Raw genomic sequence first — 288,358 nt, forward strand, 5'->3', positions numbered from 1 at the left:
CAGTTGTTGCTATGGTGTTATTTTATATTATGCCTTTCATTTATTTTATCTTGTTCATTTTCTCATTCTTCTGCTAGAATTTAAGTTCCAAGATGGCAGAGCTCCCCTTTTATTTGATTTTTGTCTGTTTAATTTACTGCTATAATGTGTGTAGAACAAAATTTAGTTAATTGGAAGGATCTGCCAAATATTTTTTTGAAAAAATGGTGATTTTCCCATTATTGTCTTCTCTTTCCCTTTTTTGACAGTTGCATTGAGTTGTTGTTTTTTTGTTTTTTTTGTTTTTTTGCGGTACGTGGGCCTCTCACTGTTGTGGCCTCTCCCATTGCGGAGAACAGGCTCCGGACACGCAGGCTCAGTGGCCATGGCTCACGGGCCCAGCCGCTCCGCGGCATGTGGGATCTTCCCAAACCGGGGCACAAACCCGCGTCCCCTGCATTGGCAGGCGGACTCCCAAACACTGCGCCACCAGGGAAGCTCCTGCATTCAGTTTTTAAATCACTAATTTCATTGTTCATTGGCAATCTGTTTCTTACACAATTTAAGCTTTAACTTTATTCAATTCTTGGTTGCTATAGTATGCGTTCAAGCATTTTTTTCTTCTGAAAGAGAGTGGGGACATATTTTCTGTATTCTCTCACCAGAGAGACTACATATAGAGTGTGGTTTGATCACAGTTCTATAAGTTGCTCCATTGTCTTTGCCATTTACAGTTTTGAAGAAATGTTCTGAGGTTATCTGGATTTCATTTCTTTTTTGTACATTTATTTTATTGAAGTATAGTTGATTTACAATGTCATGTTAGTTTCAGGTGTATGGCAAAATGATTCAGTTTTACACACACACACACACATATATATATACTCTTTTCCATTATGGTTTACTACAGGATATTGAATATAGTTCCCTGTGCTATACAGTAGGACCTTGTTGTTTATCCATTCCAGACATAATAGTGTGCTGGATTTCATTTCTTTGTACATGACCCTTTTGTTTTTCTTCTGGGATGCAAGTTGGATATTTTTCTTTATCTTTTAACTTTAAAATTACTGGTTCCTTGAGGACAAGTTCATTCATGTTTGTGTATCTTGCAGAGCATATGGCTTATGGTAGTTGTGGAGTGAATATTGGATAAACACACGAATTATGTTTAGGTAAACTTAAAACCGTGCCACCATTTCTCTTCCTGACTATCAGTCTCAGGTTCAACTGACATTGATACAACTTAAGACAAGTCAGGCATGCCACCTTATGTTCCTGCAGACTTACCAAAACCTGAAAGTTCTGGAAAGCCATTATGACCATGCAGAAATCTTCACCACTATTGGAATCCAAATCAAATTAGCCCCTCTTTCAATACCTTTATTATCTAATAAACTTCAGAGACCTACAAAATGCTTAATTTTTTACCTTAGAGAGTTGACATGATAAGGGACAGAAATGGAACCTAATTTTTTATTGCTTTTATGATTTGTATGAAACGAAAGCATTGTCAATGACACAAATTATGAGTGAAATTAAAATATCTTTCTCTTGTTTTCCTTTTTTTATTCTTCCCTTGGCTGCCATGAAGTTGGTTTCTGTAGTAGGTATAGAATCCCATTAGAATCAGCAGCAATCATTTATATTTACACAATATACCAAGAACTTTTTGTTACCACCCGATTTTAGGAGCAAATGAGTTGGAGAACAATGCAAACTGAATCCACATCAAACAATACCTAACGGGTATATCAATCTGACCTAATATAAATGCAGAAAGCTAAAAGGATAGTTTAGTTGCATACTTACATGTACACAATTAAAGATGTGTGAATTTAAAATGCATTTCTGTCAGTCACCTAATAGTGCATTCATTTTAGACAATATAGCAATCTTTCCTAGGAAATCAAAAGACAGAAATTGCAAGTATGTCTTTTTGAGTAACACCTCAAGTTTGGAGTGATATGCATCAAAGGCATGTGATCCACATTAATTAGTGTGATACGTGGTTTTACTTGCTTTATCGACTTTTCAGCAAGGCCTATGTCATTTATGGCTTTTGTCGTGTAAGACTTTGCAATGTTCCTACTAAAGAGATATTCATCACTGGTCTATGCATTTTATCAAATGGTGAAATAACTAGTCAGTTGAATAGGTTTTGTTGAGTATGGCTGAATACATCTTTTGTTTTGTTTTCATTTTAATATCTTTTGAGTTACATGTGAGTATTGTGATATGTATCCATCTAATATTTAACTTCAGAGGCATAGAAGCTAAGATGGATCTTCCCTAATTATGTTATTTTGCTGATTTTTGCCTTTCATCAGTCCAATATCCCTTTATTTTGTACTTGCAGTAATTTTAGAGACATTTGCCCTAGTCAGATTCATGCTAACCTTTCGGTCTCAGGAAGCATGGCTTGATCTGTGTTACATCAGTTAGGCAGAAATGACTTGCTGGATTTCATTACATGTTTGAATGGTATTATAGGCAATGATTGTATGGATAACCTGTTGGTATACACAAATGTGCTAGGAACCATTAGAAATTTGTGCTTAGGGAGCCCTGGACTTACAGAAAAACAAGGGTAATTGGCCTCATTCTTTAATTCCATCTCCTAGAGAGAGAATCTTTTGAAAGAAACCTTTTAAAGGGGTACTATTTTTTTTAAGGAATACTTTTAAGATGAGTCGAAAGGAGTACTTTTATGGTAAAGTGAAATTTGGACATAGAGGAGATTAAATGCCTTCCTTATAAACAGTTGAAAAGTTTGTTTAGATGTAAGCAGGAATAGGCATTCCCTAGGTTGTGCAACATGAAACTTCTTCAAAGCTCAATCTTACCCCAAATTTCTCTCACAGAACATAACAACTTTCAGCAATGCTGGAAGTTTCTACTCACTGATAATGACAAGCCACCCAGAAATCTGGAATTATTTGAGCAAAGAGTTGAAGTGAGCTGAGCCTGAAGATACCTGCTCCAAGTCAATCATCTGCAAAACTTTCAGCTGTTTTCACCACTGGCAGGTATCATAAAGACCTCTTGGTAGAGTATCAATTCCAGGGTCAAGTCTAACTTACAAAAGAAAACAAAGAACAACAAGCAAAATACAAAAAAAGTGCACCACCTTTATCCAACTTAAGCCACTGACAACAAATGTGACACCATATTATTTCCAAAATTCAACAGTCTTACTTATAATCCATGAAATTGATTTATCTTGTATACCTGTGAGGAATCTGGTTCAGTAGGAGTAGGTAGATAAAGCACATTTTTTCTGTCAAAAATGCCCTTAAATTTCAATTTTATTTTATGAATTATAATCTCTTACCCAATATGCATACATACATATGTGTATGTGTATGTACATGTATACATATTCTGAAAGGCTACAAAAGATTGCTTCATGGAGGAGTTTTAGCCTTCCCTTGACCCCTGGGAATTTCCTTGTTTCACCCACAGGCAAGCCTGGTTCTGGCCGTCCCTGGTGTCTGGAGGGAAAGAGGTCCCAAGTAGGCCATAATCATCAATAGGTGTAATCAGCAATAGGAATTTGCTTGTCATAAATCACAGTGAAATAAGCGATAGCACACCCATATGCTTACCAAACCTTGCAAATAAGGACTACAGCTTTACTAGCTCTTGCCAAATTTTTCAGTGCCTTTCCTTCACTCAGGGAGGTACCCAGTCATAAAATTATGAAACAAACCTTCCTTACCATTTCCTAAACTAATTGCTCACCCCAGGTGAAGGACTATTTGCAAAGGAGCTGTAGTGCTAGTCTCAGATTAGTCATACTTTCTCACTGGCTCTTGCAGTATTAACTTTGTCTTGTCTCTAAATGCACAGAATTCTAGAGCCCCTAAATAGAGATGTGTCATTATATATCACTGGGAGACATTCATCACACATCTCTGAAGATCTACTTTCCGGAAATGAACCAATCAGTCAGTGTGAAGCAGATATCACATCAAGCATTTGAAGCTCAAATCACTTTACAATCCCTATAATGTAATTCTTCAAAGTGGAAGGTTTGAACCATTCTTAGAGAGGAATTATGATGTACTACAAAAGAGAACAACAACTCAAGCTCACGTGGTATTTTATTCATGGAGAAAAACAATACAGTTCAACAACATTCCGTCTAATACACAGTATACGTGATCTTCACTAGATCAGCGGCAGCAACAGAAACAGAAATGCAGAATCTGGAGCTCCATCCAAAACCCACTAGATCAGAATCCGTCTCTTAACAAGCCCTTCGTGTAATATGTAGGAGCATTAAAGTTTGAGAAAGACTGAGAGACTGACCCATTTATGTCCAACCTTTTCAATATTTGTGCTAAATAATAAGACTGTAGCAACAATCTTTCAAAAAAAGTTAAAAGTGGAGATTTAAACCCGAGCTCCAAAAATTCAGTCTTCACACTTATTCTATTACCATGTTATATAAAATACACATTTTTCACTTTCCCAGATAATAATTTCTGTGTGCATGTACGCTAGCAATACCACCTAGCTATGGCTTCAAGTAGTGATAGCAGTGGTGTGAGCAAAGTTGATTTGTCACAATTAACTTTGGTTCAAAAAACCTGATGCAAGAGAAAGTCATTGACCTTACACATGTGCTCTTCAGAAAATTCCACAGGCTACCTGAAATAATCTTTCACCCTCCTGAAGTTTAATGAAATATACCAAAATTATCTCTGGCCAGGCAGGTAAAAGAGCTGCCCTCTACAATTTACTGTCATTCAGTGGATTGTAACTGTTCTCCTCTTTTCCATCATGCTTGGATCACAAGGATATTCAAACATACATTCAGTTCACTCCTGGACTGCAATGTGACTTTGCATGTGGGATGAAGACAGAGCTGTCAATTGCAGGGAAACTACTCACAAGTGAGCCAGAGAAACCAAAGGAGAGGAGGATTGTCTTCGTCAGCTCAGGCTGCCATAACAAAATGCCACAGACTGGGTGGCTTAAACAACAGAAATTTATTTCTCACAGTTCTGGAGGCTGGAATTCCCAGAAAAATGTGCCAGCCAGTTAGGTTCCTGGTGAGATTTCTCTTCCTGGCTTGCAGACAGCTTCTTGAGCGATTCTCACATGGCTTTCCCTCTGTGGCACAAAAGTGGGGGGATTTGTGGGGAGAAAGGGTTGGGGGGGCAGGAGAGAGAGAGAGAGAGAGAGACATGTGGTGTTCCTCTTCTTATAAGGGTACCAGTCCCATCGGATTAAGGCCCCATCCTTATGACCTCATTTAACCTTTATGACCTCCTTACAGAAACTGTTTCCAAATACAGTCACACTGGGAATTAGGGCTTCAACATATTGATTTGGGGTTGGGTGGCAGGGAAATACTGCTCAGTCTATTTCACCCTCTGGCCTCCCGATACTCATGTCCTTCTCACATGCAAAATACATTCACCCCATCCCAACAGCCCCAAAAGTCTTAATTCATGCCAGCATCAACATTAAAGTCTAAAGTCCAAAGTCTCATCTAAATATCATCTAAACTAGATATGAGTGAAGCTCGAGATATGATTCATCCTGAAGCCAAATTTCTCTCCAGTTATGAACCTGTGAAACCAGACAAATTACTTGCCTCCAAAATACAATGGTGAGACAGGCATAGGATAGACATTCCTATTTCAGAAGGGAAAAACCAGAAAGAAGAAAGGGGTGTTAGGTCCCAAGCAAGTCCAAAACCTAGCAAGGCCAACTCCATTAGATATTAAAGCTCAAGAATAATCTTCTCTGGCTCCGTGCTCATCCTTCCAGGCCTACTGGGGCAGCAGTGTTATCCCCATGGCCTTTGGTGGTGGCCCTGTTCCTGAGGCTCTGGCTTGTTAATATCAAGACATAACCCCACCCTTTGAAAGCAAGAAGGAACCAGCCCTGCTCCCCGGGCCTCTGGTGCTAATCCTGATGTTCTCTGAATCACCTTTGGTTCCATTCTTCCCTTTTCTTGAAGGATAATTCATGTTTACAACTGACTAGCTCTATTGTCCCGTCCTGTAGGATCCCAGAAGTCTGACAACCCTCCTTCACTCTGTTCTGTTTCTCCGTTCCATTTAGTCCCAGCTGGCAGTGTTTCTGATGGTATAATCCCATTTCTATGCTGGGTTTCTGCTGAAATGGCTCATTAAATTTGTGATTTACACCCATACTAATCTCCTTATCAAATGAATAAGAACACCTGTAGTGTTCTCTTCAGAATGCCTTCCTCATTTTTTTGCAAAATGGATAGGCTGAGAATTTTCCAAATCTTTAAGCTCTGGTGCCTTTTGCTTAACAATTCCTTCAACTCACCTCTGTCCTCTTTCATTTTACTGTAAGCCGTAAGGAGCAAGTAAGCTCCTTCTTCCACTTTGCTTAGACATCTCCTCAGCTAAATATCCAGTTTCATCACTCACAAATTCTACCTTACACAAAATACTGAAACAGAATTGAGCCAAGTTCTTTGCTATTTTATAACAAGGATTGCCTTTCCTCCAGTTTCTGATAATAAGTTCCTCATTTCTGTCTGAAACTTCATTAGAACGGCCTTTAATGTCCATATTTCTGCCAACATTATATTCCTGATGAAATATGTATTCCTTAAGATGATAGAGGCTTTCTCTATAGCTCTCCTCTTTTCTCTCTAAGGCCTCATTCAGAATTGTCTTTAATGTCCACATTTCTATCAACAGACCTTTCAAGGCAATCTAAGCTTTTTCTAGCATGCACCCCAAAACTCTTCTAGCCTCTACCTTTCACCCAGTGCCAAAGCCACGTCCACACTTTTAGGTATTTACTATAGTAGCACCTCACTTTTCCGTACCAAAATCTGTCTTAGGCTGCTGTAGAAAAATACCGTAGACTGGGTAGCTTAAGAGAAATTCATTTTCTCATACTTCAGAAGTCTAGCAGTCCCAGATTCAGGTGCTGACCGACTCACTTCCTGGCTTGCAGATGGTTGCCTTCTTGCTCCGTCCTGTCCTCACATGACCTTTCCTCTGTGGCCCCCAGGGGTGGGGGCTGGCATGGGGAGAGAAAGAGCTCTGGAGTCTCTTCCTCTTCTTATAAGGACAAGTCGTAGAGGAGAACTAGGCCCTGATGACTTCGTTTAACCTCAATTACCTCTTTATAGGCCTTATCTCCAAAGATAGCTCCATTGAGGTTTAGGGCTTCAACACAGAATTTAAGGGGAACAGTATTCAATCCATAACAAGTGTGTAAGTAGGAATTCTTCATAAGAATACTTCTAAAATTCTTCTTTTTGCCATAATCCTGGTATTTACTATTGTCCCTTTTTTGATCTGGAACTCCCTTGAAATTTCCCAGACTAATAAAATTCCCACTGCCAGTATCTGTGTTATTCTGTGTTATAAGAAAATGTGTTATGAACGTGTAAGGCCAACCCTCCTGGGGACCACCCTTTGCCTTCCAGCAACACATTTACATACCAAATGTCCTTAATCGCAATCTGCTGGGCAGTGGTTCAGATCCACATGAGGAGATGGGATCATGGAAGACAAGCAGATGTTGTGGCCTGGAAAGAGATCCCTGCAACCCCAGCCAGGGCAGGACCCCGCCGGCTCCTGCACCACACATCACAGAAACAGGGGTCTAGAGCATTGCCCCCTACTAGGATAATCTACAAGAAATATAATAAAAACATTGTACAGTGCTTACACACCTTACAAAACATTTCTGAAAATAGTCACTCATTTAACTAATGTTTATTGAGCACCTGCTATGCACTGTTCTTGGTACTGGAATGAAGCAAATAAACAATGTCAAATAGTGTTACATAATATCACACAATAACAATTGATTCTTACGTAGATCTTGGAAAGCAGACAGAGTAAGTATTATCATGCCCAGTTTAAGGTGGAAAACTGAGATGAAGAGAAGTTAGTGGCTTTGTGTAAGCTAATAACTGACAGGGTAAAGTCCAGCCTGGGTCTTCGGGACCATGGTCCAGAGCCCTTTCCTTTATACTGTAACATGCTTCTTGATCCTGCCCAGATTTTATATCACCTTTCATCCCAAAGGGCTCACACTTTTTTTTTTTTTTTTTTTTTTTTTGCGGTACGCGGGCCTCTCACTGTTGTGGCCTCTCCCATTGTGGAGCACAGGCTCCGGACGCGCAGGCCCAGCGGCCATGGATCACAGGCCCAGCCGCTCCGTGGCATGTGGGATCCTCCCGGACCGGGGCATGAACCCATGTCCCCTGCATCAGCAGGCGGACTCTCAACCACTGCGCGACCAGGGAAGCCCAGCTCACACTTTTAAACTGAGAACAGTAAAGCTGGAGACAACAGAATCAAGAGATGGGGGAGGGGGGGGGAACGTCAAGAGATAACGTAAAAGGGGTGAGGGTGGAGGAGATAGGAAAACCAAGTAGTGGCAGAATAATCCCAATATTCCTCCTTGACGTTTACACTAGCACCAAACATAAGGACTACACATGCTTGTATGGGTGCCCGTGATCTCAAGGGAGAGGGACTTCTGAACTGACTGATATTCTTGGCATAGAAGAAGAATGTCCTTGCAACTCCTAGGCAAATTGTTATCTGAGAAAATAGTTTTCCACCCAGCCAAGCTGTTTTTCATCGGTAAGAAGTGATTGTATCCGAACAACGTGTATTCTTGTGATCTCTCTCTGACCCCTGGGACGAGCAGTGCAGAAGGACTCTTAGATGCTGCTCTGCCTGCCAGCCAGCTCAGGTCAGGCAGGTTCCATTCAAAAACACTTCGCCTGTGCCTTCCATTTATTTATATTTATTTAGTTAGTTATCTGTTTATTTATTCATTTATTTACTTACTTTTTGGCGGGGTGGATGGGGTAGGTGGCCTGTGGGATCTTAGTTCCCTGACCAGGGATCGAACCGGGCCCTCGGCAGTGAAAGCGCGGAGTCCTAACCACCGGACCGCCAGGGAATTCCTATGTGCCTTCCATCTAGATCCAGTGCTAGGATTTAAAAAGTGGAGGGCACGATGGAAATAAGAAGGAAGAGATACGGGTATTTTCAAGAGGAAAGGGCCGTATGACATGGGAGAGGAGGGAAAACAGCCGCTCTTCTCTACACACAGCTGGAGGTCTATGTGTTTCTTTAAGGATTTTCCTCTACCTTTGGGAGGTAAAATATGGGTCCCATAAATACAGCATTGTTATGGCAATTACTCACTGGTGACAGGTAGAAAAGATTCTGTTACCTGTAACAGGCTAGGAAATTATGAACCTGACCACTTTAAAACTGCTCCTGAACTTATCATTTTCTTTTGGGTGAGTGCTCCAGTACATTCAAGAACCCATGTCACTGGAAGCAACCTAAGTGTTCACTGACAGGTGAATGGATAAAGAAGATGTGGCACATACATACTGGAATGTTACTCAGCCGTAAAAAGAAACAAAATTGAGTTATTTGTAATGAGGTGGATGGACCTAAAGTCTGTCATACACAGTGAAGTAAGTCAGAAAGAGAAAGACAAATACCATATGCTAACATATATATGGAATCTAAAGAAACAACAAAAAAAAATGGTTCTGAAGAACCTAGGGGCAGGACGGGAATAAAGATGCAGACATGGAGAATAGACTTGAGGACACGGGGAGGGGGAATGGTAAGCTGGGACGAAGTGAGAGGATGGCATGGACCTATAAACACTACCAAATGTAAAATAGATAGCTAGTGAGAAGCAGCCACATAGCACAGGCAGATCAGCTCAGTGCTTTGTGACCACCTAGAGGGGTGGGATAGGGAGGGTGGGAGGGTGATGCAAGAGGGAGGGGATATGGGGATATATGTATATGTATAGCTGATTCACTTTGTTATGCAGCAGAAACTAACACACCATTGTAAAGCAATTAGACTCCAATAAAGATGTTAAAAAAAAAAAAAAAAAACAACTGCTCCTGCTTATAGGATCACCGGCTCCCATTTCCTTGTCTTTCACTCATCACCGGTCCCCACCCACGTCCCCTTCCCATTCAACACATTCTGCCTAAATTTCCACATAGTGTCCCCCATCACTCCCACGGGCCAAGGGCGGCAGCCGTCTTAGCCTGGTTTGCCCTCTGGTTCCAAAGGGGAAGGAAACATGCCTCTGTACTTTCAGAATGAGCATCTCCAGGACATCAGGAATGGAAGGCTCAGTCAGCCGAGGGTGTTTCTCTAATCTGGAATTCCAAATTTAGCAAGTGATGTGACCCTGGCTGAGAGAATTTCTTCCTTTCTATGAACTTCTGCCTATCAGCAGAAATGGGAACTGGAAAAATCTCATGGGAGTCACACTTTCCCTGCAGGTTTTCAGTTATTTGGCAAACTCCACCTTAGGGATTTCTACGGTCTCTGAGTTCATTGGAATCGTCTCTTTTTACTGAAATGAAACATGGCTGCTGAGGATGGACACACCAAGTGGTTCAGGGTGGTGAAAAGGAAAGGGCTTTAAAATGTTAACCAGGAGGACTCCCTTGGCTCCTTCCCTCTTTCCCACTGTGACTGTGGCTAAGTCTCATATTCTCAGACCCTTCACCTGCAAAATGAAGCTGATACAAAGCCCTGTGCAACTACGTCACAGAGATGTTTTCAAGTTAAAATAAAATAATGTAAACCTTTAGGAAAAGAGCTGCTGAAAATGCACTCAAAGGGGATTTTGTAGTTATTTATTATTATTATTATTATTATTATTGCCTTTTAAATTCTGAAATGTTTTCAGGGGTAGACATTTTTAAATGTATTCTGAGGCTGCTTTTTTACATTAGTAATTATTGGTAAGATATTTCTTGTATGTTGATCAGTTTTAGATCATGGCAGTCATCATAAACTTTTGTTAACATTTTACTCTTGATTTGTTCCTGATGGGGCAGACAGTGCAGAAAAGACACTTAATTAAAAGACCCTATTGTTGTACATTTCATCCATGTAATGTTGATGAATCTTAATTTAATACTAGAATCCCCTACCACAGCCATTCTCAAAGTGTAGTCCGTTTCCCCCTGGGATTCCCTGAGATCCTTGTGTGGGTCCAGGAGAGGAAAACTATTTTTATAATAATACTACAATGTTATTTGCCTTTTTCATTGTGTTGACATTTGCATTAATTGTGCAAAAGCAAAACTAGGTATAATAGCTGCTGCCTTTGTACCAGCCGGGGCAGGGGCTCCAGCCTGCATCAGCAGTCACTGTATTTTTTTAATCACCAGAAACTTGCAGGAAAAAACTGTGGGGGGACTATTTCATGTCCTCAATAAAACAGGGAAATGATTAACTTAGTTCATCTTGACCTTTGACCAGATGTCTTTTCAATATTCTATGTGATAAAATAGGCAGTATGCATAAAGCACTTCGACAACTATACTCCATCATGTATGCAATCGTTTGAGTTGCAAGCTGAAATAGCCTATATTTTCATGGAACACCATTTTTCCCTGAAAGACAGCTGACAGCAAACTATTGTTATTTGAACTTGTCTTTTGACAGACTTTTTCTTGAGAGTGCATAAAGAGAGCTTGTCACTTCAAGGAAAATGACAGGCATTCTTTGCTGCCAAAGATAAAATTTGAGCCTTCAAGCCAAACTTGGAATTTTGGAAAACTTGTATCTGCTAAATGTAAACCTGATAGCTTCCTGATGCTTAAAGACTTTTCTAATGAGCTCAGTGATATTAACAAATGTGATTAAAAAAAAAAATATTGTATAGCCCAGATTTGGAAGCTCAAATATTCACTCAGTGAAACAACAGTTTCCAGTATCATGCTTGGGCAAAAGATCCATCAGGAAAAAATAATTAACTTCATTAAAATGAGTTATTTTTTGCTAACATGCACTGAGTTTGTCAGTTATTTGAAACAAATATCTTAAATTTCTTTCAGTTTTAATAGCATTACAAATTATTTTATTTTAATGTATTGGGTTTCTCATTGTTATTTTAAACAAAAAATTAATATTTTAAATATTCTTCAGTATTATTTCTAATATGTTAAATATAACCCACATAAACAAAAGCTTTTGGGGGTCCTCAATAATTTTTAAGGGTATGAGGCATTCTGGGTTAAGTCAAAGCCCCTCACCACTCTTCTTTATGTCCACTTCTGTTCCCTGGGTTGGAAATCAGCCTGGTGAAGACTGGCTGTCAAACTGCACCATCTACTGAGAAACATTTTCAATATCCTGAAAGATCGCCCACCTCCAGAAAGTGCTTGGTGTAAGATGGGTGAGGGATTCCAGGTTTCCTCCTATGTCTCAACTGATGTTTCAGGGATAGCTTTGCAGCAAAGAGAAATATGCTGTTGAGGAAAGTCTTTCAAAGCTGAGTCTTTGTCTTCCTCATTCCCCATAAATTATATTAATGCACAGCCTATTACCTAATGGGGTTGCGGTTTAACTTCCTTTTCTTAAGCCTTTTATGGGAAAGCAGTAAAAATGGGGGCGGCCCACAGCATACACTTGACTGCTTCAGGAGCAATTCCCACCACCACGCCCTTGCTTTCTTTGGTTTACTGAATTTAAATTAGTTTCAAGCATGTGTGATGATGCAATTTGTGGAAGTTGCTTAAGATAATCCTTTGCTAGGGAATGTAAGAGAGTGGGAACAAGGACTGAGTCTTCAAAAAAGTGTCACTCATGCGATTGTCTCCTATTGAAAGAGCAAGAGAAGAAAGACCTGGTTTCAATTCTGAACTATATTTAATTTCTGAAGAAAGAAAACAGGTGAGCAGTTTTATCGGTATTTCACTCACCATAGAGCAATGGGCAATCTCATCAGGAAACAATGTAGAGCCATGGCTCTTGCAAATAATTTTTATAATGTGAGTGCTGAGCCTGCAGCCCTTTCTTCCTTTTCTGAGCCACCTCTCCTCCCACCATGATTTTTCAAGGTGTCTGCTCAATATGTATATCCTCAAGTTTTCATAATGAAAATGTTTTCTTGGAGGAGTTGGGATCAGGTTCAACTGAGAGTGGTTGAACAGTTAAAATAAAAGTGGCTTAAATGAGACGAAAATTTGTATAATCTCTTTTGTGAATGCGGCTGATCCAGGACTGGAATGATGACGCCACCATAATCAGGGCATCCAGTACTTTCTACCTTGATGTTCCATTAGTCTCATCAGGACCCAGCACCAGCCATCATATCTGCATTCCAGGCAGCAGGACACAAAAAAAGGAGGAAGGCTAAGGCTACAATATCTCCTTTAGTGACACTTCCTAGATATCATACACATTACTGCTGTTTACAACCCTTGGTTCTTTCCCTGAGGATGACGGGGAAAATAGATATTGGAAGACAAGGAAAGAGAGGTTGTCTTCTAGGTGGTCATGACTACTAGCATTCAGAGGCTTTATTATTGAGGAAGAAGGAGAATGAGAACATTCAGGAAAGATTAGCAGTTCTATGTGTCTTTTTAAAATGAGTTTAGGGAAATGAACAATTACTAGAGACTCCCATGTGTACCACAGCAAGAGAAGAGCAAGCAGTATTGAGGTGACATTCTGAAGAGATGCTGCTTACTTAGTTTGCCTAATCTGTGCCCAGAATTGAACAGTAATGGTTGATTGGGGTTCTTCAGCCAACGTGGGTCTTGCCAGGCATCTAATTTATCCTGAAGAAGTTTCTAAAAGCTGGAATTTTATGCCAACTACTCAAAGATCAGTTGAGGATGGCTCAGCTGACCTAATTGAGATATACAGTTTTCCAAACAATTGGCCTCTGCACTGTATATATTAATCGAGAAATGATACAGAGTATGGTTCTCATGTAAGTTCTAATTCATCTTCACTGAGGAACTGGGAAACTTTTAGTCAGGTGGACCTGAAGGAAACGCCTCTTGCAGCCCTTGCTGGCATGGTGTGTCATTTTCCTCTTTGATGTCACTTCTGTGTCAACACTGGTGAGTTCCTCACATCTAGGCTTGCAAACTGATTGCAGTAAAAGAGTCTCCATATCTCTTCCTATGAGAGCTAAATGGCCCTGCTTTACCCACGGTTGACATCAACCACAGTTCTCAGAGGAGGTTTCCTCTCCTCCTACGAGCCTGAGGATTCTATTAGTCAACGCTGGAAAGGGTTTTCTCTCCCTGTGTGTTCTCTGGTAAGTCTCTGACCAATGCTGTTGACCAACTTCCTCGTGGTTCTGAGGGTCACGGGGTCCAGGGCAATTCCTGTCCGATGGTGTTGAATATTCCCTCGTCCGCTGCAGCCACGTGAGTGGGTGTAGAGTGGGCTTGAAGGGCTCTCTGCTTCCTCTACGTGGGACAAATGACTCAGGGCTTGGGAAGGGACCCCACTGGGGTATGGACTGGCTTTTATCATGGCGTAAATGTGTCTTCAGACTCCAGTGAAACTTCTACATCCTCTCAGGTACAAACTCTCCTGAAAAACAAATGGCCAAGAAATAGAAGCATGGGCTACCTTTGTTTTTCTGCAGCAATTTGGCTTATTTTAAACTCCTGAAGTTGATTTCCATTCATTTGTATTTGGGCACATAATACATGTTTAATCCCAGGAAATGCAGTTTGGGGGTTTTAAGTCACTTTCTGGAGTGGGGATGATTTTCTGCACCAAGGTTAAAAGTGTAGGTAGAATCCTTCAAATGGAGCTCTGGTCCCCTAGGATAACGGTGTCTGCATATTATCATCACGAAGCCCAGAGCAGCAGACCATCGTACGGTCCCAGCTTGACAACTTCATAATGGAGGGGACAAGGAAAGACACTAGGGGTACCGCTCCTTCATTGCAGGGGACAGAATCTCTTGTTTGCTCGTTGCCACCATAGATTCTGAAATGCATCAACATGCTTTCTCATGAGAGCTTCTGTGCATTTATTAAAATTATTTACAGGACTTCTTAGTCTTCTCTTCCAATATAGGAGTCACTTTCTCAGGACTGTCACCTATCTGAAAACCTCTTTATATTTTTGAGGATAAAGGCTTTATTTTGAGATTAATGGGTATAATGTTACCCAATCTTCGTTCCAGTTGAGAGATACTGGGCTAATTAATTAGAAACATATTTGGAATATAATGTGAGTTTATTCAAGATAAGACTTATATAATAAAGCATTGAGAATTTCACCAGTTTTTTTTTATTTCATCCTACAGATCAAATATTTTAGGAAAAAATACACTTATATATAAATCCCTACTTCTAAGGACAGGATCTATTTTTATTATTAAATGTTTGACATCAAAAATACTCATTAACTGGAAGATATTCTAAGATTACGTTCAAATTTATTCCATTATTAACCGGAAAAAAATCTACATAGTGAGAAAATACTTCTTTTTCTACTTAAACTAAAGAATAATTTCTATTTCCATGGAATCAAACCAGAATTCTTTTTCTATCATTTAGGGTAAAATTAAGAAAAATTCAGTTATCTCAAAGATAGATATTATACAAAGACTGATATACCATTATATTTTTGAAACCCTGTTTTTAAGAAAAACAACACAGAAAAAGAATCTTTTAAAGGTCTGCTTACAGAGCCAGGATTAAGGATAGCTCTGTTATAATATATGCCTGATGTCCTAGAAAACCAACAGAGTCTGCAGCAAAGACCTGTGTCATAACAATGTTATAGAGCTGTACTCATCAATGTGGTAACCAGTAGCCATAGGTGGCAACTTAAATTAAGATTTAAATAAACTAAAATTAAACATTCAGTGCATCGGCTTTCGAACCTCATTTCAAATACTCAGTAGTCACCTACAACCGTTGGTTGTTGAGTGGCTGCCACATTGCAAAGTACTAATTACATTTTCAGCATTGCAGAAAGTCCTATTGGACAGCCCTGTTCCGGGGTCTCCTCTAGTACAGATTATCTGTTACAAGAAGGGCTCAACAAATAGATGTCCAGAGTGAGAGCACAGGAAGGGAAGAGAAGGTGAGAGGCTTTGAAACAAACAGGCACTGTCTTGGTGTCACATAGTAACCTTCCAAGGGAAGAAAATCCATAGCAGTGCTTCCTCTTTTTATAGAACTTTAAAACACTGTTTGGATATCTTTTTGGTGGATGGAAAGGGACTAGGAAGTCATGAACTATGTGGGTTTACCTCCTCTGGAAAAACAGAGAAGTATGTATCTCCCCAAGTCATCGTCATTAGAAAATGTTATTGACCATCTCTGTGTGCACGTCACTGTGCTACCAAAAGTAGCAGCAGATTCAGTTGAGAATAGGAAGGAAGCATGGGCAGGATAGACTTTCTAAGGAAATGGAGAAAGCTGAGGTTCTTGACTCAGATTTTCCACAGTTGCGTTGTGCACTATTTTAAAGCCATCTACCTTTTAGTCAAGTCCAACCCCCTGTTCTACAAATGAGATCACTGAGACTCCGAGACAAGGAAGTGACTTGCCCAAAGATACTCACAATGTCACAGGAACAAGGCCGGGGCCAGGTCTCCCTGCTAAAAGTATTTTAAGTATATTACTACTACTTACTCACCTTATATACTAACCAAACAGACTCTCCAACCCTCCCTTTAAAACAAACTACATGATAAAATAATTACTTTTGAAAGAAGATAAAATATCATGGTTCAGGAAAGCACTATAATTGTACAAGTGAATATTTGCCAAATATCCCTTCCTGGTTTTGTTTCTTCGTGAAATGATTTCGGGTCTGGTTGCTTGCTCAGTCACTTTCCGGCTCATCCTCAAAATCCCTCGCCTCTGGCCATCTCAGAAGGTGGATGGGCACCAGTGGAGTCTCCACCTCTGAGTACAGACTTTCCTTACCAAATAAACCTTGGGGAATGGGTTACTTCCAGCCCCCTGAGTGAATTTCAGGTAAGACTCTAGCTGTTTCTGATTTGATTTAGAGTCCAGAGCCACAGTCCCCTAGGAGAGAGAGCTTGAAGTGGACCCTGGTCTTGGTCTTGGTCTTGGTTTGGGGATCAGCAGAGCAGTGGTTAAGAGCAGAGACTTTGTGTCCGAAGGGCTTGACCTCTAATCTAAGCTCTGCACTTAAGTGCGGTTGGATCACCCAGTGACCTCAGCTGCACCCTCTGAAGTTTAAATATTAAGACTCATTTCCCTGTGGTTTTGAAAGGATTAAATTGGTTACTCTATGTAAATAACATAGTATTTTAGTGTCAGAAACGTGAAACTCACACCATGGAAGGTGATGCTGTTGTTACCTGATCCGAGAACCCCCAGAAGGAGCAGAAAGACACTTTGGGGCTCCTGCTACCTTCAGCCGCCCTGGAGTCAGCGTTCAGACCTTGGCTTCTCTGCTGCCAGGTGGGGGAGCATTTCCAGTCTCAGCTCTCAGATTTTGGCACTTTAATAAATGCATCAGACCACAAGGTGGTGCTTTATTCTAATGTATGATATTAGGAGGATTTTTCCAACCACAAAAAGTGAACAGCAAAGTGCATTCAGCATTACTACCAAGTGTCAACTTCCCAAACCTAATACAAACATCCAGCTAGGCTCCTGTCCTCTGTGACTGATGACTAAGGAGCACAGGGCATTAGGGAGTACTGGGTCCTCCCCATTCTTCCGTCTCCAGCTGGGAGGGAGGGGAAGGCAGCCCCAGCAAAGCTGACAGCTTTATTGGGTTTCTTTTCCTATAGCCTTACGTAAACTCTTGTCAAACCGACACACACACTGTGTGATTTTCCCCAGTTTCCGTCTTACTCAGTCTCCTGGTGAGCAGTGGTTCACAAAGTGCAGTGATGAGGGAGAGAAGGACATCCACCCTGAGGCGGTGAGAAGTCCGCTTCCCCCTCGTGGTGCAGTGACTGCAGCCTCTGGCCATGAGTCCAGATCACGGGGCTCTGGGTGTAAAGCAGACGCCCACCCCTCTTCATTTGCAGCTTGCCACCATGCATACCACCCTGGCCTCATTGAGTTGGCATCATGACAAGAACAGCAGTCTTGCCCACTGGGTTAACTACCTTAGATTAGGAAAGCAGCTGGACTATCTAAAGGACTTTGCAACCAACGTGCAGCCATTATTAGAGGCCATGAAGAATTAACAGCTCTGAGTCCTAGTCCAGGCTCAGCCACTACCTGGCTGTGTGACTTCAGGCAATTCCATGAATTTTGTTCACCTATGACATGGTGGACAAAGAAGGCAGGTAGACCAGATGATCTTTAATACCAGCAATCTGGAAGTCTGTGTCTTTTCTCCCTCAGAAGAGGGTCTGCATCAGCTAAGGTTTGGGCTCTTGTGGAGGCTAGGAGGGCTTTACAGGGAATCCCAGATAAAACCAAGCAAAGACAGTAAGAGGTCAGAGAAAGGCAGGAAGAGGACAAAGTGAGGAGGAAAGGGCTAGCCTTGGAGACCAAGATGGTACCGAGAAAAAGGGAGAGAGCTGGAGAGAGAAGAGCTCGGATGCTGTAAGCCTAGGCTAAGACATCAAGGCAAAGTGAGAGGCTTTTGTGGAAAATGGCTTCTGTAAAGGGAAAAAAATGGGGGAGGGGGGGGGAAGGTAAAGGGTTTTCTTTGGATCCAGGCAGAGGATTAGCTGGAAGATTGTTTTCTAGCTGATCCTCTGATAACAGTGTTCTAAAGGCTTGTGTAGACTTCCCTTCACCAAGACCTTTGACCTTTTAATCCTTCTGAAAGTGACATGCCCTCTCTTTTCCCTGAAGAGAACAGCGACAAATAAAAGAAAGTTTGCCAGCAGTCATTCCAAGAACATTCTGTTGATTTTCTCATTGCTTTTAAGGCTGCACCCAACAACCTTTCATTATAAAATAATGAAAGAAAGGCCGATCCAATGAGTCACAACAGCTACAGTCAATAAGCTGCATCACTAATTCACATCTTACAGCACTTTCCTTCAGTCTGTTTATGCATAGTTTGAGTGAGAGAATCAGGATCAGTTAGGATCAACTTCATTTTCATAGACTCACTTTCATTTTAACTAAGAAATTCATAAGTTTTTCTCCTAACTATAAAAACTCACACTTGGTGGAAGGCACAGGAGATGAAAGAGGGGCATGACAACACCAGGCTGCTTGGCTCAGAGGAAAGACAAGGCAAGATTGCTACATTCCGCGAGTTACTGAATTTGGAGGAGAGCTGCATTTGCCCTTTTGAAGTGATCTAACTCAGCGTCTTCGAATCTTACGAACACTCTGGTCACGTTATCTGGGAATCATCTGACCCTTATTTATTTGATACTGGACATTTTATTGTCTGCGAAAAAAAAATAAACTCAATTACTAAAAATATGAACGGACTTCCCAAACAGTGATCTAGTCTAGTATTAATGGAGACTGTGATCAGGTTACTAGAAATTATATATATAGTGCATATATATGGCATATATTAAGATATATAATATATATTGAGATACATATAGTATATATTAAAATATACATATATAAAATAAGATATATATATATATATTAGATGTTATATTCTAAGGGATTATATAAAGAAGGTGAAGAACTGCTCTTTCTTGGAGGAAATGTCAAGATTTTGCCCTTTTCTTCTTTAATGCAAATGCTAATGTGTTCTTTGTAGTTTTAAGTCGATGGATTTTTTGGAAAAACTTCTTTTAATCCAAATTCATTACTGAATACATCAGACTTTTATGAGAGATAAAACCTTACCAAAAAGAAGGGGTTACCACTGGTGTGCATGTGATATCTCTAAGTAAAAACTAAAGGAATAAATCAGACGAGAATATTATTCCAAGAAAACAGGGTCAGGGTTACAGTGTCTTTAAATTTCACCCATTCCCTTTCTGTTTAATAAAATAAATTTATAGCTTTAACCTATGACTCCACAGATAACCATGTGTTTTCTTTTGCAGTGGTTGTCAAATAAGCCCCTGAAATATTTTCATTTTGTTTCTGTTCAGAGCACAACCCTGGAAGAATCTAGAAATCAAATTATAGGCTAGTTCCAGTAGGAGGGGAAAAAAATAACTTTTACTAGTCAAGCTTGAGCAGCAAATGCATATGGGAACTACGAGAAGTACATATTTTGAATGGATTTCATGACATGAATTTTCCATCAGTTTTTAGATTTGGGTCATCCCTTTAAATCAGTGATTTTTGTCTTTTCCTGTTAAGTATGGATTTGGCTTTTGATTTATTGAATTGGAATTTTGATGCACTGTCTTTAAAGTGAAAGTGCCCAGCAAAGAACGCAGCTCACAGGAGCCCTCACAGCCCATTGTGGGTCAGCGTGTCCAATCACCCACCACCGGGCAGAAACTCAGGGCTGCTGTAGAGGCAGGAGGGCCAGGGTTTGATGGCTGAAAGTTCACAGCAGCTTCTGGGCTGTATAATCTCATGGCTCACTGTCGAGCTCTAAATCTATTTTTTATTAAAATATAATTACACGTACAGGATGACAAAACTTGCATCTTATAGCAAGCCATTTTTCACACTAAGAGATCTGCAGGCAGATTGCTGGAGATGTAAGGAATTATATGTCTCCACTTTAGTCCATTTAGCTACTCTCCAGGTACACTACCTCTCACAAAATCATTTTCAACAATCTTCTGGATCTCCAAAAAAATGTCCAGTTCCCTCCTCTCACCCTCTTTTCTACCATCTGTAAAAGGCTCCGATCACTTAATAGAAAGGAACAAATACAGTCAAATCTACCTACTTGCTAAAATGTATTTGTAACCCCCGAAGCAATACTCGCAGCACTTTCACAGTGATTTATGGACACAGGCAGGACAGGGAAGCATATGAGTTACCAGTGTGCATGTTCCCAGCTTCTTGTTTCAGCTCCCACTCTGATAAAGTGTCATCTTTGTTATCTCTTTCGTGCCACTTTCTTTGCACTTCTGTGTCTTTGGAGTGATTTCACTGTTTAAAATGTCCCCCAGGCACAGTGCCGAAGGGCCGTCTAGTGTCCTAAGCACAGAGGCTGTGTGATGTGTCTTGTGGAGAAGATCTGTGTGTCTCATAAGCTTCATTCAGGTGTGAGTTATAGCTCTGATGGCCATGAATTCAATGTTAATGAATCAACGTGATACTTGACATAAAGTGTCTTTCGACAAAAACACACATAAAACAAGGTTAGGTATTGGTCGATTGATGAAAATGTGACCAGAGGCTCACAGGAACCTAACCTTTATTTCCCCTGGCAGCAATGGTTCAGTCTTCATCAGTTCAATGTTCACAGCAACCCTGTAGAACACAATACCACCAAGAATGGGAATCAGTTGTAACTACCATTGCTGGCTTTTCTGTTTCCCAAAACACATATTCCTGCTTTTTTTTTTTTTTTTTTTCAGAAAAGAAACTGGAAAGGAGACAGTTCAGAGAAGAGAAATGAACACTTTATAAAGAAAGAAAATGAATCCTAGGGTAAACTTTAAAAGGAACTGGGGTTTGTCCAGTTCAGAGAAGAAATGCGCTTAAGAGCCTTTCCGACTTCCCTTCCAACAGAGGACCAAAGAAAGGAGAGATGGTCCCATACTCAAGCAGATAAGATTGAGTTTGAACTCAGTGGAACATTTTACTGATCAGGGTGATGAAACTTTGGAATACGGAGTTCCTCCCCTAGAGAGCTTCCAGAAAAGAAGAGAAAACTGACATTAATTCACAAAACTGCTCAACTGAATTTGAGAGTTCCAAATCGGGTATTCTGACTGGCTTTTTACAGCTCTGGGATCCTATGAATAGCATCCACTTTCTAGGGGCCCTGCTAAGCTGAGAGGCAAGGTCTGTGATTATGGAATGTTTTCACCCAGGACGGAATTAACTTGTCTGAATAAGCCCATATAGGGTTTAAAGCTAGGCCCCTGGCCATATTCTGACCAATATTTTCCAGACTGCATTTTCTGGAAAGTGAGGTTGTATTTCACTAGTGTGTGTGTGTGTGTGTGTGTGTGTGTGCTCAGTTAGAGATTTATCTTTCTTATTTTCACGTTTCAATTTTTTGTAAGGACATACTCTTCAGCGTTTTGCTCTTTTCTGTGTGGTGCCAGCCTGTGGGATTTATGATCACACAGATATGAGTTTGAAACTGTGTAGCAGTGGGTAAGTTAGTTCACCTCCCTTCCTTCAGTTTTCTCATCTGTATAATGGGGATCACCATGTCTGCCTCACAGGCTTGGTTATAAGATTCTCTCTTTAGTTCAAGAGGCTCTTCCTGCCTGCTGCTGGCCCCAAAGCCCATTTTCTCACCACTAAACTGTAGCTTCCACCAGTGCAGGTACTCTATCCATGTGAGCCTCTCACGTAAGCAGGAGCTCAAGAAGTGTCTCCTGAATAAAGTTCTGTTGGAGCGTCATTCCCAAGTTAAAGTTCTTCAGAAGGTCATTGCTCACAGAATGAAGTTCAAACTCCTTATGGGGCCAGAAAACCTGTCTGTGAGTCTGTCCCTGCTTATTAGAGCTAGCTCGGCTCTGGCCACCCACCTCCCCACTGCCAAGGCTACTGGGCCAGCTGGGCAGGTGGCCCCGGACAAGGGGAAGACACAGTCAATCATCCTGGAAGAAAAGTGTCTTTTTTCTAATTGGTTGGTCTAGAGGGGGGGGCGCCTTTTGGCAACTTATCCACCTGGTGATGGCACCGTTTTCTGTTTTGCACTAAAATCTGCAGACAGAGCAGCAGCTCTGAGCTCCAGCTGCGCGGGTCCCAGTTCCAACGGGATGCGCTGAGCGGTCTTGCCTCCCAGACTTTAAGGGATTTGCTCCTTCTTTCCCGGGCTCGACACCATTTCCTTGTAGGATTCAGGCTTTGGTCTTCCCCAAAGCCTCCCTGAGCCCCGGGATAAAGTTAATTGTCCCTCAGGTCTCCACGCTTGCCTCTCTTCTAGCATTTGGTCGTTTCTTTGCTCAGATATTTAGCGATTATTTATTAAGTGCCTGCCAGCATGAGGCTAGTGTAGAGCGTCTGCAGGACGGACTCAAGCCCTCTGCCTCTTGGAATAACAATAGATCGGGGAGGCGGGTATTGAACAAATCACTGCACAAAAAAGGTCTTTGGTTTCAATTTTAAGGAGACCCTAGGATGCTGTGAAAGTGTGCATTAAACTGGAACAAAAATCACACTTTTCAGACTGTGTGATAACTGCCTGATTTCTTGTCTGTCCCCCGGTAGACTACAGTGTTTGTGAGCTCTAAATTTCACTTCTTCTCAGAGCTGAAGCCCCAGAGCTGAGCACAATACACTTCATATGCACCCAGAATATTATAAATATTACTAATAGCAATATTGCTATCTTGGCAACAGCTTCTAGAAGGCTCACTTGTGACAGCACGGGATTTGGAGTGCCTCTGTCCACAATTTTCATGTGTCCCTGAATAGATAGAAATAAGGGGCACAGCATGGAAAAAATTGTGTGAAGCTCAGCTCGGGGCATTTGCTTTTAGAGTTTCTGAGCCCCCTTTCTCCCTTGCCCCTCCCCCAAGCCCCCAGCACCTACAAAGCACCGGGCTGTCACCATTTAGGCTTTGCCTGAAGCTCATTCATACCAATGTGTCACCTCTCTCTGGTAGCTGCGTCTTTAGCCTTCCTGTCAACGTCTAGCATGAAAGCTTTTGTCTTCTACAAAAGGAATTTCAGGTAATTGTGAAAAGTTAGTGGAAACTGAGTTACAAGGTCCCCCATGGACATGTGAATCTCAGGCCCACAAGTATTTAGGTTATCATTTTGTGACAAAATTTACTCGGGTTGCACATATTCTTTTGCATGACTTGAGTACCACAAAAGATACAACTTTTAAATGAAAAGACTCCCAGAGCCTGAAGGCAATCTTGGTTTAGCAATTTCAAGGTAAACGGGTGTCGATTTGGGGGAGTCGTGAGCTGCAGGTGCTGGAGAATAACTGCGTTAGTTCCTCTCCATCATCTTTCACTGCTCCCTCCCTTCCCTCTCCCTGGTTCCCAAACACCCTGGGCTCCGGGGCTCAGGGTCTCTGTGTCCCCGTCTTTGTGTCTGAATTTTACCTTCACTCCTGCAGCTCAGCATGTGTGTGTCATGCCCTCAGACAGGCTTCTGAGAGCACCCTCTAGATTCCCAGATCCCTGGGGAGCATGGACTCAGGACAGGTGAAGTGTGTTTGTGTGTGTGTGTGTGTGTGTGTGTGTGTGTGAGTCATGTGCAAGAAGATGGATGCAGTGGGAGGACGAGAGCAGAGGCAGGGTCCTCAGCTCTGGGTCACAAGAAAGAGCATCAGAGCATTTCGGGACTAGGGAATCTCAACTATTGGTGGCATAAAGTGAGGATGTGATCATCTGTGCATTAATGGAAACTCCTAGACTCAGTGGAGATTTGGGGCACAAAAGCCAATTATAGACATCAAAGAAGAGAAAATAGATCATTGATTTGCATAAATAACCTCCACGTCATATATGCCTACTGTGTGTAGGATGAAATGTACCGCAAATTGTATTGGATTAAAATGGTAAAATCTATACTTATTATCGTAACTTATAGATCAGTAAACAAAACAGAATTAAACACAAGAAAACATGGCAGAAATATGGTTTTTTCCAGCCAACACCAGCCTTTGAGTAGGAACATGTGGCCACAGTGAAGAAACATGAACCTCTGTTTTGTCTCCTGGGGAGATGATCTTTCTGGAGGGCTTTGCTGAGCTCTGTGGTTTCTCCCCTTTTCTCTCTGTCCCCTCAGTTCCCACTCCCTCCTCTCTAATACTTATAATGGTGAGAGTCAGTCACCCAGGAACAACTCCAAACAATGGGCAACTTCAGAGAGTATGAGCTTTCAGATGAAATACCAGATAGAGAGCAGACTCAGGGAACAAGCCCAGCTACAGGGAGGGAGGGCAAAGAGAACAAGAGATACACTTATTTGCTACTTTTAGTAGTTGATGGAAAAAACCACAGTAAATGAGAGAGGCTACTACAATTAAAGAAGACTGTGTAGGCTGTAGAAAATACATTTTTACATGTATGAGTCAGGGATTGTGCGTTTATAATGTACATACACCAATAACATGTAAAAAGAGGTATCTGATTCATTAATGTAAATATAACACTAACTTTAGTCCTTCATGAAACTCCTCAAAATTGATGCTTCAATAGCATGCAGCACAATCTATTTATTTACTGGGTGCTGATTGCGTGCTAGGCATTGTGCTAGGAAGCATCAGGAACAGTGATTACCCAAACCAGACATGGGTTCATGCTGTCATGGATCTGACGGTCTACTGGGCATGGCATGGCCAGTGTCTAATCAGGGAATCACCCAAGAGAGAAGGTGAGGCTGCGTCTCCGATGGAAAGTTCCATGGTTCTATGCCAGCGTCTCAGATCAGAGTGTAGCTTGCCCTCTTGGGAGGGATTGGAAAGGGCCAGGGAAATCTCCCTGAGTAAAATTCCATATCTTGAGAAACAAAATCATTATGGTCAGGATTATTATTTCATTTCATAATAGAGTTCATGTTCCCTGGTCTTCAGTTTGTTTGTTTGTTTGTTTAATTTGGCTGTCATACCCATGAGTCTGCCAGGTGAAATCAGCAAGTTGGAAATGCACTGTAAATGTTAGCTTCCTGGCTTCTTACACACGGCTAGTGTTTCAAATATCAAACATGTGACTTCAGGACTTTATTTTTTCTTATAGCTTTATATGCAATGTCTGGTGTTTTTAAATCATTCATTTACCCACTCAATAAATAACTGTGGCCCTAGATATGTGCCATACCCCGTGCTGAGTGTTCAGGGCATAGAGGCTAGCAGGAGATACCAGATAACAAGGCAATGTATGAATAGATATAAAATTACAATCACGGTGAGTATTTCTTTATGGGTCAGGTTCTTAATTACAGACAACAGGATCCACCGTAGACAACTTAAGCAGAAAGGGATGTGTTAAAAATTATAGCTGGCTCCACATTTGAAAGAGGCCTAAAGAAACAAACTCTTCGCAAAAATTCCAATATCAATGCCCCAAACCATATTGCAAAACTAGGCCACAAAGGGACCTGGTGCCTTTGTCAAGGTGAAAATCACATTTCCTCCTCCAGGTTCCCAGCCAGCAAATAGCTCCTCTAGCCACCACTCTCTGCTCATGCAACAGCGTGTGAAAACCATGTCTGCATGTATGTCTGATAGGCAGAATCTCAACCACTTCTAGAACCCAGTTTCCAGGGAGCCCGGAAAAGGCAGTTTCAGTCTTAGTCCCTGCCTTCTAGAAGGAGATTGGAATGCACATTGAGGGAGCCCACCCTGTCAGCCATAGTCACTGAGGAAAGAGCAGGGAGCAGTCAGAAGGCATAGAATGCGAGATCTGCTTTAGATTGGGTAACAAAGCAAGGCTGTTATGAAGAAGCTGCCTTAAAGCTTAAAGCTAGGTGTAGAGGAAGGAATAGGATAGAGTCAATGTGTGCAAAGGCCCTGTGGTAGAAATTTGGCCAGGGTGGAAAACAAGAAAGAAAAGGAGGATGTGGGTAGGGAACCTAGGACAAAGTCTAAGAGTCCTTGAGAGGTGGAGGGATTGATGCACAAGGCCTGGTAACCCAGGTAAGGACTCTATACTTTATTGCACCTGCAATGGAAGCCCACCCAAGGGGTCTATAAAAGGGCATTGTGATTACACATTTCATTACTACATGGCATAATATGTTGCAATTTATCATTTTTTAAGACATCTTTATTAGAGTATAATTGCTTTACAATGGTGTGTCAGTTTCTGCTGCAATTTATCATTAATACTCTCTGCTGCAAGAAATAAAATATCTGACTAAAAGGGGCTTAGACAAGTTCATCTTTCTTACCTAACAAGAAGCCTAGAGACAGGGATTTCCAAGACTGGTTCAGTTGCTCAGCGATGTCCAGGATCTGGGTCAGCTTCTTCATGATCTTGGGGCTGTTTCCACATGATCACAAGACAGTGGCTGCAGTTCCAAGCATCACATGCTTCTTCTACGGAAGCAAAAAAACCCAAAGAGAAACCTCTCTTTGGAATTAGGAAAAGTAAGATATTTTCCTGAAACATTCAAGTTCCTTTGGCCAGAATCGGGTACGCTTGCTCTGCTGAGCTGCAAAAGACACCGGGAAAATGATTATCTGCCATTGTCAGACGCTATAGTGGCAGGAACACTCTGCCACGAAAGGGAGAGGAAGGAGTGGTTTTGATGGGGAGCTGTAGTGGATGTCAGAGCGGGATTTTATTACAACAGTACCCGCCATACACCGGGTCATCCACAGAGAATGAGCGTCACGGGGTTAGAGACGACCAAGACAACAGCGATGGTAGCCTAGACTCACCTGGCTAGAGAAAGGCATGGAATGGGATGGTTAAAATAAATCCACACTTGCATAAGTCGATCGTTTTTGTTTCCCGTGTAGTTGTGCTACTTAGACACTTTGTTCCTAAATGTATCCATAGACTGTCATACAGATTGATGTAAGTCAGAAAGAGAAAAATAAATACAGCATGCTAACACACATATATGGAATCTAAAAAAAGAAAGAAAGAAAATGGTTCTGAAGAACCTAGGGGCAGGACAGGAATAAAGAAGCAGATGTAGAGAATGAACTTGAGGACACGGGGAGGGGGAAGTGTAAGCCTGGACGAAGTGAGAGAGTGGCATGGACATATATACACTACCAAACGTAAAATAGATAGCTAGTGGGAAGCAGCCGCATAGCACAGGGAGATCAGCTTGGTGTTTTGTGACCACCTAGAGGGGTGGGATAGGGAGGGTGGGAGGGAGACGCAAGAGGGAGGGGATATGGGGATATAAGTATACATATAGCTGATTCACTTTTTATACAGCAGACACTTACATACCATTGTAAAGCAATTATACTCCAATAAAGATGTTAAAAAAATAAAAAATAAAATAAATGTATCCATAAACATATTTGTAGGTGATGCAAATCAATGATGTGGTGCTTGCAATACACTCTCCCAGGCAGTAGCCATAGGCCTGGGCAGGGCCAGGCTGACCTGCACCCTGTGTCTACCTGGGGGCTTACGGACGACTCCCCTTAGTCTACTGTATTGCTGTTTGGTGCACACATATGTATGCCGGACGTCCTATCCCCTCTCTATCCACCAGGGTGCCAGTGTGAGAGGATTCTACCGGCACGATTGTACTCGTTGCAGTTGATCTTCTTAAACATGAATCATTTCTCTTTCTCAGACCAGGAACAGCATTTGAACCTCTTCATCTAGCTCCATTCTTTCATCATCTCTTTCATCAGAACAATTCCAAATTTCTCCCTCCCCTGTGGGGTTGGGGGGAGTCATATTTTCCAGTTGTCTGCACAAGAGAGAGGCAGGCAGGCGCACCCCCAGATACATGTCACTTTCTGTTTCTTTCTTGTGCTTATTGGAAATATGCTAATGACACTGCCAGACCCCAAGGTGATGACAAATCTGGGATGCTACACTCTTGCCCTCTAAGATGCAGTGGTGACCAGTCATCTGCCTCTTTTGTTCTCATCACAGACTTTGCCTAATGTATTCCCAGCTCCCTCTACCAAATCCCTGCTCGGGCTGCTCTCCATCTGGGAAAGCAGGGTGTACAGCTGTCTCCACGTCTGACTGTGGTTTTGTGACTCCAACGGCTAGAGGGGCTTATTGTTAAGTAGAATAGACTCCACTCCAGAGATTTGTTTGTGAAATGTCCAGTGGAAGGTGCAGAGAAAAGGGAAGAGGCAGAGAGAGAGAGGAACAGAGAAGAGAGTTTCTACAAAACCCTCAGTTCAATAAAAGATCAATTGGAGGATATCATACTATGTTTCTAATGTTGCAATGTACGTGTTAGCCCTCCTGCTCTCTCCCCGGCTTGCTGCACTGCGATTTGGAGCTTTAATGCTCAAACTCAACCTGACATCCCCCCGAACTCTGTGATTCTGGAGGCTAGTGTGAATGGTGAAATGGGGGTAGGAGAAAGGAAAGAGAAACTGGAAGAGAGGTGACTAGAGAAGGGAAAATAAAAGGATGTTATCAAAAAATACAGTCAAGGGCTTCCCTGGTGGCGCAGTGGTTGAGAGTCCGCCTGCCGATGCAAGGGACGCGGGTTCGTGCCCCGGTCCGGGAAGATCCCACATGCCGCGGAGCAGCTGGGCCCGTGAGCCATGGCCGCTGAGCCTGCGCGTCCGGAGCCTGTGCTCCGCAACGGGAGAGGCCACAGCAGTGAGAGGCCCGCGTACCACAAAAAAAAAAAAAAAAAAAAAAAAAAGAATATAAACATTTTCATGAAACTTAATTCAAAATACCCTATGACTATCAGATAGATATAGTGTGTACTCCATGGTAGATGATTCCTCTCTGTATGCTTCCTCCTCCTCCCCCAGCCCCGACCCTAAGATGGGCTCTTGTCCCTTTCTGCTCTGCTTTACGTCCTAGAAAGTTCACCAGCAACAACTTGATTACATCACCTGGGCTTTTTTTTGTATATATGAAATGTTTCATGATATATTTTAAAATAATAATAAAACATGATAAAAGAACACGAAGACCAATGGATTGGCAGTATCTCCTCTTCGGAGTTCTGCTATTTTGCCCCTTGCTAGCTGTATATGATCTCGAGTGAGTTACTTAAGCTCTCTGTGCCTCTGTTTCCTCAGCTTAAAAATGGGGATAGATGTGCCTACTTCTTAGGGTGATTTAGGAGAATTAAAAGAAAAAAAAAATATGTATACGTACTTAGACTAGTAACTGGTTCCTGGCAAGCACTATGTAAATGTTAGTTGTCATTATTATCATTATTACCTTTTTCTGGGAAATTGCTCAAAAGATTGGGAGACATTAGGTGATTCAAAGCTCTCATCTAAGTTAATGAAAGGTGTAAATCAAGAACTAGAAAAAAGTAATTACTACTGTCCTGTGCCTCCTATTGAAATATCAGTATTAATGAAGCATTGACTTAAATAATCCTTATGGACTTTCCTTCTTTCAGGGAATCAACAATTGCTTCTTCAGAGGCAAAATAAAAATCTATAGTCTTTTATTATTATTATCGAGGGGAGCAATGGCCTCAGAAGGTATTTCTAAAAAAATCACGCAGTAACACCCTGTAGTGAGTAATAGCTGCACTAGCTACCTACCATTTGAAGAGTGCTTGCTGAGTGTCAGGCACTTTATGTGTACTATCTCATTTAATTTTCAAAATAATCCCGACTGAGATATTATTATCATCCTATTTTACATTTGAAGTAACAGAAGCCCAGAGGGATTCAATAACCTGACCAACAGCTCGTGGGTGGCACAGCTGAATTCAAATCAAGGCCTGCCATACTCTACACCATGATCCTTAAATCTAGATTCTTGATTACAAAGTAGTTATGAAATTACTAAACAATGGATCAGACCTTAAGTTGGCCGCCCCAGTCTGCTTCAGAGGTTGCTTCTCAGCAGTTATGGGCAATGTAGTAAGCATTTGTAGAAGAGTGTGCAAACTATAGGAATTCAGTGTAGACCTCTGGTTTATTATTAACACAGGGAATTTAAATTATCTATGGGAAGAGATCAAGGTTGAGGGAAAACATCAAGTGTAATAATGAAAATGATATTTATTGAGCACTTATATGCCACCACACTGCACAAACATTTAAAAATTAAATAAAGGCAGTGTCCCTGACTAGGTCTTTTTAATGGAGAGTTTAGTGTGGTTAAATCCATCTTCAGCAGGTGCATTACCTCTCAGTGTGCATGCTGTGGAAATCAGTTGTGGGAATTAAGATCTCAGGCTAAAATGAAACCACACAACAGGCAATTAAAATGAAGCGACTTACCAGGCTATCTACCCAGGTGCTGGCAATCTCTACTCATCAGGGATGATTTGTCCTACTTAAAAATTCAGCAGAATCAGAACAGATTTTTTTTAAATGCTTCTGATACTTTGATGTGACATTTTTCCCTAGGATCCAATTTCCTCACGTTTTACTTGATCAATGTTGGCAACCCCCTAGGTTTATTAACAGGTGGTGTTGGCTGGGTAATTACAGGAAGAAATGAGCACACATCAGAGACCTAGGTGAGTGATGTGACTCGCCGTCACCTTTAACTGTAAATGATTGGCTACAGCTTCTCAGTCACCTGTTGGGCAAAGGGTTTGGACAACAATGAAGTTGGATGCAACTCAGGCCTCTTAGCTGGGCAGGGAGTCCAGCACCAGGCCTTTGCTAGAAACTAGGCAAGGATTAATTCGAGTATATAAAATATTAAAGATAGCCTAAACACAGGGTATTAGTCTCCTATGGCTGTTGTAACAAAGTACCACAAGCTGACTGGCTAAAACCACAGAAATGTATTGTCGCACATTCTGGAGGCTAGAAGTCAGGATCAAAGTGTCGGTGGGATGTGCACCCTCTAAAACTGCTGAGGAAGAATCTTCTCCAGGTTCTCTCCTGGCTTCTGGTAGTTCCTGGGCTTGTGGCTGCAAAACTCCAATCTCCACACAGCCTTCTCCCTGTGTGTGTGTCTCTGTGTCCAAATTTCCCCTTTGTATAAAGACGCCAGCCATATTGGATTAGGACCAATGCTAATGACCTCACTTTAACTTGATAATTTCTGTAAAGACCCGATCTCCAAATAAGATCGTACTCTGAGGTCCTGGGGGTTAGGGCTTCAACACTGGAATTTCGGTGGGGGGACAATTCAACTCATAACATGCAGTGTTACTACCCCATTAATGATGGCTCTAGCAGCTGGGGTTGCTGAGGGAAAGAGGCAGGTACCGTGTTCTATGGTAAAATGTGGGCTTCAGGGTCATGCAGACCTGTATATAAATCCTGACCTGGTCATCTGCAAGTTTTGGCCTTAGGAAAGTCACTTGTAGTAATTGCTGAAAAAATAGGTCAAAACTACCCTGCCAAAATTTTTAAAGAGATCCTTTAAAATTACCTTTAGTTTATATATTTAACAAATGCATAGTTTATATACACATTGATTTATAGAATCCTTATAACAACCCCACGGGGTGGGTAAAGTTATCATACAGAAAGCAGTGAAGTAACTTACGCTCAGTCACAAAATTAGCAAGAAGCAGAGGCATGATTCAACCCTGGCAGCCTGGCCTCAGACCTCAGGACTTAACCACTGTGTGATACAGTAGATCATATCCTACGTGCCTTTGCTCAAACATTTTTACTGGCTTTCCATCTGATTCAGAGGGAAAGTCAAGGTCTTTACCATGGCCTACAGGGCTGCGGGAGATCTCACCCCTGCCTGCTTGGTGACCTCATTTCCCATTATCCCTCTCAACCCTTCTGCTCTGGCTACACTGCTGTTCTTGAACACCCAGCCACGCTCTGACTCAGGGCTTTTGCCTTTGCTGTTCCCTCTGGCTACAATGCTTTTCCCCTTGGCTTCCACAGGACTTGTTCCAGTCTTTGGTCCAAAGGCATCCATCTCTCCACCGGCCACTCTCTATGCATCTCATGCATAGAGAGTTTCATTTTTCTTTGTGTCATTCATTACCGCCTGATGTGATATATGTTTACTGATTGTTTGTATATTGCTTCTCTCTCCCACACACCCCGCCCGCCGCCGAGCTTCATGAGGACAGTCTTTGTTGTTTATCTACGGCTGTAATCACAGAGCTTAGTGGATAACAGGGGCACGATAAATATTTGTGAATGGAGAAATGAAGCAATGAATTAGGTGGCTACGACTGGGTCTGATCATGCTGAACATATAATCATTGCCAGTTTTAAAATGCAGAAACCAAAATGTGTTGAAAGTGGCCCAGAAGTGGGCTGAAAATAAATTGCTTTGGCAAGGGATTTTTTTTTTTCTTAAGATTTAGGAGGATGCCTGTTGCTGAAATTCACCCTGCAGGAGGCTTTGCAAATTGTTCTTGAGCACAGCGCCTGGGACAGAAGGAAAGGAGTGGGCTTGGGGCGGGGGCGGGGGTGGGGGCGGGCATGGAAGGAGAGAACAGGGAAGGAGGGCGAGAACAGCAAAGGAGGAAGAAAGGGAAGGAAGTTTGAACACCCACCTTGCACTGAGCTGTGTACCAGGAAGGTGGCGACAAAGATGAGAAACGAGGGGCGCCTGTGAGAAGTCTGGTAGCCTGGGATGGGTCCTTGTCCCAGATGGTACACAATGACAAGGCCACCTTACTTTCTGCTGGTCTGGCTGTCTGCTTGGATGAGCGCTCTGAGCGCCCCGGTCTTCATGCCTGTTGACGAGGAGAAAGGATATTCTCTGAATCCCTGAAGTTCACTTGCCCCATAGTAGCAAGATGAGCAAAGAAGCTTCTAGATGTGCGGTCACCTTCAGAGGCATTTTCTGTCCTCGGGACACAGTTGCTCAGCTCATTGGTTTACAAAGGTCTAGATAAAGTATTTTCCGAAGGGCTTTTTTATCTCCTCCTGCTGTTCTCAGCAAAGGAAACAATAGCTTGCTAGTGACTCTGTGTACCAGTGTCATCCCTATAATAATAAGCGGCCGCACTGAAAGGCACACACCCCACGGGATGCATATTGGCTGGCAATTCCATACGTTTCAAAGGAAAATGGGCCCAGCCCAGGTTATAGTGTCTATGATGAATGAACACTCTGCTGGCTGTTACTCTTCACGGGTCTGAAACAAGGACTACGTTTAATGGGTGATGGCGCTGCGGCCATCCTTCCTCAAGCCCCGACCCCAGCATCCGTCCTCCTGTGGAATGTCCTTATCAGCAGCCGAAGTCACCACATTCCAAACTGATCTTTCCAACACTGGGAGTGTGAAGCGATGCTACTATATAAGGTCATTTCCAGCTGCCAAAGTGGTGCTGTCAGTGACAAAGCTTCGTGTGTCAGACCATCCTCCCCACAAATCAAGGGCAAGAGGGAGAGACTTTTTCTTCGATGAGATCCTGTGGGAGTTGGACTGCAAAATGCAAAAATGTGCTGCCACTCATGATGTCTGACATCAATGTACATTTGACAGCCAAAACTGCATGCCCTTTTTTGGAATCTAGAAAGCCAAATCTTTGGGGTTCGCAGTGCACAGATGCACTTTCTGTACTTACATTCATTAGAGAGTTTGGAAGGGGTGTCCCTGATTACTTCATTTTCAGAAAATTGAAGGAGGAGGGAGCTCTGATTTCCACGTAATTTCCTAGTAACTGTAACTTTTCTGACATGTAATTCAAGGTTCACACTGTAGATGATGGATCAAGGGAGACAGAGAGATCCAGCATGTTTGGTGCAAGTGGTAGGGTGGAATGTGCTTACCTTCCTTGGGATATGTTTTTAAACTTAATATGACAATGAATTTGCATATTCTGGATATGCATCAACTCTTTTATATTCAGCAAGCATTTACCTACAACATACTCTGCTGACATAGAAGGTTTTGAAAGAAAGAGAGAAAATGCAGGAAGGGGAGAAGTGATCCAGAAATGTCCTAACTCAATTATGGGGGTAAATTAAGAACAGACAATACCTAAAACAGTCAATAATTTTGCATTACTGGAAACATAGCAAGAAAATGAGAAATGTGCTCCAAGTTATGAAATAGAATAAATCTTTCAAAGTCATAAAATATGGAAGAAAAGACTCTCCGTGATAGAAGATAGTAGAATATAAAAATTGTCTACTGTAGTATTTAAAGTTGTTTAAAATTTTTTTGACTCCAAGGCAATATGAGAAAATATGGATTTAGATCAGTGTTTTTCCAAATATCTGAATTATAGGAAAATAACTTCTTAAGTGCAGAGGGAACCATTTTTGTTGGACACATTTGGATTTCTTCCCACTACCTTTTACCCTCCAAGTCAGCAAAAGCTTATTTTAGTGTCATTCCCATGAGACCCCTATACATAGCCATAAAAGCAAACAATAAAAAGTTTACCAAAAAATCTTAGAAAGAAGCAATTAGGAAAAACTTTTTTAAAAAGTAACTTCTCATATTGGAGATATATGAGTTATTTTTTTACCTCCACAAACTAAGCTTTCTTCAAGTTACCATAATGTGGGTGGGCCTCACCCAATCAGTTGAAGGCCTGACACACAAGACTGACCATCTCTGAAGAAAAGGAGGATAATCTGCCAGCAGACTCCTTTATACTTGAACTTCAACCCTTTTCTGAGTCTCTAGCCTGCTGGTCAACTCTGTGGATTTTTGGACTTGCCAGCCTTCACAATTGTGTGCTCCAATTCATTAACATCAATCTCTCCCTCTTTCTCTTTCTGTCTCTCTCTCCATATAAACACACACACACACACACATGCACACAAACACACACACACACTCACACCTTACTAGCTCTGTTTCCCTGAAGAACCTTGACTAACACAGCTTCCAACAATGTGTCCTCAACTCAGCTTCAAAATGACCCTTTAACAGCTGTCAGACCCTGTTCCTCTTCTGCTCACAACCCTCCAGTAGATTCCCATCTCACTCAGAGGAAAGGCCACGCTCCTTACAAAGACCTACAAACCGCCAGCTACGTGATTTGTCCACAAGGGACCTCCCTGGTCTAATCTGCTACCCTTCCTCTTACTCATTCTGCTGCAGCCACACTGGTGTCCTTGCTGTTCTCTGAGGCTCAGGTTATTTGCACTCGCTATTTCCCCTGCCCAGAACATTCGAAGTCTGCATGACTCTCTCCTTTACCTCCTTCAAGTTTTTGTCACCTCCCCGGGAAATTCTCCCTGATCATGCTTTAAATCACATACATATACTCTCCCCACCCCCCACCCCCATCCTCCTAATGCAGCCTTATTTTCCTCTGTAGCATTTGTCACCTTCTAACATACGCTATCACTTACTAACTTTTTCTGGCTGTCTCTCATCACCGTTGGAATGTAAGCTGCATGAGGGCAGGGATCTTTGATTCCCAGCTTCGAGGAGGACTTCAGCAAATATCTGTGATGAACAAATGAATGAAAACCTTCTGCTCCCTGCGGAAAATCACTCTGCACTTACCTGCTCTCTTTTGCCTCTTCAGACTTTCTCCTTCAGCTCTTTCCTCTCAGCATTAAAAGAAAAAAAAAATCTACAAAAAAAAAATCTTCAAGAGGACCCATTTTAATAAAACAAAACAGTAGAGACCAACCACACATCTTTTCCTAGGGCTCCATCCTCAGAGGTCCTCTGACCTGATCACTCTCTACCACCTTCCTGGGTGATGTCATCAAAACCCAGGGTTCCAGCCACCATGTACACGCTGGCCATGTCTATTTATATCATGCTCTCTAGCCCAGTCCACTCATCTGGAGCTGCAGATGCTTTAAGACAACTGCCTGATACGCTTCCCAGCCTCACACCCCACGTTTCACGAGCATCTCAAACTCAACATTCCCAACGCTGAAGCCATTGTCATTCCCCGAAACCTCCCCTTCTCGTGTATACTCTCTATATGACATCCTCGTCCACCCAACTTGCCGAAGCCAGACATCCAGGTTCCCTTCTATCTCCTCCCTCTTCCTCATCCCCGTAGACAAGTCTTCATGAAGCTCTTTGTTTTACCTCCTACGTCACTCTGAAATCCATCTTTTCTTCAGGAGCCCTATTCAGACCCCACCACGTTTTGTTAACATTACTTCCTAACCCCTTAATCATCCTTCCTTCCTGTTGCCTTTTCCCTAGTGTCTCAACCTTCCAACATGCAATATGCAATGATTTCCAATATGCAAATCAGACCCTGTGGTTCCCCAGCCTAAAACCCTCCCTTGCCTCCCCACAGCATTAAGAAGTAGTCTAAAGTCTTTTAGGATCCAAAGCCAATCTACCTTTTTCACCTGCTTTCCTACCACATCCCCCCTGCTCTGTACTGTCCGTGAGCCAAACAGAATCCAGTTCCCAAAGCTTCACCTCTTCAGGCCTTCTTGCCTTCATGCACATGGACACTTCTGCCTGGAACACCCATCGCCCTTTTATTTACACAGCCAACTGGTACTTACTGCTAAACATTCACCTTGTGTAACTCCCTCATCTGGATGATTTCTTGGAGCACTCACAGCATCACCTATACACTTCTCGTAGCATCTAGCATCTCTGACCCTGAATTGAAGTTGAATGACTCACTAACTCCATCTTCCTAAACTTAGCATTTTTTGAGGGCAAGGAATATGTCTTTCTATAGTTTTAATCCCTCGTTCTTAGCTGCATTCCTGGCATAGAAGACGTGTTCAATAAATCTTATTTAAATGAAATAACTGCTTTTCTTATCAGTTCCCAGCACAGCATAAAGCTAAATAAATCTGAATTAAATGAAATAAATGGATTGTGACAGAGCAACTTGAGATTAAGTAAAAGACTGAGGCTACCTTCACCAGGAGTCTGGGAAGAGGATTCGACCCCTGGTCCTCTATCTCTACAGGGCAACGCATCAGAAATGGAAACAGCGATTCCGAGCTGTGATGGGGATGGAAGTGCTGGTGCGGGAGGGGAGAGGAAGGAAGGATTTGGAGCAGGGACGTGTGTCGGTGTGACAGCGACTAACCCCAAAGTCAGTCTGATGTCACTTCCCTTTAGCAGGAAAAATAACAGAGTAGTGAAGATACTCCGAAGTGGTGTGATACAGAGAACAGGACCAGTGACTGAAGAGAATGTGAATGCTTACCTCAGACAACACCTGGTCCACGCCCAAGAATTCTGTTTGGAGTAATGATCAAAATGAGGAAACTACGATTGTGCTGATTCTTTCTTGAGGGCTAAAGAGTGAAAAATTCCATTTAATGTGTGCTTAAAAATAAATGGATTAAATGCTTAAATATAACACATCGAGGTCACTTCTTGTTCTACTAGAGGAAGAAGTAGAAAAGAGGACATGTGGAATGGGAGTGTATTGGTTAATTGTCCACGTGTAGGAACTAAGATAAAGTCGTGTCATCAGAGAAAAATGGGAATGTTATTATTTTCTCCAAGTCACTGACATTTTTTAACACAAAAAGATCAGGAACAGAGCTTTATTCACATGACTTCCTATGTGTTCCATGTCAACTTATTAATTCACACTACTCAGATCAGTGGTTCCACATACTGCTAATTGGTCTGAATGTCATAATCCAGCCTTAGTTGCAAAACTATTACAAGAGACCTTTATCAAATGCCCAGCTGAAATCTGATTATATGTTGTTTATGACAGTGGATTATACCATTCTGCAACAGTGAATGGATGGCTATTTTTTTTTTGCGGTACGTGGACCTCTCACTGTTGTGGCCTCTCCTGTTGCGGAGTGCAGGCTCGGGACGCGCAGGCCCAGCAGCCATGGCTCATGGGCCCAGCCGCTCCACGGCATGTGGGATCTTCCCGGGCCGGGGCACGAACCCGTGTCCCCTGCATCGACAGGTGGACTCTCAACCACTGCGCCACCAGGGAAGCCCCTGGATAGCTATTTTTATAGTTCTCTGAACCTCTGGGTCACCCAGAATAGCTAGGAAGTTCCACTGGGAACTTCTTTATATATTCAGATTTGGAGTAAGGGTTTCACTGCTTAAAAAAAAAATAGTGTGCAAACCAGTTACCTATGGCATTAACGAATTTAGTAATTTGATTAAAAATTAAGAGTGTTTAGCATAATCATTCTCATTGTATATATGTTGGTTTAAAGTAATCATGATATCCCTTTCAGAAAAGGGAAAATAACAAGACTTTGGAGTCAGATAGATGTGTTCTGTGTGCCAGCTTTTCTGCTTGGCAGCTATATGAACCCTAGGCAAAGTACTTAACTTCTTTGGGCCTCAGTTCCCTTACCTGTAAAATGTGTATAACACCAATTAATTGTGTTATTGTGACAATTAAACTAGATGTAAAATTCTAGAGGAATCCTGGCACATTGTTCATTTTAATTTTTCAATTAGTCCATTCTACAATTTTTTCAACTATTGACATTTGCTTGCATGATGCTTGGGTGTCTATACAACTCAGAATCCTCATTTTCCCATTTTGAGGACCTAGGTATTTTCCCATTTAAATCATCTGGCCGTTCTGTGTTCCCTGCTCATTTATTCTGTATGTATTTATTGAGCACTTACTACATGCTAGACAATGTTCTAGGCACTGAGGATACAAAAGTGAATGAAAGAGATCAGGTCCCTGATCTCATGGAACTGACAACCTAGTCAAGAGATGAATTCGGTGTTGGAACGAGTCAAGTGCCAAAGACTACCAATGATTTCATTAACCAGAAATAAAACGTATCTGCAGTTAGAGATGAACACTTATTTATAACACCTGGATATTCGTGACTATCTCCTCTTCTAGCTTGAGGGTTTTTTTCTTTTGATATATTTTCTTTCTTTTCCAGTTAGAAGATCATTATTCCTTATAGAGAGAACAGAAGCAAAATAGGAATTGTGTAATTTTATCTTCTCTCTCATGTGGAAATGTTTTCCCAGCTTTCCTAAGCAGTGTCTGTCTTTCTTTGCTCTTTTTAGCCCTTTGGTTGTTTCTAGCTCATTCTTTAGAATAGCCCTGACAATAGCGATTATACTCCTTTCTGTCTTTTGTAGTAGGTCTTTTAAAAACTGAATGTATGAATAAATATCTGAGCTCATTAGATACCTCCTGGCTGGCCATATTGGTTGCTGCAGTGCCACTGTCTTTACTTCATTTAATTACATCGTGCAGCCTCTCTCTCTCTCCTTCTCTCTCTCTCATCATATATCCTTTTAGATCTCTGGCCAAAACACTGAAATTTTATAATGGTCTTCCTAAAATCTAAGATCATAAAGATTCTTTAGACCTGTGCTGGCCAATGTTAGCCATATATGCAATTATAAATTTTCTCAAGGTCACTTATTAAAAAGCAAAATTAAACAGGTACAATTGATGTTAATAATGTTTTATTTAAAATACTATATCCCAAACATTAACATTTCAACATGTAATCCATAAAAAAATTATTGAGCTATTTTACACTCTTTTTTTCTGGTGCTAAGTCTCCAAAATCAGGCATGTATTTTATATTTACAGCACATCTCGGTTCAGACTAGCCCTGTCTCAAATGTTCAATAACCACGTGACTTACTGGCTACCATATCACCCAGCACAGCTATAGATCCATTGTGCAGAGTATTATGCTCTTCATGCTATTCTAATATTTATGCTATTCCTTATTTCCTTTTAATTTTAAATTAATTCCCTTAAACTAATTCATTTAGTTTGTAAAAACTTTAACAAAGGATAAAAGCCCCTTAAGATCTAAAACTGAGCCAGGGTGAAGTAGTTTTTCACTATGAGCTCAAGTCTTGTGACTTTTGCTTCCTCTTTTTCTCATAACCTGACTATTAATGTACCCGACAATATCATCTGAGATCATCATCACCTTGGTAGGGGTCACTGTCACTTCTGCCTCTGTTTTCCTCATTTCTTGCTCTTCATTCTTTTTCACCTTCAGTGTCATAGCTTGCCTTAAAAAAAAGTATTAGATTAATCTAGGCTTAAAAGATATCAGGTAAACAAATTGGAAAGTGTTCGATCTCAATAACAAGCAAATAAATACAAAATAAAAGAACAATTGGGAGCTATTTGCCTATTAAATTAGAAATGTATTTTAAAATGAAAATACCCAGTGAGAATAAAACCTAGTGAAATGTTTCTCACACACTCTTGGCGATATTGTCACATCCTTTGAAGGAAAACCCTTTGACAATGTGAGTCAACGACTTTAAAAATATTCATTTTATTTGGTCCTGTAATCATCTTTCAGAGAATCTGTCCTATAGAAATTATCAGAGATGTTGACCAAGGTATTTACATGGAATGTTTACTTCAGAATGGTTTATAAAAGCAAAAAGTAAAAACAACCTCAGTGTCCAAAATGGAAAATGGGATAAGTAAATTACAGTACATTAATTAGGCAGCATATTAAATATGTATTAAAATTATGGTTATGAAGACTTTTCAGCACTAAAAATGAGAGAATAAAATGTTAAGTGAAAAACATAGAATGAAATTTTATATACCTTTTAAATATATATTTTAAGATATGTATTTTTAATATATAATATATAACATTATTATATAATGTTACTGATATTAATATATTTATGCAAATCAAAGAAAGATACTAGAAAATAATATCCCCAAATGAAAACTATGGTTCTATTTGGGTAATAGGATATAGATGATGTTTTTTATTGCACCATGCTCCATGTTTTAAAAGAAAAGGGTGCAATTTATTTGAATAAATAAATTTGTACATTTTTAAGGTCATTTGTATGATGTTAAGGTGTTGCAGGAGCATATTCAGTCATTTTCCAGTTGCCCAAGAAAGGACCTGGGTCCTGATCCTATTGAGCTGTGAGACTGGAACACACCTTTCTAATGCTTCTTGGCCTCAGTTTTCTTACCTATAAACTGAACAGAATTACATGACATTGTAAATTTCCCAGGTCTAAAACTGTATGATTTTACAAAAGCAAGGGCCAAAATTATCTCTGCTGTGTTTTTATAATGAGGATCTAATGAGATAATATTTATGAAAGCAATTTAAAATATGAAAAGCATCATACCATTTACATTGGTACTACTCTTAAAATTCAGCCCTATAACTACACTGTGTGTTGGACTTGGCAAAAATCATCAAACAACATTGCATGTTAACTTATGTACAAATTTTATGGTTTCCTTTATGGGTTGGGCCACGTGGAAGATATTTCAACAAACTGATGTAGATGAAATAACAGCCCCCCTACACAAGTGTGGTTCCTCCACATCTTATATGCATCAGCTTGCCTCTTACTTAGTTTACTGTTATAAGAAAAATTAGTTGAGAATTATGCTTCTTAAGAATTTTTTAAAATCACCACTGGAGTTATTAGTCCATTTAGTAGTTGCTAAAATTACCCTGTTCTGTGCTTTTATTTTTCTGATTTGGTTGTCAAAGCACTGAGATTGTAAAGAAAAATGAGCAATGTGCATGAAAGTTGAGTGTATAAAGCAGTAGAAAATATTGGACATCATGGGAGTTTTAAATACTAAACATAGGGGCCACATTTTTACACTTAAATACCAATCAGTAAGACAGTTCTTCTAACTTGTAATAAAACTTTTGGTTTTTCATGAATGAGTTAATTGACTCAAGAGATATTTGCATTCCAACCAACCTGCGATGTGTCAGGCACTATCATAGAAGTTGCCCAGAGAATAAAATAGAAATGGTACCACAAGGAGTTTACAGTCTTGAGGAGGGGTGTAGAAAGATACTAAACAAGCCAACACACAGATGAAGAGTAAAAAACTACTACCTGTGATAAATGTGACTACAAGGAATTAGGTGCCCCATACACACAAAAAAAGAACCTTACTTGAGAGTGGATGGTTCAGGTGGGGCCTCTCTGAATAAGTGATCATCAGATATGAGACAAAGAGGTAGAGACAAGCCTGGCATGTAGAGTTGGGGGAAAGGAGTTGAGGCAGAAAGAAAGCAAGTGCAGACACTCTGAGGGGGATGACTGACACTGTTCAAGCAACTGAAAGAAGATAAGTACAATCAACCCTCCATATCTCTGGGTTCCACATCCACACATTCAAACAAACACAGATTAAAATTTTTTTTTTAATTCCAGAAAGTTCCAAAAAGCAAAACTTGAAATTGCCACATGCTGGCAACTACTTGCATAGCATCTACATTGTATTTATGACTATTTACATAACGTTTGTATTGTATTAGGTATTCTAAGTGATTTAGAGATGATTTAAAATATATAGGAGTATCTTTTTCCATACCTTCACTTTCAGTCTGTATGTGTCCCTAGGTCTGAAGTGAGTCTCTTGTAGAAAGCATATCTATGGGACTTGTTTTTGTATCCATTCAGCCAGTCTGTGTCGGTTGGGGCATTTAATCCATTTACATTCAAGGTTATTACCAATATGTATGTTCCTATTACATTTTTCTTAATTGTTTTGGGTTTGTTTTTGTGGGTCTTTTTCTTCTCTTGTGTTTCCCACTTAGAGAAGTTTCTTTAGCATTTGTTGTAATGCTGGTTTGGTGGTGCTGAATTCTCTTACCTTTTACTTGTCTGAAAAGCTTTTGAATTCTCCACCGAATCTGAAAGAGATCCTTGCTGGGTAGACTAATCTTGATTGTAGGCTTTTCTCTTTGATCACTTTAATATAACCTGCCACTCCCTTCTGGCCTGCAGAGTTACCCCTGACAAATCAGATGATAACCTTAAGGGGATTCCTTTGTATGTTATTTGTTGCTTTTCCCTTGCTGCTTTTAATATTTTTTCTTTGAATTTAATTTTTTTAGTTTGATTAATATGTGTCTTGGTGTGTTTCTCCAAGTGAAGGGATGGGAAAAGATATTCTATGCAAATGGAAATCAAAAAAAAGCTGGAGTAGCAATACTCATATCAGATAAAATAGACTTTAAAATAAAGACTGTTACAAGAGATAAAGAGGGACATTACATAATGATCAAGGGATCAATCCAAGAAGAAGATATAACAATTATAAATTTTTATGCACCCAATATAGGAGCACCTCAATACATAGGCAAATGCTAACAACCACGAAAGGAGAAATCGACAGTAACACAATAATAGTAGGGGACTTTAACACCCCACTTACACTAATGGACAGACCATCCAAATAGAAAATAAAAAAGGAAACACAAACTTTAAATGACACAATAGATCAGATAGATCTAATTGATACTTATAAAACATTCCACCCAAAAGTGGTAGAATACACTTTCTTCTCAAGTGCACATGGAACATTCTCCAAGATAGATCACATCTTGGGTCACAAATCAAGCCTCTGAAAACTTAAGAAAACTGAAATCATCTCAAGCATCTTTTCTGACCACAATGCTATGAGATAGGGAATCAATTACAGGAAAAAAAACTGTAAAAAACACAAATACATGGAGGTTAAACAGTGAGTGACTAAATAACCAAGAGATCACTGAATAAATCAAAGAAGAAATTAAAAAATACATAGAAACAAATGACAACAAAAACACGACAACCCAAAACCTATGGGACTCAGCAAAAGCAGTTCTAAGAGGGAAGTTTATAGCAATTCAAGCTCACCTCAAGAAACAAGAAAATTATCAAATAAACAACCTAACCTTACACCTAAAACAGTTAGAGAAAGAAGAACAAAAATAACCCCAAAGTTAGCAGAAGGAAAGAAATCATAAAGATCAGATCAGAAGTAAATGAAAAAGAAATGAAGAAAACAATAGCAAAGGTCAATAAAACTAAAAGCTGGTTCTTTGAGAAGATAAACAAAATTGATAAATCATTAGCCAGACCCATCAAGAAAAAAGGTTGAAGATTCAAATCAACAGAATTAAAAACAAAAAAGGAGAAATCACAACTGACACTGCAGAAATACAAAGGATTATAAGAGACTACTACAAACAACCATATGCCAGTAAAATGGACAACCATGAATAAATGGACAAATTCTTGGAAAGGTACAACTTTCCAAGACTGAACCAGGAAGAATTAGAAGGAAGTATAAACAGACCTATCACAAGTAATGAAATTGAAACTGTAATTAAAAATCTTCCAACAAACAAAAGCCCAGGGCCAGATGACTTCACAGGCGAATTCTATCAAACATTTAGAGAAGAGCTAACACCAATCCTTCTCAAACTCTTCCAAAAAATTGCAGAGGGAGAAAGACACCCAAATTCATTCTCCAAAGTCACCATCACCCTGATACCAAAACCAGAAAAAGATATCACAAAGAAAGAAAATTATAGACCAACATCACTAATGAACATAGATGCAAAAATCCTGAACAAAATACTAGCAAACAGAATCCAACAGCACATTAAAAGGATCATACACCATGATCAAGTGGGATTTATCCCAGGGATGCAAGGATTCTTCAATATATGCAAATCAATCAACCACATCAACAAATTAAAGAATAAAAAACATATGATCAGCTCAATAGATGCAGAAAAAGTTTTTGACAAAATTCAACACCAATTTATGATAAAAACTCTTCAGAAAGTGGGCATAGAGGGAACCTACCTCAACATAATAAAGGCCATAAATGAAAAACCCACAGCAAGCATCATAGTCAGTGGTGAAAAACTGAAAGCATTTTCACTAAGATCAGGAACAAGACAAGGATGTCCACTCTCGCCACTCTTATTCAACATAGTTTTGGAAGTCCTAGCCACAGCAATCAGAGAAGAAAAAGAAATAAAAGGAATACAAATTGGAAAAGAAAAAGTAAAACTGTCACTGTTTGACGATGACATGATACTATACGTAGAAAATCCTAAAGATGCCACCAGAAAACTACTAAAACTAATCAATGAATGTGGTAAGGTTGCAGGATACAAAATTAATGCACAGAAATCTCCTGCATTCCTATATACCAACAATGAAAAATCAGAAAGAGAAATTATGGAAACACTCCCATTTACCATTGCAACAAAAAGAATAAAATACCTAGGAATAAACCTGCCTAAGGAGGCAAAAGACTTGTACTCAGAAAACTATTAAACACTGATGAAAGAAATCAAAGATGACATAAACAGATGGAGAAATATACCATGTTCTTGGATTGGAAGAATCAATATTATGAAAATGACTAGGGCTTCCCTGGTGGCGCAGTGGTTGAGAGTCCGCCTGCCGATGCAGGGGACGCCGGTTTGTGCCCTGGTCCAGGAGGATCCCATATGCTGCGGAGCGGCTGGGCCCGTGAGCCATGGCCTCTGAGCCTGCACGTCTGGAGCCTGTGCTCCGCAACGGGAGAGGCCACAACAGTGAGAGGCCCGCGTACAGCAAAAAAAAAAAAAAGAAAATGACTAGACTACCCAAAGCAATCTACAGATTCAATACAATCCCTATCAAACTACCAATGGTATTCTTCACAGAATTAGAACAAAAAATTTTACATTTCGTATGGAAACACAAAAGACCCTGAATAGCGAAAGCAATCTTGAGAAAGAAAAACCAAGTTGGAGGAATCAGGCTACCTGACTTCAAACTATACCACAAAGCTACAGTAATCAAGACAGGGTGGTACTGGCACAAAAACAGAAATATAGATCAATGGTAGAAGACAGAATGCCCAGAGATAAACCCACGCACATGTGGGCACCTAATTTATGACAAAGGAGGCAAGAACATACAATGGAGAAAAGACAGCCTCTTCAATAAGTGGTGCTGGGAAAACTGGACAGCTATATGTAAAAGAATGAAATTAGAACACTCCCTAACACCATACCCAAAAGTAAACTCCAAATGGATTAAAGACTTAAATGTAAGACCAGACACTATAAAACTCTTAGAGGAAAACATAGGAAAAACACTTGTTGACATAAACCACAGCAAGATCTTTTTTGACCTACCTCCTAGAGTAACGGAAATAAAAAGAAAAATAAACATATGAGACTTAATTAAACTTAAAAGCTTTTGCACAGCAAAGAAAACCATAAATAAGACAAAAAGACAACGTTCAGAATGGGAGAAAATATTTGCAAATGAAACAACAGACAAAGAATTAATCTCCAAAATATACAGACAGCCCATGGAGCTCAATATCAAAAAAACAAACAATCCAGTTAAAAAATGGGTGGGAGACCTAAATAGACATTTCCCTAAGGAAGAGATACAGATGGCCAAGAGGCACATGAAAAGGTACTCAACATCACTAAGTATTAGAGAAATGTAAATCAAAACTACAATGAAGTATCACCTCAAGCTGGTCAGAATGGCCATCATCAAAAAATCTAGAAACAATAAATGCTGGAAAGAGTGTGGTGAAAAGGGAACCCTCCTGCACTGTTGGTGGGAATGTAAATTGATACAACCACTATGGAGAACAGTATGGAGGTTCCTTAAAAAACTAAAAATAGAACTACCATATGACCCAGAAATCCCACTACTGGGCATATACCCTGAGAAAACCATAATTCAAAAAGAGACATGTACCACAATGTTCATTGCAGCACTATTTACAATAGCCAGGACGTGCAAGCAATGTAAATGTCCATCGACAGATGAATGGAGGGAGACGCAAGAGGGAGGAGATATGGGCATATGTGTATATGTGTAGCCGATTCACTTTGTTATAAAGCAGAAGCTAACACTCCATTGTAAAGCAATTATATTCCAATAAAGATATTAAAAAAAATTAAAAAGAAAAATAAGGGTTAGAAAAAAAACAGATGTGGCACATATATACAATGGAATATTACTCAGCCATAAAAAGAAATGAAATTGAGTTATTTGTAGTGAGGTGGATGGATCTAGAGTCTGCCATACAGAGTGAAGTAAGTCAGAAAGAGAAAAACAAATACCGTATGCTAACACATATATATGGAATCTAAAAAAAAAAAAAGGTACTTATGAAACTAGTTGCAGGGCAGGAATAAAGAGGTAGACATAGAAAATGGACTTGAGGACGTGAGGTGGGGGGGCGAAGCTGGGGCAAAGTGAGAGTAACATCAACATATATACACTACCAAATGTAAAATAGTTGGCTGGTAGAAAGAAGCAGCATAGCACAGGGAGATCAGATGGTGCTTTGCAATGACCTAGAGGGGTGGCATAGAGAGGATGGGAAGGAGGCTCAAGAATGAGGGGATATGGGGACATGTGTATGTATATGGCTGATTCGCTTTGTTGTGCAACAGAAACTAATACAGTATTGTGAAGCAATTATACTCTGATAAAGATCTATTAAAAATATATATATATATATACACATACACAGGAGGATGTATGTAGGTTGTATGCAAATACTACACCATTTTATATGAAGGACTTGAACATCTGTAGAGTTTGGAATCCAAGGCAGTCCTGGGGACTAATGCATAGCAGAAAACCACAGAGTGTGAGGAGGACAAAGGAATAAGAAGTGATTGAAGAAATGGGGGAAAAGTCAGTTCAAGGAGGGTTTGTAACTCTGGAAAGAAGTTTGACTTTTATTTTGGGTGCAATACCCCTCCACCCTGCTTGTTCAACTTCGAAATTTTTTATTTTCTGTTTTTTTTAAAGTGAGTAATGCATACAAATAGTAAATATTGTAATTCAAAGGGAGCAAAACGTTATAGAGTAAAGAGCCAGCCTCTCCCACTTCTCCTTGTCCCCAATCCTGAGTCCCTGCTCCAGAAGGTACAAATGCTATCAGGTTTTTGGATCTGTGTATGGGGCACAGGGTGGAGATGTGGGCATACAAACATATTTATAGTTTTTCTCAAATGGTAGCATAACATATACATTGTTCTGCACTTTGCTTTCTTTTTTATCTAATATGTCTTAGTGAGTGTTCCATATCAATACATATAGATTTGCCTCATTTTTTTTCTAGTGGCTGAATCACATTCTATTGAAAGAATATCTCATCATTCACTTAGTCTGTTTTTCATTTGGACATTTCAATTGTTTCCAACTGTTGCCATTACACATCAGGACACAACAAATATTATTGTTCAATTTTTTTCATGTGTGAATATGTAAGAATAAATTCCTACAAATAGGATAAATTCCAAGACATGTTATCTTTAATGTTGGTATCTAGTGTTAAATTGCCCTTTGAATTGGTTGGAACAATTATTTTATTCTAATTAGCAATGTATGAAACTAATGGTTTCTCCATATATTCCCTCAATCAGCATTCTTTTTTCTTTAATTTTTTTTATTGTGGTAAGAGCATTTAACATCAGATGTACTCTCTTAAATTTTTAACCATACAGTACACTATTGTTGACTGTAGGTAAAATGTTGTACAGAAGAGCTATAGAATTCATCTTACTCACCTGAAACTTTATGCCCATTGATTAATGACTCTCATTTCCCCACTTTTTTCAGCCCCTGAAAACCATCATTCTACTCTTTGAGTCTATGAATCTATAAATAGAATCATGGAGTATTTGTCTTTCTTTGACTGGCTTATTTCACTTAGCATAATGTCCTCAAGTTTTATCCATTTTGTCACATATTGAAGAATCACCTTCTCTTTTTTTCAAGGCTGAATGGTATCCCATTGTATGTATAAACCACATTTTCTTGATCCTTTCATCTATGGATGGACGTTTAGGTTGTTTCCTCACCTTGGCTATCGTGAAGAGTGCTGTAATGAACGAGTGCTAATATCTCTTTAAGATCTTTATTTCGTAGTGCATTATCAAACACTTTTGTTCTTATCGGTAATCATTTGTGGGGTGTAGTGTATAGTAGTTTTATTTATTTTCTTTATTATTTTTTAAATTAAAGTATAGTTGATTTACAATATTACATTAGTTTCAGGTGTACAACATAGTGATCCAATATTGTTATAGATTATACTCCATTTAAAATTTAAAAACATTGGCTCAGTTCCTCCATGTTGTAACATACACCCTTGTATCTTATTTATTTAAGAGGTACAGTAGTTTGTACCTCTTAATCCCTACCCTGTATCTTGCCCTCTCCCCCCTCCCCTCTCCCTACTGGTAACCACTAGTTTATTCTCTATATCTGTGAGTATATAGTCATTTTAATTGACATTTCACTTATGAGTGAGGTAGAACATTTTTCATAGGTGAAAAATTTATATGTATTTCTCTTTTGATTAATCATTTCTTTGTGTTTTTTTGTTGATTTTTCCATCAAGTTATTGGCTTTTTCTAATTAATGTGTAGGTGTTTTCTCCATTTATTGTTTATAACTTACTTTGCATGTTGTATTTTTTTACCCAAGCAAAATTTTCTTTTAATTTTTATATCATCAAATTCACTAGTCTTTTCTTTTATAGTTGCTATATTTTGTATTATGTTTAGAAAGGGCTGTCTTACTCTCATATTATTAAACATACTTACACGTGTTATACCACTTGATATGTCTCATACATCACTTAATTTTTAAGAAATCTTTCTCTATACTTAAATTTTCTGTTGCCCTGCATTAAATTTACTGTTACTTCTTTCTGTATTTTCCAATCTGCTGATCAACCCACCCAGTAAATTTTTCATTTCTGGCTTTTCTTTAGTTCCAGATTTGCCATGTATTTAATTTTTATAGTTTTGATTGCTCTGCTGAAATTCACTGTGCCTTCACTCAGAATGTCTGTGTTTTTCTTTTAAACCTCAGACAGATTTATAATACTCTTTGAAGGTTTTATTGCATAATTCCACCATCTGAATCATCTCAGGTCAGTTTCTATTGACATTTTTTCTTCCTGGTTATGGGTCACATTTTCTTGCTTCTTTACCTGTCTAGTAACTGTTTATTGCACGTTGGACAGTGCAGCTGCTATGTTGCTTACAGTCTGGATTTTGCCTCCCTTTAAACAATTGTGAGTTTTATTTCAGAGGCAGTTAATTTACTGGTGGATCAGCTTGAATTTGGCTTTACTAGGATGGCTCTAGAATGGCACTTACTCTATGGCTAGTAGAGCCCAATTTTTTTTTTTTTTTCAACAATTCAGTGATTTTATAGAATTGTGTCACCATCACCATAATCCAGTTTAAGAACATTGCCATCACCCCCCAAAACTCCTTTGTGCCATTTACAGTCAATTCCAGCTTCTATCTTCAGTCTTGGGCAGACACTGACCTGCTTTCTGATGATAAATTTTCATTTTCTAGACATTGCAAATAAATTAAATAGCCCTTTGTTTCTGGCTTCTTTTATTTAGCACATTTTTAACTTAATATATTTTGTAACATGCATCAGCAGTTCTTTCCTTTTAGTTGCTGAATATACAGTTTCATTGTATGGATATATTCATTTTTGTTTATCCAGTCACCAACTGAAGAACATTTAGATTGTTTCTCATTTGTTGGCTATTATAAATAATGCTGCTGTGAACATTTGCATACATGTCTTTGTGTAGACTTATGTTTTTATTTCTCTTGGGTAGATTTCTAGAAGTGGATTTGCTAGGTTGAATGGTAAATTTATGTTTAACACTTTAAGGAACTGCCAAAATGTTATCCATAGTAGCTGTGCCTTTTCATTCCCACCAGAACACATGAAGTTTCCTGTTTTTCCACATCCTTGTCAACTCTTGGTATTGTCTGACATTTTATTGCAGCCATTTCAGTGGGTGTGTAGTGGTATGTCATTTTTGTTTCAACACATATTTCCCTAATGGCAAATTTTACTCAACATGTGCTTATCAGCCTTTCATGGATCTTTTAAAAATGAAATGTGTATCACATCTTTTGCTCACTTTATCGTCCGGCTGTTAGCCCTACTTTTAAGGTGGCTTTCCCATGATTTCAACAGAATGCCTGGGGGATTCAGTGAAATGACTCCACTCTGGTCAGAACTCCAGTACCCCCTTGCATAATGGTACCTCCAGGAGCCCACCCATTGCAACTGTCAGCCTGTCAGTGGCTCTTCTATGATGGTAATCATGGAGTGTCGCTCTGAGCATGCCCAGCTTAGCACTTGGCGAGAGACTCAAAGAAATGTCTATGCAGATTTCTAAAGCCACTTCTCTGTGCAGCTTTCATCTCTGGATACTCTCCTCCATGAACTACAGATGACTCAGCAGCCCTGAACTCTGGTATCTGTTTCCTCCACCCAGAAGACCACTGCTCTCAGCCTGGGTTAAAATCCTTGTACTACAGTTTGGAAAGTGCCCCAGGCAGAAAGATAAGGTGAATGTAAGATGTATCTACAGTCCTGTGTTTTTCTTCTAAGAAGAGTAGACCTGTGTGGTATATTGTCCAATGTCTGAAAACAATTATTTCATATATTTTGTCCAGGTTGATAGTTGATTACTCAGGGAATTAAATCCAATACCTGTTACTTAGTCATATCCATAACCAGAAGTCCCTTCTTTTTAAATACTAAAAGGTTTATGTTTATACCAGAAATTTTACTTTAAAAGTATGTATTCATAGAGAATATATATATGTATCTCCATCTCCACATACATTAATCTTTAGCCTGAAATATTTTGAAGACCTCCACTGCTTTTCATTTTTAAATAAATAATACTTTCTTCTAGGAAGATTTTTAATTTTTAATTTTTTTTGGCCATGCCGCGTGGCATATGGGATCAAATCCACGCCCCTGCAGTGGAATCACAGAGTCTTAACCACTGGACCACCAGGGAAGTCCCTAGATTTTTAATTTTTAATTATTTTAATGCAATAAACTAATAATACATATCACGTTTTGCTGAAACGTCTACTGTATGGAAAGATAAAATAATCACTTATAAAAGTTTTGGTCTTATTGATGGAATTTAGTGAGTGTGAAGAGATTTTTTTCCCTATTCTAACTGCTTCATAGAAACAAAAAATGCTAAAGTATTCCATCTGTGACAACAGCTTGATGCATAAAAGGGCCACAGTTCAAACTGAAGAGGCCGTTCAAAGACAAAATGGAAACATCAATAACCTCATTATTCTGATCATAATGAAATTAAAATGTAAATATAGTCTGCCAAAACTGGATTGTTAGTGAATGCCATACTAATAGAGGGCCACAAATACAGATCAAAATATACTTCGTGTGCATGTCTGCAATAGTGGATGTTTGTCCGAGTCTGTATTTGGTAGGATGATATATGATAGTAAGTAGGTGGTAAAGAAAAAAAATTTATATTTACGCCAAATGTTATTACAGGGATTTATATCTCAACTTTGGGTAGCTAACATTCTAGAAAATTCCAGATTAGCCCACAAATGGATCAGCTGTCTTCTCAATACAAAGGTTTGCAGAGATCCCAAACTAGGATCTTTGCTGAAAACACTCTGCCTATAGTCTCTTGAAGGCAAAAAAAGAAAGGCAATCCCATTAAATTTGTAACTGTTTCCCAAGTGCAAGTACCTGACAGGAGGATGCTAACAGTCCCCTTTTAAATTCTGACAAATAGCTCACACATCCCCAAAAGATTATCAATGAATTCATATCAATAGTGTGATTTAGCCTACAATCCCTGCCAGTGTAATTTCTTAAAGTTATACTGAGCTTAATCATCTGAAATTCTTTAAAATTTATTTTTGCTAGCAATCTGTATTTCAAATCTTTTTCACTTCACATCAAAAAATATGAGCATAGATTCTACCCCTTGTGTTTGTATCTCTAATTTCAAGGGATGTAAGAAAATTATTAACATTATGCTTCACTTTTATTCATATCCGTATATAAGCAGTGTGTGCTGGAATATAATTTTGAGTGGCGGTGGTTAGACAGGGTTTCCAGAAATGAGCTGAAATCACTGTCCAATAATTAAAAGATCTTATCTTGTAAATGTGAAAAATGATGAAATTCGGCAAAAAGATTAGGAATCAGGGAACCTGAATTCTAGCCCAAGAAGGACAAAATTAAGTTAAGTGATTATAACTTAGTTATCTCAGTATCCTTCTCATCTAAAAAGTGAGGGCTTTTATCTAAAAGATAATAGCCAAGAACTCCATAATGCAGCTTTGCAACCCAGACGTTTGCACAGAATATTTAATAAACAAGAGAAGTTGCTAGAGCCAGTTTGCTCCACGGCAGAGTCATACCCTTTAAATGTGCCTTTCTCTCTCTCTGTCTCTCTCTCTCTCTCTGTCTCTCTCTCTCTCTCTCTGTCTCTCTGTCTCTGTCTCTGTCTCTGTCTCTCAGCTTGCTTCCTGAGAATTTCGTGTCAATGATTAATACTGCAGAGGACGTTAAGACCAGTACCAACAACAGCTTTGTTGCGCCATGTTTATGAATTCATCAGCGCTCGAGTATTCTTGCTTCTCAAAATGATTAAAACTGGACTTGGTAGCCTCCCAACATTTCTTTTGTTTTCCTTTGGCTTCATACTTTCCTAAAAGTGAAAAAAAAAATTCTCTTAGCTGTTCTAGTTGAAAGTATTTCATCTTTTAATACATCAATTTTCTCTTTTTAAATGTCCTGCAGCAAAGTCTCCCTCATAGATAATATTATACTGCAGTTTGGTCTCTGGCATTGTTCCTTGTTTCTTCACTTTAAAAAATTAGGTCTCCTTCTGTGCTAAGATGTATATCATTTTCTGAGTCACTGGGGAGGGCCACTATCTGAGCTGACACCTCATCCCTGCAGCAAGGACTCACACAGTGCCCCACTCATTAGTAATCACAAGGAAATTCTTATATGAAAGGTGGTATCTTCTACTTATACAGTACTGCTTATTTTATTAGGTGATTCTAATACATCTTCATCAGCTCTTCCTCACAAGGCTCTTTCGAGGCAGGCATGACAGGCATTTTCTTTCAGAAGGAAGAAATGAAAGATCAAAATAGTGGGAGAGTTGCAGGGGGGACACATTTTCTCCAGCCCCTGGTCAGGGACACAATCCACTAAGCCATTCTTCCTCCCTGAAGAAATAGGCATTTCCTTCAGCCCTGAATTCAATTAAAACGTTGACATCTCTATGAAAATATTTGGCTTCATATTAATTCACACATGATCAGAACTTCTGCTGGTCGTTGGAAGAAGAACAAAAGACCTCTTAGAGGTGCCAATAATCTGCCAGCTTTATGACCAGTGCACTGATGATTCTGATTTTTCTGCTTCACACCCTGAGGCATAGGATGAGGAAGTAATTTCTGAGTGTGATTCCTCAAATACCTTTCTTTGGCTCTTCTTTTTTCTTTTCTTTTTTTAAAACAAAAGGGGAAATTTAAAGAACAAAATAGAAAAAAAGGGGGTACTGCTATTATGTGTGAATTGTTTTCTCTCTGACTTTGCAGCCTGACAGTGTCCTAGAAAAGATTTCTAAATATGTGCTTTAATCAGCATCTTAAATTGCTTTCCCCTTTTGAGTGATATTTTGTTCCCTACTGTTAATACAGAAAGCACTTACGCTTTGTTCCTGGTGTATGGACTGTCTAATCCCCAAATCTTAGGAGCTGTGAATAAACTACAGAATTACTGGATTTGGATATCTAGGGAATCAAGTTTTGGGAAAAGAAACATGAGGTATCTCATAGTTTCTATATCTTGGTTTGTCATAATCTCAGTGTGTTTCGGCAGATTAAAAAAAAAGCAGCTTTTCTTGTCTGTACTACAAAATACATTATCATTATCAAAAGAGGGGAAAAAAAAGGATTTTTAAGGTGAGTCATCAAGATGTTAGCTTTCCCGTTTTATGACATGAGAAGAATCAAATCTGCACTAGACAAATAGAGACTCTCACCTTTGCACGCTTGCATTAGCACAATGGCATCCAGGATAATGCTCACATTTTCATGTATTGATTTTAGCAAGGAAGTCCATGCTTCGGCATTTGGGTGTATTTCTGTTGGCTCAAGAAGCTACTGGAAGTCCCCAAATACTTTTCTTTGTATTACCTCAGTTCTCTGCAATAACAGCTTGGATCAGGTTCATAAGCCAAGTTAAACATACATACAATCAGAGGTAAAAGTAGTCTCCACATTCGGAGTATCAGCTCTTACCTTGAATCTGACCCAGCTGCCAACATTACTATACTATACTTACTATTACTAAGGAAATCATATGTTGTTTATACCTGTACTTGATATAGCCTTTCAAGCCTATTCAACGTTAAACAGCATTTACATTAAAAAAAATCCTTTGCTCCAAATGAAAACAAAGATATGTTCATGTATTTAAATATAAACCTGTGTAAATTTCTGACATTGCAGAGAAGATCTGCAGTAATCCAGAAGGAAAAGAATCTGCGGCAGCTTCCAGGATAGATAGGGCCCCTGGCACGGCCTAACACTATTGCATATCAAAAATGGAAATTGTGATGAATGGAGATTATGTGGTGTTTATGAAATACAGGAAACACTGAATATCTTTTCTCATTTTTCATACCAAAACATATATTTATAATTACTTGTTAAGAAAATTAGAAAACAATAGTAATTTGGGAGAAGCTGACAGAGCAAATCTGTAGGTGATTATTAAATACCTAGTATAAACAGATACATTTTTCCCTCTAAAAATATTGAATGCTTATAATTATAATTTATAAGAATAAAGGACTCTTTCTTCTCAGTAGATGAAGATTCAAGTTTGTGAATCATTGCAAAAGTATATAAGAAAACAATTGAACTTATTTAAATTTAATATGCATATATTCAGCTTACCGAGTGATGGCCTGGCAGCTGGAAGAGTATATGGGTGAAGAAAAGGGAAGACAAATACACAGTTGAAATGGGCTTACCTTTTCTAGAACCTTGGGCAAATATTCATCCATCCCAAGTCTCAGTTTCCTTAACTGAAGAGGACTGATCACCTCACAGGGCTAATAAAAGGATTAAACAAACAAACAAACAATGTAAAGTGAATAACAGAACAGCTGGCATACAGTAACTTTTCATATATTTTAATAATTATTATTTTTATTATTTCACAAATGTTGCTCAATTCTTGAATGTATATTGATGTTGCTGTAAAGCTTATTGAAATTCTACATGTTAAATTTCATAGAAATAATTTCTAGTCTTTTCAAAGAAAATTCATGTCATAGCTCATTAGCCTCCCATTCTGTTTTCTATCTTAATTTTTATTTTATTACATGAATGTAACATGAATACATTTTCCATTTTGGAAGCCTTAAAACATTACCTATAAGTGACTACTGTTGGGAGAAAAGCCTAAAGTCCATTGTAGAATTCAACTCAAATTTTGGTTTTGTTCACTTGTGCTACAAGAACACATTGCTTTCTAAACACATTACTTGTGAGTAATACTGTTAGAACAAACACCCACCATCTTCATGGAACAATAGCAAAAGTAACAATAGGGCTTCCCTGGTGGCGCAGTGGTTGAGAGTCCGCCTGCCGATGCAGGGGACACGGGTTCGTGCCCCGGTCTGGGAAGACCGCAGAGCGGCTGGGCCCGTGAGCCATGGCCGCTGAGCCTGCGCGTCCGGAGCCTGTGCTTCGCGACGGGAGAGGCCACAACAGTGAGAGGCCCGCGTACCGCAAAAAAAATGATAATAATTAAAAAAATGCAGCAATCACAAGAGGGATCTTGGTTTCACACCCTTCCTGCTTCATCCCTTCCATCCTCACCTCTCCAGAGGATGACAAGGAGAAATGAATTACCAGCTTGGTGGTGACAGTGTTGGTCTGTATTTTTTAAGTAAGGTGGGGCTCATCTATTAAAAGGCAGTGAGACTGAGGAATCAGTCTCTTCACTTTCCCCTCTGGCTCTGACCAAGATGAAATTATGCAGAACTAAAGTCCCCTTCTCATGGACTGTCCCAAAGCCCAGCCTGGCGGGGGGACGGGACAGGCAGGGCAGGTGAAAGTGATGGGAGGTGAGGGAGCAAGACCCCGGCAAACCCCTTGGGTTGTGAACCTCAGCCGCCTGCTCTGCCCAGGCCTTTATAAGTCATAAAGTTGACATTTCTGTGTCCATCTGTGTATTCATGTTTTACATAGTGGAAAACAAGTGTATTCTTTGCTGGCCCCATAAAACCCAGGCACCCCCTGAAAACCTTCCCACAGTCCTCAGCTCCTCTCCAGTGAGGCCCAGTATCATTCCATGCCTTTTCCTGTGCTTTTACATAAAGAGCTATGACTCCAAAAATCTATACTTCTTTTGTTTATGTCTCTCTATACGTATTTTTTAATAGATTTATTTATGTTATTTATTTATATTTGGCTGTGTTGGGTCTCCTTTGCTGCGCGTGGGCTTTCTCTAGTTGCTGCGAGCAGGGGCTACTCTTTGTTGCGGTGCATGGGCTTCTCATTGTGGTGGCTTCTCTTGTTGCGGAGCACGGGCTCTAGACGCATGGACTTCAGTAGTTGTGGCATGCGGGCTCAGTAGTTGTGGCACACGGGCTTAGTTGCTCCACGGCATGTGGGATCTTCCCGGACCAGGGATCAAACCCATATCCCCTGCATTGGCAGGCAGATTCTTAACCACTGCGTCACCAGGGAAGTCCCACAAGCATAACTTTTATATCTCTTCTCTCAAGTACTTTGCTGACTTGGGAGACATACAAATGAAAAACAAAACCAAATACTCCTAAGCATAAAAATTCTCCTTATCATGCAGCCAACTCATTAGAGGTTTAGAGTGAAGGAATGTTGGATTGTCCGTCATTGTCTTCTGGTGTCTTTCTAATTTTCATTTCCCCCAAATAATACCAATAAGTATAATAGTAATAATAGTAAGAGGTAACTGTGATTGAATGCTTATTACAGGCTAGGTAGGCGCTTTCCCAAACACCCATATGGGATCTCATTTAATCCTCACACTGACTTCTGAGGCTGGTGTTCTTGTACCCATTTTATAGATCAGGAATTTGAGATACAGGAGGGCTCAGTGACCTTCTCACGTTTAGAAAGCTCATAGGTGGAGGGGGACAACTATAATCTCAGGCACTGTCTCTCCAGATCCCATGCTGGCAGCCAGTGAGAATGTGGCCACTTTGTACTTTTCTTAAAGGATGTATTTTTTCCTCTTTGGACATTATTCTCCACACTTATTAAATGAGGAGATTGAAGGATTTAGCTTGAGTTTGCTTTTTACACCTAAAATTCTGTGATTCTTAAAAACACACCCAAGATTTAAAAAAAATATATATGTTACCTAGAATTGAAGCACATAGCTCTCTGACTAATCAGCTGTTTTCCATCCCCAATTAAGCATCTAATTTGGATCTTCTCCTACCCCACTCTGGAGTAAGCTGCCAGGTAATGAAAAATGACCCCAATTCCAGAATAACTAGAGATGCTGAGAGACACCAGCCTAATTCTGCTGATGGGTTCCTCAAGCCTCCGGGAGGTTTAATCTTTATCCTACACTGGTCTCGGGGCAGGTCTGGGGACGCCTGGGCCCAGCTGTGATGTCTGCAAAGAAAACTCTTGGTGCCCACTTCCTGCTAGACCCTACCAAGAATAAAGGCGACCACAGGACAGCCCAGGGAAATGGGTACCTTCCCTTTGGGATTGTGCTCCATCATCTGCAAATGTCACACACACCTTTTTTGCCAGCTGACAGACCCTCTTCTCCTTGAAAATGAACAGGAATAACTTCCTCTTTTTGAACTTTTAGACAGAAGAGTTCATGTAAGCTGCTAGAAATCACCTATTTGGTTTATTCATTTTACTTCGGCTTTGTCTGGTTTTCCTGCAAAGCAAAATGTTAGAAAACATTTTTAGCATAACGCAGCATTTTAAAAAGGGTATCAGTGGTTTTCAACATAGTCACAGATAAAGATCTGACCATGGTCTTGCATGTGGTAAGTGCTTCATAAGTATTTGTTGGATGACTGTCAGTATCTGTCCTATCGCAAAGCATTCAGAATCATTGAAAAACTCTAAGAATCAGAGCTAACATTTATTCAGATAATGTTATGCACCAGGACTTAACCGTTTTACATACTGTCTGCTTTAATCTTCCCCCAGACCCTGTGTGGTGGCTGCTCACTTTTGCCCTAAATGTCAGATGAGAACCTTGAGGCACAGAAAATAAATAATTTGACAATTAGCTGATAAGTCATTGACCTGGAATTTAAATTTAGGCAATCTGTTCTTAAGATTGTTTGTTTCCATATGCAATATGTTACTTGTTTCCATATGTAATATTTAAAAATAAGAACAGAATATTAAGCTTATGTTTTGATTGACAAACAAACTATAGAACATCAGTACTCTCTGTGCTAATAACATTGTTGCAATGTGCAGATCATGAAGCTGAGATATGTTTTGCAAATCCCTTCTCTCTTGTCCACACCCCATGTGACCATAAATTTGTGGATGATTTACCACAATAAGGATACAATCTTATGGCCACTGAAATAAGCCTTGAGCAGAGACTGAACCAAAATTCAAACACACTTCAGCCAACAGATCTAAGTGTTCCCTAACTCAGGACTGAATTAATGAGATGTGGAGGTTTTACAAATCATTTATTTACAAATCTTTCACATTACAAATCATTTACAAATACTTTCAGCATGTATTCTACATGCCGCAGAGACAGTTATTTAAATAGCAACATAAAAACAACAGCAACGAGAGCTTTAAGTGCCTCTGAGAGACATTAATGAAAGTCTGTTATGAAATATTTAATCTATTTTAGCTGAAATTCTAAAGAATATATGTCCTTACCTACCTATAGCAGAAAGTTTAAATGTTTTGATGCCTGAATCTGTTTTGTCTTCCAATCCCCTCTTTTTTTGAAGGATTTAGAAAAATGACAACAAAGAGTTCGCAGGAATTTGTTTAGCTACAAAACAAAACAAACAAAACATTTTCCAGGATAGGCCCCTGGGGTCCCTGTGTCAGTTCTGATCTTTATCTCCATTTAAAGGACCTTCCGAGCATTGACCTGAAGGCATTCAGGGCTGCTTAAGCATCAAAGAGGATTGATGTACCACGTACTGAACATTTTACAACTATTTCCAACAGAGCCTGAGACAAAGAAAAATATATTTTATTAAGCATTTAACTTCATGGCAATTAACAAAAAAAATCATTAATAATTTGGATCTGAAATTCATCTTCAAAAAAGTAAGTTTAAAAAATTATTTTATTTTTCTCCTCATAGATTAGTTTTTGGAATTCAGTTTCTTATCATCAAAATGATGAATTCGAAAGGTTGGAGCCTCTTTCTTACTATGAAGTGATGCAAGTTATTTTATTAGAATAGTTAATATACTCTTAATGAAGACTGGATCTTTCAATCAATAATGATTACGATTATACATGGTTGGTTATAAAAGCAGACTCTGCATGAAATCTTAAACTACTTCTAGGGAACTACTTTTAGGGAATATAAGTGTCAAAGTAACAAAAAATGTCTCACTGTATAAGGTATAAAGATGTTCTGAAATAACTAAATTCAAATGTATCAAAGGATACAACTGCTGAATCAAACCCAGTCTTAACATTTGACCCTTCGGGGAAAAATAAGCCTTGCTATTAGCAAAGAAAACTAGGCATGCCTGGCTAATTGACTGATTCCAAAGCTGGCTTTTCTTTCCATGACTGACCTTCAGGAATGTGAAGTCTTCTTGTCTTTCACCTACAAGGTTTCCTTAGATCCCATTTGGCAACATTCATAGGTAAATGACTAAACACGCTGTCTTTCAAGTAACTGAAAACAATGAATGCAAGATGTCTTGTCTCAAGCAAAACCAACTTCCAACAAGTGTCTATTGGTCTTTATATCTTTATAAAACCCACGAATATCTGAACATCATAAAAGGTATCTAATTATTCACTTCTATATTCCAGATACAAAATTAAGAAAAAAAGTTAAATTTTATATAGTTAACCTCTATTGGTTTATCCTGAGATATGGAATCATTTGCTAAATAGATCAATTGATTATTTTCCTCACTGCTTTTGTAAAAAGAATTTATAAATGTCTTCATTTCCTTTTAAATTCCTATCTTTGCTTTCTTTACATTATTTTTAAATTGGTACCTTGGAAAAATAGTACAATTTGATGTCCCCTCTCATAAGAGAAATATGTTTAAATAATTTTGCTTTCTATCAAAAGTAACGGAAAATTGTTCTATTTCTTTCTGGAAATATTTCTGAAAGGATCAAGTTCAGAGACTTGACAACATTATGTTATGCTGTGCTCAGACCTTGTCTACACCCTAAAACAATGTGAATCCACACTCAACTCTCCTCCTTTCAATTTAACTTTTATCATCATAATATGATATGTAACAGACTTTTTTCTCAATAATGATTAATAATTGAAACCTAATACACTTTGGAGATTTACATATTTTATGCTTGATTAGAATTGTCACTTTAGATTGCCATTTTACCTCCTGCTATTTAAACTAAATATTTCCTCACTAAATATTTTTATGACTCCTATTATATCAATTATGAGAAAGGGGGTACAAAAAGGTTATAAAATCTATTAGCTATACAAATATGCCTGGCACTGGGCATGTTCATTTCAGTAAGAAATTTAAATGGGATGATTTATGAATACTAAGTAGACTTTCACCTAGAAATGAATACAATACAACCCAATTACTATAAATCATTACTGAAAGCAGCATGGTAGGGTGGAAAAAACAGACCTAGTTTTAAATCACAGCGTCACTACTTAACTGGCTTTGTAACCCTGAGACATTTTCTCAAACATAAAATGCGGATAACATAATATGGTATTCGTTGTAGTTGTTAAAATTAGAAATACTGCGTTATATATATTGCGATTTACTCATAAAATACCATTATGGTGTCAATGGAGCATAACTGTGTATAATCTCAAAACTTAAATCTATACGAATACCGTTAAAGAAAATTTACCTAATTTTGAAAACTAATTTATCATATCCTGTTAAACCAGGAGATTTTCACATTTCATTTGAGGTTTCATCATAATTACCTGAATTCATTACGTCTTTTCAGAATTATGTGTATCACCTGAGTGTGGGAGGGGGGAATAACATTTAAAACTTCTGAGATCTGTAACTTCCGTTCTTCCATCATTTCCCCAACATGCACTCCCCACCTCTGCCACCATCAAGTGCCTCAAGAGAATAATTCTTCAGTGTCCTGAAATAAATCCTTATTTTCTAATGTAACCCTCAAACATTATGGAATAAGAGGGCCCTAACTTCTCAGACAACAAAAGCAAGGCAATAAGAAAACTTTTGTTATTTTTCAGGGGGACTTTTATTTTTTTTAATTTTTTTATTTTTTGCGGTATGCGGGCCTCTCACTGTCGTGGCCTCTCCCGTTGCGGAGCACAGGCTCCGGACGCGCAGGCTCAGCGGCCATGGCTCATGGGCCCAGCCGCTCCGCGGCATGTGGGATCCTCCCGGACCGGGGCACGAACCCGTGTCCTCTGCATCGGCAGGCGGACTCTCAACCACTGCACCACCAGGGAAGTCCTTAGGGGGACTTTTAATTTAGAAAAGACTCAGACTACAAACTAAGCCACACTTGATCCATGACTTTGACAGAAACATCGGCTTGGTCTTTCTACCTGATGTTAAAGTGTGGGTGGATCACTGACTGATCAGACTCTTGGGCTCTTCTTAGCTGCCTCTGTGCTTTGCCAGAGAACGTCTGGTCCCCAGCACCCGAGCTCTTGGAAGTCGTGCGCTTTCAGAACTCGCTTCAGAATAAACCGGAGGGAAGAACAGTTACACGTTTCCTCCCTGGTCGATCCTGATACATCATAAAGGATTGGTGTGAATAATACTAGAAGTTTTAATCTTGCAGTCTCCCTTGAAGATAAATATGTTCCTAATATTTATGCCTGGTTATGATGCAAATGAGTTTTAGTTTGTGAGCCCTGAAGCAAGCCCACTAGCTGCTTGCTGTGAGGTTAATCCTGGTTTTACACAAACATTAATGGAGACACAGGATTTCCCTAGTAGTCTGACTTCTTTTTTTTTTTTTTTTTTTTTTTTTTTTGCGCTATGCGGGCCTCTCACTGCTGTGGCCTCTCCCGTTGCGGAGCACAGGCTCCAGACGTGCAGGCTCAGTGGCCATGGCTCACGGGCCCAGCCACTCCGCGGCACGTGGGATCTTCCCGGACCGGGGCACGAACCCGTGTCCCCTGCATCGGCAGGCGGGCTCTCAACCACTGCGCCACCAGGGAAGCCCCTGACTTCTTTTTTGATAATCCCCAAACTCGGTCCCTTACTGAATGAAAAGGTAACTTTCTTCTTCTTATTTACTACAATTATTCCTTATATTTCTGCTGCCGGGACTCTCCTGATGCGACTTCTTGGCTGAACCATCAGGATGAACCATCTGGGTTGTTCTGCCTCCAGGGCTCGGTGGCCTGGAAATGCGCTCATTTGTCTCTATCTTGTTTAAGCTTGGAGTCCAGAAATCCCCGTCAGGAAGGATACTCCCATGATGCTCTGTTCATGAGGGTATAGGGTGTGGATACTTTTTACCTGGGTCTAAATATTGTATTTGTAATGTCTCCAAAATGATGCTCTGGGGAGGGGGTGAGGATGGCACATGCTGAACTTTGTGTAGAGGAAACGGCAACATTTTAAGAGAGTTTAATGTTTCAACACAAGTGGCAGAGCATCTGTTCATGTCATCTCTCCAGTAAGTCCAGTCTTCTTGGAGGCTGATCCTCATTTATTTGGATCATCAACAAATGTCTCCTATAATATACTGAGTTCACCAATTAAAGAGATACTGTGGCCAGCATGGCAATGGATAACGTGTTTGCTTTTCACGGTCGCTGCATTACTCCCCTTTCCTCTTCACTTTTGCTGTCCTATTTCCCCGCCCCCCCGTAAATTATCAGCACATTAATGATATGACACTCCCTTCCCACCAACTCTGACCCACTGAGGGTCCTTTTCACATGAAGAGCCCCCGCCGTTCTAATCATCTTTAAATTCAGCCCTTGTTCTCTATAATGTTATCATGGCTTAGTTAGATGCTTTGCTAAGTCCCAATAATGTTGTCTATTCCCTTTGTCTCCATACTCCTTTAAGCTTCTTGCACCTTTACTTGTGTGTAATGCTGTTGTGTGTACAATCCTGGATTCGAGTACCAGCTCCAGCACCTGCATGACCAAGTTTCATAACATTGTGAGATGCAGCCTCCTTGTCTCTAAAATGGGGGAATAACACCTGCCTGGAGCATTGATGACATTACAAATGACACATAGTTAGGATGAATATTGGTCCCCTTCCACAACCCTTCTGTCTGGAATCCCCTTCCCTTCTATTTTTCACCTTAGCAAAGTCACTTCAAGGTCAAGAGTAATGTCACCTGTTCCATAAGCATCCCCCGGATCTACTCAGCCCCGAGCTCTCCCCTCTGTGCTCACCTCCTGCTCTTGGTTGTAGCACTTTTATGCTGCTTATGATACGGTACTTGGTGTCTGGTTGTGCTCTTCCACTAGAACATAAGCTCCCTGAGGGTAAACACCATTTAACTTGCATTAAATTAGCATCTCCAAAGTGCTTTCTACCTCGTTGGTGCTAAATAAATATTTGTTGAAAGTCTGAATGAATCCTCTCTCTTCCACTTAGACTGGTTCCCTGGCATAATTTTAAATAACATATTCACCTCCACCTTCATTACTCTATTTTTGTTCTGCTGCTTGGCATCATCTCTGTTCTAGAGTCCCAAATCCTACATCATCTCCTTCAAAAATACAGCAATCCCCAACACACACAGCTCATTCTTTAATTAAGGCAATAACTTTCCTACCTTTCGAAATGATTATAGTCTGTGGTTTCTAAGATGTATGTGGTCTAGTATTATTCTCCAGTTTCTATGGCCTAAATCTTAAGAAGGCCTGCTCCTCTAGGGTAGAAAGTGTGACTTCTAATTCCTTTTATATCTTGCATAGTAATGGAGTTGGTTTATACTTAAACTATTACTGGGTTTTGGATGCCTGAGAGTCTTCTTCAAATCCACCCCTGATTCAGAGAACAGGGAACACCTGAGGGCAGGTACCTCTGCTTTAACTCATGCCTACACTGCCTTGCACAGAATTTTATGTATGCACGGTTCTAGATGAAACCAATATATGTAAAAGCCTCATGATTTTCAGATGATACAATCTGTAGAGAAAAATATTTTACTATTCTTGCTTTAAATTTATTCCCTGCATGTTTTTAGGGGGGGTATGACAGCAAGGAGTTACTGTCATTAAAATACATATTCATATTATATATTAAATATATTATATATATACAATAACCTTTATTGAATATTAAATAGATAATTCTCCAAAGTCATGGGAAATCAGTTTGGGAGAAGATTCTTATTTTAGGGACATTTAATATCCCATGTTTCGAATTTATAGATGGTTTGGAAACAAAACTACTTCAACGAAAGTCACCTTTTGGTGTTGCTTGATCTCAAAATGATCTCAAGTCGATCTCAAACTTCACCCTAAAACTTAACGCTAAAAACAGAGAAGTTGGGGCCTCCCTGGTGGCGCAGTGGTTGAGAGTCCGCCTGCCGATGCAGGGGATACGGGTTCGTGCCCCGGTCTGGGAGGATCCCATGTGCCGCGGAGCGGCTGGGCCCGTGAGCCATGGCCTCTAGGCCTGCGTGTCCGGAGCCTGTGCTCCGCAACGGGAGAGGCCACAACAGTGAGAGGCCCGCGTACCGCAAAAAAAAAAAAAAAAAAAAAAAACAGAGAAGTTAAGAAGAGCATGTACTTTGCCCTGAGCATGCGTCATGAAAGAAATGTTACCTATCTTAACGGTCTTCCAAGGAAAATAATGATCCCTAATCTTTGTTAAGCCCCACCATTTAAAATTCAGGTCAGAGATCAATAAGAAAAGTGTTGTTTATACCTTTTCCGTGAAAGGAAAATCATGCCTATATTATGAAAAAAGATGAGAAACAAAATCTCTATATTAAATATTATCAGTTGATCATCTCATTCTGAAATTATTGTTGTAGCCTAAAATTTAGAGAATAAAAATAAGCTACTTTAGTGCCATTGATTTATGTTAACTCATAGCAAACATTCATAAAACAGATGTACTAGTCTTTAAAAACTAGACAAATGAACTTTTGTTCTTTTGCTATTTCTGACACTTCTGATGGTTTCAGTGGATTCATACAAGAAGATATTGAAGTTGTTTCACATTATGGTTTTCACCTGTTTTGATAATAATTTAAAGAGATTTGCTGTGTCCTTGCATTCTAGTTCTCTACTGACCTGGGTCTTTCATGAGAGTACAACAAAATAAAAGTCAAATGTAGTTTCCCAGCTCTCTGGATTACTTGTAAGTAATTTATTCAAGTCATTATTTGTAAGTCATTAATATCTGAGAATGACTTGCTCTTTGGGAAAAGAAGACTCTGGAGAAACAGTTCAAAATTATCCCCTTATATTTTGTTCACGGGACTATTTCAAAATATAATGGCACAAACTTTGATAATGTTTCTGAGTTAGCTGCATATTTCAAATGCTAGCAAAATATTTGAAAGCCACATGAAGGCATTATAGCCAATGATACTAAAGATATGTGTACAATGTAATGAATCTTAAGAAGTCAAGAGTACAAAATAAGCCTATGGTATGTTACGGCATTATGAAATTTTCAAGGGAGCATCCAAGCATATCACAACATTTAGTATTTGGTTAAATACAGGAATTCTTCAGATTAAGAAAATTCTATTTATATAAACTAAAAAACAAACAAACAAAAAAACACCTCAATGCCAAAATTCTTAGCATTACTTTTGAATTTAGATAAGTCGTATGTACCTAAAATGTGATTAGGAAACAAAAATGTTTATTATACTGCTTTAAAATTTTAGGCAATAAAATTGTAATAAGAGGTGTGACACAAAGTTAAAACTTATTTTGAGAAATCTGACAGATAATGGACCTCATTTTCAACAACTCTATTGTTAGAGCAATACAATTCCTATGACAGAAGTGTCCAGAATTCTTTTCAAATACGTCTTGGAGTATAAAACGTAGTTTTATTGTTTTTGAGAGTTTTGTTACTTAATCTGTGGAAAAGTATAAATGTAAATTGAAGCATGTATCAAAAGCATCACTGATCTATCACAGCCTACTGGGGCTGGGGCACATTTTAGAGATCGTAATTTAGATTAGAGCCTGCAGGCCCAGGTGACAGGCACTTTTCCCAAAGTCCCAGATTTGAAGCAGGGGCTGGCTACAAGGAGGACTCCAAATTCCTTAGAATATTTCCCTCAGGCACCGTTGTCTCACCACCTTCTACTGCTGAAACCTTCACAGCGTAGGCCTTTAAAAACATGAACACATTGCCTTAATAATGTGCTAAGTATTCAAATTCCAACATTAAAACATTTTTTTTCACAAATGAAGCATCTACAACGCTCAGGTAATAATGCAAATCACTGCAGTTGTAATTGTGGGTACCCTCCCCATTTTTCTGAATAAGTTAAGCCTCTCAGGACAGGGAGTAATCGTTTCTAAAGAGTCAACTGAAGCAATTTTGAAGTCTGAATTTGGTACTTCTGTAAATCCCAGACCCCCTGTAGTTTGGTACTGGACAGAGGTCTCTGGGTATAACGATCAGGGCTGAGGGAAAGAAGAGGCCAGGCTCAATCCCAGACCTGGGGTGATGCCTGAGGTACGGAGTTTCATGCACCTCACCCAAGCCGAGCTCTCCGAACGACTGTTCTGTAACTTATTTTACAATTCCCAGAAGCTGTAATATCCACCTTTAGGAACTTTGCCCATTTCTGTCCGTATGCTATGTATACTTAGAGAAAGTGTTCTCAAGTACTGAATCTCCTCATAAGTTAAGAGCTACAGAATTATTCCTCACAGGTTGGAAAAACTGGTCACTTGGCTAAACGGATTTCAGTGAGTTTCACACAGCAGTAACACCACTATAAAGCCCCCATTTCTCAAAAATACGGGTGGAGGGGGGCGAGTGTGGAAGGAACGTTAACCTAGGGCTATCTTCCGAATGTAGGTCGCTGGCCCCTACATGACATAAAGAAAGCACAACTAAAGCGATGGTAAAGTCAGTAAACGATATTTTACTGAAACATAACACAGAAACTCTGTCTGAAGTGTAAAGTTACTGTCTTACGCAAGGACAGACCCATTTTCAAAGACTGATATGAATACAATAAATATGGAGTTCACGTACTAATTTATACACAGAAACTGTCCCACAGCCATAAAAATTTATATTTAACAGTGCAACATATAATTTAATCATTGGATTTATTTGACAGGTTTTTTTGCTAAACACAAATAACTACCTGGTTTTCATATACATATATAATATATATTTTATGTATATAGATATTCAACAATCTGTACAGTCTCTCAACATAAAACTCCTAAAAGGCACAATTGTCTATACAACATGTACAAAAAAGGCTGGAGCTGACACAAAACAACGATTATTGGTCAAAAGTTCATGATTGCACAAAGATTAGTCATGAGTTTATGTCAGAAAAATGTGCTTTAAGGAAAGGAGGGTTTTCAAAGAAACCTGTAAGTGTTCTATAAAAAAAAAAAATTCCAGAAAACCAAAAACCAAACAAAACCCCAAACCCCCAAATAAAACGCCCCTAGGTTGCGATCACCAGCCTGTCCTCGTCCTCGTCGCTGCTCACATCGCTGAACTGCGCGGCCTGCCTCCGGGCTGGGGCCGGGGGCGTGGCCGGGGGCCGGGCCGCGGGTCCCTCCCGGTCCAGGGGGCGAGGCTGCCGGCCGGACGGCGGGGGCCCGGATGCTGGTTTGCCCGGAGCGGCAGGGAGTTCGTGCCGGGGCTTCGGGTGATTCCCGGAGGCGGCCGTCCCCGCGTCCGGGCGACTGGAGCCGTCCCGCCTGGCGTAGTCTCTGGCCGGGGCAGGTGGATCTAGACCCTTCGGTGCATTTTCCCGCGGGACTCGGGGCGAGCCCTGCGGCGACGCGCTCCCGCCGCCCGGGTGCGCACCGGCGGCCGAGGGCTGCTTGGGCGGCGCCTCCCGGGCTCTGTTTGGGGGAGCGGGCCTCTCGGGGGCTCCCTGGGCGTCCAGGGTGACCTGGCCGACGGAGGGGATCAGCGTGGGCAAGGCGATGTTCAGGATCTGGAGGCCCGGGATGGGCGCCGGGGGGACGGGGCCGCTCTGGGAGGAAGGGTTGGCGGTCACCACCTGCAGCCCCACGGCGGCGTTCAGAGCGAGCCCCGGCGGGCGCACCTGCGGGCCGAGGTTCGCGCTGGCCAGGCCTAAAATGTTGACGGTCTCCATGCTCAGTGCCGGCAGGGGCTGCAAGGCCGGCGGACTCGGGTTCTGCAGGCCCGGCACGCGGATTTGGCCGATGGGAATACAGGGCACCACGCTGCTCAATTCAGCCACTCCGGAGGGGCTGGTAGCGCCGGACACTTCGGCGGTCAAGTCCCCGGGGGTGCCCACAGTTCTGTGAATGACGTTGACAGCGGGGATCGTGAGTTGCACTGGCCCAGCTTGGATGGGTACGAACGTGGAGTATGTGAGGCCGGCAGGGACCGCCTGGATCCCCCCGACCGGAAGCATATGGTACGGTGTCCTTGGCTGCAGCTGGGAATGCAGAGGAAGGTGGCTGAACAGATGCGTCTGGGGAGAAGGCAGGCCTGGAGGCGGATGGAGAGTGACTTGCTGCTTCGGCTCCTGAGCGCCCGGCCGAGGCGAGGTCGTGCAAGGAGGTGCCCCTCCCGGCTGAGGGCTGCGCTCAATGCCCCGAGGAGGAAGGCTCACGGATGATGGGCCCTAAAAGACAAGACGGAATGGTCCTTGATGGCAGAGCTTCCTTATTAGTCACGGAGCTAAACGTTTTAGCTCCTGTGAAGTCTATTCCTCCTGAGGTAAAAGTATGTACACTGGTATTTTATAAAAATGGTAAGCTTGCTAAAAGTTGTATTTTGATTTAAACAATCAATTTCCAACTTAAAACCTATTACACTCTTCATCTCTTTACAAAGGTCAGCAACTTTACATTTTTCAAACAAATTTCTTGGATATCATCTCAGTTATACTGAAATTAACCCTGAGAGGGGGCCATAATTCTTCTTCCATTGTTGTTGTTTTTATTATTCCTGGCACCACCGGCTCCACCCTATTTTAGAGATTAGGAGTTATTGAGAAATTCTGAAATATTAGTTGGCTATGAGTATCGACTCGGGGAAAAATTAACTGGAGGACTCTTCATTTATGAAATAAAGAGCTGCCATTAACGAAAAGGTCTGCAGTTTTCATTTGTTCATTTATTCTAAGTGTATGAAATGTCTACTGAAAACCAGATTTCCAGCCATTGGCAGGTGTGTGAGAGATTTGGGGATAGAGAAGGTTAGAGCACAGGTGACTAATGTGAGAGTAATGAAATGTTAGTAGAAGGGATAAATCTCACCAATCCTCCCTTCCACCCAAGATTATCATATAAATATTAGCTTTTTCTTGATATATCCGTATTATGGAACTACATTAATGTATATATTAATTTAATTAATGTTACTTAAATAGGAACGTAATTTAATTAAATTATATTAACGTAGGATAGGCTACAGAAATCCAATCTTTTCACAGTCTTTTTAGTTTTCTCCAGTGTTAACCAGCAAACCCAAATCTGCCGCATTTAGAAATAAATCCTATTACAATTACCAATCCATACCAGAGGTAAGAGAAGTGTCAGTGAGAGAGAAGAATGGGTTCCTCACAAGCCCATCAGGGTTTGTAAGAGCAGGAGATGATTCACAGCACACATGGAGGGTGGCTTTCCCAAGGCCTGAGTCTGGCCCTGAGCTAGTTCTTGGGCAGGAAGCTTTCCTAACCTGTCACAGTAAGTTGATCATTCAAGCAAAGTGAACTTCTTAATATGTTTTTTGGGTCACACTAACTTTGCCATGGAAACTGGTAGCTGCCTGCTAACAGGGACAAAATGCAAAATGTTCAGATAATTTAGTGCAAATCCATCACGTCGATGCCAGTGGAAGATCATCTCAGAGGAAGCCGTGGAATACGTAGGCCCCAAGACTCACAGTCTCTGTTGGCACACACATATTTTTTATTCCAAGATTTAAAAAAAAAAAAACAAATAATAACAAACGAGTATACTGTAAATATACTGGTTCTTTTACAGACTTATGATACAATATACGAACTCTGACTAAAATACCTAACAAGAATCCAAAGGACATAAATGTCCTCTGGCCTTAAATCAAACAAAAAAATAAGGTTAAAGAAACTGACTTAGCTGTAAATGAGTAATTTAAGTGCACTGACTTCTTAAGTCATTAGGTTCCCCATATTAAGTAGGTTAAACGAAAAGAAAACCACCAAGTTATTACCTGTGTTAAAGCAACAGCCTTTCCTGCCACAGAACTTCCCAGGATCTCTTCGGATTCCGGGTAGTCCACAGACATCTGGTGACACGGGGACCTGGGCGCAGCCTCGGGGGACCTGGCAGATTCTCCAGAAGCGGCTGCCTCACCTTCGTCCCCCGCAGCCCGCTGCCTGGTCCTTACGGGAGACCCCGGCTTCCCGCCGTAGTCTGTGCTAAGCACGGTCATCTTGGTGGGCAACGCTCTCGGGAGGACATCCATCGGGTCCGTGTGTCCCCCAGAAAAGCAATCAGGAATCCTGACGTCCTCGTCAGCACCCCGACAGTCCTGGAGGCTGCTTCTAGCCGGAAGGCGCTGCGGGCTGGCCGTGGCCGAGGGGGCCGCCGACAGGACCGACTCGGCCTGGCTGTCTTCATCCTCGTCTTCGTTCTCGTTCTCGTCCTCATCTGGGCCATCAGATTCTTCAAGATCATATCCAGACCGCTCGTAACTGAATCTCTGTTTTTCATCTGATAAACACAACCGGGAGAGTACGTTACAGAATGTTTTGCAAGTGGTCGAACGCAACCTTTTCTTTTTTGTAAGCTTGGCAATCCCGTGAGGAATGTTCAAGGCAAGGGCTCTACCCATGAAGAGGCTACAGTTTGGTCGAGGAGAATGACACGGGGAGGTCGGTCTGTGCAGCAGGAATCAGAGGGGTGAGGCGCCAACAGAGTGGGGCGTGGCCAGGGAGGCTTGTTAAGGATGCAGAACGTGAAATGAACCTCGCGCGGGAGCAGACAGGCAGGGGGTGATACACAACGGAGACCAGAAATAAAGGCCTCAGATATTACACTCGTAAAACCTGCAAAAGAAAACTGAACTATACAAAGAAAAGTAACAAAGAGTTCACTGCTACTCTTTTTCTGAGCTCTTTTTCTCTATCTACTTGTTTGTATCTCCCTTTTATTGAACAAATGAAAACAAAACCAAAAAAATGATGGTATTTCATATTTGCAAACAGAGTAATTTTCCTTTATATTTGAATAGTAGCTTAGGCATATTTCCACCGTCCTCTGAGTAGTAATATTCTGTAATATTTAATCCTTGTCCATTTTTTTTTTTAACTGAGAAAGGTACTAAATTTTCCCATCATTTTTTTTTCTGTAATGACTCAACCCACTTCTCACAGGAAGGGGAACATTAATTAAAAGTCATTAATATCAGCCTTATAATGTCATGTGAGACTATGTTTAACAAGGAATATTCAAGATAATCCAGGGAATAGTTTCAAATATCTCATAAGCTCATGTGAAATTGGATTTAAATCCTTATCTGTTCAAAATCTTGCAAAATTAGAGGTACTTTCCCTTAGAAAGCTAATAAAGTTTAAAAAGTTAAATGGAGGAGGAAGGCAAAATCTCTACCCCAATTCATTGTCACCGAGCTACAATAAAGAAGGCGTCAGACCAAGTTCAACTTAGCTGTGATAAAGTCTGCATTTATATGTTCTTTTTGAAGAGAAAAAAATGTAAACAGAAATAATTAATAGGTATATTTCCTGGGTTTTCCAAATGGAATTTACTACTCTTTCTATATTACAAAGATAAGTTCTTAGAGAAAAGTCTTGAAGCATCAACACCAACACATTTGAGGATGATAATTTCTAGGAGATAGAACAGACTAGAACTTTTATGTTTTCTTATCTCAAACATGTTACTTTTATAATTAAAACATTCAAACAGAACATATACATTTAGATTCCTTTAATATGTGGTTTCATGTCTTTTGATTTATGGGTTCTACTGTTCTGCTGTAAAATCGTACATAAAACAACACCAATCTATTGGATCCCACCAGATGCCCATGCTGGACGTGGAATGGGTGATTTCCGGGTAGATGCCCTGCCTCCTGCCTAACACATCCCTCTCTGATACCTTGTCTGATGTTTGAAATGCTAAAATTAGAGAGTCACCCCCCATATATTTTGAATTTGCCACATGAATGCCGAATCAGATGTATTTTTAGAGATTTTAATATGAGAAAAAAATTTTCTTTCAAAGGAGAAAGTAAAAAAAAATCAAAACAAAACAGAAGAAACCGGATGACTGACGAGAGGGAACAGGTTACTGGAGAGGGAGGCTGATTTCATCAGAGGCCAACCCTGCCACAAAGCCTGACTAGGGTGAGACTTGCTTTATCGTAAAAGCTATTACTTCTTCTTCTTTATTTTTATTTTTTTAAATAACAGGCCTAACTTTAAATTTATGACTTTCCTTAAACCCATCATAAGGTTGAAGTCCCAGGCAATCAAACAGCCCAAACTCTAGAGACAGTGTCTGTAGGAAGAGAGGAGACACATGCTTGTGTCATCTGGGGCAGATGCAGCAGGACACGGGTCGGGGGAGGTCAACTAAATGGTTGACAGACTGGTTAGAGCCAAGCGTGGGCTGGGAGGGCCGTGTGACTCCTCTGGGGCTACATTCTCTTGCAGGCTCTATGTCATGAACACCATTCAAGCACTTACAGAAAAGAGCACTAAGTATCCACTGTGGTCCAGATCTGGGGGAGAGGAGCAGCATTTAGGAGGGGCAAGGAACTCCCCCTAGGTCCATCTCCCCTCTCTCCACTAGGGAACAAACACTGTGTCCTGTGAAGAGGAGGGCAACAAGCATTGCTGCCCTTGGGAACTTTGGTGAAAACTTACTGCAGTAGGGAGAGGGAATGAATAACAGAAAAAACACAACGCTACTCCTTAAGGAGGGACAAGGTTGCCAGCTGAGTCCACCACAACAGCTGAGCTAGGGAAGGAGAACAAGAGGGCCACAGTCCAGAAACCTGAGAACATGGTGCATGTAGAAGGCTGAGGCTGCATCAGAACAGAGGTGGCATCCCATCCTCCTCTTCACCCCCTAATGCCAAGTTAAGGAGCTTGAAATGAGAGGTAACAGCAAAATACTGCTGGAAGAGGACCAGGCGAAGAATAGAATGTTTAGAGCACCCTCTCTGAGGCACAGCACAAAGGAAACACCTAAAACTGGAATGGAACAAGCGTTTCCCTTGTAATCCAACCCTCACCCTCAACAAGAAGTGGCTCCATAGGAATCTGAAGGCTTTGGTGCTCTGATGGTAGCCTTAACAACAACAAATCTCTCCAACCCAGTCCAACTCTTGACTAGAAAGGCTCTAACTCCCCCACAAAGGGCCTTGCTAGGCATAAAAACCATTCACATTAGTCTCTACTGTCTTATGCAAGATGTCTAGCTTTCAACAAAAATAACAAGGCATACAAAAAGGCAAGAAAAAACATACGCAGAAGAGGAAAAGCAATTGGAACCAGTCAGATATGATACAGATGTTAGAACTTTCAGAGAATTTAAAATAATTGACCAGTATGTTAAAGGCTCTAATGAGAAAGATGAACAATATATACTACCAAGCGGGAATTTCATCTGTGAAATGAAACTATGAAAAAAAAAAAAAAAAAGAAATGCTAGCAATGAAAAACACAGTAACAATGATAAGGAAAAAAAAAAAAAAAAGAAAAAGCCAAACCAAAAAACCCCAGAATTCTATGTGCTATGCTCATTGAAAATAATTTTCAAAGATGAAAGAGAAGTACAAACTTTCTTAGAAAACAAAAACTGAGGAGATCCACTGCCAGCACACCTACTTGACGATAAATGTTAAAGGAAGCTCTTTAGGCACAGAGAATATGGTATCAGATGGGAACTCATATTTACCCCCCAAAAAAGAAAAGCAATGGAAATACAATAAATGAAGATAAAAATTAAAAAAACAATTTAATTGCTCGTTCTAAAAGATAATTTAATGTCTACAGTAGTAAAAATGTACTATATGTTTAGAGCACGTGTAAATGTAGATGGTATGACAATAATAGCACAAAGGATAAAAAGGAGGAACTGTAAACACACTGTTACATAAAGTCTTTACACTACATGTAAAGTAATGGAATCTTATTTGAAGGCAGATGACTAAATTTTCTTAAAAGACACAAATAAGTCAACAGCGGAGAAAAACAGAACCATAAAAATGCTTAATTAAGGCATAAAAGGAAGGAAAAAATGAAGCAAATAGGAAACAGCTGGCACGATGATAGATTTTATTCTAACTACATGAAAAATTAAAAGAAAAAAAGGAAGGGTCTAACACATGAATTTAAAGAGAGAGACTGCTAGACTGGGTAAAAAAGCAAGTCCCGAGTATATATTATGGATGAGAAATCCATTTTAAATATAAAGACATAATAGATTGAAAGTAAGGTTTGTAGAAAGATATACCTTTAAAAATTAACTAAAATACAGCTGAAAAAACTATATGCTAATATCAGACAAAGCAGACATCAAAACAAGGAATATTATCAAGGATGAACAGGAACATTACATAATGATAAAAGGGTTACCTTTCCACAAACATACAATAATCCTAAATATGTAGCAATGAAACCAGAGCTTCAAAACAAATGAGGCTAAAACAAAAAAGCAATAAACAAATCCACAATTGCAGCTGAAGACTTCAACACTCTACTCTCAGTAATTGATGAAACAAGCATATAGAAAATCAGTAGGAACACAGAACACTTGAAAAATACTGTCAACCAACTAGACCTAGTAACAGTTATGTTCCACCCAAAGAGCAGAATATGCTTTCCTTGTAAGTGTACGTGGAACATTCACCAGCGTGTACATTCTGAGCTACAAAGCCAACCTCGACAAATTTCAATGAATAGAAATCATACTTATGTTTTTGCTTGAAAACAGAATAACCTAGAAATCAGTTACTGGAAGATATCTGAACAATCCCCCAATATTTCAGAATTAAATAACACATTTCTAAATAATCCATGAGTCAGAAATGAAAGTCTCAAAGAAAAGTTAGAAATATTTTGAACTGGATAAAAACCAAAATATAACATTCAAAATTTATGGGATGCAGCTAAAGCAGTGGTTAGTGGGAAATTTATTGTATCCAAGACTTCTATTAGAAAACAAGAAAGGTCTCAAATAAATAATCTAAGTTCTCAGCTTTAGAAATCAGAAAAAGACAATCAAACTAAACCGAAAGCAAGGAGCAGAAAGGAAATAATAGAGGTGTCTTTCAAGTGGCCAGTGGCTACGAAGCTATGGCACATCAATACAACGGAATACTACTCAGCAATAGAGAGGAATGAACTACTGACGCCCATAAAAACATGGACAAATTCACATGTATTCTGCTAAGTGAAAGAAGCCAGACCCCCAAAGCCCCTTATTCTGATTCCTTTCATATGACACTCTGGAAAACGTACGAATACAGGGAGGAAAAGAGATCAGTGGCTGCTAGGGGCTGCTGGGTGCGGGGGGGAGGTGTCTATACAGAAGTGGCGCAGAGGAATTTTGGGGCGATGGAACCGTTCTCTGTGGAACTGTGGGGCTGGACACATGATTGTACACATTTGTCGAAAACCACAGAACTGTGCACCCTAAGGTGAATTGTAGGGTGTGTAAATACAAACACAACTAACCAGGATGTGGTGAAAATCTAAGATGAAATGCAAGCTGAGACAGATGGCTGAGTACAAATGAACTCCACAACCATGACCTAGGTAACCCTGGCAAAGGGGGTTCTGACCAGACAATGTGAAGGCTAAAGACAAAAAGAGCTGCACACAGACACTATGCTATTGTAAACCTGTTTTTCACAGGTGGGTCAGCATTTCTGGAACTAGTTTCTTGGTATGCTAGAGTTGAACAAATAAGTGAACATACTGTAGATGAGGAGGAGGTTTCTCACTGTTGGTGAAAGAAAAAAAAAAAGGAAATGGAGCAGGCTAAAATAAACTCTGTGGGACTGGACTGGAACTGGAATTATCAGTATGGACTCATGTTCTCATTTGTGTGTGTGTGCGTGTATGCGCGTGTGCGCGCGTACACATACACAGATACAGAAATAAACACAGATGTACGTATATGTACGAGTTAGCATAAATATGCATATTTCCCAGCTCTATCCAACGAGAGGGGCTAGAAGCAGTGACAGGTTAGTAGCCAGAAACACACCACCTAGTGGCTAGATCTTGGTTCCTAAATACCATTCTCCAGTAAAGTGGGGGAAATGGTGAATTCCATGGCTGGAACATCTTGGGTGTCAAAAAGTAAGGAACTGGGATTCCCTGGTGGCACAGTGGTTAAGAATCCACCTGCCAATGCAGGGGACATGGGTTCGAGCCCTGGTCCAGGAAGATCCCACATGCCTAGGAGCAACTAAGCCCGTGCGCCACAACTACTGAGCCTGTGCTCTAGAGCATACAAGCCACAACTACTGAGCCCGCATGCCACAACTACTGGAGCCCACACGCCTAGAGCCCATGCTCCGCAACAAGAGAAGCCACCGCAATGAGAAGCCTGCGCACCGCAACGAAGAGTAGCCCCCGCTCACCACATCTAGGGAAAGCCCGGGCGCAGCAAGACCCAACACAGCCAAAAATAAATGAATAAATAAAATAAAAATTAAAAAAAAAAGTAAGGAGCCACTTAAAGAAAAAAAAAGCAGCAGCATGTTGAAAGGGCACAGGAACAGACCTCAAAGAGCTCCCAACGGTCAATGAAAACTTGAGCTACACAATAAATAACAACTGGATTATAACCCAAAGAATAAAATACACAACCTTGAGTCCATACTGATGTAAATGAATGAATGGATGAATGAACTAATGGAGAACTGGTAACTTTTCCTTGCAGAAAAATTCTAATTGATAAATTAGAACATCATGGCAATACTTACCACAGGCAAGATCCATCAATGCATAAATAGGGTATCTGCATAGTTTTAAAGTATCTCCGCAAATATTTAATATTTATAAAGGGAACAACGGTAAGTTTACAGTAGCTAGTCCTGGCAGACATCACCTTAGCCAAGTAAAGAAGGTTACCATGACCAGTAATACATACTGGCATACTGCACCCCCGACATGATGCACTAAGAAAAGCATAACCACCCTATGGCGCCTCCCCAATCATGTATAACCTCAATCCAGCTGTGAGCATATATCAGAAAACCCCAAATTGAGAACATTCTACAAAATAACTGATCAGTACTCTCTATAAATGTCAAGGTCATGAAAGACAGGAAAGACTGAGGGACATGCTGGAGGAGTCACGACGACTAAGTGTGATGTGGGATCCTGAAGGACAGCCTCGGACAGGAAAAGGACATCAGGGGAAAAACTGGTAAGTCCTATGCTTTAGTTAGCAATCCTGAGCTGCGGTTAATTTCTTAGTGTTGACAACTGTTCTTGGTTATGTCAGATGCTACCACAGGGGAGGCTGGGTAAAGAATATACAGGAAGTCTCTCCACTAGTGTTTCAGCTTTCTACAAAGACCAAAATAATCTTTTAAAAAATGACATTAAGAAAAAACCTATTTGCCAACGCTCCAGGACCTTTATTTTACTCTATTGACACCAATATTCTGTCTCATTCAGATAAGCCTGCACAATCTCCATCTCCCTGCTGTTCTCATTATACTCATCAAGACTTCTCTTTCTGACAAGCCATTTTTTTCTTTCCCACTATTTAATAGGAAACTATTAATTGAAACAAATTCCAACACTTCTCTTGTTTAATTTAAAGGCACAGGTAATTTCTCCAAAATACATCCTAACACACACGCGCGCGCGCGCGCGCACACACACACTCTTTAACTATCTGGCACCTAACACTATTCTTACCTTGTATCTTGTACCTATTTTGCAGTTCTTATTCGGTTGTACGTATGATGCCTGAATGCCTCTACTCCGGTTCTAGCCATCGAGGCTGCGAGAGAACCCAGCTTAGTACTACAGACAGACAGACCACTGCTATCTGAGCGTAACTAAAACAAGGACTAATGAAGGACCTGACTTTTTATCAGACAATGATTTAAAAAAAATTTTTTTAAAGCAGTTAATTACTTTAAAGTGTGAAGCCCGCAGCTCAGAAGTGTCAGAGCCAAGATTTAAACCCAGGTCTCCACATTCAGATATCATATTATAAAAACCTAACCACAGAACGATCTGAAAGAAGGTCAGCAATGAACTACAGTCAATAACCTAGCTTATAAATATGCATGAGTGAGTTGAATATTTACAGGTACAGACATTAAAAGCTTCAAGTAATTACTTCGTTATGAAGAGTAGAACATATAAAATACAATCCCCAAGGAAAATGTAAACTAATAACCTTTTTAACTTCACAACAAATACACTGTATTTTACAGTAAGTATGGAAGTTTAAGAATAATTAGTTATACTATAAATCTTTAAAGTTTTTTATTTTATGTACAGATATAAAATTTCAGTGTATGCAATTTATGAGAAGGATTTATAAATAATACCATACGCTTTTTAATGGGGAAGGGGGTAAAAGTACTTGGCTCCATTTTAATGTTCTTTGGCCTTGATCGTCCCATACTTCAGACCAAGGTTTGCAGTATTATGGGTGGGAGGACACACAGGCTGGTGTCCCTGGACCTTTCTTTCTCCCTGGACAGAGCCACATGCCTACAGCTCACAGAGGACTTGAGAAGAGCTGGGATTTCGTTCTGTAGTTTTCCTTCCCCAAGATAAGGACTGAATAATGTTTACCTCTCTACGTGCATTGGGTCGTAAAACTCCTGAAGAGGAAGACCCCTGTCAAAGTTTGGGAACCTGAAAATGAATTTTGGGTCATTACATATTTGTTAAACAGGGTGGATATTCTAGAGTGACCGGAACAAGATACAACGGATAACTTAAATGAACCTAAGACAATGGCATCCTTTTAAATATCCACAGCACCAAAACAAAGCCCAGACACCTCTGCTCTCTGGATTCATGCTAAGAAAAGTCCTTTCGTATTACTGCCCTGTCCCCTTAACCCCTACCCCCAAAGAAGACTGTTACTATCCGGTCAGAAGTTGTGCAGGGTAGAAGACCCAGAAAGGAAAAGTGACCTGCCCATGACCACAAGTCAGCAAGGTCAAGAACACAGACTTGTTAACTACTCCAGAACTTGCCATTTTGGACTTTGTGATACTGCTCGTTTTGCTACAGCCTGTTACTGAGCATAGTAACTACAATGGCGTACTGCACTGAGTTCCTATTGTACCAGGGGCTGTCAGACCATAGTTGCTGGCCTCACGCGGCTCCCACCTGTTCTTTTAAATAAAGTTTTACTGGAACACAGCCAGGCCCATCATTTACATACTGTCTAGGGCAGCTTTCCTGCCACACTCACAAAGTTTAGTTGTCATGCCAGAGACTGTGGCCCACAAAGCCTAAAATACTGATTATCAGGCCTTTTACAGAAAAAGTTTGCCAACATTTTACTCATTATATTTAAACCTAACAGCCACTCGTGACAGAGCTGATACCAAACTCATTTTACACAGGAATTTAAGAGACTTAAATACAGCTGGAAAGCATCAAAGTCAGAATTTGGAAACAGGTTTTTTTTGTATTTAGGAGTCTTGTCATTACTCCAGTAAGATATACTCTATGACAATTGTTCCTTCCCTGGTTTGTACAATGTAGACTGTACTATTCCAGCAGGGTGAAGGCTGTAGCTCACCCCTCTGCATCCCCCAAGGACCTAGAACAGGTATAAGGAACCCATACTTACTTAACAAATTCATAAACAAATGGCCTATAAAATTTCTATTTAATTTCTCTCCTCCTAGATACATTCCCAACTCCTTATAAATAAAAATGTCTACTACTCAGTACAATTTGACATATGTGTAAAATGAATTCTTCTATTTTCTGTGAATTTAAATTCATGAGGGAAAAAGAAGGTAAACAATGCAGCAATATTGTTTTCCAAGAGTAATTTGTGTCAAACCACTTCCCTAAAGATGTGTTTCAAAACCTGATTTCAGTTGGATGAACCGCAGGCTGCCCTCCCATCGCTGCCCGACAGTGACCCCTGCTGGCCGAGCCAGGTGGGGCCTCCCTCAGACAGGCTCCCCTGGGAGGTCAGCAGCACCTCCCTCTTCAACATTCTGCTGCTGCTGTAATTTGTCTGCTTTTGGTTTCCTCATGTTTAGAAAAATTACTCTGAAATCCAGACAAACAAGGGAAACCTGGGGAAAAAGTCTTTTAAAGCATGCAACTACTGCAGTAATGGGTTTTTGTTTGGGGTTTTTATTAAACTATGTTTTCATCTTAACAATATAATGAGCCAGGGTTTAACGTTTGTTAACTTCAGGCAGTAAACCAAAAGGCAGTGGTATCTGCATTGTTCATTAACGACGTACACACTTCTTTAAGTCCCAAGACCTATCATGGTTTCTTATTATTGTGCATGGAAGTTTCTCTTAAAAGAACTAATAATGTTTTCTGTAAACATCCAGTGACAAAAACATATTCCACAGGTTTCATTTTGAAAGCACTTCATTTAGAAAAATTCATTAAGTTTATTTTAAGGGCAAATGTGATACAGGTTTTCAATCCTGTGATCTAATGCCATCCTCTCACACGCATCATCCTAAGTACTTAACCTCCAGTGGTAAAAGTGCTTCCAGTTGCACCTTGCCACACTGAATGGTTCTCCCAGCCTGGCAGTGGAGGGCACATGTTAACATTCCGAGCAGTCTGTTGACAAAAACAGTCTTCCGATCAAGGCATGAAACGCAAATAGCCAGCAGCATGATTTCTGACACAAAAGGTGAAAAAGAAAAAGTACTAATACCCCAAGAACACAGGGACAAAATTCCTGAGACTATATAGTTTTGCATGGCAAGAATACAGGGACATGTGCAGCTGGCTGGAGGGATTAGACTTTTCATGAACACCTACTATATCTACAGCTTGAGTTGCTAGTTTTAAACTACATGGAAACTTCTTTGAGATGTCAAATGTCCAAATTTTAATGGCTGCCTTAGATAAATTTATAGTCCCCTCTGCTTAATTCAAAATAAATGTTTCCCAACATCTCTAAATTTACTCCATTTGAAAATTAGAACAAGAATTCATCTGCTGAAGGATAAAATGGGCTTGGGGCTTCCCTGGTGGCGCAGTGGTTGAGAGTCCGCCTGCCGATGCAGGGGACGCGGGTTCGTGCCCCGGTCCGGGAAGATCCCACATGCCGTGGAGCAGCTGGGCCCGTGAGCCATGGCCGCTGAGCCTGTGCTCCGCAACGGGAGAGGCTACAACAGTGAGAGGCCCGCGTACTGCAAAAAGAAAAAAAAAAAAAAAGGGCAGCCTACAGCCCACTGTTTTAAGGGTAGTAAAGAATAAAAAAATCAGGGGTCTTTGCTCCTTCATCACAGCATCTTCACGCTGACCTTTAATAAGCACTCTATCAACCAGGGAACATGCACATTCTGCTGGTGAATGACATTCAGAGTATCAAGTTGGTAGAGAGTAGAAAACAGGTTTAGGACATTCAAAAAAAGAAAAAGATTGAAGATAATACCAGGAAAAGAAATACTGTAGATAAGTAGAAATAAATCTACAGTAAACCTTTGATGAAAATAAACAAGGCAGATATTATGGAAAAATTAAATATGAACATAGAACAAAAAGACTTGGACGTTTCCCAGAAAACCAGAAGCTGACCAAGACATTACCGAATGGTAATGATTTTCCAAAAATAAATATGGTGGGGATACTCTGTAGTAACACTGGCCTCTGGAGAGCCTTTAACAAATTTTGTTGAATAAATGAAAGCTCAGAGATGATATTTCTTGATGACTATGTATGTGCTACAGAAAAGATCAAACGACCAAGCCCCCTAACTTCTCCTATAAACCTTAGAAACACTATCCTTAGGTTTCTGGTTGCTATTCTGCAAATCCTGGCATTTAGAATCAGGGTGTCCAAATAATATCCTTCTGGGGTTTTTTTCTTTAAAATGTTTACCCCATTTCCCAGATGTCTGAGATAATCAAGGCGTAAATATCTGGAGCAAGTTCTTGCATATCCTGTTAGCACTGGCTGTTTAGGTATATGTGACTTTCATACACATGTGCTGAATTGAACAGTCCTTCCTAAGGTGCTGTAGGACTCCACTTCTGACAGGACTGCCCCACTGTCAATGTGAAATATGAAGGTGGCTTTCAAAACTACTTAAGAATTTTATTCAGTATCTAGAGAAGACTTATGTCACAAATTTTCATACTGATCAAGACGATGCGTCAGTGTACTGGTTTCCCGAGAGACACGTGGCTCCTGAACTTGGCTACTTATTTTTCTTTAATCACCGTTATTTGGTAGCCATCTGCAATCTAGTTGCATAATTAAGTGAGAAACTTCGATTGTGTTTAGGAAAGCCTAGGTGACAAAGGAGATTCTGCTGATAAGAGCTTACTCAGTAATCTCATATTTGCATATTTCATATAGTCGATCAGTCACGTCCCTGGATAAATGCAGCTGTGAGGTCAAAATGAAAGGCATCAGAAGAGCCACTGGAATCACTACCTTTTGGGACACAGGTAAGAAACTGTTGTGACACCTAACTGCTGGCCAAACCTTAGCATTTTCCTGAATTTTTTGGTAGACACACAGCAAATGGAATCCCAGTGTGGTTTCTAGCAGTGCACTGTGCAGTGGGCTTAACACCAGAGTTACATTAGATTAAGAGTATGAGGAATGATAGTACGACCCCAGGATGCCACAAAAGCACTTGAAGAACTGTTCGTCATTAAAGGGAAAAGACAGCAAGTTATGTGTGGGAAGACCCTACATTACACGATGCAATTTCATCACTTATTTTCATTTGTTGGGCCAGGAAAATAGGGAATACACTGTCAGGCAGCCATCTTGAGCTGGCAGCTGAAGTCTCAGAAGGAACCGCTGCCATGAGCCTGATCCCTGAGAAGGCGGAGGCTTCCAGGTGTGATCAGGGAGGCGGGAAACTCCTACGGGCAGGGAGGAAGCAGGGGGAGAGAGAACCCAGCATGTCAGATCACTTGGCACTGACCAGCTTCTGGACCCCAAGCTTCCTTCTATGAGCAGATGTACACCTCAAAGATTAAAACTATGATAGCTGAAAATATTTATTCTCCCTCCTATTTTTTTTAAAGTTAGTCACTTCTTCTACTACTACTATATGGCTAATAATTTGTATTTTTCCTTGGAAAATTAAATTGATAGTAAAATGAAACACTTCATAACACACACCACTACTCCGTGCAACACCCTTATGGAGCTGATAAGGGCATGGTTTTAAAACATACACGGAAACACTAAGGTAGGAAAAAATCAAGTCCTTATCTTTTATGATAGTCTAGTCTGTGGGCAAAGTTCTACACCTTGGTGCTGCTGAGTAGAAATTTCAGAGTAGAAATGAATTCCAGGAGAAATAATGCTCCCTAATTTAATAAATGAAGAGCAAGATTTCTAAATGAGTCATTATACATATATACATACAAAATTGGTGTCACAAGGGAAAAATCGTACCAGACTTTCCACCCAAACCTGTAAACTCCAGCTGGTAGAGAATGAGGGATGCTGAAACCTTGAGGTACTTTGTTTATAAAAACACCCTTTCAGAAAATAATTTTTTTAAAGTATTTATTTATTTATTTAGCTGCACCGGGTCTTAGTTGCAGCACATGGGATCTTTAGTTGCGGCATGCGAACTCTTAGCTGTGGCATGTGGGATCTAGTTCCCCAACCAGGGATCGAACCTGGGCCCCCTGCACTGGGAGCGCGGAGTCTTAGCCACTGGACCACCAGGGAAGTCCCCCCAAAAAGATTTTTGCTCTATGGTATTATTTATTATTGTTGCTGCTGAATGGGACTAACCACTTAAAGAAATCATGCTTCTTTTAGTCATTATTGTCTAAACTCCCACTACAAAATAAAACAGCAGCTGCAGAAAGAAAAAACAAACAAAAGCTCAGCAATGAAAATTCCTGGGGACACAAATTAAAAGCCTACTATTTGTTGTTTACTTGTTTAAAAAACATTTGAGAAAATAATCCAGATTAAATGTCAGATATATATGGGACTAAAGAGGTAGTGGCTTTAAATTCCTTTAGATGATACAAGAAAAAAAAAAAAATCCCTCAGACTTTCTTAAAGGAAGGTGCTAAAACTCCCCTGCATAGTAGGACCTGTCCCCCAGCGCCCTGCCCAACCCTCTCATCCTGCCCCATTTATACTCCTGATGCCCTGTTCCCCTCTCCCAACCTCTGGGCTTTGCTCAACAACTCCCTCGGTCCAGAATGCTTGCCCTCCTTTACCCCACCCCCTCATCAATACTTTTTCAAACAAAGCAATATATGGACAATTATATTTTGATATATTTCCCCCTTTTCATTCTCCTGGGATACCCTTAGTCATCCTTCTGTTCCAGACGAGGCCGTCACTGTCCTTCCCAGATCCCAGCCTTGAGGAGTGAACCCTGCCAAGTCTGAGCTCACTCCAAGGTCCCAACATCACAGCCACAGGCAAGGAGCTCCTGAGGGCAGTGACTGTGGACATACTAGACAGCTGCTGCGGTGCTAAATAAATAATCAGTCACAAAGAGAATAAACTCTTCTCTGGAATCACTGAAAAACGGAACGGATATTTATCAATCTGCACAGATCATTACTGAGGATGAAAAAATGGAATCGTCAGGATAACTTAAAATATCTTCTAGTCTTCTGATCTAATAACCAATAAATAAGAAATTAACAAATGAATGGCCATCATCACTTTGAAAATTCCTGTATCGACCACGGACAAATCATGTAAACGCTATTCATAGGTAAAGGCATTAAATATTGTATTACAGCTACCGTTGAATTGTAGTGAAGGAATTTAATGGAAAACTAGTATATCATATTCTAAAAACAACAATATTGAATGATTTCCTGACAGATTATAGGTCATTTTTTTCCAGTCATCCATTCAATCTACAACTATTTACTATCTATGATTCGCTGCTAGCCACAATCCCAGCACGTGCTGGCGATACAGCAGTGACCACAGGGAGATCGCCGTCCTTATGTTCTATTTTCTAGTTGAAAGGAACAGATAATAAATACACACACTCATCTGTAAGTTGTAAGTGGCTGTAAGTGCTATACGGAAAGATAAAGCAGGTCGGGGGCAGGAGTCATGCTGGCAGTAAGAGGGCGAGGTGCTCTCTCCTCTAGGGAGCTTCAGGAAGGCGTCACTGGTGAGGTGACATCTGAGCACAAGAGCACTGAGAGGTGATGGGTTGTCTTGCAGCACCTGGTGGAGGGCATTCCAAAGGGAGGAAAAGAGAAAAGGCCCTGGACAGCGGCCAGCTGGGTGTGCTGGCCACCTAGCCAGGCGATCAGGGTGGTTGCAGCTGAGGGGCAGGGGAGGCGGGAGTGGAGCCGAGTTTCAGAGGCGTGGTGCTCGCAGGGGACACAGACCACGGCTCCGAACGAGACAGGAAACCGATGGAGGGTTTTAAGCAAGGCAATGACGTAACTTGCAGAAACCACTTTGGCTGCTGTGTTGAAAGCAGGCTGTAAAGAGGCAGGGGCTGAACCACGGAGACCAGTGAGGGGCTGCTGCAAGCAACTTAGAAGACGTGATGATAGCTCTGACCAGGGCTGGGAGGAACAGGTGGTTCAAAGCGGTAGGTTGCCAAGTACATTTTGAAGGAAGAGCCAAAGGTTCTACTGGTGGATTGGAGCCAAAGGACACCAAGTACGACTTCAAGGTTTTTGGTCCAGCAGCTGGAAGGATGGGAGAAGGACTTCAGGGAAGCGTGCTTCCTAGAGTCACATAAGGAGGAAACCAGGAGTTTGGGGCACGTCACACTCTAGATGCCTATGAGACATCCAAGTGGAGATGGTGAGTAGAAAGATGGACATGCAAGTCTGGAGCGGATATGGGAATCATCAGCATATAGATGGTATTTAAAGCCGGAAGACTGCACGAGGCTACCTGGGGAGGGAGCACAGACAGAAGAGATGAGAGATTAGAGACCGCAGCTCTGGGCACTGCATTTAGAGGCTGGGGAGATGAGGAGGATCCAGGAAAGGAGAGTGAAAAAAGAAGGCCTAGAATATTCTAGGCTGGCGTTGGACTAGAAAACAGTACACCCTGCGGACACGCAGCATCACACTGTGGGCTTCTGCGCTTTCCTCTCTAAAAACAGAGACATCTAAAGAATTGCTAAGCAAGATCCCATCTCTAACTTCCATCAGTTTAATCAAGTGAAACTTCTTCCCAAAGAATAACAAGATCCAAACTTAGGATAGCAATCAAGAAAATACAAGTAAAGACAGCAGACTCTCATCCATCAAGGTGGCCCCAAACTAAAATGCATGTAGTATCAGGTATGGTTAAGGATGTGCAGAAATAGAAATTATCCTAGACAACAATTTAAAATTATAAAGCAAAATTAATTTTCTAGTTATCTACATACAATGTGGTACTGTTCATGCAAATCTGGAATACAAACTTAAACAAAACCACATGCTATGTGTGGATATACACACGTATGTTAAATGAATTGAAAGAAAACCTCCAAGTGCAGTTAGTCTTTGCCTCTGGGAGGGGGAGTGACGGGCAGGGGTGAGTTAGGGCTACTGCACCTAATGTGTGATGCCTTACTTAGCTTGTTTTTTTCCCAAAAATACAAATTTATGAAAATACAATTTTCAAAAACACCATTTATGAAAAAGACTTGAAGCTAATGTGAGAAAATATTTATAATCCTCAACTCTGGTGTGAATACATGAGTGCATGTAATAAAACTCTGTGTAATCTTTCTGTATTTTTAAAAAACATCTCAAAATATTTTTAAAAGCACCAAAGACAATAATAAAGGGAAAACAAGACCATTTGTTTGAAACAATGTTTGCCACATTTATGCCTACATTCCAAGCCTATAATAAAGCAAAAGTGGAGGAATATATTTTGTTGGCATATTATAAAGGACTATGAGGTATGACATAGCACTTGGCAGAATCCACCTATGTGCTATAATTTACTATTCAATTAAAACCGTGAAAACACTTTGAGTATACTACTGATAAGTACAGTAATTAAAAAAAAAACACACACACAGAAAAAACAGGTAAAACTACCTAGAGTTTTTATCAGAGGATCTCATCTGAATTGGGAATTAGGCTATCAAGTTTGAGTTATAGTCTAAGAACTGCTTCAAGTGTTTCTGGAATCAGGTGAGAAATAACAAAAATGAACGGATAGATATGTAAGTCCATCAGTCAGCTGGCCAATCTAAACGATGCATGATAATTAATGGAAACTACACTTAATTCTCCTATGTAAATTTGGGATATAAACACTACCTTCCCTTGACCATTTAGAAGATTCTACATTTTACTTAATTTTTATAAGACTCATCTTCTTAAAGAAGTAAAACACCTAAGAGTATATATTATAATAATAATGCTTTTAACGTTTATACATTTTTCAGAAATTAGTATTTCATATTATAACCTCTACTTCGTGCCTTTTCTAAAAGTCTCTGGGTAACAAATATACTCACTGAAAGCGTTATTCATTTTTCCTAGCTTTTTAATTCTGAATTGCTCAGCGTAATAGCAATAAAGCAAATAAATAATAAAGAGGGATTTTTTTTTCACTTAAATAGTTATGGTAGCTAATTTACTGCATGACTACTAAGAGCAGAAAATAAATCAGACTATTTACATTAGAAGTAAATTAATTAATTTTATTAAATGTGTGTCTTTATACAAAGACATCAACACAGAACTCAATTCCTAGCCATTCAAAAATCAGTTTTTAATACGTATGTTCCTAGGACAAAAAAGTTACACATATGTTAATTTGATATATACTTTCAAATCCTGGTATTGCCATCCCCAATATGTATCAGAGCATCAAAGTGTCTATAAAGCACTAAAAACCTCCTTATTGTCCTAAGTTTGTTATGATTATATTTTCCTTCTACTAATAATACATCCACTTATTTCCCAAAATTCAAGTTAAAGGCAATCCTCTCCTTGTGCTTAAAATATGAAATCCTATCAACTGTAGCACTTAAGATGTGAGTCACTTCTCTTGCATATTTAGAAACAAATTCAGGCTGATTCATTTAGTGTGTTACTGGTTGTCAGGTGGAATGAAAAGCATTTGCTTTTTTTTACCTGTATTTTCAAAGATGTCCTCACCATTTTCTCTTTGGAACTTTTTTCTACATCAAATTAGTACATACTAACTAAAACATAGCAAGCAGGTAAATGTTTAATTTAGGGTGTTTTTCAAAAAAGAAATAGGACAACTTTTTTTTTTTTAACTTATCTCTTGTTGATAAATTCTTGGGTTAAAACAAAAAGTCTTACAAAAAAATAATTCTATTGTCTGACTAGTCGGAACAGATGAACAGCTTAATTCCCCCTCAAAATTGGTTAGAGATAAATACTTCTACTTGTTGAGTTAACATCGTTAAGAAAACAACCAGTTAACCTTTTTCAAAATAATAAACAATTTGGGGAAGCAAACAAATGTTTTATTCCCCAAATATTTCCAGAGCAGCTGCCATGAACAAGGCACTGCGCTGAGGGCTGTGGGCGCAGCGAATATTACTCAGGCATCAGTTCTACTCATGACACGCTTGAGAATCAGCAAAGAGGTAAGGGAGGAAGCATGTAAATAATAAAAAAAAGTTATGGCAGAAAGGGATTCATTACTCTCAGAGTGAACTCTAAAATATTACAGGTGTTGAGAAAAGGGGAAAATTGCTTCCCGCAAGTGGTGTGGGAAGGGAAAATCAGAGAAGGCTTCATGACAGCAGTGGATTTGAGCTGGATCTTGAAGGAAAATAAGATTTTGACCAATGCAGACGGGGAGCCACGTTTGTGTGGGGATTGAGGGTGAGGGCTTTATAGGCAGAGAGCCGGATCAGTGTCATGTAAGCAGGAAATTCAAGCATTAGGGCAGGTGAAAGAGAGAGATGAGGGATAAAGGTGAAGAAGTAGGCAGGCATCAGATTATAAAGGATTCTGAGGAATTACTTGAGGTCAAGTAGCTCATATCCTATTTGGTAGGAAAATGGAAACCAATGGAAGACCTGGAGCAGAGGGACAGTATGATCAGACACATGCTTCAGGAAGATTAACTTAACATCAGTGGGGACAGATGCAAAGGAAGGAAGACAGAGGAAAGGTGAGAAAACTGATTAGGAGTCTATCACATAGTATAAATAAGAGGTGATGAAAGTAGGAACTGAGCAGTATCAGTGGGAATGGAAAGAAGAGTATGGATGCAAAGAAAAAAAGGAGTACATTGTAAATAGCATTTATGAAAAATATGGAATAAAGCCTTACCTGATTCTTCTGTATCTTGTTCATCTATTAAACCTACTGAGACGCCTAAATCCACACATTTCTTGCTATGTGTCTTGGACTTCATGTGTTTTGTCAGATTTCCTTAAGGGAAAAGAATGTTTACTAAGCTTACATAGTATTATTTTGCTATTGCATTTGTCAACACTGGCAAATTCCATTCCTATTTCAAGTGAAAGTACAGATTGTGGTTATACAATTCCAATGATTAAAATTTGCTCAAAGAATAATACTGGTATCTATATGCTGTAATAACCTTGTTATTAGGAATAATCTCTTTTTCAAATCTGCCTCCTCAACTTTGATAATGTCTACTTTTGCCTTATGGTTACTATTCTCTAGTCCTTATTTATTTCTTAAAACATTTTATATACACTTAAAGTCCCCTTCAGATTGCACTATGATCTGTGGTTTCTGAATTCTCCATCAGTTGTGTGTGCTGGTTTTCCCTCATAGTACTTTATTTCCTTGCACATTTTTTAGTTTTTATTGTAAACTTATCTTTAGCAAGATTGGTTTCCATGGAGTCTTAAGTACCCTGGGTTGTAGACACATCTCTATGGGTCAGCCTTCCAATTGCTTCCGCCTGGGACCTTAACAGTTTCATTACACTAATTCTGGATCAGTTTGTGGGGTTTTTTTTTGGCATGGCACAGGTATAGGGTTTTGCTTTTTAGCAGGCAGCTTTTTCCCCACATGGTCCAAAGTCACTGGACAGGAGAGCCATGCTTATTTCAGAGGCCTCAGAAGCCATTCCAGGATGAGCATTAAACTCCAGACCTCTGGGCATATATCTGGCTTGATGTCCCTATGGACTTTTTTTTTTTTTTTTTTTTTTAATATCTGTTCACCATGCTAGTTTGGAGTTTCCTTATTTTTGGTGGTTGGGAGTCTTCCTTTCTAAATTTCAAGCTTGGCTATCTATTTAAAACTACAGTTGGTTGTTGTACTATAAATAGTATTTCTGTGTGTTTGGAACAAGAGAAAGAATTTCCTACATTAATTTTACTTCACCATACTGACTGCAAGTCTCATAATAGTATCCCTAGAGGTGTGTTTCCTCTGGCAGCTGGTGTACACCTCTGTAAGTATCACCAGATTAACTGGGAACCATGGGGCATGCTGGCCCCAAGTGATCCTTAATGCAGGGGGAGAGCTCAAATTCTCTTGAGGATACCATGCAGCTTGAGTAGATAATGCCACACACACAAAATTGCCAATAAGGGAAAATCGTCTCTTTTGAAAATAAAATCTAAATGCTGAGTTTGGCGAGCAGGGCAAATCAGTATTTCAGAATAAACCTCAGAAGAGCTAAAAATGTTTGAATCATTGGTCCAGATTTGAGTCTGCAGTAGCTGAAAGACCTGCAAAATTGCACTATTTATGGAGCCTCACCTTCACTAAAATTGCACTAAGCCCGTGGGACTGGTCACACCCGTTTAGGCCAATTCTTGCACTAGTTAGTATGCACAGCATCCCAGAGCTTAGTGCTTAAGGGGTTCAAGTGTAAGAGAGGGCACGGACCAGATAATGTCTAAGATCCAGCAAACCTTGACCTCTGTGATTCTAGAGATAACGCCCGGCTTAAATGACTTGGCCATGTCTGACATTTACCTTAAATACACTTTAAAAATAAAATATGAAGCAAATATGACAAATTATTAACAATTATTAAAATGTGATGGCATACTGGTGTTCATTATGCAAACATCTACTTTTCTGTATGCTTCAAATTTTTCACATTAGAAGCTATGAAAAATAGTTTTCCCATCTTATTGTGGCTGAAATCTCCACTTATTAGTCAAAACACTTTCTAGTATGATGACAATATTATAAACCAAATCACAAGGTCCACTAATAGTTCTTTCAAAATGCTTTTGTTCCCTAAATAGACAGCCATGGAGGTCATTTGCTTTCTGAGAAGTTAAGGTATAATTGTAACTAGGCAAATTTGGGAATATGAGTTTTTAATAAGCATATTTTCTCATAACTTGAGCTATTACTTATTATTAACCAACTTCTTAAATAATTTAAAATAAAACAATTTGCATTTCAATGTGCAAAATATGCACATTGAAATGCAAATATCCCCTAGCAAGGCTGTGCATTAACTTAACAGATAAAATTTTCAACAGATTTAATAAACATTCATATAAATCCTCTGGAAAGCATGAGAGATTTTGTTTCTGGGCTCCTATAGCTACATATAAAGTCCAGCTTTCTGTGATATAAATGGAACTAAATCCTGCAGAGATGCAAGCTCACTGACTGAGCTGACTGACCTTTAAAGCAGAATAGTGAAAACAAATCAATTAAAATTATTTTGAAAATGCATTCATAAAATAAACCGAGAGGACAAATGATGAAGTACAGATTTACAAGCATTACCATCAGAAGCATCAATTTCTAGGAGGACAGATCATTCCTTCGATAGCACCATGCTATCTTTGCGTACATCACTATTACCTTCTGTTAATAACCAGACACATTCAAGAATGGGACAACAAAGTAAATCAGAGTAGGGCAAAATTTACAGCCTAATCTAAAAACAAGTCTTTCTTTTATTATTTAGCTACCTTTACAAGGTACTATGGAGTCTGTTTGACATATATTCATAAAAGGTAGACTTCTACAAGGAAGCGACCATAAAAAAGAGAACTGCCATGCCGAGAATAGGGAAATACTGAATTTCTAATATTTTCTTCACCAGTCTGCTTAGCTAGGGTAGCTTTCTTCAAATAAATATTTATCACATAATTCCAATGAATTATCTGACAAAACAAAAAATTTAATGTAAATTCAGGTATCCAGCATATTTGAGAAATGGAAGACATGAAAACTGCTAACATACACTGCTCACTCTTCAAAGATCATTATGCCCTGTCCACCATTTAACAAACATTTATCTAATATTTTACATGATGTTGGCTTGAGTTATTTCATTAGGATTAATACTTGATGATTCATAATATTTTTCTTTGCCAAGAAATCTCTGTAGTTTCATTTGTTTTCCATATCAAAGTTTTCCTTCCTTTCTTTGCCCTTACTTTATAAAATATCCTGATTCCTTTTCCTCCTTCTTTTGAGAAACACTTATTTCACATTATACCTGGATCCTCTTCTATTTGGTAACATCATTCTGCAACTGGTAACGTTTCATTTGTAATATTGGCCTATCACTGGTCTCCTGGTCTCACACTGGAAATTATTCAACAGACGGGACGTTTCTTAATCATAGGATCAAAACCAGTGTAAAAGCAGTAAGTTGGGTTAAAAGATCAAAGCACTTAATCCTATCAAAGCCTTCACACAAGATCAGGAAAATCATCCTGAAATGCACCCTCCATTTCCAGAAGAAGGTTCTATACCACAACCTAAGAATGACAGAATTCGGGTTCCTTCTGACTTATGATTTCTTGAAACTTTAGAAATATTCAAGGCTATCTGCAGAACAGCTTTGCTTTTTCCCCCATCATTCTTGTTTCAGGTTTTACTGGCATTTAAGGAGAGCTAATTTGAAGCTATTTAGTTGCTACATACTCTTTAAATGCCAATAAATACTGGCCAAAATATAGAATAAATTTTGCTAAAGAGTTGATCAATCTTTAAAGCAAAAACTGCAAAGACAACCAATATAATCAGAAAAAAAGCAAATGTTAACTGAAAAGGGATAAAAATAATGTAGCTCTATAAAAAAATTGATTAAATATTTTTCACAGATTTTGTCCTTTCAGACAAATAATTTTATGATTATATTGCTTTGTATTTGTGAGATTCTTACTTTCTAAAGGGTGGTATATGAAATTAAAGTCTCAAGCAAGAAATTTTTGTATAATGATTCATAAACAAGGAACCTAATGGAGAAAGCAAACGTTTTATAATAGTGTATTTATTCATTATATGTCACAGGAAATTTGTAGAGAGTAAAATTACCTTAACTACAATAAAGGCTTACAATTTAAATAAAAACATATAAAGAATACAGAAATGGTACTAAATATAATTTTAATTACTAGTTCTGAGTTCCACAAACATTAAATAGTACAAAATTTAGAAATTTTTTGAAGCTGATATTCAACAGTACTTCAGTAAAAAAGCTTCATGGGAAAGAAAAAGAAATGGTTATGCATGAGTAAAATTAGATAATAAATAATTACATTACATGAATGTAATCAGTATAACTTTACTGTAGTTATTATTTTAATTTTTTCTTTAATCTTTTAGCACTGAAACGCATCTACAATGTGATCATGAAAATTTCTTTATTCTTCTTTAGCTCCAAAGTAAGTATTTTTGAAAACGTGTTAGTCATCATGTTATACAACTCTAATTTGAGAAGTAAAAGAAAAAAGGGCAGTTGCTCCTTTTCAAATGTCATATTTATTACGTATATTCTAAAAGTGTGTAATTAAAAACTTTTTCTCAAGAGGTCTAGAAATATATAAAGAGGTAAGACTATGATGTTGACAAGATGTAATTTATATTATTCTATTTAAGCTACTGCATCCTTGGTCAAGGAATATGTAAAGTTGGGTCTTAGCTCTACTAACTCAATGCATATAATAAAGGACCATGAAGCGATGTCATCTCATACCTTTAGTCTTAAAGGAGAAGTTACAGTAAGTGCAGTGGTAGGGGCGGACATCTGTATGGGTTCGTATGTGTTTCTTTAACATACTAGGTTTCTTACAACGGATTCCGCATTCTTCACAAATGTACTTTCCTCTTCCCCTGCCTCGGACATATACATACTCTTCATTTGATTTATATCTAATTTAAAGAAAAGGAAAATGAATAGGGCAATTGGATACTATGTCTTTGAGAAAATACTGATGATTGAAATTCAACCTAAAAAATAAAACAAGGCACAGTTTTTACACTCAATAAATATAAATGTTATGCACATGTAAGTAACACAATGTTCCAGCGTTTCACATCAACACAATATTCTAATAGCTAGTTCTAATCAAACAACTTTATTCAATACCAGGTTTAATTTAAAAATAGCTCCTCTAAGTGACTGCTTTAAAAGTTTTCTTTATTGTTAAATTCAATCACAGCTATAAGTACTGAAATATTTCTGAGCTTCATTTTAACTACAGTTGGCTTTTACAATTTTTCTCACAACCGAATTCACAGAAGACATCAAACAGGCAATGATTCATCTCTTTTAGAGCAGATTTTTTCAGTTCACTCCTTATTATGAATCAACGTGAAACCCAGGCAGGGTTCACTCTGAAAACTTAGTGCTTAGCTGCCTCCTAGAACCTACAATGTTTTCTAAATAGTTGTCATTTTCTTGATCAAAATGGCATTATTTAACATCATACCTAACATGTATTTTGCCATGAAGATTCTGTTAATAAGCTGAGAAACCTTGCAACGTTTATATAAAATCGGCACTGGTAAGTCTTCATTCACATGAAAGCAAATGTACATTTAAAAAGTAAGTTTAAATGTACATTTAAGAAGGAAAATTTGTACTTGCCCTCCATCAAATATTTTAATTCTTCTTGGTTCACTTTTGATTAAGGAATTTTCTTTATCTTGCTCACTGTTAATTTCAGAGGCATCTTTATTGCTGAATTCAACTACTGTGGACTTTTGATTACCTAATGCTCTCTGAAAGGGAAAAAAAAAAGAGAGAGACACTAATTTAATAAAACTGAAAACACAAACATGCTAGTGTTTCACTTGGAAATTAAAACATGGCAGAGTACAGTGCATACGGTTAGCTTAGTGGAAGGCATTTCAAGGACATAACAGCTTTAAAGGTCATTGCTTTATCGCCTCCTTTGTCTGTCTGAATCACAGCAAACTGACACATCTTATGCTACTTTAAACTCCCACCACATTCCACTGACACCCCCAAATAAAGACTCTACAACCCTCCACCCTGGTATTCCATGAGTTTAATTTTAGGAACTTTTAAAAATAAACTAAATATTCTTTCTTATAGCTAACCAACCACTCAGACTACAGTTTAAGTATATTTGTTAAAGAGTTTATTATTTAAAGATGGAAAAGAGCTAGTTACCTCCTTATGGTATAATGTCTCATACTCCTGAAAAACATGACTTAACTCCCCTTCAACATCAGTGCAGTGTAAAGTTAGAGCCGAAGCTCCATTTCCCAGTATTTTATTCTCCCCTCCTCCCATCATTTTAAACCATAATTAGGTTTCCTCTCTATATCCACTCAAAAGTTCCTGAATACTGATAACTGTGAATTACAGGTCAGGTCAAAAGTTAGGTCTTGGCCTGATAATACTAAAATCTCTAGAAAAAAGTAGTGAACATCAGAATAATAAACAGTGTGTGCTTTTCCTACGGAAACTCTGTAGTGACGCGACCTCACGATTTTATACAACCGCACTATTTACCACCTCTTTTCTCACTCCCCAGCCTCCTCTGCTCTCACATATCCTTGTGAGGCAGCCAGCACTGGTGGATCACATCCCAGTGAGGAAGGACACGCGTAAGGTTAAGTCACTTGTCCAACGTCAAGTGCTAACAGCAAGGGCTCAAACTCCAGTCCTCTGGCCAAGCCCAACACAAGGCACAACTTTTCTGATCAAGGTCCTCTTTGTTAGAAACTTCCTTTAAAAATGACACCACCAAGTAGACAGCTATCATATTGCGATGACCTCATAACAGCAAGTGACAAGAGAGTGTGTGCATCATGGACCCAGGGGCCTATGTGGCCTCGGGAAGAATCCCCTGGGAAGGCCCTGTCCTTACACAGCCAGGCGTAAAGAACAGCTGCTGGCCTGAGTGTCTCAAAAAGGTGGTGTGAAGGGGTAACGACACTGACCCTGACATGTGCAAGTGCAACTGCCTCCTCTTTTCCTGACAAACACATCAGGTTTGGAATACACACATGCCTTTCCTTGACATTATACCTCTAACAGTAATCCTATTTCTTACCTTCTTCTCGGTACCAAATTCCCACTTATCCTTTGCTCACTTTCTTGCTATCAAATCTGACTTCTACTCACCAACAAGCTAAATGCCAAAATCTCTACTATTTCCTTAGTTTATATGCTTGACCGCTCTATACACTGTATGTTGCTGACACCTTGCTTCTCTTAGAAATGCTTTCACTTTAGCATCGACCTGTTCTCTTCCATTTTGAATGATAAATACATGCACATTTGGGTTGTGAGTTAACAGTCAACCCAGCACCGAGTCCTCCACGGCCACTTGCCCATAGAACTCATGTCTCCGGGACCTCAGCACCCTTCAGTCCAGACACCATGTTAGTCTTCATCTTTGTTTGACCTCTTGGCTTGAACAACTCTCTTTAAAATATCTTCTTCCTTGATCTGTGTGATACCACTTTCTCGTAGTCCCCCTCCTTCCTTAATGAACAATCTCTCTCATTTCCTACGTGGACTTTCTTCATCCACTCAAGCCTTTGAATAGTAGGGATCTCGGGATCCATTCCAGGCCCTTCTCTCTAAAAACCTCATTAATTGCACCTACGCACTGAACGATCTCTACACCTTCCACCCGGAACTCTCTCCCAGCTCCAAATCCAGATGTGCATTCCCCAAGGCATTTCTACCAAGGCACCTGGTACTGAAGGAGAGCCACTTTTCATAGGCACTTCAGGCACATACATACGTGAAGCGCTGTTTAAATTCTCACGCTCAAGTCTCATTTTCCATCTGACTTAGTAGATGTAGAGTCTGAGCATTTAAAAATTAAATTCTGAATGGTTTGGATGCACCCTCCTCCACTGAGAAAATATCAAAGGCTCTCTACCACCATGCATATTCTTTGGTCTTTATCTACATTTCCAACTTCAAATTACGTCAGTGTTTCAAACTTCCAACACCTTCTAGCCATGTTGGACTCCTCGGGGCTCTTTAAATGAACTAAGTTCATTCTCACTTCCACATCACTTGGCAGACTATTAAAATTTCTCACTCTTGTTTGCCTGAAAAAAAAAATCCCTACTTTTTTTTTTTCTTTTTTAAAGACTCAGCTGAAGTATCACTACTTTTGGAATATCTTCCTTGTATCCATACCTCCTCCTCAAGCTACTGACAGTGTTAGAGACTTCCTTCTTTTATTAAACTTGTAGGCACTTCTATTATAATACTGATACTGTGATATTTTCGTATTGATAAATAAATATTTATGAACCTGTATTATGTGCTTGTGAGCCTGTAGAGATCAAGAACTTAATCTATAATTCTGCATGTCCAGAGTCCAACCTAATACCCTTATCTATTTATTCTTAATCATTTAAATGATTTTCCCCATTTTATAAAGCCAACTCTAATTATAGTTTTATTCCACAAATAACCCCAAATTATCATTTTACGACCTTACTGTACAAATCCTGACCAAACCAACTTAATTATCAAGTGTACAGTTATTTTGTGAATCTTCTCTCTAGTACTAAGATGATTCTCAGAGCTACATAGGGAGAGAGCTGGGATCAGCATGGTGAGGGGAGAGTGGTCAGATCTGCATAAAACAAGGATGAATGGGTCTCTGCTTATATTTTAAAATGAAATAGAACAATCCCCAATATTCACACCTCTGTTCCCCTTCATTAGCAGGGATAAAGCATAAACACAATCTTCTCTCACCTAACAAGAAAATCAAATCTTAGAGGACTCTGGGTAACCTTTATCAGTATAACTCCCTGGGTAAACTTATCATTCTTTCTTTCAAATAACTGTACACTTAGAAAGCACAATTTGTCATTCAAAATTAAAATACAACCTCCAATCGAAATCTTTAAAGACATCCAGACATTTTGGAACTAACTTGCACAGACTATTTTTGAAGATAAATGATATTTCAAGTACCTTGCTTAAGCTGCTTTTCCATCTGCTTGAATAGACCAATAAATCTGACTTGAAATGGGTCGTTATTGCTTGACAATATAGAGATTTTCCGGTCTTCTGTTTTGAGTTCAGGAGAGAGAGAGCCACTTTGGTAGGCAAGCTGAGTGGATTTGGATCACTGGCGTTCACGGTCCAATCGGTGTAGGCCGAAGTCTTTTGGTCGTTCTGGGGCAGGTGCAGGGCTTTCTGCCTCAACAGGTAACACCACGTGAAGCTGGTTGCAGTCTTCAGACTGGGGAAGGACGGCTGCTGTGTGTCACCCGCCTTACACGTGGAAGGAGTGGGGGCTGCGGACTGACTCTGTTCTTGGATGTTCGCTTTGTCGCCTGGATTTTTAACCCCTGGTGACTTCCTTTCTTGGTTATTGTCTACATGTTCCGAAGGAGAAATTTGAGTTTTCTCTGCAGGGACAGCTAAATTTCTAACTGTCAGAGTCAGCGATGTGGCCGACGAGATGCTTTCAAATTCCTGCAGTTCTTTTATAGGTTCTATAACCACAGGCTTGGAGTGTCCTGACGACAAATTATCAGCTGGTGAAACATCAGTCAAATGCAGAGCCTCACTACTAACTTCAGGGTGAGAAAAAATATCCTGTTCCGATATCACAGCTTCAAGGGGCTCTGTAGTACAAACCTGCCTCACCAGAACAGGCTTCTTCTGCTTACCAACTTCATGAGCTCTTGAACTCAGTGCTTCCAACTGTCTACTATCTGTTGCACAGACAGCTCCATTTTCATCCTTGGCTCGCTTCTGGTGCTTTTCCATGGCAATGTCTAAACTATTTGCTGGGGATAGCATCCTTTTACTTGAAGCTGAAGATTCTTGCTGGGGGGAAAGTCTACCAACAGACATTTTCTGAGTTACAGGCAAGGATTCTGATGGAGACGAATTTTGGCCCATCTCTGAAATAACATTCTCACAGACAAGTTCTCCCTCTGGGTTTGGCAAAGCATTCCGGTGATCGTATTGCGATTTTGGCACGGAATTTTGTTCTTCGCTGATTGGCACCATACTGCGATTAGCCTGGCAAATCGGCTGACTGGATAGATCTTGGGTCACTAGGATCTGCGGCAGAGCTGTGGCCGTGGTGAAACAGTACGCTGGGACCCGACTCTGCAGGTGCAAGGGCAGCGCCAAGGATGCTGGCACCTTTAGCCCCTGACTGCCGAGAGGCCCGACCTTCAGTGGTGGCAGAGGACACGAATTAGACGTGGCTTCTACTAACTTGGCTGGTAATGTCAACGAGGTCGCACGATGGGTGGCCCCAGCTGGGTCTGAAAGAACTTGCTTTGGCAGAGGATGTACAGGGTTAGAAGCGCAAGGCTGGGTCGAAGGGACCACCTGACACTGAAGTTGGTACTTGGGAGCAAAGCAATCCTCACTTTTAGAAGATACATGTCCACCGGGGCTTGCATCTGGTTTGACACTCTGTGTAGACACCTGCGGAGACATCTGTGTGTCTGGGAGGGTAAGGGGTGTGTGGATTTGGTCTAACAAATGGATACCAAGAAGCTGTTGAACAGGAAAGATGTTTGGAGAGTTGGAACTCAGAGTTTCTGCTCGCAGATCCTTAATCTGAGTCTGGGAGTGCAAAGTATTTGCAGGAAACTCAGGTGAAGGTGCATGAGTGAGCTGAGGCCCCTGAAATGGCACTGTGTTCACACCAGGACGAGTGATAGTCTGGAAAGAGGATGGGTTCCCAGGAGATAGATGACTCTCCGGAGTGATGTTCAAAGAGATCTGCCGTATCAGTGGGCCTCTTCGTCTTTCCAAGAGAGGCACGTGCCCGGCAACCCCCATGCCAGAAGGGGATGTCGGAGGCTGCAATTCAGCAAGCAGTGCTGGCTGAGGTGGAGTAATGCTTCCACTGTCGAATGATTTACTTCTGAAATCAGAGACCTCCATCGACACTTGCAGGCAGTGAATCTGTTCCGATGCAGCGCGCCTCATTTCCCGGTGGCTCCCAGGAACGTTCAGGGTGTTAGAGCCAGGTGGAATCAGGAGAAACTCCGCTTTATTCGGAAAATCGATTTTGGGGGAGGCCTCAGTCTTAGAAACGTCCTCTACGTCTAAGGAAGCAGAGAAACTCGAAGTGTGAGATAAACTACTCTCCCTGCTTAGACTCCTGGAGAGAGTGGAGTCCAAGCTTGACTCGGTTGAGGAGTGCTCGATCTCGGCAAGACGGAGCCTCTTCTTTTTGGGCGGCAGTTTCTCTGTTGGCAGTTTGGACAAGGTTTCGCTCCGCTGAGGCCAACTGAACTTCTCAGACTTCTCCTGATCGTGGCCTTGGCCTTCCAGGTCCCGATCTGGCTCTTCTGTGACCAGGATTTCTGGGACTTGGATGTTGTGCTGCCGAACGAGTCTTGAGGGCTGTCCTAACACGTGTCGCTCACCTGAGATCTTTCTGGAACTTTCCTGAAGGTCCCCTCTCAGAGCATCAGACAGTGCAGGCTCGGTGGGCTGAGACGTGTTCTGGGGCAGGCGGCCTTCCTCTTGGGAAATCCCTCTTATGTGCAGAGACCCGGGCTTCCCCGTTCTCAGCTCCTGGAAAGAAACGGGGGAAGCGCCTTCACGAGACTCCAGCTTGTCCAGCGCACTGGGTCTGCTCAGGGAGTTCGTGTGCTGGATGACGGAGATGCCGGCCCCATGTCTCTTGGGCTCAGTCCTGTCCTGGGCAACCGAGCTCATGTGCTCTTCCACGACGACGGAGCACGGCTTCGGGTCTGGGGGCTGTTCGGGGCCTCTGGCCATGAGCTGAATCGGGGAGGTCTGCAGCTGGATATTTCTAGGCGGCTGGTCACCAGTTATGGCAGCGTTCTGCTGAGACAAACTGGGAACCGAGCCCATAGCGCTCTGAAACCGGAGGCCCTCGGAGCTCTGGGGAGAAGCTCCACTTTCGTTTTGCTGAAGTTCGTCGTCATCTCCGACACTTTTCATTTTTCTCCTTTTTCGTATCTGGGGCGTCTGCTCCCAGACCCCGGTGGCACTGGTGACCCTGTAGTGCAGAATGGGAGGCTGTGCACCGCTGGGCACTGGGCTGTGCTCAGGGTCCCTCAGAGCTACCTTGGTTTTTGGTCCGTGCAACTCTGAACAGTAAAATTTCTTATGATTTTCAAAATTTTCCAGTTTCCTATACCTGTTTCTACAGGTCTCACACTCAAACATGGTCCCTCGCCCCTGATGAGACTTCTTCTTTTCCAAGTGTGAACCCGGGGCTGGGGGCTTGCTTCTTGCTGCTGCGGTCTCACCAGCGGGGCTGCCTCCATGATGGCTCTCGTCCAAGGACTGCCCGGCACCGAGAACATGATTTTCATTTGCTGAAGAGTCTTCTACTGCTGCTTGTCTGACAAGAGTGCGGGGATGCCCATTTTGGGGCACAGAAGTGTTAGGCCCTGGTACAAAGACATCGTCGTAGAAAGCACCAATTTTGTCGTCAAAGGACTGACTTCCTCTCAGTGGGTGTGGGGGAGGGATGATGCTCGCAGGGACTGCTGAGTACCCTGTGGTAGGCATAGAATTACTTCTGGTGATGGGCAGACAGTCGAGGGAAGGTACAGAGAGAAGAAACACCTGCTTTGATTTCTCTGTGGGAGTGAAAGGGGACTTTGGTATATCAGAGCTTGAACTTGTTCTCCGTCCCATTGGTTTTAAATCAAACTGGAAAGAATCCTTAAATATGTACGATTTGGGGGAATCGATGCTTCCCCGTCGTGAGAGAGAGGTTCTCCGTGGCTTTACACTATCCAGTTGCTTGTCATCTACCAAGGCTTCGTTGTCTGAGATAAGCTTTGATATCCGTTCCTCAAGCGTTTTTGTCGCCAAAGGTGGGCGCATCTGACCTGGGAGGAGTGACGCTTTGTCACCTGCTGGAAGAGCCGAAGCTGCTGGTGTGTTGACACGAGGTGCAGAGGACCCATTATTCTTGTTAGAGTCCTGCTCCGGGGCGGGGAACGTTCTGGCAAAGGGCGTCGGTGGACTCACTGCTTGGTCGGCACTTTCAGAACGTGAAAAGTAACCAGAATCCGTACTTCCTAAACTGCGAGGACTCAGGAGGAGTTTTCCTTGCTGCTCTTGGGAGTCATCGGTGGCCTGCTGCCTTTGTAGCTGGGCATGTACCGTTCCCAAGTGAGATTCTTGTTTTCCCTCCGGCTGACTCACGTCGCCCTTCTGATGGCACTTCTCATCCATCTCCAGGGAGGACGCCCAGGCTGAGCGGGACAGTCTACCGGTTACCTGAAGGTCTTTCTGCTTCTGTGCCCTAGAAGGTTCAGGCTTGGAATCCGTAACCTTCGGGCTCTCAGCTCTTAAAGGGGACACACCGATGGGGTGGACCACAACCTTTGGTAACTCTGTCACAGCCTGGGGTTCTGAAGATCTGTCCTGTAGTGAAAAGTCACCTACCACAGGATCTGGATTGCTGGGAATGGAACCCAATTTTGGTAAAGCTTCTGAGCTGGATACCATTTTCATTATCTGCACAGGCTGCAGGTCCATGGAGCCCGGGTCGTTCTGCCTGTCGTCAGCAGCGCCCTCCTCTTCACTCTCCCCACTATCTTCCACATCTGAATGGATACTAAGTGCTTTGGGGGATTCGTGAGACATGAACAAGCCACCAGCATCTGGCTGCAAGACGAGACCCAGTTTGATAGTATGTGCATGGGATTTTTTGTGCTTGTAGAGGTTACTTTTAGTCTTAAATGAAAACCCGCAGGTCACGCAGGGATAGGGTCGCTCTCCAGTGTGGGAGCGGATGTGCTTTAAAAGCACACTGGGCTTTGCACAAGCTCGATTGCAATACTCACAGATGTATTTTCCTTGTTTTTTTGGCTTCTGATCTTTCAGAAGAAGACTGCACATTTGTTCCACGCTGTGATTAACGACAGAGGCCACAGGAGTTGAGTTGTACATTGGCGTGGGAGGTGACCGCGTGGAAAGGGCGGGGCTCACTGACAGCGGCAAGGCAGCATCCACTTGCTGGTTTGGAGGAGAAACCTGAGTTCTACTGGAGGGTGAAGTCACACCTACGGAGGACATAACTGCTGCGTTACAGACGTGTTCAAGTTGGGCGTTCTCCTGATTCTGCAGACTCGTGAGTGATCTGGCGAAACCCGAACACGCTGGTAGCTGCTGATTTTGTTGGCCAGGTTTAGAAACAGGGTGTTCGCGTGGATTATATGAAGGAGAAACGGCCTGAAGTGCTGCTTGGTTGTTCTTCTGAGCGGCAGACACGTGCCCGGCGTATGAGGTCCGAGGAGGCAGCTGTGATTGGGCGGCCGGTTCTTGCGGGGTCGGATCGGGGGCATCCATCGGGCTATTGTTCAGGTGAGAAGGGGGTCGTACAGTTTTATTTGGTCTCAGTTTTTCACTCTTAACCGCACAAGAGGAGCCCTTTTGCGACAAGGTGCTCAGTTCTGGCTCCATGGCCTTCAGTAAGACATCGAACGCGGTGTTTGCATACGAGGAGGGCGGGGGGCTGCAGTGAGAGGAGATACATTCATGGTGGTCAGTCCTGCTTTTACTGGACAGAGAACTGGAGTCACATTTTCCCTCGGGGACACCAGGCTTGGTGGGGTCAGAGCCTTCCGACCTCCACCGGCGCGGCTCGGATGGGTGCTGCAGAAACGAGGGCTTCTTCGGGGAGACAGACTCTTGCAATTTAGAGGACTCGGCAATTATCCCAGGGGTTTCTCCATTGTGTTTGGTAAACTGCTTCCCATTTTTTACAGGACTGTGATTCTGCTTCTTGTGGGACTCCACCGCACTCTGAAGAATGGCAAAAGATGACTCTTCTGTATTTTGTTTGTGTTTTGCCTGAAGAGGATTTCTCAGTGGGGATTTTGGTATTTTTTTCAGGTGATTCTCGGCTACAATCTTTTTTCGTTTCACACCTTTAAGTGATTCTGAAGTTCCTTTAATACCAGCCTCTAAGATTTCTGTTCAAAAAAGAAAAATGAAAACCAATTGGTAAAATGGGATGTACACCAACTATGATTTTTTTAGATTAACATTACGATCACAAGGGTGTTATGACAACTGAAGAAGGCAACTTAAAGGAAAGCCAGTTTGGATAAAACTGCATTCCTACATTCTGGCAATATTAAGAATGCTGGCCATCAACATCTGTTGAAACAATCATGCGAAGACCTTAGTGCACATTTCTAGAACGCTGTGTTCCTTTCTTGACCCCCTATCTCGCCACAGTCCTGGAACCTGATGTTTCAAAACTAAATTATCCTCCCCCTTCACCCTTGCAGCTGAGGACCCTACACAATAGTCTTAAGAGAGCTGGCCCGCAAAGAAGAAAATTCAACCTTTTAATGCTGGGTATTTGTCTTATCACATTTAGTATCTTTTAAAGCAAACTTCTCAGCAAGTTTCTACATAACAGTATTGCTCCACAATAGGCAATACTGATATTCTTATGAGAACAAAGGTTACTATACGATAATTTTTAGACACAGATACCTCAGATGATCATGGGATATTCACTGATAGAACCGTGAAGAATTGCTAATATAACAGTTATATCAAAAACAGAAAAATATGAAAGTAAAATAATACACTTACTTGTGGTTCTTCACCAACAAAATTTTAAAGTCATAATGTTGTAATGGCCCTTAGTTTTAAAATAAAAATCACCATTTTAATTGAACAAAATATTCAATGGCTATGTTTCTTTGCCACTAATGATAGGTGAGTAGGTAGACAGAACCTATAACAGGACAGAAGAGATGAAACCGCCTCCTTTCTTGCTGTGTTGAAATAAATCACCATTTAAATGGCATCAACCACCACAATCTCTGTCAAGTATTGTATTTTTGAGCAATAACTGCTTGCCATAATTTCGTTTGTTTCGATTTGTTGGATCCTCGGGCACGTAAACAAAAATTATTCAAGCTTATATTACTTACTTGTAGAAAAGCCAAATACTCTAATTCCTCATTATTTTCAAATAGCTCTTAAAATGTACCTATTAAAAATTCATATTAGACCAAAATGTCTATACCAAAGTAACCGCTTTGCATTAACAGAAGAATTTACATAAAATAAAATATTCTGGTCATCTTGTGACATCAGTTTATGTGCTTTCATGTATTAATTTAATGAAAAAAATTGCATACTAATCCACTAAAGATACATTTACCCACCATAATCAGAAGGGCAAATAAAAGGGTGGGGGTGGTGGTGTCTCATGATGAAACTATTTGAGCTAAAGAAAAATAGAAAAAAAAGTATCATATTGTTGATACCTCTACAAAATGATGTTGAGCAAACCTTTTTTATTCTTCAACCCACTCATTTATAAAATGATGTTTCCCCAGTGGTTCTCCCTCTTCAGGATGAATGCAATAAAGTCAGTGATGTACTTTATGCCTCTCGTTAACCATACAAGCAAGCAGGCGAAACGAAAAATGATGATCAGCATCTCGGGTGCGTAGTTTCCCTACTCACTTCCCGGGAGCTTGGGGGTGGGTTGAAACAAAAGTGAGAGCCACGAGGCTGTTAAAATAAATACAAAAGCAGAGCCCAGCAGCCACCTGGAGGAATGGCAGTTCCCAACTCAGGCAACTGTGAGAGCAGAAGCACAAGAGATTTTTTAAAAACCTGCCCATGCCAAGCCCAACCAAAACCCTATGCAACCAGAGCCTTGGGTGGGATAGATAGGTTTATTTTGTTATGTTTTACATACTTTCCGTAATAAGATTTTATTTTTAGGTAAAGTTAGGTGTAAAAAAAAAAAAAATTAAACAACGGCTTACACTCCAAAGAAAAAAATGCAAAAATTCAATCCACAGCTAAAACCAGAAATACCACATTACATTTTAAAGGGAACATTCTATGTATTTGTTTTCGTTTTAGGAAGTACAATTCAACTTTGTACTTAAAGAAAATGAAGCTGAAGTGAAAAGGAAGAAATGACTTAAGATCCCTATTTCTTTATAGACGTAATTCCTCTAAAGTTAAGAATTTGAAAAAACATATTTTAAACAGATTTTACGAACCATGTTTTAATTTTAGATGAAGACGGACTCATCTCTCTTTGATGAATGTTTATAACACTTACATTCTATTTGCATAGTTGTTTACTCTTCGTTCTCTATTTGAATTTTAAGACCTGGTGCTAATATACGATTTCTTTCCTTCAAAACTTTGCACACTCCTTTGCTTTCTGGCAATGAAGCTTGTAAAGAGAAGCCTGCTGCCAGCCTGACTGGTCGTTTCTCCTCCTTGAGGTGACTTGCCTTTTTTCTGCCAGCATACCTGCAAAAACCTTTATTTTCAAAGTCTAATAACATGACTAGTAGTCAGCTCAGAGTTAACCACTGTACAACGTTCCACTTTTTTTCCTGGAACACAATGACCTCTAAAAGGAAATTCATTTAGTTTATTTCAGAAATTTTTTCTTATGTTATTTCTTCAAATACATTTTCTGGCCAATTTTTTTTCTTTGGGGTTGGCTCTTTTACTTTACTGACATCAATTGTCTTTACAGGGTTTCCCTGGTGGCGCAGTGGTTAAGAATCCACCTGCCAATGCAGGGGACACGGGTTCGAGCCCTGGTCTGGGAAGATGCCACATGCCACGGAGCAATTAAGCCCGCACACCTAGAGCCCAGTAGCCCCCACTCGCTGCAACTAGAGAAAGACTGCGTGCAGCAACGGAGACCCAACGCAGCCAAAAAAAATGACCTTTGTGCAGGACCACCCTTATGGTGAGCTAAATCTCTTCAATCTTTTTGTTTTTCTCCTTCACTCTTTCTAGAATTATCTAAAGCTTCTTCCCTTACATCAGTAATGTGATTTTCAGGCCATTAAATTCCTTGCTGTTTCAAATTCGTTTATTAGTTTTGGACGGACATTGCTCTGTTCTCATTTTGTTCCCTAAGTTCCGTGTTGCCCATATCATCTCCTTTTACCGTCTCATATTATATTTGAACTGTTGCTTTAATAAATTTATGTTCTGATTAAGTTCATTGCCTAAAAAAAAGCTTCTGTTTCTGAGGTAATATTTCCTTTAAGGCTGAGTTTTTGGTCTGTCTTTTCACGTTCTCTCTGCTTTTCTATTGCCTGAGATCATGGGGAATCACAGGGAGTGGTATTCAATGGAGAATATGTTCCCAACAGTGTTTGTCTGAGTTGTGTCCACTCTTCTAAGATTTGTTGGATCTCCTTTTCCAGGGTTCACTCCCCTCGTTCAAGGGATAACGTCCATTCCACCATGGGTGGTTGGAAGGGGATGACCTTCGATGCTGGATTGCTCTCTACAGGCAAGGAGCTTGTTGCTGCTGTTGCTGCTATCAGGAGGGGAGAGGGTGGTGGAGCGGATGAGACAGATGTGAAGAGGGAAGTTACCAGGCACACCTGAGGTGAATCCCACATTATCATTCTAGAGGTGGCATTAAGCAAGTTGCATGTGATTGTTACCCTCCATCCCTTGGCTGGAGTGCACAGAGGGAATGGCTAAGCCTTCTGGCTAGGAATCAGAGATACAAGCCTCCTCTTGGGAACCCATGCCCTGAAGTGTGAGGTAGCAGACCCTCGGGTCTTGGAGAATCATACACTCAGGATCGTGTTTTCAACTCAACTTAATCTTGATTAATTTCAAACCTATCGAAGCGTGACTGGAGTTATTTTCTCCCGCCCCCTTACGTCCAGGAAAGAATGTAATAATCAAACATTGTGGCTATGTCGACAACATACAGTATACAGTTACCATAGGCCACGGAGTTAAGAGAGGGTATAGACCAGAATGGGTCGAAGCAGAAACACAGCTTGGGGTGGGAGATGGGAGGGGAGCAGCTCTTTACCATCAATGCTTAGGTTTTTCAATACTTTTAATGGCAATTTGTTATTTTGGTAGACTAACATGAAAATAAATTAGAGGAAGCAGAAAGAAAGACCATGAGACAGTGGTGGAAGGCGTACAAGGATGATGCCTTTGTTATACGCTCATTCTCCCACCTCCCAGTGCACAGGCCTTCCCTCTGCCTCACGGTACAAACGCTGCTTTATAGTTATCACCATATGATTCCAGAGCTGCTGCTTTTTACCAACACTAGGGCTGGACATCCTTGAGGGCACATAACCCTCTGTGTGAATGATGAAGCACAACCCTCTTTCCTTACACAGTGAGAATGCACACTCAGATCAGGCAGTGGGTGGAAAGGCTCAAAATCAAGGTCGACCAACTGCTGAAAATTATATTCTGGTCAGCATGCTACTGGAAATGGCTGACAATCAGGCAGAAATTCTGAGGCATCAACAGGTCAGAAATCCAAATAGGAATTCATTTAAAAGACACAAATTGCACTTAGAAGAGGGACCAAAATTGGCAGCATAGCCACTGTCAGAATCCCTGACTTGTTGGGCTTTATAAACAAGCCAGCTCTCCATCAATTAGGAGGTCGAGAACAGCTTGGAGAGATTGCAGAGGCCACTTGACTGGAAAAAGGTGAATGGTTAGGGAAATAGGAGCTAAAGTATGACAAAGGATATTCTCACATTTGGATATTCTAACAGTGTGTTTAAAACCCTGCCTTGACTGAAGGTGAATCTCTTTTTCCAATTGACTCCAAGACACATCAGTGTGAAAAACTTCAGATCTCTCTTAGGTCTTGGGGACACAAGGACCACCTGTTTTCTAACAATTGATGGCATACTGTGTCAGAGAATCAAGAGATCAGAGGTAGGGGGACCATTTAGAAGGCCTTTCAGTCGTTCATGCAAGAGTTAAAATGCTACCGTGAACTCATGTAGTGACAATGGGCCTCTTAGCTGATTCAAAGCAAGAAAGCCTGAGAAAGGTTTGCCAAAGATTCTGCTGAGGTTTCCTGTCTCTCTGGGAGGACTGAGCTAGCTTGGGAGGGGAAAAAAAATCAACTCACTTCCCATTCCACTAAATCTCAAACTCAATATCCATGTGTAAAATTATAAATTGTAGCTGCAGACCCTGGATTAGATTTTCAACAGGAAATGGTTAGGCTAGTTATGGCAGAGGCACTTAACATAACATTATACATCCATTTGAAATAATTACAAGGATTACACAGCAATATGAAAATTATGATATATTAAATATATATGCATATTCTTTTCTTTACCTAGAGAGAAGTCTGGGCTAGAGGCATAGATCTGGGAGTACGTAGTGAGTGCTGTTTTTATAAAAGTACAGAAATGATAAGCCACAGAGAATATACAGTAGAGAGAAGTCTGGCATCAGAAGCTTAGGTGATCCCTATATTTAAGGGTGAGCTAGAAACGACAAGAAACAGGGAGTAATAAGAAACATAAGACAAAATATGTGACAGTGAAGTGCTCAGGAAGCCAGGGTTTAGAGACTTACAATAAGGAAGATGTGGGTAACAGTGTTAAGTATCACATTCAGATAAACAGGACTAGACACGAGGCTGCTGGGCTTGGGGGGCTGTTATCTCAGAGCAGTCGTCACTTGGGCCTGGGGGGTAAAAACCATATCACAAAAGGGCAAGGAGTGAGGGAGGGCCTGGGGAAGAGCAGGGCAAGCAAATACAGACCACGTTCTGGGAATTTGGCTGTGAAGGGAGAGAGAAAGGCAGGATGCCAGTACCAGAGGAGAGGAGGTTACAGCAAGGTTTCTGTAGGATAAGGGGTGTTGAGTGTGCTTATAAACAGGAAGTAAAAGTGAGCAGAGAGAAAGAGACTGAAAATGCAAGACAGATAACAAATAAATTAATGTGCAATGAAGAACCACACTAGAAGTATAGCAGCCAGGGACCGACCATGTAAGATATGGGAACAACTAATTGCACTTAGCAAGCGACAGAAAGCCACAGCCATCTCCAAGTTCTTCCCATTCCTCACGGAATGGAATTCAAACATCTAACTTGGCCAAAAGACAGCGTGGTCCTCTACCCAGCTTCCCAAGCCCCCTCCACACCGTCTCCCTCTCCTCACTATGCTTCAGCCGTGGTGGGTGAACTCTGACGCCTCAACAGGCCTGTCTCCTTCCTGCCCCTGGGAACTTGGACTCGCCATCTCTTGAAAAGCCTTCCCTGCTCTCAACTCTAAATGCCGGGATAGAGGGCTTCCCTGGTGGCGCAGTGGTTGAGAGTCCGCCTGCCGGTGCAGGGGATACGGGTTCGTGCCCCGGTCTGGGAAGATCCCACGTGCCGCGGAGCGGCTGAGCCCGTGAGCCATGGCTGCTGAGCCTGCGCATCCGGAGCCTGCGCTCCGCAACGGGAGAGGCCACAACAGTGAGAGGCCCGCGTACCGCAAAAAAATAAAAAAATAAAAAAATAAATGCCGGGATCACTTTCAACCTTTAAATCCTAACATCAGTGTTACCTCCTGTCTACCTGCTACATTAGTTGCCCCATATTGCCCAAACCCTGTTTATTTTTCATAATTATGATCACAATATGAAATACCCTATTTATCTACTTATATGTTTTGTCTACCTTCTGATTAGAATATAAGACTTATAAGATCTTATGTTTACTATTCATCCCTACACATCCAGCCCTTAACTGATGTTAAAAAAATATTTGCTAATGAAAGAATTCTCTGAGTAAGAGAAAATACGGGCTGAATTTAATATCAGGCAACCTATTGATATACTTCACCACATCAGGAAGAATAAATGAGAAACTCACATGACCACTCTGAATAAGGGTGAATGATATTTAATAAAATTCAACATCCATTCTTGCCTGAGGATATAGAAACTCGAAAAGCATTGCCCTGACCCAAACAGTAAGAAAAAGCCAGAAATATCACAAAAATCAGAACTTCTCTTGAGTTCACCATAAAGCATAATCACAAGGCAACCAAACAGCGTGAACTCCACAGAGGGATGTGTGGACCAGCTCCACTGGGGCAAGCAGAGAGGAGAATGTGGAGGAAGACATGCCAGCCTCGCGAACGAGTGAGAAAGCATCACCCCAAATTGCAACAAACTGCTGGAGGCTGAGCGTGGGGTGGATAGGCCTGGCCTTGGACACAGGGGGCTTCACACGCACACCCAGGATCTGTTCTGTAGGCCTCCCCCAGGTACTCATGACGGGCACGCGGGAGGGGCTCAGCTGCCACTGCAGAAAAGGTGCCAAGCCCCAGGCCCTGCCTGAACGCTTCTCTGATGTGGAGAAAAAGCCTGAAGGCTTAAGCTGCTGGGAAAAGAGCAGCAGCTTTGGGTAAAACACACTGTGACTTGGGGGAGAGCAGATGAGGAAACCTCTATCCGAGGGGAGGTAGGAAACTGCCCTGGGACCAAAATCCCATTCCAGTACAATGAGAGGTCTGCTACCCTGGGAGAACAGCAGGGAACACGGAACTGCCTCCGACTGAGGCTGCACCAGGATAAAGAGCAGTCCTCACCTGCCCGACCAAAGCCTTGCACAGCGCTCTACTGTGAGCAGAGGGGCAAGGAGGGGGAGACTCCATATCCCAGCATTGCTATAAGCACAGGGAAAGGGCAGGCCACTGCTAGAAGAACTGGAGGCCAGCATGGTACACTGAAGATAAACACAGTGGACCAAAATCCTAACGCAGCCCCACTCCTGAGCAGGTTGCCTCAACTCCCCACCTGATGACCTGACAGAAGAGCAGTGCCCATTTCCAGCCATTAAAAACTACTGAACTCACTATCTACTGCGAGGCACGCACTTTCCAAAATTCAATAAAAAGTTAAGATACGTGCACTATCAACGCACTGTCAAAAGACAGAGCAACCAAAAGAACCAGACTCAGAGATGATCCAGATGTCAGAACTCTCAGACGGGGAAGTTTAAATAACTATAATTAATACGTTAAAATATCCATGGAAAACGTTGACAACATACACTCACTAATGGGAATGTAAACAGAGTGGGAGGGTCAAACAAAAACGCTGGAAATAAGACAAAGTAATAGAGATAAAGAAAGCCTCTGATTGGCTCATTAACAGACTCAACAAAACTAAGGAATAAGTAAACTTACAGATAGGCCAATAAACATAAACCAAACAGGACACAAAGAAGAAAAGTAACATGGCGGGGGAAAAACAAGAACAATACATCGAAGAGCCACAGGACAATATCAAATGGTCTCATGTATAACTGGAATCACAGGAGGAGAAGAAAGAACAAACAGGGAGGTAGAAATATGTGAGAAATAGTGGCCAAGAATTTTCCAAAAATAAACAAGAAACCATAGATCCAAAGAGCTTAGAGAACCCCCATGGAATGAATAAGAATAAGAAAGATTAAGAATGAGGAAAGAAGGTGGAAAAAAAACAAAAAAGCAATAAAAGTTTAAAAAAAAAAAGAAAAAAAGGAGAAAAACCACCTAGACAAATCATATTCGAACTGCTGAAAACTAAAGGTAAAGAGAAAAGCTGGGTAAAGGCACCCAGAGGGTAGAAAAATAATACAAAGAATCAAAGATAAAAATTAAAGCCAAATTCTCAACAGAAACTATGGAGTGACATTTTAACACTACTGAAAGAAAAAATAAACTGCCAACCCAGAAGTCTACATCAAAAAATAATAGCTTTCAAAAGATGAAGGCAAAGCAGAGACTTTTTTGGGGAAAAACAAAAGCTGAGATCATTCACTACCAGCAGACCTGTACTGAAAGGTTAAAACTTTAATGTGGAGCTATACATATAAATAAAGAGCTCTGAAAATGATAAAAATGAAAGGAAATTTTAAAAAGAATTTTAAAAATGTTATCGCTTTAAAATATAATGCCACGTAAACTTGTAGTGCACAATACAGTAGTTTGGTAGGCAAAATAATGGCTCTGTAAAAGTCCACCCTAATTCCAGGGACCTGAGAATAAGCCCCTTTACGTGGCAAAGGGGACTTTGCAGGTGTGACAAGGTTAAGGTACTAAAATGGGGAGACCATCCTGGATTATCAGAGGACCCCTTCAAACTTAGTCAATTGACAGAAGGGGCAAGAAAGAGATTTAAAGTATGAGAGACTTGACCTGCCATTTCTAGCTTTGAAGATGGAGGAGGGGAACCAGGATCCAAAGAACACAGGTGAACTCAAGAGGCTGGGAATGGCTTTGAACTGAGAGGAGGAACTCAGGCGCACACAAGGATTTAATTCTGCTTAATGAGCAAGGAAACAGATTCTCCCCTAGAGCCTCCAGAAAGAAACATGGTCCTGCTGACATCTTGATTGCAGCCCAGTGAGACCATGTCAGGCTTCTGACCTACAGAACTATAAGATAAGAAGTGTTTCTTGAACTGCTAAGCTTATGGTAATTAGTTAGACAGCAATAGAAAATTATCATAGGGGGCCACTGGCCACATATGACTATTTAAACTTAAAAACAAAGTCTGTTGCTCAAAAAAAGAACTTTCTATGTTCTCTGACCACAACAAAATTAAATGAGAAATAAACAGCCGAAAGACATCAGGAAAATCCCCAAATATTTGGAAGTTGAACAACATATTTCCAAATAGCCTAGGGGTTAAAGAGGAAGTCATAGGGGAATTAGAAAAATCAAAACAAACCTTCAGAGCACTAGGAAAACATGATAAAGAATATTTATCACGCCAATGATAGGCAATACTCAAAATCAAACACGAGAGAAATCCCTAAAGTCTGGGACAACTAAAAGATTCTTGTAATAATCTCTATGATTTTTAATCATGTCTCCAAATGATCTAGCTAATACAATAACAGAATAAAAAGAAGTAAGATACAAATGATGGTAAGGAAGAAAACAGCATTATTTGCTGATAACATAATGGTCTCCTGGAGAACCTAGGAGAGGTAACTGAAACTCTACTACATCTAACAAGAGTTCAGTACAAGAGTTCAGTAAGTTAGCTGCCCACCCAAAACATACATATATCAACCTTTTTGCTTATACCAAAAATAGTTAGAAAATATAATGAAAAAATATTCTATTTATAACAGCAATAAAAATAAATGCCTAGAAATAAATTTAGCACAAAATATTCAAAACACAGAAAATTTAAAAGTCTTCTGATATGATTTCAAAATGTACTTACAAAATAAAGAAACACACCACGCTCCTGAAGAGAATCAATATTTTGAGGATATCAATTCTTTCCAAATGTCTAAATTTTATACAATTTCAAACAACTTTTAAAATTTGCTTTAAAAAATATGACATGACTCTAATCTTCACCTGGGAGAATAGATATTCTAAATTAGACAATAAAATTCTGAAAAAGAATTATATAAAGAAAGAGATTAAATAGTAAAGTATTTTCTCAAAATTAATGGTTAAACTGAAAATCCATAGAAAGACTATATATGTGTTTAGTATATGAAAAAGTGGCATATTTCAAAATCTTGGTAAAAGGATAATGTAGTTCTAAAATATGCAATGCAGGTTTCACAATGAGACAAAAAAGTAAAGTAGATGTTAAGCAGACACCATGTTCCAAAATAAGTTAAATGAATTCAGTATAAGAAATAAAACCACAGAAAGAACTAGAAAAATATGGATAACTATTTAGCTAATTTTGAGAGTGGAAACACATTTACTAAGCAAAAAAAAAAAACCAAAAAAACCCCCCAAAAAACAAGCAAAAGAAAAACCACTTTAATATATAAAAGTTAAACTCTCTCAGTGTATTATCAAAAACACTTCAATGTAAAAAAGCAAATGACACAGAAAAGTATTTCAACATATAGGCTGACAACAAGTTAATATTCTAACTCTAATAACATTTATAAGGGACTCCTAGTAATGACAAATCAAGTAAATCAAATGATCCTCCCTGAGAACAGCAGAATAGTTAAACAAAATATGAACATTATCAGTTTAAAGGCACCACAACATTAAGAAGGCAATGAAAAGGTACTCGACCAAGATCTAGGGGAGGATAAAAGTCCAAAAAGTGAAATCAGCATCTGGGGCTCCTTTTGCTCAGAGAGGGTTGGTTTGCTTAACCGGAAGGAGCAATGAAAAGCTGAGCAGCTCTTTGGACAATCTAAAGAAGTGAAGGTTATAAATGATAAAACCCAGGGCAGGCCATGCATGGAGTCCCTATGAAAACCTACGTTTCCAGTTGAGAGCTGGAAGGGCTTCATTCTAGGAACGAGAGAACTGATGCAGACCAACCTTTGCATGAACTGTAACTCACTTTCAGGGACCCAGAAAATCCACAAACCCCAAACGTGATTAAGTTGCTACTGTATTGGCTAGTCCTCCTAGGAACCTGGTAGAAGCAAACGAAAACCTTCTTTGGAGGAAGATATCATCAACTTAGGCATCAAACTATTTCATTAGTTTTTCACATAGAATGTCTAACTCATATTCAAAGATAACCAGGCACCTGAGAAGAGAATTCAACATGAAACAACCAACATTACAAACGAATTGACAGGGGTCCAATATATTGGAATTAATATAACATAGAGCCTTAAAAATAGATGTGCTTATTTTGTTCAAGGACAAGCACACTGAAAATTCCAGAGGAGAACTGAGAAGTATAAAAAGAGAGGCAACATATTTGAAAAGTCAAGTATAAATTAAATAACTGAAAAAATACAACCAAATTTAGACCTCACTGGAGGGATTTAAGTTCAGAACATAACAGCTGAAAACAATAGCAAACTGAGACCTAAGTCAAAAGAAGCAACATGGAATAAAGTATTGGGTTGGCCAAAAAGTTCGTTTGGGTTCTTCCATAACATATTATGGAAAAACCCAAACGAACCTTTTGGCCAGCTCAATGCCAGGAGACAAAGGAATGCAAAATTCAGGAACTAGATCTAAAACCAAGAGGATAAATTGCAAAGGCTGGAAATGGAATCTCAGAAGGTGAGGAGATAAATAATTGGGCAGAAGTAATATTTGAGGAGATACGGTCTAAAAATTTTCAAAACCTAATGAAACACATGAATCTACAGATTTGAGAGTACTATAAACCACAAGCAAGATAAATATAGAGAAATCATACCTATGCAGCACATCACTATGAAGCTGCAGAAGTCAGAGACAAGGCCAAAAGTCTTAACAGTAACAGAAAATTTAATTATAAAGACAGATTACCTTCAAACAAGCTATAATTAGGCTCACACACGTGACAACTCAACAGCAACAATGTACTCAAGGAAATAAACTGCCAAGCTAGAATCCTGTGCTTCTGTACTCAGAAAAAGTATTTTTCAAGAATGAAAAAGAAATAGACATTTTCTAATAAATGATACTTGAAATAATTTGTCATTTGAAATGTCACAACAGACCTGCACTAATGGAAAACTAAAGACAATTCTTCATATAAAATAAAATTATCCCACATGGGAAACTAGAGATGTAAGACGAAATGAGTCCCAAAGTGATTAATGCGTGTAAAAAATGAAGATGAATAGCAACTGCATAAAAGTAATAAAAGATATATGTGGAATTCAAATACATGATAATAATAGCATGTAAGTCAAAAGCAGAGTAAATGGACACACCCATAAGAGAGGAAGGAACAAATGCTATGGATGCAGAGCCCCAAAAGCTTGGAGCTAGTATCTGACAAAACAGCAGCCTCTCGGAGCATCACCATGCTTCACTAAAGGAACATGGAGAAGAAGGTCAGTGTTCTTGCAGCATTTAGTGAAGAATAAGTTTAGTTTTACTAACCAAAATAGATTCAAAGCTTTGACAATATTCCTAATGGGGGAAATACACTGCAAAACAATCAGAACATAGCAGAACCTCAGCCCTGAAAAGAAAAGCAGGAATGGGATATAAGTGGAATTTGAGACCAACTCCTCCAAAGTAACAACAAGAATCATTTAGTCAAGGGTTTAAACAATGCAAGATACAACATTAAACTTTTATAGCATAATAAATAGGCAACAGAATACATTTTAAAGAACTGTTCATAAGAAATAGAAAAATAATTATGGGGTGAGGGAGGGAATCTGAATTCACCATTAACAGGCTATGATGTAGCAAAAAAAAAATCAGGAAACAGGAAACAGAAAAAGAATATAGGTTTTAACAGAAAAGGAAAATGTAGTAGAATAAAGACATACTAAATTTTATACATTACAAAATCTTTGTTAAAATAAAAATTTCGTTAAGTTTCAAAAAAATTAAAACACTATGGGATTGGAGTATAGAGATGGCACATCTCTGTCACCTGGAGTTCCGTATTTTTAAATTCATCATGCACAGGTATTATTCACATACAAATAAATGTGTAGTGAAATACTCAACCCCAAAACAGGTAGTTAGCAAATTAAGAACCCAACAAATAACTGCTTATTTAACAATAATTTAAAATATAGACCAAAACCTAGCAGATAGAGACAAAATAGGTACTCAAATATTTGTGTTATTAATCATTCAAAGGCAAATAAATCTGTAGAACTATTTTATATATAAAAGAAAATTTCTTAAGCAGTCAATATAATTTAAGAGAAATAATTTTGACTGTAGGAATAAAAAATAAAAACAAAAATAAAATCAGAGATAAATCAAATTGAAAAAGTTTTAAATAGAATAAGTAACAACTATGTTTGAAAATTTTAATTAAATAAAAAATCAGGGCTTCCCTGGTGGTGCAGTGGTTAAGAATCCCCTGCCAATGTAGGGGGATGTGGGTTGGAGCCCTGGTCCGGGAAGATCCCACATGCCGCGGAGCAACTAAGCCTGTGCGCCACAACTACTGAGCCTACACTCTAGAGCCCATGAGCCACAACTACTGAGCCCACATGCCACAACTACTGAAGCCTGCACGCCTAGAGCCCGTGCTCCGCAACAAGAGAAGCCACCACAATGAGAAGCCTGTGCACCGCAATGAAGAGTAGCCCCCGCTCACCACAACTAGAGAAAGCCCGTGCGCAGAAATGAAGATGCAACGTGGCCAAAAATAAATAAAATAAAATAAATATATTTATTTTAAAAATCAATCTAATCAGTAATAAATGTTCTCAGAAAGGAAAAAGGGGGACTTCCCTGGTGGTCCAGTGGTTAAGACTCTGTGCTTCCACTGCAGGGGGTGTGGGTTTGATCCCTGGTCGGGGAACTAAGATCCTGTATGCTGCTCAGTGCGGCCATAAAAAAAAAAAATAATAAAATAAATAAAATACACTTTTAAAAAAAGAAATGAAAAAGGGTAGGACATAACAACAGAAAAAACTATTTAAAATTATAAGAGAAGGTTATACTCCATCTTAAAATATTTGGATACTTGTATAACATATAGAATATAAGAAGTTATAAATACAATTGACCGGGGCTTCCCTGGTGGCGCAGTGGTTGAGAATCTGCCTGCTAAGGCAGGGGACACGGGTTCGAGCCCTGGTCTGGGAGATTCCCACATGCCGCGGAGCAACTAGGCCCGTGAGCCACAACTACTGAGCCTGCGCGTCTGGAGCTTGTGCTCTGCAACAAGAGAGGCCGTGATAGTGAGAGGCCCGCGCACCGCGATGAAGAGTGACCCCCGCTTGCCACAACTAGAGAAAGCCCTCGCACAGAAACGAAGACCCACCACAGCAAAGATAAAGAAATTAATTAATAAACTCCTACCCCCAACATCTTGTTAAAAAAAAAAAAATACAATTGACCCAAGAAGGCCAGAAAAACCCTTGGTTTTTCCATCCTTTTACTTTCAATCTATTGGTCTTTTTCAATCTATTGATAGTTGTGTCTTTGAATCTAAAGTTTGTCTCAGCATAAACAGTATATAGTTGGATCTTGTTTTTTTATCCAGTCTGACAATCTCTGCCTTTCGACTGGACTATTTAATCCATTCACATGTAATGTTATTATTGATATAGCTGTATTTATCTCTGCCACTTTACTTTTTATTTTTAATACATGTTGTGTCTCTTTTGTTCCTACATTTCTGCTTTACTGCTTTATGTTACATTAGGTGATATTTTCTAACATAACATTTTAATTTCTTCAATGATTTTTTTCACTATTTTTTTGAGCTATTTCCTTTGTAGTGCTTCAGGACTTACCTTACATTTTAACTTATCTAACTTAATTCCAGTGAGACATGGAAACATTACAACTATATAGCTCCTGTCTCTTTCCCCCTATTTCTGTGGAATTATTGTTATACATATCATATCCATAAACATTACACCCCAACAATACTATAATTTTTACTTAACATAACTCTGTCTTTTAAAGATACCACTAAGAGAAGGAGAGCAAGTGCATACTTATAGCATTTGTTATTTAAACCTTCTTATTTGCCATTTTGATAAGCACTTTGAACCTGACTTTTAAGAAGCACCTCAGAGAAAGTGGTAAGAACAACCTTGTACTTCAAAACAGGTCCTCTTTGGCTATGTTCTAGCCAAGTTAGCAAAGAAGGTAATAGAAAATTGACAACAATCGAGATGAGGTGTTACAAAATAAGTATATTTTCTATTTTTATAGCTTGTTCTAATGTCTTATAATATGGTTTGTATGAAAATAGTGAGTTGAAGAAACAAAAGATAAAAATGTGAATGTTGCCAACAAGATAGCTGACACTAATAAAAACCAAATATTCTGATATATTTCTGCAGGTTTAACAAGATTACCTGGTAGAAAGCTGATTCAGACTTTGATTCAAACAATAAGTTTACAAAATAACAATCATACTTCCCTGACCAAAGAGTAATACGAATTCATATCCTTTTGCTTCGTTTTCATTGAGAAAGATTCCAAAAACCTTGGTGATTTTTCTAAGAAAGTTCCTCAATTCTTCAGAACATCACAACTTCCCACCAGGTTAACTAAAATGTTATATCAACATTATAAACTACACCAGGAGTAGTTTTAATCTTAGTGTTCAGAAAAATCAAAAGAAAGGATTCATTTGTACTAGATGTCCACAGTCTCTACTAAAGAATGAAGCTTTTATTTTTTGTTAGAGACATACAGAAATGATTTTATATATCACTGCAGATATATACAATTAAATTATATAGATTAAATTATGGAGATAATTTGATATAATCAAACAATTTACTTCAGATATGCAGTCTAGATTACAGCAGGAGAAATAAAATATATCGATTTAAACACACTTCAAAGACAGAAGAGTATATATTGTTTAGAAGCCATGCCTGCTGTGTAAAGGAATCCATCCTTACCACACCCCCGTCCACCCACCCAGCCATCCATCTTCATTTATTAATAAATATTTGCCAAATGCCTACTGTATGCACTAGAAACCATAGGAGGTGCCAGTATATGATGTTGGGCAAACTGAACTAGAGCATTCATGAGGACACTTGTGTAGCAGCAGTGAGGGGAAGAGCTTAAGGGATGAGATCTCATGGGCTGTGTTAGGGAGATTTGTCTTCACACTGAAGAGACACAGGAAGCCATTAAAGAGGTTTGTTAACAGTTACTAAGTGGCTAACTTCATGCTAGGTGGTGGGCTTCAAGAAATAAACACCCATAGCAACATCCCCATTCTTGGTTCCCTTGCAGAGCTGTACTTCCAATACAATCTGTCAAATCCTTTCCTCATTAGCTAAACATCCAACTACGCACACATGTTACTATATACATTTGCTCTCATTTAAATTTTCTTCAGTCCTCTTCCTGCCTTTTCTCACTCATCAAGAGAGTCTCATTTTCTTCTTCCAAATCTTTTCTTGAATGAAATAGCTACTATTGTATCCCATGCTTGGTGGTTAGTGCAAAATTCTAAATTATCATCCTTAAAATTTGATATTCTTCTTATATATAGCATAGCCCAACAAAACACACTCCAAATCCTGAAACAGTAGCAAAAGAATGCCCTATTTGGGTGAAATGATACTTTGTTGTTTCCATAGCTGTTTGCTTTCATTTTTTTTAAGATTTATTTTCTAGAATTTCACACAATCGTTTACCTATCTTCAACTGATTCTGCCTCCCCATTGCTTTTATTTTCTATTGTTTCTTCCCCAGAATTATATCCCTGACTTCCATGCAACATGTGTACTGCCTTCTCTGATCTGAGTAAACATGAGAAAAAAGAACAAGTCTCCATGTAGGCAACAAACATCTGAGCCCGCCTCTCTTTTTTTTCTTTCTTTTGCCCCATACATAGGTTACAGAAGCAAAGCTGGAGAAAAGCTTAAATAAATCAACAGCAGTACACATTATCCTTTTAAGTCACCCTGCAACACGATTCATATAAAAAATAATAGAGGCATATGCATGAGGTCAATTATCTAAGAAAGTGAAGATGGTAAATTAAACACAATCTGGGCTTTTTTCCTTATCATTCTTCCATGAATCCCCAAGTGAACCAACAGAATGAGACCCATTTCTTTGTTTTCCACAGTCCTGAGAGATGCTGTCCTCAAAGCAGCTCAAATTCATACATCATAATCTGAACTATTTCATATCTCTCCTGTGAAAAAATGAAGCAGTGGACATAAACACACACTTTATAGAATCTTAAACAAATGTGTTTTGAACATTTTAATCTCCCTGAAAACCTGAGGCACCTTCCAATCAATTATAAAGGCACTGTGTCCTGACTTAAATGGCAGTGACTTTTTCCATTCCTAAATAGTGCATGAAATCACTTTGCATCTTATAATCAATAGCATTTTGAAGTCAACAGAATAGGCTATAAAACTGTAAAAGAATGCAAGCCTTTCAATGAATTCTATAAAAGTTAAATCTCGCTAACTATTTTAGCCTCTAATTTAATAAATGATTGATTACACCATAGAGTGTAATCAGTAACATTCTTAGGAAATACACTGAGGGTTTTTGCCTCTCATAATTTGTAGGAAGCAAAGTTTTACTTTTTGCATTTAAAAACCATGAACAGAATACTTAAAGACATTTATTTTTCATAAATGTACTAAAAGGTGCTTTGTTTATCATTATGCAAATCATCTTCTATAAAGCTGGCACCAGTCTAGTTGCAAAGCAATGATCTCTTGGGATTTAGTATTTTTAAATCTCAAAATATTGACTGAATTGACATATGATAACTTTAACTCATATACATGGCACAAATAATTAAAATAATACTAATTTTCCTGTTACATAAGCCATTAGCATTGTCTATTACACTAAAAAAGAACACTTCAGGAGAGCTGAATATTTAAATTTGAAATTAAAAGTAATATAGTATGAAAAGAAAAAAGAGATGACTTTCTTTTCTAAAAAACAGAAAATCAGTTCCTGTTTTCCCAAGGGAAATTAGTTAGGCACTGCTGCCAGACTACAGAAAACCTCATGAATTTTGATTCTACCAATTCAGATTTTATGATAATTTGGGCAAGAGCTGAGTTAAACAGGTTCCGTTAAGGTACAGATTTTTTCTTTCCTATCTATTTCCTAGGGCTAAAAAGAATGGATGATGCATAATAAAAAATTACTGAATAAAAGAATGAACTAATAACAACTTTACAAGGAAAACATGATGAATTTTTTTTGAGCTTTAATATTAAAAAGTAGAATTTATAAATATATTTATTTAAAATAAATAGCCATTGAGCTCTACCAACCACCAGTCCCTCCCATCAGGAAGGTTGCACAAGCCTCTTAGATAGCCTCATCCAGATGAGAGCAGCCAGCAGAAGCAAGAAGGACTAGAATTCTGTAGACTGTGGACGAAAACCACATTCACAGAAAGACAAAATGAAAAGGCAGAGGACTATGTACCAGATGAAGGAACAAGATAAAAACCCAGAAAAACAACTAAATATAGTGGAGATAGGCAACCTTCCAGAAAAAGAATTCAGAATAACGCTAGTGAAGATGATCCAGGACCTCGGAAAAGGAATGGAGGCAAAGATCAAGAAGATGCAAGAAATGTTTAACAAAGACCTGGAAGAATTAAAGAACAAAGACCTAGAAGAATTAAAGAACAAACAAACAGAGATGAACAATACAATAACTGAAATGAAAAATACACTAGAAGGAATCAATAGCAGAGTAACTGACACAGAAGAACAGATAAGTGACCTGGAAGACAGAATGATGAAATTCACTGTGGCAAAACAGAATAAAGAAAAAAGAATGAAAAGAATTGAAGACAGCTTAAGAGACCTATGAGACAACATTAAATGCAACAACATTTGCATTATAGGAGTCCCAGAAGGAGAAGACAGAGAGAAAGGACCTGAGAAAATATTTGAAGAGATTATAGTCAAAAACTTCCCTAACATGGGAAAGGAAATAGCCACCCAAGTCCAGGAAGCGCAGAGTCCCAGGCAGGATACACCCAAGGAGAAACACTCCGAGACACAGAGTAATCAAACTGACAAAAATTAATGACAAAGAAAAAAATATTAAAAGCAACAAGGGAAAAAAATGACAAATAACATACAAAGGAACTCTGATAAGGTTAACAGCTGATTTCTCAGCAGAAACTCTACAAGCCAGAAGGGAGTGGCACTATATATTTAGAGTGATGAAACGGAAGAACCTACAACCAAGATTATTCTACCTGCAAAGGATCTCATTCAGATTCGATGGAGAAATCAAAAGCTTTACAGACAAGCAAAAGCTAAGAGAATTCAGCACCACCAAACCAGCTCTACAACAAATGCTAAAGGAACTTCTCTAAGTGGGAAACACAAGAGAACAAAGGGACCTACAAAAAAAAAAGAACCCAAAACAATTAAGAAAATGGTAACAGGAATATATATATCGATAATTACCTTAAATGTGAACGGATTAATTGCTCCAACCAAAAGACACAGGCTCGCTGAATGGATACAAAAACAAGACCCATATATATGCTGTCTACAAGAGACCCACTTCAGACTTAGGGACACATACAAACTGAAAGTGAGGGGATGGAAAAAGATATTCCATGAAAATGGAAATCAGAAGAAAGCTGAAGGGCTTCCCTGGTGGCGCAGTGGTTGAGAGTCCGCCTGCCGATGCAGGGGACACGGGTTCGTGCCCCAGTCCGGGAAGATCCCACATGCCGCGGAGCGGCTGGGTCCATGAGCCATGGCCGCTGAGCCTGCGCGTCCGGAGCCCGTGCTCCACAACGGGAGAGGCCACAACAGTGAGAGGCCCAAGTACCGCAAAAATAATTAAAAAAAAAAAAAAAAAAAAAAGAAAGCTGGAGTAGCAACACTCATATCAGATAAAATAGACTTTAAAATAAAGAATGTTATAAGAGACAAGGAAGGACACTACATAATGATCAAGGTATCAATCCAAGAAGAAGATATAACAATTATAAATCTATATGCATAGACTGTATCCAACATAGGAGCACCTCAATACATAAGGCAGTGGGAGGGAGGGAGACGCAAGAGGGAAGGGATATGGGAACAGATGTATATGTATAACTGATTCACTTTGTTATAAAGCAGAAACTAATAAAAAAAATGATAAAAAAATAAAAAGTTTTATCAGAAGAAAAAAAATACATAAGGCAACTGCTAACAGCTATAAAAGAGGAAATCAACAGTAACACAGTAAGGGTGGGGACTTTAATACCTCACTTACACCAATCATCCAGACAGAAAATTAATAAGGAAGCACAAGCTTTAAATGACACAATAGATCAGATAGATTTAATTGATATTTTTAGGACATTCCATCCGAAAATGGCAGATTACACTTTCTTCTCAAGTGTACACGGAACATTCTCCAGGATAAATTACATCTTGGGTCACAAATCAAGCCTCAGTAAAGTTAAGAAAATTGAAATCATATCAAGCATCTTTTCCGACCACAATGCTATGAGATTAGAAATAAATTGCAGGGAAAAAAACGTAAAAAACACAAACACATGGAGGCTAAACAATACGTTACTAAGTAACCAAGAGATCACTGAAGAAACCAAAGAGGATATCAAAAAATACCTAGAGAAAAATGACAATGAAAATATGACAATCCAAAACCTATGGGATGCAGCAAAAGCAGTTCTAAGAGGGAAGTTTTTAGCAATACAATCCTACCTCAAGAAACAAGAAAAATCTCAAATAAACAATCTAATCTTACACTTAAAGGAACTAGAGGAAGAAGAACAAAGAAAGCCCAAAGTTAGTAGAAGGAAAGAAATCATAAAGATCAGAGCAGAAATAAATGAAATAGAAACAAAGAAAACAATAGGAAAGATCAATAAAACTAAAAACTGGTTCTTTGAGAAGAAAAACAAAATTGATAAACTTTTTGCCAGACTCATCAAGAAGAAAGGGAGAGGACCCAAATCAATAAAATGAGAAATGAAAAAGAAGTGACAATGGACACCACAGAAATACAAAGCATCATAAGAGACTACTACAAGCAACTCTATGCCAATAAAATGGACAACCTGGAAGAAATGGACACATTCTTAGAAAGGTATACTCTTCCAAGACTGAACCAGGAAGAAATAGAAAATATGAATGGGCCAATCACAAGTAATGAAATTGAAACTGTGATTAAAAATCTCCCAACAAAAAAAAAGCCCAGGACCAGAGGGCTTCACAGGTGAATTCTACCAAACATTTAGGAAAGAGCTAACACCCATCCTTCCCAAACTCTGCCAAAAACTGCAGAGGAAACAACACTCCCAAACTCATTCTACGAGGTCACCATCACCCTGATACCAAAACCACACAAAGATACTACAAAAAAAGAAAATAACACACCAATATAACTGATGAATATAGATGCAAAAATCCTCAACAAAATACTAGGAAACAGAATCCAGCAACACATTAAAAGGATCATACACAATGATCAAGTGGGATTTATCTCAGGGATGCAAGGATTCTTCAATATATGCAAATCAATCAATGTGATATGCCATATTAACAAATTGAAGAAAAAAAACCATATGATCATCTCAATAGATGCAGAAAAAGCTTTTGACAAAATTCAACACCCATTTATGATAAAAGCTCTCCAGAAAGTGAGCACAGAGGGAACCTGCCTCAACATAATAAAGGCCATATACAACAAACCCACAGGAAATATCATTCTCAATGGTGAAAAACTGAAAGCATTTCCTCTAAGATCAGGAACAAGACAAGGATGTCCACTCTCGCCACTATTATTCAACATAGTTTTGGAAGTTTTGGCCATGGCAATCAGAGAAGAAAAAGAAATAAAAGGAATACAAATTGGGAAAGAAGAAGTAAAACTGTCACTGTTTGCAGATGACATGATACTATACATAGATAATCCTAAAGATGACACCAGAAAACTACTAGAGCTAATCAATGAATTTGGTAAAGTAGCAGGATACAAAATTAATACACAGAAATCTCTTGCATTCCTATACACTGACAATGAAAGAGAAATTAAGGAAACAATCCCATTCACCATTGCAACAAAAAGAATAAAATACCTAGTAATAAACCTACCTAAGGAGGTAAAAGACCTGTACTCAGAGAACTATAAGACACTGATGAAAGAAATCAGAGATGACACAAACAGATGGAGAGATATACCAAGTTCTTGGATTGGAAGAATCAATATTGTGAAAATGACTGTACTACCAAAAGCAATCTACAGATTCAATGCAATCCCTATCAAATTACCAATGGCATTTTTTACAGAACTAGAACAAAAAGTCTTAAAATTTGTATGGAGACACAAAAGACCCCAAATAGCTAAAGCAGTCTTGAGGGAAAAAAACAGAGGTGGAGGAATCTGATTCCTTAACTTCAGACTATACTACAAATCTACAATAAGCAAGACAGTATGGTCCTGGCACAAAAACAGAAATATAGATCAATGGAACAGGATAGAAAGCCCAGAGATAAACCCATGCACCTATGGTCAACTAATCTATAACAAAGGAGGCAAGGATATACAATGGATGAAAGACAGTCTCTTCAATAAGTGGTGCTGGGAAAACTGGACAGATGCATGTGAAAGAATGAAATTAGAACACTCCCTAACACCATGCACAAAAATAAACTCAAAATGGATTAAAAACTTAAATGTATGACCAGACACTATAAAACTCTTAGAGGAAAACATTGAAAGAACACTCTTTGACATAAATCACAGCAAGATCTTTTTTGACCCACCTCCTAGAGTAATGGAAATAAACAAATGGGACCTAGTGAAACTTAAAATCTTTTGCACAGCAAAGGAAAGTACAAACAAGACAAAAAGACAACCCTCAGAATGGGAAAAAATATTTGCAAACGAATCAATGGACAAAGGATTAATCTCCAAACAATATAAACAGCTCATGCAGCTCAATATTAAAAAAATAAACCTCCCAATCCAAAAATGGGCAGAAGACCTAAATAGACATTTTTCCAAAGAAGACATACAGATGTCCATGATGCATGAGAAAAGCTGCTCAACATCACTAATTATTAAAAAAATGCAATCAAAACTACAATGAGGTATCACCTTACATGGGTTAGAATGGCCATCATCAAAAAACCTACAAACAACAAATGCTAGAGAGGGTGTGGAGAAATGGGAACCCTCCTGCACTGTGGGTGGGAATGTAAATTGATACAGCCACCATGGAGAACTGTATGGAGGTTCCTTAAAAAACTTAAAATAGAATTACCATATGACCCAGCAACCCCACTACTGGGCATATACCAGAGAAAACCATAATTCAAAAAGACACCTGCATCCCCAATGTTCATTGCAGCACTATTTACAATAGCCAGGTCATGGAAGCAACCTAAATGCCCATCGACAGACAAATGGATAAAGAAGATGTGGTACATATATACAATGGAATATTAGTCAGCCATAAAAAGGAACAAAATTGGGTCATTTGTAGAGACATGGATGAACCTACAGACTGTCATACAGAGAGAAGTAAGTCAGAAAGAGAAAAACAAATATTGTATATTAACGCATATATGTGGAATCTAGAAAAATGGTACAGATGAACTGGTTTGCAAGGCAGAAATAGAGACACAGATGTAGAGAACAAACATATAGATGCCAATGGGTGAAAGTGGTGGTGGTGGGAGCGGTGGGTTGAATTGGGAGATTGGGACTGACATGTATACACTAATATGTATAAAATAGATAATAAGAACCTGCTGTATTTAAAAAAAAAAAGAATGGGTAAGAGGACACAAACCCGAAAGGAAACAACCACACACACACACACACACTTTCTCTCTCTGTCTCCCTTACTCCCTCTCTGCCTTTCTCTCTCTCTCTTTCTGTCTTTCCCACTAACCAGAATTCATCTCACAATTGAAGATAAGAAATATTGGGGATTAACCATACTTTTGGTTAGGTTATAAAAATAAAATAAAAAATAAACAGCCATTAATGCTCATTTAATTACACTATTTCCTGGTAATTAATTTATAAACTACTAGCATTATTATAATACTGAAATAATTAAACTGCATTCCTTTAAAAAATTCAATAGTTCAGACATCTCACTAATATATTACACTAGGCCTTCCATTGGCTGTATCCGTGTGAGCTTTCATTTTATAAATTGCTAATGCCTTTCCAAGTTTATAACATTTTAAGTAACCCAACCAAGTTTTGTTTTATTGCACATACTTTCTCCCAGGCTGTTTTAAAACATTTTAATCTTATCTTATATTTAATCTTATCTTAACATTATTCATTTTAATTTAATAAAAATCAGTCCAACTTTTCCAGTATGCCACTTAAAGTTTAGTCTCACTTAGGAAGGACTTCATCATCCCTAATTATAGGAATATGCTCTTGTATTTTCTTAAGTATTCTTAGCAGAATTCTTAAGGAAAAGAATGTCACTGGCATTAAAGCATAACCTTATTAACATAAAATACTATTCCAAATGAACCTTCATTTCTTTTTTTTTAATATCACATGTGCTATTTAAAAAAGAAAAAAAAGGGAGTATTTTTCACTCCTTGCAAACTTATTCATATTATAAGGAGCTTAAAAAAATTTAGGAAAGTAGGTGAGCAAACTCTGGCTTTCATATTTACCCACTAATTAGAGTTCACAATCTAGTTTTTTGCTCATTAGTCACGCTCACTTCTGAATTACTCAATCTAGTTTTACATAGGAACCTAACTTCCCTCAGGCTTCCCCAGATAACAAGAGGGTAATTCCAGGCCATTCATTATGCCTATGTTAACAAAAATCCTACTTGTCAAGTGACTCCTTGGAGCAAGTCTGAATATCACAGAGTTATTTCAGCAGGACAGATTCCTTAATGTATTTCTTAAGCCATAAATTGCTTATATCCTTAGGACCCATTACTCTCATATACATGGTAAAATAGATGATTAACTGAAATTATTTTTTAAATAAAAATTTTCTGGTGGCTAGAGTATATGATTTCAGAGTGATGGCTGCTAAAAGGAAACTATAGGTATTATGGTGGTGATTTCAGGATTTTGCTGTTTGAGACAGAATAATATGAAAAATCCCAATGCAAGCTGACCTAAAATCTCCACCTTTTTCTATACCCATTGTTTGACTCCTGTTTCTTCCGGAATCATTACAATATTCTTTTAAAAGGTGATCTCTTTACTCAAAGGCTTAACTTAGAACAGGACTAGCTGTACTACAGATTCAACTATCACTAGAATACAGCTCTCATCCAGTTATGATGCAGAATAATATTAGAATAACACAGACTTGAAAAGTCCTCATGCCACTTTCTGGTTGCAGTCCCTGGGATAAGGTTATTTAACAGTTTTCAACTTCAGCTCTTCCATCTTTGTAAAATGGTGAATTTATCTGTAAAATGCTGAATTCTAAATTTCTAACATAAATTCTAGGAGCATTTTTATAGAACATTCCCTGAAACTTTTGACTATACTGTATTCAGAAACAGAGAGCAAATTATTTTAGAAATTTTAGAAATATTGTATTTTATATGTATTAGAAATACAAACTGGTTTTAAAAATCAATTAACATAACAATGCAATTAAATCAGAAATCACTAACAAAAAAATAAATAAAATCCCCAACCATCCCCAAGGGAAAAAAATTCTATCAAGAGAGTGAAAGAAGAAACCAGCACAGAAATTAATGAAAGTAGCAAACATGAAGTCATATTTAATATAGCTAAAGCAAGGTCTACAAGGAAATCAATAGCTTTAAATGATTCTAACAGGAAAGAATAGACTTAAAAATAAATAAGCCCAGTTTCCAACTTAAGAAATTTCATAACAGAATAAGCTCAAAAAAGAGGAAAAGATAATAAAGAGAAAAATGTAATGAAACGGAAAAGTATGATACAAGAGAATATCAAGAAACTCAGAAGTTGGTACAATAAAAGGGGAGTGAAACAGACAAACCTCTGGCAAGACTAACCAAGACAGAGAGAAAAGGCACAAATGAACAATATTAACAGTGAGAAAATGGAGACACAACTACAGATCCAGCAGCAATGAGAGAAAGAGAATACCATGAATGACTTTTTGCCAATAAGTGTGAATAGTTAATAAAATGGATAAATTATAAGAAAAATATCTAATTGAAGAGAAAAAAGAAAACTCGAATAATCTCATATTATTAAATACATTGACTTGGTCAATTAATCTATGACAAAGGAGTCAAGAATATACACTGGAGAAAAGACAGTCTCTTCAATAAGTAGTGCTGAGAAAACTGGACAGCTACATGTAAAAGAGTGAAATTAGAACATTCTCTAATACCATATACAAAAATAAACTCGGAATGGATTGAAGACCTTTAAATATAAGACTGGATACTACAAAACTCCTAGAGGAAAACACAGGCAAAACACTTTTTTTCATAAATCACAGCGGTACTTTTTTTGGATCCATCTCCTGAAGTAAAGGAAATAAAAGTAAAAATAAGCAAATGGGACCTAATTTGACTTAACAGCCTTTGCACAGCAAAGGAAATCATCAACAAAATGAAAAGCCAACCAACTGAATGGGAGAAAATATTTGCAAATGATGTGACCTATAAGGGATTAATATCCAGCATACATCAACAGCTCATACAACTCAACATCAAAAAAAAAAACCTGATTAAAAAATGGGGCAGAAGAAGTGAATAGACATTTTCCCAAAGAGGAAATGCAGATGGCCAACAGGCACATGAAAAGATGGTCAACATGACTAATCATCAGGGAAATGCAAATCAAAACCACAATGAGGTATCACTTCATACCCATCAGAATGGCTATCATCAAAAAGAACACAAATAACAAATATTGGTGAAGATGTGGAAAAAAGGGAACCCTTGTACACTGTTGTGGGAATGTAAATTGGTGCAGCCACTGTGGAAAACAATACAGAGGTTTCTCAAAAAGCTGAAAATAGAACTACCATATGACCCAGCAATTCCACTCCTGGGTATATATCCAAAAAACCAAAAACACTAATTTGAAAAGATACACGTACCCCAATGTTCATAGCATCATTATTTACAATTACCAAGGTATGGAAGCAACCTAAGTGTCCATGAACAGATGAATGGATAAAGAAGATGTGGAATACATATACACAGAATGGAATACCACTAAGCCATAAAAAAGAATGAAAATTTTCCAACGGCAAATAATATAATTTTATTTTTAAAGCTCAAACTCAGACAAAACTAAAAAGGATATTGTTTGAGAATACACAACTATTTTTAAGAAGCACTAAAATGATGATGCAAACTTAAAAACAGTTAAATATCTCTACCAAGCAGATAGTGGGATGAAATGGAGATTAGCATGTAGGTTGATACAACAGTACATATTAGCAATGTGCCAGTCCTTAAGTTGGGTATTGGAATCAAAGATTACCATGTTATTCTTATGATTTATAATAATGCATGTTACATACACTAAGTATTATGTATTAAATGTATGTGATAATATATATTACACATTATATATGTAATAATATATGACATATGTGATAATATATATTACATATTACATATGTAATAATATATATTACATATACTTATATATTATTTTATGTATCAAATATTGTGTGATAAAAATTTAAAACAAAGTATTAAAATTAAAGTTTATTCATGAGACAGCATATAAAAGCTTTCCTAACTGATCTATTTATTTCTTCCCAGTTTATTTCATACATATTCATCACTACATCTGTGAAATTCACTATTTATTTTATTTAAATCTCGTGCAATAATTTTAGAAATAGTGTCAAGCACAGTGGATGTTAAGACCAATAGTGCTGTAAGGAAGAAAATAAGGACATTATAGAGAATTGTATGTATGTTGCATGCTATATTTATCTCCAAATTGGTTAAAATCAAAATAAATCACATTCTAGTCATCTGACTTTCATTCATAAATGGAGAGAAAGAATAAAAAATATGTATTACCATAATTTAGTGCATTTCTTTATTCTATTGGTGTATAATGAGCCAAGTCAGTTTCTTTGCCACCTTATTATAATAAACAGATGAATCCTTCCTTAAAATGTTAGAAAACAGGAAAGATATCTTTTTTAGTCTACCAATAAGCAAGGTTTGTTTTCCTTAAGAGCCTACCGGTATTCTAAATGCTTCTGAAGATAAATTAGTTATTTGTCCTAATGGTTAAAAAAAGAAGAGGGGGGGAAAGAACCTTGAACAGGTTAAGGACGACAGCATCTTCAATAGAGATGAAGCCTTAGAAACATGAGCAATGTAGAAAAAAAGGCATATGTAGAAAAAGTTAAAATTTCAGGGGAAATGACCAAAAGCATGTTGGAAAAAATAGTGAAAAAGTGGTCTATTCTAGATGACTTATCTTATTCAATAAAAACAATAAATAACTCTAAATTTTTAAAGTATATTCTTCAAAAGAAGAAATGAATTTCCTTTCATCAAACAGACAGCTTAGCAAGCAAAGACCTGAGAAATCTCAAGACGTTTATTACTCAAAAATTTTATCTCATGTTGTTAAAGACAAACTGATGTTACTCCTCAATTATATTTGAGGAAAACTATTTTATTTTTAATTTGCCCAGAATGCGTATGTAAAAATGAAAGCTGAGTAGAAATTCTAGGCAGTGAATTGCACAGAACAATGCTCACTTGGTATTCATCCTAGGTCTTAAATAAGTGTAGCCTGCCAAATGCAGCCCACTGGACTATTTTCAACCTTATTATCCAATTTCTTTTTCTAGAACCTCTGTTCCATTTCCTCCTTCCTATCAGACATTTAGTTCATGGTTTTTAAAGCTCTTTGCCACAGGGGTAGGGAAGAGGGAAAAGGAAGACAAGAACACATTTATTTTCCTAACTGAAGCAGCTCTAAACCATCAGTAGATGCGGAAAAAGATTGACCACGACAAAGAACTTTAAATTGTTAGGTTCTTATAGCCTGAGTGTCTCTAATGCTTCATGATTTCAGCAATGTGGGAAGGGATATTCAGTCAACCTTTCAAAGGAACGGTGTGGCTGTGGTGACTTCTCTGCTCTTCTTAGACTTGTGTTTCTGCCAGAGGGTCATTAAAGGGTCATATTTGCTATGGGCCTCCCAGAGATCCCACGGTGGGTGAGGGGAGAGAAAAAAGAAGGAAGACACTTTAAGGTGTCCGCGCATCACAGCGTCACTACTCAGACAAACCCCAAACAACCCTGGAGACTTCACAGGCTGGTCCAAGGGATAGAGAAGCTGGACAACCGGAAATTATTTCCACTAATGATACCTAGTTAGGAAGCTAACTAGATTTAAAAAAAAGACTTTCCATTGGAATCCTACGTAGCTAAATTACTCTGCCAAAATATCCCACTGTAATTAGAAGATACAACAAGGATAAAGCAATAAAAAATCATGAAATCTAAACGCCATAAGGAGAACCGTAGATCCTTCTATTCAATTCTACACATGAACAGAGAGTGTTGGAACTCTACCCACCTTCCTTTCTTCCTCCCCTCCCACAGGCTGTTGTACATCGAAAGCATTTTTTCATATTACCTGGGAAAATAATCAGTATGCTTTTTGTGATGAAAACTGATTTTTGCTTTTAAGCTTTTTATTCTTTACACAAAATTTACCCATTGTACCTAGTGAAAGAACAAAATCCAGATAAATAAAAGTTAATCACCTTCCCCTGCTCCTTCTCTCACCATTGCAACAAATCACCACAGTCAACTGAAATAATTAACATTTTTTTAAAGCTGCATCACATCCCAAAATATGAAGGTACGACAATTGATACAATTATTCCCGGCAATGACTAACGTTTGGGTTATTTTAGTTGTCTTAGGTTTTTGTCATTTCACAAAGAATACTGCACCATGTGAACACACATATGCACACACATATGCGAACACAGTACCATCAGTACCCATTATACGGGTAACTTGATTGCTATGGGACAGTCTCCCAAACAGGGCTTTCAGAAACGCTGCAACCATCTTTCATATTCCCACCAGCAAAATAGTTAACATGTGGGAAACAGTTACAGAATATGCTATGCAGTTAAAACATTTCATAAAGCAAAGTCCATAGACTTTTAGGTATCTATCAGTTTAAGGTGATTTTTAACTTTGGGATGTGTTTACACTGATTCATTTAGAGAGGCTGCAATAATAAGATATTTATACAGGAATCTCTGTAAGAATAAAGCCTATACTGGGGTTGATTTTAATTTACCTTTTTTTGACACTTCTGCCCCATTGAGTTCTTTTTGTGCTTCTTCAATTTTGTCTAAGAAAAACAGCAACAAAAAATTGTAAGTCAATTCATCATACACAAATAAGAATACAGTAAAACAAATATATTACTTATAAACAGTACCTGACGCATAGTAATAAATATTTGTTGAATGAATTATTTATGAAGCAAATATGTGTAAACTGTTAAAGTAATAATAAAGTCCTTTTAAAAATAATACTTATAATTTTAATTATGTCTTAGTCACAAGGACTACTTCCAACTGTTTCCACAATGCAAGTAATTAGTGCATTTTAAATACTGAACCATAGTTTAAAAATGTTTAGCTGATTAATAAAAGTATGTAAACATAATACTTTCTTTATGAAGACACACAGATTTTATTAGAGAGATACAGCAAATGCCTACTGGCTTAGAAACAAGTCTAAGCAAAGTTCATAGATAGCCTCAGACCTAAGCCAAACATGGAAGAAATAAAAGAAAGGATGGAAAAAATAAAGGAAATGATGGGCTGAAGAGCAGCAACACAATACCCGTCACTTCTGCCAACCCTTGATTACAGAATAGTTATCCATGAAGTGTGAGGGTAGAATACTGCATTAAAGAGATACCAGATAAAACTAATGACTACAGAAGTGCTATATATGCACGCAGTTTTGAAAGAAGCAATAACTAACAAAGAGCTGGGATGGCTGCCTCAGGAGTGGATGGGAGAGGCAGGCACGTGGGCCCAGAGCCTGTAGGTCTCCCATGTGAGCTTTGAGCACAATTAGATGTTGTAAATAAGCACACGTTCTACTTTGGTAACAATTAATTTAAATTTTATAAGGATATACATATTTGATGATCATGACAGCAACCAATTCCAAATTTAATACAGTGGTCTAAGTGCTAATTATAATGGTAAAAGTAACAAAATTCCTAGGGTACTATTTTGTACTGAAATGAATACAGTAACCATAATTATGCAACACTTTAGACAGTCCCTTGGCGTACAGTTTAAATGCTTTCGGTATGTCAGCCATTCATGCCTCCCAGCATCCACCAGCAGCTCCCAAAATGCCCTCCACTGGCCATGGAAGATGCAGCCTCCAAAATGGCATCCTTCCCCAACTAAATAGATCCCACCATATGCCCTTCCAGCTCTGGTTCTATCTGCCTTTTCCCCATCAGCCTTTCCAGAAAAGCCAGAAATCCACAGAACCTTCGATTTACTGATCATACTTCTTTCAACTGCATATTGAGCCATCCAGGCTGCCATATCAAGGGGGAGGGGGAGCATCAGATTAAAGGAAACAAGCAATGGTTAATCATAACTAAATCTTCACCCTGACAAATGCACTCCCCACAGCAATGTCCTACTTGCTTCCTGCTAATTACCAGATCCAGGATAAGATCTGAGGGGAGAAGAGACAATCTTTGGAAATAATACAATATTTTCTCATTTACAAACTTTAGTTATTTCTCATGAAATGATGAGTGAAATTGGAAAACAGTACTGAAAAAAAAACCCTTATTAAATGCAGAAAGTAGATCCTGCACTTAGCAGTACTTTTACTTCAAAAGGAGAATTCCAAATGTATGGATGAAATCTGTATTAATACAAGTAACAAAAAGACAAGGCCCACTTTTTCAAAAAATAAAATGTACTAAGTACACTGGAGACATTCAAAATGTAAATAAATATTAAATATAGTCTTTGAGAAACATAAAAATGAAAAGCACTATTATTTCTATGCCAGCAGTTTGTCCAAACTTGAGAACCATAAATAATATATACATATATATTATATATATTCATAGTAGTAATGACTGTGTTTAAGAGTTTATGCACACATAATTTGGCATTATACAATAAAACAACTTTTTATTAATAGAACCCACTGGGGCTCAAGGCAGCAAAAACTCATGACTTGACATGTATTTAAAGAATAGCTTCTATTTAGTATATTGAGGTTTGGCCACCTTCTATTTGTACTTTAACATAACAAATTCTTGCAAAAATGACCTCAATTTACATTTGTGTATAAATCAGTAGATTTAGGATATCTAGTGTGTTAGGTATAGGTATCTACTTAAATGCCTTTACCTGGAGCTCCAGTTCAATAGGTAAATACAATCTTCAATGAGAGAGCTTATAATAGCCATTATAAGATTTTGCCTCAATTTTTAGAAAAAGTCCTGTTTATAGTTAACCTATGTTTTATAATTCTCCTGGTAAAATATGATGTTTTAAAGACGCTCTCCAAAACTACAGAGAAAGTACTCGTTTATTAGATGCTCTTAATTGGTTCAGACAAGGCAATTTACTAGTATTTAAAAGCAACGTTTATCATTTTTTCACTATGACCCAGAGTAAGATAGTTTTACATTCCAACCAATTACACATGTGTATCTAAATTATGTATATACATAATTCAGAAACCAACTTACCCACACTCTAATTTCTATCCTTTCCTAGTAAAAATGAAAAATGCTGCCTTGCTCAAATACACTGATTTCACAACCCACTGCTGGAGCAAACCTGCAGCTTGAAACTCACTGATAGAAAGAGCAGTTCTCAACCGAGGGCAACACTTCCCAGCCAGGACATATCTCATTGTAAACCCTGATTGGCAGGGGGATGCGTGTGGTTTATAATGGGATCTCAGATTCTGAGACATCTTCCATCATGCCCTCCCCAGTGTCACTGTTATCTGAGGTAATAATTCCACAAAGACTACACATTCAGAAATAAACAGTAGTTTCTCTGTTGCTTAAAAATAAAAACAGATATACATGCAAAATTGACATTCACACCAGCGGTAAATCTAAAGTAAGTAACATATTGTTACTGTAATGAATTCTTACCATATTTAAATTAAGATGTAATTCTAATTAATTCAGTTTTTACTAAATACACTTGGAGTTGTTACCTGGAAAAGATCCCAGCAACACATGAATGGATCCATAATGGTCCCTAAGATCCAGAAGGGCCCATGGCTGAAAGAGTGGCAGGCTGAGAGGGAGGGTACTGACAGTGTAGGTTAGATTTTGGTTCTGCAACTATTAAAAATGTACACCTTCGTACAGTTTTTCTTCTCTGGTAAAGCACAGCAACTATTTGTTAACGGTAAAGGCTATGAACAATCTTGTTTTTAATGCCTTACATCTTTTAAAACTATTGTTTGTACAAGAAAACAATGCAAAACATTTTGTTTTCATCATAGGTAAATAATTGTAAATAAAGAAAAAAATGTTGATTTGTGGAGCCTAATCTGAAACCACTGAGCCCCCCCCCCCAAAAAAAAGTCCTGGAGCCCTTAGGAAACCACCGTTCTTTTGGGGTTCTGGGAAGAAGACTAGATAATTAAAAACAAATCATTTAGAAAAATAAAGCAGTCTTCAAATGAGAGCTCACAGCAAGCACCTGCTCTCTGACCCTTGTCACCCTGCGGTGAAGTGGGGGCGATGGGCCTCCTGTACCATCTCAGATCCTCAACACCACTCCTCAAGAGCCCTGCCACTCAGGACATACATCATAGCTTTGGGGACCAACTCATTAAATTGTTAGGATTTGGTTCAACAACTGCTGAGGGTTTTATATGGCACTGAATGTCTACCTGGTGTCAGGTATAAAAGGAAGAACCAGAAATATAAAGCGAAAAGCATGGCTCCCCTGGAGGAGCTTACGGATTATTCTACCTCTTAAACAAGCATTTTAACATCAGTTTGCTGGTAAACATAAAGCCTGATTCCCTGTGCAGCGAACACAGCTGTCATCCCACTCCCTCCTCTGCAGCTCCAGCCACACCCCTGAGCAGGGTCCCTCAGGTCCCTGAGACTCTTCCAGCTAGCTGCCCTCCCACCCCATCCCTTCAGGATGTCACCTCCTCTAGGAAACCTGCTCTGATACCCTCCTCAGAGCCATTGCTTCCTTCTCTGTGCCACCACCCCTGCATGTAGGATCCGCCTCTCCACTGCTATGTATCAGGTGATCATTAGTAACAACCACAGTTAAAGCGGACTGAGTGATTTCCTGGTCTTAAAAATGCTGACGGTAACCTGCCAAGTGACACACACAAGCACGGGTGCATTCTGAAAAAGGGAAAGAGGAGTATCTGCGCACAGACTGAAGCTGGCATTAGGTGGTTTCACGTAAGAGCCTGGCGTTTTATCTTCCTTAATGTTATAAATGACTCCTACATTTGGGAAATTGCATCAGTGCACTGAAAGCACCTGAATCAACTATTATCACTCCATTAGATTATCAAGGAGTTAAATGATCTCTACCCTAATTCTAGTAGCTCATCCTTCTCTCCTGCTGTTCTGATAGGCACCCATAACTTCTGCTCTGACACCTAGAGGCTCTCCTTCTTCACTGAGCCCTAAAAACATAAAGTGGAAACACTAACAGTAAATTTTATGAAGTAGATCCTAAGGAACTGTAAAAGGCTGAAAGAGATACCATCTGATTGAAAAAAGATCACCATATGTGACTGCACTATTTTTACTACTGAATAAGCCTAACTCCCATGTCCCTCATCACACGTCAGTACAAGCTCCCTGTCCTCACTGGTAACTGCTAGAGCTATTTCAATAAGACTAAATATATGACAATGACGTAATGTTAAAAATGCATCCAATACCCATAACCACGTATGCATGGACGTCTAAATGATGATCCCAGTGTTCACTACTAAATCAGCTAAGGAAACCTACCTTTGTAAGTAACACGTTTGAACATGTAAGTTACACATCTTTCCTATCTCTAGACCTATGTCTTTCAGGGAGTCAGACTCTACAATAATGCCGAAAATGATAGTCTAGACTAGTAATATTTCAAACTGAAAAATATTGCTTGAAATAAGTAAAAAAAAAAAGAGAGAGAGAGAGAGAAACTCGGCGCTCATGAATTTGAAAACTGTGATTTACTAGTAAAAATTCTAGAAAAAAATAAAATTACTCAACTTGATCCAGAAAGAGAAAAACTCGACTAGAATAACGAGGGATGATAGAGTTACCAGAGAATAACGCAGAATTACTTTTTCAGAGGTTAAAGGCCAAGATGGTTTTATTATCAAATTCTTACCAATTTTGAAGAATAAAGCTTTTCCTAAACTGTCCCAGAGTACAAGCTAACACAAAAGGTGTTCTAAATCATTTTTAAAAGCTGCTATAACCCTGATATCAAAATGTGACTGAACGGGCAGAAGAATCAACACTCCATACAAGCCTCACAAATGAATATGGATGTAACAACCTACATCCAGAGGTACATTCCACAATTAGAAAGCCATGTCCAAGTAGGGAGTACAATAAGCATGCAAAGACATTTCAGCATTAGGAAGCATGTTATTATCTTTTGTAACAGGATGGGGGTGGGGGGAAGGTAATTTAAATAATGTCCAACATGTACTTGATTAAAACACCTATCTCTAGTGTAAACAAAAACAAAACAAAAAACCCTCCACGATAAATAAAAAAGGATATGCTTCATCATATTAACGAAGTGGTATTCTAATGAACACCCTAAAACAGAGAAATTAGCCAATAACCTATCACTTCCTTTAGGAAGCCTTCCCTGACCCTTCCCCCAGGCCCTGGTCTGCGCCCCCAGCACAGTGTTCTAAGGCCCAGAGCAGCATTCATCACGGGATAGTCCGAGAGCCTGCATGCTCACCCACTTTCTTCATTAAAACTATATCTTATTCAACAGAGTACATAGGTGTTTAGATCACTAGAGCCTCAACACATATTTGTTCAATAAAGGAATTGCTATTGCTGAATTTACGGTAGCATTTATGTTAAATTAACAATTACTTGCAGACAATTTTACATGTAAAACAATAAAGGACTAGTTAAAGAACTATGGTACTTCCATACAATAGAATATTATTTAGCCATTAAAAATGTTTTAAAAATACTTACTGATAGAAAAAATGCTCGAAGTGTATTATGTAAAAACATTTTGTGCCACATAGATGTACATGTACATATATACATACACACACAGATCTATAAAGAAATAGGCTCAAATGTAATGATTATCTGGGGGTAGAATATTAACAGTTTTAATGTTATTTCTATTTTCTTCAATTACTAAATTATCTATAATAAATATTTTAATATAAAAATAAATTTATTTAAATTTAATAAAAACTAAAAACCCTAAAAATGCGATCAAATTATTTTTTTTAAATATGTCGGCTGGCTATAGGTTCTAAATTCCAAATTTCCAGATCATATGAAAGACTCTGGGTAGTTTCTAAAACATAAAAACATTAATATAGTGAATGGTTCATTCAGTTCAGAATATATTTATTAGCTCCTGTGGGCTAGCCCTAAGGATACACAAAGATGAATAATCTTACAGGTAGGAACTTATAGAAGTAAATGAGCAATCCCCCTACACGCAGTAACTGTGTGACTAAGTCCATGGGGTCCTAGGGAAACACTGAAGGGTGTGAATGCGGCTGTCTTGGAAATAGGAAGACTGGTCCTGCAACACCTTCATGGAAGAAATAATACATGGGCTGAATACGCAGAGAAGGAAAGGAGAGATCTTGTCTAGAGGAGGAGGAAATTCAGGGAGGGGAGCATGAGGAGGATGGAGAGGCAAAGACGCAGAAAACAAGACAGAGTCAGGCACTCCCAGCAGTTTGCAGCATAAATCCGAAGACAACAGGTCTAAGCACACAGGATTTGAGAGCTACCGTCTTACATAACTAGTTGCTAAAACCATACCACAGGGTAGGTGGAAGCAAAAATATAACTATTCTATGAAGGAATTTGGCCATAGGCATCAAGATCCTTGAAACCCATCTCTGTATTTTAATATATTGATTCAACTACTGGAAATCTAGACTGAGGCTATGAAAGGAGTGGAACAAAGGCTATTCATCAGAGTACTTTTCGTAACAGAAAAAAACCTAAATAACCGATGACACCCGGAATATAGTAGATGCTCAATAAATATGTGTTGAATACTTGAGAAATGGTTAAGTAAATTATGGTACCTTCATATAATAGAATATCAAAGAAAAACTATATTCTAGGCTTCTAGAAGGACCTACTGAGTCAGAAACTATAGGAATGGTGGCCCAGATTGTATAAGTTTTGAAAGCTTTGACAAGTGGTTTTAATGGGCCACCTACCCTCCAGTTAAGAGTCCTTGGGATGAGAAGTAGAGAAACCCAAGAAAAAAAAAAAAGAAAAGAAAAGAAAAGAATGGCTGAAAAAAAATTAGGAGAACCAAAAACAATTTGGCCGCAGAAGTCAAGAAAACAGTGTTTAATCATCAAATCAGTATATGATGCAACTGATAAAGACTGAAAAAGCTTCACTGGATGGAGCAATTAAGAGGTCCTGGTGAGGCTTCCCGGAGCCTGCAGTGGAATGAGAGGGCGGAGGGCAGAGGGCTGAGAAAGTGATGGGACAGGAGGTGGAGGACAGGATAGAGCAGAACTGTCTTTCAAAACACTCGGCAAACAACAAGAGAGTGAATTTGGGGGCCAGAGAGAAACACAGGGTCAAGGGTGGGTTGTCTGATTTGATGTGTTTTTCAAAGATGTTTATAAACCCAAGGGAAGGAACCAATAAAAAGGGAGTAAAGATACAGGCGAGAGTGTGGGATGTGAAGGGCAAGGCACTGAAGAAAGTGGAGGCCAGCGTCAAGTCTGGGCGGAGGGCTGGTTCTGAACAGGGAAACACCCAGGGCGACTCCCTGAGGTCAGAGGGCAGAGAAGGAGAAGGATGTGCTGGGTAAAGTCTGCTGATGAGAAAGATGAGTTACAGGGAGCTCATATCCAACTTCCACAGTTTTATTGAGGTAAGAGGCATGGTTGTCTACAGCGAAAAAGGAGTTTAGCGTTTATGTTAAGGGGTCTTAGGGACCGGTAAAAATTAGACAGAGTTATTGATAGGAATGGAAGAACTGACCAATATTAAGGACAAAGAAAAGCACTGATGAATAGCAACTAGGGATCCATGAATGTAGAAATCCACATTCTTCCTTGAGCCCCTCCCACGAATTTAGCAGACATAATACAGCCATTATCTGATGCATAGCTATGGGCACCTCTCATAGTTGTCTTTAACTTTATCTATTTTGTCTTATTTTTTTCTTGTGAATTTTTATTTCAAAGGGCATCCTATATTTCAAATCTACAAATGTAGGTTGAAAGCCATAAATAGTGATGTTAGCCAACAAACGCACGTTCAAATATAATCTGATGATACCTAACGAATATCTGGAAACTTAAAGCCACCAGTCAACCAAATTAACCTGAGCATACTGGCACCTTAGGTTCCAAGTCATTTTTCACATTTGTGGGCACACACAGACACACAAACATGCGCACACACGCATATACATACACATACAAATACATACACATGCATATACAAACACATACACACACACCATACACACCCCCACACATAAACCCCACACACATATACACATACACACCCCCACACACATAAACCCCCACACGCACACACACACATCACTTTTTAAAATAAAATGACACAAAAACTATATGGACACTGTCTTTTTTTGTTTTAAAATTAGAACATCTCCACCCTATTCCAATACTGTTCCAATACTGATTCATCACTTTTTCAACTAAAAAAAAGAAAAAGCTAGTTTACTAAGAAAATGAAACTTCAAAATGTCTCTATTAAAAAAAATCCATATGATCACTGTGTAGCCTCTCCTAGGAAGTGAATGATACACACACACAAACACACATGCTCTTTGCACACGATCTTAGGAACCGTAGGATCTATGGAGACCCTAAATCCAGGTTCTGATAGAGACTTATCTACACTGTCACCGTTCTGCATTCTGGACGAGGAGTCGAAGGTACATTTTCACAGTAATAATGAACATGTTTTTATTTTTTCAGTTGTTAAATTTCTTAATTTCTCCCTAAATTATTTAACAATGTACACCTCTTACTAGTATAAAACTATTCTTATTTAGCCACATGAAAAAAAGAGGGGGACAAGTAGGTAACTGGAACAAATAATCTGTTCCTTTTCCTAATTTACCAGCCTGATTATATTTAACAACAAGAGTGGAGGAGAGTAGACAAGAAAGAAAAAAGTACTGGTATCAATACATCAGGCATTGTGTTCGGCAGAGTACATCTCATTCCATCCTTAGCACCTACCATGTGCAAAGCTTTGAGCTATATGCAGTGTCTTCCCTTGAGAACCCAGGCTCTAGTGGAGATGAAAATACACTAATGAAATAAAATATATTAGTGTCTAAGTATCTCTAATGTACGGTAAACAATGATACCCTCACAGTAACAAAAGGAAGAAAGGACAAAGAAGCAAAGCTCTCATAGTACGTACTCCACCATAATCAATCTACTTCTGCTCACAGTGGTGTACAGTGGAAAGCACTGTAGCAGTGAGATCTCCCACTGGGTGTCCGTCATCCTGGGACAGCAAACTCAGGAACCAAAGGATCAGAGCGCTCTCTGATTCCTCCACCTTACCAGCCTGGGAGGCTTCCCAGAGTCTCTTAACTCTTTTAGACAACCATCTGCTTAACATTATAAAAACTTCCACTGATAGCAAGAATGTATTATCTACTCATTTAGAACTTCTGGCTTCTGGTAAGGGTGGCTTATATGGGACTCTCATATTAACACAAGAAAACTATGCACAAAATATCTAAATAAATAAATAAACAGGAAGGTACTGGATAATGACCAAAAGCAGGCAAAAATTGGATGGGATTTGACCCTAGAGGGATGAGAAGCAAATGACGTAAGACCCACATTTCAGTGACTCTTTCCAGAAGGGCAGTCACCGATCTGTGAAGAGCACGTCTCAAGTAGAAAGCAGCAGGTATACTGGGCTGAGGAGGCAGAGGGAGAGTGTGGGGTGCTGCAAAAGCTGCACATTGAGTGGGGAAAGTCCCAGAAAAGGGAGGCTCAGAGCAGAGTCCAGAATCTGGGAACAGGCCCTTCAAGTCTTTGGCTAAGTCCTGAACTGCTTGTGTGGAGGGTAAGACTCCAAGGAACTTGAGGGAAAGCAAACACAGGCAGGCTGAGAAAACGGAGCAAAGTATTAGCAGAAGCTTTCAGTATTGGTACAGAGAACACAGAATTTGGAATTCAAGTCTGGCCACAGTAGACAGGCCAGGTAAAAACCTTGTTATTTCCACTGAAATCTCAGAAGGCCACACCTTAAAATTATCTTCACATCCTGGAATCAGGGCAAATCAAACAGACTACTCTGAAAACCCTAAAATCAATCTTCTACAAGTTTCAGAAGATCTAATAGTAATTCAACTGTCTGCTAAAACAAAACTCAGCAATCTTTAGATGAAGATGACAGAATCCAGAGCCTATAAGACATAACCAACCACACTGTTCTTTTTTTTTTTTTTTTTGCAGTACGCGGGTCTCTCACTGTCATGGCCTCTCCCGTTGCGGAGCACAGGCTCCGGACGCTCTGGCTCAGTGGCCATGGCTCACGGGCCCAGCCGCTCCGCGGCATGTGGGATCTTCCCGGACCGGGGCACGAACCCGTGTCCCCTACATCGGCAGGCGGACTCCCAACCACTATGCCACCAGGGAAGCTCCACACTGTTCTTTATATAATAAAAAATTACTAGGCGTGTGAATCATGAAACTGTGACACACAGAGTGAGAAAGCAGTACAAAGAATTAGACCTGCACATGACAAAGATGTTGTAAATAATGACAAGAAATTTAAACTATAATATATATGGTAAAGAACGTAACAGAAGAAAAAAAAGATGGATTTTGTGAAGGATAAGAGTAGAGGAATTTCAGAAGAAATATAGAAACTCTTAAAAGAATGGAAATAATATAACAAAAAACACAATATCTAAAATAAAACAACAAATGAAACAGCAAATGAAATACTACAAAAGAAAAGATTAGTGAACTTGAAGACAAGTCACTAGAAATGAAAATGATCAAACTGAAGCCTGGAGAGAAAAGAATGAAAAAGAACATAATTTCAAAGACCCATGGAACAGTATCGAGTAATCTAACACACATGTAACTAAAGTCCCAGAAGGAGAGGAGAGGGAAAACTGGGGAGAAAGAAGAGCTGAAGAAATAATAGCTGAATTTTTCCCAAATTTGACTAAAAACATCAACCTACAGATTCAAGAAGTTTAGTGGACCTTAAGGAGGATGAATACAAAGGAAGCCATACAGAGACATGTGCAGAATACTTGGGGATGGGGGGCGGGTGGTGAGGGGTAGCAACAGATTTTTAAATTGAAGAGAAACAAATGTCAAACTAGAATTCTATACCTAGCAAATCATCCTTTAAAAATAAAAGCGGGCTTCCCTGGTGGCACAGTGGTTGAGAGTCCGCCTGCCAATGCAGGGGACACGGGTTCGTGCCCCGGTCCGGGAAGATCCCACATGCCGTGGAGCGACTGGGCCCGTGAGCCATGGCCGCTGAGCCTGCGCGTCCGGAGCCTGTGCTCCGCGACGGGAGAGGCCACAACAGTGAGAGGCCCGCGTACCTCAAAATAAATAAATAAATAAATAAATAAATAAAATAAAAGCAAATAAAGATATTTTCAGATAAACAAAAGTTGAGAAAATCTGTATGAGCAATGCTAAAAGTGGTGATTTAGGCCTGAAGGGAAATGACAACAAAATATGTATCTAGAGTGGGGACCAGCAACCTATGGCCTGTGGACCAAATCCAGCTCACAACCAGTCTGCGTAAGGCCTGTGCATTATTTTAAACATTAACAAAAGGAAAAAAAAGAACAGGAAGTACATGTGATGGAGATTGTATGAGGCTGCAAAACCTAAAATAGTTACTATCTGGCCTTTTTCAAAAAAAAATTGCAAACCCATGATTTATGAGAAAGAAGAAAGAGATGGGTGAAGGGAGGGAGGGGTAAGACAAGGCAAATAAAAAGGTTTTATTTTTCTTCAGTTTTTAAAGACAGTGGACTGTGCAAAGAAAAAAAAACAGCGTATTATAGGGTTTATAATATATGTATAAGCCAAATATATGACAAAAACATCTACTTACCTAAAAATGTCCCCAAGCCCAAGGTCATCCCTAAATAATGAACTCACAACTCTGAATCTTAGTACCTTCAAGTTATTTCATATTATTTCAAATAAATCTTAAAGTACTAGATTGAAATGATTATATTTTAAAAAACACAAAACTGAAATAGATGATTTCTTTTCCCCAATCTACTCTCCAGTACACATTACAAATAGCAAGCAAATTATCAGCTCTGAAAATCTTTTGAAAAGCTGAAAGAACTCTTCTTAAAGTTCTTTTTAAATAAATTACTAATTAGTTCATCCTATTAAATACTGCCAAAGTATGAGAGTTGACATCAATTCCAGGGGAAGTGAAAAGGCTTCTGTGAGGAAAGAGCATGAAGAAAGTTGTAAAGTAGAACTAAACATACAGTATATGGGACACCATGAGTAGGTGTTACATGGCAGAAAGTAAATATGCAGAGTGAGAGGAGAATGTGGTGAGAAGTCCGCATATTGAGTAAGGAATCAGAGAGTCTAAAATGACATGGGAAATTCAGGTTTTGATGGCTGGACCAAAGATGGTACCAGTCTGTGTGACATAAAGGCAAATGACCTGCTTTCACCACCATGTATTCACACCTAGCACAACACACACATACAACAGAGTGAGAATTTTATTAACATTTAGGAATCATTCAATCACTTACTATATGAACAAATGAATAAAGAACCAAAACTGGTCCTTTAGGGATGAGAAGTCCATCTGCAGACGTGATACTGAATTTGCAACATGAGACCGAAGGGATTAGGGCTTATTCTAGGAAAGATGCTTAAAGAGAAGCCAAATAGAACACGATTGACTGGTTAAGGCTGGACATACAGATTTGGAATTGAGTCTAGACTTCTTTTTACTGTAATAGATTCTGGTTTGTGTTTTACCATGTTTGGTCACTAGAGAACACTGAAAGTGCTTTGTTCTCATACTACTTCAAGTGCATTCTGTAAATAACACTATTATCAATGAAAAAATTAAAAATCAGCAATAAACTGAAAAAGACACTTCTGGGTGAGAATAACTGGGTACCTAAAATCACACAAGGGGTTTGGGTGGAGCCAAACTTTATCAGTTCACTAGGAGACGTTTTTCTACGGTTATGGATTTTGCTTTCAATTTTTGCTTCTAACTGCGGGGATTTGGGCAATGACATTTTGGAGTATGAAAATTTTAAATTTTAAAAAAGATCAGGTTCAGGTCAGTAGATATTATGTAATTCAATTTTTTGTGGACATGTGTGCATATTTTTAAAAAAGATGTTGCATTGTCTGCATAAACATTGCTGAAAAAAGTGACAAATGATTAATATGGGTGGTTACTTCTGAGCAGAGGATAAAGAGCAGGGGCAGGAAAAGGGGGAAATGCTCACTTGTAAAACTGTACATGCTTCTGTACAAGTTAATTTTTAAAATTAAGTTTATTACTCATATTGAAGAAGATGTATTACTTACTCATTTAAATATACATGTATAAAAATGTATGTATGTATGTATAAATATGGGTAGCCAAATCAAAAATAAAACTTGAATGCCTCAATTCCCTAAAAGTATATAAGTGCTTATTTACTTATGTGCTTAAAAAATACATATTATTACTTATGTGTGTGTACATATATATACACACACATATATCTGTAGATACATACGTATACATATGACTATATATGCATACTTTCAGATTCTTTTTTTCAGTATTCTCACTTAAACTCTGTATTCTTTCAAATTATTTGATGCCTGTCTCCTCCTTCCAAATGGAGGCTATTTTAACATTTACCAATCAGAAATAATACCATTATAAATATTGCAATCCCCTATTCTTTACACTTTAATTTATCCAATTCAACATGTTAAGTCAAAATATTCAGAGGTCAGTTAAGAAGTCTGTTTTTTCAACTCAAAATAGTCCAATCTGCATCCCTTCTAAAGGGTAATTCCCTAACCAGCAAGAATCAGAAGGTAAAAGGCTATGAAAAATTCGAAGTAGGTGGTGGAGGGGAAACAACTAAAGTGAAAACAGACAAAGTCTAACAGTTCTAGTCGTCACCCACAGGTACAATCTTTATGGCGGGAATTACAGTCAAAATAAACTAAAATACCCTCACATTCTGTCTTTCATCAGGACTGTCAGGGGCCACTGCTAAGTAATTGTGTAGCATCTTACACTGTCCCTGCCACTGCGGTCACCTCATTTTACTGTGAGCAATTCTTGCTTTAAGGTCTGACTCCTCACCAGCCCAGCAGGCCCACGAGGGCAGGGCAGGTAGGTGCTAACCACTGGACACACAGCAGGTAAACTGTCCAATACTCTTAAAACTGGCATCAGATAAATGTCTTAAGTCCTAACCATTCTATACCTTATAAGGCTACTCAAAAGCAGGGAAGAATTACAATTTGATAAGCACAAGAAAAATAGACCTTAAAAAAAATCCAAACTCAAAAAGTTTAAATTAACTACATCTTTTAAACAATCTTTATTATCTCTTCTGTGCTTTAGGTTCATAATTGGCCTAGAGTAACTCAGTTCCCCAATTTTTCATAGTTTCACAGAGAAAAACAGAAATAGAAGAAAATATATAGCATATAACAATTTCCAATTACTAATATTCTGTGCTATAATTTTACATGGGAAAGATATGAACTACTGAGTGACCTAGTTCATTACAAAGACAAAATGTAAAGAAGTGCAGAAATCTATAGGTGGTCACCTGTGTGACCCACAATATTAAGGGTCAACTACGAGCTTAAATGTTGGCTTTTTATCACTGGCCAACACGTTCAGAGAGAAAGTCCCTAAACTGATTTTCAGAAACAAATTTAACGCTTAGAAAACACATCATTGAATCTGCTAATTACATTCTATTAAATTTTATTTTAGGAAAATAAATTATTTGGGAACCATTCACATTACTGTTTGAGGCCATTAGCCTAAATAATCAAATAACAGTTCATACAATTTTGTATACGTCTGCAAGTGCACGTTTATAATGGATGTGTGTGTTTGAATAATATATAGTGTGTATGTATCTATTACCTGGTTTGAAATATACCCACCACACCATTATATGTGTACATGCACATGTCCTCTATTTATTTGTCTTCACCGTTACCTAGTATAACAGCTCACAGAAGATAATAATAGCATTGGGCCCTTAGTACAGTTAAGTGGTTACAAACAAACATTTATTTATGATAAATTTTACAATGCATAGAATTCCCAATCTGCATCTCTACAAACCAATCAGTAAAAAAGAAAAGCCCATATGTTTGCAGCAATCATCACGACTGAAACAATGAACAAATGTCATTTTTTCCACAAAGGAAGTACTTGGCTACCTCCCTCACTGGCAAGGACTCTGGCCAAAAATAACAGTGTAAAGTGTAGGCTTGTAACCTAGTATGTATGGATCTGATCTGGTCAAGCCAAAAATAGCTCTGGTCATTTATCATCTTCAGGCATTTGTTTTAGAGGCTAACTCTATCATACAGACCAAGTTAGGCAAATTACGGTGAAAACACGCAGAAATATAATTGAGCTTGAGAAACCTTCAAGCTCTTTTCAATAACATTGTAGCACATGAGAATACCCAGGATACAATTATTTTGGATAGCGAATAAGGTTAACTATTTCTTAAACTCCCTAAAAGATATGTTAAACAAACCAGCAAAACAGAATTAACACATTTACGCATTTCTGAAAGCTGGGGGAGAAACGACAAGTGACCTGTCCGGATGCATCGCGAGAATCCTTCCCCCTGAAAAGCTTCTTCTAAGAGGAGAAGCAGCGCTGCCTTTGGGGGGCGCCCACAGGCAGCTTGCCTGCCCCCAGCGCTGCTTCAAACTCGCGGGTTCCTTCTGGGACCCGCCTCCCCACGCTCCCCTCACACCTGCCTGGGAAGCCTTCATCGTCCTTCTGACCCTACTGGGAAAAAATCTATCAATAATAGCTAAAGTCTAAGTACTTACTGTGTACGGGCACTGCTCTAAGGACCGGATGGTACTCGCTCATTCAGTCCTCCCCAAAAAACCTGCCCAGGAGGGAGGAACCGCCCTTGACCTCTGTTTGACAGAGGAGCGAACCATGGGTCATGGAAGCAAACTTCACAGAGCTCATAAGGAGAAGCCTGTCTGCCACGCTGAAACCCAGGCACATAGCCTCCAGGATGTGAACTTAACACTACGCTATACTACTTCTCCATGTTATTTAAAAGGGTGTCCTGCCTGAGCTGGCAATTCCTCATCTTTCATGTTTGAGCTTCAACACCACGTGCTCTTGAAGCCTTTCCTGCTCCCCCCCGGGGGCCGCCACAGTGTGTGCCAACAGCACCCTGGCTCCTCCTGCATTGAGAGTATGTGCCCGCACGTGTGTGCATGAGGTTGCTCGTTTCAGGCCTGTATCACCTGCTAAAATCATAAACGCCATGATAAACATCTATCACGGTCACCCAACGTCCTGACCTGCAGTATTTATCCATACCTTCCCAATTTTTCACGACCAGGCTTAAATCCCAACTCTCTGAAACTCTCTTCTATGCATAAATCCAGAAAAGCAACACTTTCTTACCTTCCTACACATCCCACAGAAATTCATCTATTCCATACTACTGTATGGAATAAAGCATCTATTTAATGGTATTTAATTGTATCCCATTTGCCCGTTGTTACTTGTGGTCTCACTTATTCCTTAAATTCCCGTGTAAATCTCTCTTCTATCTCTGAGATGTTTAAGCTACCGAATGGTAGGAAAAGGGATCCCCACATCACAAACGCAATCCTAGAAACACAGCATGGGTTCAAACGTGGTTGAATTCATATCTTTCAGAGCAAGTGACCAGACTAAAAACGTCTCAACTACTTTTACTCAGGCCCACTGGGAGGATGACAATGGATGGAAACTTGAGTTGCAAATGTCTTTTCCCAGAGGAAAATGAAGCAGCCAATAACTGATCTAACTGATCAATAGAAGTGGAGTGGGGAAGTGGAGGAGGGGAGGGGGGCGGAGAAACAAGACCCCAGGAAGCTGTCAGGAGACGCAGCCTCTCTCTCCTCTGGCCCCTTTGTCCTCCCTTGGGCTACAGACTTCACAACCGACAGGCCTCCGTTCTGGCTCAAAAGTGAATTTCCATTTTACTGTGGTAGAAATCCCTGACAGACACACTCAGATACACACAACTTCAACAACCTAATTTCGTGGGGGGAAAAAAGGTTTTATCATCACTGCTGAGGAAATGGGCATTACAATCTTGTAATATTAACATTTAAGTTGCAACTACAAGTCAGCGATTTTACTCACTATTATTAACAAAAGTTCATTAAATTACTCTTATGACGATCTTACTAAAAGAGCACCGTTAAACAGCCTGTTGACGTCATCTGCTGTGGAAAGAGAGGAATTCCCATCAGGCTTCCCTCAATGCTGTGCCACAGAAAGGGCCTGGAATGCTCTGTTCTTACCGCTGGTTAAATCTGGGGTATATACTGGAGCCACCATAGGGATGCACTGCTTTAAGTAATCTGTGAACTTCACAGTTGTGACTCAAAAGAAAGATAAGCATTTGCTGTCCAAAGAACTGATTGCGTTACAAGCGGCTGCACTTGGAGGAGAAACCTCTGGGGCCAGGACAGAAACCTAGGTAGGGACGGCAGGGGCAGGAACCAGGGAGAAGCAGGGGCACGCGCCGGGGCATGCCACAGTCAAGCGTGAGAGCTCTCACCTCTCTCAGGAGCACATCTGCTCGGTAAAGCACGGCAGAGCATTCAGGTTTTAAATATGCAGTCATTTGGCAGTCACAGGCCGTAAGACCCATGGTTTCCAATATTCATGAAGGCCCAGGACATTCAGTCATTTCTAACTTTGCCGAGAAACACATGTGAGTCCCGTGCACAGCGGAGCAGGCACCCAGGGTTCACTGGGCCGGTGAGTCAGCCTGCAGACTGCCCTGCGTCCACTCCTCAAACCTTACTGCTCTTTACCCTTTGTTGTTAAGGGTGCAGTATTCCAGCAAGCCCCGAGCCCTCTGATTCTCCCTTTAAAAACCTCTCTAAACTGTCCACTGTCACCAGCGGGTCCAAGCCTGCGCCTCTCACTGAGACCTCGGCCGCACCTCCGCTCAGGCCCGAGCGCCTTTCGTGCCCCTCCCTGCTGGACTCCACACGCAGCCACACCTGCCACAAATGCCAGTCTGCTCCTCCACTTTATTCTCAGTTACAGCATCTTAGCCTTGTCTATTAGCACACTCTGTAATAACATTATGTTTACTTATTTGATTAATGTCTACACAGCTCTAGCAGTGGTTTTCGGCCAGGGATGCTTTTGCCCCCCAAAGGGTATCTGACAATGTCTGGAGACTTTTTTGGTTGCCACAGTTGAAGGGGAGGGCTTGGCATCTAGTGGGCAGAGGCCAGGGATGCTGCTACACATCCTACGACACACAGGACAGTCCCCCTCAGCAAAGTCCCACCAGTCAGCAAAGAGTTATCCAGCCCAAACCATCATCAGTGCCGAGGTTGAGAAACCCTGCTTTAAAATGATACATATTGGGCTTCCCTGGTGGCGCAGTGGTTGAGAATCTGCCTGCCAATGCAGGGGACACAGGTTCGAGCCCTGGTCTGGGAAGATCCCACATGCTGCGGAGCAACTGGGCCCGTGAGCCACAATTACTGAGCCTGCGCGTCTGGAGCCTGTGCTCCGCAACAAGAGAGGCCGCGATAGTGACAGGCCCGCGCATGGCGATGAAGAGTGGCCCCCACTTGCCACAACTAGAGAAAGCCCTCGCACAGAAACGAAGACCCAACACAGCCATAAATAAATAAATAAATAAATTTTTAAAAAAAGATACATATTTGTATAGGTATCTGAAAAAGGTTCAATATTACTATAATCATATTCTCTACTCCTCTTTTATCCTAGTAATTATTTCCAAATGAAGTAATAAAACATAATTTGGATTACTATCTTATATTTTAACGTGATGAATGATAATACATTGTAACAGTAACTACTACCACGGGGATGAGCGGGAGCAGGCCTCACATCTGCACTAGAACTAAAGTACTCACTATCGTTAAGTGTCTATGAAAAAAAACGAGGCACGGAGAGGTGCAACTTCTGCTCTCACTTGGCTAAGGTGTGGAAAGCTGGGATTCCATCCCAGGATACCTGGATGGAAAGCTTTTCACACTAGGCCAGGCTACAGTTTTAACGTGCAACAAACGGTGTGGCGGTTAAACACTTTCATGGGTTCAAATCCTGGACCACCCCTTCTTATCTCCATGACATCAAATTACCCTCTAGACGTCAGCTTTCTCATCTATAAAATGGGTAAAAACAAAACAAAACAAAACAAAACCACCCACCTTGCAAAGGTGTGTGAGATTCAGAAAAGACAACAGGCACAAATGTTTAGTACTTAGCTTGTAGTTAACATTCATTAAAAATTACCTATTACTACCTAACGCATATGCAAATATTTTACACCTCATCGCCCTTTGGCTTCCATGAGTACTCGAGAAAACTAATTTTGGTTTCCCGTTGAATAGGTGTACCTGGGAATTAATTTAAAAATTAAGAAAAATAAAGAAAATGTCAACTCCGTCAACATCTGTACCTAATAACTTATTAACTTTTATGCCTTTAAATATTATATTTAAAAAGTAAGGAAATCTATCCTTAATATATAATATTCCAAACACAAAAGAAGTAGAAGGTTTTAGTAAGCAAAATAAGGTTATCACTTGAGAAATACTTTTATATATATATATATATATATATATATAAAATCTCTACATTTAGTGAACAATTTCTGAAATACCTTAATTTGAATTTGATACTTTCCAAGTAAATTCAGTAATAAAGCTGTACATCTTACAAATCTTTACAGCAGTACTATGTACCTCTATGTATGACACTATGTCTAGATTTTTACATAAAGAACACTATCTTTATTTTAAAAAAAGACGTGGTTTGGCATTTCCTTCATGGATTTAATTAGGCAATTGGTTATCCTTCTTAAAATAAGTTGCAATATGCATTAAGCAATCGATGACTATCACACAGCCGTACAATGTATATTCACACAAACCATTTCTGACTCAACTACTATAAAACAATCATTCAGATTTCATCAGAAAACTGGGATGTCAAATCAGTTTCTTTATATTTGGTAAATTTAACGTATTATATGATTTCCTCAAGAGAAACATATTTTTATTTAGAAATATTCTAAACAGCAGCTCAGAGTTTAAGCTAAAATTACCAATCGCATTGGTTTTTAAACAAAGGCATTATCCACAATGATAGCCACGAGAAATCAAAAGATTAATATAATCATATTCAATTTACCACTGATGTCAAGAAAACAAGCCAGTAAGACCCCACAAAATGATCATACTACAAACTCATCAATAAGACTTTTCTATTTGACATAAAACTATTCCCAATAAAATCTATTAACAGCAATGACAAAATTCCTAAAATTCATCTCTTAAGATACAAGCATATTTATCTATAAAACACACAACTGATTTTCTTCTACCTGTTACATAGAAAAATTCTTTTAACTTTCATTGTTCCATTTTTCTCATATTATCTAGCTACACGGCTCTGTAACATCCGCTCACTAAGGATTCCAGGTTAGTAACACATTCATTTCTGGTTACAGTCTCACCTACCATATTAGATCTTTCTGAGTGTATTATTCCCATCAGCATTTATTTGACTTGCTGTTATGTCATTTCTTCTTATAACAAGGGCATACATTTGGTTTAATATGTTTACACTCTTTTCATCCAATCTTGAGTGTAAGAAATCATGAAGGGTGGGAATACATACAACATTACAATCCTTTCACTTCACATAGAGAATCCACAGGCACTTCCCTAAACGTGTCTGTCACCCCCAGGGGTCTCTGCACCGTCGCGTTACCAGCCATGACAGGTCAGCCAGCCCCCATGATCTGTGCCGCTATAGCACACCTGAGCTCCCTGCCCTGCGCGTCACATTCTGCGGCAGCAGCGCGGAGACAGAACTGCTGGCACAGGCTGTGGTCCTGGGAGTCCTCCCCCACTACCTCTCCATGGCAACGCAGCTACAGAAAAGCCAGTCCACCTCTTACGCAAATGAAAAGAGGCCACAAATGTCAGCAGTCACAACATTCACCTCTTCCCTTCCTACTTAATTTCCTTCTTAAAGTAACAGCAGCACATTCTTAGTTTTTATTTCAGAACATCTTCCACCGTTTAATGGATGGGAAAGCAATTTAGGAAAATCAGAGTTAAAAATCCATCTGTATGACCACTTACATGACGTAACTGAGAATCCAAAGACGGTTATGATTTGCTGAGGTTCATTTACCGAGGCAGTACCTCAGCGAGTGCCCTTTTGTATCTGGGCATCCTAGTATTTGAGATAAGCATCCTTTAAGATACGAACTATCCTGTAATTTGGCTTCCTTAGAGAGAGACACAGAGAAAGAGAGAAAGAGAGAGGGAGACCATCCATTATGATGACCAGGAAACACTCAGCACTCAATATGCATTGTTTCTTCTGCAAGTTCATATTTATTTAGAAAAATTAAGGTTTGTTTTTACCTTTTGACCAAATAGTCAATTATCTGTTAATCATGCTACAGAAGGGAAAAGCTGAACAGATTATCCTTCAATTGCTATCAGGTGTTTAGCTTATATTGTAATCCAGCAGTTTCCTTTCCTGAATATATTTTAAAGAAAAAAATATATAATGGCTAGTTTACACTTCATATGGCTACAGAGATTGGAGAACAGAAGTAATTCTTGTCCATAAGACCATGACTAACAGCAAGTGATAAATTTTAAAATACCTTATTTTAAAATACATGTTTTACTCCATAGAATGCAACAAAATATCAAATTCTGTAAATTGTCATCCAACATGGGATTATTAATAAGAATTCCAACTGAACTTGCATGGAGCAAGCTCCCATTGGTGGTTGATGAAGTACAAAATGTGATTGCTTTAATATCCTCTAAAAGATGTATTTTCCAAGGAAAAACAATACAACAGAATAATCAGTAAAAAATTTTAAATACACCCAGGTATGTGGAAACACTTTTACTGTCTCATGAAAAAGGCAGTTTCAAACTATTTTTCTTTTTTTCTTTTTAAACATGAGGCATTTTCACGAAGGACCACTCTGGGGTGGTCAGTGCTGTCCCTCAACTAGACCAGCCCAGGGTTCTGGAAGATTCCCAAAGGCGAAGCTCTCAGAAAGAGGTATTAGTCCACAGCAGAAGTGGAGTCAAGAGGTCCTGGGCAAAGCATGAAGGTTGGAAACAGCACGTCAAATCAGTTGAACCACAGGCAGGTAGGCATTTAGCCTTTCTGAAGTTCAAGTGTAAAAGAAGGATCACAGAGAAGGATGTGGCTGCAGAAGTAAGCAAGATCAGGAAGGACTGAACGCCACAGAAAGGATCTGAGCCTTGATCCTGAGGTATATGGCCAGAGTACAGGATTTTAGAGGACACGTGACATCATCAGATTAGAAACTACTCAAATGATCACTCCAATTGCTTCTGGTTCTAAACGTTTAGTGGGAATTCCTCCCCCATCAAAAAAAAAAAAGTGTGAGATAAGAACATAGGAATACCTGTGCATCTCAGTGAAACAGCTGTTAAGTGCACAGAGCAAGCTACTTTAAACAGAGGTGCTAAGTGTTCTTTTTCGAAGCCTAACAGGTCAACCCAGGGTGAAGCAGATCATGAGACGTGTGTCAAGAGACCAGGAATCCAGACTCAGCAGCGCCATCACTACATCACTCCGGAGCTGTATGAGCCTGGGCTGTCTGCCCAACTGCAGGAGTGACACCCACAAAACCTGGGAAATCCACCTCCAGCCGAAGGGTTCCATTCCAGAACATACTATCCCCAAGTAAGCTCTTGATTCAGGGTATCTGTCTCTCAGGCTAGACTTTACAGGCAAGAGCCGTGTTTTATTCATTTTTATAAACTTAACACCTAACGAAATATTTGCTCCATCAGAAATGTCCCAAAATATTTTGAAAAAATACTCTCCAGGTTCCTTTCAGCTATTAAGAGCAACGATCCTAGAATTTTATTTGAGAAGCAACTTCAGAAGAGCCAGCCGACTTGCAAGTGGGCCTAAAATATAATTTACGTCACCAATTGCTTTCTTTCACCTTCTTTTGACTATCTGTATTTCACTAAACACTGGACTGGGAGAACGTTATTTTCAAAAAACTAAAATTGTCAGAATTACTTGTAAGCACTTTATAAATGCAGTGAACGAAAATTTTACACAATGTTTTCCAAATCACCAGCAATACTGACAACTAGCACATGCTCCCAGATCAAAACCCCCTACGTTACAGCAGCATCTTGGTTTTAAATAATCTTCTTTCTACAATCCACGCATTTGGCTTACAGATTCTGTAAAAAGGGGAAAGGAATATACCCAGACATCGCAGAGATACGGAGGCATTTTTAAAAACAGACACAGTAGCTGTGAGAATATATCTGATCATCTGGATTCCTTCCTTCCCACACTAAAGAGACATGACAATCCAACATTCGGGCTTCAGGGAGTTATTAACTCAAAACCTAATATTCTTCACATTTTACAACTACTGTGTAATGACTACTGATTGTTAGGACGGATTCTGAAGAAATACCAACATCCCTGCCCCCATCCTCCAAAACTAAACTTCATATTCACAAATCTAATCTATTTAGAAAATATATCTGAGATAACCTCTTAAAATCCCTTTTATGTGTGAGACTGTAGGATGTGCAGGTTAACTTTAAAACCATCTTCTAGATAACGGACTCATAAGCAAAACTCCCAGGACGAGGAAGGCAAGGGTGAGTATGGGACCTGCTTTTAAGTTCCTAGATTACTGATTCCCAACCATTTCGAGTGTAAGGACCTCTTTTTTTTTTTTTTTTTTTTTTCTTTTTTCTTTTTGCGGTATGCGGGCCTCTCACTGTTGTGGCCTCTCCCGTTGCGGAGCACAGGCTCCGGATGCGCAGGCCCAGCGGCCATGGCTCACGGGCCCAGCCGCTCCGCGGCATATGGGATCCTCCCAGACCGGGGCACGAACCCGTATCCCCTGCATCGGCAGGCGGACTCTCAACCACTGCGCCACCAGGGAGGCCCAGGACCTCTTTTTAACAAAAAATTCTGTAGTTCTTCCAGTGATCGCAGTTATACTCTTACTATCTGGTTGATGTTGGAATCTTATCAATGATAAAAATATACAAAAGCGGGGCTTCCCTGGTGGCGCAGTGGTTGAGAGTCCGCCTGCCGATGCAGGGGACACGGGTTCGTGCCCCGGTCCGGGAGGATCCCACATGCCACGGAGCGGCTGGGCCCGTGAGCCATGGCCGCTGAGCCTGCGCGTCCGGAGCCTGTGCTCCACAACGGGAGAGGCCGCAGCAGTGAGAGGCCCGTGTACCGCAAAAGAAAAACAAAACAAAACAAGCAAACAAAAAAAATATATATATACAAAAGCAACTCTTAAATGGATCTGAATTTCACTAGTCACAACAGCAACTATGTTCACTGATCTAATTAAAATAAAGTAGCACCAAAATACATTAAATGATCAAAATCATCACACCAAGTTGGATTTATCTCAGTAACGTAAGGAGGTTAGCTTGATATCAGAAAAATCTACCCCTACAATTCACTACACAGAAATAGTAAGGAAAAATATCACCATAGAAGTCAAAACAGTGCTAAAATTGCATATCAATTCCTACCAAAAGGCCCAGAAAGTTATAATTAGAAGATAATTTCTGAAACTTCATAAATAATATGCACAAGAAGCTAACTGCAACCATTGTATTTAACTGCAGACTATCGGAAGCATTCCCATCTAAGTCAGAATTTAATCAGTGATACTATTTACTACTTGGACTAGAGGTCCTGGACAATTCAATAAAATAGGAAAAGAAATTTTAAAGAGGCGTGAAAATTGTAAAGGAAGAAACAAAATCGTTTCTTTGCAGCTGATATGATAATCTAATGAGAAAAACCAAGAAAAGCAACTGAATTGTAAGAAAGGGTAAGAATTCAGTAAAGTGGCCATATACAAAGTCAACTCACAAAAACAAATAGTTTCAATGTACCACAAGCAAAACCAAAAATAGTACATATAGAGAGAGATAAGGCAAATGTGGCAAGATGTTAACAGATGAGCATTTGAGTGAATGAAACATGGGGATTTAAGTATATTAATTTTATTACTTTTAAGAATATCACACTCCTTCTGTGCAAGGTTCCGTACAACATGGGAAGTTTAAATTCAAGACACTTTCTTCCTCCTCAAATCTTCCCACGTTGCCCAGTTACCCTACTGGCAGTTTATTTATCCTGTTTTACCTCCAAATAAATCTGAGGGCATTTAAACTTATTTTCTGCTCTGTATTCTTCACTCTGGTTCTTCATTAACTAATCACTCTAGGTCTCAGCTTTCCTTCCAATTTTTGCACAAGATGGAGGTTAAATCTGATCTGGATCCCTAGAACCTCCCACAGCCTTTCTAAGCCAATACATGACTTCTGTCAACTAAACTGCTGAGCAATCAAACGTACGATAAAAGAACCAAACGTTAAGTCATTCTTTCCATGAGTATTCCGCGAGGCACAGTTCCCCTAAATGATGTACGGAGACCTCCACGTCTCACTGCATTACCTTTATAAACAGCACTGGTTTAATCGGATCCTCGTCTTGGGTACATGTTTATCTAGGTCATTTTGCTCATTTTGTGTTTAACTTACTTTGTAAGCAGGTCAACGCTTTTTAATCATGATGATGAAATCTCATACTTCAAAACCACAATGCTGGCTGAAAGAATTCAACTTATACCCTGAAATTTGCTAACTCAGAGAATATTCCAGATCAGAAGTCAAATACGCAACCAGAAGGATTAATGATTTCTTCTCCCCCAGACTGGGTATCTGGTGAGAGGAAAACACATAAATAAAGTGTCTGCATTGTATCCTCTGGTTTGTGGCAGCTCCTCAAATCAAGCACAGAGGTTTTCTATTTTAAACAGAAGCCACAAAAGATAATAAAATTAATAAGAATAATTTTAATTGAAGGATTCTCTTTTCTTTCCAGTTCTGATTCCTCAAGTGTATGTTCTAATAGCCCACTCTTTTGGTTTGTAACATTTATTACAATTGTAATTCTATAATAATTTAGGTAATTATTTCATACTATACTTTCCCACCAGGCAATAAGCTCTACAAGAACAGGAACCTTGTCCATCTAGTTTTGCATTGTAGTCTGACTACTTGGCATGAAGACACTCAATCTGTATTTCATGAAAGAGTGGATGAAAGTACAATAGATCAAACTGAAACTAATAAAGATAAGTTTCTAAAATAGGTATTTAAAATACAAAGTATTTTTCTTAAAATTATTGCAGGATAAATACAGAAATGGAATATTGCAGTCCTGAATCAGCTTCTCAAATGCTCAGACTTTTTAATGAACAAGAAGCAAGACATTTTTGATCAAATAATATGCTATGTCATTAAACCATGTTAATTAGAAAAGTGAAAAAAGAGGTTCCACGATAATGATTAGATTAAATGGAAATAAACCAACCACAGAACAGCAAGAGAATGTTAATTATGGCAAAGTAATATGATGCAGTATCATGTTACCATTTGAAACAATGTCTAAAAGGAATACTGATGACATTGAGAAATACTAGCGACAGACACCATTAAAGGGGAGCACCACAAAATATACTATATGATCCTGTGTTTTAAAATTTACACATATATAATTATATGTTCATATGCATGTGTGTAAATGTGCATGTATATAGTCTAGATACATGTATACATATACACATATGAAATATATCAAATTGTTAGTAGTTATTTCTGGATGATACAATTATGAGTGACTACAATTTTTGTATGTGGGTCTTTCAAATTTTCAGCAATAAACATATCAACAAATAATATTTTTTGCTAACTCTACCTAGAGGGAGAAAGAAAGATGGACTATGTTCTGGTCTTCCTATCTTACTTTCCACAGCATAAACATTGGTATCAATCTAATTATTTACAGAGTCATCAGTCAAATGTGTGAACCAAATATATAATACTCTAAAATAAAATACCTCACACTGGCATCACATATGACTAAAGGAGCATCAGATTAAAGTTAACTGAATACAGAACAGACACTTTATACTTGCTGCTGAGAGCTAAGAGCTCTAAGAGTTTGAAAGCTATTAGCTTTCAAGTATAGTAGACTCTTCTTGCAATGCAGAAAGAAAGATAACCCATTTTTTCTGATTTTAACAAGATGTAGCTCTTATTTCTAATGGGGAATGATGAAAATGTACACTCTCCTTCTGTTACCCTAATTGTGAGATTCTTCACTGAAAAAAAAATAACCTTAAATATGGAATCAGCACTATGCATCCACATATTCATCATAATAGTATTTATTTTGGAAAAGAACAGGAAGCCACCATATAACAGAGCTGTGTGTTTTTATCTCTTATGTTCTTATGTCATCTCTTGTTTTGTTTGGGGTTTGGTAAAACTGGGAAAGGAAAACTGGTGTTTTATTTTCTCTCCAAACATATCCTGGCTGAAGCAGTACATAACCCTCACACTCATCCCCCAACTGCCAACACACCAGTTTCAGTTAAGCTCTTACCTAGAGCTGTAATAGTCTGAGAATTCCCTACAGGGAATTAGAACATCTCCCCAGGGTCTGAGAACTTTTCTATTGGTCTCTTGCCCCAAGACTTGCAGCATCTATTTATGTTTTCTGTTATATCCAAACATTTGGGTGAGTTTATAATTAAGAATGTTTTCCTATGATAATCTTTTTTTTCCAGAGCTTATAACACATTTCTATGCTATTTCTCTTATTTTTACCCTTGGTAAACTTTATCTTCTAACTTGACCAGGAAAAACCCTCACTCTCTTCTTTTAAACAAACCATAAATTGATATCAGGAGATCTCAATGTTTAAAAAGCAGAAAATAAAATTTGACTAGACCTGCCATAGAAAATTCCAATCCACACACAAAAAACCTAGCACATTAGAAAGTATTTATAATAATTTTGTATCTCATCGCAGGCAAATCAGTATTCTAAAATGCCATATACTTGAGACACATATCCTTTTAGATTTTCCCCAAAATGGGTATGTGAATTAAAGCAGCTGCACAGAAAGTCTTGTGATCTAGGGGAAAATTATAGCTGTGAAGTATAATAGGCACAAGGCCTAATTATAGGAACTATACAGCTTTTCCAATAATGAAAATCAAATTACTTTAAAAACTAGATTATTTTAAATATTGTTTTTAAAATGAGAATCCCCACCTCTCACTCCAAGAAACTACTGTTTGAGTATTAGTTCCAAGTCTTCATGTAACATTTCCTAACCATTTTGCATGGTTTTTAACAACTGTTACGTCAACTAAATTTCTACCTAACAAGCAGTTACCTAATCTTAATCTGGTGAAATGAGATCCCTGGGTCTCATTTTAGGACAAGAAAGTCAAGTTGAGGCAACAGTGTGCAGTGGGGATAGTAAGGGTTTTGTCTTCAGACAAACGGAGGCTCCATCCTGGCTCTGCCACCCACTGGCTGTGTGACACCAGACAAGAAACTCTCCTCCCAGCCCCACACCTCAGCTTTTCCATCAAAAAACCAACCAAAACCAAAACCCCGAAGTTAAACAGTACCATCTGCCTCACAAGATGGTTTTAATTCCTGAACGAGATAACTGATGTAACATACCAGCCACCGAGGGGAAGGGCGATATCCCTCAGTCAGCTCTTCCTCCCTTCCTCTCAAATACACATTTTATAAACTGTCAAATAACTTCACTAGCGTTAGGGTCAGACAATACTGAAACTATCTGATGTACCACGGGCAGTAAATGTAGAACATTAATTTTTTAAAATGATGTTTCAGGAAGTTAAAAAGTACTCATAAAAATCCACAAATATTACATCACGCGACACAAAGCTACCCCTTTCAGTTTGTTTCTGTCCACTTTGGGTGCTCCTGGTCAGACACATTTCATTACTCAGACCAGTGTCCTCACTAGGCAAAACAAAATCTAAAGGAAAAGAATAAACAAACACATTCATAATCTGAATGGATACGCCATGGTTTTGTTACCATCAGAAGACAGTGCTTTGTTCTAAGAGGGAAGTTTATAGCAATACAATCCTACCACAAGAAACAAGAAATATCTCAAATAAACAACCTAACCTTACACCTAAAAGCAATTAGAGAAAGGTGAACAAAAAAAACTAAGGTTAGCAGAAGGAAAGAAATCATAAAGATCAGATCAGAAACAAATGAATAAGAAACGAAGGAAACGATAGCAAAGATCAATAAAACTAAAAGCAGGTTCTTTGAGAAGATAAACAAAACTGATAAACCATTAGCCAGACTCAACAGGAAAAAAAGGGAGAAGACTCAAATCAACAGAATTAGAAATGAAAAACGAGAAGTAACAACTGACACTGCAGAAATACAAAGGATCATGAGAGATTACTACAAGCAACTATATGCCAATAAAATGGACAACCTGGAAGAAATGGACACATTCTTAGAAAAGCACAACCTTCCAAGACTGAATCAGGAAGAAATGGAAAATATAATCAGACCAATCAGAAGCACTGAAATTGAAACTGTGATTAAAAATCTTCCAACAGGGCTTCCCTGGTGGCTCAGTGGTTGAGAGTCTGCCTGCCGATGCAGGGGACACAGGTTCGTGCCCTGGTCCGGGAAGATCCCACATGCCACGGAGCAGCTGGGCCCATGAGCCATGGCCGCTGAGCCTGCGCGTCTGGAGCCTGTGCTCCGCAACGGGAGAGGCCGAAACAGTGAGAGGCCTGCGTACCGCAAAATAAATAAATAAATAAAAATCTTCCAACAAACAAAAGGCCAGGACCAGATGGCTTCACAGGCGAATTCTATCAAACATTTAGAGAAGAGCTAACACCCATCCTTCTCAAACTCTTCCAAAATATAGCAGAGGGAGGAACACTCCCAAACTCATTCTACGAGGCCACCATCACCTTGATACCAAAATCAGACAAAGATGTCACACAAAAAAAGGAACCTACAGGCCAATATCTCTGATGAACACTGATGCAAAAATCGTCAACAAAATACTAGGAAACAGGATCCAACAGCACATTAAAAGGATCATACACCACGATCAAGTGGGGTTTATCCCAGGAATGCAAGGATTCTTCAATATATGCAAATCAATCAATGTGATACACCATATCAACAAACTGAAGGAGAAAAACCATATGATCATCTTAATAGATGCAGAAAAAGCTTTTGACAAAATTCAACACCCATTTATGATAAAAACTCTCCAGAAAGTGGGCACAGAGGGAACCTACCTCAACATAATAAAGGCCATATATGACAAACCCACAGCAAACATCATTCTCAATGGAGAAAAACTGAAAGCATTTCCTCTAAGATCAGGAACAAGACAAGGTTGCCAATTCTCACCGCTACTATTCAACATAGTTTTGGAAGTTCTAGCCACAGCAATCAGAGAAGAAAAAGAAATAAAAGGAACCCAAATTGGAAAAGAAGAAGTAAAGCTGTCACTGTTTGCAGATGACATGATACTATACATAGAGAATCCTAAAGATGCTACCAGAGAACTACTAGAGCTAATCAGTGAATTTGGTAAAGTAGCAGGATACAAAATTAATGCACAGAAATCTCTTGCATTCCTATAGACTAATGATGAAAAATCTGAAACAGAAATCAAGGAAACACTTCCATTTACCATTGCAACAAAAAGAATAAGATACCTAGGAATAAACCTACCTAAGGAGACAAAAGACCTGTATGTAGAAAACTATAAGACACTGATGAAAGAAATTAAAGATGATACAAACAGATGGAGAGATATACCTTGTTCTTGGATTGGAAGAATCAACATTGTGAAAGTGACTATACTACTCAAAGCAATCTACCGATTCAGTGTAATGCCTATCAAACTACCAGTGCCATTTTTCACAGAACTAGAACAAAAAAGTTCACAATTTGTATGGAAACACAAAGGCCCCAAATAGCCAAAGCAATCTTGAGAAAGAAAAACAGAGCTGGAGGAATCAGACTCCCTGACTTTGGACTGTACTACAAAGCTACAGTAATCAAGACAGTATGGTACTGGCACAAAAACTGAAATATAGATCAATAGACAGGATAGAAAGCCCAGAGATAAACCCATACACATATGGTCACATTACCTTTGATAAAGAAAGCAAGAATATACAATGGAGAAAAGACAGCCTCTTCAATAAGTGGTGCTAAAACTGGACAGCTAAATGTAAAAGAATGAAATTAGAACACTCCCTAACACCATACACAAAAATAAACTCAAAATGGATTAAAGATCTAAATGTTAAGGTCAGACACTATAAAACTCTCAGAGGAAAACATAGGCAGGACACTCTATGACATAAATCACAGCAAGATCCTTTTTGACCCAACTCCTAGAGAAATGGAAATAAAAACAAAAATAAACAAATGGGACCTAATGAAACTTAAAAGCTTTTGCACAGCAAAGGAAACCACAAACAAGATGAAAAGACAGCCCTCAGAATGGGAGAAAATATTTGCAAATGAAGCAGCTGACAAAGGATTCTCTCCAAAATATACAAGCAGTTCATGCAGCTCAATATCAAAAAACCAACCAACCCAATCCAAAAATGGGCAGAACACCTAAATAGACATTTCTCCAAAGAAGATATACAGATTGCCAACAGACACATGAAAGGATGCTCAACGCCACTAATTGTTAGAGAAATGCAAATCAAAACTGCAATGAGGTATCACCTCACACCGGTCAAAATGGCCATCATCAAAAAATCTACAAACAATAAATGCTGGAGAGGGCGTGGAGAAAGGGAACCCTCTTGCACTGCTGGTGGGAATGTAAACTGATACAACCACTGTGGAGAACAGTATGGAGGTTCCTTATAAAATACCAATTTATGAGAGTTAAATTTTGTTGCCTTTGTAGAAATTTTTTTCTGAATCCTAGTACTTACTCTATTAGAGCCCCAAATGCCCACTCCATTCTCTGCCTTTGCTGTCCTTTACTTAAAATGTGGTTTAGTTTGTATCAGGTTCAAGTTTTTGATTATTTTTCTATTGTAAGTAGTATGATTAAATAATCAGGAGTCAGAATTCTCTTAAGTGGGTTTATGATCAGTATTACTTTATTAAGAATTACCTTTCATTTTCTGTTTACATTGTTCTTTCTGTTGTATAGGTATCATTTAATAGATTGTTATCCATGATTTCATTTTAAAATATTTTATTTATTTTAATTGATATGATGCCTATATATCATATAAACATTTGAAAAGGTAACAAATATAGAGTAAATTGTTAACGTAAATAGTTGGTGCTCACTTGCTTTTATGGCTTATTATCTGAAAGCAGTTGATAGATTTTACATCTTTGATATACAGCACTGCCATATTTGTATTTTAAAAGAAATTTAGACCTATTATGTATAGCTCAGATTGATGACATTTTTTCTAGTTTGTGTATGTTTTATTTAGATTTTGCTTTTCTGAGCTGTCTTTTTAACGTCTAGCAAATGTTTTTAGTCATCTTTTATATACTTTTACCTCCATATGAAATAAATAAATGTTGTCGTTGTTAAAGAAGAAAAAAAGAAGACAGTGCTTTACTCAAGCACGCTGCACACCTGGCAGGTAGAGTTTCCAAAGGTGCCCTAACCCCAGAGGCTGCTTCCCAAGCGAGGAACAGCTGTGCGGGCCCCCAGGGCGGGGCTCACTGACCACACACGCTCCGCTCACCGGCAAGTCCCTCCAGGCGGTATCTGAACTCATTTGGAAAGCAGAGAGGACAGTTCCTTCTATAACTCATCTGGGCAAGTTTATAAAAAAGGACAATTTTCAGAAAGCCACAGAGGTTCTCTCCCGAGGCTGCCGAAGTGTAATTATGGGCAAGGGTAGTGACGGAAGGAGAAGGGAACCACAGGAAAGAAAGAGCCACTCGGGAAGGGTTAGGAAGGCTAAAAGCGAACAACAACAAATAAAGGCTTCGGTCCCTCTGATGAGGCGACTTCAAAAATACAGACTCATGCACTCCTCCCCCACATCCTCCCTTCCCGCAGGAAAAACAGACAGACAGACAGACAGAACCAAAAATGGTTACAGTCTGCGTGTTAACATGTAAAGTGTAACTAGGCTCGTTTCCTCTCCTTTGGAAATACAAAGCATGGGTCAGCGTACACACGTATATACCTACATTTTTCTATTTAATCTATAAATTATATAATATACACACAGTAAAGACAAAAATGGAAGAACAAACCAGAATATTTTTGAATGGCTACTTACTGCAGGGGGAGGACACAGATGAGAGCTGAACTTTGACAGTAGTAGCTTGTTTTCTAGATTACACTTGGGAACCACGTAAATGTTTTATGTAATTTACAAAAGAAAATTTTAAAATAAAACCATCCCCCAAAATCAAAGACAAAAATGTGACGAATGAATTTCAGGATGTACTGAGCTGTGGCACAACCATACACAGAGGAACAAGCGATATCAAGAGACAATACTTGGATGACATCCCCCTAGTGATAGGTTCCCTAAGGAAAAAGGAAAACGCAGAACATGTTGATGGTGGTGTTGGCGTTATTATTCTGAAACTATCCTGGGTACATTGTGGGATAAAGCAAGTATGTAATTCTGCCATTCCAGGAGTCACTGAGAATCAGGTTTCTCCTTGTGAGAGAAAGGAGATATAGACCTAAGATCAAAGAGGAAAAATAAAAACCCTACAGTCATGATTTTTGTCTGAGACTATATACGTGTAACTTGTGTGTGTACACACACACACACACACAGCCTACCGAACAGGCCTGGGAACAACGGCCAGCCCAGCAGCGAGAACACACCCAGCACCCAGGCTGTGGCTCCCAGAGACTCCGTCTTCCACTGTGTCTGGGGGTCATCAGCAGAGCGTTTCAGCTGCTGGAGCCCAAAAGCAGGAGCGCACAGCGGACGGAGGAAAAGGATGAGCAGAGGCTGGAAACACTGAAGGAACACAGCCTGTCGGATGAAGCACGTAGCCCTGCCCGGCCAGAGGGTGTGAGGTGAGGGTACTGCAGGGAGGCTGGTGGAGGAGGAGAACGTGGGGACAGCCTGAGCGCCAGGACACGCAGCTCAACCCAAAGCGAAAACGGGAGGGAGGCAGTTCAGATTCAACGCATACTCACCCACTCATTGTGCCGGCTCCTTTGAGGAACTGTAGTATTCAGTCCACATCTGTGGCAGGCAGGACCCTTCCCCTCCACAGATGAGGATGCTAAGGCGTATCTACCACTCGGACAGTAAGTGGGGAGAGCGAGGATCCAAGCCTGAAGATTCCTGAAGACAGGGCTGCTCCGCCTGGGCTGGTGGACCAGGTGCCCTGCGTTCAGGGCAGATAATGGGGTCACTGTTTGCACAGGTTAGAGGCGAGAGGCCCAGGCAAGCTGATGGGACAGGAGGCTTCAGGTTTCTCAGGAGCTACAAGGCCACAGACACTGAGGGTGTCCAGACTTACACCCTGCACCAGGGAGTTCACGACACCCAGTGACACCCCATCGTGAGCATCCTCCCAACGAACGCCTGAGTTTACACCCTCATTTTAATGTCACAAACCAGGTCATCAAATTGCACTTTTCTCATTATAACAGTTACATGTTAAAAAGGAAGCAACATTTCACAAAAGAAATGTTCCCTCATTACATAATAAAAATTGTTGAAATCCGAAATAGGGCATATGCTAGAAAAAGGAAGTTTATTCAGTAGAACTACTCAAACTTGCCGGGAAACTATATACTTCTTAGTTAGATAACAACAGATTTAATTTGTTTTTAAATAACCCTGAGTCATCTGTAAATCATACTTCCATCTTTTTTTTTTTTCCTACATATAAGTGGTATTTCTTACCCGAGGGAGCAGACAGAAAACTATCTTCTTTAGTTACTTGTGTTGATTTTTTAAACAGAGAACTGGGTGAAGTTTATATATCAAAAAGCACTTGTTAGATTTTTAATAGTCTATAGTCAGTGAAAGAGAAGCAATTCAGGCACAGCAACCGACACGATGGTCTGTGAAAAGCCTTACACACGCTCCTCCAAAGACAGAAAATGAGCACGGTCACCCCACAGCTGCCTGAGGACCTCAGATACCACTGGCTCCTCTTCCCCAGGGTGATGACCCGCCCACCATGGGAATCTGAGGAGGGGGGCACAAAGAGAGCCTCTGCCCTCGGTGAGGGGCGTGCACCAGAATCGCCTTTCACCTTAAAGACAAATGGCTTCTGCCATAGCAAGTGTCATGAATCCCCAGCATCCATATACTGAAAAGATTCCTATATTTTAGTATCTGTTTCAAGGGTGCTCCTATTATTTGCTAATCTAACCCCATAATGAATGCTATGGTTATAAATGGTTTTGAGAGAATCACCCGCCCCGAGCCACACACACCTTGTTTTGTATTCTCACCTCTGCCACCCTCCTTTGGACAACCAGGAGTTGGCTATTTGTTCGAATCCAGAATCTTATACACAATGGATAGCTACTTCAACATCCTTTTACTGACATTCTTGTTAAAATGCAGTAAGCAGCCAGTAGGCATCACATAAACACTTCAAGGCTTGATTCTGGTTTGAACTGAGCAGACAGACTAGTGCTGAGAAAATAATACAAAAATGTTCCCAAGCAGGGAACTATACTCAGTATTTTGCAACAATTTGTAAGAGGAAAGAATCTAAAAAAGAATATAAATATATGTATGTGTGTATATATATATAGCCGAATATACATAACTGAATATATATCTATATATATATAGATAGATATAGATATATACCTATCTATCTATCTATCTATCTATCTATATAACTAAATCACTTTGCTGTACACCTGAAACTAACACAACATTCCCAGTACCTGCGAAGAAAGTGTCACAAAGCAACCCTGGGTACCGGTTTCTCAAAGACTGAGGACATTTTTATTTAAATAATATTAGAAAGGAGAAAAATCTGTTTTTAACTTCTAGAGTTCTTCAACTCAACTGGAAAGATATTTTGAAAAATAAGCATTCTATTTTGGACCCTGCATATTGACTTTTCAGATAGAGAGGGTATCCAGGTTCCACTAACAACAGATTCAGATGCATGTTTTGAAACATGCTGCAACATCTTGACGACTAAGAAAAAAACAGTAGGAATTTTGGGAGGGATGGTGGACATTTCCGGTTGGAAGTAGGCCAAGAGCTGTTTGTAGAGAGAGGAAGTATTGGGAATATAAGTCACCTCTTCCAAGTACTAGATGCTCATTTAATGTCTGGGTGACAAAGTTCAGAAAAGTATGATCATAATTCTTTATTAAAGCAAATTTTTATACCCTTATGGAAAGAAGTGGAAAAATGTGGACTCTTGGGCCTCTTTTCAGGAATAGTGTTGAGGTGCCTTCCACGGCTAGTCACACGCTCTGCACAGCCCACCTGCCCTCACCAGTGGACCCCGAGGTACCCAGAATTCGTGACTTTTAAGGGAAACAAATAACTAACTGCCCCGAATGGGGGTGCCTGCTTAACAGAGAGCCTGGGAAAGGCTTAATACATCCGTGGGCACAACAGCTGGTAAGCAAAGGAGGTCCCAGGTGTATCATGAATCCTAAACGGGAACGTGAAGGGTTAGCCGGGTTCAGAGGTAAACTCAGAGGGTCCCTGCCATACCCCCAACTACACGAACTGCTCAATTACTCAGGTGCAATGAAGCCAAGACGGTGTCTGAAACTCTTTCCCGGCTGGCTCGCTGAGACAACTCCGAGTTTCCCTCGGCTGCAGGCGGAGAGAACAGCAAGTTCAAGTGTCACCTCCTCGGTGCATCCACAGGAGTGAGGCGGCCCGCGTGGAAGGACCCACAGCTCCATGAGCTTAGGGGTGGAACCAGAAGGAAACACGCCCTCAGACACTGCCCCCAAGCAGAGTGAGGGAAGGCAGCCTGGGCAACAGCGATCAGCGACGTGACAGGTGGAGAGAAGAGGTCTGGGGGAGACGCCCTCGTCCACCCGGCGCCTGAGTGACCTGGGACAGGTTACCGCTACTGCCCAGGGCTGTGAGGAGCCTGCTTCCTCAGCACGGCGCCCGCACAGACCCCGCTCCTTCACTCTCCAGGGAGGCCTCCCCAAACCCCGCTGCGCCCACTGGCCAACTGTGCAGCTCCCTGATTCCTTTGACAATGATCTTGGCAAAGTGCCGCCAACTGTTTAAAGCTGCACTGTCTCTTGGCATCCTGGTACATCACTGGACGAGGGGTATCGTGTACACCAGCACGTCCCCAACTTAAATCTTATACGACGTACACATATCTCATAGGCATTCAGAGTTATGTCACGACTATGTCATTTATAAATTATTGCAAAAAGTATCTGAATAGCATTTTATGCACTTAGAAGTGTGGCAACAGTAAGATGAGGGACGAGGCCTTGGGTAGGACGGGCCAGGGCTCTACCTCCTGGCTCTGCTGTGCCGCTCAGGCCCTCTGGGGCCTGTGGCTTCTTCCTCCTAAGCGCCTCAGTCTGCCTGTTTCTCAAGTGGTGACAAGCAAGTACGAACTTGCTACAAAAATGTTTTGTCGGATAGAACGAGGTCATAAGATTAGGACAGGTCTAGAAATACAGTAAGAACTCAATAAATGTTGGCCACCATCCCTAACGACATACACAAAATATTATTACCATATGGTTCATTTTTAAACTACGACTCAAGTTTAGAGTATCTAGGTGTTTGAAAGTACACTTTAAAAAATTTAACACAATCTGAAAGTCTATAAAATCTACAGACGTAGTTTAGATACTCAGGGCAACCAAGGAAAAAGTTTTCTAGTTTCTACATGGCTACAATTATTTCTAAAAATCTTCTCCTAGTGAATCCCGGGTAATTTAAATTAGTATCTGTATTTCATCTCTTGGGTCAATGTTTCACCAAAGATACTTCACATTCTTTTGCAAAATCACATTCATTTCTAAAAAGAAACATCAAGTATTAAGAATACAGTTAACTGCCAGATTTCAAATTGGCAGAATTTAAACGACAACTATAAAGCAGGGCTCCCCAATTTCCGCAAACGTTACAATCACGTTTTTACTGGGGATGTTTGCACCACTACAGGTGTTATAGAAAGCATTTAATAGGCATGCACTGTAAACACCACAATGCTTCTTTAATTGTTGTTTGAGAGGTGATAAAAAGGTGTTTACACGCTATGAACACACCCTCTGAGGCGCAGGTGAGTCAATGTCCACTGACCAGGGGACACACTCCCTTACCAGGCATTAACTCAACTTGAAGTTCCCGAAGACGTTAAGGGGCGAGTTCCGGTCCCTGCCTGCTGCACAACCCCAGGGGGCACCATGCCCACGGGCTTCTGAGGGTGACAGCACGGTACCCCTGGGCCACCTCTCCACTCCGACAGCACCTTGAAAAATGCGCCCAATTCATGACACGTTAAAGGACGGACACAAAGCAAATAAACCTCCCTCAACATGTCCAATCGACTCAAACATGCTCCACCTTCCTTCCAGAGTAATCGAGCCAGTCAGGAACCAATTCTAACGTGGAGCAAATCTGCTCCTCCCTCTACCGGGCAATTCATGGGACCCTCCCAGGACCAGGGACCAAGCTGCTTGTCTGAGACGGATGACGAATTTATTCGGATCCACACACACATATTCACACAATCCAACTTCAGACCAATGGTAGGTATAAAAATGTTCAGGGGACGACCAGGGTTAGGAACAGAGACGAGTGTGCTGAGAGCCACACCATGTCTCATCACCCTGGTGACCTCTCTAGTCTAGTTCCTGACAACTCTCCTAAAGAGCCACAAAAGCCCTAGAACCAGAAAATAAACGCTCCATAGACGCTGACAGGTAGGCATCATAGCAGAGGCTCCAGAAGGACAGCAGAGGAGGGATGTGTCCAGTCGGCTTGGAGGGAGGAGGGGGGTGTGGACAGGGCAACTGAAACTCCACTGTCTGGAGTCAGAGATGTGTGGTCTGAGAGGGCGCTAGCGGGGCTGGGGGGCTCAAGCTTCTGGAGGTACACTTCAGTGACCCCAATGAGGCCCTAATTAAAAGGCCACAGTTCAACTGAAAATCTTTTTGTTTAGAAACTCAAATATAGAGTCCCTCCCATCAGGGAACACAAACCTCTTAGATAGCCTCAGCCACCAGAGGGCAGACAGCAGAAACAAGAAGAACTACAATCCTGCAGCCTGTGGAACAAAAACCGCATTCACAGAGAGACAGACAAGAGGAAAAGGCAGAGGGCTAAGTACCAGATGAAGGAGCAAGATAAAACCCCAGAAAAACAACTAAATGAAGCGAAGATAGGCAACCTTCCAGAAAAAGAATTCAGAATAATGATAGTGAAGGTGATCCAGGACCTCGGAAAAAGAATGGAGGCAAAGATCGACAATATGCAAGAAATGTTTAACAAAGACCTAGAAGAATTAAAGAACAAACAAACAGAGATGAACAATACAATAACTGAAATGAAAACTACACTAGAAGGAATCAATAGCAGAATAACTGAGGCAGAAGAACGGATAAGTGACCTGGAAGACAGAATGGTGGAATTCACTGCTGTGGAACAGAATAAAGAAAAAAGAATGAAAAGAAATGAAGACAGCCTAAGGGACCTCTGGGACAACATTAAACGCAACAACATGCACATTATAGGGGTCCCAGAAGGAGAAGAGAGAGAAAAAGGACCAGAGAAAATATTTGAAAAGATTACAGTTGAAAACTTCCCTAACATGGTAAAGGAAATAGCCACCCAAGTCCAGGAAGTGCAGCGAGTCCCATATAGGATAAACCCAAGGAGAAACACGCCGAGACACAAAGTAATCAAATTGGCAAAAATTAAAGACAAATAAAAATTATTGAAAGCAGCAAGGGAAAACGACAAATAACATACAAGGGGGGACTTCGCTGGTGGTGCAGTGGTTGAGAATCTGCCTGCCAATGCAGGGGACACGGGTTCGAGCCCTGGTCTAGGAAGATCCCACATGCCACGGAGCAACTAGGCCATGAACCACAACTACTGAGCCTGCGCATCTGGAGCCTGTGCTCTGCAAAAGAGAGGCCGCGACAGTGAGAGGCCCACACGCCGCGATGAAGAGTGGCCCCCACTTGCCGCAACTAGAGAAAGCCCTCGCACAGAAACAAAGACCCAACACAGCCATAAATAAATAAATAAATAAATAAATAAATAAATAGAAGCTGAGCCCATGTCCTTCTTAAAAAAAAAAAAAAAAGAACATACAAAGGGACTCCCGTAAGGTTAACAGCTGATTAACAGCTGATTAACAGCCAGAAGGGAGTGGCATGATATACTTAAAGTGATGAAAGGGAAGAACCTACAACCAAGATTACTCTACCTGGCAAGGATCTCATTCAGATTCAGTGGAGAAATCAAAAGCTTTACAGACAAGCAAAAGCTAAGAGAATTCAGCACCACCAAACCAGCTCTACAACAAATGCTAAAGGAAATTCTCTAAGTGGGAAACACAAGGGAAAAAAAGGACCTCCAAAAACAAACCAAAAACAATTAAGAAAATGGTCACAGGAACATACATATAATTACCTTAAACGTGAATGGATTAAATGCTCCAACCAAAAGAAACAGGCTCGCTGAATGGATACAAAAAGAAGACCCATATATATGCTGCCTACAAGAGACCCACTTCAGACATAGCGACACATACAGACTGAAAGTGAGAGGATGGAAAAATATATTCCATGCAAATGGCAGTCAAAAGAAAGCTGGAGTAGCAATACTCATATCACACAAAATAGACCTTAAAATAAAGAATGTTAGAAGAGACAAGGAAGGACACTACATAATGATCAAGGGATCAATCCAAGAAGAAGACATAACAATTATAAATCTATATGCATAGACTGTATCCAACATAGGAGCACCTCAATACATAAGGCAACTGCTAACAGCTATAAAAGAGGAAATCGACAGTAACACAATAAGGGTGGGGGACTTTAACTTTCACTTACACCAATGGACAGATCATCCAGACAGAAAATTAATAAGGAAGCACAAGCTTTAAATGACACAATAGACTAGGTAGATTTAATTGATATTTTTAGGACATTCCATCCGAAAATGGCAGATTACACTTTCTTCTCAAGTGTACATGGAACATTCTCCAGGATAAATTACATCGTGGGTCACAAATCAAGCCTCAGTAAATTTAAGAAAATTAAAGTCATATCAAGCATCTTTTCCGACCACAACGCTAAAAGATTAGAAATAAACTGCAGGGAAAAAAAAAACGTAAAAAACACAAACACATGGAGGCTAAACAATACGTTACTAAGTAACCAAGAGATCACTGAAGAAACCAAAGAGGATATCAAAAATACCTAGAGAAAAATGACAATGAAGATCCAAAACCTATGGGATGCAGCAAAAGCAGTTCTAAGAGGGAAGTTTTTAGCTATACAAGCCTACCTCAAGAAACAAGAAAAGTCTCAAATAAACAATCTAACCTTACATCTAAAGGAACTAGAGAAAGAAGAACAAACAAAACCCAAAGTTAGCAGAAGGAAAGAAATCATAAAGATAAGAGCAGAAATAAATGAAATAGAAACAAAGAAAACAACAGCAAAGATCAATAAAACTCAAAGCTGGTTCTTTGAGAAGATAAACAAAATTGATGAACCATTAGCCAGACTCATCAAGAAAAAGAGGGAGAGGACTCAAATCAATAAATTAGAAATGAAAAAGGAGAAGTTACAACAGACACCGCAGAAATACAAAGCATCCTAAGAGACTACTATGCCAATAAAATGGACCACCTGGAAGAAATGGACAAATTCTTATAAAGGTAGAACATTCCAAGACTGAACCAGGAAGAAATAGAAAATATGAACAGACAAATCACAAATAATGAAATTGAAACTGTGATTAAAAATCTTCCAACAAACAAAAGTCCTGGACCAGATGGCTTCAGAGGTGAATTCTATCAAACATTTAGAGAAGAGCTAACACCCATCCTTCTCAAACTCCTCCAAAAAACTGCACAGGAAGGAACACTCCCAAACTCATTCTATGAGGCCACCATCACCCTGATACCAAAACCAGACAAGGATACTACAAAAAAAGAAAATTACAGACCAATATCACTCATGAATATTGATGCAAAAATCCTCAACAAAACACTAGCAAACAGAATCCAACAACACATTAAAAGGATCATACACCATGATCAAGTGGGATTTATCCCAGGGATGCATGGATTCTTCAATAGATGCATATCAATCAGTGTGATACACCATATTAACAAATTGAACAATAAAAACCATATGATCGTCTCAATAGATGCAGAAAAAGCTTTTGACAAAATTCTGTACCCATTTATGATAAAAACTCTCCAGAAAGTGGGCATAGAGGGAACCTACCTCAACATAATAAAGGCCATATATGACAAACCCACAGCAAACATCATTCTCAATGGTGAAAAACTGAAAGCATTTCCTCTAAGATCAGGAACAAGACAAGGATGTCTACTCTCACCACTATCATTCAACATAGTTTTGGAAGTCCTAGCCACGGCAATCAGAGAAGAAAAAGAAATAAAAGGAATACAAATTGGAAAAGAAGAAGTAAAACTGTCCCTGTTTGCAGATGACATGATACCATACATAGAGACTCGTAAAGATGCCACGAGATAACTACTAGAGCTAATCAATGAATTTGGTAAAGTTGCAGATACAAAATTAATGCACAGAAATCTCTTGCATTCCTATACACTAATGATGAAAAATCTGAAAGAGAAATTAAGGAAACACTCACATTTACCATTGCAACAAAAAGAATAAAATACCGAGGAATAAGCCTACCTAGGGAGACAAAAGACTTGTATGCCTAAAACTGTAAGACACTGATGAAAGAAATTAAAGATGATACCAACAGATGGAGAGATATACCATGTTCTTGGATTGGAAGAATCAATGTTGTGAAAATGACTATACTACCCAAAGCAATCTACAGATTCAGTGCAATCCCTATCAAATTACCAATGGCATTTTTTACGGAACTAGAACAAAAAATCTTAAAATTTGTATGGAGACAAAGACCCTGAATAGCCAAAGCAGTCTTGAGGCAAAAAAATGGAGCTGGAGGAATCAGACTCCCTGACTTCAGACTACACTACAAAGCTACAGTAATCGAGACAATATGGTACTGGCACAAAAACAGAAACATAGATCAATGGAACAAGATAGAAAGCCCAGAGATAAACCTACGCACCTATGGTCAACTAATCTATGACAAAGGAAGCAAGGATATACAATGGAGAAAAGACAGTCTCTTCAATATGTGCTGCTGGGAAAACTGGATAGCTACATGTAAAAGAATGAAATTAGAACACTCCCTAACACTATACACAAAAATAAACTCAAAATGTATTAGAGACCTAAATGTAAGACCGGACACTATAAAACTCTTAGAGGAAAACATAGGAAGAACACTCTTTGACATAAATCACAGGAAGATCTTTTTTGATCCACCTCCTAGAGTAATGGAAATAAAAACAAAAATAAACAAATGGGACCTAATGAATGTTAAAAGCTTTTGCACAGTAAAGGAAACCATAAGATGAAAAACAACCCTCAGAATGGGAGAAAATATTTGCAAACGAATCAACAGACAAGGGATTAATCTCCAAAATATATAAACAGCTCATGCAGCTCAATATTAAAAAAACAACCAACCCAATCCAAAAATGGTCAGAAGACCTAAACAGACATTTCCCCAAAGAAGACATACAGATGGCCAAGAAGCACATGAAAGGATGCTCAACCTCACTAATTATTAGAGAAATGCAAGTCAAAACTACAATGAGGTATCACCTCACACCAGTTAGAATGGGCATCATCAGAATATCTACAAACAACAAATGCTGGAGAGGGTGTGGAGAAAAGGGAACCCTCTTGCACTGTTGGTGGGAATGTAAATTGATACAGCCACTATGGAGAACAGTATGGAGTTTCCTTAAAAAACCAAAAATAGAATTACCATATGATCCAGCAATCCCACTACTGGGCATATACCCAGAGAAAACCATAATTCAAAAAGACACATGCACCCCAATGTTCACTGCAGCACTATTTACAATAGCCAGGTCATGGAAGCAACCTAAATGCCCATTGACAGACGAATGGATAAAGAAGTTGTGGTACATATATACAATGGAATATTACTCAGCCATAAAAAGGAACGAAATTGGGTCATTTGTTGAGACATGGATGGATCTAGAGACTGTTATACAGAGTGAAGTAAGTCAGAAAGAGAAAAACAAATATCGTATATTAACGCATATATGTGGAACCTAGAAAAATGTTACAGATGAACCGGCTTGCAGGTCAGAAATTGAGACACAGATGTAGAAAACAAACATATGGACACCAAGGGGGGAAAGCAGTGGGGCGGTGGTGGTGGAGATGTGATGAATTGGGCGATCGGGACTGACATGTATACACTGATGTATATAAAATTGATGACTAATAAGAACCTGCTTTATAAAAAAATAAAATAAAATTCAAAAATAAAAAAAAAAGAAATTCAAATATATTTTCCGTTAGAAAAACATTAACCATGTTGGTTGGTGTGTTGACCCGCTCATGAAAAGGGTCCATAAACTGGGGGCAATAATAAAAATTGAGAAACACTGATCATGCCAAATGAGTAGAGTTACAAATATAATAATATCAAAAAAGATCTCATTTAATGAGTTCTCATCTAAACTCGAGACACACAGCATGGGCCTTGAGGCCATCTAGTTGGCTTGGACTCTTTCACCTGTTGTTAGGTATCAATTAAAACCGTTACTAGCTAGCTGTTGGTGTAAACATCTAAACTATCCAATTCAAATGTTAAACTACCTCTGAACTATTAAAAATTAATCTCAGTGTATATTTTAAGCAACTCTGTTAATGGCAAATCTATATAACACTTAAATTTAGTAAGTATATTCAAATACTTTTCCCCAAAATATTCAAAACATGTCCAAACTGAAAATTTTCCAAGTTTCTAAGACAACCTTAAACATATTCAAACTGAAAATCCACGCTTGCTTGTCTTTACCCTGAGAATGAAATATTTACCCTTTGCAAACCGCGACCTACCCCCCACCTTCCTTCTAGGCCACACTGACGGAAGGTCAAATCAAGGGGCCTCTCCATGCAGCAGTGTTCGCTCCTGTGCTGATTACAATCCTACTTGTCATCTGAGCCACATTACAAGACAGTTAAAAGTGTGACATGTCTGTTAAGATACCCTTTAATCTTCAAAAATTTAAATCATACACGTTTTCTGTCGAGCAAAAAGTTATAAAAATTGAGTGTTTCTGGCTTCTTAAAGAGCATGAAACAATCCGTATATTGAGTATATTACTACCTTTTCCCAGTTTTCATATTTTTTTTCCTAGAAAGAACAAAACAAAATGGTGTGTTACAGCCTCAAAAATCTATGGGAAATTTAAAGCAATGGCCAGCATTTAAAAAGTTATATAAATCCACTTATTTCTCCACGAAAGACAGAAAGAAGGCAAGAATCAGATCAACGATCCTTTATTATGTGGTAGAACTAAACTCTTAAAGAAAGAAAATGATACAATTTAAAAATTTTCTTGTCTTGTAAGAAGATTTAACTTCTATGAACATCGTAAAAGATTTGCACCACCTGGTGGAAAAGCAAAGATCCAGACACATTAAATCTCTTTATTATAGAGTGTTTCTTGGCTGCTCTTGGATCAAAGGCCCTTTTAGGACTCCAATGAAAGCTGTGGGTCCTCTCCTCTCTGAAAGCAGGCACGTGCATGCATACTCAGAGCAGGTACAGACTCAAACACACAAATCAGAGGCACTTTCAACAACCCCTGCATCCAGCAGTAGAAAACATTCATCTTTCTTTTTGTCTGTACCTCCCCTTAGCTGCCCAGCACCTGAATCCTCACCCCATGGTTGGAGAATCCGCCACTGGGTGAGCTCCTCCCTCCACTCTCCAGGGCTACAGGGCCAGGTGCCTTGCCTCCCTGACTCAGGCTGCAGGAGCCCACCATGGGCTCCTGGACGCTGCACCCGCTGGGGCGCTCATTCACAGGGCCTCCCCACCAGGCTCTGTCCAGGGTCCAGGAGTGCCCTGCATAGCAACCTCATCACGCTGCTCCTTGCCGTGACCTTGCAGGTTCTGGCTGCACACACAGCTTCCCACCTGTCTTTTAAACACAGCTATCCACTTGAGTGGGTGATTATGTGAGCTATCCAATATCCGTCCAATGAATTCCTTCACTGACTTGGAATGTGCTTCTAACCTTTGCAATCAAGAACCCAGACTGTATACTCCTACTTTATCATGAGCCTATGCCAGCCCTCCACCCACCCACAATCAACCGATCCTATGGCCTTTTTACCAACTTGGAGCCAAAGGAAAATGAAGGCCTAAAGAGCTATTGGAAATGAAGATAAGGGAGAGAGGGTGACCAGTCCCAAAATGCAAGAGTATGGTTGTTGGAACTGAAGTGGGATTCCTACAATCCACCCCAAAGACAGGCTTGTTTACCAGGATAACCTCCATGTCGCTCTAGCTGGTATTTGAGGCAACAGGCATGTTTTCAACCAAAGGTGACTGGCAAACATCTAATGAAAGAAAACTGGTAAAGAGAAGCTAGGTGGTATAGAAGTGAAAAATAATGCTCACCTGTCTTTAATTAACAAAACAAAGATGTGTGTCTTCTTCCCATTAGGGGTGTCACATAGAGACATGTACATCATTCCAATTTGAAAAAGGCAACCCTGAATTTCAAAATAATCTCAAAACTTTTTTAGTTGAAGTAGAAAAAGACAAGTCTAAATCCATTTAGTTTAGAATAATACATAACAAAGATCCAGAAATGATAAGGAATTTGCCCAAGGACACACAGCTAGTTTCTGGTAAGAGTTAGGACCAAAGGTAACAACATTTCTCCTGTGTGCCAGTTACCCTGCCAGGTATATTACATATGGCATCTGTTTTAATCCTTATCAAAACTTGTGATGTATGTATCATACCCATTTTGTAATGCAGAGAATGAAGCTCAAAAGTTAAATGTATCATCCACCTGATGAGGGTCATAAAAGGCAGAGCAGAGATTCAAAAGTCTATTTGTTAATTTCTATAGTTCATCCTGGTCCCTTCCGTTCTTGGCTTTGAGATTTGAGGGATTAGGGGGTGGGGAGTTCTTAATGTTTTTTGTGTGCTGTATACAACTTGCAGTCTAGTAAAATCTATAGACTTCTTCTCAGACTGCTTTTAAATGCATAAAACACATAGGTTAATAAAAAAATAAACCAATTATATCAAATATTAAAAAAATTCATTTGAGAAATTATAATATCTTTATGCTTCTTTATGAAGATGTTATATAAGCTGTTAACTGAGCAAATAAATATTGCTATTTGCCTTCAATAGAAAGGACATCAATAGCTCAAATCATTAAAACATAATGAAGTTGCCCGACATTAACGCCTAAGAGATATATCATGTTCCTTAATTTTTTCTATATAGGACACTTTAAAAAAAAAAAAAGAAAAACAGTAAATGTCAGAACATATTAGATATTAATGTTGAAGAATATTTTTTAAAAAACAGTGAAACACTCACTGCCTATTGCATACACAAAATTCCTTCCTATAATATCCAATAAAGCTTGTTTCCCAACCACTTAAAACCACATGATCCACAAATATGTTTTAATTTAGCTATAACCGATTACTCAGCAATAAACGGCTAAAGGGAATACACTTTCATGGATCAGGAGTCAGAAAATCTAATTTTTGCCACTGATTCATGTACAGTCTCAAGAAAATTATCAGGGCTCAATATAGGAATGACCACAACAGTAAATACACAAAGAAACTTACACGGACAAGTATATTTTGATTCTGTGCACTTCACGGTATTTAGCAAATAGCCAGACAACCAGAAGTTCAACACCTATGAGCATGGGGCACCACTAACAAGACAGGTTGCTCACGCTATACTCAGAAAGAAGAAAGAGCTGGGAGGTGAAAGTGAGGCAGTCCTTTCCAAGCCTCACGACATATACACACCCTCCTTGGCCCGGTCCTCCCCACCCACTGCATGCCCTCTGCGCCGCTCGTCACTGTTAAATTCACCCTGGAGACACGACTGTTTCTGCATATGTATGCATCCCCCATGAGCTGTACATCACACCTTCATCTGCACCCCTGAGACCTACTCCATGTCACCAACAGCAAATGATCTCACCTGTTGCACACAACCTCAGGAGACCTAGGTGTTATTTTTTTTAAATACCAAATGCATTGGTAAATGAAAATGATCTCTATCCCATTTTCACTTTTTATTACTAAGAGTAACTTTTCCAGATATTACTTTATCATTTCTAGTTTCCTTTGTCCATTTACCTATCATAGTTTCTTACGTATTAGAATAAGCTACCTTTAACATTAACCTTGTCTATCAGCTCTGAGATAAATATTTTATACTTTTATATCTGTCATGCTTTTTATTTGAATTCTAACTCTTCAAATCTGAGACTGTAATCTCTCCAGAGGTCTGACATGTTCTTCTACATTTCCTACTTTTTTTCTTTTTTAATATATTTTGATTTTCTACATGTCCACTCTTTTAAATGTTGACTTGTGGGGTGAAGTTTCAGTACCTTCCCTCCCAAGCACCTTCTCAGTTAAACCCAACATCATTTTTAAATGATCCTTCTCTGTTTGTGTATATGCATTCATGTGTGTATGAAGAATAATTCCAAAATTGTAAATGTTAGAAAATAAGATGCACTTTAGAAATAGGTTTTAACACCAACTTTGTTGATATACACACGAGTCCACAGAGCAAGGGATACATGAAAAGTGAAATGTGCTGTAGGTAATTTTCCACTGAAATTACAGTCTCCTAGATTTACTTGTAAATGGGTCCTAACACTCTACCTCTCTGAACTGTTCTTATTATTTCATTAAAAAGGAAGGAAGAAAAGCATGATTGCAATCATGCCCATATATTTGAAAAGGATAAGGCATTATTTAAATACTATTTTGTCTCCACTTTCTCCTATAGGCAGAATTCTGTAGAACAAATCTGGGTACTCTTGGAAAGATTAACCTGTGATTCCACTGAACAAATATACTACAATGTATTTTATTTTTCAAATAACTTGGGAATATACTGAACTGCCTCCATTGTCACTGATTAAACTCACAGATCAATCGGAGCCAGGGCCACATAGTGTCCAGACTCACACACAGATAGACTCTGCTACACACACACACACACACACACACACACACTCTTTATGCAATGGAAAAAAAATAATATCCACATCCATGAGGTGTCAGTAGTTCTTCATACATTTGGTACCAAGGGCTTGGTTCATACAAATGGTATCAAGTTGTTTTTCCAGGATATTTTTGTTAAGATCCTGCACTTACAGGGCTTTTGCAGTGACAGACATGTCAGGTCACACGCCACATGCAACTTGGCCCATCAAGTGGAGAAACCACACCAAGCGTCCAAGCTATTCTCCTTAACCAAGTCTCTCACCACTGAATTCCTCTTTCCTCTCTTTCAGGCTCCCACAATGAAAGGAAATTTAAAAAAAAAAGAAAAAAAAATACACACACACACACACACACACATACACACACATATATATTTATATACATATATATGTGTGTATATGTATATATGTATGTATGCAGGTTTTATGCACTAAAAGGGGCTTGGAGAATTAGTTCGATCTGGACACAGGAGGTAAAGGGAATTCTTGGGGTTCAGGGGTAGCTTCCCCTCTGAACCAGAAAGCACTGCCTCCCTTCCCAGGCTCCCCCCAGCAGCTCCAGGGGCCCACGGCACTGACCACTTTGCACCTGTCTGCACAACTGGGGGCCGGTCCTGTCGCTCCCCTTGAGCCGTGGGGGCTGGGTCCTATAGGCCAGGGCTCCTCTGGAACCCGCCACAGTGCTCAACAGGCCAGCACCTTGCACGCCTATTCATCAAAGGTTCACTGAGCACACAGGACAGAACATCCAATCTACACAGAACAGAAAGTCTGTATTTTTACTTCATTTAATAAAACTCTTCTAAAATTTTTATCACAGACACTGTTGCCAAAAATATGGTTTCTAAAGCCTGAAGGGAAAAAAAAAGTCATCATTTTTATAGACCGGTCTCTGGAGACACGTTTGTACCAGTGTTTAACAGGAGGGACATGAATGTATCACTCTGTCCTTTACCCCTGCCACAGATACGGATGCTAAAGCACCATTTCACATTTACAAAGTCCATTATTTAACTCTAGAACTTGGGCTGTATCACGTATGTCACAGGCATGTATGGGTTGTTAAATCAGAACTCATTGCAGACAGCACACGGCTGCGTCTGTCAGTGGGAGGGCACTACCTATACAGTGCCTGCCTGAGCCTGTCCACCCTGTGACCAGCGGCTCCCTGACTTCACTTGACCATGAGGGAGCTCTGAATCCTGACTGCCTGTATTTCTAAGTTCTGCAATGTCAATATTGAAAAATTTATAGTTATTCCAGTAGTTTATTTTCAAGAATTACTCTTGATAAACACATTATCCATAACAAACATTCTTCTGAAGAAAGTTAAAGAATTCTAAGAAGAGGCAGTGTCTAGAAATTTAATTTTAAAAAACTTAATGAAAAGTATTACAAAATATTCTGGCATAAGGTCCTCTGCCAGAGTTAAGCAGAACGTTAAGCAAGAGAACTGTTAACTTCTCGATTCTGTGAATCACATGAAAGTATGGCTGCTACTGAGAGGATGTGGATATGCCACAGTCCAATCACATCCTCTCTAAAACCAAAGATGACACTAAAACCTGATGGAACCAAAGTCACACTTCCTCCCTATTAACAAAAATATCACAGGACAGAGCCTCTGAGGTTGAACAGGGTGAGAGCTCTGATCCAGCAAGATCCAAGAAAATTTCTCTGTAAAGGTCTTTGATACTCTCTACTAGAGACCTTGTTTTGCCCTTTCCAATCATGTCCTGAGAATGTCTAGATAATGATCTACTTTCTTTCATTTTATAGACCTCCCTACCAGACAAGCTTATATATATATATATATATATATATGTATATATGTATATATATATATGTATATGTATATATGTATATATGTATATATATGAGCTCATTCACAATAAAGTGGCTGTAAAAAGTTTCATGGCACTTATAAACACATAAAGTTTAGATTTTAGAGAGGAAATCACTATGAAACACTGGGAACATTTGGATATCTGGAAAGAGCATTCAACCAAAATGCACTCTGAAAAAAATATATTGTACATTTCAATTACCATATAAATACCCAAATTATTCAATAAAAGGAGAAGAAAACTTAAGAAGCAAAGCTAAGTAAAGCAAGAAACAGATAATCTGATAAAGAAAAACCTACCCAAACTACACTCCCAAGCACAAACCTGGTGGGTAGGAACAGTAACATTTACTGGGTACCTACTATGTACCAGATCTCCTATCTGCATCATATTTAATCTTCACAATAACTCACCAGATGGGTACAATGAACCACAATTTAAGGTGAGGAAACACAGGCTCAGAGGGATTAAATAACATTCTGTAACTCATGGACCTAGTAAGTTATAGAATTAGGAGTCAATCCAATTTCACAGCCCCAAACTTGAAAGCCCTTGCTTTTTATCCCCCCCACTAAATCACACTTTCAGTGATAGAAGTTTTGATATAAAAGTTATCAGTGGGCTAATATTTATATGAGTAGTATGGATTTAAAATATGAATAATGGCTGCAATAGTATCCTAAAAACACAATCATCTCTCTTTTCCTATCGTTTAAAAAGCAGTTAGATTTTCAGCCAACTAGCCGGGTCTCTATGAGAAGTCAAGTAGAAGCTAGTTAAAACACATTGTGTGACTTGCCCAGGGCCCAGGGCAGGGCCTGACACAGGGGGACACTCAGAACACCTCCAGAGGAAATGCAGTGTCAGCAAAATGAGGAGGTCGATAAATTCTCTTCCTAAACACAACTTCTGAAGCAAGACAAAACCTCAGAACAACCAGTTCAGCACTCTGGTAGTCAATGAAAGCCATACACAAACAGAAATGTTTCTTCGTGAAAAGCACTGAACTTCAGGTAAGACCAGCACAATGCAAGCCCAGGACCATTCTGCTCCAGGCCGCTCCTGTCCCCCTGCCCTCAGCTCCTATCGATGCAACAGTTTAGCCAGGCGGGGGGGGGGGGGGGGGGGTGGTGTCAGTTGAGAAAACCAACAGCTTCACTGCCACTGCAGGCGAGGCTCACTAGATACAGGGCACTGTCAGCTAAGTAGGTGATGCCATTAGCAAGAGAACACAAAGGGCTGAGCTCAGCTAGCCTGAGGCTGAGGTCAAGATGGGTCAAGGAAGAGACGAGCAGACTAGCCAGGATTTCAAGGGGAGTTCTGGGAGGTGAGGCAACTCTCCACAGACGTCTCAGGCTGACCAGAGATCCTGCACACACAGTGCAGATGCCGGAGTGAACACATCCTTCCTCTGCCCCACATCCCTTGCTGGCACCTAAACACACACAAAGATGAGAGGGGGTCTGGCTGAAAGTAAAGCCGGGCAGAGAGGACAATTGCCTGAAATCTGAAGGTGCTCCCTGCCCACACATGGATCCATCAGCACAGAGCAAAAGCTTTCCTGACTCTAGGTCAACCTCTGCTCAGGCTTTGGCTGAACACAAAACTATGCTGCCTCAAGGATGACCCCTGGGGAGCTGGGCTTAAAAGTAATAACAAGAGGGCTTCCCAGGTGGCACAGTGGTTGGGGGTCCGCCTGCCGATGCAGGGGACACGGGTTCGTGCCCCGGTCTGGGAAGATCCCACATGCCGCGGAGCGGCTGGGCCCGTGAGCCATGGCCGCTAAGCCTGCGCGTCCGGAGCCTGTGCTCCGCAACAGAAGAGGCCACAACAGTGAGAGGCCAGCGTACCACAAAAAAAAAAAAAGTAATAACAAGAAAAGAAACAAAAAGACAAGCTGAACAGAGGCACCAGCAGTCACACAATGTGGGAGAGAGGTCTTCACAGACTGACTGCAGGCACGTCACTAAACAAACGATTACCGAATAACAACTCTTGAGAAGACAAGAATTAGAGTCCAGAGTTGCTACAATCTATTGCCTGAAATGTAAGATATTCAACAAAAGACTCGGGCACCTGAAAAGAAACAAGAAAGCAAGACCCATACTCAGGGAAAAAAAAAAAGCAGTCAATAAAAACTATCCCTACTATCCCCAAATGTTGGATTTAACTGGTCAAGACTTCAGAGTAGCTATTATATGAAATATACATTCAAAGAACTGAAGGAAATCATGTTTAAAGAATTAAAGTATTATAACTCAACAAATAGAAAATCTCAAAAAAAAGAGATATAAATTGTAAAAAAATTAGAGAACCAAATGGAAATTCTGGCATCGAAAAGTACAATAAATGAAATGAAAAACTTACTAGAGGGGTTCAACAGCAAATCTGAGCTAGTATAATAAAAAATCAGTACAGTTGATGGTAGCTCAAAGGAAATTAACCAATCTGAGGAACACAGAAAAAAGATCAAAGAAAAATAAAGAGCCTCAGAGACTTGTGAAACAACATCAAGCTTACCAACATATCTGTAATGGGAGAAGAGAAAAGGGTGGAAAAAATATTTGAGGAATTAATGGCCTAAAACTTCCCAAATTTGATTAAAAAAAAAAAAAAAGAAAACCATTTATCTCCACATCCAAGAAGTTCAACAAAACTCCAAATAGGATAAACACAAAGAGATCCACACCTAAACACATAGTACTCAAGCTGCTGAAAGCTAAAAACAAAGAGAAAAACTTGAAAACAGCAAGCAAAAAATAATACATCATGCAGAGAAAACCAACACAATAAACATCTGATTTCTCATCAGAAACAATGGAAGACCGAAGGCTGTGGGATGTCCAGAATGCTGGGGGGAAGGGGAGCTACCAGCCAAGAATTCTATAACCAGAAAACCACTCTTCAAAACAGAATGAGAGGGCTTCCCTGGTGGCACAGTGGTTGAGAGTCCGCCTGCCAATGCAGGGGACACGGGTTCGTGCCCCGGTCTGGGAAGATCCCACATGCCGCGGAGCGGCTGGGCCCGTGAGCCATGGCCGCTGAGCCTGCGCGTCGGGAGCCTGCGCTCCGCAACGGGAGAGGCCACAACAGTGAGAGGCCCGTGTACCACAAAAAACAGAATGAGAAAAGAAAGACATCCCATGACTTTTCGAAAAGATAAAATTTATTGCTAGAAGATCTGCCTTACAAAGATGCTATATGAGTCCTTCAGGTTGAATGGAAATGACAGACAATAATTCAAATCCCCAAGAAGAAACAAAGATTGCTGGAAGTGATAAATAAGACTCTATTAATATTTTTTCTTGTTTCTTACATCCTTTTTTTCTCATTTCTTCCCTTAAATTCTTTAAAACACAGAAGATCATATAAAGCCATAATTTAACACTGTATAACTGGGTTTATAACATACAGGGATCACACATATATGACAATAATAGCATAAAGGGAAAGAAAGAGACAAACTGAAACAAAGTTACCATTGTTCAGTTAGCATGATTCTCAAGTAGACAGTGATACATTAAGATGCATATTATAATCTCTAAAACAACCAAATGACTTGGTCAAAGAAATGGACTCAAAATGATAATAAAAACAACAATAAAAGCAACAGAGAAATCAAAATTGTACACTAAAATATATTTAACACAAAAGAAGACAGTGACATAGAGTAAAACAAGATTATGAGACAAACAGAAGAGAAACAACAAAATGGCAGACTTAAATCCATCAGTAACAATAATTACATTATTTTATTTTATTTTTTATTTTTTATTTTTTTTTCTTTTTGTGGTATGCGGGCCTCTCACTGTTGTGGCCTCTCCCGTTGCGGAGCACAGGCTCCGGACGCGCAGGCCCAGCGGCCACGGCTCACAGGCCCAGCCGCTCCGCGGCATATGGGATCCTCCCAGACCGGGGCACGAACCCGTATCCCCTGCATCGGCAGGCGGACTCTCAACCACTGCGCCACCAGGGAGGCCCACAATAATTACATTAATGTGAATGGAATAAACACCACACTCGGAAGACAAATTGTCAGACTGGATAAAAAAGCAATTCCAACAACATGTCCACAAGAGACATACCTTAGGTTCAACAAGCCAAAGAAAGGTTCAAAGTAAAAGGACAGGGAAAGATATACCACGCAAACAGCAACCCTAAGAGAGCTGGAATCGGAGATAATTGTATCAGGTAAAACATGTTACCAACTTGACCTAAGTGGCATTTAGAGAAACTCCAGCTAACTGCAGACTTGGGGATGACTGCTTACAGCAACATTATTCACAATAACTAAAAAATGAAAACCAACTGGTGAATGGGTAAATCAAATGGGATCTAGTCGTACAACAGAATATTACTTAGCAATAAAAGGTAACAAAAAACCAGATACATGTGAAATTCAAACACATCATGCTAGTTGAAAGAAGCTAGACATAAAAGTCTGTAAATTGCATGATCCCATCATACTAAATGTCCAGAAAAGGCAAACGTAAAGAGCCAGAAAGCAGACCAGGAGCCACCTGGGGCCAGGAATGGAAGCGAGGACTGACTACTAAAAGCTCAGGGAAATTTGGGGGGTAGGATGGACATGTTCTATAACTGGATTGTGGTCAGGGTTGCACAACTCTATAAATGTACCAAATATCACTGAACTTAGAGTGGGTGAATTTTACTGCATGTAAATTATATCTTAACAAATCTGTAAAAAAAATATATATTGTATAGTGGTTTGACTGAGGCAATTATAAACTACTGTCTGGAGACTGACAAAGGCACTCTCTCCATGAAAGAGCATCAGATACAAACAATGCAAACTCTGCCTTGTCCAGGATGTTAGTGTGAATGCTAGGCATGTAACTTGTCACTCATATGGCATTAATTTCATCAAAACACAACAAATCAACTTAAACTATCAACAAATAAGAGGCCAAATGATGCATTTAACCCTTGTCACATAGTCACACATCTGCTTATGTATGTTAATTGAGTATTACTTACATATTCACTCATCAGATGTTTGCACAGCTGTCTGAACTTGCATGTGTAAGCCATTACGGTCTTTAAACGTCTTCAACTATAAATTTCCCAGAAGACGGGCCAGAGCTGTTGAACTCCACAGTGTGTCCCACACATCACAGCAGGGCCTGCAGAACTCCAGACAGAGGCTTCTGGGTCACTTCATGACCCTACGGGCTCTTCCTTTCACCGAGAAAGGCAACGCGTTAACAGTTCCCGATTCTCAGACCATTTTTGAGCCATGTGCTAACGTCAGCCGGTACCAAAGTAAAGAGACTAAGGTTCCAGTGTGTTTGTGGAGAACTGACCGTGCTTTCAAAAGCATTTCTCAAACTACTCAAATAGTTATTATGAACTCAATCGAGCCTATCCTTAACATAGAGTATTTAAACTTAGGCAAAATAAAGTAAAATGAAACCAGAACACAAAAATATCCTTTCCTCTATTCACCCTCATCCTACTCACTATCCCAAACCAACAGAAATAAAGAATCACTTGGAGATTAAAGAAAGTGTTGTAGAGAATACTGAGAATTCAGACCCACCAGGTATTAATCATGTTCTCAAACACCCAAGCACAGAGTGTAATGCCTCACGTGTTAGTACAGCCATTGCTCAGACGACCTGTCCCGTCCTTAGGTCCGCTCACGAGGGGCAGGACTGCCTTTTCAAGCCCATTTTTCAGGAGGCCCTCCTCTCAGAGGCAGCTCTGCTTCTCTGCAGAACAGTCCTTCACAAGATGTACAGCATGGGAAATGGTTGCTTATGGTATTTTTCTACTCTGTGAGTTAAATACAGTGGTGACTACGGGAACAACACAATCAGAGAAAGGACAGTGCTCTATCTGACAGAGCAGCTGGCTCCCTCCCTGACGACCCAGGCCTTTTGGGTGGGGACCCACGATCTTGGCATCAGAACATCAGAAACAACAGAATTTTTCTGGCAAGACCAACTCAGCCTCGAAGGCTCTCTTCACCTTAGAACCACAAGCAAAGGGGCTCCTTCCCAAACAGATGGGAGGCGGCAGACCCTGACGTGCTAATGCAGCAGCTCTGAGTCCCCCTGTGATTTACTCCTACAGCAGAACTCTACGGAAAGATGGAGCTTTCTGACTTACTCCCAAACAGAAAGGGGTTTATAAATAAATAATCTACTTCTCCTCTATTTCCTGGACAGGGGTCAGCAAACGTTTCCTGTAAAGTGTTAGATGGTAAATATTCTAGGCCTTGTTCAGCCATTTGCAGCCCCTCGCTTTCCTAGCAGGAAAGCAGTCAGACAACATGTAAATGAATGGGCATGGCTCTGTTCCAGCAAAAACGTTTACAAAAACAGGTGGAAGGCGGGATTTGACCAATGGACTGTAGCTTGCTGACCCCTGCCTGGAATAACAGCTGTTTACAGCTAAAAAGGAAATTACAGATCAACATCACCCTGCCCCCGACCCCTGCCTACTCCCATGCCCTGTTCTCAATGAAGACACGAAATTCAAGTTATTTGCTCGAGGTCACGTATTAGTTTTTGCTGGTTTGTTTGTGTGCATGAAGATAATTTTCTGAAATAAAAGAGAGAGAGAAGCAGGCGGGAAGAGAGAGAGACAGAGAGAGACAGAGACAGAGACAGAAGAGACTCATTCTTTTAACCTATCACCCTATCTCCTGGATATTTTAACCTATCACCCTATCTCCTGGATATCAACAACTCATACGGACCTAGATGGACGCGTTTTTGGATTTTTTTCTTAAATACACTTTTTTGGAGCAGTTTTAGGTTCACAGCAAAATTAAGCAGAATGTACAGAGATCTCGCATATATCCCCACACATGCTCAGGCTACCACACCAGCATCATTCTCCACCAGCTGGTACATTTGTTACAAATGACAAACATACACATCACATCACCCAGAGTCCATAGTTTACATTAAGGCTCACTCTTGGTGCACAATCTATGGGTCTGGACAAATCTAGAGTGACACGTATCCACCATTACAGCATCATACAGAAGAGACTCACTGCTCTAAAGACTCTATGGAGAGGTTGTTTTTTAATTTCAAAGTGTTATAAAATTGTCCCTAGCCTTCTGTAAAGATTCAACTTAGTATAAAGGAACTCAACTTGGTTATTGTACAATTATCGTAAATAATTGGAACTACACATATCAAATCTAAAAAGTTTCCTCTCTTCTTCATTAAAGTTTTAAGTTCAGTGAGAAATCCACTCTAATCAGGCAAACTAGACCAACAACCACTTCTGTATCATTTCCCCTCATTCGTTCTTCTGCAAAAGCCTCAAAACTTACTTTCTCTGTCCATCTATCCTTCTCTTCTTTAAAACCCGTCTCAAATCTCTGCCTCCTTTAGGTTTTCAAGGAGAACAAAGTTCACTTCTCCAAAAAAGTATATTCTGATTGCTTTTATCCCAGATTTTTTTTTGCTCCATTTTCCCTTTGAGAATTCCATACTGCTTGTACCATACTCATTTGAAATTATATACGTGTTGCTTTATATTGCCCTTAGATCTTTTTCATGTGTTCTAAAACTCTCTGAAGGAGGGTAACAAGGTTTATTGTTCACTGTTAAAATGAAAGACTAATAAAATCTCCTAACCCTGATCTCTCACCCCTAAAAGTGGTTCTTCATTTGCCCTTTACCTACATCTGCAATCTGGATATAGGTCCACATATATCTAAAATAGTACATTTTTTCTGTATTCTTCTGTACCTACTGCATGAGAAAAAAATATAAAATGTTTTGTTCTTTATTTTACTTAGAATTTTAATGTTGTCATTAATTTTCCCAGAAATAGTTTCTAAACCTTTATGTCCAAAATTTCAACCTTTATGCTGAAACTCCCGTTTAAATACTGCCACTCTCCACCTTAAGCAAGACATCTTTACTTTCAACTACATCTTACCAAGCAAATCATGTAAGTAAACATCTCCGATGGAACAACTATACTTTCTCTCTTGAAGAGCTTGGAAATTCCCTCGATTGTTTGCAATAGCAAATCCAACTTGGACTACGGTCTACGTACACAACTCCAAATTGGATTTCCAACAGTTAAAGACTTAGAGGGGGGAAAAAGGTCCTTCAAATTCTGACCTGCTGAGTAACCTCAGCTCTATGTGCTAAGCTTGACAAGCTTTATTTTGTAACTGGGATGGAGAGCATTTCTAAGCTCTTACTCTAGTCAGGAAAGCTCCTTCTGCTATCCACATGAACAAGCATAGCCATGACAGCTAAGAGCAAAGGCATGGAAACTCCTAGCTGTGGGACTCCGGGCAACCAGCAACTTCTCTGTGCCTCAGTCCCATGTCCATGAAATGCGAGCAGTAACAGCAGCCATCTCACGTGGTTGTAAGGATTAAACAAACAAACACGTAAAAAGCTCTTTGAAGACAGCCTAGTACACAGACCTGCGAAGAGGTTAGCTCTTTTCATCATCATCAAAATGATACGGCACAACCTCCCTCCTGCTACCGGCCTGCAACAAACTGTTAACTGTGGGAAGCAATATGATAAGAAAAGGTTTTAAAGACCATTCCACAAACGTCATCTCGAACAAGACACAAATGAGCTGCTCAAGATCAATTCCCATAAATGTCTCTGCCCAACTTTCTGATCTGTAAAATGAGGAAGATGAACTAAATACCTCAAAGGTCCGTCCTTCCCAGCTGTAAAACTTGGATAATTCTCTTGGAGAAGCGTATGAGAGACTAGCAACTGGAGAGAGAACTCCTTGGCACTGTTAAACCACCTTCCAGGTCCCTGTGTAGCAGCTCAGTTCATTTTTATTGATTTTTAAACTATCAAACACTGCCCCATTGTAGCAATATGTTTAATCAACTTCTATTTGGATAATGTAACATTAAGCGGCTACATGCTGACTATCTTTTTCTTCACTGGAGAATCTGAAAGAGTTGGAAGATAAGCACATATAAATAAGCACACTTCAAAATACAAACCTGTAAATATGTTTGAGCAAATTCATACTCTAATTATATAAGCACACACAAATAATACACACACATGAACACCTAAGTACAATAAAAAACAAGTTTTGTATCACTTAAGCAGGTATAACTCTTAAACTACTATGGTTCCGCCTCACATTTTGTGACTGCTCTTCTAATTACACAGTAGCCAACTATTTTGTGATCACTGTATATTTTTTGAATACTTTTGCATAGCAGCACAGCCTCAGAATATTTTCTGGAACAAAATTCATTATAGAAAATGTCTAAGAACCTTCTGAAAAGTCTTCATTTTAAAGTTATTTTTAAAAAGGTCAAAGTTAATGCAATATTGCACCAACTATAAACTTTAAGCCTAATGGTCAAAAAGAACTTCCTTCTAACATGACGATTTGAGTACTCAGAAGAAAGGACCCTAACTGGTGATAAGTTTTTGTGCTATAGTGAAAGACGGCTAACAGTATTACAAACACCCAGTGCATTACAAGAACAGCTTTGCATCATTTGTAATTCGCACATTATTAATAGCACATTATTAATATGCAAAAAATACTGTTTAAATGTTTTAAAAGAATTCAATATATAAATGAAAAACTAAGGCACTTAATTTACCTATAAAATATTTTTTCAGATAACACAAGAGTCAACTTTAGCCCAGACTTACTCACGTTACACTGCATTCTAAAATGTGCAGCTTTAACACCTATGTATGTGACCAGGGGTTTTATGCATATTATGTATTTTTCTAGTCTATGGTAAGATAAAATTATACCTCGTCAGAACATATTTTCTGCAAAGATGTTCTAAAATAAAGTCATTACTCTGATTAATCATATTATTACATTTTGTATTTGCTTTTAAAAAGAAAAAAGCATTTGGTTAATGTTAATAAGCATTCAAAAAGCATCAGATAAGCTCTCAACAGGAGCCAAAAAATAATTATCTGGAATTAAAAAAAAAACAACGGAGGCTTTGCTGGATTAAGTCTTTTCTTCTATTTTTATCCTTGTCAAACTAAATAACACCAGCTACTTACACAACAGTTCCTAATAACTGCAACTGCTTTTCCACCTTTGTCATCAAAACTGTATTTTAATTTATTACTTATTTTATTTCTAGCTAGTCATATATAGAATTTTTTTTTTGGTAAGACATGGGGTGGTTCTCCCAACAAAATTTCTAACTTCTCAAATCTTAAGGCTGTGCTAACCTAACATTCAAATGTAAAAGCAATGCATAAGCAGCTGGAATTCCATCTGAAAATCATCAAAATTAAACCTATCCTACGGATAAGCTCAACAAGATAATCCCCACATAACAAGAAAACATAAAATTATATTCACAGTAAGATTTTACAAAACAATCACTGGAGTAGGTTCATACACTGATAGCAAATGAAAATATTCGATTAATGAGATTACTTCCGAAATCCCAGCTGGGTTCCTGTGGTCTCACACAGGAGGGGCCAGGGGATGGAGAGACGGTACCATATAGCGATGACCAGAGCACGTCACTTCTATCCCACGTGACAGTGATGTCAACATTTTTAACAACAGTTCAATTATAATAGAATAGAAGACCTCACAATCAGTTTCCTGAGAACTCCGTGCAGACAGAACAAATAACATGTTTTACTTCATTCAACACTGTCAAAATATGAGGCAAGGTTTGAAAGAGTGAGCGGCAGCACACTGGCTAAGAATTTTCCTCCCCAGATGACTGTCTGCACTGACCTCTCCCTCCCAAATCCCAAGCCTTGAGGAGTCAGGACCAGGAGGCGGCACATCAGTAAACAATGCTGAGCACAGAGGCAGCTTCCTTTATGCAGTTACCAAAATGCAGTTAGAGGCTTCACATAGGTATTCCTCGGTGTCCTCTGTTTGCAAAGAACATGTAACTCAAGAGTTGGACATAAAACCAGTTTTTTACCAAAAGTAACAAACAGGTCTCTGGATTGAGTGTCTATCCAGTGTCGGGCACTGTCCCAACTGCCTACACTTGCCACATCATCTAATCTTCACACATTGTCTCTATTTTACCACGAGGAAACCAACACTCCCAGCTTGCCCAAGGCCACACAGCTAGTCCATGACAGCTTAAAGCCCAACTTTTTACCATTATATTAACTAAATGTACCAAAGGGATAAACTCTAGGAATCCAACAGCAAAACCTCACATAAAACAAAAGTTAATAATAACTACCTGGTTTATCTGTTTAAGGCGATTCAAACTTTATATTAGAATAGGTTACTTAATCAGAGGCGACCAAATATCATAAGAAGCATTTGCTACTTAAGGTTCAAAAACGTAAACAAATTTCATGAGTACAAATCATCTTTAACCCTCTAGCTGGCTAAAAAGCTAACACGAATGTTATTTTGTTGAGCACAGACAGAAGACTAAAACAGTCTCTTCTGACATAATTTATATCCAGCTAAGATGACAGATCTGTAGAATAATCATGATGCAATTACAAAGTACAATAAGGCACCTGTAGACACAAGCAACAGAAGCCCACTGTATACGGGGGCAGGCGGGGCAGCGTACAGGGGGAGAAGAGAGGAGGAAAGGGGAAAAAAGTCAAAGAAGTGGTGAAATCTTCTTTGGCAGACACACGTCCCACACAGAGTAAGAAAACAGAGTAGAAGTGAGGAGGGGGGAGAGATACTTTCCAGAAAGAAGAGCAACACAGAAATGCTGGGTTTGCACGCTGAGCTCCTGAAACGGCAAATGACTATCCATCAGATTCACAGGAGGACAAGAAGGCCAGAGCGAGGCAAGTGTGTCCCAGCTAAATTCACGGCTTTGGACCTTATCTTCTAAGGCGATGGGCATCCACAGACCCCACCTGCGGATCTCGGCTATGCTCTGGTCACCCTCCCAAGTGTTACTTCTCACACTATAATAAAGCTGGCTCTCAGAGGGGAAAAGAGCTCTCGTCTTTCACAATGTGTTCAGAGCCAAATGCACTCAACCAATAAAAATGAAAAACAGCCACACCAAATTCTCAAAATACATTTTGCAAAGGTTAATACTTAGTATTTTCCACACTGATTTCCAATCCTAAAGTCGATGAATCTTTGAAACCCTAGGCCCAAATACAACCAAAAATAGGTAACACCCATTTTCTTTTCTTCCAAAGCTTTGAAACTTTCACAGTGACGAATGGCAAAGCACAAAAACAGCCCTTTATCTTAAAATGACAGATGGAACCCCTGCAAGTCCCCAGTTCCTCCATTCCATGTTACCCAAGGGTCCCTGCAAAGACCTGGGAAGGAGGCGACGGGTAGGGAATGACTGCTGGGGAGGAAGGTGCCACCCTGCTGCACGCGCATCAAGACCACACGTGGAGCTGGCCCTGGAGCTTGCCATACGGTGGCCAAGAGCCCCCCTCCGGGGAACCTTCAGAAATTCCTATTCAACCTCACAAAGGAAATTGCACTGTTAGACGCTACCCACCCACAGTGTGCAAGTGGGCACCAAAGACAAAGGTGGTTTATGTGGCCAAGGTGAAGAGACCAGAACTCAGCAAATCTCAGTCTCACAAACTGTACAAGTCACCCATCAGATCTAACTCTGACTCAGTTATGCCCCAAATTCATGTCCTGCCCTTAACATACCAGTTCCTCTCATGCTTTTCCATTAAAGAACCTCTAGCATCAGAGAGGTGTAAACTCCGCCTCCTCATGGGAGCACAGCCTGCGTGCCTAATTTAAATCCGTACTAACTCTGTACGCTTCTCCATGATAGAGCCCTGTATGTATTTTTCTACACTTGTATAATACTTTAACACATGAATACACACACACACACACACACACACGTGCGTGTATACATATGTTCCCCCAATCCTTGCACATGCCATGGAAGCATAATAAACATATGATTTCAGATTTAAGTATAAAGCTTTAATTATTGACTTATGGCCAAGCAGAAGACAAATTCTTCACAGGCTATTTTCTAAGGAAGACTAAAAAGAGGCAACGTGTTTAACGGAAACCCCTAAGCTGACAGCACACAGAGGAGCAGCGAGGAGCTGGTCTCCTGACTGCGTCTCTCCCCACGGCAGAGCTAACTTTATGAGACAGCTCTTCTACAAGACAAAGCAGTGGGTCACAAGGTAAAGCCAAGCAAACGTGGTATTCCAGCTGTATCACACAACTGAGATACAAAATACAGTCGTCCCTCGGTATCCACGGGGCATTGGTTCTGGACCCCGATGGGTAGGTACCAACATCCACGGACGCCCAAGTCCCTTAAATAAAACGGCCTAAGGCAGTTGGCCCTCCGTATCCAGGGCTTGAGCTTCTGAGGATTCACCCAACCTGTGGCTGAAAAAATTCCACATATACATGGACCTGTAAAGTTCAAAATTTGCTGTTCAAGGGACAACAGTAAATGGTAAAAAATTCATGTTAGTACCTGTTGTTTCCCTGCTTACTTTAACCCCCAAACTGTGCCTAGGGACAGAGTCTTCACACATCTTTAGGAGGAAGGAGGAAACTGTAAAGGTGTTCTTGCCTTTGTCCTTTGCTTACTTGGGTTTTCCCAGTGGGAACAGCTTGGCCCTCACCCTTCTCAGCTGAGTGAGCTAACTGGCTCAGACACCACCCCTTCCATGAAGTCCCCCCTCCCCTGTGCCTGGCGAATCTGCCCATCCGCCCACATGGCCTTAGCAAAGTCACTTTTGTCATCTTGTGCTAATCTACTTTGATCCTTTCCTTAGTGGCTGAGAGTGCATAACTGCCTTAGTCAAGCAACTTTTTAGACTCTCACCAATGGGCCAAAACCCAAGTTATCACAAGTTCTCTTCGAAAACTTTCAAAACATCTTAATTTCAGAAAACAAGCAAGTTTTCCTATTAAAACATTTCACTTTGCATACTAAATTTAGACCCAGACTTCGTGATCTTTATAATCTGACTCCTCCCAATTCTCCCACTCCAATCTCCTCCCTCCCTCCCTCGTCTCCCCCCTGAGTAGAGCTTCTGATGCTCTGGTCAAGGATGGTAACTTAGAGGAGCTTGGATTCCCCAAGTTGCTTCACAAGCTCCTACCCCAGGATGAAATGCACTCATCCTGTCTCGTCAGCTTCCTGGGTAATCCCTCAGCCTTAAGAACCCAGTTCAGATGTTATCTTTCCTTCCCACCCTGCCCCTCTCTGAACCAGCCCCTGCAAAACCGGAATGTAACATGATCCCCAAACTCCAGTGTCATCTCTAAACGTCTGCTCTTCCCTCACTACCTTCTCTTTGGAGCGTCCATGTCTGATTATCATTTCATCCCTGCCACCTGGAACGGCAGCACAGGAGGGCGTTCAACAAATACCTGCTGGACTTCCCTGGTGGCGCGGTGACTGGGAATCCACCTGCCAATGCGGGGGACACGGGTTCGAGCCCTGGTCTGGGAAGATCCCACATGCCGCGGAGCAACTAAGCCCGTGGGCCACAACTACTAAGCCTGCGCTCTAGAGCCCGCGAGCCACAACTACTGGGCCCACGTGCCACAACTACTGAAGCCCACATGCCTAGAGCCCGTGCTCCGCAACAAGAGAAGCCACCGCAATGAGAAGCCCGCGCACCGCAGCGAAGAGTAGCCCCCGCCCTCTGCAACTAGAGAAAGCCCGCGCACAGCAACGAAGACCCAACGCAGCCAAAAATAAATATAAATAAAGAAATTCACAAAAACAAAAAACAAATACCTGCTGAGTTGTACATTTGTTTGATACAGAAAGGAAAAGTCTATGGCCTAACAGTCTGCATTTCTCTGGATACAACAGAGGGTGTGTCTTACATATGAAGAACAGGTCATGTTTACGACCTAACGAATGACATACTTTCAGATCAACCATGCATTCATTCTTTCAGCGAGCATCTGGGCTCCTAATTAGCTGCCAGGAGTTGTGCTGGGCTAGGGCCCCTGTCAGCCCCAAGGCTGCCTTAGAGCGTGTGGACCCACTGGAACAGGGCACCCTCTCTGGACAGATGAATTATAAAAGCTGAGCCCAGGACCGCAAATGCCCGCCTCAGCTGGCTGTGAGCATGGAGGCATTGCCTACAGAAGTACATGAGACAAAGTCCGACTTCGGGGGCTCAGATTCTAGTAAAAGAGACAGGCAGATACAGTCAGTTTCCAACATTTTCTATGTGACCCTGAAAATCAGACTTCGACATACGACACTTAACGCACTCCAGCTAAATCCTCATCTCATTGAACACTGGTACTAAAATCATCAATTTGAACTCAGGCTGAGGCATCCACCTGTGCCAGCAGAGAGTTCTAGTACGCTTAGGCAGGAAATGAGCACTGTTTGCAGATTCAAGTAGGCCACGTAATTGGCCACATCTTCACTTACCACCTAACGGGGACTGGCAAAATTATTTCACCAAGGAACATTTTCAATTAAATTTGTCTGATTTTTAAGTCATTTCTTAAATGACTTAAGTCGTGTGCTTCCGAATATTTTTTCTGTAATTGTAAATATTTCATAAGATACTTTACTCAGTTTGGAATTATTTGCTCTAACAGTTCTTTGCTTAACACTGCTACGCACTTTTATCTATTAAGTTAGATATAAAAGATAATTACCGTTTCCAGTGGATAAAGCACATTAGAATAATACAAATCTTTTAAAACAATAAGCTAAAAAAAGCTGACTTTCCTAATATTAAAATATCTCTTCACATTTAAGAGGAAATGCTCATGTGTTTTTGTTTTATGTGAAATGTATATTATATACATACACATTTTTGACCAATTGCTTCCCTATGGAAAATAAATCAGTATACCTATTTCCTGAGTAGTTCTGCAAACAATGGTCTGAGTTAACGTCGACTACAATTGTCTTCACTTCTTGTTAATCTAATGTATAGACTGGTACAAAAATAAATCTCAAAAGAAGTATGGGGGAGGGGTGAAAAAAACTAATTCATGGTGCTCCAGTTGGCAAAGAATATCCAACCATTTATTTCAGCTTCCTCACTCTAAACAAGGTGCCTGTTAAGAGACAGTGAATCTCAGACTTCAATACCCACACTAATGCTTGGGAAGGCACTGTAGTTTTGTCAGATTCAATTAATTCATTCAACAAATATTTACAAAGCATCTCCTGAGAGACAGAAATTGTGCAGGGCAGGAGGAAGTGAACCACAGAAACAGAACAGGGGTCCTCGAGCCGCCGGACCATGGAGCAGGGTCACCATCTAACAAGCTGCCATTCCTGCCACCAATGAGATACTTGATTAAAGGTTGATTGTAAACCCTACTTCTATCTAATGCAGAGCCCTACCTCTTAGGTTTCTGGGATGAATCTGTTTAGTCCGAGGCATCTTCTTTGATTCAGGGGCCCCTTTTTCTTCTTAGAAACTGTAGGAAGAGCGGGTCACAAAAAGGTAGCTCCATAAACCCAATGTCCATCAATTAATCCATGTGCTGAAAAAGAAAAAAAAAAAAAAGGCACATTTCACTACCTTTTACTACCTTCAAAGGAAAAAGACACTTCAAAAGTTATGGCTTAATACAGCACTAATCTAAACTCAACAGAATCTCAACTAATCTAATCAAGCTGAAGGCCACTGCAGAAGATTACCTACTAACTTTTAATTAGATGTAGGACACATCATTTTGCCACTATCTGGGCTTTCCCGTGAAAAACACAGGGAAAAACAAATCACTGTACCTTTATCAAAAAAGAGTGAAAAAATTCAGTAAACTGTGTTTTAAAGCAACATTTCCAGGTACAATTAAAGTACAACATCAGGCTCTAAAAGGGTTTTGCTGTATATAGTACAAGTCTGCCCGTTTATAAATTCTTTAGGGCATGGACCATGTCTCATTCATTTTGCCTTACTGAGTTAATTCAATTAATACATGTGGTTGCTACTGAGGCTGTTCCCCAATTATTCCAGTTCTCTCTTCTAGGCTCCTTTAGGACTGTTCTTTCTCCCTTCCTGTGTTTAGCTAGAATGCGTGACCTGTTCTGGCTAATTACCTGTGAGTGGAAGAAACAGGCATCGGTTCCAGGGTGGAGCATTTAGTTATCAAAGCCAGATCCCCCCAGTGCTCTTGTTCCTCTGCCATGAGACAGGCACTGTTCTAGACAGCGAGTCTGACAACACAGAGCTGAGCTCCCGCCAACCCAATGTGATCATGGAGCAGAAACATAAAGGAGCTCTTTGTTGTTTTAAGCAGTGAGTTTTAGGAGTTATTTGTTACTGCAGCATAACCCTGTCCTGACATACACATTTTAAAAACAGCGATTTGAAATACAATGTGTCAAAACAGTAACAATCCAAAACTTAACCATCTCTTTCCCCCATAAGATCCTCAAGGATCCTTGAGCTATGAAATCTTAGTTTTAACTTCCTGCTGTAAGGCTGATAAGCAAAGCCCATGATGATGATGTTAAACATGAAATTATGTTTAATCACTAAGCAAAGACACAAGAATGGAATACGAATGCTTTGTTTAAAACTTTTAAAACATCCAGTACTACAGAAAAAAAACAAGAGCACCTACTGTGTGCCTGTGTACTTCCTAATTACCTAATTTAATCCTAATGATAACTGCTTAGGTAGCTATCATTTATCCATTTTAAAGATAAGAAAATTAAGACAGGAAGAGGTTAAGGAACCTACCCACGGCCAACAACTAAGAAATGTGGCACCACCTGACTCAGGTACTCTCAACGCTTATTTCCTGGCTGGAAATAGTACCTGCTCTGGGGGTTTTATTCAAGAGGCTGTATAGCACAACAAGTCATGACTATATATTTCGGTGTCAAATCACACTGGGTTCAAGGCTTACTGTGTGGCTTTGTTCAAGGTACTTAACCTCTCTGAAGATCAGATTTCCCAACTGTAAAAGTAGGAAATAGTATCCACCTCACTGGGTTGTAAGAACTAAACAATGCAGGTGCTTTGCTCACTGCCTGGCACACGGAAATATCAAATATTAATCTTCCTTAATAATGCCTATATGGGACCATAGGGCTGTATCTAATAACCAGTATAAGGTTTTAGAAATTTATGGTTTCAATACAGCAGAGAAGCAGCAGAAGGAAAGAAGGCTATGATTAACTTCAGTATTTTAACTCCGATAAGGCTGCATGTGGGCACTGCATAAAAAATATTTGCAATTTTTTAACTGCATGGTAAAGAACATGAAATATGAAGGTTCAATACCATGTACTTCATCTAGCACTGTGCTAAATGGTCTATAAAAGATATAGTTCCCCAACTCCCTGCACGAAAAACATCCACCATCCAACTGACGGAGTTTCTGATTCAAGAGAGAATGTAGAGACGTCAGGGCCAAATAAACTGTATGAAGGCTTAACTCCCAACTTAACGCTTTTAAAAGGTCACGATATTTAGAAGTTTTTAAAGCGACAACTCGGACTGTAATTCAATCACGTGACACCACAAGATCCGGAGCCTGCACATAAAATATGCAAATTCCCAATCAGTAACAGCTTTCCGCTACCCAGTTCTCTGCCTACCCACTGTCCCTAGCTGTCCATCCCATGTTTAAATCCTTGTAGGGGGGGAGTGAGTCTTTCCAACGACAGCAGCACTGTAGCGATGAAGACGAGTGATGAACCGTTCCTTTACGGAAAGAAATAAATACTACATGGAGCAAAAACATGACACGATCAAAAAGCGTAAAGACAGTTAGTTGCAAGGAGAAAAAACATGAATGAATGTGGAGGGCGGAGCCTGGGAAAACCCCTCCGCAACGCTGCACTGAACAAAGCGCTTCGCATGCCAGGAGAAGGGGGGAATGGAAGTGCCAGCTCAGGAAGGAGCCCAGAGTGAATGCGGAGAGCAGCAGGAGGAGGAGGAGGAGGACGAGGCGAGGCGAGGCGAGGCGAGGCGAGGCGAGCGCGGCAGCCCTGAGACTCCTCCTCGCCGCCAGCTCCGCCGCCGCCCCCTCCCCTCTCCAGCAGCAACTCCTTCGCCAGCCCGACCCCAAGGCGAGCCGGAGCCGACCCGCGCCCAAACCCACCGCCCTCTTTCCCAACTGCTGCAGGCGCATACTCCCAACCCGGAAAGAAACTACCCAGGTGGCTGGGAGTAAACAGGCACTTAGAGCAAAGAACGAAAGGAAAAGCAAGCCACAAAGCCGGGAGGTTGGGAAGCCGAGGCCTGGCCTCCCTCACCCCCCACCCTCTTGCAGAATGCGTCTGCGGCTGGAACGCGGGCGGGGAGGCTGGGTCCCTCCGTACCTGCTCGGCTCGCAGGACCGCAGCTCGGGCCGCTCGCGCGCGGCGAGGGCGCCCAGAAGTGGCAAGTGTCTCCCGCACGCAGCCATCCCCTCTGCAAGGTCTGCGGTTGCACACACACGCACACACACGCGCGCCCGCACGCCCCCCGCCCGCGGAGAGGGATGTGGTCCTGCCCCCCACCCCCCTACGCCGGTCCCCCGCCGCCCTCCCAGCTGCAGCGCCCCCGCCGCGGAGCCCGCGCCGAACCTGCTGCCAGGACGCCCGGCGGGGCCGCTGCCGCTGCAGCCGGCCCTAGAGCTGCGCTGCTGATGGCGGCGGCCGCAGCTCGAAATCTCCTCGACCCCCGCGCGGCGGCGGCGCCTGGGATCCCTCCTTCACTTGACAACCCCAAACACAAACATAACCTCCTCCGGCTGCTGCTCCCGGTCCCCCCGGCTCCGTCCCCTCCCTGCCGCCGCCGCCGCCGCCCCCAGCAGCAGCCACACTAAAGGCCAGCGACTGGCACTCTCACCATCCAGCGCTGAAATATTAAACAGGGGAGCCGGCCGGGGGGCGGGGGGGCGAGCGCGGGGCGCGCGGGCGGGGGCCGCAAGCGCCGAGCGGGAGAGGCGGCAGCGCTCGCCGGCGCCCGGGGCCGCGGCATGATCGCCGCCGCCGGGGAGGGGGCGTCCGGGGGGCCGGGCGGCGAGGCCGGGAGCGCGCACCGCGGGAGGCGGGGCGGGGGGACCCCGGGGTCTGGGGCGAGGAGGGCAGGCGCGGGCTTTACCTCTCCCCGGGGCAGAGTAGGGCACGTTTAGAGTCTTTAGGGGCGACGGGAGGAACGCGGGCCGGGCGGCGCGGGGTAGGGAGGGCGAAGGTCGGAGGCTTTCCCGCGGGTAGGCGGGGCAGCAGGGGATCCCCGGGGGCGGGAGGCGGGGAGGCCATGGGCTGCGACGCGGAGGCGGGGGAGGGGGCGTCCCCCGGCGGGGACCAAGGCGGGGGCTTTGCGGGGGGAGGGGCGGGGTCACCCCGGGGGCGGAGGCCCAGCGGGACTGGCGCCGCCGCTTGACCAGCCCTGCCGTGGGGTAGGGGTAGGGTGGGTGCCCCGGGTCCGGGCTCGCTTGGAGCCCGGAGTCCCGGGTCTCCCTGGCGGGGCGGGCCCGGGACCGCGCCTCCCCCCGCTGCCCGCCCGCGGCTCAGCCCCGCCCGGCCGCCGCAGGGACGGGAGGGGGGGGCGGAAGGAGGGGGCGGTGCGGCCCGAGGGGGGAAGGGGCGGGGTTAGGGACGCGAGGGGCGGGAGCCCGGGGTCGCGCCGGTTCGGGGACTGGCGCCCGGCGTGGGCGGAGGGGCGGGCCCGCCGGTCACGCGGCCCAGGGAAGGCCTGGCCGGGTCGCGCAGTTGGGGGCGGTTGGTCCGGGAAGAGGGGCGGGGACGGGCGGGGCGATAGTTTCTCTTTACTGTCTCTTTACTTTTTAAAGCAGGATGTGGGCCGGCCCGGTGACGTCATGGGGTCTCCCAGCCCCGCCCCCGCCCGGGCCGAAAGGGGGAGGGGAGAGGGAGAAGGGCGGGCCAGGGTGCGGGGGGACCCCAAGGGGGTTTCCTCAGCAACGCGTGGAGGGAAGGGGAAAGTCATTGTGAAACTTGAAACTCATTAACTTTGAAAAACAACTTTATAAAAAAACGGGAGGGGGGCGGGGTGTTGGGTTGAAGGGTGGAAGGGGACATATTTTTAACCCTGAACTGAAACTACTTTTTGGTGGCGGATGTTCTATTAAAAGATTGAGGAAAGCCAAGGTTATTCCAGAGGCCACTGCAATGCCCGCTGGTGGTTCCCAGAGCCGGAGCAGCGAGCGCAGTTAACCCTTGCCGGTCCGCCTGACAGCTTGGGGCAGGGAGGAGAGGGCTCTTTGGGGCCAGGAAAAGGGGGTTGCGGGCCTGGGCAGCGACCTGGCCGCAGGGTCGCAAGGAGGAGAGAAAGGGGGAAGAGGGAGCAATTACCATAAACCAGAGTTTGACCCTGGCTGCTAGAAAGCAACAGAGGAAGCAAGGAGTGGAAATCTATGGAAAAGAAATCAGGAGGGGCTAGACCAGGGTAATGATGAAGGTTTTCAGGGTTAGACCTAAATAAAGAACGTTAGAAGTTTGGGGCTCAGAAATTCCACATGTACACCTAAACAAGCAGGCACAAATGACTGGTTTAAGAAGCCATGCTGAACTTGGGAGGAATAAGGTGAAAGAAAAATTTTGATGCAGAAAAAATGCTCATATAAAAACCAAAGTGCTTTCCCCTTTTAAGGAATAAAAATGCTGAACGACCGTACACCCACTCTGCTGGCCATCTGCGCAAACTTGAATTGTTTTGTTCCCTGGGGCTTCCATAAAGAGATCTAGGTTTTCCCTCCTAGGGTTGACCCCTAAAATTCCCCTGAGGAAATCCTACCTCTAGCTCATTTGAGCTAACTAAGAAAAGCTTAATGCACCAGAATGCGAATGATTAAAAATGGAATACTCAATAATGGCGAGCTTGTAACCAAAAATAATGTCATGTAAAGGGGGGAATATGCCCATTAAAAAGTAGATTTGGTCATAAAAGCGAAGATCAGCCAATAACTGCCTAAATTTGAAATAATGTTTAGCACACTATGCTTCCATCCTTGCAATGAAATAATGCAATTTTTTTTTCATTTTCGATGTGATAAAATCATCTCTGGTATGAAATTAAATGACACCTAATGGACTGCAATCACAAAACGTATGTAAATGTAACTTTACAACTTAAATTAAAAAAAAAAAAAAAACATAGTGGGAATCAGCCGCATAGCACAGGGAGATCAGCTCGGTGATCTGTGACCACCTAGAGGAGTGGGATAGGGAGAGTGGGAGGGAGACACAAGAGGGAGGGGATATGGGGATATATGTATAGCTGATTCACTTTGTTATACAGCAGAAACTAACACAACACTGTAAAGCAATTATACTCCAATAAGATGTTAAAAATAAATAATTATTTAAAAATCCATTTACACGTGAAAGTACACCTAATCTGTCAGACAATAAAGGTTAAAGTAGGCTAATGATAACTGACTCTACTCTGGGTCACCTGCTAAGTCAAAAATGCTAATTGGATACATTTTTAACCCAATAGTTGTTCCGTAACAAATACATAGTGTGAACACAAGGTTTATGTGGGATTTGGCATTGCTGTGAACTCTCTAACAAATTAAACATGCAATTTGGAGTTGTAATAGATGAATTTTGTCATTTCAATCTGTTCAAGAACTTTTTTCTTAAATAGACTGTTCGCAATTTAACTATCTTGAGCATCAAATTAATATTAATCTTTTTTGAAATATATACAATACCGAATATTTTCCCATTTTCAAGTTCCGAATTTTCCAAGTGCAATTTCTTTTCCTAATTCAGCCTACAATTCTAACTTCCTAGTTATCAGAATGTAGGGGAATCCAGCTAAACTATAAAGTAGCTAGTTTCGGCTTTAATTATTTTGTGGCAAATTGAATACAATTTCTCAAATTGTATCTTATAAACGGAATGTGGGGGAAAGCTTTTTTTTTTTTTTTAACCACAAGATAAATGGGAATGGTAAACAGCAGTTTGAACTGTCAAAAATTCTGGAACACTGGGGGAGATGACCGTACTCTGAAAAAAAAAAAAAAAGAGGGGCTCCTAGGGCCCCCTTCCTCTCTGGTTGCACCCTCCCGGCCGTGTGAGCGCTCTCGGGGAGCGGGGTTCACGCGAGGGCAGTGTCACAGAGGGGCTCCGCACACATTTTCCTCGCAGGGCAGTTAGGGGCCAGCAGAAGTCCTCCACGGGGCTTCGTCGGGGGCCCCGCCATCCCGCCGCGTCCACGGGGCTCCGCGCCGCCGCCCGCGCGCCCCCTGCCCCGGTTCCCACGCGGCCGCCGGGCCCGCCCGGCTCGGGCTCCCCCCTGGCGCGGCCCCGCGGCCCCGGCCCTCCGCCCAGCGCGCGGCCCGGCAGCGCCTCCGCCACGCGGAGATCCCGGAGGTTCCTCCCAGCTGGCGGCCGGGTCACGCCGCCGCCCGTCCCTCCCCTCCGCCCTCCGCCCTCCGCACGCACTGGGCTTTCCCGTCCACCGGCCGAATCCCCTCCTCCTCGGGGCGACCCGGCGACAAAACCTGCCCCGCACGCTCTGCCAACTGTGCCCCACGCCCGGGCTCTTCTCTAGCCAGATGCCAGACAAAAGAGCCGAGGGAAAACTTACCCGAACTGCCACGCCAAACTCTGATCCAAAGCTTCCTGGGTTTAACTTTTAATTTTAAAAACAACAAAAGCAGAAACCAAAAGCCTCCTAGGTTGGAAGTGGGCGTGAGAGGAAATGCTAGGGGGAGGCGCTTCATTCCCTCGGCTGCTTTTGCCCCCCCCCCTTTCTGGCCCCTGCCTGGGGCTTTGATGTTATCTGGTGCACCGCCTACGTTGGGTTTATACCGTGGGCTCCGCGCCGAGAATGATACACAGATATTTGGCACTTTACGTGCTGGTTTGAAGAGAGGGAAGCAGGTGGTCACGGTAAAGTATTCCCACTTCTTGGCCCCGCAGCGAGAAGGGAGCATTTGCCCTGCTTCCCTTTGTTACCTGGACTGAAATGAACAATCCGCCTATCTAGTAATCCTGGAGCGCTGGACCATGTGGCATTTTCTGTTAGACACACAGAAAAGAGGCCTTCCCAGTTAGATTCATTTTCCCTCCACTCAGCACAAACTTAGAACAAGGTGATACTGTATGTTTTCTGAGGCTTTGTTTGGTTTTTAGATCTCAGTTTTGAAAGTAAATATTATTTCCCTTCTTAGACCTGCAGCCCTGAAGAGACAAGATACCTCTGAAGAAAATAAATTCCATAATAACATGCCTTTCATATACCATTCTTACGGGTCAGAAACTCCCAGCACCCTCCCCCTCCCTTTATGGAAAGCTTGTAACTGTTGATTTTATCTTCCTTAACTGGACACTAGCAGAAACTGGATATATTTTTACATTAGATTAGCAGGCTCAGGACCATCACAAACAAAGCACTAACAAAGCATGCTTTTTAAAAAAAAAAAAAAAAAACAGATCAGTAATCAAGAAATAATGCAGTCTAACACTCACCCCTATCTGTCCATCCACTTTATGCCAACACCAACCTGTGTTCAGACCTTGCCCTCTGGGAGTTTACAAATTAATGGAGACAGAATAAACACATGGAAAAATACCTAGAGGGGAAAAGATACAAGAAGCAACTTATAAACAGAGCCAATTAAAGTTATACAGTTACTTACATGATTGCTGAGAATTTTCTGGATTGGGTGGAAGGCAGGATTATCAGAGAAAGTTCCATTCTGAGGGTGAGTTCTGAGTAGGATTTTGAAGGAGAGAAAGTTCGTGATTTGGCAATAGTCTGAGAATAGCATTCCAGGTAAGGGAAAAAGCTTGAAGGTGAGACAGCAAGTAAACTGTGTGTGATGGTTTTTCTGGCTAGAGCAGAAAGTCAAAGTAAATGTGGAAAAAAAAATGAAGGGTGGCCATATAAATGCAGCCTGCAAACCAGGGCACTATTGAGAGGAAGTAGGAGGCCATGAATAACTATACCCAGATGAGAGGCATTCACCTCTCCAGTCCCCGCCAAACAGGAAGAATGGGTTCTTTAGTAGTGAGCTGTGAAGACAGAATGGGCTGAGAAAAGCCTTCTTGGGCATCCTTAAGAAGGAATTAAGACATGATACTGCATGTCATTTGGAGACATCTGGACTGAGAATGATCTTTTTAAGGAAAATTGTTACTGATGGATTTAGGATCTGTCATAGTAGTATTTTTATTGGCAGTAGTAGTAATAGTAGTATTTGTATCAGCAGAAATAGTGATAGCACAGATCTTCCTTGATTTACAGTACTGTTACGCCCAGTAAACCCATCGTAAGTTGAAAATATCGTAAGGCAAAAATGCATTTAATATACCTAACCTGCTGAATATCAGAGCTTAGCCTAGCCTACCTTAAACGTGCTCAGAACACTTACATTAGCCTACAGTTGGGCAAAATTATCTAACACAAAGCCTATTTTAAAATAAAACGTTGGGTATCTCACGTAATTTACTGAATACTGTATTGAAAGTGAAAAACTGAAGAGTTGTATGTGTTTGGTTCTTTACCCTCTGGATGGTGTGGCTGCCTGGGAGATGTGCCCAGTATCATAGTCATGCGAATTGCTAGCCTGGGAAAAGATCAAAATAAAGTAGAAACTTAGAAGTATGATTTTTATTGAATCTTGCTTTTGCATCATTGTATAGTGAAAAAATATACAGTCCAGGACTGTCTGTAGTATCTGTATCAGCAAAAATAGTAATAGTAGCATTTGCATGGGCAGGAATAGTAGCATTTGTATGGGCAGTAATACTAGTATTTATATGGGCAGTAATAGTAAATAGCATTTATATTGCAGAAGTTGTTTTAGTAGTATTTGTATCAGCGGCAGGAGGAATACAGCAGTAACGGTGGTGGTAGTAATTGACAGTTATTGAGAGTTTATGACTTGCCAGGCTTTCCCCTATAAACTCATTTACTCCCCCCCATAAACCCATACCACAGATGAAGAAAGAGAGGCTTAGAAATGCTAAATAATCTGCCTGCAGCCATAGAGCTAGTAAGTAGTACTGCTGTGATTGGAACGCAGAGAATACTGAGATGCTAAAGCTTAAAGATTATATTTTCTGAAAACATTACAATAACTCTATAACGTTGTACCTCTCTGAAACAAAGAAGAAAAGGGAATGAAAAAAAAAAAAAGAAGTCCACTGTTTCAAGTTTTGAGAACCTGGTAGATTGTGTGATGAAAATGGGGGAGTTGGTATGGTGTGATGCTTGAGGGGGAGAAGAGAAAATGACTTTAAATGTAACCATGTCAAGGTTTAAGAACAATGACTTACTTCACATTAATGCCGATATTGACACCATTAACCTTACAGGATACAGGATTACAAGGAACCTGGTCTCTAACTTCATTTAAAAGCACCTAGTTTGGGCTTCCCTGGTGGCGCAGTGGTTGAGAGTCCGCTTGCCGATGCAGGGGACACGGGTTCGTGCCCCGGTCCGGGAAGATCCCACATGCCACAGAGCGGCTGGGCCCGTGAGCCATGGCCGCTGAGCCTGCGCGTCCAGAGCCTGTGCTCCGCAATGGGAGAGGCCACAACAGTGAGAGGCCCGCGTATCGCAAAAAAAAAAAAAAAAGCACCGAGTTCAATGCCAACTAGTAGAAGAGTTTAATGAGTATTATTTGGTGTCCTATCTGTTAAAGAGGTGAAAAAGTACTAGAAGTGATTGTGGTTCCTAAAAGAATTCCCCATAAGCAATGTTGACAAGTGCATACTAGGGAACACTAGAAAGAGCCAACAGCGTGCAATTAAAACAATACAACCTTATCCATGACCTAACAATGTGGAAACAAACATATTCTTAGTGAGGAACGGAGGGGAGAAAACAACTAGTTAGTTAATTCCCCTCCTACACTGGAGAGAAGTCACCAGTTCCAGGATTTACTACTAATGAGCAGCGTGTATTAAGCATTTGCGGAGAAAGGCAACCTATGATCAAAAGCTTGAACTTGGAAGCCAGCCAGCCTGAATTGAATCCCAGCTGTGCCAGATGCATAATCTTGGGCAACTGATTTGGACTTCCTGAACCTCGGTTTACGCATTTGTGAAGTGGATATAACTGGAGTCTTCATAGAATTACCACAAGGATTAGATGAGTTGGTATTTCTAAAGTGTTTAGAATAGTGCCTGTCATATAGTTATAAATATATATATGTGAGTGTTGGCCAATTCCTTATTGCACGCCCAGCACTCTACTAAGTGTCCTTTAACATTAATTACTTTTTAAATATTGAAAAGAGTCTCTGGAGACTGGGGAGGCCTGATAACTAAATGGAACATGGTGCCCTGGATGGGATCCTAGAATAGAGAGAGGTCATTAATGGAGAAATTTGGTAACATCCAAATAAAGCCTGGAGTTTAGCTGATAGTAATGCACTGATGGCATTTTCTTGTTTTTGATCAAATGTACCATAGGAATATAAAGATGTTATCAGTGGATGCAGGTATGCAAGAGCTCTCTGTACAGCCTTGATACATTTTCTGTAGATCTAAAATATTCTCAAATAAAGGTTATTTTAAAAATAATAACTGGCAGCTGCAAGGTGTTGTTATCCACACTTTACTGATAAAGGAACTCAGGCTTAGAGAGGTTAAGTAACGTGTCCAAGGTACAGTCACATCTGGCCTTACAGGGACTCCCACCACCTGCAGCGCAGACCACCTCCTGAAGCCCCGCACCTGCGGCCTCCCAGTCAGTCTGAGCTTCCTTTACACTCTCACCTGGAGCCGTCGAGGCGCTGGGAGAGCACGTGGTGCCTAAACACAGCTCTTCAGCAGATAGTGTTTTTTTCCAAGTTCCCTTTCTCCTCTTTGAGATTTAATTCCCACCTTGATGGTCTATCTAGTAGAACCTGATTTCACGTTTAATACATATATATTTTTTCAGGTTTAAAAAATATATTTTATATCTCAGGTTCAAAATATGCCAGGTTATTAGGTTATTCCTGGCATATTTTCATTTTAATGGGGGTTATATCTATAATTATGGAATTTCAGCATCAACACAGGGGTACACTAGGTGTGTGGGCCAGGCTACAGGACAGGATTCAACACAGCGTTTAAGCAGTTCAAGTTTCCCTTGGACGTCATTGATTATAAGTAACCTTTTCTTCCTGTAAATAAACTGCCAGCACCACAACTCCAACCCTACCAGCTTTAAGGCGCCCTCTTTCTCCAACACATGTCCACTGCCAGTGTATACTTACCTGCTACACTACCTTCTCTGCCACCCCGAATCCTATCAGCTCCCAAACTCACCAGGTTCTGGCTTTCTACATATGTCGTCGGGCTCTAAAAAGTTTTCTCTACATGCCTGCTCCTTGGATGAAGTTTTGCAACTGAATTGCTTCTGGTGAACCACTCTTAAACCTATCCTTTTTTTTTCTTCCCCCTAAACTCAGTGCTGTACTACTCTATCCTATTTCGTTTAATTTTGTTCATAAATGCTCATGGTTTAATTTACAGTTTGGAGTTTATCGGTATCTTCTTTTCATAGTAGTTCCTATTATGCCGAAATGTCTGTGGGTATCAGCAGGGCCCAGGAATCAAGAGTCAAAGTCCACATTGGGACAAGTCAGAGAAAGAGCAATAGGCAGAACTGACTGGATAAAAGCCAAGGAGAACAAAAATAATATTAGTACACAGATAAGTGATCAGCAAGGACATGAACGACAAGAGTTAGCCACTAATAAGAGGACAAGAACAGCTCATGGTAGACTTTTAACGTGCTCTTTAAATTTCCACTCTTTTAATTCTGCAGGAGGAGGTGGAGCTTAATTTATAGTCCAAGATAGTAAACAGAACAAGGGCTATAAGAGGTCATCTAGGGCTTCCCTGGTGGCGTAGTGGTTGAGAGTCCGCCTGCCGATGCAGGGGACACGGGTTCGTGCCCCGGTCCGGGAAGATCCCACATGCCGCGGAGCCTGCGCGTCCGGAGCCTGTGCTCCACAACGGGAGAGGCCACAACAGTGAGAGGCCCGCATACCACAAAAAAAAAAAAGAAAGAAAAAAAGAAGTCATCTAAATAAGGCTGTGTGTGTGTGTGTGTGTGTGTGTGTGTGAATATCGGCCAGAGTGCCCAACCTAAAGAAGGTGTAGATATTATTTGTAAGATTTTTTTGCTACTTGTGGTTTACGTACACACGAGGTTTGGTAATTATAAAAAATACTGATGCATGCAGGAAATCTTGGCACAGTCGTGGTATGTAGTCTCCGAGCAGGAGTAACACGACACACATTTGTCTTCCACTTGCTACTCATACAACTGTCGTTCCCAACTGTTGTGGAACCTTCTGGTTGCAAGATTCTATCCCTCACATAGTAACAAGAGAGTCAAAGCCAGTCCCTCCCTGAGCTCTGATCACACAACAGTTTCGTAAGCCTGCTCTCTCTGAAAGTTCCATGGTCCACCCCTGTGAAACAAATAAAATGATTTCCAGAAAGGTAAATCAGACATTTCCCTAACAGTAGCTCTTTTCTTATTTGTCATATTCTAAAGGCATAGTTTTCTATTACCCTAAAGTCTGTTTGGGGAAAGGAAGGTGGCTAGCTTCTGAATTTTCTTCAAAAATATATATTTTTTACCGTCACAATCATCATTCCTTACAAGTATCTATTCTGAGCATCTGATGATCTTGTATCCATTTTGGTACCATTAAAACAAAATCACACATTTCTTTTTTCACTCAAATCTCTGATGAAATTTCTTATTAAGAAACTTCATTTTCTTATTTAGGAAAAAATAAGTCTTGTCCAAAACCAGTTATTATTCAAAAAAGTTTCCAAACACAAGTTATTTTATGACAGTGGTCTGTGATTCATATTCCCAAAAGGCCAAGCTGCCACCCTGCAACAAATCACAAGAAAATATTTCATTTGTGTCTATTTTCACAAATTCAAAGAAAGCCAGAATAAATTTGGACAGTACTTACAAAAGAAATTCTGGGATGCTGCAGAACTATTAGCAGATAATCATGAGTATGGATTTCTTGCTACTAAGATATCCTTGAAGCTTGCTTGATTTTTCTGGTAATGTAAAATATATGGTAGTACTGAGATGTCATCATGGGATACTGACCAGTTGTGTAGCAGATAAATCAAAGGAACCATTCTTCTAGTTTAAACTAAAGATCCCAGATAATGGAAAGAAATATTAGTGTTTCTGATCATGGCCAAATTACTATTTAGACGCTTTGCCAATTAGCAACCTAAGATTAATGTGCTAAAGCTTTAAGGGGCATTTTACAGTGTCCTCATCTGTAAAATGGGGTGATAATCATAACCTACTTTCTAGGGATGCTTTACAAAAGAGCAAGGAGTGCTTATTAAGTAATCTGGATGTATCCACTTCTACAAAAGTATCTATCTAAATAGTTCCTTCTCTTTATCCTTCACAGTGTGTAATGTCTTTTATGTTATTCTTCCATGACTCTTCATTGCATCCTCCTTTCTTTCTTTGCTTACATAGTACGTAATTGGATTCCTTTTTAAGTAAGCATTTATTTCCATACTTGTAACTACTTGCCATTCTACTGCTCCTCTTCTTTGCTCCTGAATTTGAAGTGAATGGCTTATTCTTAAACCCAGGACAATATTATTTTCAGGTTCTATGAAGTCTGTGAATTGGACATTTGCCCTCTTAAATTCAATTACAATTACTCCTGTTAATATTTACAAGTGCACTGAATTCTTTGGATGAAGATTACTGCACAATCTCTCTTCTTCTTCTAGTTTGTTTTGACTGACATCAGGCTTCTCGAATATAGATTCTCTAATTAAAATCAGAATTATCTCTTTACAACCACCCATAACCCACAATTTTGACATCATTTCCAACCACATTTTCTAATTCCCTCAATTTTCTCTTAATCAACACCCTCCTGCCTGTTTTCCCAACACTAACTCCCTTTCCCCCCACATTTAGAAGACTTGGGATTTCATCATTATCATCCTAAGATGTAGAGGTCCACTGGGATACATTAAAAAAAATTTTTGGGGGGCTTCCCTGGTGGCGCAGTGGTTGAGAGTCCGCCTGCCGATGCAGGGGACACAGGTTCGTGCCCCGGTCCAGGAAGATCCCACATGCCGCGGAGCGGCTGGGCCCGTGAGCCATGGCCACTGGGCCTGCGCATCTGGAGGCTGTGTTCCGCAACGGGAGAGGCCACAGCAGTGAGAGGCCCGTGTACCGCAAAAAAAATAAAAAATAATAAAAAAAATTTTTTTGCTCACTATTTTCTTCAAAAGATTGCTAAAGATGAAAAGCAAGTACAGCCTATATTACATTTAATAAGAAGCTTCTCCATAGTAGATTAATTCAGTAGTACTCCAGTGCTGCTAATATTAACCTTGGAGTCTGGGGAAAGAACAGTTGTCCATCATGAAAACAACTTGGAAGAGATAGGGCTAGAGTCCAAACATTCCCAGCTTCACTTAATCAGGCACTAATGATCTCCTAAAAATAATGCTTTGATCATGTAACTCCTTGACTAAAGAAACACAGTAGCTCCCCTCTAACTACAAGATGAAGCCCATATTCCGAGCTGGCTTTCAAACCACGGTGTGATGATCCAAGTGTGCATTTCCAGCATTATCATCAGCTGCTTCCCTAAATAAAGTCTTCATTTCAGCTAAATGGTTCCACTTGCTGCTTCTGCAATGAGTTTGATGCTTCCTTTTTCCCCTCTTTCCAATCCCTGTCACTACAAGTAGTGCCTGCCTTCCTCCCCTTTGCTCATCCAGACCCTGCCCATTCTCTGAGATCCAGCTGAACTGTAGCCTTCCTGTGACCACTCCATGAGACGGACCAATAGACTCATATAAAATTGCCATACTCTCAATTAGGTAATCATGTCTGCAACACTAAGTGTCATGGTTTAACATTTTTTAGGTTTCTATCTTCCAGTCTGAATTGTTTAGAATAGACAACTCTTATAATTCCACATACCCCACCCCTTTAGTCTTCCTTATTAATTAATTAATAACCAACTCGATGCTATCCATGAAGCATCCTTACAGGGAAATGAGATCCACAGGCTATTACATTTTGTGTCCAATACTTTGTGTGTGTGTGTGTGTGTGTGTGTGTGTATGAAACATAGGTAGGTAGTGACTTTCATCATTAACATTGATGCTTCATTGGGTTTTAGTTTTTACCTGTGAAGTGACTGTGCTGGACAAGCTCACTGAACTCCACTCTAGGGTAAAGAATCTACAGTTTTGTTAGTTCTACTTCAAAGGCTGGTGAATTTTCTAATCAGGTACTTTGTGATAATCATCTTTAATCATGAGCCTCACCTTCTTAGACTTTAATACAATTTAAAATGGTAGATTAAAAAGCTATGGGTTCCACAGAACGGTAAAACACAAGGAATGAACTCGAGTGTAAACCATGGACTTTAATTAATAATAACATATCAAGATTAGCCTGTCAATTGTAGCAAATGTACCAGCCAATGCAAAATGTTAATAAGAGAGGAAAATGAGGTTGGGAGGGGAAGGAGCGCTCTGGTCAACCTAAAAGTGCTGTAAAAAATTAATAGTTTCAGGGCTTCCCTGGTGGCACAGTGGTTGAGAGTCCGCCTGCTGATGAAGGGGACACGGGTTCGTGCCCCAGTCCGTGAAGATCCCACATGCCGCGGAGCGGCTGGGCCCGGGAGCCATGGCCGCTGGGCCTGTGCGTCCGGAGCCTGTGCTCCACAATGGGAGAGGCCACAACAGTAAGAGGCCCGCGTACCGCAAAAAAAAAACAAAAAACAAAAAACAAACTTAGTTTCAGTATTTTTAAAATGTGATGGGTTCTAATAAATGTTGTAAGAACTGCACATAAAATCTTACCTTCTCAATGCAATCTATCCCCTAATGTCTTTTAAAGAAAGAGCACAGTACTTTTCTCTGTCTTGTTAATTTATCCAGGTTTTCACTTTTTTACTCGCAGCTGAGATCCAGAAAGGCTTCCTGTTCTCCAAGAGAGAATTTCTTCTTCTTCTTTTTTTACTTTTTTGCAAATCTTTCTAAACTTAGGTGTAAACACACCTTCCTTTACTCCAATTTAACTATGATTCAATTATGAGTAAGTTAACATTAAACGCCCCTGCTTTCAACATCTCCTGTCCTCAAGATGTGATTAACCACAGAAGCACTGCAAAGTAGAAAAGATGACAATAAGATTTCTGTGCAAACATGAAATCCTACAAATATTTAGTACCTAGTTGGTTTTAGTATGGTCTCTTTCAAAACAAAACTTTTTTCTGTCCAATTGTTAGAAGTTTGTGTTCATTCATTGCAAACATATACGTTGTATAATACTAACCCCCCCCAATATATTTGGGGCAACCTTGACTTTATCTCAGCTCTGTGAAGCTTTCAACTTTCACGCTGACCAAGGAACTATCCAACTAACAACACCTATTTCATAACTTAAATAAAATGATTTCTTCCCACTAGTGACTAAATATGATTCTTAAAATTCTTTTAATGTGATACAAGAACCTACTTGCCCATGTCATCTTGGGCAAGTTATTTTTTTCTCAGCTTCAATTTCCTTATTTTATAGTATAGTGATAGCATATAAAGACTAGTGAGATAATACTTTTTTTAAAAATCTGTTCAAAAAGCATAATATGTTATATAAACTGTTAACACCAAGGATACATACCTCAGAGTTACTGCGGGTTCAGGGCCAGACCAGCATAATAAAGCGAGTCACATGAATTTTTGGCTTCCCAGGGCATATAAAAGTTATGTTTCCTCTATATTGTAGGCTATTACATGTGCAATAATAGCATTACATCTAAAAAGAAGTACATACCTTAATTTAAAAATATTTTATCGCTAAAAAATGCCAAAACAATTACAACAGTAACATCAAAGATCACTGATCACAGATTACCATAAGAAATAATAAAAATGAAAAAGTTTGAAATATTGTGAGAATTATGAAAATGTGACACAGAGACACAAGTGAGAGAATACTTTTGGAAAAACGGCACCGATGGACTTGAACCACTCAGGGCTGCCACAAACCTTCAAGTTGTGAGAAACACAATAGCTGCGAGGCACAATACAACTAGGTATGCCTGAATATTAATTTGGTTCTTTGGTCCCAACGAGCTTGGTGAAATTATACCTGACCGTCCTTGCCACAGCTGGCTCTATATCTTGCCTCTCAGGACTGGAAACTTCCCTGCTCCTCTCCAGCTCCTAACTCCTACCCTGATCCACCCAGTTATCTTGCTTTTAGCAGAAGCCCTTGACCAGCTTGGTGGAGAAAGTTAAGATCATTAAAGTGGGAAGTCCCTTAACCCCTGATACTCCACACTCTGTTACTCCCCCTTCTGCTCTTCTGCATTCTTGGTCCTGAGGAAATGGAATCTATTCTCTACCTAAGGTCAATCTGCTGGCCCACTGCCTGTGCTTCCTTTGATCTCTTCCAGGGCTCCACCCATCAGTTTCCCGCCTATTTATTCTATAGCTCTCCTGCTCTTCCACTACGAATCTGCTCAAATACCTCCTAGATTCCAAAAAGCTTTGCTTAGACTCAGTTTCTCAACCCTGTGAATATCCTGTTTCCACTCTTAAGGTTTTCTCTTCCTTTGTTCCACTCAATTTATCCTGCCTTAATGTACTGCATTGGTCAAAAAATTCATTCGGGTTTTTCCATAACAGCTTAAGGAAAAACCTGAATGAACTTTTTGGCCAATCCAGTATTTAGCTATCCTTGAAAGTTACCTGATACCCTTTAGACAACAGGTAAAGTATTTTTTTAAATTTCTGATTTTACTAATAAGGAAACTGATATTCATAAAAGAATTTCTGTGACGTGTCAGGATTTTCACACACATTAAATGACAGAGACAAGTTTTAAACTCAGATTTTCTAACCCCAGACTTAGTATATGTACATAAAATCACAGCAAGCTTCTTCAATAACTGTTTCTTCCCTTCTCCTTTAGTGGCGAATGTATATTACTTAGTCCTTTATTTCTCATTTCTTCCCAAATAACCTGACATCTCTCATGTTTCCAATTTATCCTGAATTCAGCCATCAAAATTAGAGCTCTGAAAATCTTCTCTTCAAATATTTTCTTATTCCACACAGTCTAAATTTCTTAACATGGCCTCAAGGCCCTCCGTTACCAACTCTTCATTTTTCTTTCCAATCCTATCAAGCCACTCATTGGGCACATGTTTATTGGGCATCTATTATATGCCAGGCAATGTTCTAGGTGTTGAGAATACAGTGATGAACAAGACCCACAAGTCCCTGCTCTCCTGGAGTTAACATTGTCATTCCTTGTTCTCATTATATTGAGCAATTTGCAACCATCCCAACTAGCTGAAACATTTCCTTTCTTTATGACTTTGCTCACGTGAATATTATCTGGTCTACCTCTTTGTTCAGTGTTCAACTCAAATTGCCACATCCAACAGGAAAATGTCCCAATCTGTTTCTTTTATACTGTCACATGTAGTTCCCCTACCACCACATGTCTTTTTTTCATTTATTCATATAAACATGTAAAAACATGTTTCACATCTTTCCTATTGTTTTCAAGCAACATGCGGAAGGAAATCATGTAGTGCTCCTTCCTATGTACGTTTTCCGTGGTATCTCACATGGTACTTTGCACAAGCAGTCATTCAACAAATGTTCATTCACAGCATCACTGTATGAATGAATGAAGAAGTACGGAGGTATGGTCTTCGTCCGATAAACGATCCACTTTAGCCACTTCTCCAGGAATAATTCACTCAAAAATTTCTGGAGTATATTTTTTAACCTGAACTTTTAAAAAAATTAATGTACAATTTTTCATCAAACTTTAAAGTTTAAAAAGTCAAATATTATAACGCATGTTATAAAAAAAGCAGATTTCGATCATCTCCATTCTCATATTTTCCCACTCCTTAGATATAAATATTCTCAATCCTTTTGGCCAATTCTTTAATACTGACATTTGTAACTATAAGTAACAAATGCACATTGCTAATTTTTGACCTTTCAATTTAGACTTATCTATTGACTTCTCACTCTGAAACATGAGCCTTTATCTCTAGCACCACCACTCTCTCTATCCTGCAGCACGAACGGTTACAATGGCCACCCCCCTTTTGCCCCACAGAGGTTATCATTTTGCTTGGACCAAAAGTGTTTACAGATACATTATCACATGACTATGTGTGTTATTATGAACACTATTCACAGCTAAACCATATCACATACTACAATGCTTTCTCTTTTTATTTCCCTGGTGAAAATAATTGCCTAACTCGTGCATTTGCTTTGTATTTGTTAATTCATTCTAAGATGGGTAAATGCCACCTTAATACATTCAAACTTACTCAGTACAGTATTAATTTGGTCTGAGTGACTAGCTCTGTCCTGGAGCTTCTTGACTTGTGTTCTGAAGAGTGACCCCAAGGCCTGATGTGTCACTGTTTTCCTGGGGGATCCCCTCTACCATCATCCTGGGGATTGCCTTCCCCTGGTTTCTCAACTGGGGCACCATCTCTTGGATCTCTTGACTTCCTCTTAGTTGACTGCCTTATTTGGGTGGTGCCCACCCACCAGGGGGCTTCCTAAGAAAGGATTCATAGAAAACAAAACTTTTTGAAACTTGGAACATCTGAGAATGTCATTATTCTACCTTCACACTTAATTTATAAGTTGTCAGGATAAGAATTCTAGGATGGAAAAGATTTTTGCTCAGAATTTTGAAGGCATGAATTCATTGTCTTCTAGCTTTGAGCATTACTGTTGAGAAATGTCCTGCCATTCTGAATCTCGATTCTTCTTATGAAATCTCTTCTTTCTAGAAGCTCTTGGTATATTTTGTATCTCTAGAGTTCTGAAATTTCACAATGATGTATCTTTGTGTAGGTTTATTATTATCTCTGGTGCTGGGTTTATTTTGATCTAAAATCACATGTCCTTGTGTTTGGGGAAGTACTGAGTTATTTCACTGGGCGTCTTCTCTTCTCTATTTGCTCAGTTTTCTCTGTGGAACTCCTATCAGACAGGTGTTTGACCTCCTGGACGTGCCCTCTAGTTTTCCTGTCTTTCATCCTCTATTTCCCATTTTGGCTCCACTTCTGGAAGATTTCCTCTACCTTATCTGCCAATTCTTCTATTGAATTTTTTATTTCCACAATTCTGTTTTTAATTTCTACAGGCTCTTTACCCCCCAAATATTCTTTTTCTAAAATAGCATTTTTGGGCTTCCTTGGTGGCACAGTGGTTAAGAATCTGCCTGCCAATGCAGGGGACATGGGTTCGAGCCCTGGTCCAGGAAGATCCCACATGCTGCGGAGCAACTAAGCCCATGGGCCACAACTACTGACCCTGCGCTCTAGAGCCTGCGAGCCACAACTACTGAGCCCACATGCCACAACTACTGAAGCCCACACACCTAGAGCCTGCACTGTGCAACAAGAGAAGCCACCTCAATGAGAAGCCCATGCACCACAACGAAGAGTAGCCCCCGCTTGCTGCAACTAGAGGAAGCCTGCATGCAGCAACGAAGACCCAACACCGCCAAAAATAAATAAATTAAATAAATAAATTTATAAAATAGCATCTTTTTCTTGTCTTCTACATGCCATAGCTTCTCTCTGAGTGTATTAACATTAGTTTTCCAGTTTTATTCTCCCCGCAGTCTCTGTTTTCTCCCATCGCTGATTATTTGTTTCAGTCTCTCTCATAGGAGAGTTGGATCCTGGTGATCCTTGTCTGGATGTTCACACAAGGACTGCAAACTGAAAGCTCAATAGATGAGTGTGTGACTAGTGTTTATTCCCCAGGGACTTCACTGTATGCTGACCTGGCTTTGCTCTTCCTGGTGGAGCCCTCCCTGTCTGTATTTTCAGATCTTTTCTCTTAGGCTGGTCGAATTCTCTAGAGAAGACTTCAATCACCTGCCTGGATGAATGTGTGTGTGTGTGTGTGTGTGTGTGTCCACCAGTGTTTCAGACCAGAAAAGGAGAAGGAAATCCTAGCACTCAGTATGTAAGCTCAATCCTGCTGTTTTTAGGACTGTACCCTCTGCATGTCTGCCTCCAGGAAATCATTTTCTCCAGTCATCTGCTGGGGTTGGCAGTTGACCTGTTGCAGGGAACAAGGGAGGGGATCTGGAGGTCCAGCTCCTTCTTAAACGACCTCACTTGCTACAGAACTTCCTGAGGTACCTAATAATGCCCATTCCTGGATCTTTATTTGAAAAAATTTCCCCCAAATCAGGCTACTTCTCAACTTTTCCCGTAGCTGACTTAGAAATTAGCTTTCTCAGACCTGTTCCCAGCTTCCAAATTGTTGTTGCTGTTGTCTTCATTCTTGTGTATTCTGTCTTCATAGATTTGCGCCTTTCAAAATGTTATTGAGTGGAGGAAATGAGCTAAATGCTGGGGGAGGAGCAAGATAGGGGTAGAGGATTAATTATGATGTTTAAAATAAATAAGCAATAAGGATATATTGTACAGCACAGGGAAATATAGCCATTATTTTGTAAAAACCTTAAGTGGAGTACAATCTGTGAAAATACTGAATCACTATGTTGTACACTCGAAACTAATATATTATAAATCACCTATACTTCAATAAAAAATAGATAAATTAAATACCATAGGGTATCTATTCACAGTGGAATAAAGATCCAGATTAGTTTTTAATAATGAATTATTTTTTAACATGAGCTTTCATAAAAACAGAACTTAAAGAAACATATATACTTGTAATTCCCTTTGGGTGGGGGGAATCTACTACGCAGTTAGCATAAATGAGTAAAAATTTACAAAAAAGAAACAAGTTTACAAACTTTTTTAAAACCAAGAACGTATTTTTTTAAATCTTAAATTTTTTTTGTGTGTGGTACGCGGGCCTCTCACTGTTGCGGCCTCTCCCGTTGCGGAGCACAGGCTCCGGACGCGCAGGCTCAGTGGCCATGGCTCACGTACCCAGCCGCTCCGCGGCATGTGGGATCTTCCCAGACCGGGGCACGAACCCGTGTCCCCTGCATCAGCAGGCGGACTGACAACCACTGCACCACCAGGGAAGCCCAAATCTTAAATTTTTGATAGTAGTTTAAAAATACACCCTGAATCTTGTTTTAGTTAATTTGTTCCCTGTTAAACTGGGCCTTCTGGGTCTATGGCCTTTAAACTGGCTGGCATTGCTGTTCTAAAATATACCTGTGCCTACAAGGTTCCTGCAGGTTAGTTTTTGCTGCTGAGGAAACTGCGATTACTAGCACTGAATTACAATAACTTCCTGCAGGCAAACACCTGGAGGCAATTACCTGTACTTGTCTGCCAGCAGACACAAATATGCTTTAGAACCGAGAAACTATATGTCTGATTTTTGAAAAAAAAAAAAAAAGACCAGCTCCTTTGTGTAAGTTTAACTTGTGTCTGAATGAAATGCTAGGTTATTCAGTCTTAGGGATTTTACCCTCTACCCTAGTACATGTTCATCAATCGATTTTTTTCAGCACGGAATTTCCAGAGACTTTCTACTACCCTTACCCTCCATCTGATGCCACAGCTCTTTTGCTCTTAATAGGATATGGGTCAGTGACAGTGGGTGAAGAAGGAAGAAAAATCAATAACCTACTTTTTAATGGAAAATGACAGCATTTTAACTTGAGATGCTTTAAATAACAGACTCCCAAGTCTACTGAAAAAAGGTCAGGGTTCAGGAAGGAGTTCAGGAACATGTCAAACTGTATCCTACTTTATTTTTTTTTTATTTTTTATTTTTTTTTTCTTTTTGCGGTATGCGGGCCTCTCACTGTTGTGGCCTCTCCCGTTGCGGAGCACAGGCTCCGGATGCGCAGGCCCAGTGGCCATGGCTCACCGGCCCAGCCGCTCCGCGGCATATGGGATCCTCCCAGACCGGGGCACGAACCCGTATCCCCTGCATCGGCAGGCGGACTCTCAACCACTGCACCACCAGGGAGGCCCCCTACTTTATTTTAATATACATGTGGACTCAGTATTATTTAATATACCTAGGGATGGTGTCTAGAGACAATCTGGATGATGACCACTATTTTAGCTAAACCATAAAAGTTTTGCACTTGAAGGTAAATGGAGATTTAATTACACCTTTAGAGGTATCAGAATACCATCAAAATACTTTCTAAATGTTTAAAATTATATGTACTGAAAATAATGTTTGAATAGATTTTTATGATTTTATACACTACTGCAGTCAGGGTAGATTATTAAATCCTTATGCATGCAAGTATATCTCAGTTCTTAATCAGTGTAACTTCAGAGTTCCACTTCTTTCTGCTTTTCTTCTTTTTTTTTTTTTAACATCTTTATTGGAGTATAATTGCTTTACAATGGTGTGTTAGTTTCTGCTTTGTAACAAAGTGAACCAGCTATACATATACATATATCCCCATATCTCCTCCCTCTTGCGTCTCCCTTCCACCCTCCCTATCCCACCCCTCTAGGTGGTCACAAAGCACTGAGCTGATCTCCCTGTGCTATGTGGCTGCTTCCCACTAACTATCTATTTTACATTTGGTAGTGTATATATGTCCATGCCACTCTCTCACTTCATCCCAGCTTACCCTCCCCCCCCACCCCATCTCCTCAAGTCCATTCTCTACATCTGTGTCTTTATTTCTGTCCTGCCCCTAGGTTCTTCATAACCATTTTTTTTTTAGATTCCATATATATGTGTTAGCATACGGTATTTGTTTTTCTCTTCCTGACTGACTTCACTCTGTATGACAGACTCTAGGTCCATCCAATTCACTATAAATAACTCAATTTCATTTGTTTTTATGGCTGAGTAATATTCCATTGTATATACGTTCCACATCTTCTTTATCCATTCATCTGTCGTTGGACACGTAGGTTGCTTCCATGTCCTGGCTATTGTAAATAGAGCTGCAATGAACATTGTGGTACATGACTATTTTTGAATTATGGTTTTCTCAGGGTATATGCCCAGTAATGGGATTGCTGGGTCGTATGGTAGTTCTATTTTTAGTTTTTTAAGGAACCTCCACACTGTTCGCCATAGTGGCTGTATCTGCTCTTATTCTTATTCAGACAAAACGAAACATGATTAACAAGCTCTGAAGCTTCCTTTTTAGCATAATCAAATTTCAACAAAAATTTCATTTCTTTTTCTAATTCCTCTTTCTATAATCAGTCTCATTTTTACACTTAAGGTATCATTTTACTTTTTTAATCTTTTTTTTCTTCCTAGAGCCTTTAACCCTTATTTTATAAGATATATTTAACAATTCAGTTCCCTCTCACACATTTTCCAATTTCTACTGTACACATTATTAATGCACAAAGTTTGTGTTTTGTTTACCATAAGGCCTTCCTAGAGCTCCTGTCAGAATATATTGTTGCAAGGCAAATCATATTTTCTATCATTTTAATGTTATAATTAGCTATTGCATTCTCAAATGAGGATTTGATGTTAAATAAATCAAGAATGTGACCAACAATAGGCTGTGAAAATGAAACTATGACTACAACTCTCTTCAATGACTTAAAATACAATGCTGTTTTGTTCCAAGCCCTTCAGAATTTTAGAATTGGCAGGAAACTTAGACATCAACTTTAACACCTGAATGTCACAGGAGAGAAAATGGAAGCCAAGGCTTAGCGACTTTGTTGGGTCACATAGCTAGTTTTCCACTTCCTGCTTGGTCTTCTGTCAACCTTCATGTTGCCTTCTAAATGTAAGATCTATGGACCCCGATTTAAGCTTCCTTCTTCAGTGTCTGGGCTGATGTCCTTCCCAATGCTGAAAGAGCCTCCATCTCCTCCCACCCCAGACTGAAGTCATTTCTTAATCCAAATCTTGTTTTTCCTACAAGATCAGATGACTCCCCCTTGATGAATCAGCTGATCCCTACTTTCCACTGTTCCTGTGGAATTCACACTTCCAGATGATACCCATCAATTCTGAGGATGTAGTACCATTATTTAAACATTATTAAAATAATATTATCAATATTAAAATATTACCATATTAAAATACTTGCCTTACTCCCCACTAGCCCACTTTTTCCTTGAGGAAAGCCCTCATTGAGGCCATACTGAGGAAATATCTGACTTATTATGATTATTTTTCTAGCTCTTAAAACTATACCACAAGTATTATGCATTCAGTAAAACTTCTTGGCTTGAGTGAGTGGCTCCAAACTTTTGTTAGACTTTTCTACTGGATTGCATTGTAGAGATAACTCAGGCTTAAGGGGCTTGCAGTACAAAGAATCATCATTTGAAAGTTTCTCCTATTTTTTTGTTCTTTTGTTTGGAGGTCCCATGCTCTTACATTCCCTTGATCTTGCTAGCACAATATGTCAAATCAAATACATGTATTAGTTCATGCTATGGATGTTTACATGGAGGGGCATGGGCTTTCTCAGAGGCCACAATGCTATAGAAACAGCCCTCTGGTCCATTGACTTTCTCCTGATTACCACTTGATTACTGCTAGTTGAGGATAAGGCCTACCATGGTTTATTGATCACCTAGCACCATGTAGTCTTAGCAGGTCACTGAAACCCCCATCCACATGACCACCTCCCTACCTGACAGATTGCTGGATGCCTAAGCCTCCAAATAAAACATGACAAAATAAATCCAAACTTTTTTTCCTCCTTTCTTCTGAGTCTAAAAGGTTTGAATAGAGATTTGTGCCTGTTAGCTTTTGCTGCATAACAAACCACCCCAAAATTTAGTAACTTAAAATATTTCTTTAGCCCACAATTCTGTAGGTTTTCAGTTTGGCTGGTTTATCTAGGTGGTTATTCTGGTCTTGGCTGGGTTCACTTATGGGTACCATCAGCTGCTGGGCTGGCTGAGGCTGGTTGATTTAGGAAGGCCTCAGTTGTGATGCCTCCTGGTCCTCACGTGGCCTCTCATCCTCCAGCAGGCTAGCTGGCTCTTTATTTGGTGGTTCTGCCAAATTCAAGAGAAAGAACCAAAATGCACAAAACCTCTTGAGGCCTTGGCTTGGAATTGGTATATGACCTGCCATATTTTGCTTGTCAAAGAAAGTCAAAGGTCAGCCCAAATTGAGAAGGAGGGAGATAGACTCCAAACCTTGATAGAAGCTGAAAAGTCATATAGCAAAAGGCTGTGAGAAACAGTTGCTTCCATTTTTTATACAATTTACCAAAGCAACCCACAGAGCTTCCCATAAAACCCATCTAGACTACCAATATTGGACAAATAAAAAGCCCTTCCTCTATAGGGAAGAGCTAAAAAGAAACAGCAACAAATCACCAGACATATGAAAAGACTTGGAGGTTCAGAAAAGGGGATGAATTTGAGACAATCAAGTCTCCTTTCTTCCTTACCAACTTCTTTACTTACTGCAAGAAACAAAAGGCTATTTTAAAAATCTCTGCTCTATATTCTCAGTATGATCTGAGAGTACATCACATCTATTAAAATAAAAGCTGGGCTTCCCTGGTGGCGCAGTGGTTGAGAATCTGCCTGCCAATGCAGGGGACACAGGTTGGAGCCCTAGTCTGGGAAGATCCCACATGCCGTGGAGCAAGTAGGTCCATGAGCCACAACTACTGAGCCTGCGCGTCTGGAGCCTGTGCTCTGCAACAAGAGAGGCCGCGATAGTGAGAGGCCCGTGCACCGCGATGAAGAGTAGCCCCCCGCTTGCCGCAAACGAAGACCCAACACAGCCAAAAATAAACAAAAATTAAAAAAAAAATAAGAGCAGGTAGTAATAAAAAAAAGGAAGAGTCTGAGAACAGGATAAATAAAATGAAAGTGTTGTAATGTTCCTGTATTTTCCTGAAAAAGAATAAAAGTTATAAATTAGTATTAGACTTTGATAAGTCAAGAATGACTGTTCTAACCTCTAGGCCAATCCCTAAAAGAATAATTAATGAGTGTACTGCTTCCAAACTAGTAGCGGAAAAACCAAAGAATAAAAATAATTAGTCCAAAAGAAGTTAAAAAATGGAGGCTAAAAAGGAACATAAAGTAGATAGGACAACTAATAAAGCACTCAATAAGACAGTAGATTTAAAAGAATATATTAGTAATTACATCAAATGTAGATGGACTAAATGATCCAATTAAAAGGTAAAGATGTTAAACTGAATAAAAATGTAACACTCAGCTGCTTAGACAAAACACATCTAAAACATAAGGGTATATAATGGTTGGAGATAAGATGATAGAAAAAGATACACTATATAAACTGTCAGCGCAAAAAAACTAGTGTCCCTAGATTGATATCAGTCAAATGAGACTTTAAGGCAAAGTCTTATCTCTTTACTAGATATGAAGAGAGGCACTTTAATGATAAAATTTCAATTAACAGGGAAGATACAAAAAAATTTAAGCTGACATATACCCAATATTGCTCCAAAATATATAAAGCAAAATTGGCAGAACTGTAAGGAAAAACAGGCAAACTTTCCCATGTACTCAGAGATTTTAGCACGTCTCTCAATGCCAGATAGAACAAGCAGACTAAAAGTCCACAAGAATATAGAAAATTTGAACAACACAATCAAAAAACTTGACCTGATGAACACATATGAAACACTGAGATCAAATGACTAAGAACACACATTCATTTTACACACGTGGAACATATGCAAAACTTGACTATCTAGTGGGCCATTAAGTAAGACTTGAGACACTTGGATTGAAATCACACAGTGAATTTTCTCTAACTCAGGGCAGTTAAGTGATAACACAACCCCAAAAGATAAACAGAAAAAACTTATGTGTTTGGAAACTAAGAAATTAAGAAATACAAATCTATGTAACACATGGATCAAAGAAGACACCACAATGAAAATAAAATACTGTGTATCAAACTTGTGGGATGAAGTTAATGCTATATTTAGAAAGAGTTTTACGGCTTTACATACATTAATTAGAAATAAGAAAGGCTGAAATCAATGAGGTAAACATCTACCTTAAGAAGTTAGAAAAAGGAAAGGTAAGTTACACCAAAAAAAAATACAAAAGGAGGTGGAGTTGAGCAGTAATAGTCATAGAGGTCATGAAGAAGACTTGTTTGGTAACTGTGCAAACACAAAGATCATATCCCTGCCCTTTCCTTTCTCCAGCGAAAAGGACACTCAGTTGACTGATTCTAGGGTTGGAAGATCTGGCTTTTAAAGAACCTTGATTTAAACAAGCTCATTTTTGTTTAACCTTTGGTAGAAGGACAAGAACCTACTCTTGTGGAAGTAGATAAAATATGTCTAGGCTACCCCAAACTCTATCTATTTCCCCTGCTCTGCCCCAGCTGTACTGGACTGTTTAACTGTGAATGAATGATAAGGGAAGGTGAATCTTCTTTCCAAAGACAGATTTGGGTTGGGTCTTGCCCCAAAGCTAAATAAAAGCCTTTGGATCCCAGTGTGTCCAATGCAACACTGGACCCAGTCATCACTCTTCAGCTTCAGGATTTCATAACTGTTCCCTAAGGGCCCAAATTCCAAAGGTCACTGAAGAAATCCAAGCAGAGTTTCAAATTGCTGGATAGAGTCCTGCCCTCCTGGAGCCTCTCCGAATGGAGATGCACTGCAAGAGATGAGCTCACACCAAACAGGTCTGATGTGGGGTGGGCTGAGGGGAATGCACAGCAAGCAGCCTGGCCCGTGATCCCAGGGCTCCATGGGTTCCATAGACTTCCCTTGAAGGTGTTCTTGTCCCTCCCTGTCCTTACTATCCCAGTGTCACTCTCACTGTATCTCCAGAGCCTCTCCCTAGAATTTCCAGGATAATTGAATTTAAAAAATGTATTATTTATTCTCTAATGTTATGGGGCCCTTATTTTCAGAATCTTTTTATATTTAAATTTAACCTTTTGTTAAAAAAAGTAGTGCAATAATAAAAGAGGAGATATTAATGATAAAAAAAATACTATAAAGAAAATCAAGAAATCCAAAAGCTAGTTCTTTGATCAAGAATAAATGAGAGAAGGGAGAAATAACCAATGTCAAGTAAAAAAAAAAGATAAATTTATTTATTTAATCCTGGAAAATGTCAATGATTGTAAAAATGTTAAGAAAAACATTATCCCAATACTTTTGAAAATGTAGATGAAATAGACAAATTCCTAGAGAAAATATGAAATAAAAGAAGAAATGGAACATCTTTGCAATCCTTTTTTTATTAAGGAAATTGAATCCATAATTAAAAGCCTTCCCATAAAGAAAACTCCCAATCATTTAGGGAAAAAAAAGACATTAATTTTACCAAATTTTATAAAGAATAGAAAAAGGGAATATTCCTCATTTTATAAGGCCAAAACAACCTCGATCCAAAACAAAATGAGCAAAAAATTACAGGCTAATCTCACTAATGAACATGGAGAAATGTAAGTTCATCTTTAAAGAAACTACTCATAGAATTAAAGTAGGTCATATACTTTCCAAATGTTAAGCAGGGGTGAAAAACAAAATTTAAAAAAAAAGGAAAAGTTCAACAGAAATATTCCGGAAAAAGAAAAATGGAAGATATCAGATATAAAGCAGAAAACATTAAACAAGATGACAGAAACAAGTGAAATTCTATTAGTATCAAAATAAAAATGTGAGTGGATTAAACTGTTTTGTTAAAAAGAAAAAAATACAAAGATTCTCAAATTTGATAAAAGACAAAATGTAATCTTTTACTGTTTACAAGACACCTAAAACACAAGGATTTTACTGGGGGTAAAAATAAAATGGTAAATGTATGCTAGGCAAAGATCAGTATAAGGACTACTATTTGGCAATAGAAAAGGCATAAAATGGGCTTCCCTGGTGGCGCAGTGGTTGAGAATCTGCCTGATAATGCAGGGGACACAGGTTCAAGCCCTGGTCTGGGGGGATCCCACATGCCGCGGAGCAACCAGGCCCGTGAGCCACAACTACTGAGCCTGCGCGTCTGGAGCTTGTGCTCCACAACAAGAGAGGCCGCGATAGTGAGAGGCCCGCGCACCGCGATGAAGAGTGGCCCCCTCTTGCCGCAACTAGAGAAAGCCCTCGCACAGAAACGAAGACCCAACACAGCAAAAATAATTAATTAATAAACTCCTACCCCCAACATCTAAAAAAAAAAAAAGGGCATAAAGTACTGATAAAAGCTACAATAAGGATAACCTTCAAAAACATGCTCAAAGAAGCCATACAAATTGTATGATCCCATTTATATGAAATGTCCAAAAAAAGGCAAACAATTTGAAACAGAAACTACATTATTTATTGCTCAAGACTGGGGATGGGAAGGGGGAATGATGGCATGAGGTTTGCTTTGTGGATGATGGCGATGTTTTAAAGTCACGTTTTAGAGATGGTTGCACAACTCAGTAAACATACTAAAATTCATTAAATTGTATATTAAAACAGATGAACTTTATGATATGTAATTATGTGTCAATAATTCAAAAATATCAGTTTAAGATGTTAAGCATAAGGTGAGATCCAAATAAATTATTTTATACTGATACAACGAAAATTTTAGTCAAACTTTTATATGCTAAGCTAAATAGCACTGCATATTATACACATAAAGAATATTATAAAATTTTAACTTCAAAGAAAATTGTGGGATTCATATCTATAGCATGATTCCATTTAAAAAACCTTGACACTTGTTTGTATGTATTTGTTAGAAGAGAAATGTGGAAGAGCATACCCCTAGATTTCTAACATTGAGTTAATACTTCAGGAGGATAGGAGGGGAGGGGCGGAGGTAAAGACGTTTCATTTTCTATGATCTCTTATTTAACTTTTGCAATGAGCATTATTACTGTTGTAATTAAAATTCTCAACTCAGTCTTTGAGTTGAAGAAAGCAATAACATCAAGTAGGCAATGATGTTAAGAATAAATATGAAGAACCTAATAATATCATTAGTAATGATGGTTTAGTGGATATAAATAAAACCTGTCCCTTAGAAAGAGTGTGTCCCTGCTTTTCTAGTGCCCACAGAATGGCAGGACGTTTATAACAATTATGGTGATCTGGTAGGAGAGAAACCCTGGGCTTGTTGAGTCAATGCTCTTTCTCCCAGGGTGGATGTTAGGTAACCAAGGATCTCCGTTATCTACTTCCTACTGGTACAAAATAGATTTAAAAAATAAAATAAAGGTTTCTTTTATAATAGGTTCATAGAATTTTTTAGTAGGTGTGTTTGGAAAGCTCGTATTTTTGTTTCCTTTAGCAAAGCTGATTTTGAGAATATTCATGCCATGTATAGGCTGTGTTACCTTCCAGGCCAGGCCAGTCTGACTCTGGTCACAGTTGGGAAGGCATTATCTACAGGTGGGTGAGATGACTAAGTAGTACAGTCAGGTCTGTGGTACCAGTCATCAAGACTTAACCCCGTTTCTCCACCCCCCAACCCTACTGGCTCCAAGGTAGAAACAAAACAGCCTGGCACACGGGGAAGATGTCCACACAGCTGTTTTTCTTGGCTTCTCAGCCAATTGCCAGAGTGACGATCCCAAGGAAATCAGGGGCTATCCTGTCCTGTTCCAAGAAGCAGAAGAACCCATTTTACCATTGCTGATTGTGTTTCTTTTGGGAATGGAAGTTTTCTTTGAGGGTGATCTCAAGAAATTATAGTAAAGCTAATTTGCTATTGATCATGGGAGTTTTTTGTTAAGAATTATGCCCTTCCTAGACCTAGTAAGAAAGGACTAGAGATTAAATACAAAACCCAGGACCCTTCCCACCAAACCCACGACAACCAGTTCCCCTAATCAATAACTGAAAACAATCTTAATAAACTCCCCAAAGCAGAATGGTACAGATAGATTTTTTTTATCATAGTGCTATAAATGCAACTAAAGATTTAAAATTGAAAATAAAAGCCAAAATCCTCCTTCTTTCTCTAAGTCCAACTAATTGAAAGTATTAAAACACCTATCTAAATATCATTTGAGTCAAAAAAAAGAAATCAAATGCACTATATAATTACAGATTTAAACATTATGAATATAATTAGACATTGACCATAAGAAAAACATTTATTACCAATACAATGAAAGCTATACTCTAAGTGAAAGTATAATCATCTTAAATGCTTTCCCCGCAGATTTACTGGGGTATAATTGACCAATAAAAATTGTATTTAAGGTTTCGAATGTGGTGATTTGATATGTGTATACATTGTGAAATGATTACCCACTCATGCTTATTAACACATCCATCACCCAACATAGTTTCCATTTTTTCATTTGGGTGGTGAGAACACTTAAGATCTACTCTCTTAGGAAATTTCAAGTGTAGAGTACAGTGGAGCCTCAGAACTCATTCATCTTGTAAATGAAGTCCTAAATATATTTTGATCACTAAACCAGAAAAAATTAAACTAAAGAAGTATTTAACTCAAGAAGCTAATATAGCTCACCACAACTAGAGAAAGCCCACACGCAGCAAAAAACACCCCACACAGCCAAACATAAATAAAATAGATAAATAATTTTTTTAAAAAAGAAGCTAATATCACAATAAAATAAACAAGAAAAAGAATACCAAATAATTATTAAATATAAAAGTGTAATAATAAATAAAAAAAGAAAATTGATCAATACAAAAGACCATTTCCTAAATAGTCCAAAAGAATTGATAAATACCTGACCAAGTCAATTAAGAAAAAGAAGAACAAAGTTACAAATGCCTAAAATTAGTAATGATAGAGAATACTTAACTACAGACTAAAAGAGATTTAATTTGAATTTAGGAGCGAATACTCTCAGTTTTCTCTCGTGTGAAGTGGATGTATCCTTAAGAATGATCCATAGTGTTCTGCAAATAAAATATTGGAAAATCTACTTTTAGGTATTTGATCTAAAAAAATGAAAATAAACTTTCCTAATGCTGAAAGTAGTCTATAACAGAGGATCCTCACTTGATATGTATGTCAGGCCTGTGTCTTCCTGGTAGGCGAAAGGAGGTGAGGATTTCACTATGCTGAGGTGTTGACATTGCTGCCTTTGGTTTTTCTTCACTTTCAGTGTACTGGCACAAACCTGGTTAATATATACTTAGCTAAGTGGGGTTCAGACTAGATTATTTAAAAGAAAAAAATCTTCAGAATTCTCTGAAATGAGCTGAGGAATTATCATGAATGTCTTTTGTTTTCCGTTGAGATTCCCCAATTCTCTTTTGGAAAAGTATTTAAAATATGTGTTTTGTTAACTTATGGTCTATCTTTTTAAAAGGGCATAAATGTGGATAGTTTCAAGGACTCAATATGCAGAGCACAACTTTGATGTATCTTCTTCCTTAGTATAGTATGGATGCTCTTCTTTCTTATCTCCCCTTTCAAAAGAGCCTTGCCCTGCATTACAAAAGAAAGTTGAATTGGTCAGGACGCTCTGGGAAACAAGCCACCCCAGAATTTCAGTGGCTTAAAACAGAGATGTGTATTTCTCATGTACATTGTACATTCAACCAGGAAAGTTTTGGGTCTTTTTTTTTTTTTTTTTGCGGTACGCAGGCCTCTCACTGCTGTGGCCTCTCCCGTTGTGGAGCACAGGCTACGGACGCGCAGGCTCAGTGGCCATGGCTCACGGGCCCAGCTGCTCCACGGCATGTGGGATCCTTCCGGACTGGGGCACGAACCCGTGTCCCCTGCATCAGCAGGCGGACTCTCAACCACTGCGCCACCAGGGAAGCCCAGTTTTGGGTCTTTGTATCATGTTGTTCTTACTCTGTGACCCAGGTAGTCATTGGATGGAAGGTTGCCAATCATCATGGCAGAAGGAAAAGATAGCTCTGGAGGGTCTTGCAGTAGACCTAATGCTCCAGCCTGGAAAGGACATACATCATCTCCCTTTACAATGCAGTAGGCAGAACTAGTCCATTGGTCTCACTGAGTCTACCATGAGCCTAGAAGGTAAAGAGCTTGGACACGTTCAGTGAACAGCACTAACCCTATCATGGGAGATTTACCCCTCAGCCCTCCTGAACGTCAGCATGGTGGTGTATTGTCCCATAATGAAAGGAAACTTCAGGGCACCACACCTAGGGACTTCTGGAAATACCATTTTCTTGAAAGCCTCCTTTTATGATCAGTCCATGGAACAATAAAAGTCCATAGGGCTGCTAGTCTTTCCCTCTCTCATACATAGTTCTTTTTAAAAGTACAGCTGGTGTATTGAAAACAAGAGTTTTTTGCCCTTGGTAGGTTGTTCTGAAACCCAGCGTTTCAGGGAGAGGGGAGTGAGGGTTATTTCCTTTTACAACCTCCTGCCTTACTTCTCACAAGGATTGTCACGAAGTGCAATGCACCCTGAGGGAGAGTTTAGTGTGGACAAAGCAAAGGGGACATTGATTAGACATACGGATGCTACAATGACTGTTTATTTTTTCTTTCATTTATTTTTTATATTTATTTATTTATTTATTTTTTGCGGTACGCGGGCCTCTCACTGTTGTAGCCTCTCCCGTTGTGGAGCACAGGCTCCGGACGCGCAGGCTCAGCGGCCATGGCTCACGGGCCCAGCCGCTCCACGGCATGTGGGATCTTCCTGGACCGGGGCACGAACCAGTGTCCCCTGCATCGGCAGGCGGACTCTCAACCACTGCGCCACCAGGGAAGCCCTTTATTTCATTTATTTAAACACAAGCAATTTTCTTCAGCTGCTCCCAACACCCATCCCTAGGATGTGTCATCAACTGGAAAGAGAAGCATATTCAAAGAACAACATAGATTGATAGTACTATTTGCTTTTGAAGTAACTGGGGTCCAAATTTTTCAAGTTACACTGTATTTTCTTCTTTTTAGACTTGGTATCTATTATTGAATTACTGATTAAAACTTGTTTTATCAACTCGTGTCCTAAAAATACTTTTTCATCGTCTAAATTGTTTACTTTTCTCTACCTCTTATTAAATTTCAAATTAATAGGATAGCTGCTAGAATAATTAACTTTTAGGAGTATGTAAACTTCTTTCGGGCTTCCCTGGTGGCGCAGTGGTTGAGAGTCCCCCTGCTGATGCAGGGGACACGGGTTCGTGCCCCGGTCCAGGAGGATCCCACATGCCGCGGAGTGGCTGGGCCCGTGAGCAATGGCCGCTGAGCCTGCGCGTCCGGAGCCTGTGCTCCGCAGCGGGAGAGGCCACAGCAGTAAGAGGCCCGTGTACCGCAAAAACAAACAAAACAAAAAAAACTTCTTTCATTAAATGTAGAAAATGTTTGCTCATGAGGTGAACAAAATAATTAATAAAGCTATTTTTGTATTTTTACACATGATTTTTAGTTAATTATTGCAAAAGTGAAATGTCAAATTCCTTACATGTATGCACACATTTAATAAATACCATGTTTTAATTATATTTCTCCCTTCATGATAACATCATTTTAGCTATACATTGCACTGCATTATTAAATGTTAAAATATAAAAAATAGTGTACAGGGCTTCCCTGGTGGCGCAGTGGTTGAGAGTCTGCCTGCCGATGCAGGGGACACGGGTTCGTGCCCCGGTCCGGGAAGATCCCACATGCCGCGGAGCAACTGGGCCCGTGAGCCATGGCCGCTGGGCCTGCGCATCCGGAGCCTGTGCTCCGCAACAGGAGAGGCCACAGCAGTGAGAGGCCCGTGTACTGAAAAAAAAAAAAAAAAAAAAAAAAAAAATAGTGTACAGATTTATTCTTACTTCTTAACTTATAAAGCAGATAAATTCATCATATTGAATCTACACAATTATAACCTTAATCACTTTTAGTAAACTGTATTACAAAATGTGTTCCAGAATTTATTTCACAGTGGTTTTTAAATAACACTCTTTGAAATAAATATTAGCATATTTCTTTGAACTGAAAAATGCAGTGAGTGTTTTTCTGATGCAAGGTAAATCTGATTTAGTTGATAGATTTGAAAATGAGAAATGACTTAGCTAATTAGGTTTCAGAGCAGACATTTTCCATAGGTTGAATGCCTTAAATCTACAGCTCTAAGGACATTAATAAAATACATATTTAAAGCTTGTGGTAAATTTTAAAAGATCCTTATAAAACTCTTGCACTGGAAAAGATTTCAAAATAAAAGAGAATTTGTTTGTCTCAACTCCTTTTTTTAAAATGAGCTTTTATTTGAAGTATAACATACTTACAGAAAAAGTGCACAAATCATGAATGTACAGTTCAGTGAACTATCACCAAGCAAACTCATCTGCATATCTACCACCTGAGTAAAAAAGCAGAGCATTTACCAGCATCTCAGAAGCCTGCCTCATGCTTTTCTTAATCTACCAACACGTTTTAATATATTGTTTTGAGCAAAGTTACCACAAAGCAAAAATTAAACCCAATATAAAAACAAACAACAATAAAGAAGCAGCTAAGAGGTGTGGTAGACGAGATTATTGGCTAGCAAACATTCACTCCTCTACCCCAGGCATCCATGATAATAATATTCGTGGTCACCTGATTTTCTTTGGCCAATGGAATGTGGGCAGAAGGGGCAGTGTGCCAACTCTGAGCCTAGGGTTTAAGATGCACCACCTGCTTCTGACCGCTGACATGAGGAGGTCATGCCCACTGTGCCTTCATACTGGATTCCAAGAGGAGAAACACGGAACAGACCAGAATTGACCCCCTGCATGAACCAGAGTTGTCCCCATTGATCTACATACTTGCCAGAGAGGGAAATAACTGCTTTTTGTTATATGCCACTAAGACTTTGCTGGTTACACAGCAAAGGCTGACTAATATAATCATCATTTGGTAGATCTCAATAAAGCTTAAGTGAATGAATTCTAATGACTGGGTAACATATCCATTCTTTGCTTTCAACAAAGCTGAAGAATGAATTAGAATCATCAAAAGATAATTAGAAATAATTTCATCAGTAGGTGACATTTTGGCATATGATCCAGAAGTGGTTAAATAAATTGAGCAGCATTGCACTAACAAAACCTCCATTCCTATCTATTTATATGAACAAGGTTTCTCAGGGCTCACATACAGAAACGTGAAACACATGAGCAGAACTGATGTTAAGCCCTATCTCATTCAAGCCATAGGCAATATTTATCCATGGATACATGAAAATAACCCAACCTCATTCTTGCCATTAAGAGTATTTTCCCAGTAATTAAAAAAATGTTGTTTAATGATTATTTATGGAAATTTGTAATATAGTTAAGTTGTTCTGACCAATTATGTACTACTAACAATTGTAATGATAGCTCTATCCAAGAGGCAATTAACACTTAGAGCCTCATGTCCACAGGTAATTACAAAATTAAACATTCAATTTAGATGCATATTCTTTATTGGAGAAAATAATGGTGATTAACATAGAGTTTCAAAAATAAACATATATTAAAATAAATGCTCTGGGGGAGGAGGTAGCGGAAGGAGGATAGTAATATAGGGAGAAAAATGATGAAGTACAATTTCCCATTGTTAAATAAGATCTGATTCGTATTTTTTTATATTGAAGTACAGTTGATTTACAATATTGTGTTAGTTTCAGGTGTACAGCAAAGTGATTCAGACACGTATGAAAAAAATTTATATATATATTTTGTATTATTTTCCATTATAGGTTTTTACACGATATTGAATATAGTTCCCTGTGCCATGCAGTAAATCCTTGTTGCTTATCTATTTTATGTACAGTAGTTTGTATCTGTAAATCCCATACTCCTAATTTGTCCCTCCCCCCCTCCCTTTCCCCTTTGGTAAACTTTGTTTTCTATGTCTGTGAGTCTGTTTCTGTTTTGTATATAGATTCATTTGTATTACTTTTTAGATTCCACATATAAGTGGTATCATATATTTGTTTTTCTCTGTCTGACTTACTTCACTTAGTATGGTATTCTCTAGGTCCATCCATGTTGCTGTAAATGGTAATTTTTCATTCTTTTTTATGGCTGAGTAATATTCCATTATATATGTGTGTATATATATATATATATATATATATGTATGGCATATATATAGCACATCTTCTTAAACCAATTGTCTGTTGATGGGCACTTGGGTTGTGTCCATGTCTTGGCTATTATAAATAGTGCTGCTATGAACACTGGGGTGCATACATCTTTTTGACTTAGAGTTTTCCTTCTTTCCAAATATATGTCCAGGAGTGGGATTGGGGATCATATACAGTAGCTCTCTTTTTAGTTTTTTAGGAACCTCCATACTGTTTTCCACAGTGGCTGCACCAATTTACATTCTCATGAACAGTGTAAGAGGGCTCCCTTTTCTCCATACCCTCTCCAGCATTTATTTATTATTTGTAGAGTTTTTGATGATGGCCATTCTGACCGGTGTTGAGGTGATACCTCATTGTAGTACTGATATGCATTTCTCCAATAATTAGTGATGTGGAGCATCTTTTCATGTGCCTATTGGCCATCCGTATGTCTTCTTTGGAGAAATGTCTATTTAGGTCTTCTGCCCATGTTTTGATTGGGTTGATCCATATATTTTAAAAAATGGATGGTGGTAGATATCAAATTATTATGCTATTTGGATGCCATTAGATATGATGTGATTTGTTTTATTTTTTAAATGTTGATAGTTACCAAATGCCACAAATCATATATTTGCAAATTTATGAACTTTTGATGGAAACTATATGATGTCAACCTAAACATTGGTGGGATTTCACTTCCTCTTAGAGGACACCTGAGATTTAAATTTGAGAACACAGATTTAAACTATCAGTGAATCATGCATGTTTCCTTTATTGAGGCAAGTATTCCAAATTCGCTGACCATTCCTGCAAAGGTAAATGGCCGTCAGTTGTATCAACTCAAGAGTCACTGAAAAACATATTAGCACAATCTACCACTCAAAAGTAAACATGATGATGTCTCTACAAGGAAATAGAAAGTGACTGCTTTTGAAAGACATTTCTGCTATGGAGACAGCATTTTGTAGACTCAATGTTTGGAAATGTTTCTACCGTTATGTAATTTTGTTGCTGAAAACAGAATTCGTTACTTATAACATTTCTTACATCTGCACACTCTCAAAACCTGGACACAAAATGACCTAACGTGCTTTAAAATATTCAAAATAGACAGTCTCAGTGGTTTGTAAATTCATTTGTTAAAATTATAAAAATTCAACAACTTCTGATTATTTTAAAAGACCAACTGATTGGCTTCAGGAGAGGTGAACATTTCCTAATATTTTAACCAATACCTATATAATTGTATATAATTAATTCAAAAAGATGAATATAATGATTTAGTAAGCTTGCCAATGATGTACTTATTTTTTTTCCAATTTGGAAAGATGTGTTTCTGGGGGGTATCTTTGTAGCTAGGACAGCTTTATAAAAATAAATATCAAAATAAATTGAATTTAGAATAAAGATATTTGATCACTGTATCACAAAGTGTTAAATCAAGACTTTTTTTAAAAAGTCTATTTAATCACATAACTTGTACTAAGATATTAAGCCTACTTTATGCTGGGGGCTGGGGGTGGTGGTAGAGGAAATGGGGACGTGTTGGTCCAAGAGTGCAAACTTCTAGTTGTAAGATGAATAATTCTATTGAGCTAATGTACAGCATTGCGGTTATAGCAAATAATACTGGATCATATATTTCAAAGTTGTTAAGTGAGATCTTTTTTTAAAATAGATTTATTTATTTATTTTGGCTGTGTTGGGTCTTTGTTGCTGTGCGTGGGCTTTCTCTAGTTGCAGAGAGCAGGGGCTACTCTTCGTTGATGTGCGGGGGCTTCTCATTGCGGTGGCTTCTCTTGTTGCGGAGCACAGGCTCTAGGCGCACGGGCTTCAGTAGTTGTGGCATGTGGGCTCAGTAGTTGTGGCTCGCGGGCTCTAGAGTGCAGGCTCACTAGTTGTGGCACACAGGCTTAGTTGCTCTGCAGCATGTGGGTTCTTCCCGGACCAGGGCTCAAACCCGTGTCCCCTGCATTGGCAGGCGGATTCTTAACCACTGCGCCACCAGGGAAGCCCATTAAGTGAGATCTTAAATGTTCTCACCACAAAAAAAGAAATGGTAATTCTGTGATGGGATGGAGATGTTACCTAATAATTTTGCAATATGTAAGTGTGTCAAATAAACACTTGTATACCTTAAATTTACACAATATTATATGTCAATTATATTTCAAAAAAGCTGGGGAAAAAAGGAACTATTTTAGAGGAGCAAAAAGGGTTTTGTTTTTTTTTAATTCTTTTATGGAGCTAAAAACATGAAAATTATTTCAAACTAGTTTATTTCACCTTTATCTTACCCTTTAAATTTTTCTATTACCAAGTTTGTTTTATAATGAATGTAATCCATGAGTAAAGTAGTAAATATATACAATTCTTAAATAAGTAAGTTGTTGTGCTTACTGAAATATTTTTAATTGATAGGGTACATGGACAAAACATTGGGAGACACTTCATAAAACTTTATGCAAGTGAGTTAGAATATCATGATGAAATACATTGTCAGCATGGAATATATAAATAACCAAAATTGGCTCAATATCTTGAAGATCCACCATGAATAAAATTGAAAAAGATGATAATTAGCCCCCAAATTTGCCAAAACCAGATGATTTTATAGATGTTATTTTAGACTCTGAAATTATAGAGTTCTTCTGCAATTTAAAATATCCCAGAGAATAAAGAAAGATGGAAACCTTCCCAGTTTATTTTAACCTTATACCCAAACCTGATAAAATTATCACAATGAAAGAAAACTACAGCTAAATTTCACTTATGATTATAGAGGAGAAAAAATTCTAAATAAAATATCATCAATCCAGATGTATTAAAAGAACAACAAATTACTACCATAGTAGGGTTTATTCTTAGGATGGTTTAGCAAGAAATCTATTAATGTAATAGATGCAAATGATAAAAGTAAAGTGATTATATCAAAAAATATCCTCCAAAAGTGCCCAGTTTAGTTCAACATCCATGGTTGATAAAGTATTTAAGGAAACTAGAAAAAATAATTCCTTCAACATTTCATACATATGTGTGAATATACATACATACATATACAAACATATACACAGATACACAGATACTTAGATGGATCTCTCTCTTTCTCTCTCTGTCTATCTCTCTGTTTCAGAAGCATTCCTATAGAAGTCACAGATACTTGATGTAAACAGTTTATTACTACTTTGTGATGTTGGAATCTTAGCCAGTATAATAGAAAAGCTAAAAAAATCGTAAAATATTCAGATGAAAGAGTATCATTGATATCAATGTTTGCAGCTGGAAAATTCTCTAAATAAACAAGAAAGTTCAGTAAAATGGTCATTTACAACACACACACACACACATATTAATTACATTACAAAACAGTTTTCCAATAATAACCAACAATAACCAAGCAGAGAGCCCTTCACAACAGCAACAACAAGAGTAAATCTAGACATATACTTAATTAGAAATACATAGGATCTACAGGAAAACATTTACAACATTTTCCAAGGAACATGGACAACTACAAAAAATAATGCTCCCAGATAAGAAGACTCAGTATTAAGATATCAGTTTTTGCTAAATTAATTACAAATTTATCAGAATTATAATGAACTTTTTATAACACATGACTTGAGTGTTTTCACAATTCAACTAGAAAAATAAACAAACTGTAATAACCAAGAAAGTTTTGAAAACTAAAAAAGAGATGAGATTTTCTCTCATATTTTTCAAAATAAATTATTAAAATATAATAATTAAACAGAGGTACTGGAATGAAAGAACAATGAACAGAATAAGAATCCTAGAATTTCAAGCATACTTAAGAATTTAACATATGCTAAAGTGACTTTTGTTAGCAACAGGAAAAAAATACATATTATTTTAGAATGATGTTGAAACAACTGGTTAACCGTTTTGAAAAAAAGACAAATTTCCCACCCCGTACCATAATCGAAAATAAATTCCTGATAGATTAAAGGTTTTGAATATAGAAAATCATGTTTATAGTCAAGAAGAATTCTCCACGCATGATACAGAGGTTGTATCCAAGTTTTGTGACACTTCAAGCTTAATCAATTTTAGAGTTTTCATTAAACAAAATAATGTAAAAATGTGAATGCAAAATTAGGAACAAAAATGAATACCTGTATGAACAAGAAAACAAAATTGATAAATATCATAGACATCACAAAATCTGGGAAAAAATAAGATTTTTATTAATTAACTGCTTGACACAGTATGTAACACCTTTCTCCTACATTTTTTGGCTGTATTGCCTCTTCATATGCCAATAACTTTTAAAATATCATTTTCTAAAGAAAGAAGAAAAAGATAATCCAGTCTTTTCATCATGGATGATCAGAAAGAGCTTTCCTTAAATTGATAGGTTAGAAAAATTTCTTATAGCTTCATAACTCATAATGGATAACATCATGTAAATTTTTAGTATTGTTGAATTTGGGAAAACCTTTAACAAGTTTATTTCATATATAAATTGGAAGGCATGGGATATTTCAAGTTTTTTTCTGTAGGGTATAATCTTAAAACACTTTTTGAATTGGTTACACTCATTTAACCAATTGTACTTGATGGCATTGTGGTGTCGTATTATGTTATCTTCTTAATGTTAGTATTTCCTATAGAAACAGCAGAAAAAAAAATCTTTTTTCCAATTTGTTAATATTATTCACTTCTCCTCCTTAACTGGAACAATCCTAGGGCTTATTCACTACTTCCATTTCTTTGTGTTAGTGAATTATGTTTTTAATATTAACTGAGTTTTTAAAATTACAATTTGCTTCTTAATGTCAGAATAATTTCTATTGATATCATATAGAAATATACAACACATAATTTTATTGCCTGGACTCTTAAAATTACATATTGTGCATTATCAATTTTTAATTATTTATACACATTACCAGGAGAAATTTTCTGTTATGACCGGGCATTGCTGAGAACCAAACTCAGTGCTTATCATTTTCCATGGAAGGATTTTCCACAGACTCGTTCCTGGCTCTGTACATTTCAAACATATTGTGCCTATTCCTGGAAGCCATTCCTACAGAGACACAGTAGCAGTAACAAAACTATACTGAGAAATGAGAGCAAACCACATAAACATATTGAGTCCTGCTGAGCTCAATGTGTCCGGAACTCAACTTTCCTTGGTTGGATTCCTAAATGTACATAGTCTCTATGACTGCATTTTGACATGAAGTTTAGTGTATGTAATGGAGAGGAAGTGAGAGTGAAAAGAGACTGAATATGATCAATGCATTTGATTTTTGAAAAGTTTTATGACCATGTTAACATATTATTAGGTTCCCTTCCAGAACTCTGAAAAGGACGCATATATAAGTGAGGAGCCTGAAGCTTATAGCTTCACGGCAAAGCCTTCTCTATGACATAAAGGCAAGCCAGTAAAGAACAGTATTCATCAGTTAAATAACACAAGCATTATAAATAACTTTAAGTCAAGTATGCTATTCATAGTTATAAGGCAAATTTCAGATGGGAAAAATTTTTGCCACCTATATGACAAGTTATAATTCATATCATAATATAATATTGAATATAGATCATATAATTCAGAAGAAAACACATCAATTAAAAATGAACAATTACTTCATATAGATTACTTGTTCTCCAGTTTGATCATTTGATCATATCTATATTCATCTATTTGTCTATCTAAACTAACGACAAACATAAGAATTTTAAAAGATCTTAATAGATCTTTAGGTCTATTGTATTGTATCATAATAGATTATAATTATCTCTTAAAAAATAAAGGTATGTTGCCTTTAAAACTTTATATTACTTGAGATATTATTTTACTAACTATTTTTCCCCAGCTTTATTGAGGTATAATGGACAAAACTGTAAGATACTTAAAGTGTGCAATATGATGATTTGACATACATATACATTGTGAAACGATTCCTCCCATCGACTTAATTAACACAGCGTCACCTCACATATCTACCTTTTTTTTTTGATGAATGCATTATTTCTTGAGCAACAAGTATAAAGTAATTGGTAAACCCTGTATAAAGATGCTTGAACTCATTATTCAAAAATGATGTATAGGGGCTTCCCTGGTGGCACAGTGGTGGAGAGTCCGCCTGCCGATGCAGGGGACACGGGTTCGTGCCCCGGTCCGGGAGGATCCCACATGCCGCAGAGCGGCTGGGCCCGTGAGCCATGGCCGCTGAGCCTGCGCGTCCGGAGCCTGTGCTCCGCAAGGGGAGAGGCCACAACAGTGAGAGGCCCGCGTACTGCAAAAAAAAAAAAAAAAAAAAAATGGTGTATAGAAAATTCTGAGTTTTCCAATTAGTCAATTTGAAATAAAGCCCGTTATCATATACAAAACAACACATCGAAATTGAAGAGGAAATGGACAAAGTCACATAGAGAGAATGACAGAAAATGCAATTCAGGAACATGTAGAGGAAGACAATCAGAGACTGAGAATTGAAGCAAGAACAGGTGTACACCAACCAAACTCGTTACTGTGCTGTCCAGGCTTGGTCAGGAGAGGTGCGTCTGATGGCAGAGGGAAGGCCTGGGCTAACCAAGAGTTGTCTTGTGATATGTATCAGAAAGATCCTCATACAAAAACTAAAGGGCATGTTTTGGAAAAAGACAGGACCTGAGCTGGGATAAATAGTAGCATGCCAGTAATTATTTTCTTTTTCCTTTCATCTATGTTTATTTCTTTTCCTGATATTTGCTTTCTGTAAATCACTGATTCCTTCCCTTGGTTTTCTCTTTTTACTATATATCCTTTGGTATATTGTAGGGTGTACAACTGCTGAGATGCAGGGAGCTGGAGTACGCCTCTCTGATATTTCATTGTCCACCATCACTGGTCTGATAATGCTGGTGATAACACTTTACCCCACAGGGGGCTGACAGGTTTGAAGAAAGAAGAACACCAGCCAAGTTACCCTTAATTAATTCAATTAGTTCCATCCCATTCCACAAACGCTTATTGAATCCATGAAGCGTCAGAGCCCTTGCTGGTTTCTGGGGGCATAGGGCAGGTCTCCCTGTCCATGTGACGGTCACACACAGTAACCACAATTCCATATGATAAGAACTATGATGGAGATATCTTGTCAATGATAGGACAACTCGGATGAGGGAAAGGGAGAATGCTTTCTAAAGGGCCGTAGTTGAGCTGTATGGTAAAAGAATAAGGTATCACATGCCCACTAGGAGGGAGAAAGGCACACAGGAAGTGGAAAAATGGAAGTGGATGATCATAGTGCACTCAGAGAATGTTCTAGTGTGGATGAAACAAAAAACAATGTGAGCTAGTCTTACAGTCATCCAGAGTGGTTATCCTCTTGACTCTACAGAAATCAAGGGCACACTGAAGCCACTTTCAGAAAATCAGTGGAGGCCAGAGAACAGTTTTTCCTTCTCAGAGTGAAATTTCTTAAACCTGCTTCTTGTATCTTGCGGGGAGAGAAATAAGGGAAAGAGGAGGACTCTGTCATTTTCTATCCAAAACCTTTTGGGTTTTTTCTTTGCCTTCAGAATACAGTCCAGCCTCCTGAACTCAATTTACAGGTCCCTTCATAATGTGAGACTAAGGTAGTATCTACCTGCTGTTTTTTCCAGATTTATTATGGCATGAAAAATCATCATTTCAAGAACTTCTTGGCAGAAACTAAGGTAAAAAATAACTTTTATATTTGAACATGCTTGCCTTTAGTAAAAACATCAAATTCAGAAATAACATGTACCAAAAGTTGCATGTTTCAGAAGTTGAGGCATTTGAAAACTTCAGACTTCAGAAGTGACTGAAATTGGGAATGGCCAGAACAAAACCCCCAGCCCACCCTCCCTGGAGGCAAGAGCCAGGGGCTGAGTGCGCACAACTCGAAACTCTCAACCCACTGAGCAGAGCAAGAGCCCTGTTGCTGTGACAGGTCCCCTGGAGCACTGTGGTTGATGGTGATATTGAGAAAAACCTATGTGTATTGGTTTGTGCGTTAGCTTGGAGGCCAAGAAACATTACCGAAGATTTGGCAAGAAGCAGGTCAAGAAAAAAGATGACTCGGTAGAGAGCTGAAGAGATAAGTGGTTACTTTAGCTAGCCCTGGCAGCAACTTAAATGCGGTCGGAGGAGCAGTAAATAGATGGTACTCTGACCGCAGAGGAGATGATGACCTTCGATGAAGACACAGAAGTTAGAACAGCTGCTTCGTACTCTGAGAGGACAAACAGCCACCTGCACTGAACTACAGACACAATGTCCTTTGGACAGGAGTAATGTGTGACTGTGTGTGACTGTGTGTGTGTGGTGTTTGAATGACTACATTTCATTTTATAACAATAAGTCAAATGCCCAAAATGCATGCTAACATCAGTGACTTTTTCAATTTTAGGGGCACTCTCAGGGCCATATATCCCACACTATCTTCATTGTCATTGACAACCACTCACAAATAAGCTCGTTATCATCCCCTAAATCCTTGTTCCTTGTGGAGCGTTCCCATTCCCTTCTCAGCAAATGGCTCCACAATCTACACAGAAACTTGGACTAGAAACCCAGAGTCCTTCTAGATCTTTCTCTCTTTTGTACCTCAACTGTAACCTCTGGAGTATTCTTAACTTGTTCTGTATACACATATCGTTATCTACTACTTTTTATAAAAAACTGATACCATGTCTTCTCCACTGGAGTGTAGGATCACTGAGAAAAAGCCTAATTCCCATTTTTGTTTGTCCAATGCTTATGCATTGCCTTAAACGCAAAACAATAAATGTTTTGTGAGCTGAAATAATATTTATATACCTTTAAAAGGGTTCATTATATACTACATAATGTATTTAAGCATTCAAACACTTTCACATTATGTTTTTTATAAAGGTCAAGGATTTAAAATGTCAATACTCAAAGATCAACAAAACTGGTCTCTATGTACGGCTTGTTCCCTCACAGCTGTGCAGAGTTCAGTTCTACGGGACTCTTTCTGGTGCTCTAGTGAGCTCTCCTCTGCTACACTATAGGCCACATGGCCACATTCACTGGCAGGTAACACCCCACAATGTCATCCTAGCCTGTGGATGGTGCCCCCTCAAGTTGGGATGTGTTCAGACCATCGACGATCTCAAACACATTCATTCCAATAATTACTCAGCACTATGCATAAGAGGGCAAAAACTAATCAATAACTCTAGGTTAAGGCAAAGAGAATTGCTTCTAGATTTATATACCAAATTTCTCTGTTAACATATAATAAGTAAATTATAATCCTTGGGCTCAAGAATCTTCTGTTCTAAAAATAGATGAGACAGACACACCTAGAGATAGGTTAAGAGTGTAGCCAAACAAAATGAATATATCTGACTTCATTCCAATGGAAACATTGCAAACTAAATTAGAAACTCCTAACTTTCTTCTTTCTCAAAGCTTTGTTGTTGTTGTTGATTAGTTTTCATGGACAGAAAGAGGATCATTTGTTTTAATTTTACCTTTCATCTTTTCATTAATCCCATTCTTCCTCCATCATTCTTTTTCCTCCATTATTGTCATGGCAGAAAGAGAGTAAGTGGAATTTCTTAGTGCAAGTGAGGCTGTAGTACTTTTCCATCTAATTTTGACTTTTTTTTTTAACTTTCATTATCACTTGGAACCATCATTTATTTTAATTAATTAATTTATTTATTTATTTCTGGCTGCGTCGCATCTTCGTTGCTGCACGAGGGCTTTCTCTAGTTGTGGCGAGTGGGGTCTACTCTTCATGGTGGTGCACGCACGGGCTTTTCTCATTGTGGTGGCTTCTCTTGCTGTGAAGCACAGGCTCTAGACACACGGGCTTCAGTAGCTGTGGCGCATGGGCTCAGTAGTTGTGGCTCGCGAGCTCTAGAGCGCAGGCTCAGTAGTTGTGGTACATGGGCTTATCTGCTCCGCCGCATGTGGGATCTTCCCAGACCAGGGATCAAACCCGTGTCCCCCGCATTGGCAGGCGGATTCTCAACCACTGCACCACCAGGGAAGTCCCCATCCCTTATTTTAATTTTCGTTGCCTTTGTTCCACTGTTCATATTTCCCCCTTGAAATAAACTTATTTTGAGAAAAGAAAAGCACTAAATATCATTCTGGAATCACTTTATTGTATTTGGTTTGAGGAGTTGAGTCGCTTGTGAGTTTCTTGAGCCAAACTTCCTGTGTTTAGCATAGATTATATACAGGATTCCTGAAACAAGAAAGCATGTCCCCTCTCATCCTACATAAAGTTTTGGATGCCACGTTTCTGTAGGGTGGATTGCACATGACTGCTTATTAAAGGTAAATGTGCAACAGGGTATTTGCTTGATTGTTTATGATTGATTAACTTATAAATAATTAATCAGACTAGAACCAGCTGTATTGGAGTGTAACAAAATAATGTTTTCATGATTTTCTGATGAGTTCATTGTGGTTTGATGAAGTGAAATATTTCTTTAATAAGATCATTTCTAACATGCATTTAGTGTTTTATTTTCCCTTGAATGCCTGGTTTAGCTCAGTAGTAGTACACACGGGAAATATACTGTATAACCACTTATGGTGTTCTTAGTACCAATGAAAAGTGGTGGGTGGCTTCCTCAGAAGAGAGGAAACAAGTTGCCCTTTAGATTTGTTCAGCTTGCATTTCATTTATTCTGTAAAGAGCCAACAATGACACATACACCTTAGTTCCAATTTAATTTATGCCGTTTGTGGTTTAAAATTTCACAGTGTCCGTTCTGTTTACCAGGGCCTATTGTACATGGCTGGCCAGTTCCTTTTCAATCCCAGTACCTCCATACTCTGGTGAATTATCCCAGAGTCCTATTTGCCCAATGTCCCATTGTCAAGGCTGTTCATCCTTTGATACTACAACAAACATCTGGTATGAGGATACAATTCGGTTAAAAACAACAACAGCAAAAACAACAAACTGGGCAGTAGCTGGCTTGCAATTCCACTTTCATGTTTGTCAAATGTCTTAGTTTAGTTTCCCCAGCACAGCTGAGATAAGAAATTGGGGGTTATTTATGGAGTCATTGCAGAAGGTACAAATGAGGGTAAGGTGAAAGGGAGAGATCGAGCAAGAAAAGAGTGTAGGGGGAGAAGTAACTTATCCCCTTATTTCCACCCCTGAGTGGTTGAGTTTCCCCCGGGGGTGTTACATCCCCAATATTTCCAGCTGCCTTGCATGCCAGCTGGACAAGCTGGCACAGTTTGGGCATCTGAGACAGTCTTCAGCGGACCAGCTAAGAGAAGCTATCAGGAGGCCAGGAACTGGTCACTGCAGATGCAGATGAGCTCAGGTACATTGAGGATAATAACCTTCCTCACAAAAATCTTGGGATTATGACGACTACTTGGAAGTCATTGCAAAATTGCATGTTAGCTTAACAAGGGTACTCATCTAAGAACTGCCTATCCTGTCTGGAAGGAAAAAGATAAGGGATTCGGCAGAGAAGACCATTGCATCCCTGGCAAATGAGAAGCAGTGTGGTCTAGTGACTAAGCTCAGGGCTCTGACCACTTGGCCGTGAATGCCGACTTGAACACTTGCTCCCTGTATGACACTGGGCTAGTTGCCTAACTGCTCTAGTCCTGTGTCTTCATCTGTAACATGGAACTAATCCTAGCACTAACCTCTCAGAGCTGTTGTGAGGACCAACAGAGATCTCAGATATGAAGCTCTCAGCACACTGACCGGCACACTCACGTACACGTTAACTATTATCATGATGACAAAACAAAGTGCTTGGCTGCTCCTCAATGGAAGGAATGTGCAGTTGAGGAACTGGTGTTAGGGACTTGGGGTTACTATTAAAAGCATATTTAGACAATCACAAAAAGACAAAGACTGTGTGATTGTACTTATTCTACTTATATGAAGAATCTAAAGAAGTCAAATTCATAGAAGCAGAAAGCAGAATGGAGGTGGCCAGGGACCAGGGGAGGAGAAATGGAGAACTATTGTTCAATGAATACAGTTTCAGATTTGCCAGATGAAAAAGTCGGGGAAATTGGCTGTACAACAATGTGAATGTACTTGACACTACTGAATGGTATACTTAAAAAATGGGTAAGATGATAAAGTTTATATTATGCATTTTTAACCACAATTAAAAATAAAATAGTTTTTTAAAGTGTAATGTTGATAAGCTCTATCATTCATCATTTAGATGTTTTATCTATCAAATGAATACACAGCCTGTTGCTCTTATGAGGAGGACATCTACTTCATCACTGAAATCTAGAAGACATATTTAGAGCATCCTTATTTTTAGAATCCATGTCCCCCAAAATGCCACTTCCTTTTGGACTCTAGCCAGTAAGAAAGCTTTACTCCCTGCCAAAGACATCAAAGCATTTGTTTCTAATATAAACACTGCCTCTAAACAGCAGGCTTCCAATAGGGACAGGAAGTTACAAGAAAAACGTAATTCAGAGGCTTTGCCAATCAACACAGATAACTGATTTCAGCTCCATGGGGGTAGATTCAATTTTCTGATTGCAAATTCAAGGATGGGGAAAGCCAATTCTCTAAGAAGAAAGACCATTGTAAAAAGGAAGATGTCATACAAAATCAACAAGCGTAGTCTAGGAGCTGTACTCTTTGTAGTTGAGAAGTTGAGGTGAGAAGCCTCATGATACTCTAAAAAGCTAAAGTGGCTAAGGAAGGAGTTATTTCAGTCATGACCTATTTACTAGTATGCCCACTCTCAAAGAATGTTCTCTTACGGCTTTTTGCAATTGGCAAAGTCACAATGCTTTCATAGAACAATCTCTTTGATGATGGTAATACTGGACATTGTCCCCTTTCCCCAGGTTCTGGTCCTTAGCTTCAGAATCTAATTTCTTTACCACTCTTTTAAATCTAGGGACCAGACCCTGGGATACAACTATGCCTAAATTTTAGCATCTTGTAGGATTTTTCCTAAGTTGACTTCTAATTTAATAAATTGTCTAGAATCCAGACCCCAACTTCTGATACTAAAGTCAAAATATTAATCAGGGCTTCCCTGGTGGCGCAGTGATTGAGAGTCCGCCTGCCGATGCAGGGGACATGGGTTCGTGCCCCGGTCCGGGAAGATCCCACATGCCACGGAGCGGCTGGGCCCGTGAGCCATGGCCGCTGAGCCTGCGCGTCCAGGGCCTGTGCTCCGCAATGGGAGAGGCCACAGCAGTGAGAGGCCCGCGTACCCACCCCCCAAAAAAAATTAATCAAACATTGCTGAGGTACATGGAATTAGACATTTTAAAAGTGGGGTAATTTTAAGAGAGACTTCTTATGGACCAGGAAAAAAATCATCTTTGTCTCCCAGTGGTTTATATTTCTCTAAATGACTTAAATCTCTTCCTCAGTTGGCTGTATTACATTAACACTAACAAAATGATCTCTATTATAATATTTTGTTGTTAAGCTCTAGTCAGACCATCTTCTCTTTTAGCGCCTTTGTGCAAACAGGGTATATTGATAGGTTTCCAGCTTTCACAGTTACAATCCTATTCTTTCCCTGATTTTTTTTTAATTGAAGTATAATTGCTTTACAGTGTTGTTAGTGTCTGCCGCACAGTGAAGTGAATCAGCCATATGCATACACACATCCCCTCCCTCTTGGACCTCCCTCCCCTTCCCCATCCCTCCCAACTAGGCCATCACAGAGCACGGAGCTGAGCTCCCTGTGCTATACAGCAGGTTCCCACTAGCTATCTATTTTCCACGTGGTAGTGTATTTATGTCAAATCTAATCTCCCAATTCATCCCACCCTCCCTTTCCCCCCCATGTCCACACATCCATTCTCTACATCTGCTTTTCTATTCCTGCCCTGCAAATAAGTTCATCAGTACCATTTTTCTAGATTCCACTGGTTTTAATGATGATGTTTTACTTCAGATAGTTCACTTCCTACTGAAAGGACCAAAAGAAGACAAATCACAGCTCTTGATAAACTAAGAAAAAACATTTGATTTGAGACTTTGGGAATACTTAAAGTTCCTGGAGTTTTGTTTGGTCCTGGAGTTTTGTTTGTTGGAAGATTTTTAATTACAGTTTCAATTTCATTACTTGTGATAGGTCTGTTTATATTTTCTAATTCTTCCTGGTTCAGTCTTAGAAAATTGCACCTTTCCAAGAATTTGTCCATTTCTTCATGGTTGTCCATTTTAATTGGCATATGGTTGTTTGTAGTAGTCTCTTATAATCCTTTGTATTTCTGTGGTTGTGTTTTCTCCTTTTTCATTTCTAATTTTATTGATTTGCATCCTCTCCCTTTTTTTCTTATGAGTCTGGCTAAGGATTTATCTATTTTGTTTATCTTCTCAAAGAACAGCTTTTAGTTTTATTGATCTTTGCTATATAGTTTCCTTTGTCTCTATTTCATTTATTTCTGCTCTGATATTTATAATTTCTTTCCTTCTACTGACTTTGGGTTTTCTTTGTTCTTCTTTCTCTAGTTGCTTTAGGTGTAGGATTAGATTGTTTATTTGAGAATTTTCTTGTTTCTTGAGGTGAGCTTGAATTGCTATAAACTTCCCTCTTAGAACTGCTTTTGCTGCGTCCCATATGTTTTGGGTCATTGTGTTTTCATTGTCACTTGTTTCTATGTATTTTTTTACTTCTTCTTTGATTTCTTCAGTGATCTCTTGGTTATTTAGTAGCATACTGTTTAGCCTCCATGTATTTATGGTTTTTAGTTTTTTTCCAGTAACTGATTTCCAACCTCATAGCGTTGGGATCAGAAAAGATGCTTGATATGATTTCAATTTTCTTAAATTTTCTGAGGCTTGATTTGTGACCCAAGATGTGATCTACTCTGGAGAATGTTCTGTGTGCACTTGAGAAGAAAGTGTATTCTGCCACTTTTGGGTGTAATGTTCTATAAATATCAATTAAATCTATCTGGTCTATTGTGTCATTTAAAGCTTGTGTTTCCTTATTTATTTTCTGTCTGGATGATCTGTCTATTGGAGTAAGTGGGGTGTTAAATTCCCCCACTATTATTGTGTTACTGTCGATTTCCCCTTTTATGGCTGTTAGCATTTGCCTTATGTATTGAGGTGCTCCTATGTTGGGTGCATAAACATTTATAATTGTTATATCTTCCTTCTTGGACTGACCCTTTGATCATTATGTAGTGTTCTTCTTTATCTCTTGTAACAGTCTTTATTTTAAAGTCTGTTTTATCTGAAATGAGTATTGCTACTCTAGCTTTCTTTTGATTTCCATTTGCATGGAATATCATTTTCCATCCCTTCACTTTCAGTCTGTATGTGTCCCTAGGTCTGAAGTGGGTTTCTTGTAGACGGCATATATATGGGTCTTGTTTTTGTATCCATTCAGCCAGTCTGTGTCTTTTGGTTGGAGTATTTAATCCATTTACATTCAAGGTTATTGTTGATATGTATGTTCCTATTACCATTTTCTTAATTGTTTTGGGTTTCTTTTTGTGGGTCTTTTTCTTCTCTTGTGTTTCCTGCTTAGAGAAGTTCCTTTAGCGTTTGCTGTAAAGCTGGTTTGGTGGTGCTGAATTATTGTAGCTTTTGCTTGTCTGTAAAGCTTTTGATTTCTCTGTTGAATCTGAATGAGATCCTTGCTGGGTAGAATAATCTTGGTTGTAGGTTTTCCCCTTTCATCACTTTGAATGTATCCTGCTGCTCCCTTCTGGCCTGTAGAGTTTCTGCTGAGAAATCAGCTGATAACCTTAAGGGGATTCCCTTGTATGTTAATTTTTGCTTTTCTCTTGCTGCTTTTAATATTTTTTCTTTGAATTTAATTTTTGTTCGTTTGATTAAAATGACTCTGACAGAGGTTTTTTGAGCTTGGATCTTGCCCAAACTCTCCAGTCCTATATTTACTGGAAATCTCTTGGCTTATTTTCACTGATCCCATTCAGGTCAATTCATCTACTTTCACTTTTAGAGGGGAACAAGTCCTCAGGATACCTCCTTTAAAGATTTTGAGACCATTTAAGACCATTCTCAAGTTTGTAACCCAGAGCAAGACAGCAAGGAAACTAGCATAGTCATAAACCAAGAGTACTGTTTCATTGCCTTTGGCATTTCTGGTATTTAGCACAGTGCCTGAAGCACAGCGGTGGTCGGTATGCTGGATGTGTCTTTATTGCTGCTACCATATTCACAGAGCTCACAAAAATCCCTGTTCACCATTAGTCCTTCTCTATAATGAATGCCCATGGATGACAGAGCAAAGAGAAGCAGATATCTCTAGCACTGTGTATAGTGCCTGGTATGTAGTAGGCACTCAAGAAAATTTACTGAATAGAATTAGTATAATTGTCATGGATGCAGGGCTGCCTCTGTTAAACAATGGAGGAGCCATCAGGAAACAGCAAGACAAGGTTATGCCAACTGAAGTCACATGAATTCTAATTCTAACTCCGTCACTTTACTAGGGATGTGAGCAAAGATAAGTCATTTATCCATTCTGAGTCATCTCCATTTCTGCATCTGTGAAATTGAAATGATGGTACCTAACCTTATAAGGTGGTTGAGAAGAAAATGCCTATGCAAAGAACCTGTGATGATGCTTGGTAAGATGTAGAAACTCAAGAATTATAAGTCCCCCACCCTAACTTCCTGTGGTTTTTCTCAACTGTCCCGTGGTCCCCAATCTTTCCAGCCCCCTTATGTTGTTGGACCCTGGTAAGCCAGCTCAGTGGCTCTCAGCATTGGACAGCAATTAGGCACACTACTGCTATTCTCGTTCCTCCTGCCAGGACTTCATCCAGCCCTGGCCTCCCTTACCCACTCACAGAATATCACAAATGGAGGCGCTGTCTTCTTGTGACTGCGGGTGTTTCCTGCCCAAGCTCCACCTGCCCTTTCTTCATACCTGGCTGATCCTGGCAGTAGTGAGTGCCTTGCTATGCCGTTGCCTCGGATCAGCACTGTCAGCTGCTCTACCTATAATCTACAGGCTTCTCCACTGGGCCTACTTCTAGTATAGCCCAATGGGAATGAAAAGACCCTATAACTTTTGTATTTTATAAATATCTAAAGGTCTATTTCTAGACATGGAACTTAAAGAATTTCTGTCATTTCAAAACATCAGATATCCAAGGTAAAGAGAAAAAAGTGTGAATTTGCAACATCCAATAACATCATTTTGGGCTCTCACATCAATGCTGTTGGTATTAATTCCTTTTAAAGTAAGGAAGAGGTGAGCCTAATTCAAAAACCAGAGCAGAAGTTCTGGCTTTGCAAGGGTACTGCATACCTGCAGCGTTTTCCTTCCATAAAACTAAGCCTTGACCAGTCCCACCCGTCTCCCTCACCCCCAGACAAACAGGAACCCAGTATCCTCGGTACAGATTGGGATTCAGAGTTCTAAGAACATTAGCCTGGTCCTGGAGTGGGAAGTGGCAGGAGCGGGTTGGTCATTGCAGGTAAGGGACTAGTCTAGTCCTGGTGTGAAAAGTGCAGAATCAAGAGCGACTCAAGGAGTACCAGTCTCCACGTGAGAAACCAAAGCCCAAACACATAAAATGTCCATCTTGGCTAACGGTCAGAGGAGCTAAGGTAGAGGGGGTGCTGTTAACTAGGGAAATAGGACCACAGGGCCTGAGGGTTTGGAGTAGAGGGCAAAAGGTGGAAATCTGCCTTTCCCGAAGGCTGCAGGGATATTCTGTAGCTACTTTCTGCAGGCTATCCACCTTGTCTGGGAGGCATTCTATGGCCTAATTGACAGGCACCCCTTGCTATCAGCCAATGGCATCTGTATGTTTTCTATTGCTGTGTAACAAATTATCACAAATTTAGAGGCTTAAAACAATACCCAATTAGCAGCTCACAGACTGTAGTTCAAAAGTACAGCATGGCATAACTAGGTTCTCTGCTCAGGGTCTCAGAAGGCTGAAATCAAGATGTCAGCCAGAGTGAGTTCCTATTTGGACGCTCTGGGTAAAAATCTGCTTCCAGGTTCATTCTTAGTGTTGACAGAATTCATTTCCTGTGGTTTTATAACTGAGGTCTCTACTTCCTTGCTGGCTGTCAGCTGGGGGTGTCACACACAGTTCCCAGTAGCTGCCTGCAGTCCTGAAATAAGGCCCCTTCCATCTTCAAGTCAGCAACAGCATGTCCATGGACTCTTTCTTGTGTTTCGATTCTCTGACTCTTCTTCTGAGACCAGCTGAGGAAAACTGTCTGCTTTTAAAGGGCTCATGTGACTGCGTCAATGCCACCTTGATGATCTCCCTTTGTGAAGTCAATTGTGCCATATAACATGACTTCATCATCGGAGTAAAATCCATCATCTTCACAATTCCAAGGATTATGTGGGGGTACGTACACTGGGGAGAGAGGGAGAAATCTGGGGGATCATCTTGGAATTCCACCTATCGCAGCATCTCATGTGATTTGTTTCATCAGTAATGCTTTCATCTGTTATTGATTAATGAGCCTGGGCTACATTCTGCTAAACAATTATACATTTATTTCTTTATCAGTGGTACTTTACCCTGCTGTCCTGAATTTGTGTTTTACCACAACATCCCAGCTATCACTGAATGTATCTATTTCCTTTTGAGGGATGATGGTAGAGATCCAGGCCAGTACATTAGCCAAGAAAGTCAGGAGCTGGGCCCGAAAGAGCTGGAAATAGTGCAGGTCATGCCACTCTCAGGAGCTAGTTGCTATGGAGAGGCGTCCTGGCCAACGTTAGTAGGGAGTATTGAAATCCAACCAGGGAAACGGGATCCAAGTGCCAATTCTGACAGGCCAGAAGATGACCAAAAATTGAGATGAAGACCAAGGGCAGGAGCTTGGTAGCATGGAAATGGAATAGAAGTAGCTTAGAAACCAAACACAGAGAGGGTCCCGGCTGATTGCTTCCAATGGCCCTGTGGTGTTTGTCTTTCTGAGACAGTCAAGGTGAAAACATATGTGCCCTTTGCCTTCTCATGAAGGAAAAGGTTGCCTACGGAACAGAACTCTGAACACATCACCAAAGGAGCATCTGAAGTTGCCAAAGGACAAGTTCCACAACAACTTTACTTCTGCCTGCTCTGACCCTGGAAAGGCAGCCAGCCCTTCGACAGCATCGCAGCAGCACATCAGGTGTTACAGGCAGCACGTTTCTGCAGTGTTAGTGCCCTTCACCACAGCTGAATGAGCCAAACTCCTTTGTAAAGATGGCCGTTCTTCTCCTGCACTAAATCCCATCTGCTCTGATCTACTCCAGCAAGTCTCTCTTCTCTCTCTTCCAACATCATTTCCCCCTTCCACTGGGTTACTCTGCTGTAATTTCTTCTCCCTGACAAAAGCTCCCTCTTCACCTCCTCTCTTATCTATGGTCCTGCTTGTTTGCTCCCCTTTGCAGCAAAACTCTTTGAGTTATTGTTACTTGCTGTCTTCCATTCCTCTCCTCCAGTTCCCTCGTTACACACCCAACCAGGCTTTCATCCCACAATCCCACTGAAATTCCTCCTGTCGAGGTCACCAGGGGCCTCCACGTTGCTAACTACAATGGTCAGTTCTTGGGGCTCTTTCGACTTGATGTCTCACCAGCATCTGACACTGTAGATCACTCCATCCTGATATGCTTTCCTCACTTGCTTTCCAGGACTCCACACTCTCTTGTTTATTCCTTCCATGCTCCTAATTGCTCTGTCTTCTTCTCCTTTGCTGGCTCCTCCTCTTCTCCAGGCCTCTTCCAGTTGGGGTGTTCCAGGGCTCAGCCCTTGCCTCTGTCTCCTATTCACACTCACACTTTTGTTGATCTCATCTAGTGTCATGGCTTCACCCTCTACATGCTGATGGCTCCCACAGCATATTTCCAGAGATTTGTTATAACAAATGCCTACTTGACAACACTACTTGGATGTCTAATAAAGACATCAACATCAACATATCCAAACATGAACTGATCTTTGCCACAAACCCGCTCCCTCTCAGTCTTCCCATCTTAGCTGATAATAATAGACTCCATTTCTTCTTTCACTCCCTACATCTGATTGTTCAGAAAGTATTTTTGGCTCTATCTGCAAAAGACATTCAGATTCTTACCACTTCTCACGGCTACCACCAAAGTTGAGGCACCATCATTTCTTGCCTGAATTACTCAATAACCTCTAAACCAATCCCACTGCTTCTGCTTTTGCTCCCCTATAGTATTTTCTCAATCTAGCAACTGGAGTGATCCTTTAAAAGCGAGGCAAGTTCACATCTCTCCTGTGCTCAAAACCTTACAAAGACTTCATCAAATGTTCGTTGAGAGAAATGTTGGGATATGGAGACGAAAAACATAAAACAAAGTTCCTACCTTCATGGAGCTTATCAACTTCAACAGTCAACATCTATCTCAACCAAGAAATTATCTAGATCAGAGTTTCTCTATCTCAGCACTATTAACATTTTGGACTGGATAATTCTTTGTTTGGGAGGACTGTCTTGTGCATTGTAGGACATTTAGTAGCACCCCTGGGCTCTACTCACTAGATGCCAGAAGCAGCCCCAAGTTGTGATGACCAAAAATGTCTTCATATCTAGAGAATGAAAACACAAGCTACATATATACTGGGAGAAAATATTTACAAAAGACATATCTGATGAAACTGTTATCCAAAATATGCAAAGAACTCTTAAAACTCAACAATAAGAAAACAAACTACCCAATTAAAAAATGGGCAAAAGACCTGGGCAGACACCTCACCAGAGAAGATATACAGATGGCAAATATGCACATGAAAAGATGCTCAGCACCATGATGCACTAGGAAATTACAAATTAAAACGACAGTGAGATACCACTACAACCTATTTGAATGGCCAAAATCCAAAACGCTGACAACACCTATATGCTGATGAGAATATGGAGCAACTGGAACTCTCATTCATTGCTGGTGGGAGCGCAACATGATAGAGTCACTCTGGAAGACAGTTTGATGTTTAAAGAAAACCTAACTATACTTTTACCATACGATCCGGCCATCATGTTCCTTGGTATATATTTACCTAAATGGGTTGAAAACTTCCATCCACATAAAAAGCTGCAAATGGATGTTTATAGCAGCTTTATTCATAATCGCCAAAAATTGGAAGTAACCAAGATGGCCTTTGTTAGGTGAATCGATAAACTCTGGTTCATCCAGACAATGGAATATTATTCAATGCTAAAAAAATAATCAGCTATCAGGCCATTAAAAGACATGGAGGAAACTTAAATGAATATTACCAAGTGAAGGAAGCCAATCTGAAAAGGCTATATACTGTATGATTCCAACTATATGACATTCTGGAAAAGGTAAAACTATGAAGACAGTAAAAAGTTCAGTGGTTTCCAGAGATTATGTAGGAGAAGGGATAAATTTGTGGGGCACAAAGGATTTTTAAGACAGTGAAACTGTTCTGCATGATACTGTGGATCATATGTACAGTGGATACATATTATACCTTCGTCCAAACTCACCGAACGTACCACACCAAGAGTGGACCTTAATGTAAACTATGGACTTTGAGTGATAATGATGTGTCAATGTAAGTTCATTGACTGTAACAAATGTACCACTCTGGTGGGGGATCCTGATCCTACGAGAGGCTGTGCACATGTGGAGGTGTGGGGTGTGTGGGAAGTCTCTGAGCTTTTCACTCAATTTTGCTGTGAACCTAAAACAGCTCTAAAAAACAAAGTCCATTAAAAAAAATATAGTATGTTTAAAAAAAATGTCTCCAGACATTGCCAAGCAAATTTGCCTAGGGTGGAGAATCACCGATTTAGGTACAGACAAGTGAATAAATAGTGATTACAGATAGTGATCAGCTGATGAAGGAGATAGGCATGTGATACGCAGGTGGTCAAAGACGGCTTCTCTGAGGAGAGAACAGATAGCTGAGACCTGAATTCTAGAATGAGTTCACCACAGAGAGGGCAGGAGAGGAGGCATTCCGGCGGGGAAGGAAGAACACGTGCAAGGGTTGTGAGGCAGGAGAGAGGTTGGTATGACTGAGGCACTGAAAGAAGAACAGAGTGACTGCAGAACAGTGACGAATGGGGCAGCAGGAGACCAGGCCAGAGAGGTGGGCCTGAATCGTAACCGGTTGAGCCTTTCCATCATGGTAGAGAACTGGGAATTTAAGCTGAGGGTGGTAGTAAGCCTGAGACAGTTTTAAGTAGAGGAATGACATTATCTTATTTTAAAAATGAGGGGTTTAAGTTGAACCCTTGGGGTGAAGGTCAATTTTGTGTCTCTGTGGCTAGGCTATGGTGCCCAGTTGTGTGGTCAATCACTAGTCTGGATGTTGCTATGAAGGTGTTTGGTAGACGTGATTAACATGCACAATGAGTTGACTCTAAGTAGATTACCCTCCATACAGTGGGTGAGCCTCATCCAATCCTTTGAAGGCCTTAAGAGGAAAAAGTAAGGTTTCCTAGAGAGGAAGAAATTCTGCTTTAAGACTCAAACATAGAAATGCTGCCCGAGTTTCCAGACTGCTGGCCTGCCTGTAGATTGTGGATTTGCCAGTCCCCACACCGGCTAAAATTAAACCACTTTACACATCCATCTATAGATCTCTACATCTCTATCTCTACTATCCTCTACCTCTATCATCTCTACCTCTATCCCTATCCCTATCTCTGTCTTTCCTGTGGGATTTTCCATAACAAGGAAGGTCTAAGGGAAACCAACTTCCAGCCTCAAAGCTGGCCCATGAAAGAGACTGGCAAACCTGCAGCATCACAGACTCATCTAACATCTAGTTATTTCAGCGGGTGGCTAGGCACAGTTGTTCCTTACACTGGGTCTGCATTTACTCTAGGCGTGTGATCATTTATTTACCCATTCAGTCATTCAACGTATTTCTCCGGTATCTGGTATTTTGGGGGTTTTAGTTTAGGTCCTCGAGGGTCAGAGTAAACAGGAGAGAGACAGTCTCTATTTTCATACAGCTTCATCCTAGTAAGGGTGATAGGTAGAAAAGAAGTAAACTGAAAAGACAAACAAAATGATTGCAAGTTGTGCTAAGTGCTGTAAGGGAAGCAAAAGAGAGGCTGGGATAGGGGTGTGCATAAAGGGAAGTCAGGGAGGGCATCTTCAATACATAAGTTGAAATCTAGAAAACAGGAAGGGATCGTCCACGTGAAGGGTTGAGGAAGCATTCCAGGCAGAGGGAGCAGGATTCGAAAGCATCCAAGGGAGGAAGCAGCTTGTCACAGTGAAGGGTCTTGTGGAAATAAACAAAGACCAACCAAAAGACAACAAGCGAAGGCCATTTATTCAGAGCTGGCTATAGCGAGGCAGTCAGCCATTGTCACTTATATTTTGGCAGAGATTCAAAGGCTATCAGTTATTAACAAGTCTTGGTTGTTTTGGTCTGCCTGTTGAGGGATTATTGTTTGGTTTCCTGGATCAGTTGTTCTGATCCAGAGAGTGGTCTGACTTCCTACCAGTCTGATTTACAGATAGCAGGCTGGCTTCCTGGGCTGATTACTGCAGGCTGTGGGTCAGAGTTCTGTTTTTATACACGGCCTGGCTGTTATCCATTTGTATATTCCGTCTCTCAGTCTGAAAGCACATGAGTGTACTGGGGCATCCAGAGTGTGGGAAAGGGGCTGCTGATGAGACTGGGGGGGTGGCAGGGCCCAGATCACACAGAGCCTTGTAAACAACGGGTAGGGGGCTGGGTTTCCTTCTAATGTAATGGAGAACCACTGAAGGGTTTTGAATAGAGGAGTGAGGGGACTGGATGTATGTTTTAAATGGGACACTTTTGCTGCTGTGTGCTTCATAGATTGGAGAGGGGGACGTGCAGAGAACAGGAGACTGTCGTAAGAATTCAGGCCTAAGACGATGGTGATGGTGCCTCTGTAGCATAAGTTATTTGTGGCCAGGAATCTTTTCTGAGCTGCAGTTATCATCTGGATATAATTCAGCTACCTGACTCTCTCCTATGGAGAGTGATGGACAGAGCTAAACAAGGGTTGAGAGTCAGGTTAACTTGATGGTTATACTTTCTACTGTAAATTAATGAGTTGGCTTTGTAATGTACACATAAACCTGACATGGTTTACTCAGTACGAGTCAGCTGTTAATCACTGTGGGTGCACTGATAAAATTATTTCTAGACCCAGTAAGTGAGAAGCAGACATGGCAGCGACACTGAGTTCCTAACACACTCTCTGGGCAGCCATTTGACTTCCCTAGAGGAGGCTGTATCTATTTCTGTATCATTTCTATCTTTAAATCACACAAATAATAATTATTTCTATCAATCTTCATCTTGTTTGGTATTTCCATCCCTTCGAAATATGTCTGGACATGATTATTCTAGCTTGTTTACCTATTCATTTATTGAGCACCCACTGCATGCCAGGTCCTAGGTGAGGCACTGGGAATATAGAAGTGAATGAGGTAGACATAGTTCCTGCCCTCTTTGAATCTATATGGTGGGGAATATGTACATTAAATAGGCATGTATTTGAATGAACATATAATTACACATTTCTGTAAGCACTGTGAAGAAAAAGATCAGAGGCCAAAATGGGGGGGGGGTGTTATTTTAGACTGTGCGTCAGGGAAACATCTGTTGGGAAATATCGTTTAAGTTGCGGCCTGAATGGTGAGAAGTAATCAATCAGGCAACAATTTGGGGAAGGAGAGCATGAGGGCCCTGAGGAGGGATGCAGGGAGAGAAAGGAAGCAAGACTGGCTTAGTGAACTAGGAGAGAGACTTACAATGAAGATGGAGGGGTGGGGGAGGGGAGCATGGCAAGTATCTGTTGTCTTGAAGGTCACAGCAGGGCAGCCCTGGTAGGTAAGGAGTCCTAAACAGAAAGGGACAGGACTATTTAAGTTTTTAAAGGATCACCCTAGTTGCTACGTGGATGGGTTCGTAGGACAGGAGTGCAGGCTGGGGAACGGTTAAGAGGTCATTGCAGTTGTCCTGGATAGTGATGACACCAGGGCGATGGCACTGAAGGTAGAACACAGAGGGGAGATTTGAAAGCTATTTTGGATGTTGAATTGATGGGATTATGTTTCTTGTAGTAAGGAATTGGATGTGGCAGTGAGAGAGAGGAAATATCAAAAATGACCTCTAGTTTCTGGTTTGAACAACTGGTTGATGGCCGGAAAATTATGTTTCTATATTTCCTCCATAGGTTTACTTACATTATCAGAACTCAAACAATTGTTTTAAAATGGTGTAACTCATAGCTTCATCATTCATTCACGGCTTCTCAAGTATCTCCTCTAACTTTGTTTTGGTTGTATAGTCTTACTCTCTTTCATATTACCCAATAGTTTTTTTTACACCTGGCTTTGTAGACCTTATATCTATTTTTTTTCTTCTTTATTCATCCTAACATTTATTTCCATTAAGTATAAGAAATACATTCAAATGAGTAAGTTTGTTTTGCTGTTACCATTCTAATTTAGTGAACTCTAAGAGTGAGGCTGTACTGGTCCCCCGAGTATACTGTGTGAACAGCTAGGCTATTAACTATAGCTGGGGAGATTCCTGACCTTCTTCCTGATCTCCTCCTCTGAAATAAAGATGCAAAAATATTCCTTCCAACAACTTATCTGACCTAGAGCTCAATGAGTTGTGTTTAGGAGGAAATCATTCACATTCCCAACCTTTACTAAGAAAATCTACACTTAGGTTAATCTCAGGAATACATATTTTTGGTTGAATATTCTACTTCTGGCCCATTTTTTTTCTTTAAGTGTGACCTTAAAAGTTGGACAAAATAACTATATTTACATTAAGCTGCTCTAAATCTTATGGAAGCTTATTTTTTCACTTTATATTTTTAGCTACATATGTCATAAATGAATATATTCCCAATGTAGAAATTCAAACCAAGAATTATATGAAACAGCTACAGGTAAAATATGTAAATTCTCTTTCATCTATCTATCTATCTATCTATCCTCTATCATACTCTTATCGATTGCTATGCAACCTGCTGCTACACATAAAATGTCTTAAAGATCTTTCTATGTTTATACATCAACACTACCTCATTCTTTTTTAATAATTGGAAAGCATTTCAATGTCTGCATGTTCTATTATTTTTTAACCACTCCCCTTTTAAAGAATGTTATGACAGTTTCCAAGGTTTTGCTGTTACAAATAATTCAGATGTTCTTTCGTAGACATGTTTCTTGTGTACACATTTATTTTTGATAGGTTCATAGAAATTAAATTGTTGAGTCAAAAGATATGGGCATTTCATTACACCAACGGTCTATGTGAGTTCTTGACTTCACATCTATCTAACCATCAACACTGTGTATTAATAGTCTTCAAAAATATTTGCCAATTTTGTGAAGATAAGCCATTATTGTTGAAATTTTTATTAATTTCTTTATTTAAGGGGTTGAGCATATATTTTTGCCATTATCCTTTTTTTGTAAATTGCCAGTCATATTCTTTTCCCACTTTTCTATTCAGTTTACTTTTTGTTTACTTATTGGAACTTGATATATTTTATATTCTAATTCATCATTTTTATACATGTAAATGTTTTCTAGCCTGTCCCAATTCTTTAGTTTGTTTATGGTATCTTTTATCATGCAAAATTTTTAAGTTTTATGAAATTAAGTCTTTCAAATTTTCCCTTTATTGCATATAGATTTTCTATCCTGTGTAGAAAGGTCTTCTCTCATATTTTATATTAATATTTTTATAGATTAAAAAAGTTAACTCTTTATTAACTCTGGAAATCTATTTTTGTAGGTGAATTTGCTTAGAGAACTAATTCCTATTTCTAAAACATGTAGGCATTTAAATATTTGTTGAATTAATAAATAAGCCTAATTTTTTCCCAAATGGATTCTAATAACTCAGTGGAAATTACTGACAAAATAACCTTTTCTTCACCAGATTAAAATATCATCAGTACCATACACTACATTCTCATGGATGGATGAGTCTGTTTCTGGTCTTTTATCATGTCCATTGATCTCTTCTTGTCACACCACTTCTTATCGCACCACTTTAATCACTACTGATTTAAAGTTTGTTTTTATATTTGTTAGAGCAAGTTATTAAAATTTCCTTAGATATTCTTGCATATTTTATCTTCTGGATGAACTTTAGAATTAGCTTATGAATCCCCATAAAATTCTGTTGGGATTTTTTTATTTGAAACACATAGAATTTGTAGATTAATTTGAAATATGCTTATTCTTTATTACTCTTGTCATAATACTGCCATTATAATTAGAGATGTTTGGTCCTAATTTCTGGAAAAATAAGAATTCTTGTCTTAATATTGGTGATTAAGAATTACTTAAAATAAGTGGAAATATATACGTGTGTGTGTACTTTGCATCTTTAAATGTCTCTTAGTATGGTGTTTGGCACTGAGAGGTCATTCAATAAATATTTGTTAAATGAATGTCATTATCGTTTAAAATCTGTAAATTTCTACAACTATGTCATTTCTCTAGCTTTTAAAATTAGAATGATTTCAGACTTACAAAAAATTTGCAGAGTTTCTATATATCAATACCTTTGCCCAGCTTCTATAAGCATTTTACATAACCATAGTACAATTATTGAAAGGAGGAAATAACACTGATACAGTACAATGAACTACTTCACAAGCCTTATTCAAATCTCACCAGTTTTTCCACTCATGTCAAGTTTGGGGTCCAGGATTCAATCCTGAAATCAACATGTCATTTAATTGTCATGTCTCCTTAATCTTCTTCAATCTGTAACAATTTCCCAATGTTTGTTTTTCATGACCTTGACATTTTTGAAAGGTACTGGTCATTTTTTCGAATATCTCTTAATTCATATTCATCTGATATTTTCTCAGGATTAGATTGGGGTTATTTATATATCTTTGGAGAGAATGGAGAAGTGATTTATGCCCTTCTCAATGAATCATATCAGGGAGTACATGTTGTGGATATGTCTTGTTACTGATGATGTTAACTTTGACCACTTGATTAAGGTGGTATTTGCTGCTTTCTCCACTGCAAAATTAAGATTCTTCTCTTTTTAATTAATAATTATCTTGTTGGGAGATACTTTAAGGCTATGTAAATATTCATCTCAATTTCTCATCATAATTTTGCCCACTCATTTTAGTATTCTTCCATGGCTCTTGTGTCTGCCTAAGTTGGTTGTATTCTATCTACCTCATTTCTTTCATATTAATTAATTAGAATTCTACTGTAAAGAAGAGTAGTCTCTTCTCCACTATTGACTGATTGGTTGATATAAGTATGGACTTGTGGATATTTATGTTAGTCTATGGGTTATAATTTGATACTATTATCATATATTTTGTCACTCAAATTATTCCAGCTTCAGCCACTGGGAGCTCCTCCAAATTGGCTCCTGTGTTCTTCTGACACAGCCCCATCATTTTTAAAGCACATCTTTACTTTTTGGCACCACAAGATGTTCTGAGCATGTCTTATATGTTCACTGCCACAGGCCTGGAATCAGTATTTTCTGCAAGGAGGCTTGGTTTCTTTTATTGGAAGATAGTATTTAGAACCAATATCTGAGCTCTAGGTATGCTAATTGCTACTGGGTTGTCATTACTTCTAGGCCCTCTCAGCAGACAGTGCTGGGAAATATGTCTGTATACTAACCTATGCATGTGCACATATCTATACCTCTTTGTCTATCCATCAGTATATATATTAAAAACCATGAATTCATACTAACACCTTCAGTTCAATCCAACACCACAGAATCTATTCTTTTCTTTCCTTTATTTGTAACTTTTCTTTTTCTCCAAAAGTGAAAAAACTCTCTCTCATTATCCACAATATATTTATGTATTTGTTCAATTCTAGTATAAACATAAGAAGTAGGACTACGGACTTTCTCGGTTAGAAAAACTCTTGGATATTATTTAGTATAATTCCCTCATTTTACAAATAAGAAGATCCAGGCCCCTGTTGATTAAGTTGCCAAAGGAAAGAAGCAAATTACTAGGAGAGAAGAATTATAAATGTTAGGATTTAAAATGTTAATATTGTATATATATCACTGGAGGGTTTAGAAAGGACAGGAAATGTAATGTCAGGTAACTGCTAAGAAGAAGCATTAACTCACTTTTTTTCCCCCTCTATTGATATACAAGTAAAACCATCCTGGCTAAAAAAGTGAGACATTTGGTCAGCATGGCTTGTGTATATATTATGGCCAAAGGCCAGGAAAATAAGACACAATACTCATGTAGTGTTAAGACAGCCTCTGGAAAATGGAAGAAACAACTGTTCTATTACCAGGTCTAATTTCTACAATTATGGTTACAGTCAAGTCCTCAGAGGTTATTGAAGTTTATAGATCTTATTACATGAAGTAGATGTAAAGGAAGGATTTTACTTCTTTCTGTTATGAATGCCATACATATTTTGTCTTTTGTGACTGTATTTCAGTCACAGGAACTGAAATTTCTAAAGTTGAGATGAACAGACTATTAAGCCTCCTGTAAAACCACTTGTTTGTAAGCCTGAAAATTGACAATTATGTGCCACATATTGAAAACCGATCATCAAACCCCTTCAGTGTTTTGTCTCCTCTCTGTAATGGAGATTTGAGATGTCTGTGTTATTGATCCCTCAGAGTCTTGGTTTTTCTCTGAGCAACCCAGTGCTAGACTTGAGAAGAGGAGGAGTTTGTCCTCATCATCAAGATAGCAATGGGAAAGATGTGCTACCTTGGGAACTGAAACATGGGCTTCTTTTTCTATAAAACAATGTCACGTGTGATGGTCAGGGTCTAAGGTTCATTAGTAATACAATATATGTATGTTGTACAATAAACCTAAATTCCACATATGTTAATTCTGCAGGCAAATATTTCCAAGCAATCAACTTGGAACTGAACTCACACGTTGGTGACACTCTGTCGAGCTCTTGTGTCTATAGAAGGATCGAATTGCTAAGCACTGTATTTGTTAATTATTAAATCTTTATTCAGACTCTGAACACATTTCTCCCTGCCTTGGCTAGAACAAGCCCTAGGAAATGGCAAATTGAGTCACTGCCTTGGGCTTTGATGAGCTAAGCAAAGCTGGTGAGTAGGATTCTTATTCTGTGGGAAGAACATAGGAACCCAAGTGAAGTTAAAAAACTTCATGCATCTACAGTAATCTCACAAATTATCTTAAAAGCAACTATTTCTTCCATTTCAGACCTCCATAGTTGCCCTTCTAAATTTTTTTCTCCTTCCATTTGTATTTGATATATATTTTATCTTCATTTATAATCAAATATTTAAATGGAGATCAGTGTGTAGAATGATTATAACCAAGACCACACTCTGGGGACATGAATTAGTCACATTCTTTTACCTTGATTCAAGATGTTTACAGATATTAAATTAAGAGACGTGGGAAGTATGCACTTGAGTGATTTAAGCAACTAGAAATTATTTCTGAATTGTCTGATTGAAAAAGAGATCTATAAAATTGCCATCTCACAAAACATTGACGGGTTTACTTCTTAACTAATCATGAAACAAAAAGTCTTACCATGGAAGAAGCAGTAGCATCCTCAAAGATGACCTTCATACTGCAGAAGACATCATGATAAAACTTTTTTAGAAAATGTACTAATTTTTCATGTTTGAATTCTTACTGAACTCTTTTTCTTAGTTATCAAGGGCAAAAATATGTCTCAGTAGATGTCTTTACTTTCAATCCAACCAAGTCAAAACATTTATAACAAAAGAAATAAACTTGCGACAAAAAACAGATACTTTTATTTTGAGGAATCAACCAAGATGAGTTGTGGAGGGTGATGAAGAACTGATTCAAACACATATATTTTCACTCATGGTGAAAAAAGAATAGTCCCCAGAGTATGTCTAAATGACCTTCTGAAATGAGTCCTATAAATCTTATGGTATCTAATTTTTGATCCACTTCACATTTGAAATTAGAAATTAAGTTAGAATAAAAACATCTGTAAAAACAGTTTACCTGTTGATGGAGTATAGATCCTTAAAAGAGCTAGAGCTGATAGGCCACAATTAATTGAACATATTCAGGAGGAGACTTTTTCAAGTCCTAAAAGGAAAAACATTTTGACCTAAGAATTAAAATCCTGGGGCTGAGAAATCAGGTGAACATTCTACTTTTTTTTTTTTCATATAATCTTGTTTAGAATATTTCTTAGAAATTTTCTCTTCTATAGACCTAAGTGAGTGAACCTTAAACAATTTATATGAAAAAGGACTTGCCAAGATTCTAACATTTTAAAATAAAACATAATTCACTATCATAATTTTTCCATATTTTAAAATGGTGCTCCCTGTAAATATGAATATACATGCAGGGTTAAAATGATCTATGAGAAATCATTCCTGAATCTGGATATATAGTCTTGGTGGTTCAAGTGATTTTTTTCTATGAGTGTTATATTTTTATATGTGTTTATTTTAATGATAGTCTAAAAAGTGACTATTCAATAACAACTGGATGACTTTTTTAATAACCAAACGTCCTATGTTAACCTAGTGTTTCTATTTATATTTAGGACCACATTAGAGCCAAGTAGTTCTGCTTTGATTGTTAAAAGCAACTGAAGACAGGCCATAGATGATGCATTCAGGGCAAGTGAAGTCCAAGTTGTACATAGGAAGGTTTCTTGAGAAGTGCGGCTAGGACAGAGTCACCAACGATCCACAATGTAAAACTTGAAAGAATCTAGCACCTTCTGGTTCAAGATGGTGGACAGAGCTCAACTGAGAGCCTATTAAAATGGCAGTAACGGAGTTGGGATAAAACACCGTTCTCAACCTTCAAAAACAGAATTAAGGGGCAACATTGAAGTTAAGATATTTCAACAAAATTTGGAAAATTGTATGAAGAGCGTTGACTGATGATGGAAGGCAGAAGAAGCTACAACCTAAAGTACACACAGATTAAGGTATGAAGAAGGCAGGGAACAAGATATAAGGCTGAAAGTAGGGTGATCAACTGTCCAGTTTGCTTAGGACTGTCTTGATTTTAGGGCTGAAAGTCCCATGTCTCAGGAAACCCCTCAGTCCCAGGCAAACTGGGGCAGTTGGTCACTCTAGCCAAAAGTATAGGGTGTTATGTAAAATTCACATATAGATTGAACTGCTTTCCCACTTCCTCCTTCCAGAATCATGCATTTAAAGAGAAAAAAGAAATACACTAAACTGGGTTGGTCTCTGAGTTTTAGACGTTTGGATAATTTTCATTGGTTTTATATCCCATGGTATTTTATAATTTTTTAAAAAACTATAAGATACAGATCTATGATATAAATTGTACTTTAATTTTTATAATAAAATGTAAATGTTTAATTATGTACAATTTTATGATCTATGAAATGTACATATTTATTATATAAATATAATAAAATGATTTATAAATAAGTACTTATAAAATATAAAGCCATCAAAACCTTCAAAATCAGGGAAAAAAGCAATCTTGTGTCATAGCAGTTAGTCACACAATCATGTTAAAGCAGTGATTTAGCATAACAGCATGTGCAACTTAGCAAAAGTATTTCAATTTTAATTTTATTGATGCATTTTTCATTTTTATTTAATTACTACATTTTTCTAATTTTATAGATGGATTCAAGATATAAACCCTAGGGACTTACATGTACTTTTATGTACATGTTTATACTTACATATACTATAAATATTTAAATAACGTTAGAAAAAATTTAAGTATATACTGAATTGTGTGAGTTTTTTTTTAAAGGAGCTTGTGTATTACCTAAGCTTCAGAAAATGAGGCATATTTTTAGGTTTGGGATTTCAAATGAATTAGGGTAAGCGGGCAGCTGCTCAATAAAATTATCTGTGTTGCTGGGAGCTTACAACACTTAGTGTTATTCTGACTGCTAGGTACTATTTAAATAGTCATGCATTAGTTTTCTTGCAAACTTGAAGCTATTTTAAGAAAATTAAGAGTAATGTAGTTACAGAAACAAAATTATGGTAAAGTATTATACAACCTGCTATGGACTGAATTGTCTTCCTCTAAAATTCTTATGTTGAAGATCTAACTCCCAGTGTAACTGGATTTGGAGAGAGGCCTTTAGGGAGGTGGTTAATGTTAAATGAGGGCATAAGGTGGGGTCCTAATTTGATGGAGTGGTGGCCTTATAAGGAGAGGAAGATCTCTCTCTCTGTCTCTCTCAGAGCCATGTGAGGACTCACCGAGCAGGTGGCCTCTGCAAGCCAGGAAGGGAGTTCTCACCAGAAACCAAATTGGCGGGAACCTTGATCTTGGCCTCCTAACCTCTACAGCTGTGAGAAATAAATTCTTATTGTTTGAGCCGCCTATTCTATGGAAATTTGTTATTGTAGGGTGAGCAGAGTAACACACCTTCTTCAACAATATTTTCAATAAGCGTCTAGGACTAGATTTAAAATACTTCAGACCCAGCTTCTACACGTCCATATGCAATTCACAGATGACAGCATGGGGACCAAACTGTGATGTGGGCAGAGTTGGCTTTTGGAGCCATGAAGATCCAAGTCCTTTGACCTTTTGTCTCCATTGTGTCTCATTCCCACGTCCCATGACAACAAGTGGGGCTCTGCTACCGACAATTTCCACTTAAGTACAAGTAGCTTTCTAACACTGGGTTTTCTTTAAGTCTCTTAACTCCAAATTTATAATGAAGGACCTGTCCAATATATGATATTAGGATAACAAAATGGTGGGTGTAAAAATTTTTTTTTTCACAAGCAGGGTGTTTATACCATTTGTTACCCTGAAATACCACTCTTACTTATGGGAGGACTTCAGGTTAATCCATGGGTTGTTTTAGAGTGATGGGGATACTGGGGTGTCAGAAGAAATGGTGCTTATTTCCATATGCAGCTCTCCCCTTGCTCCTCCTGGAAGAATAATCTCGGGTCTGGTCCAGCTGGATTTATTGAAAGCCTATCAATTGGAATGACTGGAGTGTGGAGGTGTTGCTCGATGCTTCGTCTATTTATTTTCTAGTTCCAGCCTCAGGATTCAGAGACCTGCTTTACTGTGTAGAAGTCTCCCTGCACTGCCAGATTTTTTTCACCTTTTTTTCCCAAGCACAAGACCAACCACCTCCTTTTACACTTTTCTTCCCTTCTCCCCTAAGACTCAGATGCCATCAATTAAAAACCCATTGTTTTAGTTAATGTCCCCTCTTATCTTTCCTTTCCTTTTTTTTACCGAATGGAGCTATTACAATTTTTCAAGGATCAGATCATCCATTGCCTCAAGCCCACTGACATCCTGGACACTAGAAAATGGCCCCCTGAATGATACTAAACCACGATGTTCTTGGGAGAAAAGACTGAGCCTTACTGATTTCTCTAGACCCAGTGCTATGGTACGGAGCTTGTGGGAAATATTTGTTGACAGACTGTTTGAATGACTGATGATTGAATAAGGTACATGTGTGGGAAACAGATAGATGCTGCCTGAAGACCCTCAGGGGTGAGGTAGAAGTTGGAGAGATAAGAAAATGAGTTAAATATGAGGAAACACAGCCTCTCTGGAACATAAGGTACTGTGGGTGAACAGAATGTTGAGAGCTATAGAATCATATCAGACCCCAGGTTTTTTCAGGAAGTGTGGACATGTATGGATGTGTGCACACACCTACCTATGGATTATACTGTACATGATATGAGAGAAATGAGTATACAAAAGCAACCCTACAAAATGAGAAGAGATAGACTACAAAATGCAGTTTAGATGAGTTGTTACATTGATTGTAGCCACTTAAGCATCTATTAATCTTGAAGCATAATATCATTTACGTAAGTTAGCAATTTTATTGTAATTGATAGAACACTAAGTTAAATTCAGGAATATGTGAGTTTTATTATGTATTATGTAGCAGCATGGTTTTGTGCCATGAACTTAAAAATTTATATGGACAAAACTGATGATAAATTTCACATACCACAGTGCCTGACACCTAGTAAGTCTAATTATTTATTGTTAAGTGAAGTTGTAGGTAATCGTGCAGAAACCTTCAACTGTGGAATTTTAGTATCAATGAACTAATTATATGCTCCCTTATATCCCTAACAAAATCACTTTGAAAACATTTACATTAGAATAGGTGCATTTTCCAACAAGACTTTTATTTTTGTGTACTTCTTGTCTATAACAAATCCATATACATATTTGTAATATATATATTTTTAAAGGACAAAGCCTGATGATCAGCCTAAAGCATAAGTTTGATTATCATCAACAGTGGCCCAAAAAGGGTAGAGATTTTAAAAATATTCAACAGAATATTTTTGCAGTCTGTGTAATATTTGTTGGTCTTTTCAATTTAAATCAGAGAACAAATATCAAAAGCCTACTAAATGAAAGGTGCATATAAGATCATTCCTGTGCTTATCTGGGTAAAGAGACTTAAATACATAAAAAACTGATAATAAATAATTGCCAAATGTGAAGGGCTGGAGGTTCAGATTGGAGAGTTGGACCTAGGTCACATCTGAATCAAAACAGTGGAAGGTACACACTAAGCTAGGAGAATAGCTGGATTCCAGCCAGCATGAATGGGTTGACAGACACCGAAAGCAGGAAGTATACTTTAAAGGCATAGCACTGAATCACAGAATTTAACATCCTCACCACCTTCCTCCTTTCTCCCAGCAGATGACCTTCCTTGTACTACATGCCACAAAGAACAGCTATTACATGGGGGCATCTTCAGGGTCTTGTCTATTAGGATCATTTTGTGTTCCAAACAGAATGAAAAAGACCCACACCTAGATATGTAATGATAACATTTAAAAATTTTCATAGATAAAGAAAACAAATGCCATCAGTATGAAAGCAGAAGAAAAAATTCCAGGTAACATACTGCATTAATCAGTGTTCTCCAGAGAAAAAGAACAAATAAGATGTATATATATAAACAGACTTATTCTAAGGATGTAGCTCACATGATTAGGGTGGTGACCAGTCTCCAGGACAGCTGATGTTTCACTTTTAAGGCAGTCAGGCAGAATTCTCTCTTACTCAGGGGAAACTAAGCCTTTTTGTTTTATTCAAGCCTTCAATCCATCGGATGGGGCCCATACACATGAGAGTATCCAGTCTACTGATTTAAATGTTAATCTCATCCAAAAATATCGTCACAGAAACACCCAGAATAATGTTTGACCAAATATCTGGGTGCTCCACTGACCAGTCAAGTTGACATATAAAACTAACCAGCACATATCCAAAGGCCAACCTCATAATTTTTCTCTGCTATGCTGTGTATCAGAAGACAATAGCTATAGATTAGTGAGGGAAAAAGGTTGTGGTCCAAGAATTCTATATCCTAACAAGATGTCATTCACATGTGATGGCAGAAAGGATATTTTAGTTATGCAAAGGCTTAGAAAGTCCCCCTGTAAGTGTCCTGATAAACCTACTTAAAGATGTATTCTAACCAATGAAGATGCAAATAAAATCCAAAAACTCAGCAATATGAAAACAGAGTGAAAAAAGGACTATATGAAAAAATATTACAGATAAATGGTTAATGTTCTTAAAGGTACAGAAAAAGACTTTGAACATCCATAAGAATGGCACCAAATCTTCAAAATAAGAAAAAAAATTGTCCATAAAGACCTAAAATGATATTTAATGATATAAATAATCAAAGAAAGGCAAATTAAAACAAAAAGCCATTTTTATATGTCAAATAAGGACAATTTAAATGTTGTTAACCCTCAAATATTGTGAAGCAAGACCTCATTCACTAATTATGGGAACATCTTTTTTGGAAAGAAACTTTGCCAAGTGAATTAAAAATCATTAAAAATGATCCAATCTTTTTACTCAACATTTCCATTTTCAGCAATTGATCTTAAAAAAGTAATTCAAGGTATGCACAGAGATGTATGCACGAGGATACTCATGTGAGGATGAAAGATTAGAACCAACCTAACTTCCAATACAAGAATGATGATTTATAAGGACCCATTTGTATAAGGGAATGTTATGAAGCTCTTGAAAGCCAAGCCTAATTAATGAACTGATATACCGCTTGCTCTACAGTATTGTATGCAAAAGACAAAATATAAGTTAGTCCAAATAAGTAAGATCTCAATTTTGTTAAATATACTTAGAGGGAGAGAGAGTTACATATATACAATGGAATATTACTCAGCCATAAAAAGAACAAAAAAATGCCATTTGCAGCAACATGGATGGACCTAGGGATTATCATACTAAGTGACGTAAGTCAGACAGAGAAAGACCAATATCATATGATGTCACTTATATGTGGAATCTAAAAAAAAGGTACAAATGAACTTATTTACAAAACAGAAGTAGAGTCACAGATGTAGAAAATAAACTTATGGTTACCAGGGGGCAAGAGGGGGAGAGATAAACTGGGAGATTGGGATTGACATATACACACTACTACATACAAAACAGATAACTAATAAGAACCTACTGTATAGCACAGAGAACTCTACTCAATACTCAGTAATAGCCTATATGGGAAAAGAATCTAAAAAAGAGTGGATATATGTATATATATAACTGATTCACTTTTCTGTACACCTGAAACTAACACAACATTGTAAATCAACTATACTCAAAAAAAAAAAGAAAAGAAAAGAAACTGGAAGGCTATATACCAAGATGTTACCAATCCTTAATTATAAGATATAGAATTAAAATTATGAAATTTTCTTCTTTGCATTTTTCTATATTTCCCAACATTTCTTCAGTGAACTTTTATTAAAAAATCAAACAAAAGTTATTTACCGGGCTTCCCTGGTGGCACAGTGGTTGAGAGTCCGCCTGCCGATGTAGGGGACACGGGTTCGTGCCCCAGTCCGGGAAGATCCCACATGCCGCGGAGCGGCTGGGCCCGTGAGCCATGGCTGCTGAGCCTGCGCGTCCGGAGCCTGTGCTCTGCAACGGAAGAGGCCATAACAGTGAGAGGCCCGTGTACTGCAAAAAAAGATAAAAATAAAAAAAATTTTAAATTAAAAAAGTTATTTACCAAAGATCATTTATAAAAAGTTTATTAAGATTTTATTTTATTAAAAAATACAATAAAGGGCTTCCCTGGTGGTGCAGTGGTTGAGAGTCCGCCTGCCGATGCAGGGGACACGGGTTCGTGCCCCATTCTGGGAAGATCCCACATGCCATGGAGCGGCTGGGCCCGTGAGCCATGGCCACTGGGCCTGCGCGTCCGGAGCCTGTGCTCCGCAACGGGAAGAGGCCACAACAGTGAGAGGCCCGTGTACCGCAAAAAAAAAAAAAAAAACAACAAAGATTATTTATAAAAGCAAATAATTTGTCCCACTGATAAACCTATAAAGGCAGAGATTATTTTACACTGTTACTGAACAAGGGATGAGAGTGTAAACTAGCAAAATTTTTGTGGAAATTAATCTAGAAATGTATAAAAATATAGCTTCAAAGGAGTTTATTCTTTTTGATCTAGCAATTCAATGTACTGGACTCTTATCTTAAAAGCATTAAAAAAATGCACTGAAAGATTTAAATACTTGGATGGTAATTGCAAAGCATTTGAAACAACCCAACTGTTAACTGTAAAGGAATGGTGAAATAAAAAATAGTGGATTCATTTCTTGTTAATACTGGTCACTTATTAGAAATCATGTTGTCAAAAATTATTCAGTGACCCTGGAAGATAATCACAGTATAATAGTAAGTAAAAAATACAGGCTACAAAATTGAAATAGGATAAAAATTTTTAAATATGTAAATAATACAAGAAAATACTCTAGAATATATTTAAGTAGTCCTTTCTGGATAGTGAAATTATATATAGATAATTTTTAAAAATCTTCCAATACTGTCTACTTTTAAAAGCATATATGTAAAAAAAGAGCAAGACCAAATATTTAACAATGTTCAATGGCTTAAAAGATATCCCCAAATTCCTTACCATGTCACATGGGCTCTGAATAAGCTCCAGACGAGTTCCCCACCACCACCCAATGGTACTTAGTACTATAACCACACTGTGAAATCTGCAGTTTTCTGAGCAAGTTGGGTTCTCCTGTTTCATGCCTTTGTGTTAAGTTGTTTTTGCCTCCGAGAATAACTTCCATTCTTTCAACCTTCTGGTTAATGGTTAAATAAACACATTAAATATCAGATTAAGTACCACCTTCTAGGGAAGCTTTCTAGATCCTTTCAGATAGATAAAATGCCCTTAGTCTCTGCTCTAATACTGCAGTCATTCTTCTTCTTTTTCAGAACTAATCACATTGTCTTAAGATTACTTTTTTGTCTGCTTCTTCCACTAATATGTAAAAAACTTGAAAAAGTAGGATGAGGGTCTTCTGTACATCCTATAGCAGCTTGTAGGTACTGCATGTACTCAGTTATAGGAACTCAATTAAATAGTTTTGAATTAATGGATTACTGATTACCCATACTTTAAATTCCTAAAAACATAATCCCCCATCAAACCTATCGCCAACAAAAACAATTCACAGGGATTCATTATTTGACTAGAATTTCTTACAATATGCAGTGTAAAGGTGTTGTCAGCTTCTTCTCATTTGCTTTTGGCCTCTGTCTCCTTGCTGCTGTTTGGGGCCCCTCCAAGGTCAGTGCCAGGAGACGATGGGGCATGAAAGTCGTACTCGCTTAGAACTCTGATCATCTCTGGGACTTCTAGCTGTCATAGACACCAAATGCTGACTCTTTCACCTAAGGGTTGTTCTTTGGGATTTATTGGAGACTCCCTGCTCCCTGCCAAACCCCACCTATCTCTGAAGAGCGCTCACCAGTTCTCAGCCTGGTGATGGCTTTTCTAACTGGCTACTTGCAGTCAGGCCCTTCCCTCAGCTCCTGCCTCTGATGATTTGTTTCCAGCCTCTATCATGCTAAGATTATCTTGTCCCTGGCAAGACATGCTCTTAGGCAGAATCCTTTTAAAGATAACCCATGGCTTGACCTTCTGTAGGTTCCACATCTGTCTACAGGACACACACACATAACTTTCTCCCTATAGGCAAACCCCTCCTGTGACAGTCCTCTTTACTCTGGCAGCCCAGTGCTTCCCTCTTTAGCCATAGCCTCTTTCCTAGAGAATGAGTCAAGTTAGTCTCTGTTATTCTCTGACGAGTCAGATGTTAGTCTCTGACTCTACCACACTCCGGGGTAACCGTACTCTTCATGTGGTTCTCTTTCAGGCAGCAGGGAAAAACAATTAGCAGATTTTCACATTCTGCTTTTGTCTATATCTCTGTAGCTCAGAACGATTGTGAAAGTAAAGCCCTTTGTTACGGTTATCGTTAAGAATATACAAGATTTCCTGGTGGTTAGTTAGTGGAAAGGTATGGAAAGAAATAGATTCACTTTACCAAAGGCAAAATCAGAACAGAAACCCACAGACAACAATTTATTTTTGAAATAGAAGGGAAAATGATAACGCAGTAGAGATGGTAATACTTATCATATGTTACCTGGGCTTTGGTGCCTTTTCCATCCTCTCTTTCAATCGCGCTGGGGCTATGTGACTAGTTCTGGCAAATGAACTGAAGGCAGTCAAGAGTGGTGGAAACTGTCCTCTTTCTTCCCCTCATGTGGCTCCACGTTGAGAAGCAGCATCACGAGATGGTGAAATGCCCATTATTCTTCATCTGAACGGATCTGTGGAACAGAGTTCCCTTCCAGTAAACACTGGATATATAACATGAACAAGAAATAAATCTTTGTTGTGCTAAGCTATTGAAATATGGGGGTTATATGTAACCGTGCATATCTTATCCTATCTTGACTAATAGAGTAGAACTAGTGAATTGGTCTTCATTCTAATAGTAATTAGCTAGCATTTGACCTGTTTTCCTTCCTTGTGTTTACATCAGCTTCCTCCCATGTTTTTCCCCTCCCTTCCTTCCTCCTGAGATTGCATTGACTTAATCTTTTTCTCCTTCAGGGTTTTCTCTCAGAAGTCTAATCATCAAGACCATCAAACTCCTATGAACCATTCCTGATGATCCTGCCACAGTGTTTTCCACCTCTTTTTCATATGCCTAGACTAATTCCTCATCATTCCATTGCCTTGTGTACCTTGTGGACTACACCACACAGCTTGGATTATTTGCTCAGAAACGTATTGCTCAGAGACCTATTACTCATGAATGTAATCTGAACTCTCCTTAGGCTGACGTTCAGGGTCTATCAGTTTTGATGACTCTTTGCAGTTATAACTAGTGTTATTTCCCTACAAGTCCTTGCTGCCTCAAATCAGGCTGATCCTCCCCCATAAGCTGCATCATTTTATGCCCTTGCTCATATCAGATGCTCCCTGCCAGTCTATCCAAACTCTCATCCCTCAGAGGGCACCCCCTTACGAGGCCTTGGTGGTCCCTCTTTCTTCTGAACTCCTTCTATGTACATCTAAAGCACTTACTTGATTACTTAACGGTGTGCTGCTTTTTCACATTTTAGGGTTCCAAAACCTGCCAAGGAAATTGTGGTTTTTGTCTTTGATAAATCCTTATAGATGTCTGCATTCAGACTCTAAGGAATAATCATTTCATCAATCCTGTACTTTAATAATAGTCCCAAGAAATAAAGTATGTAAATCAAATCTAATGTTCTCATCGTAAGCATCAATCAATGATTTGGAAAAAGTAGAAGCCTGTAAAATAGTACTGAATTGTAAATGTTCATTACAACGTTCTATTTATTATTTTAATTATGAGCATGGTTTTTCTTTTAATTCCTCTATTAGATACCTAAAATTTCAACCTTGTCAAAATAGTTCATGAATTGATCTCTCTGAGTAAAGGCAAGGCCTACGAACTTATTTAAAATTCACTTGTATCACTGTCAAGTTACTAAGAGAAAAGTGTTCTTAAAGTAACCAAATGCTATGGGTTGAACTGTGCACCCCAAAAAGATTTGTTGAAATCCTAACCCCCAGTCCCTCAGAATGTGACTTTATTTGGAAATAGAGTCGTTGAAGATATAATTCGTTAACAGATGTAAGGTGGGCCCTCACATTGGATGAAGGGCCCTTAAGGTGGACCCTTAATCCAATATAACCGGCCTCCTTACAAGAGAGACATACAGAGAGAAGATGGCAACGTGAAGACAGAGGCAGATACTGGAGTGATGTCATCCAACAAGCCAAGGAATGCCGAGGATTGTCAGCAACAATCAGAATCTAGGGGACAGCCATGGAACAGATTGTCCCTTGGAACCCTCATAAGGAAACAACTCCGCCAACACCTTGGCTTAGGCTTCTAGCTTCCAGAACTGTGAGAGAATAAATACCTGTTATTTTAATAAACCACCCAGTTTGTGGTACTTTGTTAAGGTAGGCCCAGGAACCTCGTATTCCAAGTACTCAACATAATTCCATTTAAAATAGATTCTCTAACACAGGGGCCAGGAACTATGTACCAAATCCTGGCCACTTCTTGTTTTTCTGAACAAAGACTTATTGGAACATAGCCATGCACGTTACGCTTTGTCACACCTGCTTGTGTGCTCCAATGGAAGAGCTGAGTAGTCGTGGAGAGACTTTCTGTCTCTCAAAGCCTAAAATATTTACTGTTTGGTCCTTTAGAGAAAAAGTTTGTCAATTCTTGCTGTATCCTACTAAGCCTTTAATTAAAAGACTAAACACATCTAACTCTAGATTTTTATTTAAACCTTCAAGACTGAAATCCATTCCTATTCTCTATCTTAGTCAGGGCAGGCTGTGCTGCAGTAACAAACATCTCCCAAATCTCAGCATTTTAACGTGGTAAACGTTTATTTTTCACTCACATAATATCCACTTGGGTCTGGAAGACGCTCAGTGCAGTGATTTGCAATGTAGGCTGCTTCAATGCCAAGTCTTCACCTCATACTCTTCTGTCAACCCTGCAGATTTAGAGAGACTGGAGAACTGCTCAAGATCTTTCATGCCCCTGGCTAGTAGTGACACACTTCATTTCCTCTCACAGCCATTACACGGCCCTAAATGGGAAACGCTGGAGAACAAATAGAATATTTATACACACTACTGTCTCCACCATACTAACACTTTGATAGTGTATTAATCACATAAGAGTAGCACTTCAGTGACTCCTGGAACCAAAAATATATACTCTTATTAAATCAATATTGTTGAAGAGTCACAGATGAGTTCTACTTATAATAAGGTAATTCCTTAGGAATGTCTAGCTGCCATTCATGAACTTGTGATCTTTATAAACAGTGGGACTGAGATTTTGTGAAACACCATAAATAATGTGTTTTTTTTCTTTTGCCATTGCCAGATAAATACCTTGTGCAATTTACAGTGCATTAAAATTTACAACTTAGTGAAGAAACATAAACATCTGAATACATGCAGCCTGGACACCAGGCTGCACATGTGTTTAGGCACTATTATTAATCTCTGCCTTCTTCATTCATCTGGAAGGAACTGGCTCACACTTTGATCATATATGTAGAAAGAGAAATTATGTATGTAGTTATGTAGTTTTTTCCATATGGGTGTGTAGGGTTTTTGTTGGACACAAGCAAGTAGATTAAAGAAAATGAAATAGCACAAAAAATAAATCTTTGTAATCCCAGCTATTACTCCCCTCACGGGAAGAGCGTCAAGGAGTGAAATGAGGGGTCAGGAGGGTGTTCATCGGTCTACCCCTTGCCCTGTAGAGAGTCATCAACAAAAGAGGGCAGTGGGTGCTTGGGAGGCAAAGAGCCTTGAACAGAGTTTATAGCCTTGGTGTCCGGATACCACGGCTGCTGTGCTTGTTCCCCTGTGGTGGCAGGGCCTGTTTGGGGGTTCTGAGGACAAGGTGATTCCTCATTCCCCTGCCTGCCTGCCTGCCACCGGGTACTCTCCAGTCCTTCATGCCCTGTCCCAGTTTGTGCCTCCGCAGGGTTGGGACTGCTCTCTTGTTCTTCCTGAGGGCCAGCATGGCAGATCTGGAAGGGACATTGTGGTTCCTCCTGCAGTATTTCTCCCACTCTCACCAGCATTCCTTTGCTATGTAGCCCAAGGGGACGGATGGGCTGCTTTGTGATCTTTGCCTTCACTTAACAGGTTCCTTTTTGTTTGCCCACTGAGGCCGATTATTTCCTTCCAATCACCTTGGTGACATCTTAGCCCTGAGGTTTATCTGAAATGTGATTGTTGCTGATTGATTGCTTCTAGACAAGTCGATGTAGCTATTTAAAAAGTTAGTGAGAGCCAGGGTTTTTGTTTTGTTTTGCTCTGAAGACAGTCAAATCAATTCACTTAGAAACATAAGTATATACTCCAATTTTCCTCATAAAAACCTCAAAAGCATGGTGTAATCACTTGAATTATTAAATGATATAAACATGCTTATCAAGGCAAAATGTAAATAAAACCAAGAAAAGAATGTTCTGGAAAAAAGCAGAACTTCATCACACATAGAACAATCCTGTGTGATGATAACACATAAATACGCATTAAATCTATAGCTACCCCCTGTGTATTCATGTTTCTCACAGAAAGAGGTCTTTAAAATAAAATCAAATTCTGTAATCAGTACTGCAATACAGATTTACTTGAACCACTGAACTCAACAGATTTTAAAAAAATGTATACATTTATGGAGCAAAAAAAATTCAGTGTTTTTAGCAGTAGATGAAATTCGTTACACTTACATGAATTTGACTAATCACACTTGCATCATTATAAGAAATCAACCACTTCCCAACTCACAAACTAACTCATGTCAATACTGGAATCTACAGGACCAAAGTTGTATCTCTACAGTTTGTAGACACCTATTTGCATTGATTCCTACAATAATCTCATGAGGGAGGTATTATGATCTTCATTTTGCAGGTTAAGAAACTGAGGCTTCATAGAGTTAGTGACCCCCTAGGAGCACAGGACAGTGAGTGATCCTGGAGCCCGTCTCTGACTCTGAAGTTTCAAGAGGCTCAAAGAAATAATAGGAAAAACAACATGACTGCCCGTTCTTAATCAGCGATCAGAGCTCTTAGTTTATCGAAATGTTTAGCTATTTTCCCCATTTGAGTCTTCATAAATGGCTCTATTTACTCAGGTACAGCACTGCTTGCTGAAAATGCCTCAGACCTAATGTCCATGTTCACTCTAGGGATTCGCCCACCTGACTGCTCCAGGTATTTTGATCTTGTCTTAGGCAGGTTTCACTGGTAGAGGGCTGGGGTAGGCTTTTGATTTACTTTGGGCACATTTTATGTGTAAACTCTGCAATCTCAAAAAGAGTGAAATAACTAATCTGATCATTTCTAATGAAAAAGGCTAAGGAAGTTTCATTTTGGAAAAGATTAACTTTTATTTTGTCATAAGATTATTTGATGTTTTCCATTTTTTTCAAGTACCTCATGTATGTAAAAACAAAAAAGTAATTTTTCTGTGGAATCAATGTTAATTATCTCAAGAAAAATGTAGAGTTATAGTCAGAAATTTTCAGAAATGTAATAAAATAATAATAAAATGTTTATTAGTATCTAAAATATATAAAAATCTAGGACCCAACATCTTTGAATCTACAAGCCCAATTTCTGATGTATCTTGGCAAATTTTTCTTGAACCTTGGCTATCAGGAAGCTTAGAGTCTAGTTTACAATCTAATTTACATTAGCTATAGGTTAATGCTCTTCTCCATTTCTCCTGCAAGATTTTACTGCTACTTTGAGTTTTATGTTGATGAGACACATTTTAATTATAATTTGCCCCAATTTTATTATGGAAGTTGATGTGATTTGTTTAACATTATTTCAGTGTTTATTGAGCACTTACTATCTATTAGATCTGCAGATACAAAGGTAAGTAAAACATAGCTTCTACCCTCAAGCAAATTATGAACTCACAAATAGAAAAATACGTAAATATGCAAATAAAATACAAACATAGGTCCACCTGCCTGAATCAAATATATACTAGCTGTAAAGAAATGAACAGATTCCCCATCTCATAACAGGGTAGGTACTCAATAGATATTTATTTGTTGAGTGAGTGAATAAGTTAATGCATGGCTAGAAAAATAATAAAATATAAGATATAAAGAAATAATTAAAAAATAAAATTTTGGAGAAAAAATGTTATTAGATGTTAAAAATCTGGGAGAAGATATAACTAATTCTAGGGTGATCTCAAGAGAGACAGACATAGAGTTCTCATGTGCTCCTTGCCCCACGGTGTCTACGTGGATGAGCCCTTGTGGAGTGCAGACCACTTCTTGTGGAGTGCAGACCACTTCACGGTGCCCCAGGGTCCCTCTCTACCTCCCTGCAGTGGACATAGGCTAGGATCCCTGTTATGCTGTGGACCGCACTCACCTTGAGCATGTGATGTAAAATCTGGAGAGAACTCTGAATAACCCAGAAGAGTTCATCCTCAGGTCACATTCAACTAGGTCACTATATATGGCACTGGTGCACAACCTTTGCTATTCCATGAGGACCTACCATGCAAAAGATCCTTTGAGATGGGGG

The 288,358-nt window shown here is 39.6% G+C and overlaps 1 protein-coding gene across 5 annotated transcripts; it reads right to left on the minus strand.

The window, feature by feature from the left end:
* Positions 1-68,082: 68,082 nt before the first annotated feature.
* HIVEP1 (HIVEP zinc finger 1) lies at positions 68,083-210,953 on the minus strand. Of its 5 annotated transcripts, none has more exons than XM_081245992.1 (9): positions 210,658-210,953; positions 203,499-203,641; positions 135,850-135,903; positions 99,423-105,394; positions 96,087-96,220; positions 95,193-95,368; positions 90,581-90,682; positions 71,363-71,865; positions 68,083-69,788 (listed from the first exon to the last, which is right to left on the minus strand). In XM_081245992.1, exons 2-9 carry the CDS (start codon positions 203,536-203,538, stop codon positions 68,628-68,630), a joined length of 8,142 nt encoding a protein of 2,713 aa, XP_081102118.1. In that variant the 5' UTR covers positions 203,539-203,641; positions 210,658-210,953; the 3' UTR covers positions 68,083-68,627. The 5 variants fall into 5 exon arrangements, with proteins under 5 accessions (XP_081102118.1, XP_081102121.1, XP_081102119.1 ...); XM_081245995.1 differs by lacking the exon at positions 210,658-210,953 and adding an exon at positions 207,202-207,316; XM_081245993.1 differs by lacking the exon at positions 210,658-210,953 and adding an exon at positions 206,682-206,850.
* Between the last annotated feature and the right edge of the window lie 77,405 nt (positions 210,954-288,358).

The sequence above is a fragment of the Mesoplodon bidens genome, assembly GCF_964165515.1.
Source record: "Mesoplodon bidens genome assembly, chromosome: 10".
In the NCBI taxonomy this organism is placed as follows: Eukaryota; Metazoa; Chordata; class Mammalia; order Artiodactyla; family Ziphiidae; genus Mesoplodon; species Mesoplodon bidens.

Coding starts and splice junctions, on each gene's coding strand:
- HIVEP1 (XM_081245992.1), bottom strand. CDS start 203,538: ATGCCTCGGACTAAACAGATTCATCCCAGAAACCTAAGAG. Junction 105,395..135,849: donor GGCAGAAGTGTCAAAAAAAG/GTAAATTAAAAT, acceptor TTTTTTGAACAG/AAATCTTAGAGGCTGGTATT. Junction 95,369..96,086: donor ATTAAAATATTTGATGGAGG/GCAAGTACAAAT, acceptor TCTTTAAATTAG/ATATAAATCAAATGAAGAGT.